At 42.0% G+C, this 288358-nt stretch overlaps 4 protein-coding genes across 9 annotated transcripts; 1 reads left to right on the top strand and 3 right to left on the bottom strand.

Moving 5' to 3' along the window:
- Window positions 1-13194: 13194 nt before the first annotated feature.
- On the bottom strand, window positions 13195-29727 carry DLEU7 (deleted in lymphocytic leukemia 7). The gene is made up of 2 exons (XM_059995913.1): window positions 28983-29727; window positions 13195-14107 (listed from the first exon to the last, which is right to left on the bottom strand). The coding sequence occupies exons 1-2, from the start codon at window positions 29439-29441 to the stop codon at window positions 13901-13903; spliced, it is 666 nt and encodes a 221-aa protein (XP_059851896.1). The 5' UTR covers window positions 29442-29727; the 3' UTR covers window positions 13195-13900.
- A 43795-nt stretch (window positions 29728-73522) lies between these two features.
- On the top strand, window positions 73523-158019 carry RNASEH2B (ribonuclease H2 subunit B). Of its 6 annotated transcripts, XR_011246249.1 has the most exons (14): window positions 73524-74090; window positions 99264-99335; window positions 101366-101473; window positions 103735-103811; window positions 107566-107680; window positions 118227-118291; window positions 119917-120022; window positions 122419-122500; window positions 131286-131328; window positions 143685-143765; window positions 148336-148362; window positions 151594-151708; window positions 155098-155199; window positions 157229-158019. XR_011246249.1 is itself a non-coding variant. In XM_059996132.1 (12 exons), the coding sequence occupies exons 1-12, from the start codon at window positions 74027-74029 to the stop codon at window positions 157259-157261; spliced, it is 873 nt and encodes a 290-aa protein (XP_059852115.1). In that variant the 5' UTR covers window positions 73523-74026; the 3' UTR covers window positions 157262-158019. The 6 variants fall into 6 exon arrangements, 4 of the variants coding, with proteins under 4 accessions (XP_059852115.1, XP_059852116.1, XP_059852114.1 ...); XR_009516840.1 differs by lacking the exon at window positions 155098-155199; XM_059996132.1 differs by lacking the exons at window positions 151594-151708; window positions 155098-155199 and having other exon boundaries at window positions 73523-74090.
- Window positions 158020-158077: 58 nt separating this feature from the next.
- Window positions 158078-221929, bottom strand: LOC132413929 (guanylate cyclase soluble subunit beta-2-like). Its single transcript, XM_059996204.1, is given in 22 exon segments — window positions 158078-158268; window positions 158416-158657; window positions 176947-177034; window positions 186362-186454; window positions 188598-188749; window positions 189779-189933; window positions 195844-195988; window positions 196529-196596; window positions 196598-196686; window positions 198301-198513; window positions 198516-198620; window positions 202570-202641; window positions 202644-202773; window positions 204583-204686; window positions 205885-205944; window positions 205947-205992; window positions 206997-207196; window positions 208004-208097; window positions 209182-209184; window positions 211601-211670; window positions 211893-212001; window positions 221839-221929. Coding segments are annotated over 22 exon segments (2496 nt in total). The 5' UTR covers window positions 221906-221929.
- Window positions 221930-250012: 28083 nt separating this feature from the next.
- Window positions 250013-269045, bottom strand: C18H13orf42 (chromosome 18 C13orf42 homolog). The gene is made up of 4 exons (XM_059995910.1): window positions 268641-269045; window positions 253520-253667; window positions 251146-251377; window positions 250013-250187 (listed from the first exon to the last, which is right to left on the bottom strand). The coding sequence occupies exons 1-4, from the start codon at window positions 269043-269045 to the stop codon at window positions 250013-250015; spliced, it is 960 nt and encodes a 319-aa protein (XP_059851893.1).
- Between the last annotated feature and the right edge of the window lie 19313 nt (window positions 269046-288358).

The raw sequence follows: 288358 nt of genomic DNA, 5'->3' as shown, positions 1-288358 counted from the left end.
GTGTGTGTGTGTGTGTGTGTGTGTGTGTGTGTGTGTGTGTGTGTGTGTGTGTGACAGCTGGAAGCACCTGCCAGGGAGAGCCCTGCTTTTGTTTGTCAGGGCCCCAGAAACTTGCCACTCTGACCCTAATAAACTCCACACTTTTGGTCCTTTATAGGGGGCTTCTAAACAGGAAAAAAAAAAAAAAAGGCAGATCAGAAGAGTGCAGGCAGAAACTGAATGTTAAGGACACAGAGAAAGCATTTAGAAAGGGAAGCAACCAGAGAGGTGCCAGGAGGAAGGCCACCAAGGGGACTTCTCACAGCGAGCCCTCAGGCCTCCGTGGATGTGTGGCAGTACTGAGCAGAGCCTCATAAGCTCTCCTTTTCGTAGACTTCTTCCTGTTTAACAGAAATGCATGTCATTTGTTGGAACCTTCTGTCCCAGAAAGGATTGTAACAACTGACATTTCTCAGAGGGAAGTCTGCTCACCTGTGAAAAGCTCCCGGCGGGGGGGCAGGGACTTCTGTGGTTAGGCCCATGGAGAAAACGAACCCATCTTGTGGGTTAAGCATTAACGGCCCTCCCACCCTTCACCAGCCCTACCACCCGAGCCACCTGGCCTGGGAACCCCAAGCCGAGTAGGGAAAGACTAGTTATCCCAACAGCCTGATGTGTTTTAGTTGTAAGGGCGAACAGAAGGAAGGCTGAATGAGGAATCAGGAGAACTGGACTGCTCTCTGTAATAGTAAAAAAGGTGCCCGAATTCTCTGGCCTCATGTTTAAAAATCTGTTAAGATGAAGAAAATTGTTTATCAGTGGTTTTTGGTTTTGTTTTTATTCATTTCTTTACAGTACTTATTGTTTTACTTTTGTTTCCCGCAGTGGAATCTTATTTTCAATAGAAATGCTATTTGAAAATTGATATAAATAAATGTGAAGCCGGCCTGATGCTGTGGAGGAGGGCCTGGGTGAGTGGGTGCTGGAACTCAGAGCCGAGGCACACTCCTTGGGCTGGTGGGTCCCACCTGCTCTGAGAAGCCCCTGGTGAGACCACGGGGTAGGTGGGATTCGACATCCTTCTCGCCCTCACAGCTGCTGATTCTATGCTAGAGCTATAGAAAGTCTATTTGGATGCATAAATGTGGTTAATGTTTTCAGAGATGAGTTTTTGTCTGTACCTAGAGATGTAGGGTAAAGAGCAAGAAAGGCCATGGCAAGATAAACAGCTTACTTCTGAGCAAAAGAAAAGCAGTTACGAAGGGCCTAAGGGCTAGCACAGGCCACTACCATCAGCCACGTCAGCAGGAAGGCATAAGCTTTAGTCTACAGAATTAAAAACCAATGCCTGTCAGTCACTCACAGTTGAGACTGAGGTGTATGTAGCTTGTTAATATATGTGAATAGTTATGTGTAGTTTTACTATGTATAAATCTAGTTCATAGATAAGTAGATAATTTAAAGTAACAGGAAAATCTTGAACATAGCAAAAGCTGTAGAATGAATGGGAAAGATATATATGCCTTAAAATTAAAACTTCTGTTCAAAGTTTGATTTAAGCTGTTGCATGTGAAAAACCAAATGCTCTGAAAAGAAAAAAAACTCAATAAATTCTTTTATTCTCAGAGTAATCTACAGATATCAGAACTCTTCAGATTGGTGGTACGATAGCTATGTCATGTAAAATGTACACTTACACTGATACATCTGAGTTTGACCAGAAATGCTGTAAGCCTTGGGAAGTAGGATAACAGAGTTTAAATATCCTCCCTTTAATAACTGAAAAGTCTCCATAATTTCTTCGCAATTTTTATATCCAATGTATAAACATTTTAAAGTAAACTACAGAGGTCTTTGATTTAAATATTAAAGTGATGATCCGGGAATTAGCGCTGTGTTTTGTGGCTCAGCCATCTTAGGAGATATGCATTACTTTGTGTAAGTTCTATTTATTTTCCATGATATACTTCTTTTATATAAATTATACCAAATTTCTCTCTAGTTTGATTGAAATGGTATTTCTAGGAGATATTTCTTTCTATAAATGTATTCATATCAATTTTAAAATGAAATAGCAAATGCCGTATTTTGATCTTTGAAATAAATAACCAATTTATGTTAAAGAACCTGAACTCTCATATTTAATGTCTAGAATAACAAAAAGGAGAACACAAAAATGGCATTTTAAGCAATATGTATTTTTTAACTTAGACTAAACTTCAACATGGAAAGTTTTCAAATTAGCAGAGTATTACCAGCCACACCTGATAGAAGATCAAATGAGAAATATTTTACAGTCTAGTTTAAACTACAGAAAAATGCATTAGAAACGGAAAAAACTGGCTCTGCATCTATTTGAGTGAGGTCATTGTCACCACTATCATATTTTAAGGGGTCTCTGGTGAAGTGAAAATGTGGGAAATCACTTAAAGAGACAGAGGGACACTTGGAAATATTTACCTCATGATTTTGTCATATGGATTTAAGAGAGGAATCCACAAGTGGAAATTTATTATTTCAGCCCAAGGTAAAGAATACTTTAACTTTGACGATTTTGATGAAGATTTTCATGGTAGTCATTTTTGCCACCAAGAGCTTACCAATATAGCAGAATTTCCAGATATGAACACTGAATGGGTTTTACAGAACTCTTTTATTTAGAAAGGGAATTTTGAAAACAAGAAAATGAAACAAATAGAAGTTGACCCCATGAGTCCTTAGCTCTCCTCTACAAAACAATCTAGTCTCAGTCTAGATGAACCCAGGACCAATATTGATGGAGCACTGACCAACCTAGACCATCCAACCATATATTCATCCACTCACATATTTTTGAGAAATAATATAGTTCCTGCAAGTAAATTGAACCTTAATTTATTCATATAAATTATGTTGTTTATTTTTTCATATAAATGAATATTTATTGATATGTTCCTTGGAGTAATAGAACAGTTCTGTCTTCATTTTATATATATATATATATATATATATTTGATTTACAATGTTGTGTTAGTTTTATGTGTACAGCAAAGTGATTTAGTTATACATATACATACGTCTATTCTTTTTCAGATTATTTTCCCATATAGGTTATTACAGAGTATTGAGTAGAGTTCCCTGTGTTATACAATAGGTCCTTGTTGATTATCTATTTTATATACAATAGTGTGTATATGTTAATCCCAATCTCCTAATTTATCCTTTCCCCTACTTCCCCTTTGGTAACCATAAATTTGCTTTCTAAGTCTGTGAGTCTGTTTTGTTAAATAAGTTCATTTGTATCATTTTTCTAGATTCCACATATAAGTGACTTCATATGATATTTGTCTTTCTCTTTCTGACTTACTTCACTTAGTATGATAATCTCTAAATCCATCCATGTTGCTGCAAATGGCATTATTTCATTCTTTTTATGGCTAAGTAATACTCTATTGTATATAGAACCACATCTTCTTGATCCATTCAGCTGTTGATGGACATTTAGGCTGCTTCCATGTCTTGGCTATAGTAAATAGTGCTGCATTGAACACTGGGGTGCATGTATCTTTTCAAAGTATGTTTTTTCTGGATATGTGCCCAGGAGTGGGACTGCTGGATCATATGGTAGCTCTATTTTTAGTTTTATAAGGAACCTCCATACAGTTTTCCATAGTGGCTGTACCAACTTACAGTCCCACCAACAGTGTAGGAGGGTTCCCTTTTCTCCATACCCTCTCCGGCATTTATTGTTTGTAGACTTTTTGATGTCGGCCATTCTGAGCAGTGTGAGGGGATACCTCACTGTAGTTTTGATTTGCATTTATCTAATAATTACCAGTGTTAAGCATCTTTTCATGTGTTTTTTTGGCCATCTGTATGCTTTCTTTGGAAAAATGTCTATTTAGACCTTGTGTCCATTTTTTGATTGGGTTGTTTTGCTATTGACCTGCATGAGCTATTTGTATATTTTGCAGATTAACCCCTTGTTGGTCACTTTGTTTTTAAATATTTTCTCCCAGTCTGTGGGTTGTCTTTTCATTTTGTTTATCGTTTCCTTTGCTGTGCAAAAGCTTTTAAGTTTAATTAGGTCCCATTTGTTTATTTATTTTTTTTATTTTCATTACTCTAGGAGGTGGATCCAAAAAGACATTACTGTGATTTATGTCAAAGAGTGTTCTGCCTATGTTTTCCTCTAGGAGTTTTATAGTATCTGGTCTTAATTTAGGTCTTTCATCCATTTTGAGATTATTTTTGTGTATGGTGTTAGAGAATGTTCTAATTTCCTTCTTTTACATGTAGCTGTCCAGTTTTCCCAGCACCACTTATTGAAGCACCGCAGTCATCTTTTCTCCATTGTATATTCATGCCTCCTTTGTCGTAGATTAATTGACCATAGGTGTGTGGTTTTATTTCTGGGCTTTCTATACTGTTCCATTGATCTTTAAGTCTGTCTTTGTGCCAGTACCATACTTTTTCGATTACCGTAGCTTTATAGTACAGTAAAGGATAGTACAGTGAAGTCAGAGAGCCTGAGTCCGGGAGCCTGATTCCTCCAGCTCCATTTTTCTTTATCAAGATTGCTTTGGCTATTCGGGATCTTTTGTGTTTCCATACAAATTTTAAGATTTTTGTTCTAGATCTGCAAAAAATGCCATTGGTAATTTGATAGGTATTGCATTGAATCTGTAGATTACCTTGGGTAGTATAGTCATTTGCACAATATTGATTCTTCCAATCCAAGAACATGGTATATCTTTCCATCTGTTTGTGTCATCTTCAATTTCTTTCATCAGCATCTTATAGTTTTCAGAGTACAGGTCTTGAAACAGTTCTGTCTTGATTGTAGTGCTGCTTACAGAAAACTCTACATGGACTCAAACTGCATAGAACTATTAACACACACACTAGTACATGTAAAAACTGATGAAAACTGAATAAGGTTTGTAATCCAGTTAGCACTATTGTACCAATGTCAGTTTCCTGGTTTTGCTATTGTACTATAGTCATATAAGATGTCATCATTGGGGAAAGCTGGTGAAGAGTTTACGAGACCCCATGCACGATATTTTGCAACTTCCTATGAATCTATAATTATTTCAAAATAAAAGGTTAAAAATAAGTAGTTGCCTAGATAACAAGTTACCTGGATAAATATAAAAGCACCTGAGTCTTTTATTTGGCAAACCCTATTCTTCACTAGTCATACTGCTTTGCTAAGGGCCACCTTCATTTTCCCAAGAACTCATTTTATTTGTAATGAACAGTTTTTAAACCTACTAAAAGACCTCTGAGAAATTATGATGTAATAATTAGTACTCAAAAAGCCCATTTAGGAACATGTTATATATGTAATCATTGCTTAGAACTGGGTGTCATTCTGGAGTTTTAATTTTTATGGGTACCCATTGTTAATAGAAAAACCTCTCCACTCAAAGATCTTTTCAACCTGTTGATTTTAAACTACTGAAATGAGTAAAGGAAAGTGAGAGGGAACAGCTGGAAATCACATGTTTATTGATACAGGAATTACACACACACACACAGATACACACACACACACACACACACACACACACTCCTACTGAACTGATTGGATTTGTTGTCAACTCTTTTTCATTATTTCCATACTAATTAGATCAACTATTGAGCAGGTTCAGTCATCAAAACACCTGGAAACAATGGACCGACTGTATCTTGCATCTAGAATAGATGGTGGTTTGCACTAGAGTTAGGCCCAAGTTGAGTAAGAATGTATGTTTATTGATGCTTTGGGTAAATTTGAATTAAATTGGCCCATGGACCCACTTAGGCTACACCTAACTTTGTGAATGTTTGTGACTTGACTTTGCAAGATTTCTCCCAGAAGAAGCAAGACCCGAGAAAAGGAGCAGAACAACGTTCAGTGCAGCCTCATGGCAATAATTCCAGCCCCATTAACTTTAGGCTCCTGATACTTAAAAAACAGCAAAGATACTCACCTTTTTAATGCAAAATTCAAAAATTTAATTTCAGAATCAGGAAATATTCTTGAAGTGGCTACAAAAAAGCACAGAATTTCATAATACAGAATAATATAGGTTTTGTATCAACCATTCAAATTTAATTAAGCAAAAGTGTGAGGGAAATTGCACCCACAAAGTTTATCTCATTCTTTTTTTGTCTTTCAATCAAAATTGCCAGGAGAGAAAAATGGATAGAGAAGCTTTATTCACGTTCCCTCTAGGTATGACTATTCATCCTATGTGCGTGTAAACAGTATTCCTACTATATGCACATCTAGTTCACTTTTGAGTTACACAGGAAATAGGTGTCTAACAAATTATCATGTAATCTGAGACTGTAAGAGATGCAAGGGAACATATGAAAAATTGAGAGAAAAGAACAAAAGACCAATATCTGTTAACTTTATTTATACATAAAAGAATGTTTAGATACAAAAAATAATGCAATTAATAGCCTTATGAATACCTTTGCCCTCAAATTCTATGCAAGATGGTCCAAGACTTGGAGAGGGGCTGAGAGAAGATTGGGAAGATTGAGGCTGAGAGATGAGAGGGTATGGAGACAGACTTTGAGGACAGTGAGGTTGTACATAAGATAGCTGTCACATCAGCACTAAGCAAATTATCCAATGGCGTGAAAAACTTCATGTGTGAGAAGCCCTATATTTTTTATTTGAGCAGATCAATAAACCAGTCATTCATTTGATGACCTCCTCAACGTGAGTCTGCAGATATCCCCAAGGACATTCATTTTCCAAATTATCCCACTGCTTTCCTCATGTTTGGGATTATAACACCTGACTCAGGTGTACTTCCTCCCCTGCCCTCCTTTCCTCCAGCCCAGACACACACACACAGGCACACACACATATTCCAAGCATGTGCTGTGCCCCTATACGCCTCAGTTACATTTAGAGCTAGAGTTACACATGCAGGGAAGGGGAAGGGGGTTTATGGAACCTCCTCTCTTCTCTCTGTACCAGCTTAAGCCAACACTGGCTTTGGCGACTCATTTCTTGGATCACGGTGAATTTATTTTTCCACCAGATACCCTCTACGCTCCAGACATTTCATAATGCTTTTTTAAGGAAAAAGAAAGTGAATCCATGATGATATCAAATTCTTCATCAAGGCAAGAGGAACAAATTAGTGTTACATCTGTGCTGGGAGAGATTTCTATCAGCCTTAAAATTGTCTCCTGACTTATGACTGTAAGCATGGAGCAAATACGAGCTTGTCTACAAGAAGAGAAATTTATAAACCATGGCTCAGCTTTAAATATCACTTCTATTGAGCATAGCAGTAAAGAAGTCACATCAGACAAAAGTAAGCTCTCCAGTAACATATGCCAGGACCATAATAACCTAGACCTTTCTGATATGAGCTAAGTGAAACCAGGACTGTGGTAAGTTTTTGGCTGTAGAATGGAACACTGGGATCCTTGATGAGGATACCCAGATTATACAGAACACTTCTTATTCAAAGTTCTGCCGAATTAAATGTGTCTTGAAACTCATGGATCCACAGAATTTATACTCCTCTCAGATAGATTTGCTCCATAAGTATCTGGCATCAGAGCATGAAGAAGAGTGGATAATGGAGCCAACTGTTGCAGGGAATTTTTAGACATGAAAAATTTGATCCTGGTAGTCTTGTGTTCTGCATAGAACAAGTATCTGAATGGTTTCCTACCCTCCAAAGGCCTTAAGTTAAACCAAGGAAACTAATCCACTTTGGGGAGAAACTGTAAGAAGAGTAAGAGCAGTTAAATGAGAGAACAGAACTGATTCTGATGAGACAAAAGAAAATGGAACACAGCCAAAGGAACCGAAAGATAGTTTCTCTATGAGAATAAGGCATGCAGTCAAAAGGATGTAAGATCAGGCCAATCTGGGACCTCGCAGAGCTTCCAGAAAAGTAGACACAGGAGTGAGAAGAGTATCTAAGGATAAGAGAAAGGGGTATAGGTATGATCTTGTCACTTGGCTGTCCAGCTCTACTTAGAAAGTCCTCGGTATGGCCCCTCGGTATTTTTATTCCATAAGCAAATGTGCTTCTAGAAATCTATTGTTAAGAGCATACAAACATAAGAGTCCAGGAGAATGCGAGGGTTAAATATGTAAGGAAATACAACAAAGAAGTTATCAGATGACTCATTTTTCTCAGCATTATCAAGAGACACCCACAAACTGTCCTCACCCACCCAAGTGTCACGCTTGTTCAAGGTGCTATATGGTCTGAAATAAAAAAAAACGGCTTGGCTCCAAGATGATCAAATCCCCCCCAGATGTTGCTTGAGCCACAAAAAAGTAGGAACTTCTGTTATGGTTGTTGTTGTTGATGATGATGATGATGATGATGACATGGCTGTGCAAGAAAATAGCCCACGATAATAAAGTTTAAAAATCTGCTTTTAAAGGTACATTTATGTAGTCTTTGGGGTAAGGAAGAAGAGAAAAAGGACCCCACTCTTCAGAGTGGCCTAGGCTGGCCCAGTCCCTGTTACAACGATGCCCATCATAATTATTACCCTTTTATTGAATGATAGCTACATGATTATTTTTAACCCAACACCTGACCGAAAAGTGCTGACTCATTTAACCCTTAAAACTGTCCTTTTAGTTTTTTCTTTGAGTTTAGATATTTACCAGAAGATATATAAGACTTGGGAAACTTCTGGAGGAATCAAATCCCTCAGTAAAAAACAAACAGAAGAAAGAACAAACAAAACAGCTGAAATAACTAACCACATGACTAGTATGTCTTCATTCATCAGATGTTTATTGGGCTGCTGCTCTGTGCCAGGCCTTGCTGCAGCACTGGGGATACAGCCATGCACGACGTCCCAGTGCTTACATTCCAGTGAGGAAAAGCAGGTGTATTCATTTCTTACGGCTGCCACAACAAGTTATCACAAACTGGGTGCCTTAAAACAACAAAAATTTATTCTCACAGTTCTGGAGACCAGGAGTCCAAAATCCAGATGTCAACAAGGCAGCTCTCCCTCCGAAGGCTCGAGGGGAGAATCTGATCTTTGCCTCTTCCAGGTTCTGATAGCTGTCAGGATTCTTTAACTTGTGGACACATCACTCCAGCCTGTGTCTCTGTCAGGCTGCCACCTCCTCTTTTGCCTATACTGTCTCCCTTTGCCTCTTTCTTTTAAGGACATGTGATGGCATTTAGGGTCCACCCGGATAATCCCAAATAATCTCATCTCAATAACCCTAATATAATCACATCTGTCACCATCCAAGTATATTCACTTTTTTGCCATATATGGTAATATTCACAAGTTCCATTGATTAGGACATGGACATAACCTTTGGGGGCCGCCAGCCAACCCAATTACAACAGTCAATAAACACATAAATAAATTCAGGCCATTATAAGAGTTAAGGAGAAAACAAAGCAGGGAGAAGGGGTAAGAGAGTGACAGGGGATAGTATTTTCAGTAAGGGGATTAGAGAGGCCTTTTTAATGAGGTGACATTGGAGTCAATACCTACTTAAAGTAGATGAGAGAAAAGTCTTTCAAGCAGAGCGAAAAGCAAGTGCAAAGGCCCTGAGACCAGTTGTGTTTGAAGAGGTGAGAGTGGCAAAGAGATCAGTGTTGTTAGAACAGAAGTGCGACAAGAGATGGATCAGAGGCAGAATTTGGATTCCATTCTGAGTAAAACAGGCAGCCATTGGTGGGTTTAGAGCAGAGCAATAATTGATCTGGTTTATATTACTCTGGTTGATGTGTGGAGAATAGATAATGAGAAGACACCAGTGAAGTAGTCTGACAATTCAGGAAGGTACTGCAATATTCCAGGCAGGAGATAATAGTGGCTATGGAAGTGGTCAGAAGTAATCTGATTGGAGATGTATTTTGAAGGTTTTGCTGATTGAGTGGCTAGAGGTGAGAGTAATAGAGGAGACAAGGATGGCTTCAGTGTTTTTCTTTTTTGCCTATGTGACTGCACGCATATGAGCCACCACCACATGAGATTTAGAGGATGGGGAGAAGCAGGGTTGGTAATCAAGAATTCCATTTTGGAATTTGAAATGCCTTGTAGACATTCAAGTAAAGACATCCTGTAGTCAGTTGCTACAGGAGTCTGGAGTTCAGGGCAAAAGACATATACCTGGGTGTCATTGGTGAATAGCTGGTAATTTAAAAATCACCGTGGAGTAAGTGTAGATAGAGAAGAGGACCTAGACTGAACCCTGAAGCACTCCAAAATTAAGAAGTTAGGGAGATGTGGAGGAACCAGGAAACAGTTCTGTGAAGTGAACTACAAAAAAGGTAAAACCATGAAAGTCTGCTGACCCGGAAATCAGAATAAGAAAGTGATTCATGTAGGGAGTAATCAATTGTGTCAAAAACTGTTGATAGATGAAATAAGATGAGCACTGAGAATTTACCCTTGAATTTATCAGTGGGGCAGTCATTAGGGACCTTAACAAGAGCAATTTTCATGGAGTTGTGGGTACAAAATCCATTTGGTATGAGTTCAAAAGGGAATCAGAAAAAACAAATTGTAGACAACTAATTTAGACTATTGCAATCAATTTTGCTCTTAAGGTAAGGAGAAAAATAGAGTTGTAGCTGGAGAAATTGTTGTTTAAAGATTGGAGGGTGGGAGGGAGGCTCAAGAGGGAGGGGATATGGGGATTTATGTACACCTGTAGCTGATTCACTTTGTTATACAGCAGAAACTAACAACATTGTAAAGCAATTATACTCCAATAAAGATGTAAAAAAAATCAGTAATATAAAAAAAATTAAAAAAAAATAAAGATTGGAGATCCTATAACATAATACCATGCTGATGGAAATGCTCCCATTAAGAAGCAAAAACTGGTAATGCAGACAAAGGAATGAATGCAAAAGGCAAGTCTTCAAGTAAGTGAAGAGAGGACAGGGTCCAGGGCCTGAGTGGTTGATCAGCTTCAGGTAGGAGCAGGGCAAGTCCTCCTTATAACAAAAGGGTGTCAGGGTATATGGTAGATCTGTTAGTGTGAAGATGAACATGCTCTTCAGGGGGCTTTTTTTTTTTTCAGTGCCATCGGAAGCAAGGTCATCAGCTGAGAATGAGAAAAATGAAGAAGAATCAAGTTTGAGAAGGTATGGAACAAACCCCTCAGAGAGTAATTGTCAAGGACAGCACTGAATTGCCCAGTGAATTTTCTAGGACAGCACTACCCTATAGAAATACAATGCAAGCCAGAAATTAAATTTCAAATTTTCTAGTAGCCACCTTAAAGAGGTAAAACAAAACTGATAAAATTAATTTTAAGAATGTATTTTATGGGCTTCCCTGGTGGCGCAGTGGTTGAGAGTCCGCCTGCCGATGCAGGGGACACGGGTTCGTGCCCTGGTCCGGGAAGATCCCACATGCCGCGGAGCGGCTGGGCCCGTGAGCCATGGCCGCTGAGCGGCTGGGTCCGTGAGCCACAGGCTCTGCGCGTCCGGAGCCTGTGCTCCGCAACGGGAGAGGCCACAACAGTGAGAGGCCTGCGAACCGCAAAAAAAAAAAAAAAGAATGTATTTTATGTAACCAAATATATTCAAAATATTATCATTTCAGCATGTATCTGTATAAAACAATTATTGAGATCTTTTACATTCTTTGTTTTTAATGATAAAAACAAGTTTAGTTTTAAAAGCCAACGTGCGTTTTACATTTTCAACACGTCTCAATTCAGACTAACCGTATTCAAGTGCTCAAAGTCACATGTGGCCAGTGGTTGCCATATTGGACAATGCAGTCCTAGGAAATGAAGTAGCACTAATGGAGGACATGAGGGTCCCTTGAGATTGCAAGCCATGAATTGAAGTGAGTTGGCATAGCCGTGTGTTGTTCTTAAGCCATATTGAGAACTCACGAGCAGACATGGGAGTAGGAGGAGAGTTGGTCTTGACCAAGAATGGAGTTTTGCCAGCAGCACTCAACCAAAGGGAAGAAAAGAAGAGAGCAGCATGTACAACCAAATGATTATACAGACTGAGCAAAGAACATAAGACACAGAAGTAAAAATGTGTGTGTGTGTGTGTGTGTGTGTGTGAAAAAGTGGTAGGGGCCATGGAAGTTCTAGTAGTCAAAGAACTTTTAGAATTATAGCTGCTATGCAGTATACAAAGATGTCTAGAATAATCCTTGCCCTCAGGCAAGCCAATCTTGATGGCAGGTATAGCAATAGCCATGCTATAAGATGGTGTGTGATAAATGCCTGTGCAGTAGCACAAAGTGTGTTTTTATGTGAGTTCAGAGGAGGAAGAGCCCACATCCTACTGGGATGATCCAGGAGGGCTCATGAAAGAAATGGTGAATAAATCAGGCCTTGAAGGATGAATGGGGTTTCAACTGGTCTGTGGGAAACACACTGCAAAGTGAGGAAAAAGCACAAGTACAGACAGGAAAGCAAAAATCTTCAATATTTCTTGGAATAGGAGTTATAAAAAAACCCATAATATTAATATTTATTGATAGGGATATTGATTACAACGGGAAGGCAGCCTATAATAATGCTATGTCTTTAGAGAAGAGTCTTGGAATAATTTCCGTGGGGAAAGACAGCACCATAAAGTACAGTGGTACCCCCAGAATACAGTGTTTCCTAGGAGTGCGAGAACAATGTGCTGAAGATTGTTCCCAAGAAATGAATGCCCTTCCCTACTGGCCCATCCTTTCCCCTATACACACATGCACATGCATAAATACACACCTCTCATCTTTCATGTAAAATTCAGTCTCATAAATTTATTTCTCTTCTACGGAAATGGTCAGTAACATCTAAAAAGAAGCAATATACTTATCTTAAGATTGTGGAAGAAAATATGTGAAACCAACTAGGATTAGAATATGTGAGATTAAAAAGGCTTTGATTATTCTTATCACTTAATTGTTTTAACAGTAGGTATACTCTTACCATACAGACCCAGTTTATAATTCCTTCAGAAAACAAGCTCCATTATACTCTTTTCTTTCTAAATCTGATGCCATTTCTATTAAAACTTTAAGGGAAAAGCAGCACTTCAATTTACTTTGGTTCTCAACGCGGTCACCATTAAACAACAGGAAATTTGGTTTTTCCTAAGCATGTGTAGAGTTTTGTTGCAAAAAAAGTCACTCTCTCTTTTCCTTACTCTAAATATTTAGGGAAATCTGCCAGTATATCCACTCCGTCCTTTCTTTTCCAAGAATTTCCTACTTCAGTGGGAATATTTAGAAAGAGTATGAGAAACTAGATGTTTCCACGTGAGACTTTAATAATACTGTACTTTGTACTTACATATCATATAGCCTTGGTACTTCAGAGCTCATTACCATTAATTTACAAATCAGTAGATGAAAGCACAAGGTTTAGAAGCAGCTCTTCGCTGCCCAACAGCAAGTTATTAATGCCAGTATTGGAACTGATAATTACTGACACATGTGGTGTGGTCCTACAACATCCAGAGATCATTCTCATAACACAAAATGAAGTGCTCAGTAAGTAGAACATATCAATTACCAAATATCCCATTTATTCAAAATAATTTGAAAAACCATGGAGCTCTAATCATCCAATAGCCATATTAAACCTCATAGGCCTACATTAATACGAATGTAGATTAAGGTGTCATTCAATTAAAATTAACACTTAATATATATTCATAAATGTATATACACATGTAATCCAGTCAGTTCCACAAAGTGGAATATATTTCAATCAAAAAGTCAGCAAATATGTCAAGACACTTAAAAATGTGAACTACTGCTTTAAAAATTTTTCACGAACATGCTATAATTCCCAAGGGTTACAGATGCCACTGGTCAGACTGCTATATATGCTACCAAGTCTCTCCTTCCTGGGAATAAAAACATCCATTGTCTGCTGATCCACTTAGGAATTCAAGGTAGCCAGTTCTCTTAGCAGTGCTCGCTGTAGTTTTAATTCCAGTGTCTTGAACACTCATATGTCTGGGAGATTCTGTAAGATCTGTCTCAAGGAAGCACAGGCTACCATGTGGGCATCCGAAGGAAGATTAGCAAGAGACTGGATCAGCTTCTTGACTATCATCTTCAAACACTGGTGAGCAGCACTCAAATCTCTGTCAAACTGCTGTCCTTCAATCTGTAGAGCCAAATGACTGCAGATGTTTCTAAACTCAACACTGTCCTGAAATGAAGACCAAACACAAACAAGCAATTAGATAGGTTATGGAAGACAGTTGTTGTGTTTTGTGTACCCAGTTTCCAGTCCAGTCTTCTGATGACAGAACCTCGATTTTTCTCTCAGAGAACTACTCTCCTCCATTCTCAGCCTATGTAGTTTGACCAAAGCTGACTCCACTCCACAGCTCCAGGGACCAGGTCAATCAGAGCACATCATCCCTCAGCCACTTGGACTGGCCAAGGATGGACAGACTACCTAAGGCAGGCCAATAAGCCACAGTCCCAGGATATTTGTTAGACTGGGAAAGAGAAGTTCTGTTCTACTGGAGCTGTTGGAAAACATCTTGCCACCATAAGGAGAGAATTCAAATGAAAGTGAGGCCAACACAGAAAAAAAAGTAGAAACAAGAGATTAAAGGAGACTGATTCCAATTACATTTTCTGAGCATGTCAATCTAGCTGTACTTGAACAATAAATCCCAGGATTTTTTAGCTATCTGAATCAATAAATATTTCTTTTTACTTAAGCCACTTGGAGTTGAGTTTCTCTTATTTGTTCCTAAAAGAGCTTTGACGAATATACAAATAGACTTCCTTCTTATTATTCCATAATCACTGTCTTCAAGATTCCAATACAGGATTTGGTATTTAATGAACATGGTCCCAAGAAATGTCCAGTGCAGATTTAGAAATAGTTCATTGGTAGTTTTAAAGAATGAGCTAATTAAATAGATTTTTTTAATCCTCAAATATTCACATTCTAAAATCCATTACATGTAAATGGTACTCTGAAATTATTCCATATCAGAGATAATGTTGACTATATGTTTTATTTTAAATACAGTTGATTCAGACAACACAAGTTTGAACTGCACAGGTCCACTTCTATGCAGATTTTTTCCAATAAATATGTACTACAGTACTGCACTATCCACAGTTGGTTGAATCCGTGGATTTGGAAGCATGGAGATGGAGGGCCAACTGTAAAATTATATGCAGATTTTTGACTGCTTGGGGGGGTTGGCACCCCTAATCCCCCATCCTTCAAGATTCAAATGTACAAATAACTGACTCCCCCCAGACTTCTGGTTCTGGCACATGGCACATGTAGTTTCCCCGTAATGCCTTGCTACTATATTCTAAATAATACAGAACAAACATCCTTTCTGAGCTTGCAAGAAAGTAATGGAAATCCCCAAGGACCAGGTATAAAAGAAAAGTAGATTGCTTTAGCTGCCTGCCAATACCTATCAAGAAAAGAAAGTTGGTCTCTCTTGAGCTGGGTTTGGTGTGGAAGGTGAAGTTGACCGTATGAATTTGTAACTGTGGACCTATACTACACAGTAGTTCAAGTTTGTAGTTGTCCTCTATACCATATACATGTTCTTGGAACACTCATGCCAAGACATTAATTTAAAAATTGGAACTGGTCTGAGATATCCATGGACACATGGCAAAAGCAAACAAAAGCCTATTCCACAGAAACATGTTCACAACCCATGCCCCTCAGTAGTAGTCCCATAAATCTCTGTCGAAGACAAACTCAGAATATGAAATTTTCAGTACAATCCACCATGATATAGTAGATGCAATGTAGGGCAGGATTGAACTCCAAGAATTTCATATATAGACTGTAAAATATATTTATAATGATTAAAGATATAAAAGAAGAAATAAAGTGTCCTAAGAAAAAACAGGCTTGAAAAAGAACCCAGTACCACTGCTAGAAATGACAACTATCATGACACATTAAAAACTCAATGTTAAACACCTGAATAAATACACACGAAGTGAAGATTAGTAAACTGGATGGTAAATTTGAGAAAATTACCCAGAATGCAAAATAAAGTCATGGGAAATATGAATGAGAAGTTACGTGACATGGATTGCCAGAATGACAAGGTACAACAGATACATTTCCAGGAGAGACAAGAAAAAGAATGGGGGAGAAGCAGTAGTCAAAGAGAATACTGGATAAAAATTATCCCAGATTGATTCAGATGATCCCAAATTGATCCTTAGATTCAGGAAACAAAACAAGCTTTGAGCAGAAAAAGTTAAACGAAATCCAAATCTAAACTCATTAAGGTAAAACTGCTCTTAAAAGCAACCAGAAAAGAAAAAGACGAGTTCAGTCTGGATGACCAGACAGCCAACTTCTAAGCAGTAACAATTGAAGATAGAATAGAATAATATCCTCAAATAACTGTCAACCAAGATTTTTTTTTTTTAGTCCCACTAAACTACCATTTAAACATCAGGGCCAAGTAAATATACTTTTATTTAAAAGCACAAAAGGACTTACCACAAATAGACTCTCACTATCAGATCTTCTTAAAGATATAATTCATAAAGAGGAGATTCAACTCAGAAAGAAAGGATGTAAGAAGCAACAGTGAACAAAGAAACTTAAAAACACAGTGTAAATCTGAAGATTTGATTAATCAAAACAAAAATTATAACAACTAACTTGGAGTTTAAAAAAGCAAGATGGTAGGGCTTCCCTGGTGGCGCAGTGGTTGAGAGTCCGCCTGCCGATGCAGGGGACACGGGTTCGTGCCCCGGTCCGGGAAGATCCCACATGCCGCGGAGTGGCTGGGCCCGTGAGCCATGGCCGCTGAGCCTGCGCGTCCGGAGCCTGTGCTCCGCAACGGGAGAGGCCACAACAGTGAGAGGCCCGTGTACCGCAAAAAAAAAAAAAAAAAAAAAAAAAAAAAGCAAGATGGTTCTAAAATGCCGAGTAGCAAAACTGATAAATTTCAGGCTTGTTAAGTATACATGTGAGAAATGTAAGGATCATCGTTAAAAGTAGAGGAATAGGAGGCCCGGGAGGCGGCACCGAGCAGGATGTAGCACAAGTGCTCGGCTGCACCTTCCCGGACCTAGCAAAGCTCTGCAGGCTTCGATGCCCCTTTCCTGCAACCCTCGGGAGACCGCGCTCGCTGCAGCGGACCGCGAGAATATCCGAAGGTGACAGCGTGGGAGATTCTATCCATGGGAAACCTTCCTTGATGTACAGATTTGGAGAAAAAAAAAGGTATAGAAATAATAAAATTTCAAAATCAGAGGGAAAAGGTATATCAAAACCTTTTTGATTCCACTGATAGAAGGTAAAAATGGAGAAATAAAAATACAAACATAAAGCAGGTGAATAGAAAGCACCAAATAAATCACCTTGTGAAATGCAGTGGTTGCCAGGTTGGATTTTCAAAATCTATCTATACGCTGCTTACGAGCAACACGTTTAAAACTAAAAACACCTAAAGATTGAAAGTAAATGTAAATTACTAAATATACATCAAGCAAAGAGAAGTCAAAATAAATCCAGAAAAATCATTATTAGGGATAAAATAAACTGCATTTAATAAAAGGAACTATTATTCCCCAAGAAGATATGACAGTTTTGTACTTGTGTGTGTCTAATATGATAATCTCAATTTACATTCAATCCCCAGACATAAAGACTGATTTTAACGCATCTTTCTCAGAAACTGATCAAACAACAGGACATTCAGCCTAGAGAGAAAGGATTGAAAATCTTTTCTAATCATAAGCTTGGTCTAATGGAGATAAGCAAATATACATTATTCTCAAACATCTATGTATTACTTATGAAGGATGACTTTATGATAATGCCACAAGTCTCAACTAATATCAAAGTGTATATCACTCAAATCACAAAGCAAATAAATGAGAAATCAGTAATGTATATAACCTTCCCAAAACATGTATGACTTAATCCACTTCTAAATAATTCATAAGTCAGTGGAAAAAATAATTGAAATTTTAAAATGCTCTATACTGAACAATTATGGAACTACTATATCACAATTTGTGGGCTGTAGCTCCCGTGAGAAAAGCACAGACTTAAATTCTTATATAAGTAAAGAAAAACCACTTAAACACTGAAAACCCCTGAGCTAAAAATTCAACTCAAAAACTTAAGAAAAATAGATAATCCAAAAAAAAAGAAGAACTAAAAGTTGAACCAAAGTTTGATGAGGAACTAGTTTTCTTCCTAATTCTGTGTAGAAAGAGAAGCTATTCTTTTCCCTAATAAAAACTCTCTCACTTGGGTAAGAAGAAGGACCTGGGTTTCTGGCAAAATGTTAATTAGAAAACATCCTCCAAGAAACAAAACAGACATCCATTCATTCAATTCAGCAAAACAACAGCAGCAGGACTCCGTGTGGGCTAACACAGCACAGTCCCCTTATTCGAGTATTCACAGGCTACCACCCTTCCTGCTTTTTTTCTCTTTAAAGCATTCTTGCTTCCCTGCCCTTGAGTATTACTCATGTCTGTTCAGAAGGTATCAAGGGGCTACTTAGATAATCTGTCCCACAGTTTATGGGGTCACCTATATTGCTGCAGCACATTGCTTGGGAATGAGAAAGTAGGGGGAAAAAATGACTCTGGACTACTTTCCCAAGATCCACATCAAGGGAAATTGTCCACTTGCTTTATAGAAGTAATCCAACTCTAAGTACAAAGTGGAAGGATCAAAGACAACATGCAAAAGGAAATTTAAAATAGAAGGAACCACTGAAATGTGTGCTGACGTGTGCCTATTAGCCAGTCTGCAAAGGCATTCATCACCCAAAGAAGATTAAAATGCCTTTAAAAATATATTTGTGGGCCTAAAATCTGAAGTCAATTTCACATTTACTGTAAAGAAGCAAAGAAGGCATCTTTGGGGGAAATTATACATACAATAAAATTCCACTGCTGGGCTGTACTGGTCCCTGAGGCCCTGGGTAAACTTCAGATCTCTGGCGAGCTTTGCAAAGTCTCTTTATTTTACTATTTTAGTACAGTATTTCCATTTAATCCTTTCTCAAATATATTAACAGTCAAAGAAAACAAATTAATAGGAATAGGCTTTCCATGGGACTCTTAAGCCAAGGAAGGGAAAAATAAAACAGGTGGTCACTTCTCTTCCTTTCTGGAAGGTCTGAAAGCCAACTATGGATCCAGTAATCATGGCTTCCAACCCAGCTTCTACTGCAGAAGGTAGGAGCCACCAGTGACAGCCTTAAGGCAACAGCATATTAAATGGCTCATGGACTTTCGGTGGAAACTCACATGGTCAATATTGGTGATGATTTCACTTATGGTGCTTTCCACTCAATGACAGAGTATATCCTCCCAGCAGCTTTTATTTAGCAAGTCCCAGATGCTTCCAAAAATGATGTAATATCTTACACTGTGCCTTGAGCGCTTTGCCAGAATTAGAACATGATGGTGGCTGAGCAATCTAAAAGCAGGTTTTGGAACTTCTAAAGTCTTGTGTAATCTCAGATTTTTGGACACGAATGTGTTGATTGCTACAGGGGTCCAAATCGATGGCCAGCATTTACATTTTAAAGTGAGTTGAGGGACTTCCCTGGCGCTCCAGTGGTTAAGACTTCGCCTTCCAATGCAGGGGGTACGTTACAGGTTCCATCCCTGGTTGGGGAGCTAAGATCCCACATGCCTCATGGCCAAAAAACCAAAATATAAAAAAAAAGAAGCAATATTATAACAAATTCAATACAGACTTTTAAAAATAAATAAATAAGTAAAGTGTGTTGAGATAATGTCTCATGACTCAACTAATCTACTGGGGTAATGGCCTCGGCCTATTTGCCTCAGTTAATAAATCAGTTAAATTGATTTCAAACATGTATCTACTCTCCACTACATGACTTATTACTACACTAGATAAAAGACAATAAGACATGGTACCTGATCTCTAAAGAACTTATAATTTAGTAGGAGAAATGAGACACATACAGCATATCTCCAAATGTCCAGTGAAATGTGATGAGGGCTATGGAAAAAACACAAAAGCCCAATCCTATGGAAGAACAGACATTTATAGACTCACAATCTAAGCATTGCACAGAGTTCAAACAGAGCTCGTTCTGTGGATGAATCCTTTCAATAGCATACCTGATGTGCACTTGTCCAGAATTTGCTTGGCTACACTGGAGAAACTCATGTGCTTAGGAAGCAACCCATTAGAAGAGATGGCTCTAGCTTTTAGAACATTTCTTCCTAATTTTTAGCTGAAATCTGCCCTGTGGTAGGCAGAATTGTGGTCTCTTCCCAGACCTGTGAGTATGTTACATTACATGGCAAAAGGGACTTTATAGATGTCAGTTAGGAAGTGCAGCACTCCAGGCAGCTTCAAAGGCCCCTGGGAATGAAAGCTCAATCCTCCATAAGCACCGGAATAGCTATTAGAGCCCTGGTTCTATCCTTTAGGTAAGCCATCCGTGGACAAGTCATTTTATCTATGGAATATTCAGTTTTCTCATCTGTAAAATGGGAAAAATAATAGCTACCATGAGAAGTCCAATTAGCTCATGAATATGAAAGCTCTTTGTATTTATAAAGCATGCCGTCAATCTAAAGTTATGAATAAAGTACTCCACTAAATGGGAGGTCAGTAAGAAGAGGAGAGGAAGGAAGTGTAGAAGACAAAAGAAAAATATTCTCTACAGAAACTTGGAATCTGATTGGTGAGATAAAACCTATTAAAACCCTTCAGTGGAGATGTGACACAGAATAAGATTAAGGCTCAGAAAGAGTAGCCAAGTTCACCTCAGATGCAACAGAATGTCTACCATCAAAAAAACTGAAAATAACAAGTGTGGGTGAGGATGTGGAGAAATTGGAACCCTTGTGCACTGCTGCTGGCAATGTAAAAATGCTGCAGACACTTTGGAAAACGGTATGGAGTTTCCTCAAAAAAATTAAAACTAGAATTGCCATAGGATCCAACACTTCCACTTCTGGGTACATATCCAAAAAAATTGAAAGCAGGATCTCAAAATGTTATTTGCACACCCATGTTCATAGCAGCATTATTCACAACAGCCAAGAGGTGGAAGCAGCTCAAGTATCCATGGACACATGAACAGATCAACAAAATGTGGTCTATGTATGCCATGGAATACTATTGAGCCTTAAAAAGAAAGAAAATTCTAACACATGCTACAACATGGATGAACCTTGAGGGCATCATGCTGAATGAAATAGGCCTGTCACAAAAGGACAAATACTGTATGATTCCTCTTATATGTGGTACCTAGAGTAGTCAAACTCATAGAAATTAAAAGTAGAATGGTGGTTTCCAGGGGCTGGAGGGAGGGGGCACATGGGGACTTCTTGTTTAATGGGTATAGGGTTTCCAGATTTGCAAGATGAAAATGTCATGGAGATTGTTTGCACAAAAATGTGAAGTACTTAACACTACCCTTAAAATGGTAAATTTTGTTTTGTATTTTTCAATACAATTTTTTTAAAAAAGTGGTTGAGACCATCAGATTATTGCCAGCCTTTGTAGAAGGGAATGGAAATTTGGATGAGGCATCAGCAAAGTGGCAGGTGAGAAGGACTGTATAGACACTATAATAAGAGAGGTGGTGTTGGAGAAAGCAGTATTTAACTCATAGGGAAAAGAGATGGCCCCACAGTGAGAATGAATGATACCAGCAAAGGCTTGGAGCCAAGCAGGGGCTAGGACTGGCAGGAGTCCAGTCTGAGAAAAACAGAGCTTTGTGTTGCCTGTCAGGATAAGCTAGTGCAGACAGCCTTGAATGTCAAGTCCCTGAGCTTCTGAGCGTGGGAGGAACATGGCAAACCAGTGTTTGAAGAACACTGGTCAGGCCTATGAGCCTGAGCACCTTACCTACTAGGCACCAGGCTCCAAGCAAGGCTCCTAATATACCTTATTTCACTTAGTCCTCACAACCGTCCATGAATGAGAGATGAAAAGAAATGCTGCTTGGAGAGATTAAATGACATCCCTAAATCGCACAGCAAGTAAGTGGCAGAGCTGGAATTAACCTCTCTCTCAAAACTCAAGTATTCATCAGAGACACCCCAAATCAGAAACTGGGCCAGATGCCAGGATGACAGAGAGAGCAGAGCTCGCCATCCAGTGCTGGGGACAGACTAATGAATGAGAAGTACAGAGCTGCAGATGCCACCATGGGGTGAACAGGGACACCATGGAAGCAAGCTGGGAGGCACCCAACTAGCTTTGAGTGAGAAACAAAAATGTCTGTATGTGAATTGTTTCATGTTTGTTTTCTGGCTATATTCATGCTATTTTTCTTAAGGTTAACTAAGTGTTACAAAGCTCAAATTTGCAACGGTCATATCCAAACTGAAGATTGTCCCATTGGTCCAGCCCTCTTCCCTGCAACATAGTTGAGAGGGTGTGGTTATCTGGAAGGGATTCAAGGCATGGAACCTTCCACGCCCCATGTAAAGCCAACTCCTAGCTAATTAGAGACCTCCTAGTTGGAGCTCTCCCTTCCTCCGGTCTGTTCTCTCCTACCCAGTGTAAGGGAGGTGTCTTAGAAAATCCACCCCACTTGTACTTTTCTGCATGACGCATTGTATTTATTAGGAATGTGCACTTCTGAAATCTTTGAGCAACTGAAAATGCACCTGCAAAGTCCAAAAAGGGAAGAAAAGTTAAGCCCATTTTTAGCTTCTTATTGAAAATAAACACTCCCATCAAAACCAAAGCCTTAAAAGCAAAAACAATCTAGCATTAGGAGTCAGTTTCAAAGCTTGTTTTCTGAAACCAACACCAATAGGTAATAAAGTCAAAAATATAATATGACTTTATAGGCTCTATAATGCAGGTAATTTTAAACAATACACAAAGAAGGTTTTTGGGTTTTTTCTATCACATCATCTTCAAAATCACTTCTAGATCTACAGGAACTATAAATCAATTCATATTCCCTTCACCCCTGGCTTTAAAATAAGTTGGTTCTTTACAAAACAGTCATTTCTTGAGCTATATTCTCTTATAATGGCCTCCACAAACGTGTTTTTTCTCACATTTTTCCCTCTCACTCTCCCTGAATGCCTAACGTACTCTACAGAGGGTATTAATGGAAGAAAGAGCTTTCCTCCAGCTTTCTGTGATGAGGTCTGACCTTAATGAACTTCGGCCTGGACAGCAAACCACTCCCCACTAAAGTTTCCCAGGGCTGGGAACTACGAGGGAGCACAAATCTCTTCCCTACACCCAACACAACCCTCCATGCTAGATGTGCACATAAAATGGGAGTGTCGCTCCTCTATTTTAGAGCGGCGTTATGAAAACCATACTATCAGGAACAGTACACTACAAATTGCCCCAACTGCATTTTGTTCATTGACATCTGGCTTCGAACAACAAAGTCGCAGGGCCCAGATCCATCACCAATTGCCTAAACTCTAGGTCAATCTCAAATAGATATGCAACTTCGTATTAATAACGCACCCAGTGAAGAACCGCAGTATCTGCCAGTCACCACAAAAAGTCTATCGCCCACAGGAAATTAAACATTTTTACTAGTGGTGTACCCAGTGTAAACGCTCACAAGTAACTAAGGTTCCTTATGCATTTGCTTTGGGTACAGTACCATTTTCATCAGAAAAGTCTAATGAAAAGCACTTTGTGATGGATACAAGCACTTGATTCAGGTATGCTCACAAGGCAAACCCCAAAATTGTATAATAAAGCAAGGCAGCATTTCCACAAGACATTAAACATAAGTAGGTTTGTTTTAGGGCCTTCCTGCAATATCTCTCCCTAAATGTTCATTTCAGAAAGCTTTTATGTCCTGATTTTCATATCATTCACTTTATAAGGAATAACAAAGCTATAACTAAGCTACTTCTAGAGCTGTCACTTGGCCTTTTCCTGACATAAAAGCACAGTTTTGTCCCAGACAAAGAGCAATCCCCTGGCTAAGGCTACTAATAATATAACCATGAGAATTTATTTCTTCAATCGAATATTAGCAATTTTTAAAGACACAATTCCCAAATTTGCAGAAACTGGCTTCACTAACCAATGTTAATGGGGAAGAAAAGCACTCATCATCAATGTCTGCCTCTGAGTAACTCAATATCCACACTTGCAGTTTGCAAAAAGCCTTAGCAATGACTGTGAAGCCAAAGCCAACAGTTTTACAACCACTGCTCTTGCTCTGTGGAATGAGAAAACCAGCATGGACCACTGAACGTGAGAGAATTATTGGTACCAGAATTAGTTAATTGCAACGGGTGAGCTCACAGGCAAGTTTTATCTGCAATGGCAGGAAAGTTCTTCTGCCTCTAAAAGCTGGCATCAGCCATTGTTTCCATGAAACTTGCTTCAGAACAGAACTCTTGGAAACCGTAAATGTTTTTAACTATCAAAGGAAGACAGACAAAACTCAACCAGAGTGACTTCATGATTGGCTTAGTTAATGATCTCTTTGGGTTGGTCATTTTTAGTAGTTTTTAAAATCCTAGACTCTCTTCCTTCTGGTGCTCCACACATTTCTGTGCTCCCTTTGGGTGGCAAGTATTATAGCATCTTTGCCAGTATTGCTAGTTTGATAAAGATTTCCTACGTTTACCTGGGGCTTTTTGTCACTATGTAAGGTGATCATCATTAGAGGAGACACAAATCACCCAGTGTTAGGGACTGAATTGTGTTCCACCAAAATTCAGGTGTTGAAAACCTGACTTGCAGTGTGACTGTATTTGGAGATAGGATCTTTAGGGAGGTAATTAAAGTTAAGTTACATCATAAGGATGGGGCCCTAATCCAATAGGATTGGTGTCCTACAAGAAGAGGAAGAGACATCCAAGATCTCTCTTTCTCTCTGGCACAGAGGAAAGGCCATGTGAGGACACAGTGAGAAGGTGACAGTCCACAAGCCAGGAAGAGAGCCCTTCCCAGAAACCAAATTTGCTCTTGAACTTCCCAGCCTTCACAACAGTGAGAAAATAAATGTCTGTGGTTTAAGCCACCCAAGTCTGTGGCATTTTGTTATGGCAGCCCAAGCTGACTATGATACTCAGTGTACAGAATGACTATTGCAGCTGAAGTGGTGTGCAGTGCATGGCATGTATGACCGTGCCCTGACAACTGTGCACTCTCATGTACTTTATTTTCAGTGTAATGTTCATAACACCCCTATGAGCTAGCACTGTGATTGGTAGAAAGAGTCAGACAAAACCATGTTTGAATCGTGGGCCACTACTTCTTAGCTGCAGACTCTTCAGCAGTTCTAAATTCCTCTGAGCCTCAGTTTCCTCCCGTAATAAATTTTTATCAAGCTGGTTAACTCCATCCTTTCCACCAAATTTCACAAGACTCAGTTTTGTTAAGCATTTTTAACCACCATGAAAAGACTCATTTCATGTTTGTTTGTTTGTTTTTGCATGAGTTCGATAATCTCTAAATGCTCAAAAGGAATATCAAGCGTTGGCTTCTTTAAGAAAATAGTAAACTACTATAAAGATATGCATTATTATTATGGTGAGGGTTTCTCTGCCTTCAGGCCTGAAAATTTCACTCCCTTAATTCTGGTGGTTTGATCAGCGAGTCACTCAATGGTCACATCTCTAAGTCAGTCATCAGCCATGGGCTAAAGCTAACCTCTGGAAAGTGGAGGCTTCCTGGAAGTCTCTTTGGGTCATCCTAACTCTGTTTTTGTCAACAGTCTCAAAAGTAAATACAGAGTTCAGGAGTCAGATCCATCAATATCAAGAATGAAATATAATAATAGTCAATAAGACTATTGAAGAAGATTGAGGCATCAATCAATAATAATAATAATTAATAATAATAATAAAGTTCAAAGGTATTGCAATTTACCGTGAGCAGCCAGTAGCTAAGACTTTCTATGCATTATCTCAATAACGTTAAATACCACTGTTCCCACTTTACAGGTGAGGAGACAGAAGCACAGGAAGGCTAAATAACTTGCCCAAGAGTCTGCAGCAGGAAGTGGCAGAGTAGGTTTGAAATGCTTCATGGGACCTGATCGCTGTCCTGTGCTGTGCTGTTCAAGTGAGTCTTCCTCCTCTCTGGCAAGGAATGCCATGGAAGGCATTCCTGACGTTAGGGAAATTTCCACACACTTCCAAGTGACATGCAAGCATTATTTCCTTTAGCAAAATCCTCCTGAAACCATTCTCATGTATAAAATCAATCTGCATGTTCTTAATTTAAAAATATAGAGAAAACTCGTCCAAATCATTTGAATTAACACCAGTAATGATGATGCCAAGTCTGTATAACCAGCCCCCCTGGAGAGACAGACTGCTGTGTCCTTGAGTCTAAGTGCTTTGTAAGCATTACCTTCCAAACCTAATGGAGATACTGCCTTTTCTCCAAACAGCAAACCAAGCAAAATTTCAAGATGCTGGCCAGGAGGCAAATCATCCAGAGAAACCTCTCCCTGCTTCTCTCCCTTCTGAAAGCACTGGCTGTTCTCAGGAGCCCTGAAACTCATTACTCCCCTGTAGGTGAATAGCAGACTCCAATAGCAAGAATGTTGAGATCCCTGTTCTTTTTTTGTTGTCGTTGTTGTTGTCTATATTCTTTTTTTTTTTTTTTTTTTTTTGGTGGGGGGGAGTATAATTGCTTTACAATGTTGTGTTAGTTTCTGCTGTACAATGAAGTGAAACAGCCCTCCCTCTTGGACCTCCCTCCCCCTCCATCCCACCCACCTAGGTCATCACAGAGCACCGAGCTGAGCTCCCTGTGGAGATCCCTGTTCTTAATGGGGACTCTGGGTGCCTCTAGAAACACTGGTAGCAATACATCCAGACATCTGCACGTTTGCTCATGATGGAGAAGAAGGGGACCAAGACTCAAGGGGCTGGGTAGGTGAAGGAAGATTTGAGCAGATCTATGGATTAAGAGGAATTGGCAGAGTGGAAGCCCTAGAAAATACAAAGAGAGAGGAAGGAACTGAGAGAAAAAGTCCAGGGGCAGATGAAAGATTTGCTCCAGCACTTAAGAGAAAGAAGTTATTTGGGAGGCAGAGGGGGTGGGAGCCAAACAGTATTTCTTTATTAGAGACAAGAAAGAAGATGATTGGAAATGAGATTTTTTTAGGTAGGATGGAAGATATTTGTGTCAGATGGCCTCAATTTTCTCAGTAAAGGAGTGAGAGGGTTGAGGTATGGATGAAGAAAGTTTGAGGAGAGTAGAAAATGTTTAGGACAAAAAGTCAAGTAGTAGAGAGGGTTAAAAGGATTACCAAGTAGAAGTGGCAGCTGCATTAACCTCAAGTGGCATGATTTATAGTCCAGAGCAGAGGGCGCCATTGCTCCTAAACTGGGTCAGGCCCTCTGACAATGGTCTTCCGACCTGACCTTGCCTCTGTGATTTATCAGGGTCCTTCCTTCAGTCATATCAATGGCTGCCTTTTGCCTGCAAGACAGTCCAGGTCCTCAGCATGACCCACACGCCTTTTCCCACCTGACCCCACCTAACTCTCCAGCATCCTTTTTTTTTGCCTTCTGCCATACTGAACTAATTTTAGTTCCCCCAAAGCCCTAGGCCCTTTCATTACTTCTTGGCCTTGGATCCCACAGCTCCTCTGAAATGCTTTTTCCCTTTAATGCCTGGAGAGTAAACATTCTTTTTTTTTTTTTTAAAGGTTACCTCCTCCAAGATGCCTTCCAGGATCACCCAAGGTAAAACTGATCACTCAGTCTCTCCTTTTGCCAACCTACCTGTGCCTTGTATACGTTCCTAGTATCACAGCACACTTCATGTGTATCACAGTTTAATTGGCAGGATTTTAAAAAATTTCTTGGCGATACAAAAAAAGGTACCTCTTACAGTCAAGAGCACTGGTGAAATGCAGCTTCATTTTTTAAACTTTTCAGAATTAAGCAGTGCTTCACATCTGGAGGCGACCTTATCTCCCCTCCCACCACACACATTCGCAGTATTTGGTTCTGTCAGTTGGGGGGGAGGATATGCTGCTGGCATCTACTGGGTAGAGGCCAGGGATGCTACTAAACATCCTACAGTACATAGGACAACCCCAGAGCAATCATCCAGACAAAAATGTCAGTAGTGTGGAGGTGGAGAAACCCTAGTTCAGAGTAACAATATTTATTCAGGTGAATGCTAGGCTTTATTTTTTTTTATTTTAAATCAATCTTTTACAGTATATAGTGCGACCTGATATATATCAATGTTTCCCAAACTTTGGCTTGTAGAGCAAGAATAGCAAGTCTTGAGAAATGCTCTTTCTTCATTACCCCTCCCCCATTTCCTTCCACTAGACTCCCCAGGGAATGAATGAAGCAATGTTCCAGATCAAAATTGAAAGGCCAGAAGGTCTCAGAGAGATTTGTGACCTTAAGCCAATTAGGTTAATGGCAAGGCCAAGACTGGATTCCAGAACCCCAGATTTCCACCAACCCACTCAGCCTGGGAGGCAGCTGCTCTGTTCCCTGGCTAAATCGGCCAACACCGTTTGGTACCTTAAGAGGAGACTGTGCCCTACAAAGATGGGCTGCGTGGCTTAGCAGGAGTTTAACATGAGTGTTCCTGCTTCAACACCCGGGACCCAGCCCGCTCTCACGCTACTTTAGGAGAATTTAGGTTGACTCTGTGAGGCCCCCGAGCTCTGTGCGGAATTGGATTTACGCAAAAACAACTGCGATTCGTAAGTGCGAAGGAACTTCAAATAAATGTAGGTGATTTCGTCATACAAAAGGCAGAGGGAACTTAATACGTATATTTAAGGCTCTGGAGAAACGGCTTTTAATTTGAAAGGGGTGGGAGGAGCTGTCCTCCGTCCCTAGAAGCTTCACATGTGGAAAGGGCCAGAGGAAGGTTTTGGCAAAGCCCTTCTGCATCTCCGTTCTGCAGTCAGGTGTGCCCCAGGTGGGCCCTGAGTTCCCTGTCCCAAGTACCTAATCCCCGGAATGTCACCTCCCTCATTCCCACTCCGAGGTGCTGAATCTCTGGGGGAAGCTCGACTTTGGATCCTGCGACTCAGCCTCGTCTGCATCCCGGTCCGCTGCCCTGCCCCAGGGGGAACCTAAGCAGGGGGATGGATGCTGGAGGCCAGACTCACCTTCAGGTGGATGGGGATGGACCGCTCCTGCTGGAGGGGGCCCAGCAGCGTCTGCTCCACGCTGACCAGCTCCGAGGTCGAGTCCACCACGCGGGCCAGCGCGCTGCGCATCGCCATCTGGGCCAGGGTGCAGGGCCCGCGACCCCGGGGTAAGGGCAGCAGTTCCGCGCCCCCCTCGGCGCCTCGCACCACTTCCACCTCGGGGGAGCTCGCCCGCGCCCCGGACCCCACGTTCCTGGCCCCCTTGCCCCCGCCTTCCTCCCCACGCCCCTGCCCGGCACGGGCCAGCCGTGGGTCTGAGCGACGCTCTGGGGCGGCGGACACGTGGTCCAGGTCGCGTGGGCTCCCGGGGGCGCCCGGACCATCCCCCCAGCCCCACTCCTGCTGCAGAAGCTGCAGGGTGTGCAGAGCCACCATTTGGTGGCTGATGGAGGCCACTAAGGGCGCGGGGCTAGCCATCGCCTCCGCCCGCGGCTCGGCGCGCTCGGCCGGCAGGTGAAGCAGCGAGCGAAGGAGGCGGGGCGTTTGGGGTCGCCAGGGTCACTCTTCCTAAGCCGCAGCTCCTCCGCCTCCTTGCCTCTCTGCGCGTGGGGCCGGTCCCGCCCCCCGCCAGCTGTCAGTGACCTACGCTGGCCACTGCGCTCGCTTCAAGTCCGAATAGGCTTGTTCGGAATCAAGGCTGCCTGAAGTGCTGCTTCCCTTACACCTGAAAATCAGCCAAATGCTGAGCGCTGGTTCCTCCTCCTCTCCAGGGCTTACGCTGGCATGGCCGCTCTGCGTGGATGCATCTATCCGCAGGGATACCCCGCCCCCATCTCCTCTGAAGGATGCCTACCGGTGACCGTTCACGCCTTGGGGACTGGGGATGGGAGTGCACGGGTCAAAGACCCACCGGGAATCGGAAAGTGTGAGTGCCAGAGAAAAGCTCACAAAACGAAAACTGTGCTTGATCGTCCTCCCTCCGTTTCCCAACCGTAGGGGAATTTTCAGGAGCTTCGTGGAGTAGCCTTCAAGGCTCCTGTCCCCCATACAAAAGAAGGGGACTTGGGTATCTTCACTGCTTTGCTCCAAGCCACATGTGCTGAGAAGGCCCGACTGTCGAAGCTGAAGTTGCATCAGGGCCCAGCTCTGCCTGTTCCTGAAGCAACTTGCGAAGCAAGGGCTTGGCACTGTCCGGATGAGGAGGCTAAATGAGTTTTTTTGTGAAACTCCCGAAGGACTTAGGCAGCAGAGTTTGAAGCTAAATCCTTTTACGAGCCATGAACCCAGGGACAGCTGTACAAATAGTTGCTGCTTTTAATTAAACCTCACTTCGCTACTTCCTTGACTTAGGAAAAAAGACTGGCAAATTTATGCTTTGATAGATTGGAAACTATTGGTGTGCGATTACACTTAAAAAAAAAAAAAAAGACATTTGAGGGGAATGGTATGGAGGACTGTCTCAGAGCAGCATGGTTTTTCCACTTTTTTCCTGCATGGGAAACCATGTAGATAACCCCACACGAAGTAAAGCAGAGGACAAGGGTGCAGGCCCACGGCAGACAAGTAGACCCTAGCAGACCCAGAGGATGGGATTTCATTCTTCTTTTAGAAGGGAGAGTCCACCTTTGGTGCTGTGGAATAAGATCTGGGGAGGCCCTTGCATGGGAAAGCTACTCCAGTGAGTCCATTAGTCGAGAAGTGCAGTCATCAGAGATACGGGGAGGGATTTGGGGTCCTTTAAGGTTTCTTTAACTCTGGGATAGTATGACCCAATATAATCCTCCCAACTCTCCAGTGAAGGTTCCTTCTAATTCTCAGTGTTTTCTTCGCCTATGAAAACAAATCTGGATGCCAAGGTAAAGAAAACCTTTCTTAAACAAAAACAAGTATGTTCACACTAATTATAACTAAGTAAAAATGCATGTCTGTGCATTGACAGAGAGGAAATTACTTTGGAGGGAAGTAAATAGTTTAATATTGATTAGATTCTCTTGATCAAGTTACTTAAGTTCATAATGAAAAAGAGAAATTCTTTTTTATGTGTATGTGTTTTTTTAATTCTCACACATTGAAATACATTAGGTTCAGCAGAGACTAACTGTGAATAACAAAAACGAACCCCTAATTTCACAAAGCACGTCAGATCTCCAGGGGTGCTCCTCTTTCCAGATACGCAGGAAATCCTAGTAGGCCAACTCTTCCACTATCAAATGACTGACTCAAAAGCTTCTTGACAGATGGAATTCCAGCCAACTGCAGAATTGAAATCACTAGACACAGGCTGACCTGAGGCCCCACTATTCTACATACCAGGCTGACTCTGAGAGCCATGAGACCAACTGAACTGCAGGAGGTAAGAGAGAGGGGGCCAGAAAACCATAGAGCCTACGGGATGGTACATGAGGCTTCAATAGCTGCCTGGGTTTTCTGGTATCCTTTAGAGAGCACTAGATTATCCAGCAACTCAAGGCTTTGTCTGTCTTGGCCATGAGCCACCTTTTCCTTTGCCATGACCTGAAATGGCTGATGTGCCAAAGCTGGATATATGAGGTCCTAACTGAGGAAAAGTATACATAGACTATTGAGATGAGTCAACAGCATAGCAGATCTGCCTTTGATCTAAAACAGCTCCAAAGTTATATACGCTGCGCTACCAGACCAGGTAACAAATTATACACTCCCTACTCACTATACTGACAAGTTGAGGCCACTGGATAATAAAAGGCACATTCAAAGGATGAAGTACTGGACACCAATATTTTTGCTTCACAGTATCTATTTCACTATTTTTTTTAAATTTAATTTAATTTTTTTTTTGTGGTACGCGGGTCTCTCACTGTTGTGGCCTCTCCCGTCACGGAGCACAGGCTCTGGACGCGCAGGCTCAGCAGCCATGGCTCACGGGCTCAGCCGCTCCGCGGCATGTGGGATCTTCCCGGACCGGGGCACGAACCCGTGTCCTCTGCATCTGCAGGCGGACTCTCAACCACTGCACCACCAGGGAAGCCCCTATTTCACTATTTTATGTAAACCATACCCTAATTTCCCAGTAGCTTTCCTCCTCCTCTACACTCAGTCTGTGTCATCAGGTAGGATGAACCCGTCCCATGGCAGAAGTGGACTGGAGCATCTAGGCTGAGGCCAGTCACACATCAGTACAAGTTCCCATTGTGAATGGTCAGGAATAGGCACATGACCCAACTACAGCCAATGACAATCACATTTAGGATGCTTTCAGCTGAATGTACTGTATAAGAGAAAATAATGGAACTAGAAGAAGGTGTAGGCCAAAAGATGAAACGGCAAAAAAGATGAATTCCCCTTTAACAAGAAAGCTTCACATAAAATAGTTTAATCAATAAGTTATTGTCTCAGATCACAAGTCTTAAGGTAGGATGGCTCCAGGGTTGATTAATCCTCAGGAGTGTCAGATATCCAGGGGTACTCCTCTTTCCAAAAACACTGGAAATCTAGCTTCATGAGGCTAACACTCCTAATATCAGATGGCTGACTGCAATGACCCCTTGTGGATGTGAAACTGAGAAGATGTAAGTTCTGGAGCTTCTGCAGCCATCTTGTGAGTTTGAGGGGAGAGCCTGCCTAGGAATGAGCCAACACTTAAGAGAGAAAAGCCAAGAGATCTAGAGAGAGACCAGTGGTCTTATAACACCATCTGAGCCCCACATTGTGCTGCATAAGAGGAGAGCCCCATCTCTGAGCTTTTCAGTTATACAAACCACTAAAATCTGTTTTGCTTGAATTTACTTTAGGTTGAGTTTACTGCTTCTTGCCACAGAAAGTCACAACTGAAGCAAACTGCTTGACATATGTTACAGGATAGATAAGCTAATGCAGTGACCCTATGATCCAGTGCCCCTCAGGCAAACACTGCTAAAAGGTCCCTCCAACCTTTCCAGCAAGGCTTATGTCATTTACCTCATCTTTCTACTACCTTAGCAGTTGTGGGAAAAGATATTTGAGCAACTCTCATCATTCCTAAAGACTGACGGGAGCATTAGAAAATGACCAACGGAGACATTCATGACTCTGGGCAGTGTGGGATGGAAAAGGGAAGAGGATGGAAAACTCAGTGAAGTGAGAAGCAATTTTCTACCCATTAATATACAAGGTAGAGCATTGTTAGATAAACAAGTATTCTGGTGCTTTATTAATCCAAAGGTTCTTTTCCCACATGAGCAAAAGATACGAACCCCTATGTGGAATCATGAAGAAGCCGGGCACAGTGAGAACAGAAGGGATCTGGAAGAAGGTACAGCTATGTGGAGCCTTTCTCAAAGGCCTTGGCAAAGCCCAGATACATTTGAGCCCTCCTTATATACTTTGGCAATTTCCTCCTAAAGGGATCCAAGAAAATTCCAGAAATGGAGCCGTTAACCTTCAACACACTCTGGTGAAGTTCATAGGTGGGGGCAAAACAAAACATGTGCAAAGAGACCAAAGAGTTATTATTCTTGAATGAAAATTATGATTGAGGAGAAACAGATGCTTAAGCGATGTACCGAGATATGAAAATGTACTGTAAAAGAGAAAACAATGGAACTAGGAAAAAATGGAAGCCCAAAGAAAAAAGAGCAAAAAAAGATCAAATTCCCTTTTTAAACACACAATTGTAATGTTTGAATATGCCAAGTCATAAAAACGCACATGCAAGTCTAATTTTGGCCTAAACATTTGATTTTCAGAAAAAAAAAAAAAAATGCAGTCCTGCCACAAAACCTCTGAATTGCCAAAAACAATTGTTTACATAGGGCAATGTGTTTTCAGGACATCTTGTATGTGCTGCCTGCCCAGACCTTGTTAAGCTGGTGAAGCTAAGGGAAGCTTGGTAAAACTAAGTGTAGAAGAATAGGGAAGTTTAGTAAAGGGAGGGAAAAGAGAAGTTAAAAATGTTGAACCCCATCTGCTTGTGCTGACATAATCTGATGTGCAGTTTAACTCCTCGACACAAAATGCAATTCTTTCTGGACATACACATCATTTTACTTGGTTCTGCCTTAATAATAAGTTTATTTCCAGGAAGAATTCTTGATGTTGGCAAAAAAAAAAAAATCAGAAGTGGTTTTTAAAAGAGTAAATATAACTTTTCCTATTTCTTCTACCTTTGGTAGATGATTTCGTGCTTAAGAGTAAGAGAAGGGCCATGGATTTTCATGCTGCCTATACATGATTCCAACAAGACAGCCCTGCCGGGTTTTACCCTTTATTTCTGATTACAAGATGTAACCCCTGAAGAATATCCTTTCCCTTAATGGGAAAAGTCTAAAGCCTGCTTGGGTTCCTGAACAGTGATCCCTTTCCTATGGTAATTATAGTGGAAAAAAAGGGGGTGAGAGAGGGGTTGGGGGCACATGGTTTTGTGTTTAGCTTTTGCTACAAGGTCACCATGCCTGTGTTTCCATGAAGTCAAAACTTCATACTGGGAGGTTCAGTTCAGTCTCCAACTCCTAAACCCTCAATTATATGTGTAGATATGGCTTGTAATATTGAAATTGGGGGAGAAATAGTAAGAAAAACGGAGAAGAGATAAATATGGGGAGTACTTAAATCCACCTAAATTCCAGGTTCTTTAATCTTAGTGGGGAAGAAATGTGACCACCCTCATCGCTCTTCATGATCACCCTTATTTTCAAGCTCTGGTAGGTACCCTTTTAACATGATGGGGAGAAAAATGCTTGACTTGGATTGATATATTTTTTAAAATTTGATCTTCCCTATCCCTTTCCTTACATTCATCCTCATACCCTTATGCATTGTTTTTGCCTCTGAGAAATTATCTATTCTTGTTCTCCAATGTCTCTTCTGTCAGGCTTTATGGCTGAACAGACATTGGGGTTTTATCCACCCTCTCATTTTCTCCTCTCTCCCTTCTATTTTTCCAGTGATTCCTTTCCTATGGTAATTATAGTGAAAAAAAAGGGGTGAGAGGGGTGAGAGGGGGGATGGTTTTGTGTTTAGCTTTTGCTACAAGATCACTACGCCTGTGTTTCCATGAAGTGAAAACTTCACACTGGGAGATTCAAGTCAGTCTCCAAGTCTTAAACCCTGGGTGCAGCAAGGGAGAACTAAACCAGTTTTTTTTTAACTTTATTTTATTTTTTTTTTATACAGCAGGCTCTTATTAGTTATCTATTTTATACATATTAGTGTATATATGTCAATCCAAATCTCCCAATTCATCCCACCACCACCACCCACCCCCGACTTTCCCCACTTGGTGTCCATACGTTTGTTCTCTACATCTGTGTCTCTATTTCTGCCTTGCAAACCAGTTCATCTGTACCATTTTTCTAGATTCCACATATATGTGTTACTATACTATATTTGTTTTTCTCTTTCTGACTTACTTTGCTCTGTATGACAGACTCTACGTCCATCCACCTCACTAAAAATAACTCAATTTCATTTCTTTTTATGGCTAATATTCCATTGTATATATGTGCCATATCTTTTATATCCATTCATCTGTCGATGGACACTTAGGTTGTTTCCATGTCCTGGCTATTGTAAATAGTGCTGTAATGAACACTTCGGTACATGTCTCTTTTTGAACTATGGTTTTCTCAGGGTATATGCCCAGTAGTGGGATTGCTGGGTCATATGGTAGTTCTATTTTCAATTTTTTAAGGCACCTCCATACTGTGCTCCATAGTGGCTGTATCAATTTACATTCCCACCAACAATGCAAGAGGGTTCCCTTTTCTGCACACCCTCTCCAGCATATTTTGTTTGTAGATTTTCTGATGATGCCCATTCTGACTGACATGAGGTGATACCTCATTGGAGTTTTAATTTGCACTTCTCTAATAATTAGTGATGTTAAGCAGCTTTTCATGTGCCTCTTGGCCATCTGTATATCTTCTTTGGAGAAATGTCTGTTTAGGTCTTCTGCCCATTTTTTGATTGGGTTGTTTGTTTTTTTAATATTGAGCTGCATGAGCTGTTTATATATTTTGGAGATTAATCCTTTGTCCATTGATTCATTTGCAAATATTTTCTCCCAATCTGAAGGTTGTCTTTTCGTTTTGTTTATAGTTTCCTTTGCTGTACAAAAGCTTTTAAATTTCATTAGATCCCATTTGTTTATTTTTGTTTTTATTTCCATTACTCTAGGAAGTGGGTCAAAAAAGACCTTGCTGTGATTTATGTCAAAGAGTGTTCTTCCTATGTTTTCCTCTAAGAGTTTTATAGTGTCTGGTCTTACATTTAGGTCTTTAATCCATTTTGAGTTTATTTTTGTGTATGGTGTTAGGGAGTGTTCCAATTTCATTCTTTTACATGTAGCTGTCTAGTTTTCCCAGCACCACTTATTGAAGAGACTGTCTTTTCTCCATTGTATTTCCTTGCCTCCTTTCTCATAGATTAGTTGACCATAGTTGCATGGGTTTATCTCTGGGCTTTCTATCCTGTTCCATTGATCTATATTCCTGTTTTTGTGCCAGTACCATACTGTCTTGATTACTGTAGCCTTGTAGTATAGTCTGAAGTCAGGGAGTCTGATTCCTCCAGCTCTGTTTTTTTCCCTCAAGATTGCTTTGACTGTTCGGGATCTTTTGTGTCTCCATACAAATTTTAAGATTTTTTTAATTCCAGTTCTGTAAAAAATGCCATTGGTAATTTGATAGCGATTGCATTGAATCTGTAGATTGCTTTGAGTAGTATAGCCATTTTCACAATGTTGATTCTTCCAACCCACGATCATGTTATATCTCTCCATCTGTTTGTGTCATCTTTGATTTCTTTCATCAGTGTCTTATAGTTTCTGAGTACAGGTCTTTTACCTCCTTAGGTAGGTTCATTCTTATATATTTTATTCTTTTTGTTTCAATGGTGAATGGGATTGTTTCCTTAATTTCTCTTTCTGATCTTTTGTTGTTAGTATATAGGAATGCAAGAGATTTCTGTGCATTAATTTTGTATTCTGCTAATTTACCAAGTTCATTGATTAACTCTAGTAGTTTTCTGGTGGCATCTTTAAGATTCTTTATGTATAGTATCATGCCATCTGCAAACAGTGACAGTTTTACTTCTTCTTTTCCAATTTGTATTCTTTTTATTTCTTTTTCTTCTCTGATTGCCATGGCTAGGACTTCCAAAACTATATTGAATAATAGTGGCAGGAGGGGTGGATTAGTGCCTTCCCACACTGGCTTTCTGTGCTAGGAAAACAAGAGAGGCCAGCAGACCTGCTTGCTTTATTTGTTTGGTCATTTTAATCATTTTGTTTCAAAATATTATTGAGAATGGTCAGAAAAATTGAAACAGGTAAAAATCATTTAAAAAATAAAAATCTGCTCAGCATGATTGAAGTGACCCATTTTTTTTTCCTTGGATGTAAAAGATATAAAATACTTTAAAATTTATGTTTACATAAAAATATTACATTACATATTTCAGTATAAAGACTGTCTATTTTTAAATTGTCATCATCTGGTTCTCTGCTCACTGTTAATTAGCAAGTGGGATCTTATAGATGCTAATCTGACCATAAAACTCAAATGTTCCATAGAAGTGATCAAATTTCCAAGTATTTGTTCAAAAAAATCATATGTAAATTTTATTTGGTCTGTACTTCCCATTTGAAAATTAAAACCACACTCAATAGGATCTTAAATGCCTCTGTTCAACTATCTAAGCTTCCTCAGAAGCTTAAATTGTAGTCTTTGGTGGATCATTCTTAGATAATGGTAGATAATTTGTTAAAGAAACATGAAAGGAATTCTTAATGCCCTATTCATTTTAGCTAAGAATAAAATCTAATACTTTAAGTGAATGTTATTTTAATACACAAGTCTTCTTAACAATGCCTTATTTTTTTTTAATTTTAATGACTATTATTCCAAAACCAGGGTAAAATCTAAAATATATATGGTGGGCAATATATATTTTTTGCCCATATATATATTCATGTTTCTAATTAAAACTTTTGTAGTCCCCTTAAATTTCCATGCTAATATTTTAAATTCCCAAATTTAACACTCATGGGGAAGCAACACAGTATGGAAGCTAACAGATTGGGCTCTTATGGATGATAGAAACATCTGCCTAGAGAATTCAAAAAAAGAAACTGAAAAACTATATGAACAAAGAAGAATTGACTTCAGATACATGTAGTCAACATACAAAAACTGATTAGCATTCCTATGTACCACAATAGCCGATTAGAAATGTCAGAGGGAAAATGGTCCAATTCATAAAAACAACAAAGCTACAAAATAGCTGGCAATATACTAAACATAAAAATTTTCAAAACTTATGGTAAAAACTACATGTAAAACAAAATTACTACAAACTATAAAAGAAGATCTAAATAAATGGAGAAAAATACTTCTTTTCTAATTGAATAGTCCACATTTGTAAAGCTATCAGTCTTCTCTAAGTCAATCTATAAACCCAAAGCAATTCCAAGAAAACCTCAATAAAATCTTTATGAAGCCAAGCAAGCTCATTCCCAGATTGAGCTTCTCAAGCTGATCTAGAAGAGAAAGCCTCAAAATGGCCAAGAAATTTTTGAAATAAGAACAGTTAGGAGGGACTTTCTCTAACACATATCAAAATGTACTCTAAGCTGTACTGATTTTAAAAGTGGGGTAATGGTACTGAAAGGGACAAATAGATAATAGAGTAAAAACAGGTATTTATATATATACTAGAAGCATAATCTCTCTATATAGTCTATATATAAGTATTTCATTTATGTCATATCAGTGAAGGAAAAATTAGTGGTATTACAATTGGCTATCCATTTGGATGAAAACAAAGATCTGTTCCAACTTCGTATGCAAGCATAAATAATAAAGTGCTAAATACTTTAGTTAGAAAATACTGTTGTATATATTTATAATTACTGAGTGGGAAAGGCATTTCTAAACATGATATGGTATGTATACATCATAAAGGGAAAACTGGATAGATTTTATTACATAAAATATTAAAACTTTATTTGATGAAAGACATCATGAATAACATTTAAAAACAAGTACAGAGAAACAAGTACTGAGAAAATATATTTGCAACATAAAAAACAGGCAAAGGATTAATATATGAATATACAAAGAATAACTATAAACTTTTTTTACAAGATGGATTTTAATGAAATATAGGCAAAGGATATAGAGAAAATCAATGGTCCAATACATATATGAAAAGATAGTCAGTCTCACTGATTATCAGGAAAATGCAGATGAAATCAACATTCAGTGGTACAACCACTATGGAGAACAGTATGGAGGTTCCTTTAAAAACTAAGAATAGAACTACCATATGATCCAGCAATCCCATTCCTGGGCACATATCTGGAGAAAACCATAATCCAAAAGGATACATGCACCCCAATGTTCATTGCAGCACTATTTACAACAGCCAAGAAATGGAAGCAATCTAAATGTCCATCAGTGGAGGAAAGGATAAAAAAGATGTGTTACTTATATACAATGGAATATTAGTCAGCCATAAAAAAGAATGAAATAATGCCATTTGCAGCAACATGGATGAACCTAGAGATGATCATACTAAGAGAAATAAGTCAGACAGAGAAAGACAAATATCAGAGGATATCACTCATATGCAGAATCTAACTTTTTAAAAACAGAGATACAAATGAACTTATTTACAAAACAGAAACAGACTTATATATATCAAAAATAAATTTACAGTTACCAAAGGGAAAATGTGGGGGGAGGGATAAATGAGGAGATTGGGATGAATACACAGCACTACTATATATAAGATAGATAACCAACAAGGACCTACTGTATAGCACAGGGAACTCTACTCAATATTCTGTGATAACCTATATTAGAAAAGAATCTAAAAAAGAATGAATATATGTATATGTATAACTGAATCACTTTGCTGTACACCTGAAACTAACACAACATTGTAAATCAACTATATTTCAATAAAATTAAAATATTTTTAAAAATTCAGATATGGCCTTACTCCTTACTTCTCAACCCCTCAGGTTGGCAGAAATAAAAGTTGATTAATATATACTTAGCCAACAATGTAGGGTAATGGCTAGTCTCATATGCAATTCGTAGGAGTGTGCTGAGTCAGTCTTTTTGGAGGATAATTTTATCCTACGGAAATAATCACATATGAATCCAATTGTAGTCACAACGTGTGTAATTTTTTTAAAAAAGAAAAAAGACGCAAATAACTAGAATACCTGTCTGTAGAGGAAAGGATACATAAAATCATGGAACATCATGGAACACCAGGATAGCATATATCCCTATTACAATGAATGCTGATACAAAAAAATAGGTAGAACTACAGGTGCTAACATGGAAAAAAGCAAGTTGCAAAGCAATGCAGTCACCTGGCAGATATTAATAGTGAGTATCTTAACTGGTCAGGCACTGTTCGAGATGCTGGGACACAGAAATAAGTAAAACAAGCACAAATTCCTCCCTTAAACTTACATTCTAGTGTAAGTTTGACTGTAAACAAATCAACAAATAAATGTCACCCATAAAGTCCAATAATGATAAGTGTTGTGAAGAAAAGGAAAGCATGGTGTGTCACTTTTTTACTGCATTCAGCTGTAGGAGAAAACCCAGTTAGTTGAGGCTTAAGTGAATAAGAATTTAGCATGTGTAACAGAAACTCAGGTGAGGGAGAGGGAAGCTGATGATAGGTTATGAAAGAATGCAGCTCCTTTTAGCTTCCTTTTGTACCATCCTCAGCATGTGGCTTTCATCCTCTTGGTTGCAAGATGGCAACTGCCCATCCATGCATTTGATCAGGATTCCAGGCATGAAGAAGGAGGAGGAAAAAACACAGGTATCAACAGAGTTCTTTTTATGTAATTGGCCAGAACACTGTCATATGGCCACCCTTAGTTGAAAAGAAGACTGCAAAATAAAATATTTGGTTTTTGTAACATCAAGAGAAGAGTCAAATAAAAGAGAGCTTGGATGTGGAGAGTGGGACAGCCAACCTACAGACACTGCGTCTGCTACGCACAGTGAAGGGATACATACTAATAGGCAAGTATTATCCTAACACCAAAACCTGGAAAAGACAATACAAGAAAACTACAGACCCAGGTCCTTCAAAAACAAGCCCCCAATATGCTAATAAAATTTTAGCAGATTGAATCCAACAATATATAAAAATTATAATACATCATAGCCAGTTGAGGTTTATTCAGGAATGCAATACTGATTTAATATTTGAAAATTATTCAGTGAAACACACCACACTAACGGTCTAAAAAAGAGAAACTATATCATAATATCAATAGATACAGAAAGGCATTTGACAAAATACAACATCTATCCCTGATAAAAACTTGCAGCAAACTAGGAATAGAAAGAAACTTCCCCGACCTGAAAAAGTACGTCCTTGAAAACATGCAGCTATACCGTACATATGGTAAACGACTGAATGCTTTTCCCCGAAGATCTGGGACAAGGAAAGAATGTTCACTATCACCATTTCTAGTCAACATTTTTCTAGGAGATTCTAGCTAGTGGGAAAAGGCAAGAAAAATAAACATCCAGATCAGAAAGAAAAATGTAAAACTATCTTTTTCTGCATTCAACATGATTATCTATGTAGAAAATCCAAGGGGAATCTATTTTAAAAATCACTAGAACTAACAAACGAACTTAGCTTGTTTTCAGGAGGTCAGTATTCAAAACTCAGTTGTATTTCTATATACTAGCGACAAACAATTAGAAATTGAAACTTTAAAAGATATGTCATTTATAACAAATCAAAAAGTAAGGAACAATTAGGGATACATATGACAAAATATGTGCAATACTTGCATGCTGAAAATAATAAGAAATTGCTGAGAGAAATAAAAGATCAAAATAAATGGAAAGATACACCATGTTCATTGATCAGAAGCATTCAATATTAAGATGTCAATTCTTCCTAAATGGATATACAGATTCAACATTATCTCATTCAAAATTTCAGCAGGCTATTTTGTATAAGCTGACAAATTGGCAATAAAATTCATATGGAAATGCAAAGCCCTAAACTAGCCAAAGCAAGTTTGAAGAAGAACAAAGCTGATTTCAAAACTTTTTATAAGCCACAGTAATCAAGACAGTGTGGTGTTGGAATAAGCAAAGCAAATAGATCAATGAAACAGAATAGGGTCCAGAAATAGACCCACACATATATGATCAATGGATTTCTGACAAAATTGCTAAGGCAATTAAGTAGGGAAAGAAAATCATTTCAACAAATGGTGCTAGAATACTTGCAAAAGATTTAGAATAGTGAGAAATATTCTGAAAGAGAAGAGTGGAATGAGAGAACTTATACTATATATATGTATGCATACTCAGGTGATTTTTGACAAAAATCAATCAATGGGGGAAAGTCTTTTTAATTGATGCTAGAAAGAACTGGATATCCATATTTTAATAATAAACTTCAACTCCCATGTCGCTTTGTAGAGGAAAATTAGGATGTGTCGTAGTCTTAAATGTAAACGATCTATAATCATACAGCTTTTAGAAAAAAACAAGTATTCTTAGACAAGACTCCAAAAACACTAACAAACAATAATAGGATAAATATTGACAGATTAGACTCCATCAAAATGAAATGTTCTGGTACTCAAGAGCCATTACTGAGAAAATGATTGCCAAGTCACAGACTGGAGAAAATATTTACAATAAACATCTGACAAAGGACTCTATCTTAATATATACAAGTTGATAATTGAAAAAATCCTGTTTTTAGAAAGGGCACAAAATTTGAACAGAATTTCACAAAAGAAGACGTGAATAGCCAACAAACAGAAGAAAAGTAACTGAACATCATTAGTTATCTGGAAAAAGCAAATTAAAACCACAATGTGCTACAATTTCATATTCAGTACAATGGATTAAAAAAAAAAGACTGACAACAACAAATGCAAATGTAGGAAGGATGTGGAGCAATTGAAACTCTCATACATCGTTGGTGGGAGTGTAAAGCATGGTACAAGCAACTTGGAGAACTATTTGGCATCTTCTCATAAAATTAAACATACATGTCCCCTATGACTCAGCAATTACATTTCTAGGTACTTAGCAAGAGACATTCAAACATACGTTAAGTAGGGTGTCCCTGGTGGCGCAGTGGTTGAGAGTCCGCCTGCTGATGCAGGGGACAGGGGTTCGTGCCCCGGTCCAGGAAGATCCCACATGTCGCGGAGCAGCTAGGCCCATGAGCCATGGCCGCTGAGCCTGCGCGTCCGGAGCCTATGCTCCGCAACGGGAGAGGCCACAGCAATGAGAGGCCCGCGTACCGAAAACAAAAAAACAAAAAAAACAAAACATATGTTAATTAAAGGACTTGTAAAATAATATTTGTAAGAATTTTACTCACAATAGCCCAAAACTGGAAAAACACACATGTCAGTCAACTGGGAGAGTAGATAAACTACGTATATTCACAGAATGGAACACTTGCCAAGAAAAAAAAAGTTTAAAATGATTGATAATAGCAAAATATACCTGAAACTTGCAGATACTAATCTAATTTCAGCAAGTGAGCAAAAAAAAAAAAAAAAAAAAAAGAATTATTACAGTAGGTGGCAAAATTTTGGCCCCAAAGTCATGTTGTTATACCTGTGAATATGTTACATGACATGGCAAAATGGACTTTGCAGATGTACTTAAGGTTACTTGTCAGCTGACCTTAAAATTGGGAGATTATTCAGGATTATCCTGGGAGGTCCAATTAATCATACGAATTCTTGAAAGCAGAGGCTGAAGGGGGAAGTGAGAGATATTTGAAGCTTGAGAAGAACTCAGACTAGCTTGAAGATGGAGGAGTCCATGTGGAAAGTGTGAGAAGGAAATGGATTCTGCCAACAACCAGTGCTTGGAAGATGACTGAGCTCCAGATGAGAACCTCCCCTCAGCCAACACCTTCGTTTTGGCCTTGTGAGATCATGAGCAGAGAATTAAACCATGCTGTGCCAGATTTCTGATCTATAGAAACTGTGAGATGATAAATGTTTGTTGTTTAAGCTGCTAAGTTTGTGGCAATTTTTTATGCAGAAACAGATAACTAATGTACCATATGATTCCATTTATTTTAATTACTAGAACAGCCAAAACTAATCTATGATAATAGAAGTCAGAAAATAGTTGTCTGTGTAAAAGGAGAGAACTAATTGAAAGAGGCACAAGGGAAATTTCTAGGGTAATAGAAATATTTTATATGTTGTTTTACGTGGTGATTACATGATTTATAAAATCATCAAAATTCATTAAACTTTATATCTCCATCAAACACAAACAAACAAACACAGTGAGAGACCCTACATACCCACTAGAATGACAAAAATAAAAAAGAGTGACAGTAAGTGTTGGCTAGGATGTGAAGCAACTAGAACTCTCATGCACTTCTGGTGAGAGTATAAAATGGCATAACCAATTTGGAGAAGTGTTTGGAAACTTCTTATAAAGTTAAAGATACATTTTTCCCCATAACCCAGCAATTCCACTTGTAGGAGTTTAAGAAAAATGAAAACTATGTTTACGAAAAGACTTGTGCAATAATGTTCATAGCAGCCTTATTCATCATAATGGCCCCAGATTAGGGCCATTAGGTTGAAAAAATAGCCTAATGTCCATCAAGAAAAGAATGGAAAAACAAGTTGCCGTATATCCATACAATAATACAGTGTATACTGAGTGGCTAAAAGGAATGAATGATACTCATAGCAACATGGATGAATCTTAAAAATACTATATTGAGCAAAATAATTCCTGTACAAAAGAATACATAGTGTTGATTCCATTTATATGAAGTTTGTGAACAGTAAAAAATAACTATGGTGATAAAAACCAGGAATTGGTCGCCTCTGGGTTTGGGAGATGGGTAATTAATTGGAAAGGGCCAGGAGAAAACTCTCCAGGGTGATGGAAGTATTCTATAATTTGTTTCAGGGGGTGATGACAGGAGTGAATAATTGTCAGAACTCATTCAACTGAATATTGGAGTCCTGCACATTATATTATATGTAGATTGTATCTCATTGAAAATGAAAAAGAAATCCTAAGAAAGTAGGAAGAGTATTTATTTAGTCAGCATTTACTCTCTTAGTGCAGTTAATTGAGTGTCTACTACATGCCCAGCCCCAAGCTAAGCCCTCATGCTGGAAGACAATTTTGTTTTGATGTTGTCTGTTGTTTTGACAGACGTGCTTCAAACCAGTCGTATTCCCTTCCTTAATGACAAATTTCATCATTTCAAACAGGTCTTTATTACATTAATAGTGGAAAGTTACCTGTAGTCCACAGATGCTCAATGTAAGATGGTGTGGTATTTGCATATAACCTACACACATCCTCTCATATACCTTAAATCATCTCTAGATGACTTATAATACCGACTACCATGTAAATGTTGTATACATAGTTGTAAATACAGTGTAAATGCTACGTAAATCGTTGCCAGAGTGTGGCAAATTCAAGTTTTGTTTTTTGAAACCTTCTGGAATTTTTTTTCTGAATATTTTTGACCTGCGGCTGGTTGAATCTGTGGATGCAGAACCCACGGGATAAGGAGGCTGACTGTATTATAATTACACTATTAGCCTAAAACATATGTGTTTCCAGCAACTACAGTATGAAACACAATGTAGCTTATTTTCATAGGAAATGGAAAATTGTGTCTAAGATTTAGAATTCTGAGTCAACCTGAACCATATGAGTTTGAAAGCTAGCTTTGAGATTAAAGTGAAGGAAGCTATTGAGATTTACATTCCTTTTTCACTTCTATTCTGGCAGCATTTTGTTTGCAATGGATTGTTTATTCACTGCTTTCCTTCTTGCTGATACCATCCAAGATACGTTTTTAACATTATACTGTGGTGATTCTGAAGATTTGAAGTTTTTATAGAGGGTAGAGGGATTATTATAGAGATATAAAGTTTATTTTAAAATTTCATTTCACCTTTGCTGAGCATTTTTCTTCAAAATTTAAAGCAGTTCACAAAAGGAGAAATACAAATGATTAATAAACATATGACAGAAGTTAAGCCATTCTAATAACAGAAGAAAAATACATTACAAATTAGATACTATGCTTTTGCCTCCAAATTATCAAAGATTTATAAAAGTGACATTATCCAGGTGTGGCTGGGATGTATTATAGGTTGCTAGTGGAAATGTAAACTGGTACAATTTTTGGAAAAGCAATGTGGCTTCGTGCATCAGTACCCTTACAAATACGGAAGCCCTCTCTTCGCATGGTGCCATGTTTAACTGAAACTCAGTCATATCAGAACTGTGCAACGTGACCTGTATTGCTTTAGATACAATAATTCCACATTGAGGAATCTATTTTGAGAAAATAAATAGGGATGCCTGAAAAGATTAACATATAAGTATATTTATGGGGCATTATTTATAATAAAAATGGGAAATAATCCACATATCCAACCATAAGGAATTGGTTAAATAAATTATGGTGCTTCCATATAGTGGAACACTATGCTTCCATAAAAATCATGTTTTCAAACAATAGCTAAAGACGTTTGGAAGTGCTTATGATATAATACTCAATAAAAAAGCAGGAGGTAAAAATTATATACAGAATGAGCTCAGTTTTATGTGAATCTGTGCAGCCATGCTCCCAAGAATATACGCACATGATTCTAGTTTAAATTGAACCAAAATGTTAAGAAGGCTCTTTCTGAGTGATGAGATTATGGATAATTTGTAATTTTTCTTAAAGTTTTCTATACTTCCCCAATCTCTGTTATGAAGCTATACATTTAAATTTTATATTTTAATATTTATAGTAAATACATTTTATAGTACATTTTTTAAATCTGGAATTGTATAGAGTAAAAAGGTAAAGTTCCCAGTCTATTTCCCTGTACAAAGGTCCAAACTGTTTTCTGTGCACTCGCATAATGGTAAAGGTATATATGCACATTTTAAAATGACTTCATTGAAAATTGTTACTACATACAATAAGCTGCATCCATTTAACGTGTACAATTTAATGAATTTGACAGATGTACCTCCCTATTAAACTGGCACCATAATCAGAACATAGGACATTCCCATTACCACCCAAATTTGTTTCATGTCACTTTGCAGTTCAACACTCCCTCCACTAATCAATTTTTTGTTACCTTATTCTAGAACTTACATAAATGGAATTATATAGTATATAGTCTTTTCTATTTAGCTTCTTTTTCTCATCATTGTGGTTTTGAGATTCATCCATGTGGTGTGTATATAAGGAGTTCCTTTTTTATTGCTGAGTAGTATTTAATTGTATAGATCTACTACATTCTGTTCATGTATTCACCTGCAAATATTTGGCTTATTTCTAGTTTTTTACTATTATAGATAAATATTTTTTAGCATCTTTATTGGAGTATAATTGCTTTACAATGTTGTGTTAGTTTCTGCTGTATAGCAAAGTGAATCAGCTATATGTACACATATATCCCCATATCCCCTCCCTCTTGCGTCTCCCTCCCACCCTATTATCATTTGTGTATAGTATTTGTGTAGACATAATGTTTTCATTTTTCTTGGGTAAACACCTGGGGGTGTGTGTTAGTCTGGGTTCTCCAGAGAAAAAGAACAAATAGGATTATATAATAAATATCTATATAGATACATTTGTAGATAGATAGATAGATGATAGATTGATTTATTGATAAAGAGAGAGAGAGAGAGAGACAGAAAGGATTTACTATAAGGAATTGTCTCACTTGATTGCGAAGTCCTAAAATCTGCCGTTGGCAAGCTGGCAACCCAAGAGAAATATTGGTACAGTTCCAGTGTGAGTCCAAAAGTCTGAGTACCTTGAGAGCCAATGGTGTTAAGTTCCAGTCTGAGTCCAAGTCCCAGGGCAGGAGAAGACTGATGTTCTAGCTCAAAGATGATCAGACAGAGAGAGTGAATTCATCCTTCTTCAGCCATTTTGTTCTACTCAGGCCTTCAACAGATTGGGTGAGGCCCACCCTCAGTGGGGAGGGCAATCTGCTTTACTCTAACTGACTCAAACATTCATCTCATCCAGAAACACCCTCACAGACACACACAGAATAATGGTTGACCAAATATCTGGGCACCCAGTGACCCAATTGAGTTGACACACAAAATTAACCATCGCAGAATGGAATGAATGAGTCATACAGTAAATGTATGTTTACCTTTTTAAGAAGCTGTCGAAAATTTTCCAACGTGATTGGACCATTTTACATTCCTACCGTAGTACATGAGCCGTTGCACTCACTCCACACCCTTCCCAGCACTGGTACAATCAGTCTTTTTAATTTTAGCCATTCTAATAGGTGTTATCTCATTGTGGTTTCGATTTACATTTCCAGATGATGTAAAGCATCATTTCATGTGCTTATTTGCCATATGTGTATGTTCCTTGATAAAGTGTTCAAATTTTTTGCCCAATTTTTAATTGGGTTGTTTCTTTCCTTATTACTGAGTTTTGAAAGTTCTTTATATATTCTGGATACAAGTCCTATATCAGATATATGCTTTAGAAATATTTTTTCCCAGTCTGTGGCTTCTTGTTTCATTCTCTTAACAGTGCCTTTCCAGGAGAATTCTTTTATTTTGGTATAGTGCAATTTGTCATTTTTTTCTTTTGTGGATTATGCTTTTGGTGTTGCAGCTAAGATCTCTGTTAATGCAGGGTAACAAAGATTTTCTCCTATGTTTTTTCCAGAAGATTTATAATTTTACATGTATGTATATGATTCATTTTGAGTTGATTTTTGTATATGATGTGAGATGTGAATCAAAGTTCTTTTTTTAAAATATGGATGCCCAATTGTTCCAGCACCACTGTTACAAAGACTATCCTTCCTCCATTGAATTGCCTTTGTACCTCTGTTAAAAATCAGTTGTTCATCTGTATGAGAGTCTGTTACTGGACTGTCTAATCTGTGTCATTATCTCTTTGTCTATATTTATGCCGAAACTATATTGTCTTGATTAATGCAGCTTTATACTCAGCTTTGAAGTCAGGTAGTGTTAATCTTCCCACTTTGTTCTTGTTTTTCAAATTTAATTTGGCTATTTTAGATTCCTTGCATTCTCATACAAACTTTAAAATTAATGTTTCGTTTCCTACAAAAGACCCTTTTGAGATTTCAGCTGGGATTGTGATGAATCTATAGATCAATTTGGAGACAGCCAACATCTTAATATTGAATCTTTCACCTATGAACATGGTCTCAGTATCTATCTATCTGTCTATCTACCTATCTATCTATGTAACTCTCCATCTATCCTAAACATTGTTAAAACTATCAAACATTATTAATATGTATATCAGCAGTGTGTATATATACACACACACACAATATTGTTAAAACTACTAAACACTGCTGAGATATATATCAAATTCTATGTTGAGTTTTTTCTTTTATTTCCTCACCATAAACTTGTTATATTTTCTTCTGGCTTCCATTTTTACTAAGGAAAAGCAGTCATCATTCTTGTTGATGTTCTGAAGGTAATGTGTTTTCTTGGGATGTTTTTAGGATTTTCTTTTTACCTTTGGTTTTCACCAGTTTGACTATAATGTGCCTCAATATGTTTTTGTTGTTGTTTGTTTTAAGCCTGCTTGGTATTCACTGAGCTTATTAAGTGTGTGACTTGGTGTTTTTCAACAATTTTGATAATTCTTGGCCTTTAGTTTTTCAAATATTTTTTCTGCTCCATTTTCTCTCACCTTTCTTTCTGGGCCACTAATGACATGTATATTAGATGGTTTGGTATTGTCCCACAGGTGTTTCAGGAAAAAAATTTTTTTAAAGAACAGTATTAGATTACAAAACAGTTGCAAAGATAATATAGTTGCCACGTACCCCATAACTAGTTCCTCTGTTGTTAAAATTTGGGCCATTTGCGGATCTACTTCGAATGACATTTTCTCTTGACTGTGAGTCACACTGTCCTACTCTTCTTAGTATCTCAAATTTGGTTGTTGTATACTGGCCATGAAGTTTAAAAGAACAGTAGAGATAGAGGAAAATAATATTTACTCCTATCAAATAGCATGGCCCTTGCTCTGTTAGTCCTCTGCAGTTGGAGGCCTGGTCAATCTGATCTGTAGTTGGGCTGGTTCAGAGCTTTGTCGCAGGTATTTAGATTTAGTTCATGGCTGGTTTCATGAGTTTTAGGAGTGGAATCAGGACTTTTCTTTGTATATCTTGGAATCCTAGAGCTTGCAGGACCCTGGGAATTTCTCCCAGCTTTTCAGCCCAACCCCCAGCTTTCTAAACTGTGGGCCACCTCTTTGTGCTTTATAACCCAGCCAGGAACTTTTTGTGTTTCTGTGGCATTGTCTAGCTTTCAGTAGGCAGCTACAGTGTACTCAGTAAAGGCCTGGTGTGCCTTGGGGTAGGGGGCTTTTCTCTCAGTTCTCCTTCTTTTCCCCCAGCTTCTGCACGCTGCTGCCTTGCACTAGGTGAAAGCCCATGCTCTTAGGAGAGGACTTCTGTCAGCTATGCTGCCCTGTACACAAACTTTACTGCGTCGCTGCCTTACAATCAATGAAATTCATATACCTTGGAGATTCTCTCTCATCACTCCTGCCTTGCTTCCACTTTAGCCGGCCACTTTCTTCTACTTGGGGAAGACTTGATGTACCTCTGGAGGAAATTTCTCAGCTTTCCTGCTCTGGCGCCAACTTTTAGTGTACTACTCCCACACACTCCAGTGCAGGCTGGGTGGGTACAGACTAGCTTTATTACTGGGCACCTTGTGATTCCAATCTACTTTGCCAGCCCAAATGCAATCATTGAAAATTTGTTTGAAGATAGACCTGTTTCTCCCTTCCTTTTGATGACCCTTCCAACATGCCCCTAGGTTGAAAGAAGCTGTAGGACCCCTCTACTAGGAAGGGCTTGATTCTTTCTAAACTGTAGTTAATGTAGGTGTTTTTGTTTTTTGTCTCATGGGTTCTCTGATGGGTATAAAGCAAATGAACAGAAACAACAACAAATCAAACTATGAATTTGTAGTGTTTCTGGCCTGTTCTCCTTGTGAGGGTAAGAGAGACAGACACTTGTAACTTTCTTCATCTTATTCGGAAAGTAAGTTTTTTCCCCTCATTAGGTGTTATGCATTGTCCTCAGCGTATAGGTTGTTTATCTGTCAAAAAGTTACCTTACATACACACACACACACACACATACATTCCTTTTAAATATAGCTAAACAATGCTGTAAAGCCTCAAAGTTCAACATTCATACTCAGTGTGAATGAGCTTAAACTCTCCTTGGTCTTCAAAAATGCCCTCTAGAACCTCCCATATTTGCAATGGAATTTTCATAATAAATTTATTCAACAAACATTTATTTTGTACCTACTATGTGCCAAGGACTATTTCTGGACCTGGAGATACAGGATAAAAGTCCCATGGCGTTTAGATTCTAGTGGACTTAGGAACAATAGAAGGATCATGATTTAGTTGTGAGCGCCCCCACGATATGCAAGTTCACATAGTCTAACATTTGAAACAGCTATTTCAGGAGCCAAAATATTAAGGATAATTTATTCCAGATCCCTGCTGGAATAAACAATGCTTCTGAGTTCTGTACAGATGTGTAGCCAGCAGCGAACTGCCTGACTACCTCAGTTTCTAGACGTCTTTCAGCAAAGTCAGAGCTCCGCAAAGAAAGCTGAGTATTCGGGGCCTCTGTGCATTTTCAGGCACACCCTAGGGCCTCAGTCTAATGAGGGAATTACACTCTTTTGTGTGTAATTTTTCACTGGTGGCAGATTTAATGTGGATAATAATGCTCACTTAATAAGCAATACAATATAATTTAACAGAGGTTAGTAATTCAAGTTAAAAGGAATTTTCATCTACAATTTTAAGTGTCGTGTATGATAGAGAAGAACAGTGGATGAAGAGTGAACCTAAAAATAGTAACATCTTGAATTATGTTAGTGCATTCATTTCTTTCACTTAAATAGCTGAGATTATGAAAAGTGGAAAATGCATTTCATGGTAGAGACAATTTGGGTATAATATTTAGAGCTTAAACCAAAAGATTGTACCATTCACCTAACGTATCGTAAGACATGAAATCATGTTTACTTATACAGTTTTAGCCTATCAACTAAAGCAGCATTGGCAAATGTTTTCTCTAAAGGTCCAGACTGTGAACGATTTAGACTAAGCAAACTATACAATTTCTGTTACAACTACCCAACAACCCTGCCTTTGTAGCATGAAAGCAGCCATAGACAATAGGTAAATAAATGAGCATGGCTGTGTTTTTATAAAACTTTATTTACAAAAACAGGTGGAAGGCTGAATTTGGCTTGTGTGCCAACTCCTGAACAAAAACTTGGGAGCAGTGGAGCTGAAATTAGACTCTCCACAAGAATTTACAGGTTATGCACAAAATGTGTTGATCTATGCCTGGCTGCAGACTGTGTGTTATGCATTAATTATGACTATTGTGCAAATATTTCTAGACCTACATGATGGGATTTCTGAGTGGGTATCATATATCCACCCATACATCATGACCCTCTTCTTCAGGGTGGTTAGGGAGATAGATCTCAATAGACTCTGATGTAGTAGCTTTCCACTGGGTGGGGAAGAATTAATTAGATTAAGAGCTTAAGTTATAGGTGCTTTCAACACCATTCATTCATTCAACCAGCACTATGTTGTTCATATCATGTTGGATCTGGGAATACAAAGATAAATAGAAAATAATATCTGCTCCCAAGGGTTCACAGTCTAGTGACAGGAAGTGATGAAAAAAAATAATTAGAGAGATTTAATAAATCCCATAGTAAAAGCAAGAACAAAGGACTCTGATTTGGGAAAAGGGAAGCTCTCAACTTTTCCTGAAGATATTAAGGAAGACTGTGAAAAAGATGTCATTTATTTGGTCTTTAAAGACTAAGTGTTTGCCTGGCAGACAAATCAGAGAGGAAATTCTAGGCAGACAGGCAATTTCATTTTACTTTCTTCACTTTTTTCTTACCCCTTGTCACTGGCTTCTGTCTCCATGACTTAAACTATTCTCTCTTGAAGGACACCATCCCATCACCTCTTTCTCAGGCTGCATTTTCTCCTTGACTCTTCTGCCTCATTTCACATTGTTAATCACTGTCTTCTCCTTATCCATTATTTTTTCTTCTTCTTTTTTTAAAACATATTCATGCTTTTGGAAGATCACTCAGCTTGAAGTATGGAAAATAGATGATATCAGAGAGACTGGTTACAATTTTATTGTGTTAATTAAAGTAAGAAATTATAGGGCCTAAGTCCTACAGAGAGGGGAAGAGATTCTAGAGTTGACTCCAGTGAGCAGGGACCAATTGGATATCGCATTGTGGGAGATGGATAAGGTATGACCCCACGAGACTGGGCTTGGTGTCTTAGAACCTTGACAGAGCAATTGACTTCTCTCTCAGAAATGCTTTCGCCCCTGGACACACTACAAAACAGAGCTAAAGATAATTTTACTCATTTCTTTAAATTATTTTTTAAATTGTCTTAAAATACACATAAAATTTACTCTCTTCACCATTTTAAGGTGTACATTTCAGTGGCATTAAGTATTGATACACTCACATTGTTGTGCAACCATCATTATCATCCATTTCCAGAACTATTTTCATCTTTTGTGAAACTGGAAGTCTGTATTTATTTTTTTAAAAAACCTCCCCATTCTCCTCCCCCTGCACTGCTGGCAACCACCGCTTACATACTGTCTCTATGGATTTGATTACTCTAGGCACCTCATACAAGTGGAATTACACAGTGTTTGTCTTTTGATGACTGGCTTATTTTACTTGGCATAGTGTCCTCGAAGTTTATCCACGTCGTAACATATGTCAGAATTTCCTTTTTAAAGCTGAATAATATTCTATTATGTGTATATTACCACATTTTGTTTATCCATTCATCCACTGATGGTTACTTGTGTTGCTCCCACCTTTTGGATATTTACTTTCTAAAGCTTAAAATAACTTTTGTGAGATGCTTATACTATTTCAAACTAAAAAATCTGCAAATTCTCAATATTTTAAAAAATGCATAAAGTTGTTATTTTTCACTAATTAGCTTAATGGAAAAAAAAGAGAGAGAGAGAGAGAGAAAAGCACAAAATTGATCTCAACCAGCAGAGATTTCTCAAAATCTTCCACCTTCTATTTACTCTTTTTGTGATTTTCTCTGCCTTTCCCTTTGTTACCTTTTACGATATAGTTAAGAAGAAATTGGCTGTTATATAACCCTTAGAATAGCCAACATGTATAATGATTACTGTGTGGTAGGCAGAACTTGTTTTGTTTTATTTGCATCTTTGCCAAATAAAGCAAAGATGCATTGCTTCTTACATCCCAATTCTCTCACCTGGTTTCAGCATTCTTCTTCCTGAAGAACGTTCCTTCAGCAGCTCTTTCAGCAAAGATCTAGTTAATTTCTCAGGCTTTGTTGCTCTGAAAGACTATTTTACCTCACTCTTGAATGAAAATAATAGGACTATAGTTAGACACATCACAGTGAAACTTCAGAACACCAAGGACAAAGAAGTCTACACACTTAAGAACTTAGACATAGACATTTGGCATATGACAGAAGCAGCATTACAATTAGTGGTCTTGAGGAAATTGGCTACTTAGGTAGATGAAAACCTAAATGTAAAATGCAATATTGTAAAAGTTTGGAAGAAAATAGAAAATAATATCTTTATGGTATTGCAATAGAGAAGTAGTTACTATTACTATATAAAATTCAAGAACATAAACCATAAAAAAGATAATAAGCTTAAATATCTTAAATTTTAAGAAAATCCACACAATACGATATACAAAGTAAAAAAGCAAGGCACACACTAGGATATTTGCATAGCACACAGCAGACAATTACTACTGTGTAAAGAATTCCAACAAATCAATGAGAAAAAGTGATAACCCAATAGAAAAAATGGGCAAAGAATGTGAATAGGCAATTTACAGAGGAATAAATTTGAATAACCAATAAACATGTGAAAACATGGTTAATCTCACCAGTACCCAGAGAAATTAAAAATAAAGAAACATTGAGATCGCCCTTTTTACTCATTGGTTTTGGCAAAGAATATATTTGACTATGACCACACAGAATGTTGTTAAGGACGTGAGAGAAAAAGAACTTTTAAAAAATCATTGGCTAGAGAGTAAATTGCTACAATCACTTTGAAAAATTTAATATTGCTTAATAAATTTGAAGGTCCACATAACCTACAACAAGGCAGTTCCACATCTAGGTATAGATCCTAAAGAACCTCTCCAACATGTGCAAAACGGTCAAAGACACAGGCATTCATTGCAACACTTTTGTAACTGCATCTAAGGACTAGCTCAACTCAACGTGTAAACAGAGTGGTTTACATAGAATAGAAAACCATGTAGCAGTTAGGATGAAGGCACTGGACACAAATCAACCTACATAAATCTTTAGAATATGATGTATATCAAAGTAAGTTGTATTTCTTCTTTGATTTCTTCAGGGATCTCTTGGTTATTTAGTAGTGCACTGCTTAGGCTCCATGTATTTGTGTTTTATACAGTTTTTTTCCTATAATTGATTTCCAATCTCATAACGTTGTGGTCAGAAAAGATGCTTGACCCAATTGCAATTTTCTTAAATTTTCTGAGGCTTGATATGTGACCCAAGATGTGATCTGTCCTGGAGAATGTTCCCTGTGCACTTGAGAAGAAAGTGTATTCTGCCACTTTAAATAAAAAAATACATAGAAACAAATGAAAACATGACGACCCAAAACCTATGGGATGAAGCAAAAGCAGTTCTAAGAAGGAAGTTTATAGCAATTCAATCTCACCTCAAGAAACAAGAAAAATCTCAAATAAACAATCTAAGCCTACACTTAAAACAACTAGAGAAAGAAGAACAAAGAAAACCCAAATTCAATAGAAGGAAAGAAATCATAAAGATCAGAGCAGAAATAAATGAAGTAGAAACAAAGAAAACAATAGCAAAGATCAATAAAACTAAAAGCTGGTTCTTTGAGAAGATAAACAAAACTGATAAAACCTTACCCAGACTCATCAAGAAAAAAAGGGAGAGAACACAAGTAAAATTAGAAATGAAAAAGGAGAAGTCACAACTGACACTGCAGAAATACAAAGGATTATAAGAGACTACTACAAACAACTCTATGCCAATAAAATGGACAACCATGAAGAAATGGACAAATTCTTGGAAAGGTACAATTTCCAAGACTGAACTAGGAAGAATTAGAAAATATAAACAGACCTATCACAAGTAATGAAATTGAAACCGCAATTTAAAATCTTCCAACAAACAAAAGTCCAGGACCAGAAGACTTCACAGGTGAATTCTATCAAACATTTAGAGAAGAGCTAACACTGATCCTTCTCAAACTCTTCCAAAAAAATCCAGAGTAAGGAACACTCCCAAATTCATTCAACGAGGCCACCATCACCCTGATACCAAAACCAGAAAAAGATATCACGGAAAAAGAAAATTATAGGCCAGTATCACTGATGAACATAGATGCAAAAATCCTGAACAAAATACTAGCAAACAGAATCCAACAACACATTAAAATGATCGTACACCATGATCAAGTGGGATTTATCCCAAGGATGCCAGGATTCTTCAATATATGCAAATCAATCAATGTGATACACCACATTAACAAATTAAGGAATAAAAACCATATGATCATCTCAATAGAGGCAGAAAAGCTTTTGACAAAATTCAACACCCATTTATGAAAAATACTCTCCAGAAAGTGGGCATAGAGGGAACCTACCTCAACATAATAAAGGCCATATATGACAAACCCACAGCAAACATCATTCTCAATGGTGAAAAACTGAAACCATTTCCTCTAAGATCAGGAACAAGACAAGGATGTCTACTCTCACCACTATTATTCAACATAGTTTTGGAAGTCCTAGCCACGGCAATCAGAGAAGAAAAATAAATAACACAAATTGGAAAAGAAGAAGTAAAACTGTCACTGTTTGCAGATGACATGATACTATACATAGAGAATCCTAAAGATGCCACCAGAAAACTACTAGAGCTAATCAATGACTTTGGTAAAGTAGAAAGATACAAAATGAATGCACAGAAATCTCTTGCATTCCTATACACTAACAATGAAAAATCTGAAAGAGAAATTAAGGAAACACTCCCATTTACCATTGCAACAAAAAGAATAAAATACCTAGGAATAAAACTACCTAATGAGACAAAAGACCTGTATGCAGAAAACTATGAGACACTGATGAAAGAAATTAAAGATGATACAAACAGATGGAGAGATATACCATGTTTTTGGATTGGAAAAATCAACATTGTGAAAATGACTATACTACCCAAAGCAATCTACAAATTCAATGCAATCCGTATCAAACTACCAATGGCATTTTTCACAGAATTAGAACAAAAAATTGCACGATTTGTATGGAAACACAAAAAACCCTGAATAACAAAAGCAATCTTGAGAAAGAAAAACGGAGCTGGAGGAATCAGGCTCCCAGACTTCAGACTATACTACAAAGGTACAGTTATCAAGACAGTATGGTACTGGCACAAAAACAGAAATATAGATCAATGGAACAGGATAGAAAGCCCAGAGATAAACCCACGCACATATGGTCACCTTATCTTTGATAAAAGAGGTAAGAATATACAATGGAGAAAAGACAGTCTCTTCAATAAGTGGTGCTGGGAAAACTGGACAGCAACATGTAAAAGAATGAAATTAGAACACTCCCTAACACCGTACACAAAAATAAACTCAAAATGGATTAAAGACCTAAATGTAAGGCCAGACACTATAAAACTCTTAGAGGAAAACATAGGCAGGACACTCTGTGACATAAATCACAGCAAGATCCTTTTTGACCCACCTCCTAGAGAAATGGAAATTAAGACAAAAATAAACAAATGGGACCTAATGAAACTTAAAAGCTTTTGCACAGCAAAGGTAAACATAAGGCGAAAAGACAACCCTCAGAATGGGAGAAGATATTTGCAAACGAAGCAACTGACAAAGGATTGGTCTCCAAAATATACAAGCAGCTCATGCAGCTCAATATCAAAAAAACAAACAACCCAATCCAAAAATAGGCAGAAGACCTAAATAGATATTTCTCCAAAGAAGACATACAGATTGCCAACAAACACATGGAAGGATACTCAACATCACTATTCATTAGAGAAATGCAAATCAAAACTACAATGAGGTATCACCCCACACTGGTCAGAATGGCCATCATCCAAAAATCTTCAAACAGTAAATGCTGGAGAGGGTGTGGAGAAAAGGGAACCCTTTTGCACTGTTGGTGGGAATGTAAATTAATACAGCCACTATGGTGAAGAGTGTGGAGGTTCCTTAAAAAACTACAAATAGAACTACCATATGACCCAGCAATCTCACTACTGGGCATATACCCTGAGAAAACCATAATTGAAAAAGAGACATGTACCACAATGTTCACTGCAGCACTATTTACAATAGCCAGGACATGGGAGCAACCTAAGTGTCCATCAACAGATGAATAGTTAAAGAAGATGTGGCACATATATACAACGGAATATTACACAGCCATAAAAAGAGATGAAATTGAGTTATTTGTAGTGAGGTGGATGGACCTAGAGTCTGTCATACTGGGTGAAGTAAGTCAGAAGAGAAAAACAAATACCATATGCTAACACATATATATGGAATCTAAAAACATATATATGGTTCTGATGAACATAGGGGCAGGACAGGAATAAAGATGCAGATGTATGGAATGAACTTGAGGACACAGGGAGGGGGAAGGGTAAGTTGGGACAAAGTGAGAGAGTGGCATGGACGTATGTACACTACCAAATGTAAAACAGATACCTAGTGGGAAGCAGCCGCATAGCACAGGGAGATCAGCTCCGTGCTCTGTGACCACCTAGAGGGGTGGGGTAGGGAGGGTGGGAGGGAGACACAAGGGGGAAGGGGATATGGGGATGTATGTATACATATAGCTGATTTACTTTGTTATAGAGCAGAAACTAATACAAAATTGTAAAGCAATTATACTCCAATAAGGATGTTAAAAAAAATAAAATTATGTAAGTAGTTATAGGGGGAATGTGACTGCATTTGTATTTGAGTGTCAGCATTCATGAGATTGAACATATTCTCAGCTTTACTATAAAAGACATTTCATTCTGAATGAAAAAGAAGTGAGAGTTGAAATAATCTCACAGATGGTGCAAATGACAGTGTAAGGAAGGAGACTCTGGTGAGCAGCCTGGGGCGATCAGGAAGAGAGTAGATGCAGCTGGGCTTGTGGGAGGGGTGGACGATCCACAACATTTTCTATTCGTTTTTTAAATCCCTTTTCTTAATGTCAATTACCCATTTAATAAAACACTATAAAGTAGAGATTCCTTTTCTAAAATAAGGAATGGGTTTAATCTAAATCTTATGTTCCACTTTATGAACAAATACACTTTAAAAAGTCATTTTAGGATAAGAGTACTGTATGGTGAACCTGCAGCCAAATGCCTATCAAGATCATGCTTTCCACGTAAGTGCTTAATTGTTAGAGCAGATACACCTGACTGATTATAAGGTATAAACTGCAGTATCATAACCTATCATCACTAAGGTTAAATCAAGAATAAATACAGGTTAGCATTTGGGTACAACCCCTTCCCACTCAATGAGTGACCTGATTATTTTCAAAATGTTTGCCTGCAGCTTCAGCGTCTGTGCTGCCCTGTATAGCCCCGGTCCTCACCAACCGCTGGAGAAGCAAGGAGTGTTCCTGGGCAGTGGAATGTGGCGCTGGGGATGCGCTCCCTGTCTCCTGCTCTTCCTGATGGTGAGTGGATGCTCAGCTGCCATTCACAGGACACTTACCATCCCCTCAAAGCGTCTCTCATTCTATAAAAGGAAAAAGAGTAAAGGAGGGAAAAGAAAGTCAAGGAGATGGAAGAGGAAAGCAGGAACAGAAAGATGAGTTAGAAGGGCTGTGGTTTTGAAACACAAAGGCTGAGTAACAGAAAATGGAAACAGAATAAAGGCATAAAAAAATTAAAGCTATGAAACAAAGGAATATGAGCAATGAAATCTTAAATCTGAAAAAAAAAATGATGATAACAAGTAACAGGAGACAGCTCAAGAACATCCTGAAATTTCCTAGATTATACTAAAGGAAGAACTGGACCAAAGTGTTACTCATGGTCATTTTATGTCTGTAAGAATGTTAAGTGTAAAAATTTAATTGACGAAAAACAACCTCGTAGGGGAAATCAAAGTGCTAGTTTGGTTTAATATGGGCCTGAACAAGCTAAATACACCCACTTTCTTCAAGTGCTTTGCAATAGTCAGTGGACTTTGTGGGTTCTTTGAGACCATCTGGGATCCCAGCCATACTTGGGATCTACTCACTTTATAGTATTGGTACAAAAGCCTTACAAACACGGTTTGTGTAGAGAAAGCAGTGATATTATAGAAAGCCAGCATTCATACAAAAAATTCCAAAGGGAGCAGTAACATAAAATGATGAAAATGCCAAAGATATGAAAAATAAAGACAATTGTTACAAGACACAATAGCTCTGAATGTTTGCTTTTATGTGACAGATGTTTTTAACCAAAGCTCAAAGTTGGCAGTTTAAGTACACTTATGATTTTAATTTGTGTTCTATCCCCTTTTCATATTGATGTCTACTTACAACATCTGTGAAGTCTCTGTAACCTGAATTTGACAGGGGAAAGTGAACAGACTGCCTTTGGAGTGTTTCCATTAAGTCCACGTAATAGACTGTTAACAAAAATCTTAAATAGCTATTCTAATCATCAACAGCAATCTTACACAAATTAAATTAGACCCAAAGGGCCCGATTAACTTTAAAATGCCTTACAGGCATGTAACATAAGTTTAACTCTTTTTTTCCTTTGGAATAGAATAGGATTGTTCAGTGTGAGCCTGAGGTACAGTTAAAAAAAAAAGTTAGCATGCATGTTGGACTCATAAGGACTTGGAGACAGGGTTTCATTTTCTTTATCAGGAAACCACACTTCTGTGCATAGAAATTCAGTTACGCCACAGCCAGGCTCTCTGTTTACATGCAAAGTAGATGCTTTGAAAGAAGTATGGAACACAGCTCCTCTCATAAGCTCAAGGAGGTCTTATTGGTAAAGAAAGGAGGCATATAACAATAGGCACTAACATTAAAATGATGCCATTAGCAGAGGTAAGAGCTGAGCTAGAATTTCTGCAGTTCAAACACACCTATCAAGAAATAAGCTGGATTCGTGATTCAAAGTATAATTATACCATGCATCAAGGAAAAGCCATTGCTATAAATATCTTCCATTCTTTGCTTTAACCAAATCCCCAGAGGCCTGTCCAAATGCATTTCTTGAATTTTCACTCATCCCAAATCCCAGCCATCATTTGTACATTTTGGTATAGTCTCCAATCCTCGCACATAGTTGATAACTTCTTGTAGGCAACTTCCTTCCAGCTGCATGGAACATGTCATTTCCGCCCAAGTCAGTAGCAGTGAGTGAGAAACCCATTTCATATTAAAGAATATGAAATTACCAAAATTACCAAAACTACATTGTGGACATTTGAGGAACAAATGGCCTTTCAAGTCTTATAAAGCTATCAGAGACACCCATACTTGTCAACACCCCAGTGTTCTGGTGCCCTAACTGTAAGTGTTTTCAACCACTAGGAGTTGTTCTCTGTTCCCCGCCTCCCCAGATACTGGATCAGAGTCATGGAAGATGTTCACTGCCTGCAGAATATTCATTAGTACCTTACAGAACCAAAATGCTTTTCAGAAACTTATCCCTCTTCTATACATCCCAAGGGATTTGATGACCACCTAGATCTCCAAGGATAGAACCGGATTCATTTAAGTCAATGGCAGTCACCCAGCCACTGTCATTAGGCCAGGGATGGGCATGTAATCTGAGATGGTATAGGCAGGAAAAAAAGAAGGACTTCTATTTCATGCTTCCATGTAAACCAGGAAGCATGTAGCTCCCATTGCCACTGGCAGCCAAATTGTGAGCACGAAGAGAGCCAGTCTTAGGATGAAGCTAAGGCTGCTCTACCTTTGGAATCTGGTTATACAGTTAAATGTTCTTATAGTTCGTGCCAGCCTGAGTCAGGGATTTTAATTCCCTGCAGTTGAAAATACTCAACTGATTTAAGCGGTCTTGTGAGTAATTTGTACTTCAATGTCTCTGAATTTTTCCTAGAATTCAACCACTAGTTCATGGGGCCTGGGCCAAGGGGCTCTAAATAGTAGAGCATGTACTCTGTACTGTCTCCATTCTCTAGTGCTAGAGACCTGGTTTTGAACCAAGCATGGGCTTAGCTCTCTAAGAATGAGTTCGTCTCCCTAGAGAATTCTATCCTCATGCAACTACCCACCTGCCAAGTGTGTTCGGTTATGCCCTAAAAATATGTCAGGCTAGGCTCAAACTAGAGCCCCTGTTAAATAAATAAATGTATTTTTATACATTTGAGCTAAAACCTACTTTTTTAGTTTTTCCATCTTCACCCCCCTCAATTTTAGATGAAATCTGGACTGAGGAAGGGGCCGGACTCAGGAAAACAACTGACGAGACCCTGAGCTGGGACTGAACCCATGTCCCTGCTCTCAGTTCAGGGCTCCGCCTGAGGCTCTGACACACTGTGCCTTCCAGCGTAACCCTAATGCCCTTTCCCAATGGCCCGGGAGCATTATACACGCATTACGTTGGGGATTTGGAATAACATTGTTGAAATTCTGTATTTAAGAAGTCTGAATTTTTCATATCTGCCAAATTAGTTGTTAGTACAATTACTGCTATTTTCTGAGAAATAGTGCTTAGAGGCAGTGAAAATCTAAAGAAGGACAAACCATTGGGAAAGGGCTCTAAACTCCAGGTTAAGGCTCAGCAGATGTTGTCTGACTGATGATAAGGTCAGTCCATTTATACCTGGGCTTCTTAGCATAAGTGTGTTCTAAAGTAACTGAGTGGTCATTTAACAACAACAACAAAATTTATGTATTTTAACAGAAAACAGAAGCAGAAAATGCATGCAGACTTTTGTTGTATACCTAACCCGTGTGAAATATTTAATTGTGAAGACTGCTGCTGAGCGAATCTTGGAAGCATGGTTTTCAATATACACCCCTGACTGCTCAAGGACACACACTGGCTTCTCCCCCAACTCCCTCCTCAAGTCTAGGATTCTCTGGCTGATTTTCAGAGCATCCTGTGACCACACACCACTAATCAACTATTTCACTTCACCACCTCCCGTGCTCTCCAAAACATCTGCACTATAGCCAGACCCTCTGTTTAACAACATTCTCTGATATTCAGGAATATTCCTCCCTCAGGCTTTAGCCCACCTTTAGCAGACATCTGAAATGCCCTCAACCCTTCTCTGACTGTTCAAGTTCCATCCATCCCCCAAGACTCCTCATAAACCCCTCTTCATTACCAGTGAGCCCAGTCCACAGTCTTTACTACTGAAGTGCTTGGCCTTGATTATCAATTGCTGTGTTATGTTTTTCTAATTATTTCACATGCATGGACCTTTTCAAATTTGATTGTACACTTTTTAAGAATAAGCAATGATGTTATCCTTTCCCATATTCATTCTGCAGAGCACCTTGCACAGTGTGGAATGTGAAAGATCCTCTACAAATGCTTGTTGATGATGGAGAGAAGTAGCCTGGAATAGAGGTGGAGCAGTGTCGTACCCTGCTTCACTGGCGCCCCCAGAGCCTTGGTCGCCTCCGTCCTGCTCCACTAGCTTCTCATGTTAGGAAAAGCTCTTATGAGGACTGATGGCCAAGATTTCTTGTTCTCTTCCTCTTTGTCCTTTCTTCCTTGCTGTAGATTCTGAGTAGATCAGTTAAGATCTTCAGATCTATAGAGTTGGCAGACAGAATCTCAAATTTCAAAGGACATCTATGACATCGATAATCCCTTCTAGTTCCAAGTAGGCTAGGATCTAAGCTGTTTCAGCAAAGCTCTTGTTCTCAAAATCCCCAGGCAATCTTGAACATCTTGCAGAGATATGAAGTTATTTCTCATGTCTAAGCTAAATCTCTTTGGCTGCAACTCAAGTCTGTTCCCTTTATCACAGCCCTAAGTAGATATAGGGACTAGGGCTTTCTTTGCTGAAAACCATGTCCACACCATATAACTGATTTTTTAAAACGTATTTACCAGCCTATCTTCTTTACAAATTAAGGACATGGTGTTGTGTTTTATATCTGGTCTCAGTTTTAAAGTAAATGGTTATCTGTAGCACTGACTATAATAAGGCAAGTCCTTTAAATTTTCAAACACTGGGGAAGTACAGAGAAATTTTGTCACATTTGCTTTAAATATTTTAAATATTAAGATATTATGGGTATAGTTGATGCTGCCTTTGTACCATTGTCTCTTCTCTCTCTAGAAGGGTAAGGACTATCTTGAAACAAAGTGCATATTCTTCCTGCCCAGTTTAAAAATCATATATGTGTATATATCATGTGCATATATCATATGCACATATCATACATATGTGTGTATATATAGGGATATATAGCAGTCATTTCCTCATTACTTATCTTCCAATTTATCACTTCTCTATTGACTGTGTCCAGTATAGAATTTATTCTACTTAATGCATTTATTTTAACGACTGTATTTTTCATTTTTAGGAATCTAAATGGATTTTTAAAAATATACCATTGTTCTTCCTTTATTTCTACCAATTTTTAAATTTTATAATATCTTGTCACCTCTTATGAGGGCATTCCTTTATCTCTTTGGGACTCTAAGACATTTATATTAACACGAGTTTCAGATTGCTCTGTTATTTTTGTACCCTGTTGAGAGAATCCAGGTTCCTATAGTAGATTCTGTGGGCCGTGTTTTACTCAGTAATTATCCTCTTCCACATGTGTTTTGGAATTCCAGCTTCCAGGTTCATCTTAAAAGGTAGGTTTTCCTTCTGTTTATCCTCCTCACCCTTACCTCCTGTTCCACTTCTGCCCCCTTATCTAGTAATCTTGTGATTTCCTCCACTCAGCTCCCAACTCAGAGCCAAGTCTTATATCTGTAGCTCAGGCCTCCTACCCTTGGTCATACTGGGGATACCCAAGGTCCAGTCACCTAGTCAAAGATGGCTTTGCCAGGTCCTGGCTTCGAGTCTATGTCTACATCTTCCCTCATCCCATTATCCTGCGTTTCATCCATCCTTACCTCATTTCCTGGTTTGAAATAATGAGGCCACCCTGACCCCTGTCTCACATGGGGTACGTTTATTCCTGGTACCCACCAGAATGGAACTCCCAGCTGCCTATGCCTGCCTCTGAGCCCAGACTGTAGGCCTGCAGGGCCAGTTCCAACCTACTGTTCTGTATTTCCCTCCTTCCCACAGGGATGCTTGTCTGGCTTTACAACATGATCTATGCCTTTTCAGTTTTTACATCATGTCTATAAATGCTATCTGTTTGGACTAGTGTAGGCGGATACTTGAAGTATGAACTCACTGTGCAGTGTGAGCTGATGTGCTCCTCGTTGGAACAGCCAAGAGAGAACCTGGAGCACGAACGGAAGGAATGGCCTCAGTGAGGCTTAGTTTAGTAAATAATTTAATAACCAGTAGGAACTTGGACATGGAAGATGAGAATCAACGAGTAGTTGCTTCACTAAGACATTCTGAGAATTCATAGAATGTCAACACATTCTTGAGAAGACTATTTGTACTTTACAGGTTGTACTTAGAAGGTTTAAAACCTTTAGATAAAATTATCTTTATAAGCCAAAATAAATCATAATTAATACTTACTAGTTATTTTTCCTTTCATAATTATTCTACAGCAATTGTTCTAATTTTTAGACTTCAAAAAATTTACTTATTCATCCACTAACAAGAATTTACTGAGCATTGATTATGTGCCAGTTTCTGTGCTATGAGAAGATAAGACAAGATAGACAGGGTCCCTGCCCTCATGGACTTTACAGATATTAACTAAATATGTAATCACAGGGACAAGTTTAATTAGTGCTGTGACAAGTGCTCTCCAGTGCCCTTTTTCATCTTCTTCACATATGTGGCTCCTTCCTTCCTGCAGGGTCTCAATGAAAATGTCATATCCTCTGAGAATCTTCTCCCCACCTGCGATTATTCTCTGGTACAGCTCAGAGCCCTGATTTAAGATGCTATCACAATTTACTCTTATTTTGGTTATTTTAGACAGTCTGTCATCCTGACTAGACTAAAAGCTCCACAAGGACAAAGAGCCTGTCTATTGTCCTACCATCTTTGCTGTCACTTGCCAGCCCCTAGCACAACGCCTGGCCCATAGATGGGACTCAACAAACATTTGCTGAATGAGTGAGTGAATACGTGAGCCACGAAGAGAAGGAGACCTAAGAAATGAGTAGTCTTTGGCCAGGAAAGGAGGATGTGAGAGGACTTTTGGGTGGGAGTGGGAAGAACTTCCCGGCAGAGGGAACACCTTGTGCCCAATTTTTGAGGGTAGAAGGAACACGGCATGTTGCAGAGGCAGAAAGAAGACCTGAGAGGCTGGGGTCACGGTGACCTAGTGGTGGGCAGGGGTCAGCTCATCTTGGTGTTGAATGCCAAGTTGAGGATTTTAAATTTTATTTGTTGGAAATTGTTGGAATTTCCAACATTGCTGGAAATAAAGGGGTTTAAGCAAGGCAGTGACTTGTTCAGGTTTTCACATCATCCACATTTCAAGTGCTTAAAAGCCACAAGTGGCTAGCAGCTACCTTAACAGAGAGCACAGATACAGAGCATTTCCATCATTGCAGAAAGATCCTTTGGATAACACTGTGGGAAAAATTGGACACTTGCTGTGTGGTAAGTGGGTTGGATTGGAGGGGATATTTCCAGGGTACAATAAAACTTGAACCTATGCAATGGCAAATCTAAGAACTTTTTGCAGTGGCAAAAAAATATATTTAAAAGTATAACCTAGTTGAAAACAAATTTTGCGTTTTGAAAGGACAATTTAACGGTTCTGAAAAGTACCAGTGCTTATATACTCATAAAACCAAGCTGTTCTCAAACATTTTGAGAAACTCTCAAAACATTTTGAGATCGAGTTCTAAAATTTGCACTGTTTTTTAAAACAAATATATCTAAAGATTGGTCTGGAGATAATGAACAGAAATCTATTAGCAAATTTACTAATTAGGGTCATGTCTACGCTTCTACGGAAACATTAAACATTTGTTTATTTGAAGTAAAGTCTCTTTAGTCAACTACCATAAATATTGGCTGCCTGTCAGAAATGATGTACCCGAATTTCACATGTTTTACATTTCCTAATAGTGACTTAGCCCACACAATATTTTTATATGACGACAGCTGTCATGAAAGCAGAGTATCTTGTATATACATTGGCTTTTGATTAATGAGCTAATGGTGGTTCCCTGTTTAAAGTCATTAGGCCTTATGTATGTTTAGCCAAAGCTCACTCAGAGCTGACAATGATGTTGATTATGTCATCCACATGTTAGGGTGTAGCCAAAATGATCATATTACTGATTAGCAGTGCTCTTTTAACGGTACATCACAACCCATTACTAGGTTGTGAAATCAACTTAGTAAATGTTATCAGCATTGAATAAAGAAAAGAAATCTAATAGCCTAGAATTAGAGTACATTGAACATAATGTGTGTAAGTATTGGTTTGTGAAGCTTCTGTTTTATTTGTATGTGTGTCTTTTGGGTGATGCTGTAAAGTATATTTCTTACTGTGGATTACAGTGGAAAGCTTTTGAGCGACACTGGGCTTCTTTCATGTTTTTAGTTGCAACTATGCTTGGTTGTTCTACCTTTTTCCCTTTTCTTATGCTTTATTACACTCTTTTAGCACTCCTTGGTCAGCCCTCTGGGGAATCCCATTTTACCCCCTCCCATGGCATGTAAGGTTCTCACTTCTCCAAACTCATCTCCTGCTACCTCTTCCCCTTGCTCACCCCATTCAAGCCACGCAGCCTCCTTTGCTGTCCTCGAATGTGCCATAAAAGCTGCAGTCTGGAGCCTTTGCACTGGCTGTTCCCTGTGCCTGAACACCCTTCCCTCAGATATATGCATGCCTAACTCCCTTTCTTCCTTCAAGTCTTTGCTCAAATGTTACCCTCTTAATGAGGCCCACCCTGATTGCTTTATTTAAAACTGCAACCCTCTTAGTTCTCACAAGCCCACTTGCCCTGTTGTATTTCTTCCCTACACTCTACTGACCCTCTTCTACTGCACTATAGAATGTGTTTATTATGTATATAGCTTCTCTGTCTCCCTCTACTAGATGTAAACCCCAGGAGGGTAGGCATTTTTATATGTTTTATTTACTGATATAGCCCAAGCAACCAAAACAGTGTCTGGCACAGAGTAGGTGTCAGTAATATTGTAGAATTAATTTAGATTGGCCCAAGTGGAGAGAGAGAGAGAATGAGAGGTACCAAGCACCAAATACAAAGTAACAACCAGGAGATTATTATTTCATTATTAGGTTATTTCCTGCCTTTTATCAAAAACTTCTAAAAATTGAAGTTTGTACGTACTTTTAAAGGACAATCGTTTTATTAAGTTCTTAAAAAAATAGGAATATTTAATAAACTAATGAAGGAAGACTGAGTTTTCAGGAATGTCACATGGTCACTGTAATTACAAAAGTCAACATGAAATTGACTATTATTCTGTAGAAGATGCAGCAGTTCCTCTTGAAATAGTCACTCATTACTTATTTTTGCTGTTGAACAAAACATGGGGTGGAATTCACATTACCAGAAAAATTGTTAATCTTTTGCAACAGATCAGCTATATTTAGCAGTTGCAGTTCCTATTTTCTGCTAGTTCAACAGAATTAGTTAATAAAATATCTTATTACTATTTGAAGAGTATTTTACTTGTAGGCAGAGAATAGCAGCAATGTACTGTTTTGACGTTATAAATGAATGTGTATCTTTTAAGTCGCTTAATTATGAAATTATTAGTAAAAGCAATCAGGACTTACCAAAAAGAGAACCAGAATATTATTGTTTTAGCACCTAGGAGGAAGCACAGAGTAAAAAACAAAAACAGAGTAAAAAACAAAAAAAAAACAGAGTAAAAAACAAAAACAACCTAGAAATTAATATTTGATATTAATTAATTTGATATTAATTAATATCAATATTATCAAATTAAAAATATTAACTGAACAATTTTGGAAAATATATCAAAGTAGAAAGAAATGATTAAAGGACAACTATGGTTAGATGTTAGTCACCAATCTTTTATTTTTATTATTCTTCTTAGTTGTAATCATATTCTCTATACAAGTTGGTACCCTGCTTTTGAAAATTAATATTTAAATGAAAAAAAATTTTTAATTAAAAAAATAAAAACTATGATGGATTTTGTAAACAGGAAAAAAAAAGAAGTCAGTATGTTTAAAAAAATAATAATAAAATAAATGAAAAATAGCCAGCATTTTGGCATTTCTCCATTCGTTAACTTGTTAGGTAACTCATAGCGTAAAAAACATGTCTCAAAAACTCTGCACTGCAGAAAATATTAAAAGCACATATAAAAGCAAAGTGAGAATAACTAGGACATCAAGCTATTGAAATTTTCTGAAGTGTATGGTGATTGCTTAGGCTGTCATGCAGCAAAACATGTAATTATCTGACTATCTGATTCACTTGACCATGGTGGCCTAGCCCTATAGGTAGTTCAGTTGCAAAAGTACATTTTGGAGCTTGAATTGCCTGAATTTTCTTACTACCTTAATTTTATGTGAATGTATGTAAGGTTTATAACTGTACACACACACACACATACACACAGGGAAATGAGTAAACACAGTGGCAACCCCAAGTTTAGCCCAAGACCACCAGGAACACCCCTGCAGTTGAACGGGAGAACACAGGCCATGGGAAGTCAGGGGCGTCTTACTAGACGGAGGATGTTGGGAGGAAGCTTTGGAGGGTTGGGCTCTGGTTGGGTGACTTGGGGAGGGTCTAAGGATGCAGGGATCCACTCTAGTTTGGGTGCTGTTAGAAAGTGGTGTCCCAATAAATCTCCTCTACAGGGAGGGGGGAGCTGGGGTGAGGATGAAGCTGGAATTAGTAAAGAAGTAGCAGTCACTCATTTCAGCTAACAGATGAAGTGTTCAGTATTTTGTAGGTGGCAGAGTGACCTGTTTTTGTCTGTGCTTTGCCCAAATCATGAAGTGGCCTTGCTCTGTCCTCATTTTATTGTGGTCTCAGGACAGCCTTGTCTGAGGCAGGTGTTCTGGGAGATTTGTTTAAGATACTGGGAGAGTCACCATGATCCAGCTGGGAGCCCCAGGCCAGCTTCTGAATGTCTGGGGCTGCTCTTCTTTCTTTCTCAATAGCTTCAGTCATTCTTGTTGTTCTATAACTGGCAGATCTCACAGTTTTATATGTGGGTATTTGCATACAAATTATGCAACCTTTTGCAACAAGTAGGATCCTGTTTTGGGTTGGGTTGGATAAGAGAGTGAATATAAAGGAAATATTCTCCCCAGAAAGAATGGTTCAGTACTACTGCTTGGTCTCTTTTCTAAATAGTTGGCCCTTTTGAGAGCTGATGCCTTTCTCCTCCCCATATGATTCTCCAGTACCGTGTTGCCTTCCCTGTTGTCCCTAGATGAGCATTTGGCAACAAGACAAAACACAAGGCAACAATTCTTTCTTAGGATGAAAGTGATGATAAACATGGATTTTCATTCTTATTTTGTTTTGAAAGAAGAATTCTCATAAGTGTTTAATAATCTATTAGAGAAAAAAAAATCACTACCCTTAGTTCAAGCTCTCTCTGTTCTGGTCACCACTAAGCACTGGTAGAGGTCACTGGATTCTGAACTGTTTTTAAAAATTTTCCCCAGTTCCTTTTATTTTTCCACTAGAAAATGAACATTTCTTATTTCTGGCATTTAGAAGAGTTTCTATGTTTCTCTACTCAGAGGTATTAATGTTGCTGTTCCCTTCTTATTCCTTGAAGAACGACCTGCTTGTCTCTTTGCGTGTTAGTATAACTAGTATAAAAATTAATTTATGGAATATTTTATGATATACTAGATGTAATCACTTTGTTCTTGTTTATAAAACTTAGGAATGGCACAGGCTACACTGACTATTACCATAACTGCCTATCTATCCACATACATGTTTATTCAAAAATATTTGTGGAGCATATGCTATGTGCCCATACAGCTTTGTCCTAGGCATTGGGACACTAGGGAAGAAGGGAGGGAAGGTTAAGAGCACAATTTCTGGGTTGGAATTCCTGCTCTGCCACTTGCTGGTTGTGTGTGTTGGGTAATTAGTTGATCTCTCTAAACTTTACATTCTTCCTCTGTAAAACGTGGGGATCATGCTGATACTTCCCCTTAAGACTTTTGGGAGGACTGAAAGAGTCAGAGTTACATGTTCAGCGCAGTACTTGTCACAGTTGGTATGCAGTGAAAGGCATCATTATTTTTTGAGGATAAACTGGTGAATTATTAGATGCTGTCCTTCCTCAAGGAACTGACTGAAAATCAGGCTCACTCCTTAGTGAGGTAACTGAGAAGACTGGAGGCATCTCATTCATGGGGAGGATGTTTGGAGACAGGAAGTGGAGTGCAATGAGAAGGTTTTGTCTCAGTGAGCCTGATATATGATGAAATGTTGTCTAGGCGAAGTAGATGGTGAGAGAAAAGGCAGAGGAATGAGGCTAGTTGAGAGGAGCGTGGTTCCGACATTAGGAACACAGTGTCAAGTGCTGGATGTGACAGAGGGGGCAGTTCCTCACGGCCAGACTGTGGTCAAGGTGGGGAGGGAGGGAGACGGTAGAAACTGTGGCTGGAGGGGCAAGTGAGAACCAGATCTCACAGGCCATGTGTTCCAAGCTTAGTACCTTGGACTTTACCCTGAAGACAATAGGAATCTTGAGCCAGTCTCCAACATCACCACTGGTCCTCCTTCCAAGAAGGTACTTAAATAATTTTTTTAAGTGAATAAATGAAATTGCTTAGAGATGTTTGTTGCAGCACATTTTTTTAAAAAAAGTTTTCATCCTTGGACCTAAATGTCAGAGAATGTATTATACTCTCATTCATAGGACATAGTGACAGTCATCCACGTGCACCCTGGCCCCTTTTGATTTTTCTTGCCTTCTCATTCCTTATCCATCCCCAATCCCATTCCCCTCCCTTTTAAAGGCACCCATTTCTTATGTGATACATGGCCTTAAATGTGCATATATCCTTCTAAAAGATATAATGTTGTTTTATGTGTGTTTTTAATTTACCTACATGGTTTTCTGCCATAAATCTCTTCCTACTTCTTTGTTTCCCTCTTGATATAAAGCATCCATGCTGCAACGTGTGCATCTAGTTCATTGCGGGTACCTCTAGTTCATTGCTTCAAACTGCTGCATAGTCCATAGATAGTATACATTGTAGCATTTTTTAGAATAACATTTTGAAATAATCTAAATATTGTACACTAAGGATTGGTCAAGTAACCTTGGTACATTAGCAATGTGAAATAGCATGTCTTCAATGACAGTTCTGGATGCCATGGGAAATGTGTTCATGGCAATGTTAAGGTACAAAAGCAGACAAAACTGTCTTTGCATTGTGAAAACAACCACATAAAAACACATGTTCAAACAGCCAACGGCTGGAAAGGATCAGAAAACGATGAAAACAGCTCTAGAGCAATACCAATCTGCTGCCTGCCCCAGAGTTAGCATCTGGGTCCCCCTCCTCAACCAGAAAGGCTTCCTCTCTGCCAGGTGTGTCCTGCAGTCAACTTGAGCTGCATTTGTCTCCCCTCATGGGAAACAGGACTGAAATAAAAAAATCTTTTCAGAAGGCTGAGATAGATCTAGTGCTGCACAATTTAACTCCCTTCAAGATTAAGCAAAAAAAGTTAAGTGCATTAAGAGTTATGTATATTCTCTTCCATTTGTGCAAAAAAAAAAAAAAGACACATAAACTTGTTTTTGAATGGAAAAATTCTGAAGAACAGACAAGAAACTGTTAACAGTGATTGCCCCTGGGGAGGGGGACTGGGGATCTGGGGTAGCAGGGAGTCATACTATTCTGAAGTATGAGACAAATATTTATTATCTTCTTTTCTAAAACCATGGACTATTAAAATTTTATTTTTAAAAGTTTAAATCCCGAAATTTCATGACTCTTAACTTTTTGAACATCGCTTTTAAAAGTCTTAATTTTTAACTCATTACAAATCAATGTCTTCCAAAACAACAAATGCACATTTTGAGCCTCAAACTGTGCCCCTCTTTTTAGTAATGAGGACTAACCCCAATTTGAGGACCGCTTTACATGCATTTTGTTATGAATCACAAAGCACACCAGATTCTGACATTAATTCCAACGCAGAATGCAAATGATATAAAGAAACGTTGACAAGGAACGGTGGCATTAGGATTCCGATGTGATAGCTGTTGTCCTTAACGTGGATTTGCTCCACGCTTTTCCTCCCGCTAGGTGTGCGCGAGTCCGCCAGCCCTCAGAGGTGGTAGGCGTCATCCCTCCGGGAGCCCCTCTCCGCAGAGACTCGGCCTCGGCCCGCTCTCCGCAGGGTGGGGAGTCCCTGGGCGGAGGGCCGCTGGGCGCGGTGACCGGGCGCCCCGAGACTGAGGCCACCCCGCCCGCCGCCGCCGCCAACCTGGGTCGCCGCCCCCCGCGCCGCGTCACTGGGCGCCGCGGGTGAGCACCTACCATTGGCCGAGCCGCGGAGGGGAGAGGCCGTGACCCTTCCGCGCCGGCGGGCGACGCGCCAGTGGGCCGGCGGCCTGGGCCTGGCGCTCAGTTTAAAAGCCTAACCGGGACCGCTGGCGGGCTCCGGAAACGAAACGAAATTCGCCCCGCTGGCCGCCCTCCGGGCCCTGCCAGTCCCTCCGCGCGCCGCGCTCCCCGGAATCGACCCTTCTCCCGCCATTTGCCACCGGGCTCTCGCTGAGCCCGCCCTCCCAGGGCTCAGAGGCCTGCGGCCGCCGGAACCGAACGGGCGGCATGGCGGCAGGCGTGGACTGCGGAGAAGGGGCTAGCGCCCGGCAGCACGTGTTCCTAGTCCCAGGTAAACACGCCTGTCCCGGGACGGCAGCGCGCCCGGCCAAGGCCGGGCCTCCGGCCCCGGGCGGCCCGGCGCTAGAGCGCGCCAAACAGCGGCTGGGGCGGCTCCCGGGCGGGTTCTCGGCGGCGGCGGGGCGCGCCCCCTCTGGCCCGCGGCCCCTGAGCGCGCACCCCAGAGTGTTCACGGGTCAGCGCAGAGCCGAGGCGCAGCCGGAACAGGCCCTGCGCGCCCCTCGGCCGCGCGGGCGGGACCCGAGTGCCCCGCGGAACACGTGGTTCCTCATCTTGGTTACGAGTGCCAGCAGCTCCGCTTTTCAAAACCTCAGCAGGAAGCGCAGAAACCGACCAAGCGGATTTTCCCCGTTCTGGTCCTTTGTGGATCCATCGGGTGGGCTGGAGGGAGCGGCCCAGGTGGGGGGAAAGCAGTGCGGGTTCAGGGCCCCGAGTCCTGGAGGTGTCTGCTCTTGGGGTGTAATTAGGAATCCCCCACTCGACAGCTGGCTTGGCGGCTGAGTCCTACTGGATCGGAACCTAGGATCCAGTAGGTCCACATTGGCCTGGAGGCTGCGCTGTCTTAACAGGATCCCAGCCATGGGACAGGCCTTGGTTTGTGAGGCAGGAGGGGAGCTGGATGGTCGCAGGGGTTAGGACAGGGGTGGTTCAGAGAGGTTCAGGCAAGTAGCTAATGACAGGAATGCTGGAGCCAGTATTTTCAGCCTCCCCCGGGATGATGACCACATCCAGGGTCTGCTGGGGCTTGGGATGATGGACATCAGTTGCCACCTATGATGGCATAAGATGGCAGAGTAAATGGAGTTTAGAACCAGGGAGTGCAAGACAGAAAGGTTTGGCCTTTTCATAGGATGAAACATTGATTTGACGGCATAACATTGGCTATAAGGAAAACCGATTGTTTTCTTTATGTAACTTTGATATTTAGCTTAGCAAATACAGTATTTTTGCAGTAAATGATACTCTGATAACTATATAGTCCCCCAGTAACCTAGATTTTTATGATGGATATTGAAAATAGTTACATGACCATCTGTCAAGACTATGTTGTGCATGTTTAACTTTTCGTCCCTTTATAAAGAAGTGTACCATACATAACGTGTACCAGTTTAAGTGTGCAACTCAATGAACTTTTCATATGTATACACCCCTGTAACCATTCCCCAGGTCAAGACCTAGAACTTTTCCAGTGAGCTCCTCTTGCCTGTTGGTAGATAGCCTCAGTAACCTCTATGCTGACCTCTGTCACCAGAAATTTGTTCTGCCTGTTTGGATAAGTGTGTGTTAACTTTGTACCTGGCATCGTTTACTCAGCTGAGGTCCACCCATATTCTGTGGAGCAGTAGTCTCGTTTGTTGGTTGGTTTGTGTTTTCTTTGCTGGGTGTATTTTATTGTATGCATATTCATAATATTTATCTCCACTACTGTGGGTGGATGTTCGGATTATTTCCCGTTTGTAACTATTACGAGTTACACTTCTAAGAACATTCTTTTATGAGGCTTTTGGTAGATGGAAGCGCTCATTTCTCTGCAGTATAGACCCAGGAGTGGAATTGCCGGTCCTGGATATTGTATGGTCAGCTTTGGTAGACTCTGCTCAACGGTTTTCCAAAGTGCTTGTACTGATATATACTCCCAGCTGTTTGTGAGAGTTCCCGTTGCTCCATATCCTCACTATAGATGTTTGTAGTTTGTATAGGAAAAGTTAGTGCAAAATTCAGGGTTTTCACAAAATCTAGTAAAGGGCTACCTGATACATGCTTTACAGTAGAAAACATCTCTTCTCACTGTTGTCACATCAATTCAATGAGATTTTAACGGTGGGAACTCATTCAGAATCAAGCGCATTATTTTTATTCAGATACAATGGCTGAGAATAATTTGAATTTCTTATCTTGTTCTATTTAATCAGTATTGAAATTTTCATTCTTAAAGTATGTCTGTATCCTCACCGTATTAAACACAAAAACCTTTAAGATCATTTAATATTGATCGCATCTCTGATAACTGTTGGTTTAATATGTCTACTGTCAGGCGGCGAGAAGAATTTCAGTCTAGTTCCTGTTCACAGCTGAGTTGAATTGTGACCTTCCAACTCATTGGAGGAGGCTGAGCCAGCTGTTAAGGAACTGTTAAAGAAGAACAGTGTGGTCAGGCAGGCTGGTTCTGTAGGACTTAGAACTTGAGCTTCTAGTGCCTGTAATTCTTCTAGCTGGACTTTACTGCCATCTGCAGGCCCTGGGTGTAGAAACGCTGGTGGTCTGATAGTTAACTGCTGTGCAACTATGCTTCTCAATCTTGAGGGCATCAGTCATCTGGGGAGCTGGGCCCCATCCCCAGAGTCTCTGATTCAGTAGGTTTGGGGTGGGGGCCCTGAGAATGTGCATTTCTAACAAGTCCCGCCCCACCCCGCCCAGTGCTGCTGGTGCTGCTGGTCAGAGGACACCACTAGGAACCACTGAAGTAGGACCAGCCCTAGGGAGCTGGATTGGGAGATGGGAACAGCCAGCCTCAGATTTAGCTGTCTTTCTGGCGGGTCAGAATTTCCATGGTCAGGGGAGTGCATGTAAGTACAGGGTATGAGGCCCATCTTCATAGATGTATTTGTTGTTTCTTCCAGCCTATGGGAAGTCATCCCCAGTAAGTTATGCATTTAAGAGTTGGAGACTATACCCTACCATAGGGCTGTATTATATAGTAACAGAGGTCTCTCTGCCACTCGTTTTCAGTTTGTCTGGAAAAGTCAAATATCTCAGGAAAACAAAAGCTGAAACTTGGAAGGGATACTTGGAGGTGGTCGGACGTAGCCTTGATTTTCATAGGCCAGTGGAGATAGAGCTGCCTTCCGTTTCAGCAGGGTAAGCATTCCTTGCACTTTGGGATGATCTCAAACGTTTCTCCCACACTCCCTGGAATACTAGCCTATTCGCAGCTTTGGTTACTGTAAGAGACCGTGAACATCTCAACTTTTTGGAATAAGGTAGAAGTTTCCATCTCTCTTTGCTGCCCTAAAAGTAAATGTTTAAGTTATATTTTTAATATTTTTCTCTAGTCCAAGTTTTGTACGCTTGTCAGTCCTAATAAGTTGGAGTGGATGCCAGCGTGAGAGGCCAGCGGGAACAGATTCACTGAATGTAGGAGAGAAGACTGTGTTATATGCTTCTGTGGCTGAACTCTGTTACTTAGCCATCTCCAAGGAAATGTTAAAGCATTGGGAAACCCTAATGTTACTTGAGGAAAAAGGGAAAGACAGAAATGATCTCAGGATCCACTTAGGCTGAAATCATCCCCCAGTCAGCCCCCTGATTAAAGAGCCTCCAGGTCAAACTGGAATTCAGATCACATCTTCAACTGTAGACAAGTTTTGCAATAAACTTATTCCCCTTCATTTTATGAAAATACACATTTAAAAGTATTTTAGGAAGAGTATTTCTCTTTGTTATTTTTTTCCCCCAAGATAGCATAAGTAATGCCAGTTTCTGGGGGGTAGAGGAAGGGGTACCCTTTGGGAGATAATCCCAGGCCTGCCTGCCTACCTTAGACATTCCAAATACAGTAATGACCCTTTTATGTGAGGTGCCATGATAATCACCATAAAATGTCATATTTGTCTCTCCAAAAGGAACACAAAAATAGATTTGTATAACTGCAAGCTTTAGAACTGTATTCTAATTAAAGGATTAAAAAAGAAATCAAATTTAAAAGGAAAAACTAATTTCCTATTTAATAATGGAGAAAATTTATGTTATTTCTGATTAGAGACTTGTAGCTTTTTAATAAGCCCACAAGAAACACCTCTTGTTTGAAAAGTAGAAGTTTAAAGTATGTGGCAAAGGAAGAATTACTATAGACCCAAATGACTTTTCAATGACCCTAAAAAAAAAATAAAACTTTTTTCCTCTTTTACCTGAGGGCATGTGGTTAGTCTCAGAAGAAGAAGCAAGTATTTTGTTCTTTGTCAACAGTGTTTGCTTGTATGTATGTTTGTGTTTAGAAATATACCTCCTGGGCTGAAAGCTTCCCTACTTTCAGAAGAGCTTTTTCACCAGGGAGGAACCTGCATTAACTTGGCCAGAGATAGGGAACCTGGAGGATTCAAGTGCTGACTTTAGACAACTTCTGAATCATTCAGCTCAGCTTCTTGGAAGATTTGTCATTTACTGAATAGTCTCCTGCAGGCTGTCAGCCGTTAGGGAGTCTTTGAGTTTTCCAGCACAGAGTGTATTTAACCTTTTCCACACAAATCCTGAATCTGGCTTTGTCTTTATGAAACGTTTTTGGAGGGAACCCGACTGACCTTTCTCAGATGGCCACTCACTGGATCTGCTCCCCTTGCTATCCGAGCACATTCTGAAGTGGATGGACTTAATCGGTTGCCAATTGGTATAACTGGGCTGTTTCCAGAGCCTGATCTTGTCATGCTAGTAATTGTTCCAAAAGGCCCCTGGACGTTTATAAGTCAGAACTCATGACTCCCACATATTTATCCTCCAGGGCAGAAAAAAATTCATAAAAGGAGAGTAAGAAATGTTCATGATTTTTTTTCCACTTCAATTGCGGAATAGGGACTGAATGGGTTTTCCCCGTATCCTCTGAGCTTTAACCATGCTGTTAAGAAACAAACAAACAACAGTGTTCTTGAAAGCCTGGCTGTAATAAAACACACCTAAAACTAGATTTATGCTATTTATGAGCTCTGTGTCCTTGGACAGATTGCATGCTCATTGTAAAGCCTCGATTTCCTCATCTCTGCAGTGGGGAGAACAGTACCGGTCTCACGGGGTTGTTGTCTGTTGGTTTGAATTACACATGCGCTTTCTCTTGCACCCCAAGCTTTTAGCCTCCCTGGCCTGGGACAGAGCAGGCATTCAGTAAACATTTGCTAAAAGAATAAATGGCTCACATTCTGTTTCTCCCTGCAGCCATTGTCTTTGCTCACGCTGTCCTTTTTCTTCCCTTTCCATTTCCATCAACTTTAGTTTCCATGAAGCTAAGACATTTGTATGTATCACAAAGTGAATTCCAGTGTTCTTTTTTCTATTTCTGCCTTTATTTTACTATCTATTCTTACTACGTATTTACTGAAACACCCACTAAAATACTTAGCGATATTGAGGTTGCATAACTTCTCTTTCTTTGAGTGCGCATGACTTTGTGTCTGCCTGGACCCCTACCCACTCTTTCCCTCGTTCTCTGCTTGGCAACTGCGTACTTATCTTTTAAACCCAGTGCAAGTGTCACCTCTTCCAGGAAGCCTTCCTTCTGGGCCTCTCCCCGTTAGTGTGCAAGTTAGTGGTACCTCTTAGACCACCTACACATTTCATCGTCGTTATTCAGTTCACTGTCATTTTTATATGAGTATGTATGTATTGGACGCCCAGTACCTGCCAGAAGCTGGGGAGGATCCAGGCACGTTCTCCCCGGGTGGCCCCCGTTAGCTCCTCATTGGTGGGCTCATTGGCCTTAAGCTTCAGAACCCAACCTTGCCTGGTGCCTCTGAAAGCAAGCATGCCACCTAGGCCTTCCAGCCTTCAGAGGTCCTTTATATTTGTTTTTAAAATATCTTTGAAAGTGCCTTTCTGTTCTAGGTATGACTGTTCGCTAAAGTGGAGTGAGCTCAATGGTGAAAGGGTCCGATATGCTCTGAGCCTGTTTCCTTACCTGCCTCTGGAACTGCTAGAATCCAGGCTGGCTGAGGGCTCCCCAGCCAGAGCTGATTTCCCTGCGAGGGCCTGAAGTCCTCACAACATTTGGCAAGACTCTCTTCCATCGTCAGTTGCTCTCTTAACTTCAGTTCTGACCATCTAACTCTTCACTTACACGTTTTTTTCCCAGTGTTTTTTTTTTTCATTAACTTTTTTTATTAGAGCAGTAGTACGTACCCAGTGTAGAAATTTTAGTAATGCAGAAAAATATACAGAAGAAAAGAATTTGTCCATCATCCTGCCACTGAAAAATAACAATTTTGGAAATATTTTTTCCAGGCTTTTTGTGTTGTATGTATCATAGAATGAATTCCAGTGTTCTTAAATTTTTTCTCATTTTTCTATTTCTGCCTTTATTTCACTATTTACTCTTACTTCTTATTTGAGGGAACACTGACTAAAACACTCAGGGACACTGAGGTTACACAAGAGTACTGTCTGGTTCTGTTTACTATAGTTCTACATAGAATTAGGAAAAGATGGTTAGACTGATTTAATGGGGAGCTAGGGGGCTGAAATTTTTTTCTTTTAATTTTGATAAAGACAGAAACTCAGACAGTGACATGAATAAAGCTGACAAAGAATCTGTAGGTCGTATTTTGAGCACTGAAGAGGCTTGTTATGAGTTTACTTATAACAAATATACCAAATAAGAAGTATTGCTTCACAGAGCAGGCAGTACATACTTGAAATGGATTATCTTTTTTTTTTAATATCTTTATTGGAGTATAATTGCTTTACAATGTTGTGTTAGTTTCTGCTGTATAACAAAGTGAATCAGCTATACATATACATATATCCCCATATCCCTTCCCTCTTGCGTCTCCCGCCCACCCTCACTATCCTCCCCCTCCAGGTGGTCACAAAGCACCGAGCTGATCTCTCTGTGCTATGCGGCTGCTTCCCACTAGCTATCTATTTTACATTTGGTCGTGTATGTAAGTCAGTGCCACTCTCTCACTTCGTCCCAGCTTACCCTTCCCCCTCCCCGTGTCCTCAAGTCCATTCCATACGTCTGCGTCTTTATTCCTGGCCTGCCCCTACGTTCATCAGAACCATATTTTTTTTAGATTCCATATATATGTGTTAGCATACGGTATTTGTTTTTCTCTTCCCCTTTTTTTTTTTTTTTTGCGGTACGCGGGCCTCTCATTGCTGCGGCCTCTTCCGTTGCGGAGCACAGGCTCCGGACGCACAGCCTCAGCGGCCATGACTCACGGGCCCAGCCGCTCCGTGGCACGTGGGATCCTCCCGGACCGGGGCACAAACCCGCATCCCCTGCATCGGCAGGCGGACTCCCAACCACTTCGCCACCAGGGAAGCCCCTGTTTTTCTCTTTCTGATTTACTTCACTCTGTATGACAGACTCTGGGTCCATCCACCTCACTACAAATAACTCAATTTCATTTCTTTTTATGGCTGAGTAATATTCCATTGTATATATGTGCCACATCTTCTTTAACCATTCATCTGTCGATGGACATTTAGGTTGCTTCCATGTCCTGGCTATTGTAAATAGTGCTGCAGTGAACATTGCGGTACATGTCTCTTTTTCAATTATGTTTTCTCAGGGTATATGCCCAGTAGTGGGATTGCTGGGTCATATGATAGTTCTACTTTTAGCTTTTTAAGGAACCTCCATACTGTTCTCCGTAGTGGCTGTACCAATTTACATTCCCATCAACAGTGCAAGAGCATTCCCTTTTCTCCACACCCCCTCCAGCATTTATTGTTTGTAGATTTTTTGATGATGGCCATTCTCACTGGTGTGAGGTGATACCTCATTGTAGTTTTGTTTTGCATTTCTGTAATGATTAGTGATGTTGAGCATTCTTTCATGTGTTTGTTGGCAATCTGTGTATCTTCTTTGGAGAAATGTCTATTTAGGCCTTCCGCCCATTTTTGCACTGCGTTGTTTGTTTTTTTGATATTGAGCTGCATGATCTGCTTGTATATTTTGGAGATTAATCCTTTGTCAGTTGCTTCATTTGCAAATATTTTCTCCCATTCTGAGGGTTGTCTTTTCGTCTTGATTATGGTTTCCTTTGCTGTGCAAAAGCTTTTAAGTTTCATTAGGTCCCACTTGTTTATTTTTGTCTTTATTTCCATCTCTCTAGGAGGTGGGTCAAAAAGGATCTTGCTGTGATCTGTGTCATAGAGTGTCCTGCCTGTGTTTTCCTCTGAGAGTTTTATAGTGTCTGGCCTTACATTTAGGTCTTTAATCCATTTTGAGTTTATTTTTGTGTATGGGGTTAGGGAGTGTTCTAATTTCATTCTTTTACATGTAGCTGTCCAGTTTTCCCAGCACCACTTACTAAAGAGGGTGTCTTTCCTCCATTTTATATTCTTGCCGTCTTTATCAAAGATAAGGTGACCATATGTGCGTGGATTTATCTCTGGGCTTTCTATTCTGTTCCACTGATCTATATTTCTGTTTTTCTTCCAGTACCATACTGTCTTGATAACTGTAGCTTTGTAGTGTAGTCTGAAGTCAGGGAGCCTGATTCCTCCAGCTCTGTTTTTCTTTTTTTTCTTTTTTTTGTGGTACGCGGGCCTCTCACTGTTGTGGCCTCTCCCATTGTGGAGCACAGGCTCCGGACGCGCAGGCTCAGTGGTCGTGGCTCACGGGCCTAGCCGCTCTGTGGCATGTGGGATCTTCCCGGACCGGGGCACGAACCCACATCCCCTGCATCGGCTGGTGGACTTTCAACCACTGCGCCACCAGGGAAACCCTCCGTTTTTCTTTCTCAGGATCACTTTGGCTATTTGGGGTCTTTTGTGTTTCCATACAAATTGTGAAATTTTTGTTCTAGTTCTGTGAAAAATGCCATTGGTAGTTTGATAGGGATTGCATTGAATCTGTAGATTGCTTTGGGTAGTATAGTCATTTTCTTCCAATCCAAGAACATGGTATCCATCTGTTTGTATCGTCTTTAATTTCTTTCATCAGTGTCTTATAGTGTTCTGCATACAGGTCTTTTGTCTCCTTAGGTAGGTTTATTCCTAGGTATTTTATTCTTTTTGTTGTAATGGTAAATGGGAGTGTTTCCTTAATTTCTCTTTCAGGTTTTTCGTTGTTAGTATATAGGAATGCAAGAGATTTCTGTGCATTAATTTTGTATTCTGCTATGCTACCAAATTCATAGATTAGTTCTAGTAGTTTTCTGGTGGCATCTTTAGGATTCTCTATGTATAGTATCATGTCATCTGCAAACAGTGACAGTTTTACTTCTTTTCTGATTTGGATTCCTTTTATTTCTTTTTCTTCTCTGATTGTTGTGACGAAAACTTCCAAAACTATGTTGAGTAATAGTGGTGAGAGTGGGCAACCTTGTAGTGTTCCTGATATTAGAGGAAATGGTGTCAGTTTTTCCCCATTAGGAACGATGTTGGCTGCAGGCTTGTCACAGATGGGCTTTATTATGTTGAGGTAGTTTCCCTCTTTGCCCACTTTCTAGAGAGTTTTTATCATAAATGGGTCTTGAATTTTGTTGAAAGTTTTTTCTGCATCTGTTGAGATTACCATATAGTTTTTATCCTTCAGTTTGTTAATATGGTGTATCCCACTGATTGATTTGCATATATCGAAGAATCCTTGCCTTCCTGGGGTAAAGCCCACTTGATCATAGTGTATGATCCTTTTAATATGCTGTTGGATTTGTTTCGTAGTATTTTATTGAGGATTTTTGCATCTATGTTCATCAGTGATATTGGCCTTGGATTATCTTGAGGAGTGGATAAAGACTGAAAATACAATCAGATGCAGGAGGGGTGAAGATAAATTCACAGAACCATAGTGAACATACAGCCTGGCCAGGATGTTTTGAAAGCCATTTGAGCTTGAATTTTTGAAGACAAGCATGGTTTTCTGCAAACGACCTTGGTGTGTTTGCCATAAATAGGATGCCAGTTTGAACGGACCATGAGTCTACCTTAGTATGGTAATTACTCTTTCTTTAGTGTGGGGACAATGCATCCTGATTGTGTATTAGAAAGTGTGACTGATGCTTCTTCAGGACTTCCTTAGCAGGGCCACGTGTTCCTAAGAAGGGCCGGCTGTGTTGGGGGCAGGGTGGCGGGCTGGTGGAGAGCTCAGAGACCTCTGGAATAGGGCATTGCAGTACCAGGAGGTCCAGGGTTTCTGCCTCTCTCAGTGTTAACTTCCTTGTCTCAAATCAACTTCTTCCGATTCCTATAAAACAGGCTGCATACACCCTACACCCAAGCCCCAAGCCTCCTGGTGTCTGCTGGGAGAAGCGACCCCTCTTTTCTTAGTTTTTTGTTTACGGTTTTCAAGACAGGCTTCTGACCAGCCCCTGAGATCACTTGTAACCCTAGCCTCTACCCACTATGAGCTGTAGCCAGGGAGGGGTGAGCTCCACTACCATTACAGGTGGGAGAGAGCGATGGCAGAGGGCGCTGAGGGTAGGGAGTGTTTTGTCCAGAGGAAGGAAAGGGTGCAGGATGGACAGCACAAGAGCCGACCACTGCCCTCCCTCTCCAGTGAGACCCGCTCCGGCCAGGAGCCTCAGCCACGTCACCCAGCCTGTCTCAGTCCAGCATTCTGAGTTTCCTGTTAATTGGTGGTCTTTGAATGGCATAGAGATATGGCAGAGGTTTATTGTATGGAGAATTGGGTTTGGCTATAACTTATATTCTCCTTCCTTTGCCAAGGTTTATATAATTTTTAGGAAACCTGTCTCCTAGGCCCGTATCTTCCATCTCTTATACCATTGTAATACACTCTGATGATATTGTGTGTTATTGTATTTGACCCTCACAGTGACCATGGGAAGTAGGCAACACAAGCTTTATTATCACCATTTTACAAGACTCAGAGAAGTCAAATAATCTGCCCAACACTCAACAGGAATTAAGTGGCAAAGACTGTCAGCTCTCCTGCGTCCTCCAGGGCCCCTGCTCTGTGCGCGAGGCCACTCTGCTGGCCGATGATGGTCCTTGCCCCTGTGGGAGAGGTGGGAGGACAGGAGGGCTGGGTGTCCTCTGTTGTCAGTTTGATGACCAGGAACAAGGCACACCTCCTCTCCATGAGCCAGTGCCATTGTCATTGGACGTCCCAGTCAGGTCCTTTCTATCTCACCAGAATTTTCCTGCTTCCCGGATGTCTCAAGGCCTCGGCTCCATCTCTATATGTTGCTGTTCTTTGTGGCTTTGAGTTGGCTACAAACTTGAAGTTCTGCATCAGTTTCTTCTTCAGTGCACAAGCCATTCCTAGAAATGTGGCCATTGATAGGTCAGCCCTAAAAGAATGGAGATTTTATCTTCTATGGTCTTGGCAAAGGCCATTTTCTTCAAAACTTCAAAATGAAAAGATATTCTTAGAGGAACCCGGTACTTGGAAATTCTTTTTCCATTGCATGCCACTCTCTAGCTTTTCTTGGTTTGCCTCCTGTAGTGTTTGAGGAAGCTGAGAGCTTCAGAGCCAGGAAAATGACCCAGGTCTCTGATGGCAGTACTAACATCTTGGGAAAGGAAGGCATATAGTTATTACTGAAATTAGCATTCCTGGAAGCGGCAAGTAACTTGGAAATTATGCTGATTTGTCTTGCATGCATCGTATTTGTGTCCTAGCAAAGCGTTCCCAAGGAGGTATCTCTGCCAGTCAGGCAGAAGGGAACCAGTGGGTCTGAATATATTCTAATGGCTGAAGTCTAAAGAAAATGAACTGGGACCTGTTTAGGGCATATTGCATGAGTGTGAGAGTGATAATCTCTCTCTCTCTTTTTTTTTTTCCTATTGGATCTTCATAAGAAACCTGAATAGCCTTGATATGGTATCTAAAAATAAAATGAGTGGTGCTTTGATGTCTGTTCTTTCTTCTCCGTTTAACAGGGGGTGTGTGTTTCTCAGAGCTTATCTGCTATGTGCCAAAAATCGGACAGGGTCACGAACAAATGCCCATTGCTTCCAAGTCATAAGAACACTTGGCAAAAAGGTGGCTCTCTCTCTCTCCTGTCTCGTGTCTTTGAACTTTAAATGATATGAAGAAACTTGTCTTAACCAAGAGAGGGATAAGAACGAGCTGCCAAGTTTAAAAACTAGTTGATAAATAACTTCATATCAAGTGTACAACACCCCATACTGTATACTCTGCAGATGAAAAATAATGTTCCATTTTGGCTTGTACAATACTTCACGAGTAACTTTTCAAACATACTGAATGTTTAAGTCTATGCATTGATAATGTGCTGTGCACTCTAATTTTTAAGCATTAAGATGTCATAGATAATTGGGGGCAGAGGATATATGCAGCTGTGCATAGGGTATTGTAATCGCTAATAACATCAGTTTCCTTTTTTTTCCATTGGTCAAACTTGACTTTATCTGTTTTTATCACCAGATGTTTCTTGTATCCCACAACAAATTTCTCTCATCCTTCTTTTATCTATTTTTTGATCCTTTCCTTTTCTCTTTCTCACTTTCCTTAGCTCCCCCTCCTTCTCTTCCTTCTGCTGCACCCCTGACACTTGGGGGGTACTGGCTGGATTGGAGTGGGGCAACTGATGAGAAAGAAGCCTCTGAGGAGGACAGGACAGGAGGGGGACAGATGAGTTTGAGATGTTGTGTCATAGGAGAACAGTTATACCAAGATAATTATTGTGCTTCACAGCCACAGTTTTGTTTCCTGAGTTAAGAAGGAAGGATGGGACTTCAGATTAAGAGATTCTCTAGGGCTTCCCTGGTGGCGCAGTGGTTGAGAGTCCGCCTGCTGATGCAGGGGACACGGGTTCGTGCCCTGGTCCGGGAAGATCCCACATGCCGTGGAGCGGCTGGGCCTGTGAGCCATGGCCGCTGAGCCTGCGCGTCCGGAGCCTGTGCTCCGCAACGGGAGAAAAAAAAGGGGTTCTCTAAAGTGTCATAGTTTAAAATGTTTGTTGCCTGATTTAAATCTTGGCTCTGTGTATAGCTGAATAGCTCTGTGACCTTGGACAGGTTTCCTAACTTTAGGCAAATTTATCATCTACAAAACTGGGAGTTAAAATGGTACCTACCTCATAGAGATATTACAAGGATTATATGAGGATTATATATACATATAATCTGATGAATATATACGTGTATATATATATATATATACACATACCTTATATATATATATATAATGTCTGGTATACAGTAAAAGCTGCATACATATTAGCTTTTATTTGTTATTTTACATTCACTGGACACAGTTGTCTCTTTGTCATGGGTATATTTTCTTTAAAGTTCAAATGTCAGGAAAGTAGCAATCAGAGTTTCCTTTCTGTTGAGGTATTTAGATCAGGATGGTAAACAGATGGAAGATTTGCCGCTAGAGTTTGTGGTGACCAGTGGGACATAAAATTGGATCTTTATAGAGAAGGCAGAGACCATAAGAAAACTGTGTGGAATTGGTTAGACATCAACTCAAGAGGCAGGGCTTGAGATAGTTGGAAGTTTAAGATATTATTGAATCTGAAATGCCGAAAGAGACTGAGGACCTGCTTCTGATTTGTCTGATTTTTTTCTGTTTTTGTAAAATACTCTTTTAGCCAGCATGGCTTATGTCATCTCTTATGTAAGAGAAAACAGTCAAAAAAAGAAAGTGTAAAGCTTACTCTTTAAAAAATGAAATGTGAAGTCTTACTTTATTCAGCATGGTTTTAAAAGACGGTGTTTCACATGAGTAAATTTTCCATATAAATGAAGTTTGGCTCCTTAAACATAAAAACTTGCTTTTATCATTTCTTACTGAGCTTGTTCTAAAAATCAAACAACACATTCATGTAACATTTATCGAGCATATTCCATGTGCCAGAAACTGCTGGGTACTTTCCTATATGTTATCCTAATTTTTGCACATAAAATGCATTGTGTTCTGGCTTCTTAAAAAGAATACACAGGCATAACTTTAGTGCGCTTTGCTTTATTGCACTTCACAGATACTGCATGTTTTTACAGATTGACAGATTGTGCAACTCTGCGTTGGGTAAGTCTACTGGCGACATTTCTCCAACAGCATTTGTTCACTTCATGTCTCTGTGTCACATTTGGTAATTCTTAGAATATTTCAAACTTTTTCATTATGACTGTATTTGTTATGTTGATCAGTGTGATCTTTGTTGTTGTTACTACTGCAAGATTACGACTCACTGAAAGATCCAATGATAGCATTTTTTAGCAAAATTTTTAAATTAAGATGTACTTTTTTTAAGCATAATGCTATTACACACTTAACAGACTACACTATAGTATAAACATAACTTTTATGTGCACACTGGGAAACCAAAAAATTCTTGTGACTCGCTTTATTGCGATATAAGCTTTATTGCGATATTCACTTTATTGCAGTGGTCTAGAACTGAACCCACAGTATCTCCGAGGTGTTCCCATACTGGTCCTAATTTAGTCTGCTCCTGGAAAGCTAATTGTTAGGCCCTTTGGTAGTTCTGTGCTTGGAATTCTTGACTTTTATATTTTGATCTTAATATTCCCAGCACATTCTTAATGTTTCCACATAGTTAAGAGCAAGGACACTGGTTCTTAATTGAGTGCTTATTGCATGTTCTAGCCACTTTCACATTTATTTAAGCCTAACAAAAACCTGTAAAATAATTACTATGCCCGTTTTGTAAATGAAATAAGTGAGGCATGAGAGGTTGAATATCTTGCCCAGGGTTACACTACTGAGTAAGAAGAGGAGCTGGGAATGGATTATGGATCTGTCTGACTTCAGATCTTGTGTTCTTTCTATGCTGACATGACAAAGAAATAGGTATCAGTTAAAAATAGGTTTATAGAAGAAAACCCTTCTTTACAGTCCCAATCCTACTTTTCTGATTCTTTCCCATTATTCTAAAAGCAGATATTTTTTGCTTCCCTAATTAATTTACCTATCCTTCAGCTGTGCTGATGTTGCAGGTAAAAGTTAGAAAAACGATGGAGCTTCCAAGCTTGGTGGGTGAGGAGCTAGCCCATGGGATAACCCAGGATTTTCCAAATTTAAATGAAAAATTTTAAACTATCTTTTTTTTTTTTTTTTTTGCGGTACGCAGGCCTCTCACTGTTGTGGCCTCTCCCATTGCGGAGCACAGGCTCCGGACGCACAGGCTCAGTGGCCATGGCTCACGGGCCCAGCCGCTCCGCAGCATGTGGGATCTTCCCAGACCGGGGCACGAACCCGTGTCCCTTGCATCGGCAGGCGGGCTCTCAACCACTGCGCCACCAGGGAAGCCCTAAACTGTCTATCTTTGACAGAGCCTTTGGCTTATAGTCAAAAGTAATTTTGTGTGCTTAAGGGACACACACAAAACTATCAACTAAGGGATATATTAGAAGTATTATAACAATATGAGTTATTTTTTCATACTAAGTCTTCAAAATCTGATGGCGGTAGATCCACTCCTCCGTAAAAGCAGTGAAAACATTGGCAAAGATGTCCAAAATCAACTTTTTCAGAACTCTTGAAATTAGCCAAAGGCTTCCAACAATCCGAGGAGTGTTTATTCAAGAAAAACTGCTGAATCTCACTGAGCAAGGTTTGTGGCATTGCAACTTGAACTGCTCCCATCTCCCTTTGCTCAGATCTACCGTAACCTTGAAAACCAGCAGGCTTGCAACCACTGGATGGGCAGGCCATGTTTGGGGCTCCTCAAAAAAAAGTCCCATTCCCAGAGCATTGTCCCTATTTGACCTGTCTTCCAGCTCCCTGGAAAAGCCCTGTTCACAGGGCATTGTTGTCATTTGACCTGACTGGAGCTCAGAACTCACTCGGCAGGAAAACCCTATCCCCAGGACCTTTGTCAAAAACACTCAGCGGCAATTGATACTCAGCTGCTGAGGGGGCAATGCCAGTTGCGGAAATGAGAACCTGGCCAAAAACTTAAAAGGAAGATACGGGAATAAAATCTCCGTAAAAGGCTTTGAAAAGCTCTGACATATTCCTAGGGAATTACAGCACTGTGCACACATGCAAGGCTGTGTGCATACCTAGGAAAGACCTGAGAAGCCCGATTCTCTCACCTCTGACTGACCTTGGGGCCCAAGGGAAGCAGTAAATAAAAGCTAAGGCAGAAGTTTAAATTGCCTGAGTGTTGAAGGCATGCCCCAACACACATGAAGATCCCCTCAGCAAATGTTGGGAGACTTTTTGGTTCAAAACTTTTAAGGATATCTCAGACCAGTCATTAGCTAACGCTAAGCTAACTGAGACATCAGTGTTTGCACACAACAGGGAATAGAGACTACAGGATTTGTCCAGAAAAGTCACTAAAAAAACAAATTGTAACAATTGCAACGATGACCAAAAGCAGCAACAACAATAAGTCTTAAAGAGTTAGGTAAAGGGACTCTGATTTCCAGAATTGTCACATTTATTGTTATATTATCTAAAATGTGCAGTTTTCAATAAAAAGATGTGAGACACATGAGGATATAAGAAAGTATGCCTCATACACAGGGGGAAAAAAGTAATCAATAGAAACTGCTCCTGAGGGGTCCAAGATGTTGGACTTATTCTACAAAGATTTTAATCAGCTATTATAAATATACTCAAAGAACTAAAGTAAACTATGAAGAATTAAAAGAAAGTATGACAATGAAATCTCACAAAATAGAGTATATCAATAAAGAGATAGAAATTACAAAAGAATATATAAATTCTGGAGTTGAAAATTACAATGACTGAAAAGAAAATTTCATTAGCAGGCTCAACAGCGGATTTAAGCTAGAAGAGGAAAGAAACAGCAAACTTGAAGATTGATCAATTGATATTATCCAGCCTGAGGAACAGAAAGAAAAAAGAATTGAGAAAACTGAACAGTCTCAGAGACCTGCAGTACACCATCAAGCATATCAGAATATTTATAATGGGTCCCAGAGGAGGAGAGAAAAAGAAAGGGGGACAAAGAATATTTAAACAATTAATAGTGAAACATTTCTCAAAATTTTTTTTTTTTTGTGGTACACAGGCCTCTCACTGTGTGGCCTCTCCCATTGTGGAGCACAGACTCCGGACGCGCAGGCTCAGTGGCCATGGCTCATGGGCCCAGCTGCTCCGTGGCATGTGGGATCTTCCCGGACCGGGGCACAAACCCGTGTCCCCTGCATCGGCAGATGGACTCTCAACCACTGCGCCACCAGGGAAGCCCACATTTCTCAAATTTGATGACAAATAATATACAGATTTAAGAAGCTCAGTAAACTCCAAGGGGATAAACTAAAGGGGATCCACACCTACTCACATCATAGTCAAACCATCAAAAGACAGACACGAAGAGAGAATCTTGAAAGCATCAAGAGAAAAACGACTTATCAAATACAGGGAGCCTCAATAAGATTAACAACTGACTTCTCAGTAGAAACTATAGAGGCTGGAAGTTAGTGGGATGACATATTAAAGATGCTGAAAGAAAAACTGTCAACCAAGGGTTCTCTGTCTGATAAAACTATCCTTCAGAACTGTGGGAGAAACTAAAGCATTCCTAGATAAAGAAAAACTAAGACCTGAAAATCACAATGGGGTCCTTCAGATTAAAAGGAAAAGGCACTGGATGGTAACTTGAATCTGCATGAAGACTATAGATCAGTGGTAGAGATAAATACATAGATAAAAATATAAAAGACAGTACAGATGTATTTTTGTTTGTAACTCTTTTCTCTCTCTGATTTAAAATACAACCTCGTGTGGCAATAATTATAAAACTGTTGATGGGCTTATATAAAGATGTAATTTGTACGATAATAGTACAAATGAGGGGGTAATACATTGCAGGGAAATTTCTTTATGATATTGAAAATTTCAAGTTAGCATTAATCTGAACTATGTTCTTGCAAGTTAAGATACTGATTGTTATACCAAGATAATTATTGTGCTTCACAGCCACAGTTTTGTTTCCTGAGTTAAGAAGGAAGGATGGGACTTCAGATTAAGAGATTCTCTAGGGCTTCCCTGGTGGCGCAGTGGTTGAGAGTCCGCCTGCCAATGCAGGGGACACGGGTTCGTGCCCCGGTCCGGGAGGATCCCTCATGCCGTGGAGCGGCTGGGCCCATGAGCCATGGCCACTGAGCCTGCGCGTCCAGAGCCTGTGCTCCGCAGCGGGAGGGGCCACAGCAGTGGGAGGCCCGTGTACCACAAAAAAAAAAAAAAATTGGGGGAATTCACAAATATGTGGAAATTTTAAGCAGCATACTCCTAAATAATCAATGGATCAAGGGAGAAATTACAAAGGAAACTAGAAAGTACTTTGAAAAGAAAGAAAATGGAGCACAGTAATGTAAGGAATGAAAGTAAAGCAGCGTTCAGAGTGAAATATATAGCTGTACATGCTTATATTAAAAAAGAAGAAAGATCTCACATCAATAACCTTATCTTTCATCTTAAGAAACTAGAAAAAGAAGAACAAACTGAACCCAAAGCAAACTAGGGGAAGAAATAAAGATTACAGAAAAACAACACAGAAAAATCAGTGAAGTCAAAGGAGGCCATTTTGAAAAGATCAACAAAATTGGCAAATCTTTAGCTAGACTGACCAAGAAAAGGAAAATTCAAATTACTAAAATCAGGAATGAGAGAGTACATCATTGCCGATCTTATAGAAATATTCAATAAAAAAGGAACATAAGGGAATACTATGAGCAACTGTATGCCAACAAAGTAGATAATTTAGATGAAATGGACAAATCCTTAGAAAGGCATAAACTACAAAAACGGACTCAAGAAGAAATAGACAATCTGAACTGACCTATAGCAGGTAGAGACATTAGATTAGTAAATTAAAACCATTCCATAGAAAAAAGCCCAGTCCCAGATAGCTTCACTGGCAAAATCTTCTAAATAATGAACAAATTAATACCAGTTCTTTACATGTTTCTCCCCCAAAACGGAAGAAGAGAGACTACCTCCCAACTCATTCTGTGAGGCCAGTATTACCCTCATACCAAAACCAGACAAAGATGTCATAAGAAAAGAAAACTACAGAATATATCCCTTATGAACATAGATGCAAAAATCCTCAAAAAGTAACAAACCAAATCCAGGAGTATGTAAAAAGGATTATACACCATGACCAAGTGGGATTTGTTCTAGGAATACAAAGTTGGTTCAACATACCAAAATCAATCAATGTAATATATTGTACTATTTCAATAAAATAAAGGCCCCAAACCACATAATCATCTCAACAGCCACAGAAAAAGCATTTGAGAAAATACTCTTTCGTGATAACAACACTCAAAAAATTAGGAATAGGAAACTTTCTCAGTCTGTTAAAGGGCGTCTATAAAAAACCCACAGCTAACATCATGCTAACATATTTCATATTTTTTAATGTATTGAAATAAAAATATTTTAGATATATACATTGGGTTAAATAAAATATATCATTGAAAATTTATTTTATGTATTTTTAATATGGCTTCTAGAAAAGTTTATTACAAATGTGGCTCATATTTATGGGATGCATTTTATTTCTGTTTGACAATGCAGTTCTGGACACGGGGGCTCTAGGTTCTGGCAGATCTGAGTCTTACTCCCTGCCCTGTAGCACTGGATAGTCGAGGTGCGAGGGCAGAGGATTGAGGGACTGGGGTGGAGAAGAAGCAGACAGGGGAAGATGAAGGGGTGTATTAAATGCAGTCTTTCTGTGAGCATAGGGGCTTTGTTTTATTCACAGCTATATCCTCAGTGCCTAGAATAGTAAAATTGGTAATAGAATCAGTTTCAATAAGAGGATAGTGTTTATTACTAAATGGTTACTTATTCACATCTGATATTTGCTGTAGGTACCTAGAATCTAGAAAATGAGAATGCAGTTTAGTGAGCACAGACGTGGCATTTGATAATCATCCAACCATGAGGTGAGTGTACAGATGCCTTGGAAGACTAAAGGGAACTAGACAGTGGTAGCTGCCGTTTAACAAAATGTTGTTGCCAGGTGTTTTGATAGTGCAAGGCAAATCTTTGCCCAACGATTTTTTTTTCATATTTAGGGAAAATATATCTCATGTAAAATTACCTGATTTCCAAATATTGGCACCTAATTCAAATTTTTAAAAATGTGCATAGCAAACAAAACCCTCCTGTGCACTGGATTTGGCCCAGAAGCCAACTGAATATTTAGCTGGTAAAGTGAATGCATGCTTCCTTTGACTCCTTAGGCATCAAAGCAAAGAACTCAACCAGTGTTACACACAGGAAGCCTTCCCAGACCTCCTTATCTGTGTTACATCATCTTTCATAAGGTCTAATAGTCCATGTATTTCTTCTCAGCAGTTGTTACATTTGCAGTCTACATTTGTGTGATTATTTGATTCAAGATATGTCTCTTCCATGGGACATCTGAAAACTCCCCATGGGTAGAGGCTGGGTCAGTTTTTACTAATCAATAATTAACAAATGAATGAATGAATAGGGCAGGAGAGATGAAGTTTGAAATGCATGCTGTGTTAAAGAGTATAGCATCTCCCTTGGAATTCTGTGTTGAAAGGTTGAGTCCAACAGCTAGTTGTTTTGTAGGCTGTATATGAGAAAAGATGACTTTTTTTCCCCTGTTACATAGACATTTCAGTGTTATCTACACTAATATATCTTAAAGCCTATTTCAGAGAACACTGGCATTTGCAGCAGAACACATTAATGTCAGTATTTATTTGTACTTAGTAATTCCAAAGTTCTCATAGTTTGACTTTTTAGGCTGTAGCTAATCCTCTGGACTTACTGCTCTTCCTGGGAAAAATGGAAACACTGCTTCCCTTGAATAGTTATTAAAAATATCTTTTTAAGATTTTGGATATTTGTAAAGTTTGATTATTTTAAGCTCTGGAGGAATGGGAAAGCTGGAGGAAGAGCTGGCAAGGTTCACTAGAACCAAAGTTTTCTATTAAAAAAAGAAAAACAGAAATCAATAATAATTTGCCAAGTTACAGTTGAAAGATTTACTGTCATACTGAAATAAAATAAAGGCTGTATTGCTGAAAAAAGAGAGGTCACCTTTTCTGTGCCTTGAGACATAATGAAGAAATGTGATGCTGGGAAGTGAGAAACAGCAGGCAGGGAAAGGAGAGAAGACCACAACCTGTTTTAGTTTGTGGACAAGTTTTTAACAGTGCTAAACTTTATCCTTTACATTTTTATAAGTTGCAGAAAGGAAAGTCTTAAAAGATTTCTTAAAATTGAATCTGTATGGTTCCATTTATATAACATTTTCAAAATGACAGCATTTTAGAGATAGAGAACAGATTAGTGATTGCCAGGGGTTAGAGATGGGGCAGAAGTGTCTATCAGTTTTTGCTTTGTGTATCTTGAAGCTCTGTGTGTGTGATTGTAAACATGGAGGATTATTTCCTCCTGACCCTTCTATCATTATGAAATGACCTTCTTCATCCCTGGCAATATCCTTTGTCTGTTATTAACAGAGCCATTGCATCTTCCCTTTAATTAGTGTTAGCATGATAAGCACACTGTATCTTCTTCCTTTTACTTTTAATCTACTTGTATCTTTATATATAAATGGTGTTTCTTATAGGAAGCATATAATTTTATCTTACTTTTTTATCTAGTCTGACAATTTCTTTTAATTGGGATGTTCAGTCCATTTACATTGAATGTGATTATTGATATGGTTAGATTTGAGTGTCATTCTGCTATTTATTTTCAATTATCTCATCTGTTCTTTGTACTTTTTTTTTTTTTTTTGGTGGTACGCAGGCCTCTCACTGTTGTGGCCTTTCCTGTTGCGGAGCACAGGCTCTGGACGTGCAGGCTTGGCGGCCATGGCTCACGGGCCCAGCCGCTCCGCGGCATGTGGGATCTTCCCGGACCGGGGCACGAACCCGTGTCCTCTGCATCGGCAGGCGGACTCTCAACCACTGCGCCACCAGGGAAGCCCCTTTGTACTTCTTTTACTCCCTTTCTGCCTTCTTTTGAATTGAGTGCTTTTTATGATTCTATTTCATCTCCTTTGTTGTTGTATTAGTAACAGCATTTTGTTTTGTTTTGTAATTTAACTGGCTGCTTTAGGGTTTACTGTACACATATTTAAATGATTACGTCTACCTTCAAGTGATATAACACCACTCCACATATAGTATAGGAAACTCTCAATGGTATATTTTCATTTCTCCCTTCCTGGCCTTTATGCTATTATTGTCATATATTTTATTTATGCATATGTTATAAACCCTGCACTAAATTGTTATTTTTGTTTAGTCAATGATCTTTAAAGGTATTTAAATAGTAAGAAAAATTCTTTACCCCTGCAGTCACCATTACCAGTGTTCCTCATTCCTTTGTGTAGATTCATATTTTCATGGGGTTTCATATTCCTTCTAGCAGAAGAACTTCCCTTAGCATTCCTTGTCATGTGGGTCCATTGGTGATTATTTCTTTCAGCCCTTGTATTTCTGAAAGAATCTATTGACCACCTTCACTTTTCAAGGGTATTTTCTCTGGGTTCATCATGTGTTCTTTTAGTATTTTAAAGATGTTTCCCCATTGTCTTCTGGCTTGCATTGTTTCTAATAAGAAATTTGCTATCATTTTTAGCTTTGTGCTTCAGTACATGATGTCATTTTTTTCTCTCTGCTTTTAAGATGTTTTCTTTATTACTGGTTTTGAACTATTGATTCTGATGAATAATTTTATTCCTGCTTCTTTGTGCTTTGGGTTTATTGAACTTCTTGGATGTGTGGTTTTATAGTTTTCATCAAATTCAAAACTGTTCTGCCATACTTCAAATACTTCTTCTGTTTCCCCCCTGTTCTCTTTCAGGAGCTCCAATTCACACATAAATTATTAGGGTGCTTGAAGTTGTCCCACAGTTTGCTGATACTTTATTTTTAATTCTTCTTTCTCTGTGTTTTCATTTTAGATAGTTTCTATTGCTATGTCTTCAAGTTCATTAATCTTTTCTTCCACCATCAATCGCATCTGGTGTATTTTTTATCTCAACTTGGGTCTTTTTAAAAAATCTTCTGTGTCTCTACTTAACTTTTTGTACATGAGGAATACTGTGTTTAATTCTTTTGTCTCTTCATTCTAACATCTGTGTCTAACATCAGTACCCCCTCTCAATAATTGATTTCTTTATTTTTCTCATTATGGGTCATATTTTTTTGCTTCTTTGAATGCCTAGTAATATTTGATTAGACATTGTGAATTTTACCTTTTTGGCAGATGAATATTTTTGTATTCCTATAAATAATCTTGAGCTTCACTCTGGGACACAGTGGAGGAACTTGGAAACAGTTTGATTCTTTTAGGTCTTGCTTTTAAAATTAGTTCGGTGGGACTGGAGCAACATTTAGTCTAGTCTGTCCCCTACCACTGAGGCAAGACCCTTTGGAGTACTGTACCCAGTGTCCTCTGAATTATGAGGTTTTCCAGTCTGCCTGGGAATAGGCCCAGTGCAGGGCCCCGAGGGCATGTGGGGTACTGTTTCCTCTAATCTGTTCAGCTGGTTTTTCTCCTGCCCTTAGGTAGTTTCATCACGTGCATGCACTGATCAGTACTCTGTTGAATACTCTACTCAAGCAGTACTCTTTGCTGATCTCTGGGGTTTTCTCTCTTTGTTGCTCAGTTCCTGCATGCTGACCTGTGAACTCTAGCCATGGTGTCTTGAGAACTCTCCGCTCCATCTCTACAACTCAGGGAGTCATCCAGGCTTCACCTGGGTTCTCCCATTCTGCACCGTGGCCTGGAAACTGTCTCAAGGCAGTAAGCTGGGGCGATCACAGGGCTCCCCTCATTTGTTTCCCATCTCTCAGATAACTGTCCTGCATGGCTCAACCTCAGTGTATTGAAAATAGTTGTTTTGCATATTTTGTCCTTTTTATTTTTGTTTTTTGGCTGTTAAATTGGGTTTCTGTTATTCCATTTGGTTGCAAGTGAAAATCTCAAAATTAGGGGGTTTTTTCTTTATATATTTAATGTTACTATTGAGAAAAAAGTTGTACCTACACCATTTATCAGTAAGCCAGTTTCTAAACATGCTTGCTATATTTAAGTTTATGAAGATCTAAAGTGGGGTAAAGGGAGTGGGGCTGTAGAAAATAAAGGTGACTGTAAGTTCCCTTCCTTCCTCAGAGCTTTCTCATTTACTCTTTGGTAGATTGTTGCTCTGCTCCCTTATTAATCAGAGTACCTTGGTTCCTTTTGGTGAGAGATTCTTTAAATGGGTTTAAATATCCCACTCAAAATATATGAGGATGTTATAAATAAAATTGTCATGGTCTTTATGTTTTAATCTATATGATTTAAACTTTGACATTAAAATATCATGGAGGAAACATAATGAGAGGACTTAACTCACCAGATATTAAAATGTATTTTAAAGCTACAATAATTAAAATATTGAAGTACTAATGCTAATATAGCCACAGATTCATGGGTCAAAATACAGTGTCCATAAGTAGACTCATAAATGTGTTTGAAACACTTAGCATAGGTTATTCAGTTAGATGGCATGGAGACAACTGAACAACTCATTGCAAAAAATTAAAGTTGGATATCTCCTCCCCATATCTTATACAGAGATGTATTCCAAATAGGTTAACTATAATCTAAAAGTGCTAGAAGAAAATATGGGCAATTCACATTATCTTGAGGGAGAGAAGGCCTTTCTAAGTATAACACAAAAGATACAACCATGAAGGAAGTTATTGATGAGATTACACAAAGATTTTACATCTCCTAAGTGGTGAAATAATCATTAAAAACAGGGAGTTCCCTGATGGCCTAGTGGTTAGGATTCGGGGCTTTCACTGCCATGGCCTGGGTTCAATCCCTGGTCTGGGAACTGAGATCCCGCAAGCCACATGGTGCGCCCCGTCGCCCCCACCCCCCAAAACAATAAAAGCAGATTTGATATCCTTACTGTGTAAAGACTCCTAATACAGTAGTAAAAAAAAAGATGAATGCCCTACTAGAAAAATGGGCAGAGGACATGAGTAGATAATCATAATTAGGGGCAAAAAACATGAATGTCCAGTACATATTGATTTTTTAAATGTTCTATTTAATAATAATAGTAACAAAAAATAATAATAAGAGCTATCACTTATTATTTATTATTTCTGTTTGTCTGAATATACGAACTTTAAACAAATTAGCTAGTTTAATCCTTTGAAAGGCAAGCGTACATATTATCATCATCATTTTATACATGTGACGGCTGAGACGGGACATGAGGACCCTTGCCTGAGGTGACAGAGCTGTCGGGTGCTTGAGCCAAGGTTTAACCCTTCTGAGCCCTGCTCCTCAGCACTTCTCAAAGAAGTAAATTAAAACTACCTTAAATTCCACTGCACTTCACAGAGAAGTTGATAATTTGCATAAGATCACACAATTTATAAGCAATAGAAGAGAGCTAAAATTTTTAGGAAGAAAAATCGTAAAAACAGAAGAAAGAAAAAGAGTAAAGTAAGTAAAGTGAGCAACAAAACAGATGTCTTTTAATTTTACAAACTCACCATTTCTTTTCAGAGTATTTAAAAGATGCTTCAAAGAAGATGAAAAGTGGGCTTATGTTTGTAAAACTGGTTAACCCGTGTTCAGGTAAGCGCTCCTGCCCCCCCCCCCCCCCGATAATGGTAACTTGAACATTTTTAAAACGTTGTGGCTGAAAAATGTGTATATTTATTTGTCTTTGTATGTTTGTTCTTCCTGAATAGCTTTTAAAGGTAGGATAGCATTACATGGTGACAAAAGCAAGCTAATGACATAACCAGTCTTCTAAGATAATTCACTTGACTTAAACGTTTTTTTATTTCTTCTTAAATTTAATCCATAGAGCTGTATTCATCAGAAATGATGGCAAAACAAAAAAAAAATGGAGCGTGTTTGATTTCTCTCTGAAAACAGATGAATTTTCCTTGGCCTTTTTAAGCTAACTTTTCCTAAAGTAGTTATCCAATATTAGCCTCCATTTATACTCATTTTATGTTATAAAGTAAAATAAATAACCAGAGTTTATAAAAAAAAAGGAAGGCTTTTACTGGACATGCCAAGATTTTGAATAGTTTCATTTTTAGCTGTACTTTCCTTATTTTGTTCAGACTGAAAAGTAGTATATATATTTTTTCCTGCCAAGGGTGATTTTTTTGCATTAAAAACATTGTATTTTGAGGAGATACATGTTTTATCAGGAACAATTTTACCTTTATAGTCAGTGTATTTTGCTTTGTCTTATAATTTTTAGGCAAAGATATTAAAATACACAATAAGTATATAGTAATATTGGTGATACTATTTATCTCTGTGTGAAATTTTTCTCCATTAGTTTATTTTATAAGATTTACAAGGTTATTAATTTTATAAGGCTTTGAGTAGATACCTGATATTTGGCAAATTAGAGCATCCTCTTGGTGACTGTCGTACTGAATAGTGAAAGCAAGAGAAATCCAGTGAGCAGTGCCGTGTTGTTATTGTTGTTGCAAAGACACAAATAGAAACAACAAGAGAGGCAAAAATTCCGGCTTCCTCCAGTTTTCTTTTCCTCAAAATGAAATTGAATGTAATTGGTCAGTTATATTATGTGGAACTCCTAGGTATATGTAAGACTAAGATGAGGTGAGAAATGTTTTTTCAAGAGAAGTTTTAGTTATCAGTAAAGCATTTAACAAAAGGAAGGTACAAAAAAGGTCAGGCTTCTTGTAAAATTCATTTCATCTAAATGTCCGTGGACAACATTTTGCTATACTGACTATGGAGAAATAAAGGCTAACTTTTGCCGAGCGCTTACTAACGTGCTGTGTTAGGAGCTTTACGTGTACGTATTCTATCTTTTCAATCCTTATAAAAAAAATACTGAGGTAGGTTCAGTATTGCTCGCATTTTACAGATATGGAGAGAGAAGTACAGAAAGGATTATATAGCTTCCCCAAGGGCTCACGCCCAGCATGTAGTTGAGATAGACTCAAACTCAGGGCCCTGGATTTTGCTATGCTTAGAAAAAAAATTCGTGCATTGGAGGGATTCATTCAGATTCGTGCAGATGCGCCCAGTCCCCGCCCCCTTCTAACTTCCTTTTTTTTTGGTGTTTTAAGAAAGGGAAATTTTCATCCAATTGGGTGTGGCTTTCCTCACTCCTCATGGCGTAAAGCACGTTGCTGTTGTAGGGCCCTGGCCTTTCTCCTGTGGAGCTCACCTCAGGTGTGGAGCTCGCCTCAGGTGTGCAGGCCCTGTCTCCCGCCCTCTGTATGGGAGGCTGTACACCGCCCTGGAGACAGGGCCCACAGGCCAACTCAGTTCATCTGGCTGAGCCATTAGGTTTGGGTAGTTTAAAAATGGGTTTTCCTTCCTGATCTGATAGCGGACTCAATGAGAGGCTCTGTAGCAGTTAAGATAAATGATTTGTACTTTTGTGTTTATTGGTCTAAGTTCAGTGAGGATTATACAGTTGGAAAACAAGCATCTGTATGTAATAGCTACAAGCGTTCCTTGGAGTCACTTTGTGTAGACTATATCTATGTATGTTTATGTTCATATTAGGAACATTCCTCAGAACTATTAGATAGTCTTTTGACTATCTAATAGTGTGTGTGTGTGTGAAAACTTACAAATAAAAAACAGATTTGTTTTAACAGGGGAAGGAGCCATTTACTTGTTCAATGTGTGTCTACCACAGCTGTTTGAAATAAAAGTTTTCAAGGAAAAAAACCATTCTTGGTTTATAAATGAATCAGTTCAATCAGGTAAGTGACTAGTGTATATATTTACATTAACACATACCCTGACTTTGCCATCCTTCACATCTATCTGCCCAGTTTGGAGTCTGGTCCATGGGTTTTTCTTTGTTGGCGTCAGAGCAGGGTTTAATCAAGGAGAAAGGAAAGATTTAAACAAGTTTAGATCAATAACTGTGTGTCTTAGATGGTAGGAAATTTTTAACTAACAATTCTGATTTTTCTCCTAAAACACTGACACACCCCGAGTCAGATGACTTTTGTACTATGGAGTGCACATTGTGTTCACTGGAAACTCTTTGCTCTTATCCATTTTTGAGGATCTTCAAGTTTTTAACATCTTATTTCCTTGCAAATGGATGTTGATATAGCTTCTAGAATAAAATAGAAGAGAAGAGAAGAGAATGCTTTCTCATATAAGTTACTATGGCCACCCCACCTGCCCCCAACACACACACCCAACACCCAATTTCTATTTCTTTTAAGAGCGTTCCTTTGATTTGGGGCTCAGTGTTGACTCTGAAGGAAAAAGGATGCCACACGTAGCCCTGACAGTTCTGGGTGAGAGTGGGAGGGTGCGTCATGGGGTATCTCAGTTCCCTCTGTCCCTCTGTCTCTCATTGTTTGCAGAGAGTGCTTTCCATTGCTTTCTAAGCCCTCTGCTTTCTGTTGACCGTCACCACTTAGTGCTAAGGTAGAAAGGCCACTTTGCGTTTCTTGTAAGGCATACAGAAGAAGAGTTTATTGCTGGTGTTGAATTTCATATACCTGTGTGCATGAGAAGATTTGAAGTGGTTTTCAGTTGCCGAAATGCAGTGGTAGACTGTGTATTTAGCCTGGTAGGTGCCAAGTATACATTCCTTTTTATTGTTCTCTTTTCTTATTTTTCATTTGGTAATATATGAGAGTTCCCACTTCTAATGTAGTATACTTGCCTTTGAGTTTGGCTGGAGAGACACAGTAATATCAGATGAAACTGGAAAATATTCAGAAGCAGTGATTGATTAGCTCTCCTGGACTGTCTGACTTGGTACCTGCTTTTTTTTTTTAACCTGCTTTTTTTTTTTCCCGGACCGGGGCACGAACCCACGTCCCCCCACATCGGCAGGCGGACTTTCAACCACTGCACCACCAGGGAAGCCCAGAAAGAGCTGTTTTTAAGAATGGCTACCAGGATATTGTTTTCAGAACAAGAAACCTGTTTCTAATTTCTGAATATAATGGATGCCTCATATAAACTGAGCTTAGAGCTTCTGATAGGTTGTTTCATAAACTTCTCTTCTACTTAAAAAAAAAATAATTAACTAATGTCATCATGTAAAATTACGTCCTTAATTTTTTTTCAACATACTGTGAAATGGATTCATGTATATAATTTACGGTTAGAATTTCTTGGCTGTATAGGTAGGTTGCTCTGTTAGAGAATAAAAGTCAGTACATGTTTCCTGAAACCAAATTAATAAGCATGGAGATGAATTGTTTATTGTTCTTTTTGATGAAATACCTCTTCTGGTTCATTTCCATGGAAGAAGGACTCTGGGACGCTTGGAGGGGAGTGCGGTAGAGAAAAGTGGGGCGCAGGCAGCCTAGTTGATTTGCCTTTTTTCCTTTCAGCGTGGAGAGCACCACTCATCTTACTGCAGAGATTCCAGTTTCTTATGCTCAGTCTTGTTAGACTTCTGCCCTCTTGCATTTTTCTTTGGGAGGAGGGATGGGGTAGTTTCTGGAGTGGGTAACGACCTCTGAGCTTTGAGTCATTGACAGTTCAGAGCTGTGAGCCCAGAGCCCATAGGAGAAGCCACGTACAGGGGGAATAATATTGCTTTCCCATGGCTTCGTCCTCAAAAGCACAGGAAATTACATTTTACTGCAGCTTTGTTGATAGACTTATACAGGTTTCCTAATGTTTGCCTGATTCACATTCTGTCTGTATTCCCCCGAACCCTGCTATTTTTTTTGGCAGGGGGTGGGAGGTGGGGAGAGGAGGGCCTCTATTAAAAATGATTTCTAAAAAAGAAATGGAAAGTTAAAGATCAAGTTCAGTGTCTTGGCTGTCCTCTCCACACCAGGGATTTGAAGCTGTTTGGAGTGAAATCTCGTGGACCATGTTCTGCCTTTTGAGAGAATCACGTAATCTTGGGCCTGTGTAGGAGGAGCTTCTGAATTTGGAATTTCACATATATTTTTCAATGAATGGTTCCCACATTGGGATTAAGGTGAAATAACTAAGTTGTCTTTCCATGTTGTTGAATTCTCTTTTTAATCTGTAGGAGGTCTTCTTCACTTTGCCACACCCATGGACCCTCTGTTTCTGCTTCTCCACTACCTTATAAAGGCTGATAGAGAGGTGAGTTTCCCAGTTTGGGATATTAACAGTGGGAAAACAGAATAGATTGTTTTTTTTAACATGATCTCCCCTGTCTCCTTATAATAGTCCAAATGTAGACTCCCCACAGTTCAGGTTTAACTTGGTTGGTATACAACACCTATATCACGTGTGCTGGTACAGATCAGAGCACTGATCGGCAGACCTGAGATCCAGCATCGTGATCTTGGACTAGCTCACCAACGAGTCCTGAGAACTGCCTAACCCTTTGTGTTATCTGCCTTACTTGTTTGACAAAGTCTAACAATGAAATTCTCATTACGTACTCATTAGTTTTGAAATACAGTACAAATGTTAAGACCTCAGGCCTTAAGAGAATAAAGAAGATTTATCGTCTTTCATTTTCTTCTGTGTGAGACACTGTGAAACAGGTACTCTGGGGGTGTGTCCAGCAAAAGCTCCTTAATGGGGAAGCTGTAGTTGAGGAATCCCAGATGGAGTAAAATTTACCTTTGTGATATAAGACAGAGTTTATTAATAGTAATAGTTCCAGCCAGAGGTCCCAGGATACCTTTACAGTTGACAATTATTAAGGATCCCAAAGAACTTTTTGTTCCTGTGTGTTTTATCTATCAATATTGACTACATTAGAAATTGAAACTGAGAAATTTAAAAATAATTTTATTATTTTTAGAATAAAAATAAGCCCATTATATATTAACATATGACATGTTTCTAATGAAACAAACAGTAAAAGTCAGTGAGGAGTATGGTACTGTTTTACATTTTTGCAAATCTCTTTGATGTCTGGCTTGAGAGAAGACAACTGGATTTTCACATCTTGTTCTGCATTCGGTCTGTTTCCATACACTGTTTGAGTGGACGTGTGTAAAGAATATGCAGCCTTTCACATGTGAGGTCAGAAAAGGAAGGAATTGTATATTAGCCTTTTAGATAGTTGTGGATACTCTGCTTTGATACTACTCCAAAAACCAACAAGTGGTGGTTTCTTAAAAGTTAGTTGCAATGTGGAATCTGAAACCCTGTCAATGAACTTTCCGTGTTCTTGTTAAAAAACAAAATTCAAATGAGTAAATTTTAAAGATCTTATTGGCTTTCTTGAATGATTCACGAATTGGGCAGCATCTATTCTAGCAGACAGAAAGAAGCTCCAGGGAACGGTACAAAATGAAAAACTTTTCCAGCCAGAAGGGAATAAGAACAAGAAAGTTCAACTAGACTAAAGGGGGATTGGTTGTGGCAACGTCACGTTTCTTTAGGGCATGCCTGGCGTCTATCAGGCAAATGACCTGGCTAGTGCTCGTTAGCAGATTACTGATTGGCTGGTTTAAGATTCCTCTTCTGGGTGAGCTGAAACTAATTAAATTAAGTCTCTGTTTGGGCTTAGCACAAACGACTCCATTTTGGGCCTGCTGTCTGGTTTTTAACACTCTCTTACGTTAAAATCTATTGGATCTTTCCCGCATATTACTTTGCAATATCATGCATTGGTCATTTGGAAAATATTGTCTCACTGAATTATGCGGGTCTTCCAAATGTCTACACACCTTATTACACACACACACACACACACACATACACACACACGCACACACACACACCTTTGTTAATTTAATATTACTAGTGATCTCTTTAGAAAACTGAGTGTTGGGAAGCTTGTCATAGTGGCAGACAAATTCTCTACAATTCTAATTTTTGCTTTAAAGTTCAAATTTTATCGTTGGCTACAAGCACTGTCAATCTTTCCCTTGAAGTGACAGGTTCACTTAATTTATGTGCTGTCAGTACTCAAGTCTGAATAACCATAGTTCATAGTGGTTCTTTTGGGTAAAAAATTGAGAAAAAGGCAGCTAGTTCTGCTCGCAACTCGGACAGTCACACAGCGCTTTTCCTTGAGATGATCTCTGAGCCTCGGCGATAGCCGAAGTACTTCAGCCACATTTGACTTTCATCACACAGAGCATTTAACCTACTTGCACTCCAAGGTCAAGATTTAAATAAAAGAAATTGCTTTCGCTCCTTGATCAAGGAAATCCTTAAGTGCAGCTGGGATTTTTTTACCTGCTTGTCCATGGCGGTGAAGAGTGCAGCGGCTGCTGGACGGTTTGCTGGTACCACCCTGACTGGTGCTGAGGAGCCAGGGCTTTTACCCACCTTTGCATTGAAATCATCAGTGCAAATGTTGACACAGTGAAAATGCAAGTAGCGTTGTAGCCTTAGCTTGAAAATAGTTTGGAGCTTGTGGACCCCCTGCAGGGGTACTGTATCTCCCAGGGATCCACCAACCACAGCTTGAAAACCTTCAAAATGACAACTTTAAGGAAGGGTGTTATTTAAACACTTAGAGGAATCTTATTTTTGCACTCTCATGTCTGCAAATAGTTTAAGTGCTTATGGGTTCTCACTGAGTACTTAGATCCATTCTCCAAAACTCGTGTTTTGTATTTATATTGGCTTAATTTGTGATAAATACTGAGAGTAATAAAACTGACTTAAAACTTTAGGTGGTGCTTTCTCCTGATGCACCTTGTCGTCTCTTATTCTCCTCCTCTCCTACATTCTGTGTTCTTTATTGTGGATTAGTGAAGTTTTATTCCTTAGTTTAATCATGTTTCCCCTTACCTGGAAGCTACTGCGGTAGCCGCTGTAATTAGGGCACGGCGAGCAGTGAGGCCGGTGAGCTGTGTATCTCTAAGGAGCAGAAACGGTTCTAGTCGCTACCAGGAAGGCCCTAGAAGTATTCAGGGAGGAAGATGGAAACTTCAGGTGGCTCCCGTTCCTGCTGTTTCTAGGATACATTAGCGGGAGGAAGCCACCAACCAGCCTTAGTATCAGTACCTGTGTTGATGCACCTTTAAAGGCCCTCCCCCATTGGGGGAACTGTTTGCCTATTTCCCATTAAGACCCTGACTCTGGTGAATTAATCCTCACCCTGGCCCTCTGGGGGGCTCTGGGGGTGCTGTGGCTGGTTCAGGGAGGCAGATGCAGAATGAAGCTCATGGTGGTAGTTGGCTTTCACTGTAAACCATCTTGCTCTCTCTTCTCAAATACTTAAAGTGCCCCTTAAAGTAGCCCGTGAGGCATTCAGATATTTCCTCGCCTACATTTTAGATGTGATCTTTTCCTATTTAATTAAAAAAAATATTAGTATGTATTTTCAAAATGTTGACCCATTCTTTGTTAAACATGATTTATTTTAACGTCAGTAAAAATAATTCTTCTGTCTAGCTCTCCCAACTGTTATTAACTTTATATTCAAACAAATTTCTTATTGCAAAACCTTTTTATATATATATGGTAAAGAAAACAAGAATGAAACATTAGTGTATTATGAAATGATGATGTCAAGACTGTGTGGTAGTCCATTACATATTAGTAAAATATTACTTTAAAGTAGTTAAATATTTAACACATTGGGTGATCATGGAAGAATATAGATTAAGGTAGGAATCTAAAGACAGTAACTTGGGAAACCTGTGAATTATTCTTACTATCTGAAGGAAAAAGAGAACATTTAAATTAAAACATTTCTTGCCACTTGATGGAACCCAGGCGCTTTCAAGAGCTTCCTGAAGGGAGCCGAGAGTCAGTTCTGGAGCCTGTCCCGTTAAGGGAATCCTTAGGTGGAACAAGTGACTTTGAATTTAGTTTAAAGGTCCAGCTATGAGGTTATATATCTTTGTCTCTTTTTTTTAATGTATGAGTTTGTTGACTGGAGTACTTGCATCCTGACTGACTAAAGTCTTTTTTTCAGGGAAAGTTTCAGCCCCTGGAACAAGTTGTGATGGATGACATGTTTCCGAATTGCATCTTGTTGCTGAAACTTCCTGAACTTGAGAAGTTACTTCGACATGTGACAGAGGAGAAAGGTATGGCATACGGCCTTTGAAATCAGGTTTATGGCTGCCAGAAAAGCTGGGCATCTGTCTGAGAATGCAGTGGCTTGGAGGCCTGTGGAATGTGATGCTTATTCTGTGTGGGTCATAGGGGAAGCTGTCGTTCAGATTTGCTTCCACTTGTCAATATTCATCCTCTATTGCACTGGCTTGTTCAGTCTGCGAAATTTGAACCAGTGAAATATGGTGGCCTGTCTCCTGCAGGGCCAGGATTCACGAGGCTCAGGCTTTAGTCTCAGCTCTTCTTTCAACTAGGCTGTGACTTTAGGTAAGTGACTCAACTACTTTCTGCCTCAGGTTTCTCATTTGTAAAATTGAATAAAATCTATGCCTTTATTGATTCAAGAAACATTTATTGAGCACCTACTAAGAAGCATATGTTGAGCAATAGAGCCAGGCTCTAGGGATAGTTATAAATAAAATATTATCCTTTGCCTCACTTTGCTTCTACTCTGATGGAGACAAATGACAAGTAGGGCAATGACAGTAGGGAATAAGGGACGTGAACTCGGGGTTTTGTGGGGACGCACAGGACAGGTTTATAACCTGGCCTAGGTAGGGTGGGAAGTGCGGGTAGGGGGGTATTGTGTTGCTTTCCTGTGGGAGATAACCTCTAAGTGGAGGCTAAGTCAGAGTAGCAGCATGGATGTATGGAAAAGTTTGTCATGCTTAGCAAGATCCAGGAAGTTCAGTGATGCGTTTAGGTTAGTAAGGAAAGAACAGGGGAGAGTGCTGCGCAAGGGTTCAGGTGGTGAAGGGCCTTATACGTGTCTGGACTTGACCTAATGGTAGTGGAGTGTCAGCAAAGTTTTAAGTAGGGCAGTGCTATTGTGTGGAGAAGCTAAGGTCTGGTCCCCAGAGGCTGCTGCTGTGGTCCAGGCGGGAGGTGATGGTCACCTGAGCTTAGGAGGTGGAACCAGAAGGAAGTAGCAGCCTCGTGTGTTGACTGGATGATGGTCAAGAGAAGGAGGAATCAAGGATGGCTTCTGGGTTTGTGCCTTGACCCACAGGATGGGTAGAGATGGCCCCCTGGAGACAGGGGACATGGGTGCGAGGAGCAGGCTGGGGGTGACAGAGATGAGTTGTAGGCATTCATTTGAATTTTGAGAGGAGGAAGTGAGGCAGTGTGTGAATGTGTTTTGACAGGTTTGTAATAGCATTCAGACTTAGCATCAGTGTCTCCAAAAATCATCCAAGTAGTTTTAGAGTTAATACGGAAACACAGTGTGAGAACCGAAACAGCAGGCTGATAAGTTATGGTTATTTGGGGTTCTAGATGGTTTGGCCAACTAGGGTAGTTCTTCTAGGACCAAGAAAGTGGTGACTCCAAGAAGTGTAAGCTTACGGTGGAAAAAGAGAAAACCTCATTCACTGCATTTCACATTCGAAGGTTCTACTAAATTCACACTTGGCCAGACAAAGAGTTCTGTTTTGAGCCTGAGGGGTATGTGGTGCCCAGGTTTTTATCAAAGCAGCGCTGTTAATGACACTCCCTGGTGCTGATCTTGGCAGGAGACAGTAATCTTTTTGTGGGTGACAAATGAAGTAGCTCATAGCCATTTCTGAAAGCTAAAGCAGTGAGGAATAATTACAAGTCATTTTCATTTTGCCAAGTTAATGGAAGCTGACAACACGATTAACTCATTAGCCAAAAATCTTCCAATAGCTGTATAAGAACAGTTGCCTGAAACCAAAACCCAGCAGCCCAAATTCAGAAATAGTATTAAAGCATTGTCATTTGTTAGTGTACAGCCTGTGTTCCAAAGCAGGAGCTTCCCTCACTTCCATTCCTTCCTCCTTGCTCACTGACCCCCTGACCGTCTGGTGAATCATTATCTGAACTGTCCTAATCTCTTTCACTTCTCAACATCGCCTAACTTTTGGAAGTTCTGCTGTAATAAAAAGTGAATGCCCTATACTTGTCTTGTTTGACCAGCTCTAAATAACCAGTTGTAAACTTCAAGCTACTGTGTGTTTCTCTTTGGATCTTTGTGGAAAATGATGTCTGTCTTAGTATGCTGTCCTTGTATACAGAAATGACATAAAGAAAAATATTTCACATATTTGTGTTCTGCGTCAAGGGGTGAAGCAAGCGATGTGGAATTGCTTCTGTTTTGATGAAGAGGCCTTTTTGAAGGTTGAGGCATTAGAGATCTTATTATTTCTTGTTTTTAAAAAATTGGGGGGGAATTCCCTGCCGGTCCAGTGGTTAGGATTCCGTGCTTTCACTGCCGAGGGTGCAGGTTCAGTCCCTGGTCGGGGAACTAAGATCCCGGAAGCTGCGCAGCACGGGCAGAAAAAAAATTTTTTGTTTTGTTTTGTTTTTGAACCTTCCATTATTTTAAGATTTACAGAATGTAGTTCATTAGGGGAAGAATTAAATTATGAAGGAACTGCCAAGACTTCTAGAGAATTGCATACATCTTTTACCTGCGAAATTTAACCTAAATTACTTTGTTTTGCCTTACTGTCATTAAAAAAGAAAGAAAGAAAAATTTGAGGCCTAGGGTTTTTAGAAACCTGGCATGTATAAAGGTTGATGATATAACTGCTTTGAAAATGAAAGTACATGGGCAAGGGAGGCAGTCTTTTTAATCAAAAAATTTAAAGGTACAGAAAAACTCGGGAACAAGCTACAAATATTTGTCTCCAACCACAAAATCAACCAGTGTTAATGTTTTGTTATTTTTGCTTCATATCTCTTTCAGGGAAAGAATTTCTTTAGGAACAATCTGGTAATCTGATCACAGGATTTGATAACCTACAAGAAAAATTAAGAATGTATTTGCTACATGGTTTTGAGCAAATCATTCAAACTTTTCAGCATCCTTGATCTGTGAGATGAAGGATTAAGAGTATCCCTCATATTCTGCCATATGTTATAATTAGTACTCTGCAAAGTTGTTCTAAATCATAAAGTAAAGCTTTCCTTCTCTTGTCTTTAGAGTGTTGAGATCTCTAAATTACAGCATATGAACATTATTTAAGAATTGCAGTTAATAGTATCTACTATCTACCACAAAGAGATGCTTTAGGAATTAAATGAAATCATACAAGTAAATCAGTGCCCAGAGAGTGCTGGGTGTAGAGTAAGTGCTCAATAAATGTTTGTACCATTAAGGCTTGTGAACTAGAAATTTTAAATTCTTTGCTGATGTTTAAGTACTAGGTATACAGTAAGTGACCAATGCACATTTGTTTGATGGTCCATTGATTAATACAGAGTCAAGTGGTTTAAGTAGGAGAATGGGGATAATCAGATAATAATAAAAATGTCTACCATATATTAACAAATTATTATATATCATCTCCATGCTTGTTGTTTTACGTATGTTATTGAATTCTTGCAGTAATTCCCTTTCATTGTTAGTAGAACCAGAATTTTTACAAATGAGGAAATTGAAGCTCAAAGAGTTTAAGCACATTGACTAACATCATAGAACTTGAAGTGGTAAAATCAAGGTTTGAACCCATGTCTGTCTGATGGCAACTCTTCCTCTTCCTTCTTACAACTGTGTAACGCTTCCAGGAGACTTAGAGTTTTTAGGTGTTGTCTCATGTAAAAATAGAAACTTAATTTTTTGTTAGTCTTTTATATCCCATTAATAATGTCTCTTTGTGAGACAAAGAGAGAGACAGGAAAGGAGACAGTGGGAACTTCTACAGCTTAAGGAAAAGACAATTCTCAGCCTGGCAGTGAGCGTTCTGTTTTCCAGGCATCCTCTTTTAGTGATTGCCTTGGGTCCTGGCTGCTTGTTTGAATTAGATTTTTGTCTATTTTTAAGTTAGTATTTGGTTCCATTCTCTTTATTTTATTGCTAGGGTTTTTAACTAAGAAACAAAGAAGACTGCTAAAGAGTGGTCAGGTACTACCCGTGACAGGGAGCAGAGATAAAGAGGAAAGTTGATGTTTTTTCAATTCCATCCTCCCCACAGGCACTGTGCAGAGAGAGTAAAAACCTGAAATGCTCAAATTCCCCAGCCAGCTATTTTGATATTGGACTCCAGATGCTGTCTCAAAAGTCTGTGGCATTAAAGATCTCGTTAAGCCTGCTAGGTTTATGAGAACCTTTCCTTCTCCCTGCCGAATAAACCCAGCCACAGTTGTTTGCATCCTGAATGATGATGGTGGTGACCTTAGTTAGTTAGCACTGCCTGCTTTATTAGTGAAGGAAACGATGTGTCTCAGTTTGCTAGCTCTGGGGCTCAGCATGCTTCTTGCCAAAAAAGCTCCCATTCAGTGGAGAGATGACAGGGGAAAGGACTAATAAAGGGTTATGAACTTCATCTTGAGTATAATACTCTGTTTCATATTGCAAGCAAAAGCTCTGCTGTGCTGTTCATTGTGATTAACAGGAAGAGCCAGGAAAACTTACCTGATTAAAATACCCCAAGCACAGTTGCCAAGTTTCTATCCCCAGGAGGCAGGAAAAAAAAAAAGAGACCATATGAGTTTCTCAGTTATGGAAAACATTCAGAAAGTAGATGTGAAAATCTGCTCCAGGCAGTTTGTTCAACAATACATCAGGGAAATTCAAGTTTGTGAACTGATTACCCAATTGCTGAACATGTTATTTAATTGTGGACTCCTTTTTATTCCATCTTTATTTTGTAAACCCAATCTTTCCAGATGTTTGAGACCAGTTTTATAGGCACCAGACACATTAGGGAAAGAAACCTTTCCAGCATGTGCACATGTCATCTAACTCACAAACTCGCAAATATTAAATTTAGGACACAATAGAACATGTTATGGTATTTTTCATAATTGTGGGTAATCTGTGGCCTTCGTGAATATTTTAAACCACCTTGCTTATCAAAATGTGTAAATTTTAAACAGTAGTTTATGCACTTCATCCTTATATAGTATTTTGGGATATTCAAGCTTGGTACTTCTTAGTGATCATCTTGTCCAGGGGAATGTTTAGTTAGAAATAAATTTGTAATTTAAAAACTTCCTAGGAAAAAAACTCCAGGCCCAGCTGCCTTCACTGGTGAATTCTACCATACTTTAAGAAAAAAATAATACTCAAAGAAATAATGATACTTAGTCAAATTCTTTTAGAAATTAAATGAAGAAGGCATATTTCCCAACTAATTTTATGAAACTGGAATGGCCCCAATACCAAAATCGAAGTTATTACAAAAAGAAAACTAATCTAGTATCCCTTATGATCATAGATGGAAAAATCCTTTAAAAATATTTGCAAATTAACTATGTAAAAAGGATAGTACATTATAACCAAGTGAGGTTTATCATAAGAATGCAGAGTTGGTTGAACATTAGAAAATCAATCAGTATGAGTCACCATATTTATACATTACAAAAGGAAAACTGTGATCATCCCAGTAGATGCAGAAAAAAACATTTGACAAAATTCAGTCATAATATAAATTCTCAGCAAATTAGAGATAGGAGGGAGCTTCTTCCTTCTGGTAAAGGACATCCATGACAAACATAAGCTAATATCATACTTCATTACTTTTGCAAGTAATATCACACTTGTAAAAGACTGAACACACTTTTCCCCTAAGATTGGTACAAGATAAGAATATCAACTCCTCATCCTGCTAGTGGAAATCCTAGCATTTGCAATAAGATAAGAAAAAAATTTGGACTTCCCTGGCAGTCCAGTGGTTAAGACTCCATGCTTCCACTGCAGGGGCATGGGTTCAATCCCTAGTCAGGGAACTAAGATCCCACATGCCAATAAATAAATAAATAAAAGCTATGCAGATCAGAAAGTAAATAGTGAAACTATCTTTTTTTCATAAACAGTATGGTCATGTATGTAAAAAGCTCCAAAGAATTTACCAAAAAAAAAAAAAAAATCACTAGAACTAATAAGTTCTCAGGATATAAGGTCAATATAGAAAAATTCTATTTCTGTATATTAGCAGTGAACAATTGGACAGTGTAATAAAAGCACACCATTTATAACATAAAAAATCATGAAGTTGTAAGGATAAATGAAACGTAAAATGTGCAAGACCAGTACACTGAACATTACAAGACATTGCAGAGAAATTAAAGAATTAAATAAGTAGAGAGATATACCATGTTCATGAATTAGAAGACTTAATATTGTTAAGATGTCCATTCTCTCCAAAGTAATCTATAGAGTTAATGGAATGTCTATCAGGCTTTTTTTTTTTTTTTTTTTTTTTTTGGTAGAAACTGAGAAGCTGATTCTAGAATTTATATGACTGTGCAAAGGATCTACAGTAGCCAAAACAATTTTGAAAAAGAAGAACAAAGTTGGAGAACTTACACAACCTGATTTCAAGACTTACTGTAAAGCTACAATGATAAAGAAATTATGGCATTGGTATAAGGTTAAGTAGATAGATAAATGGAACCAAATAGAACAGAAGTAGACCCACATTTATGTAGCCAATTGTTTTTTTCTCCCAACAGTGTCAAGATAATTTAATGGGAGAAAGGATAATCTTTTCAACAAATAACCAGGAAAAATTGGATATCCATATGAAAAACAATTAACATTAACTCTCACCTCAGAGTCATACAGAAAAATTAACTTGAAATGGATCAATAATTTAAATGCAAACATGAAAACTATTGAATTTCTGGAAGAAGCCACAGAAGAAAACCTTTGTGACCTTGAGGATTGGCAAAGATTTCATAGGACACAAAAACTACTAACCATACAAAAAAATTATAAATTACATGTCATTAAAATTAATATCTTCTGGTCTTTGAAAGATACTATTAAGAAAAGAAGACAAGCCACAGTTGGAAGAAAATATTTATATGACATATATCTGATAAAAGATATATATAAATGTAAAAGGAACTCTTCTAACACAATAATAAGATGATATCAGGCCCTGTAGAAAAATCAGCAAAAGGTTTGAACAGACTTCACAAAAGAAGATTTATGAATAAGGCACATGAAAAGATGTTCAATGTCATTAGTCACCAGAAAAATGTAAATTAAAATCACAGGGAAATATCACTGATATCCACCAGAGTTGCTAAAATAAAACAGACAGACACTACCAGTAAGTTATGGAACAACGGGAACTCACCTACCTGGCTAGTGGAAGCATAAAATGGTCAAACCACTTGACAATTTCTTACGACTCAGTAATGCTACTCCTAGGTATTTGCCCAAGAGTTATGAAGACATATGTCCATACAAAGATTTGTGCAAGAATGTTCAGAGCAACTTTTTCAAAATAGCCCAAAACTGGAAACAACCTAAATGCCCTTCAGTAAGTGAGTGGGTATACAAAACATGGGATATCCATACACAGGATACTACTCCATAATACAAAGGAAAGAGCTATTGCTAGCTGCAGCAAAATGGAAGAATCTCACAGAAATTGTGTTGAGCAAAAGAAGAGGGTCACAAAAAAGTACTTACTGTATGATTCCATTCCTATGATGTTCTAGAATAAAGCAAAAACAATTCTGTAATCATAGCAGATCAGTGGTTACCTGAGATCTGGATAGGGGTGAGAGAATTGACTGTAAGCTCCGGGGAACTTCTTGGGCTGGTGGTTACATGACTGTATGTAGACATTTGGCCATACTCCTCAAATTGTACACCAAAAATGGGTGTGTTAATCATATGAACATTATTCCTAAATACAGTTGTTTTTTTAAAAAAATGAAGTAGAACTGATCCAGCACAAGAAGCTAAGCCTCCTGATTTCAGACACAGTTTGTTTGGGGGTTTTTTTGTTTGTTTGTTTTGATTCTTCCTCCCTCGTTGTTCTCTACAAGATAATGTTGGCTCCTTCCTGTCTCCCACGGAATCCAGTGGGAAGCAAGGCAGGAGTGACTCAAGCTTGGGCGACCAGGAAGGTGATTTGGGAGGAAGATGACACACAGAGCCTCAGCTCGGGGCTCTGGGCTTCCTGGATGGGTTTAGTCTTGCTAAGACAGGATGAAGTCATGCCCAGAGAGAGATACAAGTTGGCGTCCAAGGAGGAGGCAGTGGAGCCGGAAAAGAGTCAAAGGAAAAGCCATTAGAGATGCAGAAAGACCAAGAGAAAGGTTGTATAGGTCCATGGTGGAGAGTCTTTTCCCATAAGGAATAGGGGCGGAAGTACTGAGTGGGGTGAGGACTAATTGATCTCAGTAAAATGAACACCAGATGCACGGCTTTGAAGTCAGGTTGGGAAGGAATCCATGCTCCTGTTTACCAGCTCAGTGACTTTGGACAATTTATTTAACTTCACTCAAACCTAATTTTTTAATATGGGAACAAATAGTAGTTTTTACCTGAGATTCATTCTGAGCATTCAATGAGAAACTGTGTATGAAGAACTTAGCACAGGCCTGACTATACATTAGACTCTGATGTTATTATCATTAACAAGTTATAATTTAATTTTTTCATAACTAATACTAAGTATTTGATGTGTGCCAGATGTTGTGCCATCACCTCATTCAATAGGTGACTTCCTGAGGTGACATCGTGCGCTGGGGGTGTAGGAGCCCCAGCAGTACGGCTCATAGCCTGGTCTCCACTTCTTCTGAACCAGCATTTCCAGAGGGAAAGAAGGGGCCTGCAAGGGGCTCAGAGAGTGAACGAGAGGGAGGAAAGCTATGGCAGGTTGTAGAATGTCCTTTCAGGAAATTTGGAGGTAGAGACAAGAGACAAGTGAGTGGCAGAGTCAAGGTGGGATTCCTGGGAGAGACCTGACCACTGAGCCTCTATCGAGATAGTCTCGGGCAATGATCAGAACGTCTGAGACTCATTCAGCAGCATACATGTTCTAAGTGACTGCTGTATGCTCTTAGAATTCTCCCTATTTTTGTACAAAGAAATATTATATCACCTCCAGGGAGGCTGAGTCTAGCCTCACCTGCCTTGGTTCCACAGCACGCTGTTTGCCAAGCAGTCCTGGCTCCAGGAGAGCAGGCATTGCGCCTTGGAATTCTCAAACTTCTGGCAATGCCAGAAGTGGGTCCCTCATTTTCATTATTCCAGTGACGTGTCCTGAGGAGATGGGTGCAAAGGTCCAGCACCCACTCCATCCACCTCCTATTGCCCACAGTGTTGACGACCACAGGCTGAAATGGGGAGGAAATGTGCAAGAGCTCAGGCCAGCCCTTCCCCATACCAACCGTTCAGTGAAACTTCAAGCAGTTTAACAGACTGCTGAAAAACACCCCTGAACAAGCAGTTTCCGTTTCCCACCATGATCATGAGGAAAGAGAAAGCGTCATTCTGTGTAATTCAAGCAGAGTCACATGTGGCGAGTTTGCATCTGGTCGTGGGAATTCCAGTGGTCACGAAGGTAACTCCTGCATGGAGGCGGGAGGCCGGAGTGGAAGAGCTGCGTCTGCTGACTGCACAGAAAGCAAGAAACCCTGTGAATGAAGTGTTACCAAGGAAATAACGGCTTAATATCATATACCATGTATGACATTAAGTCGTTAGATTACATAAAGCTAGCTGGATTGTGAGGAGAAGAAGTATAATTTATATGAGATGAAACTTTTATCTCCATAAAGGGCCAGATTGAGCCTATCATTACTCTAAATTCCCCTGAAATAGCTATGGCTATATTGGTAATACATTGAAAGATAGATATATCTTTTCTTCTTTCTCCACTAATCCCACCAGAACAGCACTAAATAGTTAACAAGATTCTTTTCCTGAATGAATGCAATGAACTTCATAGGCACCTGCATTTAGCTTCAATTTTCTTTCTTAGGATTTCCGTTTTTATTTTACAAAAGGAGTCTTTCATTGAAAACATTGAGGTGAGCTTAAAATTATTCAGAAAAATTAAGATTGCTCGGTATGTTAATTTGCTGAGTTTTAAAAATTACCTTTTGAGACGATGACTAGATTTATTGTGGTGACCATTTCAGAATGTGTATAAATATCAAATCACTACACCTGAAACTTAATATGATATTGTATGTCAGTTATACTTCAATTAAAAAATTACCTTTTCTCCAGATTTATCTGTAGAATTGTTTTCAGTTTTATTGAGAAATAATTGACATATATTACTGTGTAGGTTTAAGTTGTACAAAATGATGGTTTGATTTACATATATTTTGAAATGACTATCAGTAGATTTAGTTAACATCCACCATCTCGTATAGATACAATAAAAAGAAGGGAAAAAAATTTCTCCTTGTGATAAGGACAGTTTGTATAATTTGATAATTTTCTTAAATTTCCACTCATTTAATAGTTGGTTGAGAGCTGAGGTATCCCAGTTCTGTTTAGGGATTTTTTTTTAATGTCTCAAGTATGTTCCCAGGGTTATAAATTGAGTTTTTCAAAAGTGTAAAATATTAGGATTTTTTTTTTTTTTTTGACCGCGCCTCACGGCTTATGCGACCTTAGTTCACCAACTAGAGATTGAACCCAGGCCCTGTCAGTAAAAGCAGAGTCCTAACCACTGGACTGACAGGGAATTCCCTGAAATATTTTAAAACCGTTATCTTGTATACGATATAAACTTACGAGTTTATTTTTTGTTTAATCCACTGCACTGTCTTTTTTTTTCTTTTAATTTAATCCAGAAATAGACAAGAAGAAATATTACAAGTACAGCAAAGAGAAGACATTAAAATGGCTGGAAAAAAAGGTACGGTACCTCTCCAATGCCTTGTGGCAGAAAGAGTTTAATGCTCCTTTTTAAACATATTTAGAGAAGGTAGTAAGCCTGACCCCAAAGACCATCTTGAACATCAACTGCAAGAGAGAAGCTGTACAAAGACCTCCAAGTGGGAGAAGAATCTTTGGCTTTTCATTCTCCCTAATTGATGTATTGTTTTAGCTTGATGTGTTCCTTTGACCTGCATCCCCATTTCCCTGTGGTCCTCACCAGTGAGAATGAAGAAGTTCTTGCTATTTGTTGGTGTAGACTTGAGTCTTTCAAGCCAGGTGATACCAGGGCTACGTGCACTTGATGCTGTCAGTCCTATAGGCGTCTCAGAGGTCGACGTTGCTCACACATGACCCACAGGGGACCAGGCAGATGGGATTCAGGCTTAGTGTCTGGATGCTGAAGAGGGGTCATCTTCCAGGCAAACCCTGTATCTTAATGATCCTAAGAATTAGACCAATATAAGGTCTTGGGCAGTGTTTTTCAAATCGATTTAGTGGATCACAATCAGTATTTCTCTTAGAATGGAATGGAATAGGATAGGATAGGATGTATTAAAAGATAGCACAGAGTATGGGCAAGTATTAAGTATGACTGTATGAAACGTACTTATATATGTTTTGGGGTATTGGGTTGCTGTGTATTTCTTATTATGGGTATAGTAAAGGAAAAAACAAAAGAGCTACTGGTCTAAGGATATTGCACACTTTCACCGTGACAAAGAATCTCGCCAGACCAGATCTATGGATGACAAAGTTTTTGTAAGTTCAGTGGATACCAGTTCTAGTACTGATTCCTAAGATTCTCTTCTACCTTGTATGTGAAAAACATGTTTGTAATATCATGTTACTGAGCACATTGGGAACTTGGGAACATAGAAATGAACCTTGCAGAATTAATCAGGTTCTTATGTACAGAGTGGTGAAAAGATTTGAAAAGTACCCATGTTTCACTTTTCATTTGCTTTAATGGTAAGTAGTATTTGCATTAGTGGAATTCTGTGTAGGTGAAGAATGAGAAGTACTGAGCAGAAACTTGGCATTTTGTTTTTGCTCTTAGCAAATGATAATGACACAAAATAGCAAAGTGAGGTTTATGTTTATTGATTGTGTTTCCTTTCTTAAATTCCTAGGAAGTGAGAAATTTATATTATTTATTCTATTTAGAAAATCATTACATATAAGCTTTGTGCCATTTTCTGTACTAAGAGCTTAACGTACATTAACTCATTTAATCCTCACAACAGTACTATGAGATAGGTACTATCTTTATCCCCCTCTCATAGATAGAGGCACAGAGAGGTTAAGTAACTAGCCCATGGTCACAGAGCAAACCCAAGCAGCCTGCCTCCAGAATCAGGGCTCTCATATTGTGTAGGCCTTAGGAAGTCCATGTACTGAGCTCATCCCGTAGTGCTGTTACTACCCTTCACCCTTCTTCAGATGTGCAGCTGTCTCTCATCTTGTGATATCTGGTGAAGGTATTTCTAGATCCTCGGCTACTTCTTCCTGGATCTTAACTGGATTGAGGACTGTCTGGAAAGTCATGGGGTTTCTAAAGTTAGTTGAAAATACCCTGATATTCCCCTTTCGTTTATTTCATAGGTTAATCAGACTATGGCAGCGTTAAAAACCAATAATGTAAATGTCGGTGCCCGGGTACAGTCTACTGCATTTTTCTCTGGTGACCCGGTTTCCAGTGACAAGGAAGGTAAGTAAATCATTTCATCAGAAATTATTTTTGTCTGGAGTAAGTTGCTGACCAGAGTAAATGCCAGTCTTATGATTTTAAAATCTTAATGTCTCAGAAGCTTCACATTCTTGCCGATGTGTTCTCATAGATCTTGTGGCAGGTGTGCATTTTATTTCAGAACCAAGTAGTACTTCTGCCGTAGTTCACTTCTTTCACTAATTGATACTTAAATCATTCATTCAAGAAATATATATTTTGCGCTAACAGTAATAACAGCCCTCACAACCCTGGCTATCATTTATTGAGGGTGTGTTGTGTGCCAAGCCTTTTACTAAGCTGCCAGTGTGCACACATTAGCCCATCTGACCCTCCATCTAAGTCTCATTTTACAGTGAGAGTCCTGAGGCTGTGTCCAAAGTCACACAGCTAGTAAGTGGTAGAGCTGAGCTACTAATGGAGCTTGCCTGACTCTTAAGCCCACACTCATAACCTTCTTGTTGTACTGTTCGTGTGGCACAAGGATTTCCAATGAGCTGTATCTGTTTGCATCTTACTCTCAAGAAGCATAGGTCCTACTGTAGGTCTCAATATTTTGATTTTAGATGAAACTTTATTCAATTGGCAGTTTTTTCTTTTAGGTTATTAAGGTAAATTTTTTGCTTTTTTACAGTGTAGTGTCCTCTTATTTTTATATGTGTAGTTGAATAAAAACAGCTATCTAATACAATTAACTTTCTGAAATGGTAGGACAGACATTATTCTGACTTTAAGCTCCAATTCAGTGTTCCCCTGTTCCAGTATACAACTCCAAAACATCAGAGTTTCATCATTAAAAAAAAAAAAAAGAACTAGGAACGGTGGCCTGTTGGTAATTCAGGCAATCTTCGACTCGCAGAAATCCACCTTACAGTATGTTGTACATATGGATAATAGCTGGCTCCTGCCATTCTGGGAGTGGTAGACTTGCCCTTGACATCTGAGTTTACCAGCTGTCAGTGTCTTTGATTGGCTTTAACAAAAGAAGAGAAGGGACTGAGTCAAATGGCTGGACAGATAGACAGATGCATGGATGGATGGATGGATGGATGGATGGATAAAACCATAGATTTTTGTTAAAGTAGGAGAAGGGGTGTTAGAGGTTATTTAGACAGATCTTCTCATTTTAAAAATGAAAACCTGTGGTCTTAGAGAAGCAGATGACTTATTCAAGGTCACCCATCCTAGCTAGCAGGCCAGGTCTTCTGCTCCGAGGCCAGTGTTTGTACCAATCTCTAAATATGAGTCTGGGCTTGGCTACATGACCATTTAGGTTCCCAGCCATAACGTAAGCTTTATACTCTGCATTCTTTCTTTTTTTAGATCTTTAGCTTGTTATGCTACCAGAAGAAGCAAACAGATGATATATTGGCTTTCTTAGAATAACTTTGTCTATTCATGACTCATTAGATAATTACTAACTCAGAACCATGAGCGTATTTTAAGAAGGGTCCAGTGATAACTTTCAGTTCTGTGCTGGCAGTGAAAATCTCTTACTGAAGACTTTTTGAGAATGAGGTGGACCAGGCAGTAGTCACTTCCTAAGTAATACTGAGGCAAATTGTTATCCTAACATTGAAGGTAGAAGAGAAAGGAAAAAAAGAAGAAAATGATATCCCAGCAACAAACCTGGTATATTGCTTTTGGTAGTTTATATCCCCTTGTGATTATCCCATCTATTAAGTTTGATTATCCCCTAGTATTCTACAAAAAATACTGAATTAAGGAACAGAGCTTTAAAACAGATTTTCTCTTATGTTCTGTATTTAATTGATACCAGAGTTTCATTTTAGTACTGAGAATCCAAATACTTTAGAAGTAATGATTATACTCTCTGCTGAGTTTTGTTTTTTTCTGTTTTTTAAGGCATTTTATTAGTTTGGGGGTATATATAACATTCAGGACTCTTATAAAGCAAGTACTTAATAGAGACATATCATGTATTATTTCTCTTAAATGAGCATACTCATTTACTGTTAAATAATTAGATTTATTTTATATTGAAACAGACCTAGAAAAGATTAGCCTTTTAAAAAGACATGAATATTTCATATTGTTACATCTGATTTTTGAACTTTATCCGTATTCAAGGGCCTCAGCTAAGAAAAGAACCCTGAGTTTTTACCTGTTATTTAGTGGGCATCTACTGTATTGTCCTTGATTATCTCATCATATCTTTGATATCATCCTACATGTCCATCCATCAGATTACCCCACTACTGTGACAGATAGATATGAGCATCCCCGTTTCACAAAAAAAAGCTTCAGTGACTCTCTAAGGCCAGACAGTGCCAGAATTTGAACTCTGGTCAATTTGACTGTAAAACTACCATAATTATTACTAATTTTTTTTTCATTCTCCATTCTATTTCTTTCAGAGGATTATATTTGTTATGCCCATGGTCTGATATCGGATTACATCCCTAAAGAATTGAGTGATGACTTATCTAAATATTTAAAGTAAGTGTGGTTCAGCTTTAGTCATAACTAAGCATAATTGTGCTTCTTGGTTTCCAAGAAATAGGGTTTCTTTATGGCTTATATCACTTTTTCTGATAAGAGATTATTCTTGAGTTATGTCATAGACTGTATGATTTGGAGGTGATTTTTAATGGATAGTTTTTTGATTGGAACAAGCTGATTTAATGGATACTAGTTGTAGGAACCCCTGAGTGTTAGGATTGGGGTTATCGGTTGTTTTGATATTAGAGGGTAAACTGTGTTAAAATTTTATCCCCAGCCAGACTTAACTAATTTGGTTCGTGGGAAAGAAAGAGTAGAATGGCAGAATAGAATATTTTTGAAAGTTATATTTAAAGGTTTTGTACCATTTTTATTATCATTAGATGTTCACTAAGTATTTTTATTATGCCCAACACTTGGAACTCAATGAAGAATGAAGCACAATCTGTGTCTTTGAGGGGGAAGAAGGGTTTGAGAATGACCTGATTTGTGTTCCTTCCTTCATAATGATCTTTAATAAAATATAAAGACTTTATCTTAGGCTGAAAAAAATGTTTATTTTCTGTATTTTAGCAACTGTTGTTCAGATTTCATGTGTGTGATGATTTAATAGCCTTTCCTGATTCTTATAATAATTTTTTCCTCTGATACATGAATATAAGATGACTTTTTAATAGATACAGTTGCTGTTTTTAGCAAATTGCATCTTAGGTCCTACTTTAAAAAAACAATTAGTAGATACTGGTTTCTGTAGTATAGTAATATAGTATGTTGAAAGCCTGCTTTGAATTGATAAACATATCCTTCTGTTTAATATTTTCCTGCATTTCTTTGTACCTGCTTATCTTGTTAGAGACTTTATGTCTTTGTATTCCATTTTTTTTAATATTATTTTTCTAACATCTTTATTGGAGTATAATTGCTTTACAATGGTGTGTTAGTTTCTGCTTTACAACAAAATGAATCAGTTATATATATACATATGTTCGCATATCGCTTCCCTCTCGCGTCTCCCTCCCTCCCACCCTCCCTATCCCACCCCTCCAGACGGTCACAAAGCACCGAGCTGATCTCCCTGTGCTATGCGGCTGCTTCCCACTAGCTATCTACCTGACGTTTGGTAGTGTATATATGTCCATGCCTCTCTCTCGCTTTGTCACAGCTTACCCATCCCCCTCCCCATATCCTCAAGTCCATTCTCTAGTAGGTCTGTGTCTTTATTCCTTTCTTACCTCTAGGCTCTTCATGACTTTTTTTTTCTTAAATTGCATATATATGTGTTAGCATACGGTATTTGTCTCTCTCTTTCTGACTTACTTCACTCTGTATGACAGACTCTAGGTCTATCCACCTCATTACAAATAGTTCAATTTCGTTTCTTTTTATGGCTGAGTAATATTCCATAGTATATATGTGCCACATCTTCTTTATCCATTCATCTGATGATGGACACTTAGATTGTTTCCATCTCCGGGCTATTGTAAATAGAGCTGCAATGAACATTTTGGTACATGACTCTTTTTGAATTATGGTTTTTTCAGGGTATATGCCCAGTCGTGGGATTGCTGGGTCATATGGTAGTTCTATTTGTAGTTTTTTAAGGAACCTCCATACTGTTCTCCATAGTGGCTGTATCAATTTACATTCCCACCAACAGTGAAAGAGGGTTCCCTTTTCTCCACACCCTCTCCAGCATTTATTGTTTCTAGATTTTTTGATGATGGCCATTCTGACTGGTGTGAAATGATATCTCATTGTAGTTTTGATTTGCATTTCTCTAATGATTAGTGATGTTGAGCATTCTTTCATGTGTTTGTTGGCAGTCCGTATATCTTCTTTGGAGAAATATCTACTTAGGTCTTCTGCCCGTTTTTGGACTGGGTTGTTTGTTTTTTTGTTATTAAGCTGCATGAGCTGCTTATAAATTTTGGAGATTAATCCTTTGTCGGTTGCTTCATTTGCAAATATTTTCTCCCATTCTGAGGGTTGTCTTTTGGTCTTGTTTATGGTTTCCTTTGCTGTGCAAAAGCTTTGAAGTTTCATTAGGTCCCATTTGTTTATTTTTGTTTTTTATTTCCATTTTTCTAGGAGGTGGGTCAAAAAGGATCTTGCTGTGATTTATGTCATACAGTGTCCTATGTTTTCCTCTAAGAGTTTGATAGTTTCTGGCCTTACATTTAGGTCTTTAATCCATTTTGAGCTTATTTTTGTGTATGGTGTTAGGGAGTGATCTAATTTCATACTTTTACATGTACCTGTCCAGTTTTCCCAGCACCACTTATTGAAGAGGCTGTCCTTTCTCCACTGTACATTCCTGCCTCCTTTATCAAAGATAAGGTGACCATATGTGCGTGGGTTTATCTCTGGGCTTTCTATCCTGCTCCATTGATCTATCTGTTTTTGTGCCAGTACCATACTGTCTTGATTACTGTAGCTTTGTAGTATACTCTAAAGTCAGGGAGCCTGATTCCTCCAGCTGCGTTTTTCATTCTCAACATTGCTTTGGCTATTCGGGGTCTTTTGTGTTTCCATACAAATTGCGAAATTTTTTGTTCTAGTTCTGTGAAAAATGCCAGTGGTAGTTTGATAGGGATTGCATTGAATCTGTAGATTGCTTTGGGTAGTAGAGTCATTTTCACAATGTTGATTCTTCCAATCCAAGAACATGGTATATCTCTCCATCTATTTGTAGCGTCTTTAATTTCTTTCATCAGTGTCTTATAATTTTCTGCATATAGGTTTTTGTTTCCTTAGGTAGGTTTATTCCTAAATATTTTATTCTTTTTTTTGCAATGGTAAATGGGAGTGTTTTCTTGATTTCACTTTCAGATTTTTCATCATTAGTGTATAGGAATGCCAGAGATGTCTGTGCATTAATTTTGTATCCTGCTACTTTACCAAATTCATTGATTAGCTCTAGCAGTTTTCTGGTAGCATCTTTAGGATTCTGTATGTATAGTATCATGTCATCTGCAAACAGTGACAGCTTTACTTTTTCTTTTCCGATTTGGATTCCTTTTATTTCCTTTTCTTCTCTGATTGCTGTGGCTAAAACTTCCAAAACTATGTTGAATAACAGTGGTGAGAGTGGGCAACCTTGTCTTGTTCCTCATCTTAGTGGAAATGCTTTCAGTTTTTCACCATTGAGGACGATGTTGGCTGTGGGTTTGTCATATATGGTCCTTATTATGTTGAGGAAAGTTCCCTCTGTGCCTGCTTTCTGGAGGTTTTTTATCATAAATGGGTGTTGAATTTTGTCAAAAGCTTTTCTGCATCTATTGAGATGATCATATGGTTTTTCTTTTTCAGTTTGTTAATATGGTGTATCATGTTGATTGATTTGCGTATATTGAATCCTTGCATTCCTGGAATAAACCCCACTTGGTTATGGTGTATGATCTGTTTAATGTGCTGTTGGATTCTGTTTGCTAGTATTTTGTTGAGGATTTTTGCATCTATGTTCATCAGTGATATTGGCCTATAGTTTTCTTTCTTTGTGACATCCTTGTCTGGTTTTGGTATCAGGGTGATGGTGGCCTCGTAGAATGAGTTTGGGAGTGTTCCTCCCTCTGCTATATTTTGGAAGAGTTTGAGAAGGATAGATGTTAGCTCTTCTCTAAATGTTTGATAGAACTCGCTTGTGAAGCCATCTGGTCCTGGGCTTTTGTTTGTTGGAAGATTTTTAATTACAGTTTCAATTTCAGTGCTTGTGATTGGTCTGTTCATATTTTCAATTTCTTCCTGATTCAGTCTTGGCAGGTTGTGCATTTCTAAGAATTTGTCCATTTTTTCCAGGTTGTCCATTTTATTGGCATAGAGTTGCTTCTAGTAATCTCATGATCTTTTGTATTTCTGCAGTGTCAGTTGTTACTTCTCCTTTTTCATTTCTAATTTTATTGATTTGAGTCCTCTCCCTCTTTTTCTTGATGACTCTGGCTAATGGTTTATCAATTTTGTTTATCTTCTCAAAGAACCAGCTTTTAGCTTTATTGATCTTTGCTATCGTTTCCTTCGTTTTGTTTTCATTTATTTCTGATCTGATTTTTATGATTTCTTTCCTTCTGTTAACTTTGGGGTGTTTTTGTTCTTCTTCCTCTAATTGCTTTAGGTGCAAGGTTAGGTTGTTTATTTGAGATGTTTCCTGTTTCTTAAGGTAGGCTTGTATTGCTATAAACTTCCCCCTTAGAACTGCTTTTGCTGCATCCCATAGGTTTTGGGTCATCGTGTCTCCACTGTCATTTGTTTCTAGGTATTTTTTAATTTCCTCTTTGATTTCTTCAGTGATCACTTCGTTATTAAGTAGTGTATTGTTTAGCCTCCATGTGTTTGTATATTTTACAGATCTTTTCCTGTAATTGATATCTAGTCTCATAGTGTTGTGGTCAGAAAAGATACTTGATACAACTTCGATTTTCTTAAATTTACCAAGGCTTGATTTGTGACCCAAGATATGATCTGTCCTGGAGAATGTTCCATGAGCACTAGAGAAAAATGTGTATTCTGTTGTTTTTGGATGGAATGTCCTATAAATATCAATTAAGTCCATCTTGTTTAATGTATCATTTAAAGCTTGTGTTTCCTTATTTATTTTCATTTTGGATGATCTGTCCATTGGTGAAAGTGGGGTGTTAAAGTCCCCTACTATGAATGTGTTACTGTCGATTTCCCCTTTTATGGCTGTTAGTATTTGCCTTATGTATTGAGGTGCTCCTATGTTGGGTGCATAAATATTTACAATTGTTATATCTTCTTCTTGGATTGATCCCTTGATCATTATGTAGTGTCCTTCTTTGTCTCTTCTAATAGTCTTTAAAGTCTTATTTTGTCTGATATGAGAATTGCTACTCCAGCTTTCTTTTGGTTTCCATTTGCATGAAATATCTTTTTCCATCCCCTTACTTTCAGTCTGTAAGTGTCTCTAGGTCTGAAGTGGGTCTCTTGTAGACATCAAATATATGGGTCTTCTTCTTGTATCCATTCAGCCAATCTGTGCCTTTTGGTAAGTGTAGCATTTAGTCCATTTACATTTAAGGTAGTTATCGATATGTATGTTCCTATTCCCATTTTCTTAATTGTTTTGGGTTCGTTATTGTAGGTCTTTTCCTTCTCTTGTGTTTCTTGCCTAGAGAAGTTCCTTTAGCAGTTGTTGTAGAGCTGGTTTGGTGGTGCTGAACTCTCTCAGCTTTTGCTTGGCTGTAAAGGTTTTAATTTCTCCATCAAATCTGAATGAGATCCTTGCTGGGTAGGGTAATCTTGGTTGCAGGTTTTTCTCCTTCATCACTTTAAATATGTCCTGCCACTCCCTTCTGGCTTGCAGAGTTTCTGCTGAAACATCAGCTGTTAACCTTATGGGGATTCCCTTGTGTGTTATTTGTTGTTTTTCCCTTGCTGCTTTTAATATTTCTTTGTATTTAATTTTTGACAGTTTGATTAATATGTGTCTTGGTGTATTTCTCCTTGGATTTATCCTGTATGGGACTCTCTGTGCTTCCTGGACTTGATTAACTATTTCCTTTCCCATATTAGGGAAGTTTTCAACTATAATCTCTTCAAATATTTTCTCAGTCCCTTTCTTTTTCTCTTCTTCTTCTGGAACACCTATAATTCGAATGTTGTTGCATTTAATGTTGTCCCAGAGGTCTCTGAGACTGTCCTCAGTTCTTTTCATTCTTTTTTCTTTATTCTGCTCTGCAGTAGTTATTTCCACTATTTTATCTTCCAGGTCACTTATCCGTTCTTCTGCCTCAGTTATTCTGCTATTGATCCCATCTAGAGTATTTTTCATTTCATTTATTTTGTTGTTCATCATTGTTTGTTTCATCTTTAGTTCTTCTAGGTCCTTGTTAAATGTTTCTTGCCTTTTCTCTATTCTATTTCCAAGATTTTGGATCATCTTTACTATCATTATTCTGAATTCTTTTTCAGGTAGACTGCCTATTTCCTCTTGATTTGTTAGGTCTGGTGGGTTTTTATCTTGCTCCTTCATCTGCTGTGTGTTTTTCTGTCTTCTCATTTTGCTTATCTTACTGTGTTTGGGGTCTCCTTTTTGCAGGCTGCACGTTCGTAGTTCCCGTTGTTTTTGGTGTCTGTCCCCAGTGGCTAAGGTTGGTTCAGTGGGTTGTGTAGGCTTCCTGGTGGAGGGGACTGGTGTCTGTGTTCTCATGGATGAGGCTGGATCTTGTCTTTCTGGTGGGCAGGTCCACGTCTGGTGGTGTGTTTTGGGGTGTCTGTGGACTTATTATGATTTTAGGCAGCCTCTCTGCTAATGGGTGGGGTTGTGTTCCTGTCTTGCTAGTTGTTTGGCATAGGATGTTCAGCACTGTAGCTTGCTGGTCTTTGAGTGAAGCTGGGTGCTGGTGTTGAGATGGAGATTTCTGGGAGATTTTCACCGTTTGATATTATGTGGAGCTGGGAGGTCTCTTGTGGACCAGTGTCCTGAAGTTGGCTCTCCCACCTCAGAGGCACAGCACTGACTCCTGGTTGCAGCACCAAGAGCCTTTCATCCGCACGGCTCAGAATAAAAGGGAAAAAAAGTAGAAAGAAAGAATTAGTGAAAGTAGAAAGAAAGAAAGGAGGGAGGGAAGGAGGGAGGGAGGAAGGAAGGAAGGAGGGAAGGAAGGATAAAAAGAAAGTGATAAAATAAAATAAAGATAAAATATAATAAAGTTATTAAAATAAAAAAATAATTATTAAGAGGAAAAAAAAAAGAGGGATAGAGCCCTAGGACAAATGGTAGAAGCAAAACTATACAGACAAAATCTCACACAGAAGCATACACATACACACTCACAAAAAGAGGAAAAGGGGAAAAAATCATAAATCTTGCTCTCAAAGTCCACCTCCTCAATTTGTGATGATTTGTTGTTTAAAAGAGGGAAGGAAGGAAAGAAAGAATGAAGATAAAGTAAAATAAAATAAAGTTATTAAAATAAAAAGTAATTATTAAGAAAAAAATTAAAAAAAAAAACAGACGTTTAGAACCCTCGGACAAATGGTGGAAGCAAAGCTATACAGACAAAATCTCACACAGAAGCATACACATACACACTCACAAAAAAAGGAAAAGGGGGAAAAATCATAAATCTTGCTCTCAAAGCCCACCTTCTCAATTTGGGATGATTCGTTGGCTATTCATGTATTCCACAGATGGAGGTACGTCAAGGTGATTGTGGAGCTTTAATCCGCTGCTTCTGAGGCTGCTGGGAGAGATTTCCCTTTCTCTCCTTTGTTCTCACAGCTCCCAGGGGCTCAGCTTTGGATTTGGCCCCGCCTCTGCGTGTAGGTCACCGGACGGCGTCTGTTCTTTGCGCAGACAGGACGGGGTTAAAGGAGCAGCTGACTCGGGGGCTCTGGCTCACTCAGGCCGGGGGGAGGGAGGGGCACGGAGTGCGGGGTGAGCCTGCGGCGGCAGAGGCCAGCGTGACATTTCACCAGCCTGAGGCGCGCCGTACGTTCTCCTGGGGGAGTTGTCCCTGGATCCCGGGACCCCGGCAGTGGCTGGCTGCACAGGCTCCCCGGAAGGGGGGTGTGGATAGTGACCTGTGCTCGCACACAGGCTTCTTGGTGGCAGCAGCAGCAGCCTTAGCGTCTCCTGCCCGTCTCTGGGGTCCGCGCTTTTAGCCGCGGCTCGCGCCTGTCTCTGGAGCTCCTTTAAGCAGCACTCTTAATCCCCTCTCCTCGCGCACCAGGAAACAAAGAGGGAAGAAAAAGTCTCTTGCCTCTTCGGCAGGTCCAGACTTTTCCCCCAGACTTCCTCCCGGCTAGCCGTGGCGCACTAACCCCCTGCAGGCTGTGTTCACGCCGCCAACCCCAGTCCTCTCCCTGTGCTCCGACCGAAGCCGTGCCTCAGCTCCCAAGTGCACCCGCCCTGGCGGGTGAGCAGACAAGCCTCTCGGGCTGGTGAGTGCTGGTCGGCACCGATCCTCTGTGCAGGAATCTCCCCACTTTGCCCTCCACACGCCTGTTGCTGTGCTCTCCTCCGCGGCTCCGAAGCTTCCCCCTCCGCCTCCCGCAGTCTCCGCCCACAAAGGGGCTTCCTAGTGTGTGGAAACCTTTCCTCCTTCACAGCTCCCTCCCACTGGTGCAGGTCCCGTCCCTAGCCTTTTGTCTCTGTTTATTCTTTTTTCTTTTGCCCTACCCAGGTACGTGGGGGGTGTTTCTTGCCTTTTGGGAGGTCTGAGGTCTTCTGCCAGCGTTCCGTAGGTGTTCTGTAGGAGCTGCTCCACGTGTAGATGTATCCCTGGTGTATCTGTGGGGAGGAAGTTGATCTCCGTGTCTTACTCCTCCGCCATCTTCCCGGAAGCACTCCCTATTTTTTTTATATTCTTTACTGCTGAAATTTTTAAGTTTTGGTTAAAGACTTGAGGAGAAAGATATGTCAATTAAACTCTAATAGAAGAAAAGTAAAGTTTGTATGACTTTTTGTCAACAGTTAAAATAATTTTCACTTTTGTATATATTCTAGATTCATCATTTATGATGAAAAAATACAGTACCAAAATGCAAATTTTTAGAGGCTAAAGAAAAGCAATTCCATTTCAGCAAATGACTTCTCATTTTGTTCTTTCTCAGACAATTCCAATACTTAGAATTAAGGAGGCAAATGAACATTTATTCACTTAGAAAAATTTCACTCTTTCCACTGAGGTGATTGAACATTAAGATATATGGAGGTGAAACTACTAGATGAAAGTAGGACTTACTAAATCTGAAGTTGGCCCAGTTTTTCTGTTTGCTTGTCTATGAAAAACCATGACTATGATTTTTATTTTTTACTCCTCAGGCTTCCAGAACCTCCAGCTTCAGTGCCAAGCCCTCCATCAAAGGTAAGAAGCTGTGACTAAGCTATCTTTGGAGGACTTAGAAAAATATTATACTTTTGCCACATAAATTTAGTTTAGTATATTTTAAAACATACTTCATTCAACTTATGTGGCATAAAGATTATACTGGGTTCTTCATCAGTATTTTTATTTCTGTGGCTTTTACTTGAATGATAAAGTGCTGTGAGAATCAAAGAGTTGATTTTAGCTGGATACCTATGTCAAAATATTAAAGAAGTATAATGAAAATTAAGTCTTCTTGAGTGAGCTAGATCCTGTAATTAACTTTATTAATCACCAGGAATACTCTAGAGCTAAAACTCATTTTTCCAAATATAATTGTCATGGGCACAAAGGCACATAGAGCATGATTTTTGCAACACAGAGAAGCTATCAGTGGAAAACCGTTCCCCTTCCAGATGTTCTCAAACTGCCACCCACAGCTCCTCTGCACTGTGGGCTATGGCCTAGGTTTGTCTCCCAGATATAGGGAGTAGAGAAGCCAGCTATAAACCACACTTGAGAGCAAAGAGTAGCATCCCGAAGTCCAGGCGTGATCGCAGAACAGTGAGCGCTGCTCAGACACAGGGAAGTAAACACGTGCAACAGCTTGTCAGTGAGGGCATTCTCCTGCCAGAAGAGTAATGAGTGCTTTGCAAATGAATGTAAGGTGGGTGTTAAACAACTTTCCTTTTTCCCTGCTTTCGAGGTGACCAACATACTCAGGATATTTTTTTTTTTAACATCTTTATTGGGGTATAATTGCTTTACAATGGTGTGTTAGTTTCTGCTTTATAACAAAGTGAATCAGTTATACATATACATATGTTCCCATATCTCTTCCCTCTTGCGTCTCCCTCCCTCCCACCCTCCCTATCCCACCCCTCCAGGCTGTCACAAAGCACCGAGCCTATATCCCTGTGCCATGCGGCTGCTTCCCACTAGCTATCTACCTTACTACATTTGTTAGTGTGTATATGTCCATGACTCTCTCTCGCCCTGTCACAGCTCACCCTTCCCCCTCCCCATAACCTCAAGTCCGTTCTCTAGGAGGTCTCCGTCTTTATTCCTGCCTTACCCCTCGGTTCTTCATGACATTTTTTTTTCTTAAATTCCATATATATGTGTTAGCATACAGTATTTGTCTTCTCTTTCTGACTTACTTCACTCTGTATGACAGACTCTAGGTCTATCCACCTCATTACAAATAGCTCAATTTCGTTTCTTTTTATGGCTGAGTAATATTCCATTGTATATATGTGCCACATCTTCTTTATCCATTCATCCGATGATGGACACTTAGATTGTTTCCATCTCCGGGCTATTGTAAATAGAGCTGCAATGAACATTTTGGTACATGACTCTTTTTGAATTTCGGTTTTCTCAGGGTATATGCCCAGTCGTGGGATTGCTGGGTCATATGGTAGTTCTATTTGTAGTTTTTTAAGGAACCTCCATACTGTTCTCCATAGTGGCTGAACCAATTCACATTCCCACCAGCAGTGCAAGAGTGTTCCCTTTTCTCCACACCCTCTCCAGCATTTATTGTTTCTAGATTTTTTGATGATGGCCATTCTGACTGGTGTGAGATGATATCTCATTGTAGTTTTGATTTGCATTTCGCTAATGATTAATGATGTTGAGCATTCTTTCATGTGTTTGTTGGCAGTCTGTATATCTTCTTTGGAGAAATGTCTATTTAGGTCTTCTGCCCATTTTTGGATTGGGTTGTTTGTTTTTTTGTTATTGAGCTGCATGAGCTGCTTATAAATTTTGGAGATTAATCCTTTGTCGGTTGCTTCATTTGCAAATATTTTCTCCCATTCTGAGGGTTGTCTTTTCATCTTTTTTATGGTTTCCTTTGCTGTGCAAAAGCTTTGAAGTTTCATTAGGTCCCATTTGTTTATTTTTGTTTTTATTTCCATTACTCTACGAAGTGAATCAAAAAAGATCTTGCTGTGATTTATGTCAAAGAGTGTTCTTCCTATTTTTTCCTCTAAGAGTTTGATAGTTTCTGGCCTTACATTTAGGTCTTTAATCCATTTTGAGCTTATTCTTGTGTATGGTGTTAGGGAGTGATCTAATCTCATACTTTTACATGTATCTGTCCAGTTTTCCCAGCACCACTTATTGAAGAGGCTGTCCTTTCTCCACTGTACATTCCTGCCACCTTTGTCAAAGATAAGGTGACCATATGTGCGTGGGTTTATCTCTGGGCTTTCTATCCTGCTCCATTGATCTATCTTTCTGTTTTTGTGCCAGTACCATACTGTCTTGTTTACTGTAGCTTTGTAGTATAGTCTGAAGTCAGGGAGCCTGATTCCTCCTGCTTCTTTTTTCGTTCTCGAGATTGCTTTGGCTATTCAGGGTCTTTTGTGTTTCCATACAAATTGCGAAATTTTTTGTTCTAGTTCTGTGAAAAATGCCAGTGGTAGTTTGATAGGGATTGCATTGAATCTGTAGATTGCTTTGGGTAGTAGAGTCATTTTCACAATGTTGATTCTTCCAATCCAAGAACATGGTATATCTCTCCATCTATTTGTATCATCTTTAATTTCTTTCATCAGTGTCTTATAATTTTCTGCATATAGGTCTTTTGTCTCCTTAGGTAGGTTTATTCCTAGATATTTTATTCTTTTTGTTGCAGTGGTAAATGGGAGTGTTTTCTTGATTTCACTTTCAGATTTTTCGTCATTAGTATATAGGAATGCCAGAGATTTCTGTGCATTAATTTTGTATCCTGCTACTTTACCAAATTCATTGATTAGCTCTAGTAGTTTTCTGGTAGCATCTTTAGGATTTTCTATGTATAGTATCATGTCATCTGCAAACAGTGACAGCTTTACTTTTTCTTTTCCGATTTGGATTCCTTTTATTTCCTTTTCTTCTCTGATTGCTGTGGCTAAAACTTCCAAAACTATGTTGAATAACAGTGGTGAGAGTGGGCAACCTTGTCTTGTTCCTCATCTTAGTGGAAATGCTTTCAGTTTTTCACCATTGAGGACGATGTTGGCTGTGGGCTTGTCATATATGGTCCTTATTATGTTGAGGAAAGTTCCCTCTATGCCTACTTTCTGCAGGGTTTTTATCATAAATGGGTGTTGAATTTTGTCAAAAGCTTTTCTGCATCTATTGAGATGATCATATGGTTTTTCTCCTTCAGTTTGTTAATATGGTTTATCACATTGATAGATTTGCGTATATTGAAGAATCCTCACAATCCTGGAATAAACCCTACTTGATCATGGTGTATGATCCTTTTAATGTGCTGTTGGATTCTGTTTGCTAGTATTTTGTTGAGGATTTTTGCATCTATGTTCATCAATGATATTGGCCTGTAGTTTTCTTTCTTTGTGACATCCTTGTCTGGTTTTGGTATCAAGGTGATGGTGGCCTCGTAGAAGGAATTTGGGAGTGTTCCTCCCTCTGCTACATTTTGGAAGAGTTTGAGAAGGATAGGTGTTAGCTCTTCTCTAAATGTTTGATAGAATTCGCTTGTGAAGCCATCTGGTCCTGGGCTTTTGTTTGTTGGAAGATTTTTAATCACAGTTTCAATTTCAGTGCTTGTGATTGGTCTGCTCATATTTTCTATTTCTTCCTGATTCAGTCTTGGCAGGTTGTGCATTTCTAAGAATTTGTCCATTTTTTCCAGGTTGTCCATTTTATTGGCATAGAGTTGCTTGTAGTAGTCTCTTAGGATGCTTTGTATTTCTGCATTGTCTGTTGTAACTTCTCCTTTTTCATTTCTAATTTTATTGATTTGAGTCCTCTCCCTCTTTTTCTTGATGAGTCTGGCTAATGGTTTATCAATTTTGCTTATCTTCTCAAAGAACCAGCTTTTAGTTTTATTAATGTTTGCTATTGTTTTCTTTGTTTCTATTTCATTTATTTCTGCTCTGATCTTTATGATGTCTTTCCTTTTGCTAATTTTGGGTTTTGTTTTTTCTTCTTTCTCTAGTTGCTTTAGGTGTAAGTTTAGATTGTTTATTTGAGATTTTTCTTGTTTCTTGAGGTAGGCTTGTATAGCTATAAACTTCCCTCTTAGAACTGCTGTTGCTGCATCCCATAGGTTTTGGATCATCGTGTTTTCATTGTCATTTGTCTCTAGGTATTTTTTGATCTCCTCTTTGATTTCTTCAGTGATCTCTTGGTTATTTAGTAATGTATTATTTAGCCTCCATGTGTTTTTGTTTTTTACGTTTTTTTCCCTGTAATGCATTTCTAATCTCATAGCCTTGTGGTCAGAAAAGATGCTTGATATGATTTCAGTTTTCTTAAATTTACTGAGGCTTGATTTGTGACCCAAGATGTGATCGATCCTGGAGAATGTTCCATGGGCACTTGAGAAGAAAGTGTAATCTGCTGTTTTGGGATGGAATGTCCCATAAATATCATTTAAATATATCTGGTCTGTTGTGTCATTTAAAGCTTCTGTTTCCTTATTTACTTTCATTTTGGATGATCTGTCCATTGGTGATAAAGTTCACCACTATTATTGTGTTACTGTCGATTTCCTCTTTCATAGCTGTTAACAGTTGCCTTATGTAGTTAGGTGCTCCTATGTTGGGTGCATATATATTTGTAATTGTTATATCTTCTTCTTGGATTGATCCCTTGATCATTATGTAATGTTCTTCCTTGTCTCTTGTAACATTCTTTACTTTAAAGTCTGTTTTATCTGATATGAATATAGCTACTCCAGCTTTCTTTTGATTTCCATTCGCAGGAATATCTTTTTCCATCCCCTCAGTTTCAGTCTGTATGTGTCCCTAGGTCTGAAGTGGGTCTCTTGTAGACAGCATATATATGGGTCTTGTTTTTGTATCCATTCAGCAAGCCTCTGTCTTTTGGTTGGAGCATTTAATCCTTTCACGTTTAAGGTAATTATCGATATGTATGTGCCTATGACCATTTTCTTAATTGTTTTGGGTTTGTTTTTGTAGGTGCTTTTCTTCTCTTGTAATTCCCACTTAGAGAAGTTCCTTTAGCATTCGTTGTAGAGCTGGTTTGGTGGTGCTGAATTCTCTTAGCTTTTGCTTGTCTGTAAAGCTTTTGATTTCTCCATCGAATCTGAATGAGATCCTAGCCGGGTAGAGCAATCTTGGTTGTAGGTTCTTCCCTTTCATCACTTTAAGTATATCATGCCACTCCCTTCTGGCTTGTAGAGTTTCTGCTGAGAAATCAGCCATTAACCTTATGGGAGTTCCCTTGTGTGTTGTCATTTTTCCCTTGCTGCTTTTAATAAATTTTCTTTGTCTTTAATTTTTGCCAGTTTGATTACTGTGTGTCTTGTCTTGATTACTGCTGCGCTTCCTGGACTTGGGTAGCTATTTCCTTTCCCATGTTAGGGAAGTTTTCGACTATAATCTCTTCAAATATTTTCTCTGGTCCTTTCTCTCTCTCTTCTCCTTCTGGGACCCATATAATGCGAATGTTGTTGCATTTAATATTGTCCCAGAGGTCTCTTCGGCTGTCTTCATTTCTTTTCATTCTTTTTTCTTCTGTTCCACAGTAGTGAATTCCACCATTCTGTCTTCCAGGTCACTTATCCGTTCTCCTGCCTCAGTTATTCTGCTATTGATTCCTTCTAGTGTAGTTTTCATTTCAGTTATTGCATTGTTCATCTCTGTTTGTTTGTTCTTTAATTCTTCTAGGTCTTTGTTAAACATTTCTTGCATCTTCTCGATCTTTGCCTCCATTCTTTTTCCGAGATCCTGGATCCTCTTCACTATCAATATTCTGAATTCTTTTTCTGGAAGGTTGCCTATCTCCACTTCATTTAGTTGTTTTTCTGGGGTTTTATCTTTTTACTTCATCTGGTACATAGCCCTCTGCCTTTTCATCTTGTCTATCTTTCTGTGAATGTGGTTTTTGTTCTACAGGCTGCAGGCCTGTTGTTCTTGCTTCTGCTGTCTGCCCTCTGGTGGATGAGGCCATCTCTGGTCCGTATTGTTAAAGACACTGAAGGCCATATCCATAAGAAGGTTGAGAGGGGTTTGGGGACCCACGGCAAGCTTTTGCAGCTTCCTATGGATGTCAGGGGCCGAATGGTAAATGAAGTAAGTTGCAAGCACAATGCGTCCCTCAAAAGCATCTGGGTCCACATTTGTATAATTTCTGAGGGAATCTACCAGCCAGGCCCGAAATAGGGCTGGATTTTTGTCCTCACCTTGGGCGATCTCTTAAACCTCATCATAGTTGACAGGTTTAATTATGCGCTGGCGTCTCATCCCTTCAGTGAGGCAAAGGATCATGTGGTCTCTTCTAGGGATACTAGGTTGGCCTAGTTCATAGTCCCAATTGGGATCAATCAGTGGCACTGCTGTCATGCCCACAGGGCAATAATTGGGTTGGACAATGTATAATCCATCGGCATGTGCTTGACCATGCACCCAAATACAGGTCTTTTCCTCACGGGTGCTGCAGTGGGAAATGGCAACATTCAGGTCCTTCCAAATAAGGTTGTAGGAAAGCATTAGTCCCTGGAATTCTTCAGTGAACTGGCTACGATCCTCTGAGAATCGGCCTAAGTGAGTGCAGCACTGGTTGAGGTCAGACAAAGAAAGGGGGTGCAGACTCTGGTCATTCCCTGAGGTCTGCCTGTTACTTCTTAGAGGGGGCAAAGGAGCTCTGGCTGCACTTCTGGTATGGAAGGATAAAGAGGCTTATATGGTGCTGGAGGGGCTGAAGATGGCGAAAGAGGACTTGGGTCTTTTGTCCGAGACTTATTTTCCTGCAGAGATACTACCAGAGGGGGTTTTTGAATAGTTTGAACAGGTCCCAACCCGCAAGGTTCCCTAACACAGGACTTGCATAGCTCCAGGTTCTCTCTTAGGGCCATAAGGGCCTGAACATAAGGAATCTCTGTCCGTTTTCCTTGCCTTTCGCAAAAAAATTCTAACTGTACGATGGTATTATAGTGGAGGCTTCCATTTTCTGGCCAGATCTCATCATCCTCAAGTTTATACTGGGGCCAGGCTGTATTACAGAAGAAGATGAGCTTTTCCTGTTTAAAAAAATCTAGAGAAAACTTGTCCCAGTGACTTAGAATGCACCCTGAGGGGTGAATCCTTGGGGATGGAGGAGATGCTTCCCACTGATCCTTCAGGGAGAGAGGGCTCCCATAAAAGAGAGGAGCACTACAGTTAGGACGTCCCTTTAGGGGTTCCCTCTGTCAGGACTGGCTACAGGCATCCCTGTTCACCTAGTCCTGTCAACTTTGGCCAATGTCAGGGTAGTGGCCCTGCCACATGGCAACTCTGCCAGCCCCAGAGTGCTGGGGCCTGTGTCCTATCCTGACAGCTCTGGTACCCAGGATGAACGACCTTCCTGAGGGTTTCTCTATAGATTCTCTGACCATTGAGTAATCCATGTGTTCCAGGGTGTATTCCCCTGGAACAGACGTCTTCATAGTTCCAGGAGCTATTTAGGTCCCAGTCCCCTTTCTCTAAAAGGGTGGTCAGGATCTGAAAACAGGCACTGGCCACTAAGGGAGGTGGTATGTAGGACTGTGTACAAGCCTCCTTTCTATTATCTAGAAAAGTCTTAATTTCCTTTCATTTACAGTCCAAGTAAGGCTGCATTTTATATTTCCACAAAGTTGAACCTGATCACAGTTAATCAAATGGTCCGTGTCCCTGGCTGCCTGTGAAAATGGCTGGAAACTTTTCTTGACATGCCCTATGCATATGCAATAGTGAAATGTGTAGGACCTAGCAGCTAGGTTGGAAAACGCCTGACAAATTTCTTCCCCCCATTTCCAAGGAAGTAATAAGAGCAAGATAGAGACACAGAGACAAAGATAGTCAGACACAAGTGGACCTAAAATAATCCTGTGGGGATAGCCACAGGGAAAGGGAGGGTGTTATGTTTTAAGCTTGTGTGCCTAAAAACGTTGCATGGAAGTTGTTTTAAGGTGGGTGGACAGACCTGTCTTCTCTCTAGTCCCTTCCATGACCCACATATCCTTACACGGCAGGAGTCTTGTGGTGGCAAACACCCTGGTGTCTTATATATGCTTGACCCATGCCCACGTATGTTGCAGCAAGCAGGTCCAAAAGGTGACAGGCAAAGGGAGCAAAGGGGAGAGTAGTGACAAGAAGTCAGGCAGTGGCTCTCAAGCACAAGTGAGATGAGAGGCTAAGACTTGCCAGGGAAAGGAGGAGGGATATTTGACCTCCCAATAATTCTCCTGGCTGGCTTACCACAGATGTTGCCAGAGGGTAGGTTCTTGTTTCCTCACAGAAAGAATTCAGAGACAAGTCACAAGAGGCCAAGTAAGCAAAGCGAGGATTTATTGAGAGATAGTAAACTCTCAGGAGGGAACACGGGCAGGCTCCGACAAGCTGAGGCTCAGCCCCTTTGAAATGACTAATGGTAGGCCCTTTCTACCCTCAGATATTTTGGTGGACACCGAAACCAGTGAGGTCACTAAGTTCCTAATAAATCAGGATAAGTCCTAAAGGTGATTTCAGAGTCTGGAAATCAGGTTTTGCTGGCCCTAGCCAAGAAACTCACCCCATCCCTCTTGAAGTTCATATCCCATCCCTAACGCAGCTTCCATGCTTGGATCTCACCCCTCACATCAATATTTCTAACCAATACCAAGTACTCATTCCCAAGTGCAATGAGTCTAGCCTGTCTTGCTGCCCCTGCCCCTAGTGACCAGTGGAAGAGGGAGGGAAAACGCCAGTTGTCCGGCATTTACAATATGGCCCTCCTAAGGCCTACAGAAAAGTCCCCACACCTCACGACCCCTCTTGTAACGGTGGCCTCTCTCCTCAAGCCGCGTGGGTACACCCTCTTGGGCAAACCACTTACAGGAATGGCTCAGCTCCTCAGAAGTGCGCCAGGCGTGCACTGCCCCAGACGCCTGTCCCTCTGCGGCCTGAACATAAACCAGCTGCCTTCTCAGAATAACCCCAGCTCTCCTTCCCCTCCCCAGGATTGGCTGTGGCCTTGCCTTGGATAGATAAGGCCCTGCTTGCGGGACAGTGCACGCTAGGCCAGCTAAGTAATCAGATGAACCTAGGTGTATCCCTCCATAATATCCGCCACTCCTGAAATAAGAGGCTGATGGGCCTCATCCTGGCAGCAACTAGAGCAGCTGTTGTTTGGTGGCCCCATGGGCGGCTTTGCCTACCTTGAGGCAATGCGTTGTAACCTGCCAGATACTCTGTCTCCTCTGGCCAGGACCATGGGGGAACCCCCTTTATTTCCTAGCAAGTGTGGTGATGGATAACAGACTGGCCCTGGACTATCTGCTAGCTGAACGGGGAGGGGTGTGTGCAGTAACCAAAAAAATGTGCTGCACCTACATCAACACCACTGGCCAGGTGGAAGAAGATATGCAAAAGATACACGAACAGGCCCAGGGGCTCCACACTTGTGGGAAGGGTGACCCCAGTGCCAGCTCCACATGGACTGCAGTCAGCGGGGTACTACCAAACATGACCTGGTTCCTACCCCTGCTTGGACCTCTGACTGCAATAATGTTTTTGCTGATTTGGGGCCCCTGCCTTTTTAGTCTCCTGTTTGTTAAGTCTGTTTCTTCAGGTTACGACAGTGTCACCTACAGGTGATGGTATGCCAGGGATTTCAACCCATCCTGCAAGAAGATGGGGACCATCAACACCCACTGGACAGGGCTGCAGCCTCCTTCTACTCCCCACTCCCCATCTCTGCCGCTGTCCATGACCCTGAGACCTCCTGTCTCTGACAGAGCAAGGTGATCTGGACCCCACTGGTAGGGACAATGCCCCTGCTCAGCTTGAAGCAGCTACGGAAGACGGACCATCGACCCTTTGACCCTTAAAAGATTTTAAGGGCCCAGACTCCTCAAGGGGGGAGACGTTAGAGCAGGCAGTTAGCCAGACATGAGCAGAGGAGGGAGGCACAGGTCATGTGACAGGAGACCATAATACATCTTGCAATGACAGGGGTTCTAGGGGCAAACACAGAAAAGCGGGAACCTGCGGGCTGACAGGAGACCATATGTCTTGTGAAGACAAGGGTCCTAGAGGCAAACAAAGAAAGGCAGGAACCTCCTGGTCGGAATGTAACCTTTTGCTCATTATGCCCTCATTACAGTAGAATTAGCATTGCAACCAGAGCAGTACCCATCATGCACCGGCACCACGACAGATCCGAGCAAAGCCAAGTAAGGACAGAAACTCCCCCTCCTCTCGGGAAGGTGGACATGGGATGAAAACCAGGAAATTACTCCCCAGATCCCTCCCTCCTTCATGAATATTCCACCCAATCATTTTCACACCCCGTATAACCAGCTTGCCGAAAGGAACTCACTGCTGCTCACCTGAGCCTGCCTGCGCTCCCTCCTGAGAGTGTACTGTCACTCAGTAAATCCTTTGCTTACTTGGCCTCTCAGTCTCAGCTCTGAATTCTTTCTACAAAAATACGAGAACCTACCCTCTGGCCGCACGAAGACAGCCACAGACAATTCATAAGCCAATCAGTATGGCTGTGTTCCAGTAAAACTTCATTTATAAAAACAGACAGCCAGCTGGACTCGGCCCCTGAGCGGGACTTGGCTAAGCCCAGATTTAGATCTTGGCATCTCATTTCTCCTACATCTCAACTTCACCTCCTAGATTATTTTAGTTGCTTTCTGAGGTTTCCTGCTCTATTGTGTCTTCCTGGGGCTCCGGTTTGTACATTGCAAACTTCACTGGATGATGTACCATAGTTGAAACAAGTGTAGGATAATGTCTGCTGCTAGGTTTCCCATCTGTGTCTAGGATTTGATTGATTTTTACAGAAATATAGTTGATTGTTTGCAGGAAATAACGTTCCAGTGACTGTTAGGTATCTTTGCATCTGTGTTGTAATCCGTAGCATGGAGCCTCTCATCCTTAATATGTTTTGCATTATTTTATTACTATTATGTTTGACTATGTTGAGGCCCGGCTTCCAATTCTCACCCCCTTGCATCTTTTGAATTTATCACTGTCAGCTGGCAGAGCTGAATGCAATCAGTGGATTTGGAGATGTTCCTAAGTGCCTTCTTTGCAAGTCATTTGTAAGAATAAGACCAATCTTAGCATTAGTTCCTCTGTACTTTTCTGTCTGCCTTTTTTTCCAGAACTGTACCCATTTAGTCAGACCCTTTGTTACTGTCGTTCTGAGCCACTTTTCTATTTCTTCTGAAACATTCCCCCAAATCTGTAGTGATTCAGTCTTTTAAATAACAGAAATTTAAGTAGATGTTACAGTTAATGTTTTTTCCCCAACGTATTCAACAGTGTGCTGGTGAAAAATTTCAAGACGTGTCATTTTACCCACTTGTATTGTACATGGGCTGTGGCATCTTTTAGTAGCGACTCTACAGTTCTTTGTGTAGTGAAAGCTGGGTGTGAAGAGTGAAGCTGGGAACAAATCTGCATTTCCTAGGGTGGGTCCATATTGGGTCTTGTCAGCCCAGCGTCTCCACAGAGAGCTTGAAAATCTGTAAAAGTCCAAGTTGTGATCCCTGTGCAGTCAGTTCTCCATGTTAAACATCAAGACTTACCTGCCCTGCTATGTGCCTTTTACATAATAAGTGTGTCAGATTCCTACTGTAATATGAACATATGGCCACAGTCTAGCTCTTGACAAGATTCTCACATTCATTGATTGGTGAAAAATGCTCATGTGAAAGGTGAAATCATGAAGTAAAGGTTGACCTAATTGCATTGGGTCCAATGGAAAGAGCACTTGTACCATAGTTGAGATCTCACCTCAAGTCCTCTGCTAGGTGACCTTAAGCTGTTCACTTAACCTCTGTGCTTCCTTCTGCTTGCTTTGCAAGGTTGTTCTTATGTGGATAAAATGAGATAATTGAATTGAAAGGAGGTAAGAACATAAAGCTATACAAAGATGGTGACAGTCAGAATGCTGTTCCTGTATTCCTAAATGGACATTACAGCAGCCCTGCAGGTGAATGAAGTCGGGGTTCTGGCTGGACCCCGGCCATCTTAAAGGAAATTCTCTTCTTTGCCTTCTGTGCCTGCATTCACCCCCCCTTAGACTGTCCTGGAAGTCAGCAGTCACCTTGATGCCCCCTGTCCCTGGTACATACATTATGTGATCATACCGCTAGACAGCCTAAGGGCTGGGTCATGGGCTTGCCTGCTCACATCTCCCCATCACCAAGGCTGCTTCTTGGGAGGGACGTCTGGCTTAGTTCCTAGATAATTGGCAAAAAGCGAAGGGACTTGTAAAAAGTAAGCCCTCTGCAGGGTCTGCTGCTCCATTTGACCTCGCTATTGGTCCAAATTGCACATACATGTTGGGTTTCTTTTTTAATGGACTGATGTAAGTGTCAAGGTGACGTTTGACACTTCACTGCTCTAACATTGCAGAAAGTAAAGTTATCAGATGAGCCCGTAGAAGCAAAAGAAGATTACACTAAGTTTAACACTAAAGATTTGAAGACTGTAAAGGTATGTGTCTGGGTGCAGCAGCAAATACTCCTGAATCCTGTGGCTGTTGCTGCATGGGGACTTCGAGGAACGATTGCATGCTTGATTGTGATTTTATCATTTTAACCGTGAAGAATTATTAACTTGCATTTCTGTGACTTAAGAATTAATTCAAAATTATGAATGGTGATGAAAGCGTCAAGCAAAGAAGACTTTTTACAGATAAAGAAAGGCAGTATACTTATTAGCAAGAGTGTGCCTAAACTTTGCAATATATTCAGAGTGATAGGATGGGGCAGAGGAAGGGGCTCCAAAGGTAATTTTTTGTCGACTCTACTGCCCAGTAGCTTGCCAGAAATTATGACAATGACAACAATTATTAACAACTCCATAATTCAGCAACCACCCCAGCAAGTATTTTCATAACATTTCTTACTGATTTATCCTATACATCATCATATATATATATATATATACACATACACATATAGTTTGGGGTTCTGCCTTTTTCATTTAGCTCTATATTGTGAAAATGTTCATGTCATTAAGCTTTCTTTGAAAAATTATTAATGGTTTTGTGATATTCAGTCACGTGTTATTTTATTTCACCACAGGGAATATAGGCTATTTAATCATTCTCCTATTTTGGGACACATAGGTTACTTCTGCTTTTTTGTTTTTGTTTTAATGAGGTGATAAACATTCTCATTTATAGTCTGCATCTCTATTTCATTAGACACAATTTAAAACTAAGAGTAAAGGCTTAGAAAACATGAACTCTTTCCATGATTACTGGTATACATATATATAGCTAAAATGCTTTCCAAAAGTGTAGCAGAAATTTGTACTCCCAGCCGTTATTGCTGATGAGTGTTCATCTCACATTCTTGACAACATCAAGTATTATTTTTATTCTTGAAAAATTTGCCTAAGTAGGCTACTTGAGGTAGAAAGGTTGTTTTTCCAAATGCTTATTGCCTATCTGCATTTTTGCAAATTGTCAGTTCATGTTTCTTGCCTGTTTTTATATTGGGATAGTAATGTTCTTCTTGTTGATTTGTAAGAGCTCATTCTAAATTCAGGCTATTAACACTTTTCATGACATATAGGGTACAGATAATTTTCCAGTTTGTTTAGGCTTTCCATTTGACTTTTGAACTATTTTAAGTTTATCTGAGGATTAAATATGGAAGTTTTTTATGATTTTCTCGTTATTTTTATGCTTAGAAAGACCTTGCCTTGCCCCAAGATAGGTTAACTTCCACCTAGATTTTAAGAACACTTACTCTCCATAGATTTAATGTTTTCTGAAAATTGTGTTCTTTAATCTACATGTAATTTATCAGGGCATGGGCTATCAGGGGATAATCCAACTTGAGATTTGGCTAAAATAGCTGGTTATCTCAGTGCCTTCTGTAAGCAGGGACATTTTCGAGTTTCTCTGTGAGGAGTATTTCTGCCCCACCCTTCTAAGTGCTGCTTCCCATTGTATCCACTTGGGCACCGCACCAGTGAGATAAGAGGTTGGACCAGGATGTCAGTTAATTGCAGGGGATGGAGGATAACTTGTCTCAGAGACTGTCACTTTTCCCCATCCAGCCAAAATATAAGCCTACTAAATTATAAGTGACAGAATGTAAAAAGCAAATTTTTAGGGATCATATATTGACTGTGCCCTTAACAGATACCTTGGCAATGGCTCTGTCTCACAGTTCCCAGAGAGACAGATGATTTTTTCTTTGCTGATTCCCATCATTTATGCTTTTGCTGAACACTGAAGTAAAATCAGCTATTTCCCTTCTGCCAGTGCTTGTTATAGGACATGGCAAAACAAAACAAAACAAAAACAGTGACCAGGAAGAGAGAGAATTTTAAAAGGCAGAGTTATTTGGAGTCAGCTTTTTAGAAAGTATTTTTTTGTTGGAGGAAAAATGGGACAGCTATCCTGCTGGTCCTGGATGCTTTGCAATACAGGTTATCTTTTGAATATAATAGCTTTGTCCTTGGTTTCCCATAGAGCCTATGAATAAAATCAGATGGTAGATTGTTGTGAATTATTCATCATTTGGTAATACAAGGCTGTAATTCCTCCCTCTGACAATTGCTGCCTGTGTCAGTTCCATTGTTTGTGTTATTTCACTTAATACACCCTCCAGAATTATTTCCCCTAAAGTAAACCGTTGGTTGTAACATTCCACTCCTTAGAAGGCGGCAGTTTTGTCTCCTGCCTCTTTTAACATATTTTGTCTCTTAGATCTGAATTCTGAATAGAAATCAGAACTTTTAAAAAGAATCACTCCTTTATGAAGCATGTCAGCAGCAAATGCTTACCTCCCTTAACGAACCTTGAGACATGCATGGTCTTGTTTGATTTGCATGTATGACTTATAAATGTTACATTCATAACAATTTTTCTCTCTTATTTTCAATAACAGAAAAATAGCAAAATGACTGCAGCTCAGAAGGCTTTGGCTAAAGTTGACAAGAGTGGAATGAAAAGTATTGATTCCTTTTTTGGTGCAAAACATGTTAAAAAAATTGGAAAGATTTGAAACTTTGAAAATTAAATCAAGCAAAAATATTTGCCTTCTACATGTCCCATTTTCAGCCTTCCTCCATTCCACTGTACTTCCTAACCCTTAATTACCACCTTTTGAAAAAAAGTAGGAAGGGGGCAATTTTCAGATTCACTTGAACATTTCTTTGTGTTTGATTTTTGTGTTTTCCTGAACAAAATATAGGAAAGTAATTGTATAACTTCATGGCTTGTGGCCTTTGGAGTTTTGTTTGACATCATGAAAAGTAATCAAGTGAATAGAATTAACCTCTAGCATCACAATCTCCTCAATAAACTGATGTGTGACAATATTTGAGTGTATGCCTGTTATTTTATGCAACATTGCACATGGTAGCTATAGCAATATGGTTTTCAATATACTGAGAGAAATATAACACAACTATCAGATAAACTACTACTTTTTAAAAGCCTTTAGTTTTGGGTAAATCTTTTGTTTAATGTATTTTCTGTTTTATGAATACATGTTCTTTGCAGAAAATAGAGAAAAGTATAAAACAAAAATTATAATCTCCCGACTTTTCATTACCTGGAGGTAATATGGTGTATTTTCTTCTATAATAATTTTTAAAGGAATTATAATAGTAATTTTATAACCTTTTTTCTTGACATCATTTTGTGAGCATTTTCCCAGGCTACTCTTTTTCATAAATATACTTCTTTAATGACAGTAATTTTTAATTATTTGAGTATTTGATTATTTAATGATCATAGTCCTATTTTGGACATTTGTATTATTTTTAAACATTTGCTATTGGAAGAATCAGATTCTATGTAAATATTTGTCCGTATCTTTTATTGTTTTCTTAGAGTGGATTTTTAGAAGTGGGCTTACTGATTAATAACTAAGTTTTTCAAATATATACTTTTGGGAATATATTTCACAGAAAGGTTATAGTATCTTGCACTCTAACAAATGATGGTATGAGTCCTTATCTTATTAGCTTTGAATAGTGTCTTTGCAAATAAGTGGAAAAAAGGCATGTTGGTGTGGTTTTAATTCACATTTTCCTGATTAATAATGTCGACTGAAAAAAACCCCACACAACCTGAAAGTTGAGAGTTATGTTTTATTCAGGGAACTTACAGAGGACTATAGCCTGGGAGGCAGACTCTCAGATAGCTCTGAGGAACTGTTACAAAGAGGTAAGAGAGAAGCCAGGATATGTAGGAATTTTTGTTGGAAAAAAAAAAACATGCAGTCAAACATCAAAAGATTACTGCTAATCATACACACACAAAAAAAACCCCAGACATCTCAAGTTAATGAGTTTAGTGCTTTTCTGGGTATGGGAAGATGCAAGAGTCTGGGCTCATTGAAATTACTCCTTTGATATGCATCTGAACCAGTATTCTGGTTCAGGGCCAGTATTCTGTTTTTCTCCATCCTGAATTCCCCTCAGGGCACACCGAGGTGGGGGGGCGGGTGAGGGGAAGCTCTGCAGAGGCTGGTGGCTTGATGGTGGGCAGCATTTGTTGTTTTCTGAAATGGCAGGCAACATTTTTTTGTCCACAGTAATAATATTGTTCATTTTTTCACATTTACCTATCATTTGCCACCTTATAGAGAATTATTTGTTTATGCCCTTTGTTAAATTATTGGAGTATCAGTATTTTTCTTATTGATTCTAAAAAGTATTTTATAACTTAAAGACATTCATTTTTGTCTACTGTGTTCATTGTAATTTTTTCCCCTTGGTTTGTAATTATTTTCTCACCTATTTATTTTTTCCATTAGATTTGTAGGATCATTTTTACAGGTTCTAAGAGTAAATTCTAATGGGTTTTACTGAGATTTTGAAAGACCCATAAATTATTTTGAGAAAAACACATCTTTACAAAAGTCAGTGTCCTTATTCAGGAATATGGTATTTGTCTATATTTACTAAAATCCTAATCATATCTTTCACTAACATTTGGTTCTTCATCTTCATGTAGGTTCTAGATACTTCTTTTTAGGAGTATCTCTAGGTATTCTTGTTGCTATTAATGAAATCTTTTTTTTTTTTTTTTCAGTTATATCTCCTAACTGGCTATTTTGTGGTAAAGTATTACATTTTTATATATTTATCCTTTAAATAACTAATTTACTAAACTATTAATCTAAATTTTAAAATTTTATTCATATTGGGTTTTCAATGCATAATAAGGTAATCTTAACTTCGAAAAATCTGTGTGCAGTTCTTTCTGATAGTTATAGTAGCTCTTTTATATCATATTACATGGGTAAGACTATCTAGAACAGTATTGAAGAATAATATGTAATAGTAGTTATCTTTGCCTAATTTGTGATTTTATTAATGTGCGTTACCATCAGTTCTGACACTAGCTATTGTTAATGGGATAAAGAATATCTGTCTTTGGTATTTCCTTTTATACTTAGTTTCCTTAAAGTTTTAGTCATTGGTATTGGTTGTTATCAAATATCTTTTTGGCATCTCTTGTGCTGGTTGTAGAGTTTTTATCACAATTAAACTGTGCTTGAGTTCCTACACTAAACTCTACCTGGCAGTAGATAAAGGAGAGCATCATGGATGCTCCCTATCTGGTTTAACCATTGTCAAATCTAGTTCTCAACTAGGTTTTCTAGGCTTTTATTTAGAATGTTTGCATCTATATTCGAAAGCAATATTGCTATTAGGTCTTACTGTTAGAATTCAGCTGGCTTTCAATCTTTCCCAGTATTCTGGAAGGAAGAATTTTGCATAAGAACATTCTATTTCTGGAAACTTTTAAAGAACATCCGTGGTAAAACTGTCTGGCACTGAGCCTTCTTTTGTCTTCTTTAATCTGGAAAAATTTCTCACCTATTCCTTGTCTTACTTGACCTTGACATTTTTGAAGAGCACAGGCTGGTTATTTAGTCGAATGTTCCTCACTTTGAGTTTGCCTAATGTATCCTCTTGATTAGATCCAAGTTTTACCTTTTGGGCACCCACAGAAGTAATGCTGTGTCTTTCTTAGTGCACCATGTCAAGAGTCACATGACCCAGTACTAGGGATGTTAACTTTGATTGCTTGATTAAGGTGGTGTCCACCAGGTTTATCCACTGTAGAGTTATTATTTTTCTCTTTGTAATTAATAAGTGATTTGTGGGCAAATACTCTGGCACTTTTAAGTATCCTATTCCTCATTCAGCATTCACTCACAAGTTTTAAAATAAAACTGATGTTTTTTCCAACTCCATCATTTCTTTTATATTTATTTATTTTACATTTATATTTATTTACTTTGGCATTTTTCTAGAAGGAAGGGCTTTCCCTTCTCTACTTATTTATTCATTTATGAGCTTATATCATCATGCACTTGAAGGTTATTTTATCCAGTGATTTAAATTACATTATTCTGTTCCTCATATTGTCCCAGAAGGGCCAGTAGGAGTCCCTTCAAGCTGCCTACTGTATCTTTTTGTTATGTTTCATTCATTTTTAAATACTTCATTACTTCTTCTGCAAGAGGGTATTCCAGATTCTTCATGTATTTTCCGTGTCCAAGCCCTGGAATCAGCCTCTTTCCCAAGGAGCCAGGGTTCCCTTAGAGGAGAATGGTATTTAGAAACCAAGACCCAGGCAAGAGGTGTGCTTGCTGCCACTATCGATCTATGTGTGTGGTGTTTGTAGATTTCCTTTATCAGACTGAGGAAGTTCTTCTCAGTGAGAGTTTTAATCATGAATGGATATTGAATTTTGTCAAATAAGTTTTCTTCATCTATTGAGATGATCATGCAGTTTTCCTTTAGTAAAGGAATATATTTTAATATGTGAAGTATAATGATCGATTTTTGAATGTTGAACTTTATATTCCTGGGATAAACTCACTTGGTCTTTTCATATATAGTATTGTGTTTTATTTCCTAATATTTTATTAATGATTTTTTTAATCTCTGTTCATGAGGGATATTGGTCTGTAGTTTTCCTTATTTGTAATGATTTTGTCTAGTTTTGGTATCAGAGTAAAGCTGACTTTATTAAATGAGTTGGGAGTCTGTCATCACCCACTTTCTGAAAGCGTTTTTGTGAGATTAGTATTGTTTTTCCTTTTTATGTTGGACAGAATTCACTAGTGAAGCCATTTGGGCCTGGAATTTTTTTTTTTTCTGGGAAATTTTTTAGTTACTAGTTCAATTTCTATAATAGATGTAAAGCTATTCTAATTTTCTTCTTTTTCTTGTGCCAGTTTTAGTAATTTATGTCTTTCAAGAAATGTATCTTTCATCTAGTTGTCAAATTTATTGGTATAACTTGTTTCTTATATTTTTATTATCCTTTTTATGTCCGTGACTCTGTAGTGATATTCCTTCTTTCATACCTGATTTGGTTGTGTCTCTTCTTTGTTTTCTTGATTATTTTCATTAAATTTGGAAAATTTCTGGCCAGTATTTCTTTAAATTTTCTGTTCTTCACCCACCCACCCCCTTTTCTCTTCACCCTCTTGGCTTCTGGGACTCCAGTTACATGTATGCTAGACTACTTGATGTCCCACAGGTCCTTTAACTTCTGTTCTTCTTCTTTATTTTCAATTTTACTTTGTCTTGTAGTGTTTTATTTTCTATAACCTCAGTGAATTTTTATTTCATATATTGGAATTTTCAGCTCTAGATGTTCCATTTGGCTCTTTTTTATATCTTCGCATTTCTCTCCTCATTGTGTTCTCCTTCAAGTAGTTCGTTAACAATAGCTGCTTAAATGTTCTTGTCTGCTAGTTCCAACATCTCTGACATTTCTGTGCCAATTTCTTTCTTTTCTTTTGTCTTTACTTTTTTACTTTGAAATAACTTTAGACTTATAGAAAAGTTGCAAAAACAGTAGAGAGTATACATATGCCCTTCACTCAGCTTCCTCTAACCTTAACACCTTATATAACCAGTACAATTATGAAAAACAGGGACTTTACAATAACACAGTATTATTAACTAATCTACCCCCTTGTTTGAGTTTGATCTATTTTTACACTAATGTTTTTCCATTCCAGGGTCCAGTCCATCCTTCCACATTGCATTTAGTTAAGCATATCTCCTCTTTTCTGTAATGTGTCTCTCAGTCTTTCTTTATCTTTCCGTGACCTTGACACCTTGAGAGTACTGGTCAGTTATTTTGTGAAATGCCCCTCCATTTTTGAGATACCTTGAAATTGTGCTAATATCCTGTTTCTCGTGTGATCATTTCATAATACTAATAACTAATGATACTAATAACAACAAATACTGTCTAGCATTTATGTGCTTGGCACTGTTCTGAGCACTTTACGTATAATAATTCATTTAATCCCCACAGCAGCTGTAGTTGTAAGGCAGGGTGCCATAGGAGCCAGGAGAGTGACACCCAACCCAAAGGGCAAAAGGATGAGAGAAAGGCTACTTAAACTCTTGAATTATCACCCCTGTTGAAGGTAAGCTACTTAACAGCAGGAACTCTGTGCTATTCACCTTGTGTCTCGCACAGAGTATGCAGTTGGTAGATGTTGGTACACACTGGATAGGTTGGGCACAAATGTTGACTCTGTACTATTCACCTTGTGTCTCGCACAGTGTATGCAGTTGGTAGATGTTGGTACACACTGGATAGGTTGGGCACAAATGTTGACTCTGTACTATTCACCTTGTGTCTCGCACAGAGTATGCAGTTGGTAGATGTTGGTACACACTGGATAGGTTGGGCACAAATGTTGACTCTGTACTATTCACCTTGTGTCTCGCACAGTGTATGCAGTTGGTAGATGTTGGTACACACTGGATAGGTTGGGCACAAATGTTGGATAGGTTGAATATTCTAACCAGTGTCCTCACTAATTAAGACTTGATCTTTTTATCCCAAGGGTCAAAGTCATGATCTTGATCTATCTTGGTCTTTCAAATTGTCTAAGCTATTACGACCTTCTTGTTGGTTCTTGAATATGCCGCACTGTTCCCATATCAGTGCCTTTGTGTGACTTGTTTATCTTTTATATCCTTCCTCCAGATCTTCACATGATTTGTTCCATCATGTCATTTCAAGCATCTCAAGCATCATTTTCTCAGAGATGCAATTCCTAATTCCTCACTTGCCTCCAATCCTCTCCCATCTTCCTGCCTCACCCTCTTCACAGAACCTTGCCTGACTAGGTCACAGTTATGTCCACAGCACCTAACATGGGGCAGCGCAGAGCAGGCCTTCTATAAAGGTATGAGGTAATCAATCGATCAATCAGTTAGTCTGTACCGGACACCTCAGGAAAGTGTTCTGCAGTACAAAATGGGGTTCCTTGACATTTTATGGCTGAACTTTGGAATTCAAGTTTCATTCTGAGTGGTTTTCTGTGGTGCTCTTAGAGTTGAAGTTTAAGAACATATTCATAAACTCCTTGTAGAGGCTTAATAGAAATAGATATAATCTTTAATCTCTGGATAAATGAATTTTCTTCTATCAGTTGGTTAAACTTCACTTACTGTAGTCATTTTATCTGCGTCAGAACGTCTCAAGTTAGAATACATTGTTTACATATGTGCTGTTAATAAATTTGCTTTTACATGGCATTTAAAGATTATTCATATAAAGCCCATAACCTAAATTATTGAAGTTTGAGAGTATATGTGGTCCATATACTCCTTGTCTTCACAGAAGCTTTTATTTTTTTCCAGCTTTATAGAGGTATAATTGACAAATTAAATTGTATATATTTAAAGTGTACAATGTGATGTTTTGATACACAAAGATTGTGAAATGATTACCATAACCAAGCTCATTAACATATTTGTCACCTCACTTGTTTACCGTGTGTGTGTGTGTGTGTGTGTGTGAGATGAGAACACTGAAGATCTATTCTCTCAGCAAATTTCAAGTATACAATACAGTATTATTAACTACAGTCACTACACTGTACATTAGATTTCAGGAGCTTTAAATAGGAGCTCACATCATGACTTAGCTATAGATTAAATGGGAATCTGTGAAATCATCAATTTTGTTTTCTTCCATATTTGAGTTTACTTTTGATGTCAAGATGAAGATACTAATCCTACTTGCAATGTGCAGTGTTAACTAGGAGTTGAATAGTAGTTGAAGAGTGAAAAACTAAAGGTGTTACACCTACCTGCCAAGTGCTATTCTGGGGAATAATATTAGGAACAAATCAGTGTGGACTTTATATATATACATGCACAATATACACAAATTGACACACATGTATATACACACACACTTAAATACAAATACATGCACATATACACATATGCACCCACAAACATACATACGTATATACACACATACACGTATATATCCTATCCTTCCTTCAAATTTAAAGAATTTCAAACTAGAGACTTTTTAGACTTTATTACCACAGGTACAGTACCAAACATTGGGGTAGCGCAGAAAACTCAGATCCTTTGGCACTTTGCTTATCTTACTTACATCATTTATCTTTTTGATTAATGTGCTGAGTTTGGGGAAAGTTTCAAAAGATTTCTGCAAACTCTAAAACCACTTGTGTACACACACAAGAGCCTCCATCATTTTCATCAAACCATTCGTATTTCTGAAACTGATCTCAGATTACCAACATCCTTTCCTTTTTTGTGCCTGGTTTATCTTCGATTTAAATCTTCCTTGTACTCTAGCTCTCAGGCTCTTTCATCTTCCAGGTTTGTGCTTCTCGGGTTCTGACTCCCAAAGAGATTCCCCTCCATCAGGTTTAATGTGGATGTCAAGGGGGACTGGGTTTCATCCATTCAGGTCTATTTTTAGTGCGCCGCCCTCCACTCCCACGCTCCCGTTTCTCTTACTCTTACTCGGGGCTTTAGCCAGACACAAAGGCAATTTGGAAGTGAGAAGCTGAAATGTACCCATTTACACTTACTAAATGTACAGTGTTTATACTGCATGCAAACTTACGATGACAATAACAGTAAACAGATGAAAATGAAGTGAAAATGAGCAACCATGTTTCAAACGAAACTAAAAAGTTTACTTTTAAAAAGTAAAATAGTTGGTCTAAAAAGGCCAATTAATTTAAAGGAGCTGGATTTATACTTGGTTGTAGTCCTAATCCTGCCTTAACTCTGACCCATGGACAAACCACTAGCATGGCTGACCCACAGTGGTGTCTTCCGTGTGAGATGAGACTAGATCATTGGGTTGTTTGATGTCCTGCCCTGCGGTCACTGCTGCTTGGGGCGCCTCATCTCCTCCACCCCTGTGAGGCTATGCCCTTGATTAGCATCTGTCCTGTGCTCACCCCGCATCAGGCCCTCGTCTGAGCTCCTTGGGTGGATTCTCTCATCTGTTTGACTGGAAGCAAATACACCAACATGTTCACTCTGGCTATTGTGTTCATGTTATATATTTGTCTCTTTTCTTCATTTTCCATAGATTACATTACTTTGCAGTGGAAAGAACTGCAAAGAGCATAATTCTTAGAAAGTAATAACAAAGACTGGCAAAGTGCCTTGCAATTTTTAAGCACTTTTCCCATGAATTTATGTGTTTAAAATCCTTCCGGAAACCATGTGGCACAATTGGTATTATTTCCTCCATTTTACAGTTGAGAAGGGTAAGGTCATTTCATTTGCCCAAGGTCACACAGCTAGTAAACTCAGGACTTCCGACTGCCGGGCTCTCCGCACCAAATTAACTCCCTTCCCCAGAGGCCCTAACTTTGACTTGCGTTGCATCCTGGGAAGTCACCCCTTCACCAGATTTGAAAGACAGCCTCTTCACATAGGTTAAGATTGACTTTCTCTGTTCTTAAAGTTGATCTAACTTAACTAGCTGCCTTGTATCACGTATTTTTTTTTTCCCAAACAGCCCTTTCTCCAGGACTAATCCAAGATTTGGAGATCTCCAGAGTTAGCTGCATTATACAGTTGAACCTCTTGGTGGAAGGCAAGGAGCGCTGAGTCTAGGAAGGCAAGTGAAAGGCCATTTGTTAGTGTCCTTGGACGATGTCCACAGGCTTTGACCTCATCTGAATAAGGAAGCAATGGTTAGATTCGTGCACCTTTTGATACAGATTTATACACTCCTCCAGTTTATATACTTCGCAGGGTCGTTAGACTGATGGAAAGTACCTTATGTTTAATAGTACTTTACAGTTTTTACAGCAATCCTGTATCAGTAGTTAAATTAATCTTTACAGCAACCTTCTAAGGTAGACTGGAAGGGGGGTGTATCCCTGTTTCATAGATGGTCCAAGTGAGGACACCCAGACTGTGAGTGGCCAAGCCCGAGGCTGCCCTTCCACCCTCAAGCCCAGCCCTCTCTCTTTTTTGCCTCCCCAAGGTTCTTATCGTTGTGTATATAGCTTTATGGCCATTTCTCCTTCAGTAGTCTGTTTTAGTTGTGAATTTTATCCTAAGAAAGGAAAAATCAGATTTATTCTGTTTCATCTTTTTGCTCTATTCATAATGAATTCTGCAGGTCAATTTATCCTCAGCAGTGCTGAGCCAGAATGAAAGCTTCTACTTAGCTATTGCATTTGCATGCCAAGTCTTTAATTCAGCTGTCAGCTTTTTAGCATTTACTGTACTTTTGTTAATAAATGTTATTTTGATGGTCTTACACTAATCAAGCCTATTTGAGACAGGGAGGGGCGGAGGGAAGCACCGAATGTGATTTACAGAAGAATCAGAGCTTCTTTATGGATGTTAAGAGAATTGTTACCTTACACATGTGCTTTAATCAGAATGTGTAAAATTAAAGTTAGTCAAGTTATAAGTTCTTTCAAAAGAAAAAAGGAGCCAAGGAATAAGCTTAGATTCATTTATTCTTTTAAGAGCATATACTGAGCACCCGCTTTGTGCCAAATGTTGTTCTAGGCACTAGGAATGCAGCTGTCCACATGGCAAAAAATACCTGCCTTCGAGAAGTTTCTGCTCTGGGGGGCGGCTAGATGGAGTGTCAGATATTGCCGGGGGCTGTGGAAGAAGCTGAGCAGGGAAGTGGACAGAGTTCTGGTGAGGCGGCTGGTCAGGGAAGGTCTAACCTCTGTCACATCTTATCCACTTATGGCATAGAAGTCTGATTTCCATCAACTTCTTTTTTTTTGATACCTTATAGCTCCAGAGTAAATTGTTTGACTTTGTGATCAGTAAGAAACCAGCTTTCAATAATTACACTTGTTCCATGGCATTTTTCAGGAGGATATTAAGGACTACTACTTCCACCAGCAAGTCTATATTTATTTTTTATACATTGGATCTGCATAGGAAAAGAGAAGAAAACATGGTTTAAGGATTATTCACCTTAGAACTTTTTTTCATCTGTTTCTTGTATTATCATTTTTTTCCTAAAATGAGGGTATCTATTCCCTGAGTTTGGGCAAGCTTAACATTATTTTGTATTTCACTCCCTTTGAACACTGGAAGGAAAATGTGCGTCTCACCCACCTCCAGGAGCCTAACATTAGCCCTAGAATGAGGTCGCCCCAAAGGAAACCGCTTCCTTTGCCTGAGGGCTTCTCTTTTTTATTTATTTATTTTTGGCTGCATTGGGTCTTCGTTGCTGTGCACGGGCTTTCTGTAGTTGCAGCGAGCAGGGGCCACTCTTCGATGTGGTGTGCAGGCTTCTCACTGCAGTGGCTTCTCTTGTTGTGGCCAGGCTTCAGTAGTTGTGGCACGTGGGCTCAGTAGTTGTGGTTTGCGGGCTCTAGAGCACAGGCTCAGTAGTTGTGGCGCGTTAGTTGCTCAACAGCATGTGGGATCTTCCCTGACCAGGGCTCGAACCCTTGTCCCCTGCATTGGCAGGTGGATTCTTAACCACTGTGCCACCAGGTAAGTCCCAAAGGCTTCTCTTTGAAGCACAAATGCACAGCTGCTGATCTCAGGACTAACCCAACCAGCCTTGCTTTTCTGTTCTGGAAGGTGCAGATGGTCCTCGGGATTGCAGGTGACTGCTTCTCCTCACCAGGATACAACATGTATTCTCCTTCTCTCCCTAGGTGGCAGCACAAAGACAGAAAAGGGACAAGTGACAACAGATCCACGCAAGACTTGGCTGCTTCTCACGTGATTTAAGACACTCCCAAAGGGCTAAACCTTTTTCTTCTGCACTTCCTAGAAAATCACCGACTGCCAAGAGATGTAAAGGACTAACCAGGAATGTTTTATTTCTGTGATCAATACCGCTAGTCCCTTCAGGCAGCAGCAACTCCCCCTGGAGGCGACTGGCATGGAACTAGAAAGCACCCCTAGTGTGATTCTGCCCTGAGGAATTCAAGCCATATCACCCCTCTGCCCCAGCCTACCCACCATAAAGGTATGGGTTTTTAACAGTCTGGTTCTTCAGATTTCAAAACATTGGGAGGAGACGGCTCATTGTGAAAATCGGGTCATTTCTTAAGCTGGACCCTGTTGGCCTGCTGTTTTCCTGGGGTCAGGACAGCACTTTTAGGTTTGCATGTGGTGACTATAAGTACTAGATTCCACACCAGAAGACTTGACAGACCGAGTTTCTACCCTTATTAAAAAAAAGAAAAAGGGGGAATTGCCAGGAGGACCAGGGGGAGTAGTCAGCACGTTCACTGCCATGGCAGGGGTTCAGTCCTTGGTCAGGGAGACAGGATCCGCAAGCTGCATGATGCAGACCACCGCCCCCCCAAAAAGAAAAAAGAAAGCCTGCCCTTTCTTTACTCCTTATCAGTTTGGCAGCTTCTAGTTCATAACAATACCTGAACATGTGCATTTTATGGTGTGCCGGAGTTGTAAACATTGCTTCATTTTTAAAAGATTTGTCCAATGTGTGCATTATTGTAGTTATTTAGAGTGCGGGCATAAGATATGGGGGAAAGTTAGAAGTAGATGCCAAAAAGTAATTTAGCAGGGAATTCTGATGCATAGTGAAGACGTTTAGGGGGCGTAGGCAGGTTTTGTGCAGACAAGTCCAGGAGTTTGTGCTGACTCATCAGCTTGACCTGCAGGAGGATTCGGGTGGAAGCCACTCGGGTGATCTTCGTGCCTCCAACAGGACCCCAAACCTTCTCTTTGGGAAATAATTTTGTTTCTGAGTCTCTAACTCCATCAGGTAAGTAGGTTCTGGAAAGTACTCTGTAATTTTTTACACACCTCCTTTCACACAGGGAAACTGTCTTTAATCTGTAGGACCTTTAACACTCCCGCGCTTCCGTACCTGATCGTGTGGTGTAGTTGTAGTGAATCCTCGTCTCCAAAAACTCAATTCTAGGAGTCAGCTGTAGAATTCGGGATGTAGCACAGGCTTCCAAGAGCGAGCGCTCCAAAGAAATTTCCTGTTTGATTGACAGCCAGGCCACGTGGGTAAGAATCGAGAGCCTGGCACGTAGGTCGGCGTAACACTGTGGTGTTAAAATCGGGCTTTTGCTGCCTTCTCCTTGCACGATCCCAAATACTGTCCTTGGAGGTCAGTGGACATATATTTTGGCCCAGAGCAACTTCGGGGTGTGTTGTGTGTCTTTGAGCAAATCGGTTCTCCTTTCAGGACCACATCTCAGGGTGGGAGAGAAAACTGGCTTGATGCTGACTCTCCCCTCCTCCTGGAAGACTCACCCCTGGGAAACCTGTGTGGGCACTGTGCTCTCACTTGTGTGAGGCTCCCCCAATTTGAGAAAGACTTGGTGGAACAGTTCTGTGTCTTCTACTGGCTCCACTTCTCGGCTGTGTCTTGGCCCTCTGCCTCCCCTCCACCACCCTCTCGGCACACACACACGCTCACACGCGTACTCACTGCCTCAGATTTCGTCCAGCCCTTGGTGGCCAAAGCCACTGGATCCTGAGGACACCCAGGTCGTCACTGGAAGCCCTACTCTCTTACCTGTGCCCCAACCTCATATTCCACTGGCCTCTGAACTTTGAATAACTACTAACATTTCAAATGCAGCACACCTAACATTACAGAAATTCATTATTGTTTTTTCTTTACACAAGTAAAGATGCTTCCTCCAAAAGTTAAAAAGAGAAAGCAAGAGCTGTTACCAGCCTCACCCCCACCCAGGCTCCTCTAGGAACTGTCTCCTTGGCCCTGAATAAGGTCCTTTTAGTTACCCAATTTCCAATATCCAGTTTCCTATATCCTTTTTCTAGCTGGCAGCCCTATAGTCACTTTTCATGCAACCAACTTCATTGTTTTATCTAAGAATCAAATCCTGTTGATTCCTCCTTCAGAAATACCCCCCAGGACAGAAATGCTTCCCAGCACTCTCACATAAACCCCCTCCCTTCTGCAGCCAGCTGCCACCAAGCATCAGGTTTCCCACCTGATTGTCAGCTGTCTTGAGGGCAGAGATCACATGGCCCAGGTCTCGTCACAGAGCTGAGTGTGTTTCGTGTGTTCCACGAAAGCACGTGAGTCATTGATGCACAAATAAAACAAGATGCTTGGGCTTCCCTGGTGGCGCAGTGGTTGGGAGTCCGCCGATGCAGGGATGCAAGTTCGTGCCCCGGTCCGGGAGGATCCCACGTATCACGGAGCGGCTGGGCCCGTGAGCCATGGCCGCTGAGCCTGCGCGTCCGGAGCCTGTGCTCTGCAGCGGGAGAGGCCGCAACAGTGAGAGGCCCGTGTACTGCAAAAAAGAAAAAACAAAAAAAAACAAAAACAATAAAACGAGATGCTCCTTCTCTGTCAAATTGTCAGTAGTGCTCAGAGCTGGAGTAGCTGTGGGAAATGGGCACTGCTAAGGAGAATATAAAAAGGTACAACTTCTGGGGAGGCCGGGTTGGAAACAAATGTCAAAAGCTTTAAATGTTTGCACTGCCTTTGCTTCAGCAATACCCACTGTTAGAAGTACAGGCTTAGGAAATAATCATGAATGTGTGCAAAGCATTAGCTATAAGAGTATTCGTTGTGAGACTATAAATAGTGAATAATTGGAAAAAAAACTAAATTGGAGAGCTGAGGGAAATTAGCTTTTAAAATTGGTGTTCAAAGTATAAGTAATTTCTCTCTCTTTTGTCCTTTTTTCTTCTTGTTTGTCTCATGTTAGAAATTTTTATGACAAACATATATTACTATTACATTAATACAAAAATAATAACCTTAAAAATACTGGGTATATTTATACCATGAGTTCCTTAAATTTTTTCTTTCAAGCTTTTTTTTTTTAGTTTTTAAAATTAAGTTTCTTGGAGAAAGAATTGATGTTTCACTATTGTGTGTTTAGTATTCAAGTGTATTCTTAGCAAATCTATAAGTAATCACTTAATTACTCTTCTTTCCTCAAAGCTCTGACAGTTTCAGATCCCTGCCATTGCTTCCTTGGCTTCACTTACCCAGTCAAAACTATGTTTCGCTTTAAACTGTATGCATTTGACATGTACCCGGATGGTGAAATTAATTAATTTTGCTCTGAAGATTTACTAAGAGCCCCAGAAATCACTGCCGATACTCTGGGGTATTTCACAACCAGACTGAGAATTACTGTATCTGTCTACAAAACTGAGGTGAAGCAAAAAAAACATGACTGATTAAAGAAAACACAGAAAATAACCTGACATTTGTTGCTACTCGCCCTTTTCTGGTTTTCTTCCCTAGCACACAGTAACCAAATTACTCAACTTCGAAGTAAGAACTGAAGTCCCTATCCCACCACCCCCTGCTTCACTTCTGACTTCTCGGTGCTTTCTCACTGCTCTTAGGGTGAAGCCCCACATCCTCCCCGTGACCTGCAAGGCCTTGCCTGCCAGAACTCCAACCCTTCCATCTCGGTTACAGACACACTACTTTTTAGATGCTTCCTCTGGCTCCACGGCTGTTAGACCTGCTGTTTCTCACCTAGAAGGTTCTGCCAGCCCTTGCGAATTAACTAAGTTCTGATCTTTCTGAGTTGGCCATGGGAAGCCTTAGGGAGGCTCGGCTGACCTTCCAGGCCAGGTCAGACTCCCTGCAGCAGCTCTCCTGGCAGCCGGTACATCTCCTTCCTGGAACTTTCACAGAGACATGGTGATATTTGTACACATAACGATTAGACAAATGTTTGTCTCTCCAACTACACAGAGCTTCAGGAAGGCAGAGACCATTTCAGCTTAGCATTTCTGCAGCAAACAGGTCACACAGCAGGGCTGAGACCACCTTCCTTGCCTGCTTGCAGGGTTGGCCCTTGGTTGATGTCTAGAACCTTGGCTTCTCACACTGAGATCCTCCGAGCGGCCCACTGTGCCCCAGATGGCACAAACAATGTGGTGTATGCTGAACACCTGCTTTTCTACTGGGGCGCTGGAATTTGGGAACGTGCTGGCCAGGGGGTGCTCACGTGATCAGCCCCCAGTAAAGACCTCAAGCCGAAGTCTCCAGTGGTGTCCCAGACAGTCACTGCCTGCCTGTGGCCGCACTTGGCTGGGGGTGCACTCTGCGTGACCCCTCTCGCGGGGGCGGGGGGAACGAGCCTGAGGAAGCCTGCACCTGATCCTTCCCACTCCCCTTTCCTTGGGATTCGCCTGTGTCCTTATCACACAGCTGTGATAAACCTTGGCCGTGAATACAACTGCATACAATTGCTGTGAGTCCTCACAGCAGAGAGCGGTATGGTCAACACACCATTGTATCCCCAGAACCCTGCACAGTATTTGAGATTTCGTAAATGATTTACTACCTATTTTCTGAAAGGAAAATGAAAATGATCTCAGAGGGCTAGGGCTAAGGCTACCCTGTGGAAATTCTCAAAGGAACTAAGAAACAGAACTTATCAACTACATTCTAATAACCCAAAGAATGTACATACTTCTAAAAACGGCAGAATGAAATTGATTCAGGAAAGTTAGCAATGTCAGAGCCTGTCAGAATTTCTTTCTCACAAAGACGAATGTTCTGGATCTGTGACAGGGCTGGGGAGCCATGGGCCAGGACCTGCACACGGCTCCCCCCATGAGGTTTCCAGCTTTCCTGTCCCCTCCCTCCTTCACCACGTCTGTACACTGTCAGCCCATTGGACCAAGCAGAGTGACACTCAGTATTGGGAGCAACGCAACTTTGGAATCATCTGGAAGCCTTAAAAAAGACATGCTGGGACCCCACCCCTAGAGATTCTGATATAATTGGTGTGCTGTGTGGTCTGGGCACCAGGACTTCCATGTGCAGCCCCTCCTGATACCCTCACTCCCCTTCTTTTCCTCTACTGCCCCATCTCTACCTTGACAATTGTATTTCCCAAGGTCCAGGCTCCCACTCAAGGCCAATCTCTTCTTATTTTTTGGAAGACTTCTTAAAATTTCTGTTCTCAAAATTACTGTTTTCTACCAATAGGCAGGCACACTGATCAGAGGAAGAAATAACACCTTTTATCTCAACAGTACCGGAGGGGAGCCACTAGGACAAGCAGGCGGAACTCAAAACCGTAAAAATCAGAGCCATTTCAGAGCGGGTCATGACTAAGAACATCCCGACAGTGCGAAGTCATTCCTGAGAATGTTGTTTTTAACAATGATCAGCCATCTACACCACCACTCGGCTGCCCCCTCTCCCCCATGCATGCTTCACTGACCTATCAAATGAAGTTAATTAATTTTATTTTGAATATTTGATAAGAGCTCATTATCCTTGATTAGGGTGCACATGTCACTTACTGCCTTTGGGAAGCACTCTCCTCCAGGAAACGTAAACTCATCCGTTGCCAGTTTTCCACTCTTCTCTGGGGAAGACAGCCGACTCTGAGATACATCAGCGTTAATTGGCAGAGCTGATGGTGATTTCTCTCTTCTTTGTAGCACCGAGCAGGGCTGCTCAGGGAATCCAGTGGGTGATAAACTGGGTGAGGAGGGTTATCTAGGTCTTGAAAGTCAGCAGAGGAGTTTGAAGTGGATGGAAGTGTAGGTTCTCAAACAGAAGAGAGGAGCCGTGAAAAGAGGGAGGGCTCTGTGGAGAAGGTGGGCCTGAGCTGGAATGACTGGATTTAGGCAGGTGTGGCCCGAAGCCAGGGAACGCATGCACCTACTGTGCGCCCACCTGCCCTTTGCTCAGAAGGAAAAGTGGAGAATTCCTGAGGCAGTCTCAGCTCTGGAGAATCCCTTTAGGGTATAATTACGCTCTTCCTCTCACCTGTGGCCTAAAGGTGGCAGTGGAAATGCCAAGTCAGGTTGTGGTTAGAACCTCTGCCCCTGGGAGAGTCCACAAAGGCTGGCTAACAGGCCTGGGTGGACGTGGCCTGTCCAGGGGCCCTGGGGCTGGGCAGGCCCAGGCAGGAGTGAAGTCAGGAGACCTCATTTACTCAGGTGCTAAGAATGGCGTCAACTTTCAAAGCCCTCACCAGGCAGAGGTGACAAATCACTTAATGGGCACTAATCATTTTGTGGCTCATTTATCTTCCCAGTGAATACTTTTCAACACAAGCATTTACATTTCCAAAGAATAAGGCCTTGTAAAAAGGCTGGTGGAATTTATGGCTGCAGGAAACTGGCTCCCAGTTTGCTCTGCTGACAGGTTTATAAGGCCAGGGAAGTTCATAAGGTAAAATGAATTTCCAAGCAAATGAATTTTTCGGAAATGAGTTTTTGACCTTTTAAAAAAAAAAAAAAACATATACCAAGGTTATCTGCATTGATTTCATTAGTGAACAATGAGAAGTTTTCAAAATGCAGTATATCTTATTTTTTTCAATGTGAGCAAAAGCACCAATGGCTTTTTGCTTGTCTTATTTTTAAGAAACGATCTGGGTAAAAGATTCCTTGGGTCTTCAAAGATATTTATTTGGTCTATTTTTTAAATGGATGATTTGTCTAAATAATTTTGTTAAAGTTAGTAAATATCCTGTCGTTTAGAGTGTAGTTTCCAGAGCACTGGCCTGGCCAGGCAGAACGTGGTTACCGTAACACGTAACAGCCCGAATTCGGTCATCAGGGAACCGAGAGCAGAGGGGGATCCAGTTATTTCGGTTGCATTCAGGATTAGAGACTAAATCAGTACGTATTAAAAGGCCTGGATTTTAAAAAATTGCCATGGAGATGGGAAGGAAGGCAGGAGGCAAGGGCCCTGGAGACTGGAGATGCTACCGCAGCCCACGCATGTCAGGCAGGACAGGCCTTCACACCTGCGAGAATTGCTCCGAGAAGAACATTTGGCCCCAAAACCAGGAAGGCCAGGATTTCAGTCCTGGCTCTGCCATCCTGAATAAGTTATCTAACCCCTTGAAACCCCTATTCCCATGCCTCTAAAATGGAGCAGGTAATAATACGTGCTCCCAGGAGTATTAACATATGTAAAGTTCCTAGCCCAGAGCCAGGCCCTAGTCATTTTTCTCTACAAGTTAATTCTTCACTTGACACTTCAGAGGCCCAAGCTGCTCCCCCATCCAAGCAGCCTTGAGCCTAGATTCCACTACCCGTGATTCGTTTCTTGGACTTAAACCTTGGGTTGTCCACCCTGTCTTAAGGCTTTAGAGAGCCTTTCCCCTCACTGGAGAAATGAGGTCCAGAAAGATAAGACGTCTTGCCCAAATGATAAACTAAGAAAATACCCTGAATACTTTAAATCTATAACCGGGGGTAATCACCAGTTAAATCCATTTCACCTGTAACCTGTCTTTACACATCAAAGTTGTTTTACTTGTTGCTGCAAAAGACCTGCACGTCATCCAAGGATCAGGGAGCCTAAACAAGATGTTTGCCCGAGGTGTTTTCCAGAAACTTGGCATCACCTGTGTCTTTATGGAGCTGAGAAAGTTAAGTCTGGAAAGGACCACTGACCCTCCAACCCGCCATGCGCGAGTGTCCTCTAGGTGACCTTTTGATGTCAGAGGGCCGAGAACTCCACCCTCAGATCAGGCCGGGTGCCTCCGTTTTTGAACGTGCAGAGGCCTGTAGCTTAGTTACACTTGCACAGAATGACAATTACCCACCTTTTCCCAGTAACCTTTCTGCGAGCTCTCCACGCCCCAGACCGCCCTGCTGCTTTATGCTTTATCCCATAAATACCTGCGCCCCTTGCCTTCGGGGAGGTGAATCTGAGACCTCTTTGCTCAGATGCCTCTCTTTGCTGCAAACCTCGGTGTCTCAGCGTTTTGGCTTGCTGAGCATCAGGGAAATGAGTCTGATTTGGCAACAAATCTACCTGAGTCTTCAAGATATCTATATGCTCTGGAAAATGAAATCCCCTATCCTATTATTTTTCTTTAAAGGATTTTCAAAATTAGCTGCTTCAATCATTTAGGCTTTTCATGTCGAAATCTGAAATACTAACATCTGCGTAGCTTTCTGGTTTAAGGTGAAGGTGGGAGGTCTGTCTTTTCTTCTTTGAAGTTGTAGAAAGCAAAAGGGAAATAAGAAATGAAGACTTAATTTCCATTTTCACGAAAAATAGGGAGTTAAAGCTGAAAACTACAAAACAGGTGGATGGGCTGGAAAAAGCAGGGGAGCATATAGGAGGGAGAGGAGAGGACAGTACTTGACTGCAGAAATCAGGATGAGTCAGCAAAATGCATTTGTAAAAGAGATCAGCTGAGGAACAGAATCTAAGCTTCATGTTTACAACAGAGAGACGATGTACAAACAGGGCAGCAAAAACCCTCCAGGACCCAGTTTGGTTGTGGAAAGTAGAGGTGATGGGGTTTTAAAAAATCGCATACTTGCAGGGAACGCCCTACCTACAAGCAGCAGGGAAAAAGATGCTTTTTGAAAAACCCCACAGCTGCTTGTCATTATTGGCTGGGGGGAATATATCTATAACCAGCACAAGACCCTGGTTCATAATGAAAATTCCTGCTAGGCTGGGATGTGGCCCTGCAAGTATCTGGTCCAAGAAAAACTCACCTGCCTCAAAGGTGAGGCATCAAAAAGAACAAACCCAAGTTATTTCAAAGATACAGACCCAAAAAAGATCAGGAAAAATAAACAGCAGATAAAATGCTGCCAGAGAGCAGACAAAAACAGTAAGAAAAAAAGTATTTTTACTACCAATGTAAAATATTTAATGAAGCAGTTACCTCTACAAAGCCTGGGCACAAAGCAGAGACGCAGGAATCTATTTGGCAGTGATAACAGGACAAGAGACAACATGTGAGCTGACAGGGTCCAGGGTACAAATAGGAGGAAAAGAAAGAAACCAAAGAAACAGGGATGAATTGGAAGGAAAAAGAGATAACAATAAAAGCTTAAGTAAGGAGCTTAGAGGATCAAAATGAGAAAAACCAAGCAAAATTAAATGGATATGGGTATAAAAAAGCTTTAAACAGGACACAAAGTGAGCATAATATTGACGCAAAAACCTGGTAATAATTGTACAACTGAAAAAACTTTACTGATGCAAAAAAAACAAAATCTTACCAAATAGACTCAAGGACCTCATACAATGTGACAAAGCGGGGTTTATTCAATGCAAAGGTGGTTCTGTTACTGAAAGTGGGTGTCCAGCTGCTCGCTGCTCAGAAGCCAATAAAGAGGCAAGCTTGGTGGAAAGGAAAGTTTGCTTTATTTCAGAGGCTGGCGGCTGGTGGGGGGAAATTCCCGGCCAAAGGCCGACTCCCCCCACCTCCACTGACAACCAGTGGGGCAAGAGCTTTTATAGACAGAACGGAGGGAGGGGGCTACCTATAGTGATAGAAACAGCATGGTCAGCTCTGACAATCATCTTGAAATTGGTCCTGCAGTGATCTGATCAGCATCATCTTGATTGTTTTAAGTAGAGTTAGGCTTCAGTTCCAGGGTCAGTTTGTTCCCATTTCCTTGAGGCCAGTTCTCGGAATCGCGGCAGCTTATGTCATGGCTACAGTCTGGTCATCGTGTAGTTAACTTCTTCCGTCTGGTGGGGTTATAGGATCTACAAGCCAGCTCACAGGATAGGGCTCAGAATATTACCTATAGCCCTTGAGAAGGAAATAAAGGTCCTTAACTTTGCTCCATGACTAAACTATTATTGTTTTGTCCTGTTTGACCGATTTTCTTTGTTTCTGCATTTTCTCACTTCTCTGATTAAACTTATTCTTTGGCTAAAGTTTTTCTACAGACAAAAGGCAGTCTGGGGACATAGGGAAGGACCATAGGGTACTGCTCCATTTCAGTTCAACATTAGGAAGTCTAGTTATGTGAATTCAACATATTAATGATCAAAGAAAAATATGTATCTCTTTAGATGCTTAAAAGTAAAATTCAGTGTCCATTACTGACGTAAAAAATTCAGTGAATTAGGAACAGATGTGTACTTCCCTAACAAACCAAACTGAAAGTCAACATTATGTTTAAAGGAGAAATACCAATAGCATTCCTATTAAAGGCAGGAATAAGATTTAAATGTTATAAACAGTTAGAAAAGAGAAATTAGACATACAAAAATTGAAGAGTAAAGTTATCATAATATGTATACTTGGATAACCCAAAAGGATCATCTGAAGATTATGAAAATATTTCAGTAAGGTGGCTTAATATAAAATGAACATTTTCAAAAGCTTTCATGCATTTAAACAACTTGTTAGAAGATGCAATGCAAAAAAAGACCTTTTTACACTTACAGTAACAACAAAAAAAAAGCCAAGGTAACCAAGAATAAACCTAAGAAATGTTCCAGATCTATATGAAAAAAACTTTAAATTGATCCTAAAAGACACAAGAGCAGTCTTAAACAAATGCAAATATTCTTGAATAAAAGGAGTGAATTTTATAAAGATGTCAAATCTCCCTGAATTAAATATCCCTGTGTTTAAATACTACCAAGATAATTTTGTAACTAGTAACTATATATGTATGCATCAGAACAAATTCCAAGTGGATCAAAGATTAAATGCTAAAAGTAATAGAAGAAATTTGGGAGACTTAAAATTCTTTATAGCAAAAATCAACATAAGCAAAGTTCAAAGACAAGTGGGGAAAAAAATATTTGCACCTCATCACAAAGAACTAATTTTCTAGAAACTGAGAAGTAAAAGGGCAAGCCAATAGAAAAATGGGTGAGCAAATGGACACTTTAAATGAATGGAAATAAACCAGATTGCAAATGCATTTTTCCTTTGACTCACTAATTTTAGTTCTGGGAACTTATACTTGAAACAGTATAAAAAAGATATACAGGCAAAATTATTCATTACATCTTTGGTTGAAATAACACAAGATTGGTAACAACCTGAATGCTCATCTATGAGGGGCTAATTAAATAAATCATGTGTACCTGCATAATGTGTTCAGGTTATCAGTTGGTATAGGACCTCAAAATAACAGAAGTCAGAACAACAATGTATTATTCTCTCTCACTTCTGTGGGTTGATGGGGCTCAGCTGGGTGCTTCTCACTTAGGAATTCTCGTGGAGTTGAGGTCAGATGGTAGTTGGGCTGGAATCACCTGAAGTCTCCACTGTTTTCCTTGCCCTATCTGGGGTGTGGGCCAGCATGGCAGAAATAGCTGGGGACCAACCGAGCATCTCTCTATGCAAGGCCTCTCCATGTGGGCTAGCTTGGGCTACCTCACAGCATGGAGGTCTGAGGGGCATCAATGACTTCTCCCCAAGCACCTGGCCCCCCAGGGGGAGTGTCCCCAGTGGCAGGAGGTGGGAACAGACAGCTTCATTCATGACCGACAAACACAGCCTCACTTGCACTATATTCTGTTGGCCAAACAAGTCACTAAGGCCACCACATATTCAAGAATCCATCTCTCAATGAGAAGAGAAGCAAAGAATTTGGGGCCACCTTTAACTTGCCACATAATGAAAGCATATGCAGTTATAAAAAAGAATGAGGATGGTCTCTACACTGACACGGAAAAACTCCCGGTTTTGTTGAGTGACAAAAGCTAGGTGGAGAGCGCTGTAAAAAGTTTCTTTTGAGTAACACAGGAAGGAGTGGGGAATACAAACACCCATGTGTGTTTACTTGTATTTTAATACAGAAAATATAAACAAAACAAAAAACAATTTTGTCAACGAGAACAACGGGTGCACAGGTGTAGAAATAGGAGAAAGATATCTTAACATACGCCTTTCTATATTATTTTGACTTTTGAAGTAAATTGACAAAGAAAATACTTGGATCTTAAAAAAAAAATCCAAAGGTGCTCAACTTTGCTCCTTTCCTCAGAGCGTTGGAGCTACTTGGGGAAGGAATAAGGGGTCTTATTTTTACAATCCTATAGGTTTCCAAGGAAATCCTCTGTTTTACCTCCACATAGTTAAAATCAACCCAGAAAAATGATCCATCAGTTATATGGTTAGTTACAGCTGGTAATATTGCCTACAAATTGTCATATTTGTGCTGGCCTGAGGGTATGGACAGGGGGTTTATTGTCCTTCATCGTCAAACCCAAACTACCATTTAAAATGCAGTTTAAAATGTTGAAATTGTCAAAGTCAAAGATAGTCAGGGGTGTGCTGGTTCATGAAAGCCAATTGTTAAAATATTCAGGAGTTTTGCAAGCCATTTGTTAAACTATTGGTAGCTTAAAATCAACAGGACGGCTGATTCCAGTATATAAACAAATCAATTTCAGGTTGCAATGAGTGTTACCAATGAAAAACACAGGGAAGTGCGGCACAGAAGGAACTGGAGAGAGTGCTCACTTATACCAGGCCATCAGGCAATGTGGCACATGAAAATAATAATAGATTTCATCAGTGAGACAGGATTTCCACTCTCTTTCTATTTTTGTAAGAATCCATACAGACATGGGTTGTATAAGGATTTTTTTAAAAAAAATAGTTAACATTTATTGCACAGTACATGTGCAAGGCACTATGTGCTTTGCAAGCATTATCTTGCTAATCATCATAACAACTTTTTGATGTAGACACTGTGATGATTGCCATTCTACAGAGAGAAAATTGAGAGTCCAAAGGTGGAAAGTGATTTGCACAAGCCAATAAGCAGCAGAGCCAGACTGCAAATCTGGTGGCTTGGCTCCAGTGCCCACTCATTTAAACATCTTGCTGGAAAGCCCATTACATTATTATTTGAAAAACTCAAACACATGAAGGAGAAAAATAAAGTCACCCATAATTCTAGTTCCTGAAGATGACCACTATTAACATTTTGATCTAAATCAGAGGCTTTCAACTGTTTCTCCACCCCGATCCATCTGAGGACTGTGGCTCACTTCTGTGAGTAACTGTGGCTCAGTCTGAACAGATATTGTCAAGGGTATGAAGACTGAAATCTGAAAAATCCCACATGTGGTTTTTATACAGTCTGCTCACTGTCTCATTTTATTTCTTTCAATAAAGGGCATGGTTTTTCAAAGTTCACATTGCCCACGATCAAGTGTAAAGAAGTTTGATATGTTTTTATTGGAATGGCTAATGGAAAGCTTTCCTGCATTGTTCCATCCCTACTGATTTATCGGTACTCTCACTGGCCAGCAACTTGCTTTACTTCTCTGAAGATGCTAAGGTATTATGGAGCTATACGCATACATGCAGTCACGATACGATACGTATGTTACCTGAAAGCATGGTTAATATTCAGATACACACACACAAACACACATACACTATTTTTTGCAAGAGCTGGGTCAAAATCAATTCTGATTTTGCCAATCACAATCACTTTGAGTCACAATCACAAGATTATAATAATATTTTCAAATGTGTTAAAGAGAAAGGCAAAACCAATTCCTTTTTTTTTTTTTTTTTGCGGTACGTGGGCCTCTCACTGTTGTGGCCTCTCCCGTTGTGGAGCACAGGCTCCGGACGCGCAGGCTCAGTGGCCATGGCTCACGGGCCCAGCCGCTCCGCGGCATGTGGGATCTTCCCGGACCCGGGGCACGAACCCGCGTCCCCTGCATCGGCAGGCGGACTCTCAACCACTGCGCCACCAGGGAAGCCCCCAATTCCTTTTTAATCAGAGGGTTTTTAATATTTTTCTATCATAAGTTGATGGCCACAAAGATTTTGAATGGTTTTCTAAATGTATTTCAATATTTGGGAAGCTAAAATGACTAATGATTATATGCGTGAGTGTGTATTTCTGATGCTCATTAATCACAGGCAAAGTAGTAGACAGCTCAGGTTCAATTAATAAATTATCCCTGCAAGTCTGGGCATCTTGAACTTTCACAATGGCACTTGTTGAATCTGGGAAAGTGTGAGAGGCTTCTCTGTAAACTGATTTTTCTTTTGGTCAAATGCTTAATTTGAAAAACTTTTTGATGTGTGAAGAACTTATAATGAAGACAAATTTTTGTGTAAAGATATTATATGCCAATAACTTTAACTGATCATGGACATTAACCAGTTGAATCACATTAGCTATGACATATTTCGAGGCTGTTAACCTCCATTTTAGTTCTCCTTGATTTAAAATTTTTTTAATTCCTGATTTTTAATTGGTTTTCCCATTTTCTTCACTCTGATTTTTTCCTCTCAGTTCATTAGTGCTCGGTCTCTATGGAACAAGGCCTTGCTGTGATGGGGTGTGATTCAGTCTGGCTGGTCCCGCCCACGGGGTGATGTTCTTGTTGCTTTGTTGAGTGCCTGAGTGATCCATTCTTGAGCGATTTGTGACTTCGGTCTCCTCTGTGTTTGTCACTAGTGTTTTCAATCCTTTTCAATTCAGGTCTTTATTGAAGAAGATACTTTAATGATGTTTTTCATTCTTGCAGTGCAAGTTTATAACAGTATTTCCAAACAAATGTGTTCAATAGAGATGAAAAAAGTCAAACTGATTTTTCCGTAAGCAGAAACTTAATTTTTTCCTAACGTAAGACGAAGCTGATGGTCTAAATGATTTTGAATCTCCTTAAAAGTTTTTCCACCTTTGAATAAGATAAAACAAGTCATGTTCAGAGTGGTGTTTATTAGTCGCTGGCAAATTAGTAGACGGTTCCTGACACCCCCTGCTTTGTTTGATTAATGTATTCTCTCTACAGTGGGGCCTCATTGGCATTTGTTGATCTGAGAAAGCATTAGAGATTCCTATATAAATCTATTTTATTTATTTTATCATATGCTTAGTTTAAAAAGTGTCTTATATAAAAGATGTCTTTCCTTTTTCTCAGTTCCCATTGGCATCAGCCTAGCCTAATCCAAGGCCATGACATCGGAGGAAAATTCAGGGGCTGCAAAGTCCACAGCCACGGACCAAAGCCCACTCTGAGTTTTCTCCTCCAGGACAGAAAAGAGCAATGGCCAGGATCTGAGGGCACTTTACTTTTTGGTAATATGGGTTCATTCCAATCCAGTCTGGGACACACTGAGTGAACCTTACTACATGTTGCAGGCTCCAAACTAACCATTTGTTTAAACAGCTGGATAGTTTAGGTGAAAAATTCAGTTTTAACGTTTTTTTACATCTCTCCTGTTGAGTTCACTCCAACTATATGCATCTGATGTAGGTGCTTTATAAGGGTGCACGAGCTAGTATGTATCGGTTGAACATTAGGAGGGTGCAACCTGGTGGCCAAGAGCTAAGACCAGAGTTGGGCAGGGCCCAGTTCTTACCTCTGCACCTGTTTCCCCGTCTATAAAATGTGGATAATCATGGCACTTACCTCACACGTGCAGGACTACAGCACGTGGCTGATGCCTGGCCTATAACAAGTACTGGACCGATAGCACCCACGACAGTATCACCACCATAGTTTCCCACATGAGCACCTATGTACCTAACACTGCCTGTTGGCTGGAAACTGCTCTATCAGGTAGACACCAGGCTATGACCAGCCCCTCTTCTCCTTCAGCCAACTGGAGCCCTCCATGCGGGGGAAGTGAAACAAGAGAAAATACTCTGAGGCTTCGCATTTGGAAACCGGAAAACAGATGCGCAGAGCAGCGCCCACCTCTGTTTGAATTGTACACTGTAACAGGTTTTCTGATGCCACCTTTACAAGGATGAGTTAAGCAGTTCGTTGACATATCATTATCACGTTTTGAAGTTAAACAGCCACAGGATCTATGAACTCTCATCACGCAGTTAATTATTCCTGGATTTCTCTGTGCTCTTGAAACATATTCTATTTATTTAACCCTCCCCTGGGAGCGCTGGCTGCCTTTGTCCCCGTGACACAGCCAGTGGTGTAAAACCTCTGCATCTGTCAGATTTCTCCATGTGGAACATAATTGCCTAATTTCCATTTGAAAGTACAGCCCTGACATTACAACTACATAGACCCACCAGTGATCACAATGATGTCCTGACACCTACAAGGGGATGGGGGCGGAGGGGTGCCTGATGCCATAATAAATGTGCACCAGATGAATGCTTGCCTTCAGATGGACCAGGTCTGAGTTTACAGCTGCAGATGAAGTGTTCCATGGGAACAAAAAAAAAAAAAAAAAAAAAGAAAAGAAAGAAAGAAAAAGAAAAGACTAAAGAAAAAGAAACCAACAGATTAGCATCAGCGTGAGTCTGGTGGAGCCAGATGGCTCTCTGTGGAAACGGAGCTTTCCTGCTTTCTTCCAGTAACCCCGACCAGCAGACAGCGAGCATGCTAAGAGGGGAGAAAAATGATCTCATGCCTCAGCCAGGCACATGATTCTCCTTCTTTCTCTCACACACAACTTGAGCTGAAGGAAAGTTGGAAAAGAAAAAGGGGTGAAAAAAAAGGGCGGGGAAAGTCAGGTTGTCATTAAGAACAAGCTGGCCAGAGCCCAAAGGAGGGTGAGACACAAGCCCCTGGCCAGGCAAGGCATCGGACAGCCAGGCTCAGATGCCCACGAAGGGGAGAGCCATGCCGAGGGAGGTCCGGGAGGTGGGAGGGACTCAGCCCATGTCCACCAACTTGTCCACAGAGGCTTCATGTATAAGAGGCTGGGAGATGGGTTAAGAAGCCATGGGATTAAGCTCTGCGCTCCCTTGGGGAAGGACGGTGGATGGTGTTTTCAAATTCTTACTAATGAAAATATCCGCCTCTCTCCGTGGGCTGGAGGCCAGGGTGTTTGTAATAGTCCTTGGCCTGCTGGACCAGGTCGGAAGCCGCACCAGCCATCTGCTTGGATCCCAGTCTTCTGTGCCCCTGGCCTGTGCCCTGAGGAAGGCACTGGAGCCAGACAGAGTTCCTGGGTAAAACGAACCTAACAGGTTGTAAGTGTGGGAGGGGACCTCCGAGGACCTAAGGCTGAGAGGAGGCTCATCCCAGCGTCACTCCGCCTTCCCTGCTGAGCAGAGCATTCACTGCTCATAAACAAAAGTCTGTGATCTGGAGTGACAGCCAGACCTTGGACTGATGCACCTGGGGCGGACCACCAGATGTTGGTGTCAGCACACAGCACTGGTGGAGGCCGGCAGTGTGCAGGAGTACCATGAGCTAATCTGCCCTCTGAGTGAGTGTGTACACACCCCAGCTTGGCACTGAGGCTCCCGAGGGCTCCCACCCAGAGAGGTGCGTCCCAGAACGAATGCTCCCTCGGGAGTGCCGGCGGCTCACGGAGCACATTGTCGGCCTGGCTAGGTCTCCCTGGGCACCTGAAGTTTGTCTCCACCAGTGTTTACTCCAAAGAATAAATAGTAGGCTCCAGGGGGATGCCAAATGCACGATGTAGTCATTCAATTACAGCTGGAAAAGATTATTTTGATCCTAATAAACATGGAACAAAATCCTCTCCATTTTCAACCAGGGCTGGGGCACCTGCCTCGCCATTTCTGGCATCTTCGGTAGAGCTGAGCATTAAACTGGCATATTCTATCAGGGCCAAGGAAGCTGCCAGCTGGGAGCTGGGGCCACAGGCTCCTGCTTTTCTCCTTCCAAAAACAAAACAAAAAGCCACTACTCCACCAGGCAACCGTTTTGCTCTTCATCCCTCAGGCAGTGCTACCACCTAACTGCTCCTAGTTCTGTCTGGGCTGGCTTTCCTCCCTCACCGCTGAGCTAAAGGATTTTGAAAAGAAAGCACACAGGGAAAGGAACAGGAATCGCGAGCTGGATCATCTTTCCTTAGCCCCACTTTAGCAGTAAGACCACTTAACTGGAGCATTAAAAAAAATCACATTCACAGAGGGATTACTGAGCGTCCGTAACTCTTCTAAGGGCTTTGTGTATATGTCACGCAATCCTCATGACACCCCTACAAGGCAGGTCCTCTGATTATCCCCATTTTACAGAAGGAACATTCAGACACAGAGATGATAAGCAACTTTCCCCAACACACACAGCTGCCAAATGGTAGAGCCAGGATTCAAACCGGGCTCTACCTGGCTCCAGGGTCCACACGTCCAGGCTGCCCTGACTTTTTTGATGTTGTCGTAATGTTGAACAGCACATCTTCTGCTTAGGCTATTTGCCAGCGCCAGGGGTGTGATCTTGGGCTACTAAATCTCCCTGAGTTTGTTTCCTCATCTGTCAGTTAGGGACTGGAAACATTGTCTTATCATGGGGTTGTTGCCAAGAGCAGAAGTGACGTGTCACATGCATGCAAGGCCAGTGCCTAGAATTTGGTTTTCTATAAATGTTAGTAGTTACTATTGTTGTAAATATCAAGAACATCTTTGTGCTCTCGTATTTCACTGTGAGGCAGTGAAATGGGTGGCGCAGCTGTCACTAACCCCATTTTACAGGTGGTAAAATTGAGATACCAAGACATCAAGCAGCACAGGCTGGCCAAGAACCCCCATCTCTGGAGATTGCATTCAGTCTAATCCTGGCTTGTTCTGGCCCTTCTGAACTATGGGCCACACCACCTATTTCTAGACACAAGACACAGTTGTTGTCTGGAAGGACAGCAGAGCAAAGAATTCAGCTCTTTCCGCCTTCCCGTCCCCTCCTCCTCCTGAGATTGGCAGCCGACAGTCAAATCTGCCCTCCTAGGAACTGCTGAAGACAGTTAACGCCTCTTGGGACAAGTAAGGTCCCAGCAAGAATGAATCACAAAATTACGTGTGCCCTTCAGATTTTCCTTCTTACATAGGTTAAAAAAATACTTATTTTTTCACCATCACCAAGTGCAGATGCTAGACCACCAGACCGCTTCTCTGCCGCCCCTCGCCCCTGACCCCAGGCCTCTGAGAGCATTTCCAGCACTCGCCACTCGCCACTGCCCAGATGTCCCCATGCCGCAGGAAGAAGCAGTAGAGGGGCCTTCTGAGTCTGAAGGCAGCCGGCCAAGGGACCTGGTGGCTGGCGGCACTCTGCCTAATTTCCCAATCTTTCCTAACTCTGCCCTTCCGGCGATTTTCACATTTTCTCCTCCATTTTACTTTCAGAAAATCTCTGGGGAATGCGGCTTTTGTTCTATCGCTTCACATAATTCCCAGGGCTGGGAATGAAAATGATTTCCTTTCACAATCCCTGGCTGAGTGCCTTTCACATCCCGGCTGTGCTCTGGGGCGATTTATAAACTGCGGGGTCTGGGGCTCTTTCTTCCTCCTCTCTCCCATCATCATTTAGAATAAGACATTGCCCATGGCCAGCTCTGAGGTCAGGGTGTCCTCCGAAGTCAGCCACTGGGGCTTCTGCTCCAAGGCAAAGACTCAGTCGAACCACAGTGATGAAAGCAGGAGAGCCGTTCACTCCCGTCAGAAGAAAACAGAAGGAGGCCCTACAGCCCAACTTCTCATCCACGAGAACAAACAAGACCCAACGTCTCCAAGTATCGGGGTTGGCTTTGAACTGAGACTGTGAAAGCACATTTTCCAAACTTGTCAGGATTGTGTTTCATTTCTAGACCTTTATTCTCAAAGGGACAATGAAGAAGAGATGCAGCTTAAGAAGTCTTGAGCTGAGAAATGAAGTTACTTTTCTTTGCTGCCATTACACTGAGCAGGGGAAAAATTAACCCGAGGGGTTCGTGTTTCCCTGTCACAACAAAGCACAGAAACCAGACAGCAGCATGTCATTAGGAAAGCGATGTACCTTTGAGCTGAAGACCACTGTCCGTCAGCTGCCTCCACGGATTCCTGTCCCTCCACTGGACTCCCTCCGGGTGCCAACTGGTCAGAAGCTGAAACAAGACAGAGGAGTGAGCCGAACAGTCAGGCCTCAGACTGGTCCCGGGTCAGGGGTTCTGTCTGAGCCCAGCCCCAGGGAACAGAGTGGACACCATGGGCTTACTTTGCTACCTCCTGAGCAAGAGAACATCTTCACAGCTGAGGCCACAAAGGTCCATTCAGACCTATCTGCCTTGTTACATCTTTTGTCTGAGGCTGTGTCATCTTGTTGGTCACTTACCAAATCTTTACTCGTGCCTAACTCACATAACAGCATTCAGCCTCCATACCTGCTGCCCTGTGACTGTCTACGAGGTCTGAGCATCCATACACACAGGGTTCAGACCCAGTGCTGCCATGGTTCATCACTAACCTCTCTGGGCCTCGTTTGTCCTCATCTGAAAAGTGGGGAAATAACGATTATACCCTCCTCCCAGGGTTGCTGTGGTAATTAAATTAGATGCCTTCTACAAAGTGAGTACACAATGCCCCACACACAGCACAAACTCAAAGATGCCAATTCTTATTTCTAAGTATGGGAAGAAGCCCATGGGGAAGGCACCGAAAAAGAACCTGGGTCTGTGAGCCACAACGAGGAGGGAGGTAGCGGGACTCGGAAGGAATGGAAACAAGGAGGCTGGGTAGAGACACATCTCCTGCTCACCCTGCACTTTCATTTGGAGAGGTCAGCATCGAAGATTTTAAAGTAATCTATATTCCCATTTCTCTCTTTTTTTTTTTTTTTACACTAATCATTGTTCCAGAGACGCTCAAGTTCAGAGAGGCTCCCATATTTGATTTGAAGCTCCAGAGTTCTAAAAATCAGGAAATGCAGGCGGGGCTTCGTCTCCAGCCTTCTGTCCCCAAACGAATGAATGACTTCCTTTGCCATTAGGGGCTGTTAGCACCTCCCTTCCTCCTGAACCTGGATCAGTGATTACCTCTGTTTTAAGATCCTAAGAGCAATGGGTAATTTTTAGCACAAAACAATCAGATGGAGGCAAGTTCAATTTGCTAACGGACTGGTCATTAATGAACATAATTGATGACACATGTGGAAAAACGTGGGCTACTGGACCTTTCCCCAGTCTCTCCCAGGCTCAGGCCCAGGATGAGGTGAGAATTTGGCGGATCTAGAACCATGTCACTGGGGCAACTCTGGGTGATGATTCATATGGAGTATTTTGCTCGTGCAGAAGTTGGGGCTAAACTGACAAGGTTCATAAACCCCTCAGATGCGGCATTTGTATAAGGTATGGGTTTAGACGGGAGCTGGCTAAGTGGAGTTGTCATTAACTACAGGTTCATTTGCGCATCGTGGCACATCCCACCCCACTCCAAACACATGCAAAAGACTGACTCCTGCTCAGCAGTATTTTATGCTCTTTGGAAATAGATTATTCCCATATGGGGTGGGATTTTGGTTTTGTTTTTTTGCTAATTCACTACTAGTCTTTTTCCAAATACCCTTTATCCCTTTCACTTTGAATTACAGAGTTCATTGCAGTATTGTTTTTCTTTGAGATGTAAGCCCTATTATAATTTAAAAAGGAATTGAATTTTTCAAAAATGGAAACATTCAGGATAAATGATAAGGACAGTATGTTTGAAAAGTCTGAGTTCAGTTTTGTTTTGGCACCATCGCAAACAAAGGAAAAAGGAACTGATTACAGATGGGAATGTAGGGTTTTTTTCTATTGAGAAAAAGTAGTACTGCCTCCAGTTTGCCCATCAGCGTCAGAAAAGGGTTCAGCCTCCCCATCTAGTGTCTCCCTGTGCCTCAGCTCGTCCAGATGTAACAGGATACTAGACCATACATCCGTCTCCTACTCAACTCACAGAAATGTTATAAGAACCTATGAGAGAAAATCTCCACAAAGTAGTACTGTGATCACAGAACTTATTTGGTTTGTCTTTGTACCCCAAGTAGGGGTTACCCTAACAAAAATAAAAAACTGAACAAGAAGGAGTTGGAGTTGCTTTATAAAAAAATAAAAAGAGGGAATATAGCAAAGAAAACTGTCTCTACCTATCGACAGTCAGGCTCTGTTTCTGATGTGCTCCTGCTTCCAGACAGCACCAAGATTTCTTTGTAACCAGGATGAATAATCTATTTTCTGGTTTAACCTCTCTCAAAAAATTTTGGACATAAACTCAACACTAGGAAATAATATTTCACAAATCTCTCAGTCTCCCCTTTATGCAACACCTCTTCATGTTTTCCTTCCAATTTCTCTTCTCAAAAAATTTTCAACTTAGCTTTTCACCGCTGATTCCGTTCTCTTGCATCCACAGCACAATTTTCTCTCTTCTAACCTGGCCGTGTCTCATTTTCTCACTTGTGTCTTAACTGTGGTCCTCCTCCATATCTACTCCCATTTCACTCCTATGAAACTCTCCCCTTTCTCTCCTTGAGAAAAAATCCCGATTAACAGTGAGAGAAAGACGACCAGCTAGGATTGTGTTGGGGAAAGAACTGAGATGGCCTACTGAAAGCTGGACAGGCCAAATTTTGAGTTCATGCTGCCTGACAATTCAAACGAGACTTGGTCAACATGGAATTGCAAGACTCTCTTGGAATTTCTACACATATATATTTGACATTTTACCCCAGTGCAATTCCACAATCTAGATGGTGGAAGAATTTCCTTGTTTACTTGAGATAAATTCTCATTCATCATCTTTTGCTCCCATGAGACCACTGCTCACAGCCCCTGAGGACTGCCTATTAGGAGCATCATTTTGCTACAGTTTAATGCTCATTATCGGGCAGAGTTAGGAAATGCAGCATTCTGGCTAATTACGTTTTCTGACTAATTGAGAATTACAATGTACATCTTCCATGGATTACTAATATCTAGACACCAGGAATAATCTAAATACCAAAGCTAAATTGAACTCGGTTAAGTCCTTCTTGGAAAATTCAGAGGCAACTTCAGAATATCAGGGTCATCAGAAATGGATGCAAATGTGCAGAAGTACAAGATAACTGGGGTTTCATTTGATACAAAGTAAATGTGGCTTTTGGTGTGTAGCACCATGGGAAATAAGTGTACCATTTCAAGCGCATTATTTTTTTTTTATAAAACTCGAAATGTGTTTTGAAATGTTTTAAATGTTTAAAGGAAAGAAATGCATCACCTGCTAATTTACCAAACAGTATATGTGATAATCCCAATTCTGTAACAAAAAGTACACATGTACACACATACCCTCACACACAAGTCTGGGAGGATGGGCACCAAAATTTTAACAACAGTCTCTCTGGGTGATGGAATTAACAGGTGCTTTTGTTTTCTTCTTTCGGTTTATCTGCACTTTCTGGTTATAAAAAAATAATAATTCCTTCTATAACGTAAATGAATAAACAATCCTTAGTTGAGCAAACTAACACAGCCCAATAAATAATTAAAAGCAGCACAGAAACCCATTTCAATGTAGATTAAGAATGGATTAAATGAAAAGAGTGGTAGCAGAAGAAATCTTCCCCTGTTTGGAAAACAGCCATCACACATGCTATGTTGTCAAATGTGAACTTGGCCGGGGGGGAGGCAGGGGAGCGGTGCAGAAGTGATAGCAAGGTGGAGTCTGGGAGAACGCTGTTGTCTTGGGGAATATACATGGGATTTGGGTCATCGCCTGGACGTTACAGGCAGGGCTCTGTGGTCATAAAGGATATGATAGGATTTGGGGTTACAAGAAGGGATTCTTACTTTTGCAATTAAAATAATTCCTTGTCTGCATTTCTGCATCTGTTTCTAACCTCCTAGATAGAATCAGATATGGGAAATCACAACTTGGTTTCAGTACTGATTCTCCCCCACTGGGGAGGGGGCTTGGCTGGAGCCTGAAGTCAGACTCTGTCGGGTCTCCCCAGTACCCTGTCCCGGTCCTTCCCAGCACAGGGACGGTTGCTGGCCTTTCCGTCCCACCCCACCCGTAACTCCCACCCTGCCCTGCTCCGGCCTTTACTCTGCGGGGTCTCCACATGTGAGGAGCACCTTATCTCCTCCTGCTTGGTTCCATCAGGGTTAATTTTCCAATAAATCGACCTGCTCTGGGGGGAGGGCAGGCTGACCGCACCATAGTGTTCATGGGTGTGAACAGAGAAAGGAGCCATGGATGCTAGAAATATTTGCGGAGGGAGACACCATCAGTGAGAGAATTTTATCCTAGTGATGAAAAGGGTTCAATGGAGTCTCCACACTTGGAGGAGGGATTGCCATTCTAGGATCACCCACCCCCTTGCTTCCTATTTCTGTCCATGGGCAAAAGAGGCCATGCCCTGGAGGAACTACATCTCCAGCTTCCAGAAGCCCCTGCATTCTCCAGGGACCAGAGCAGAGGCCACATCCTTGCCATGCCCATTCCTGCCGTCACCTGCACGTCCTCTAAGAGTCTTTCAAGTCCTCGGTGTGTCTCCAGCCTCACCTGTGCTCGCTGTCAGCCCTGTAACACCCTGCGCTCACCTTGCCTGTGGCTCTCCTTCTGCCTGCTGATCTAAAGCTCCTGTGTGCAGCAAACCAGTATTATATTTTTAACCCCTGTAGCACCACTTAGAGTTTTGTGCCAAGACTCACATATTTGTTAAGTGAATGAATTCTCAACAATAGGGTCCCTAAGTGATTAAGCAGTCGGCACACCTGACCTGTCTTCAGCACTTTACAGCTTTCGGATGATACACAGTATCTCATATGTTCCTCAAAGCCACCTCCCTCGTAAAGCAGGCACTCTATCACCTGTGTCTTCAGGATGAGAAAAATGAAGCGAAGAGGCTGAGGCTCGCCCCAAGTGACACAGCTGGTGACTGGATATCAGGACCTGGATGCAGGCCCAGGAATTCTGATGAAGGGCCAATGCTCCTTCCACTATGACAACGGTTCCTGAGCCCAGCAGCTCATCCGACTGCCCCGTGGAGGTGGCTGACCAACCAGAGCGGAACAAACCCTTTTCTGGACCTGCTGAGTCACTCTCTGCACAGGCCCCGCCACCTGTACTGTCAACCACGGGTGATTCTGATGCCCTCCCACCCACGGCTGCCTCCCACCCACAGCTCTGATGCCACATCCCGGCCAATGATACCAAAGCTGACAACCAGTGACTTGACCCAGAAGTCGCATGTTCCTCCAGTATTTACCTGCTGATTTGTAAAGAGTTCATTTACACCTCCCAGGATCTTCCTTCTATGGAACGTTGCTGCGTTAACAGGTCAACTTCTAGAAAGCCTGAGGTTAAAATTGGCTATGCCATTCATCAGCCCCAAGTAGAAGAGACTGGGAAAGTTTGACAGCCATGCTTATGAAGGCCTCAGAAAAGCTGTTGAAAAGCTTTGGAGCCGAGAACGAGGGCCCAGGTTCCGCAGCCGGGCTCCAAACCAGCTGGATCTCAGCTCGTTGGACACGTCTGGGAAAGGCACTTGTATTGTCAAGACTCTGTAAAGCCAGGGGCAAGGACCCTGGCAATTAAGTGACCACAAACCCATCCAAGAATTACCCATGGGGGTGGGAAAGTTCTTCCTGTTGGGAAGAGTGAGTAAAATATGAAGGGAATCGGCAAGTTCCCCAGCAGGCACGCTGCTTAAACTCAGTCAGGAGAGAGACCCTCAGCACTAAAGTTCTCCAGAACGATTAGGAATTGTTGTAAGAAGTCCTCCGAGCTGACTTAACCTGCCGTGAACCCAGCAAGTGGACACCCACGGCCTGTGATTTATGGGGAGGAGTCGCCTCCAGGGAGGAGCCCGGGCTGCCTGCCTAAGCGCGGTATGCGGGTCAGCCTGGAACCCATTATGATAATCGTTGGGGGAATCAGCTTGGAGACAAGTTGAAGCAAGTTGAAATTTGAAAAACACATTAACAGGGGTCTGAAGAGATGCCAGAAGAGCCTGCCAGCAGGGACAGCTGGAAGGCCAATTTTTTAGTCAATACTGAAAGGTGGTTGCTTAAATATCCGAGTCAAACACATGATTTCTCTCCGGCTCAATACTCCCGTTTAATTGCGCTGGGGAGTCTCTCCACTGACACATCTAACACCCAGATACAGAGCGGAGTGAAAGAAAAGCGTGTTATTGAAGTGCAAATGAGGTCCTGGGTGGAGCCTGCAGGCCTAGGTCCGGCTGGAGAGGTTCCTGCCGCCCCGCGGGCGGGCGCTGGCTGGGCTTCCCGGCGACCCCCGGCAGAGAGGGCTGAGGAGGGCGGTCAGTCTCAGCTGCCCTCATAGAGGGCTCTGTGGGTCGCGCCTCGCCCCTGCATCTCCACGGACTGCCCAGGCCCCGGGGGAGTCTTCAGGACCCAGGGTTCTCCCAGGGAGAGGGAGGCACGGCCTGGGAGGCATGGCGCTGGAGCCCAGTCAGAGGGAAATGCATGCCCCTGCGGAGCAGTCGCAGGCCTGGCCAGCAGGTGACAGCCTGGTGAGGTTGATCGGTGAGGAAAGCCTCGACTGGCGTCCTGACGTTGGGAAACAGGCTGGTCTCTGAGGTATCGAGACCCAACAGCCTGACCTTTGGAGGGAGTCCTGCCAGACTGGTGGTGCCTGATGGGAACCCTTTCCCAGGATGACGCCCACAGAGGGGCCCAGGACTGGAGGTGAGAGTTGGGGCAGCCCTCACCTACCTCAGAGCTAAGCAAGACGGTATCAGATGTAGCTAGAAACCCAGGAGAACTGGGACCTCAACCAGGATGAAAAGGAAAAGGCAGGCCCTGGGGGCAGGTGATACGAATCCCTCAAGGCAGAATCAGTGATAAGAAGAAGCCTGGCGAACTGGAACTCAGAGCACCTGCAGAAGCCATTAAAAGCACTTCCTGATTCAGTGGGTCTGGGGCGCTCGCCTGAGGCCCACGGCCCAGCTGGCTTTGTCCTCATTTCCCCAGGCCTCCAGCTCACGAGACACGGTTTCCCATTCACCCCCAGCGTGTGAGCTATTCCTTGTTCACAACTCCGCTAATCACACCCAACAATCAGAAACCTGTTCAGGTGGGGCTCAGAGGATCTGACGCAAACATGGCTGGGCCATCCTGAAGCCAAGAAGTCCAAGTGCAGCTGCCTATGCCTGGGGAAACTCTGAAATCGACCTGGTCTCTTCCTGAAGGAGGGCTCCCATGGATGTGGGCTGCCGCAGACAGACAGCCTGAGGAGCGTCTTGCTTCCTCCACTTGCTGGTTGTGCGACCATGTACAAATTATACCACCTTTCTGAACTTCAAGTTTCCTGCCTCTCTTATGGGACTAGGCATGGGACTCATGTAGCACAGGACTTGCGTCAAATACGATCATGTGGGTAAAATGCCCAGGACAACCAATATCAGTTCCCCCCACCCGCCAAACTGAGGTGGCCTCAGGTTCCCCTTCTCTTGCTGTTGGGTTTAGTTTTTGTCCAGGGAAGCAGCAGTTAAACGAGGTACTGCATCAGGGTCCCAGGTGAGAAATTTGTCTCTCACCTCTACGCAAGAGGCCAGCCCTGCCCAGCCCTGTTGGTTTCTCCCATGGAGGCACCCCCTTACGCAGAAGTTTGAAAAACGAATCTCTTCGCCTTCCTGGAGCAGGCGTTCTTAGGGCTCCCCCTCTGAGCTGTTTATGGAGCAGCCATTGAGGAATACCAATGGCAGAGGTCTTCTCCCCTTGGGTGTCCCCATGGAGACCCAGCAGCTCCTAGCTTGTCCCGTACTTCATGCTCACACTTCTTGTGTGTAGATAGGGAAGCGCAAGGCCAGGCTTTCCACGGCTCTGCCCACCTCCCTGACTTCGTCCCCTCCAGCTCCCTTCCCCTCCCATCCCTCTCTAGACACACTGGCCCTCTTACTATCCTGTGAACTTGCCAAGCTTGTGTCTGCCTTAGAGCAGGGTGCTGCCCGGAAGCCCGCAGCTGGAGAGCCGAGTGGCTCTTGTCCTCCAAGAAACCTTCTTGGCCCTCTTCTCCATTACTCAGTTTTATTTTCTTCTTAATGCTTATCACTACCTGAAGTGATCTCATTTATTTTGTTACATGTTGGCTGTCTCCCTCTACTAAAACCCAAGCTGTGTGAAGGCAGGGGCCTCGTGTTTAGTCCAAGGAACATCACAGATCCCACATAATGCCTGGCCTCCACTCTCTGCATTCCTGGAGCATCAAGAAACATTACTGAATGAATGAATCTATGAATGTTACATTCCAAACTGTAATAGCATTGGACAACTGTTCAGGGCGTGAACACTGTCAGAAACATGTTAACTGTAAGCAGGTAGGGAGCGGGGAGGGGAGGAAAACGCCTCTGGGTGATGGCAAGAAGTCTGCTTTGAGCTTCTCATGCTCCAGAGTCCAAGATTCTACCTGCCCCCAGATCAGAGCAAGGGAAGTTTTGCTCTGTCTCCTTTCACTGGAATTGAACAGAAGGGTGCTGGTCATCCCCTCAACCTCATGTTCTGGGATCAAACTAGAGAGAAGTGTACAGGCACTGGGGCGGTGGCCAACGTCAAGGGCTCAAGCGACACTCAACCTAAGAGACGTCTATTAAAAAAAGATAGCTAACTCGTTGCAAGGATTATTAAGCTGTTCTAACTCTTTACGTGGATTGTCTCATTTGTCTTATGAAATTGTCTCAGTGACCAGGGATGGTTCTTGAAAGATCCCTGGGACGCGATCCTCTGTAACAGACACACCCTGCTGCTTTGCCTCAAAAGCTTAACTCCACCGGGATCACCGAACCCTAAATGGGGTTTCCAGAAAGGGAGAAGGAGGCAGTGGCAGCACGAAGCCAGAAAGGAGAGGGGAGCGGGCCTGCTGCTACAGTGGTTCGTTCTGCAAGCCCGTCCCTGGTCCTCCAGCACCCCGCTGGGACCCCACTGGGTCAGTCCTGAGAAGGACTCCTGAGGGCAGTCGAGGGTAAGCATGAATTGAGAGAAACCCTCATTTCCACCGCCTTCAGGGACAACGAGGAAAAGAGGGTCCCTGCGCCGGGCTTTGTGGTGGGGTCCATGCTCTGAGGTGTCTAGGGGAGCACCACGCGGTACCGGGAGGTCTCCAGCACCCCTCCCTCACAGCGAGCCACCGAGGGCACCGCGTGCAGAGAAACTTCATTTTGTGGGTTCACGGCGGCTAATAAGTTTTTCTGAGGATCACAGGTTCTTTTGGAGGGGGCAGAGAGGGCCCTTTTCATAATGAAGGACTCCCACTTGGGACACTTGCGGTGGGGAGCTGGGCGGGTTGAGGGACCATTTTTAAAAAAGCTTCCTCAAAACACAGAAGCATCCTGCCCCGGGGCCCCAAACTCCACCTGAGCTGCCCCACTCCGGCCCCTTCCCCTCCCCGGGAGCCGGTCCTCTGAGGCCGCGGCAGCGCTGGGAGTCTCTCTAACCATCTGGGCTACTCACCGCGGGCTGGTTCACTCTTGGGGAGCAGCTGCCGGCTGTCTGCGCACCTCATGACAGCCAGAGTTCCGCTGTCTCGACGTCCCTGAGCACTCGCTTCCGCAAGAAAAGCACGAGGAGAAGGCCTCCGAGCAGGCGCCCAGGCGGGGCCTTCCTAACTGCCGCGGAAGGCAGCCGCCCCGAGGCGCTCCTCACGCAGGTCACGCACGGAAGACCCGGAAGAGCACTGCCCAGGCCCCGCCCCCAGGGCACGCCCGGCTCCCCTCCAGTTCAACCGTTCGGCCTTTCAGGCCTCCGCGAGGCACCCAGAGCCCGTGGGCGTCCCCCAGGGACGACCTGAGGGAGGACGCAGCTTGGGAAGAGCACCCGGCGCGAGGCAGTCTTTCTGTTTCCCCTCCTCCATCCTGGGCTCTGAGAGGCTGATCCAGCCGCCTGGGGGAATGTCCCGTGGCCCCTGGAGGCTCACGGGTCACATTCTCGGACGCCTTGGACACTGAGGTAGCAATGTCAGCACGGGGTCTCCCCTGAGGGATCCCGGCCTTCCTGTTCCTGCTGGAGCTGCGCCCCGGTGCGGATGTGGGGAGGGGAGGGGAGGGGCAGAGACCCCCTTCCCCAGAGCTTGACAGCCAAGACTCAACGTGGGAAATCCTAGGCTGATAGGGAAAAGGTGAGGGAAGTATAGACAAGCATGAAAAATAAATAAATAGAGATGGGGGCTGACATCCGCCCAGAGAAAGGGGTGACTTTCCTCTATTATAAGCCATAACCGGGGGCTACCTACCCCCTACCTACCTGGGTGCCTTTTCCCATTTTGCACCAGACACTGTTTGGGGTCCGGGAGGGGCTGTCCCGTCCGCCCCTTTCACATCCTCTCCTGTCCTCTTTCTCAGGGTCCATCTTGAGATTTTCAACCAAGACATCCTTACTCATTTCTGTTTTGTTTCCAGCTCAGAACTGAAAGTGGGTTAGATCCTACTGACACAGACCATGTTCTAGAATCCTGTTTCTCATATTTCCAGCTTGAGAGCCACCCGCAGGGGGGTGTCTGGGAGGAAGTGGTCTCGGGTTTGAGCTAGGAACACCTAGTTTGTTAACCCTGTACAGCCCTCTGTCCTGTGGGGAGGACCAGCTGGTGAGAAGCACCAGCGATGTCGGTGGGTGAAGTGCCCAGAGCCTAGAAATTCAGAAACTCTAATGAGGGTGGCTCCTGGTTCTTATTAGCCAAAGCTATTTCTACTTTTTAACTTAGGTCTTTCTATCTCAAGTGTCTCCAGCAATAAGATGTGGCCCAAACCAGTCACAGCTCACAGGCATGCTAAGGTGAGCTGCTATCGGAATGACAGCACCACCAAAACCATTAAAAAGCTTTCAAATTTCTATCTCTTCGTTGGTATAGCCCCACTTTTAAAAACAGTAACTATAATTCATTTGTCCCAAAGAGACATCCTTCCTAAATTAGCTACGTAAACGAGGAACCTCTGGATTTAGAGATTTTCCTCTGCAGGCCCCAGGAGCAGCTAAAGATTAGCTCCTGTCAGAATGAGTCCATTTCCTTCACCAGTTTGCTTCAGAGGTTCAGGAAGGTTTGCCTTCGGCTACTGAGTCTCCCCTTGAGGTCAGCATTTCCCAGCATTAACTAGGGTGGTTGTTAAGAAACCCTGACCGTGTGGGGGGATGCGCTCCTCCATACAGCTGAAGGAGGCCTCTTTGGTGGACTCCAGCCAAATGGTGTTTTAACCTAAGCTCACTCTCTTGCCGTCACTGGAGCCAGGTGAGTCACAGATTTTGTCTTACTTCCCTGTTTTCAAAGCCAACAGACAATGAGGAAGGTGGAAGCTGCCAGTGTGTGAAGAAAGCCTGTCTGGAGCCTCCCTGGAGGCTGAAGAGCAGAGGGAAATCCTCCCCCTGCTGCAGGAGAGGCTGAGAGAAAAGCCCCTTCCTTGGACAGGGAAGAACCTTGAAAACAAACGCATGAGGGACCCTTTAGGCTGGTTCCATTAGGCCAACTCAAGAGACATCCTAACATCCAGGATGCAACAGAAGAGTGTTCAGGGCAAACTGGTCGCACAGATCCTTGGGGCTGTTACCAAATGGAAGGTTGCAGCGTGGGCGTGGGCAGGGATGGTACCCACGCTGGCCCTCAAACCCAAGGAGCTCACTAAATGCAGCTGAAGTTGTTAGTGAGGAAAAAAAAAACAAACATTCAGCACAAATGACGAGGCTTATCTTTTTTGCTTACCCTCAGGATCAAGCCGAGTTTGAGGTCTCCCCATGATCTCATCCTCTGAAGCATTCAAGTTCTGGATCACAAAGTATGTGGTCATTTTCCCTTTCCCTTTCACTTCAATTTCACCCCTCTCAATTATTTCAAAACCTTGATTTTCCAGGGCTCTGCCCAGAGAAAAGAAAAATGCCCCTGATATCCAAAGATCGCAGGTCTGCAACTTGAGAGTCAGCTGCAATGGGAAGGGTGATGCGAGAAGAGGAGTACAGGGAGGGGACCATGAAAAGGGACAGGGCTGCGGGATGACTACGAAACGTGGAGTTGCTTATGTATTTACTGGCCGCTGGGAGATGTTGGAGACAAACCACAGAATGGTGCAGACCAGCAACGTTTCAGATTCATGGCCAGCTGCCTCAGCCAGGGCTCAGCACTCATCAACCTTCCCTCGTCCTTGGCCAGTTTTGTGGAGATTGCAGACCTTCACCATGCTCATCACGTTCCCACATTTAGAACCTGCCCTCCCCACCCTCACACTGCTGACCATGCCTCCTACTTCGTGACGTGATTCATCCACAAAATTACAACCCTTAGAGTGGAGACCCTGCACCTTCTCATCCCATTGACCAAACCCATCCTTTCCCCCAACCTGAGAGGATGTCTTGTTCAAGGGCATCCCACCCACGCTCCCTTCCTACCTCCTCAACACTTGGCGCCCTGGACCACCTCTTCCCTTATCTTCAGCTCCCTCTTCACTTGCCACCTCCCCTCAGCCTGCCAGCACACCAAGGTCTCTTCCATCCTAAATAGAAGTAAAAACCGTCTCACTTGATTATCTTCTGCTTTAATCCCATACAGACACAACTGCTGTTGTAGCATGAAAGCAGCCGTGGATAATATGTAAATAAAGATCCTGGCTGTGTTTCAATAAAACTTTATTTACAAAAACAAGCAACAGCCGAGATACGGCCTGTGACTATAATTTGCCAATCCCTGAACTGCACCATATGCTCCTTGAGAGCAAAAACTATCTTATAGTAGAGGCTCAACAATATTGTCTGCCACAATGTCCTCAGTAAGTGTGGCATGGAAGGAAAAACACAGGCTTCCTCCACTACCCCCATCTGGTGGCTACTAGGCACTCTGTACGTTCTGGAAGAAAAAGGGACAAAGAGAGGCATGAATAAGTGAATGGTTACCTGCAGGCCCTGGGGCTAAGATGCACTTTGTTGGGAAGCCCGTGACTTTCCATCCTACAGACTGTATTCACAGTGTCACCAAACAAGCAGTTCCGAGGCATCTTGTCCCCCATGACACCTGCCAAGACTGGTGCCGTAGGGATGCCCACTCCAATCTGCAGAGAGAATCTCACTGAAAAGGGACCATCAGATACTCTTGTTTTTATTTTTAAATTAAGGTATAATTTACATAAAAGGCATACATAAAATGCAGACCTTAAAGTATTTAGCTCCACGAGTTTGGCAAATATCCCTGTAGCCACCATCCAAAATAAAATACAGACTAGGTCCATCACCTTTGCAAAATTATCTTGTGCCCCTTTCCAGTTAAGGTCCATCCCTCCCTGCAGAGGTCACCACTTTCTTATTTCTTCTCCCAGAGATGAATTTGCCTGTTCTGCAACTTCACATAAATGGAGTCATATAGTATATTCTGTTTTGTATCAGACTTCATTTATCCAAATCAATGTTTTTAAGATTCACCCAAACTGTTATATGTATCAGTAGTTCATTCTTTTATTTCTAAATATTAGTCTACTGTAAGAATATATCACAATTTATTATGTCCAGTCTTCTCTTCACAAACATTTAGGTTATTTCCCATTTGGAGCTGTTGTGAACATTCTTTTACAGATCTTTTCATGGACGTACATTTTTCATTTTTCTCAGGAAAATACCTAGAAATAGAATTCCTGGATCACAAGGCAGATGTATACTTGTATTACAAATATTTTTCCCATTCTGTGATTTTTATATATGCATTTTCCTTAATAAGCAGAAATTTTTAATTTCAATGAATGTATTAGTTTGCTAGAGTTAACAAAATACCACAAACTGAGTGGTTTAAACAACAGAAATTTACTTTCTCACAGTTCTGGAGTCTGGAAGTCCAAGATCAAGGTGTCAGCAGGTTTGGTTTCTCCTGAGGTCTCCCTGCTTCGCTTGCAGATGGCAGCCTTCTTGCTGTGTCCTCACATGGTTTTTCTCTGTGCACACACATTCTTGGTATCTCTTCATGTATCCAAATTTCTCTTCTTACAAGGACACCAGTCAGATTGGATTAGAACCCACCCTAACAGCCTGATTTTGACTTGTTACCTCTTTAAAGGTCCTATCTCACAATACAGTCACATTCTGAGGTACTGGCGGTTAAAGCATCAGCATATGAATTTCAAAGGGAACACAATTTGGCTTAGAACAATGAAGTTAACCACTGTTCTGCTTTCATAGTTTGTGCTTTTTGAAGCACTAAGAAATCATTGCTTACTTCAAAGTCATGAAGCTATTCTTCATATTTCCTTCAAGAAACTTTATGGTTCTATCATTTAGGTCTGTAATATATATCAAATTAATTTTTATAAATGGAGTGAAGTAGGATTGAGGTTCATTTTTCTTCCCATATGTATATTCAATTGTAACAGAACCCACTTTTTTTTTTTTTTTTTTTGCGGTACGCTGGCCTCTCACTGTTGTGGCCTCTCCCGTTGCGGAGCACAGGCTCCAGACACGCAGGCTCAGTGGCCATGGCTCATGGGCCCAGCCACTCCGCGGCATGTGGGATCTTCCTGGACCGGGCCATGAACCTGCGTCCCCTGCATCGGCAGGCGGACTCTCAACCACTGCGCCACCAGGGAAGCCCAGAACCCACTTCTTAAGAAAGAGATTCCTTCTCCACTCAACTGATTTGGTACCTCGGTCAAAAATCAATTGTCCTTAAATAAGTAGTCAATTGCTGGGCACTATATATTGCACCAGTGATCTATTTGTCTATACTTCTGCCAATTCCACTGTCTTTATTACTGCAGCTTTAAAATAAATCCTGAAATTAGGTAGTGTAAGTCCTCCAATTTTGTTATTTTTCAACATTTGAAACAGTCTTTTTATTTTCCAATTTGTTTATCCTTAGTATATAGAAATTCAACTAATTTTTGTATACTGCTCTTATATCCTGTGATCTTGGTAAACTTACAAGATCTGGTAGTTTACTGCAGTTCCTATAGGATCTTCTAGGTGCACCATTGTTTGGTTTATGAATAACAATAAATTTACTTTTTCCTTTCCAATACTTATGTCTTATTTTTCTTTTTCTTGCCTTATTGCACTGGGGTGGGGATTTTGGTATATTTGACTAGAAGTGCCCTTCTTTGAATTTATCCAATTTGGGTTTCTTTAGTTCTTGAATATGTGGGTTGATATCCTCCATCAGTGTTGGGAAATTCTCAACCATTGTCTCTTCAAATATTTCTTCTGACCCATTCTCATTCTATTCTCCTTCTAGTACTCCAGTGCACATATGGTAGCCCAATTGATATCCTGCAGATCTAGGATGCTCTATTCCACTTTTTTCACCCTGTTTTCTTCTTTATGTGTCAGTTTGAATAATTTCTATTGCTCTGACTTCAAAATTCCTGATCCTTTCCTCTACTGTGTCTAGCCGCTTTTAAGCCCATACATTGAATTCTTCTGATTTCTGACATCTTGGTTTTCACTTCCATGGGATGGATAGATAAGTAGTGTATATGTATATCTCATCAGTTCAAATGTGTTGTTCCCCTTTTCCAGCAGATTCTTTAAAATATTTATCAAAGTTATTTTAAAGACTGTCTGATAATTCCAACATCTGGCCATCTCTGGATCTGCTTCTATTGACTATTTTTCTCTTGGCTACACACCACACCACCATTTTCTCATTTCTTCTTACAGCTCATATTTTTAACAATTTAATTGTATAAAAGTACAGTGGAGACTGAAATAGGTAATATCTACCCCTCAGAAAAGTTTATACCCCTTCTTCTGGCAGACTGCTAAACTGGAAACTGAGTGAATTGAATCTGTATTTTAGTTAAGTCAGGGCTTTTTCCAGAGATACTGTTAGATTCCATTCAGCACTTTTTTCTTTTTAACATCTTTATTGGAGTATAATTGCTTTACAATGTTGTGTTAGTTTTTGCTGTATAACAAAGTGCATCAGCTCTATGTATACATATATCCCCATATCTCCTCCCTCTTGCACCTCCCTCCCACCCTCCCTATCCCACCTCTCTAGATGGTCACAAAGCACCGAGCTGATCTCCCTGTGCTATGCAGCTGCTTCCCACTAGCTATCTATTTTACATTTGGTAGTGTATATATGTCAATGCTACTGTCTCACTTCATCCCAGCTTACCCGTCCCCCTCCCTGTATCCTCAAGTCCATTCTCTACATCTGTGTCTTTATTTCTGTCCTGCCCCTAGGTTCATCAGAACCATCTTTTCTTAGATTCCATATATATGTGTTAGCATATGGTATTTGTTTTTCTCTTTCTGACTTACTTCACTGTGTATGGCAGACTCTAGGTCCATCCACCTCATTACAAATAACTCAATTTCTTTTTATGGCTGAGTAATATTCCATTGTATATATGTGCCACATCTTCTTTATCCATTCATCTGTCGATGGACACGTAAGTTGCTTCCATGTCCTCGCTATGCAGCACTGGTTTTAAATATTATGAAGGCTGGATCAGGACTTTCTCTCCAGCAGGACATAGGATCTGAGCACCACCAAGGTTCTGAGGACCTCCTTATGCTAACCCCAGCCAAGCTTCCAGCTTTGTGAATTGTGGGAGATCTTTTTCTGCTTTACAGCCCAACAGTGAGATTTTGGGCTGTCTCCTTGTTCTTCACTCCCACCTGGACTCTCTGCACCTTGGGAGATTTTTCTCTACCATTCTTCTCTGCCCCCAGACTTCAAAGGGTCATTGTAGTGCACTAGGTGAAGGTCAAGAGCACCTCAGAGCAACTTGTCTTAGTTCTCCGGCTCTAATATTACCCTTCCATGGACCACTGCCTTGCATTTGGGAAAGGCCCACACTCCTCTGGAACTGGTGATCTCTCTCAGGTCTCCTCCCCTATCCCTAGCCTTTGACCAAATGAACCTATGCATTTGGTGAAGACCTGTGGGGAAAAAGTTGGTAAATGGGTACAGACTCTGTGGCTAGAACTTAACAAAGACGGGCCCTTTGGGATTCTAACCTGTTATTCCAGCTCCAAGGTGACCATTAAAGTTCACTAAACTTTTGCTTCGGAGCGGCTGGGCCCATGAGCCATGGCCGCTGAGCCTGTGCCACAACAGTGAGAGGCCTGCGTACCGCGCAAAAAAAAAAAAAAAAAAATTCACTAAACTTTAGACTGGTTTCTTCTTACCCTCACCTCTGGTAGATTACTTCTCCTGGGGCTCTATAAGGGATGAATGTAATCAGTCATGGGTGTCCTCCTCAAAAGGGTTTGCCACTTTCTGGAATTTGGTTCATTTATATTTCTTTGCTACGTGATTTTTAAATTTTTTTAACTACTGGCATGGAAACAGAATTCTCTTGCAGCTTTCAATATCCCAGTCAGACTTACTTGTCTTTTCATCTTTTCATGCTAGATTTTCTTTTCCCTAAAATAAGATTATAAATTTCTCTAGGAAAAAGAATCTACCGTACATTTCTCTGAATCCTTCAAAGCACCTAGCACTCATGCATAGTGTGACCTCAGCAAATGTGTATTAAAGGCCTTATGAATGAAAGAATAAAAGATCTCAATGAATATTAATTTTAAAACTGTAGAAGTAGCAGCACAATTCTCTTAAGACAGAGAAGGTTTCCAGCCCTCTCCTCCACTTCCTTAAATAAACCCACATGATATACATTTTCTGGTGGATATTTAATGATGCTCTTAACTATGTCCCTATTCTTATCTTAGAATTGATAACATCGTTTCCTGTGTTTTTCTTGGTAAATCCACTATGCAAGTTTCCAGGAATTCATTGTTAAATTTCATTCTTTTTGGTGTAGCACTATTATTATCTCTGTTGCCACGCCTCCTTCACAAACAGACACACATGCTGTCTATTTACACAACAGTATATTTTCAATTATTCTTCAACAGCTTACATTAGAATTCTTTAACCAAAACACTTATCTCGTATCTGACCACCTTATCTCTTCTCCCTCCTTACCCCCCATCTTGATCTTTTAATTTATTACATTGGGGGTTTTATACAGCAGCCTTATCTGTGTGTTTGCAATGGGCCGGTATCATGGACATGATACATGGCCAGCTTTTACTCTGAAGACTGCCATGGACACCATAATCATGACCTGCAGCATTTCTCAGCTTCTAAATTATTAAGGTGATGGCGAACGTGGTGCATTTTCAGAATCTCCTACCTAGGGATTATCATTGGGGAAAATCCTATTCCATCTTATAATTGGCTTTATTTATTTTTAGTTGGCTGTTTATTTTGCAGATCTGACTGACAGGAGTGGGAAAGGGATCTAGATTTTAAAAGACTGAGACACTGCTCTACGCCACCGCGAGGCAGTTAGGATCAGCCGAGCAGACAGAAGACATTTACTTTTCATCACCAAACATGTCCAGCTTTTACACTGTGAACAGACTTCCGTACGTGGAAGAGTAGCTTCCTGTATTCCTGTGAGAAAGGCGAGCAGATGTGTCGCTCGTGGCCACGTGCTGAAGGGAAAGCTATTCTGAATATCTTATGGCACCCCGGTGTCTGGACAGCTGGCTGGAGACAGTTGCACACCTCAGCCTGAGTTCCAAGCCTGTCAGACGGCATGCTGGATATACAACTTCCCTAAGCGAAGAAAAGTGGGCTGTTTAGTAAACCTGAACCACTTGTTGAAAGACTCGAACAAAAAGGCAGGAATTAGAAGTGAGCTGGCTCCCTATGGATCGAGTGCTACAAAGTCAGTGAGGAGACGCGCTCAGCGCTGTCCTAGGTCATGGACAAAGGAAGCCAGTGTGAATCGCATCACAATCCCGAGCTCCACAGCCTCTTCTCAAATTTGAGAGAATAACATCCTGACTAATATCTCTATTACTTAGTAACATATGCAAGAGAAGAGACGAGTTGGGAGAAATGACCCATTTTAATTACTGTCACATACCAAGTAACCATCCGAGCAGACTAATAAACAGAATTCCACTTTTTTGTGCGAGGTGGCTGGTATTAAGCAAAGAACTCAGCTGCTCTCTGCCTGGATGGGTTCTCCAGTAACAGGACTCATCACTTCTTTTGCAGAAATTCTCATCCCCAAGGCAAAGTTAGCTATTCTTTGAGCGTGGCTTCCAATAGACACTGGTACACCCCCTACCACCATATAAGCATCAGGTTGTTTCCACCTGTAAGGAGCAGCGGTAAGGGGGGATTCAGAGGGTTTTCTTAATGCACTGAACACTAAATATTTTTGTCATTTTCCATGTATTGATAGAAGGACCATATTAAAGCTGGTGGTTATTTTCTAGGGGCATGAGGGGAAAGGTGAGAAGAAAAATGACTCAGGAAACAGCCATGAGGGAGCCAAGAGGGCTTTCTGCTTTTGGTGGAGACAAGTCCCAGAGAAGACAAAGCTCCTGGGGTCATTGTATGATGCTGTGTATTACACCCACATTATTTAGGTTAGACTTGCTGCTGAAATGAAGGAGTACTATTCTCTGGGAAAACAGTATGCCCCTCAAAGGCAAGCTTAGCATTGGGTAGTATAAGAGGATTTTTTAAAAATTAAAATCCTAAAATACCTCTACTTCCTTTTTAGTTCTTCCTCCCAACCCCACTCTCATCCACACCAAACCCCAGACCAGTGAGGCGAGAGGAAAATGAGGACCCACCGCCAGGTACGTGACCTGCCTAGGCACACAGGGACACGCACCCCAGAGCACCACACGCTTACTCTGTAGACATCGTGGATACTGGTTAACCTGTCGAACTTGGAGTACATTAAATTCAGCATTATTCACCACCTGGATAGGTTCACAGGCAGCACAGATGTTCGTAAATGTCACTATGTCGCTGAAGAGAATTGTGCAGGTTTTAAATTCTCCTGCAACATAAACCGGGTGTCAGTGATAGCCAAGGATGGAGAATACCAGTTCTACCAATTCTGTATTCAAGTGCCCTTTGGGAACCAAATCTGACTGTGCCTTGGAGTAAAGGAGCCAGAATGCCCATCATCATTCACCATCCACCCACCAGACATTTATTGTCTCTTATGATCTGGTCATCATGCTGGAGAATCTTATACTGTGAAGCAGACGGGGTCCCTGCCCATAAGGAGCTCCTAGTCTAGTGAGGAGTCAGAATGCAAACAAACACTCAATAAGACATGCGGAGTGGGCTTCCCTGGTGGCTCAGTGGTTGAGAGTCCACCTGCCGATGCAGGGGACACGGGTTCGTGCCCCGGTCCGGGAAGATCCCACATGCCGCGGAGCGGCTGGGCCCGTGAGCCATGGCCGCTGAGCCTGCGCGTCTGGAGCCTGTGCTCCGCAACGGGAGAGGCCACGGCAGTGAGAGGCCCGCGTACCGCAAAAAAAAAAAAAAAAAAAAAAAGACATGCAGAGTGCTGGGGGATGACAGGATGGATTGGGTGGGTACGGGCTTACAGAGAAGACCTTGGCAGGTGGGCCAAGGCAGAGCCTGAACTATGGGAGACCCAAAGGGAAGGGAAAGTTACTCGAAGGGGAGATTACTACCAGAGGCATACCTGCCCAGCCTCAGAAGCACCACTTCGCCATGTACCCTCTTGTTCTAGGGATAACGCCCTGCAGTACTGACCTTCACGGTGCCTTACCTTGGCGCTTGCTGTGCCCTTCTCCTCAAATGCCTTTCCCTCATTTTCTTGCTGAAATTCAGCCTCAAGGCCCAACTCAAGTGCCACACGTTTTATATCGGCCTTCGCACGCACACCCACCCCTGTCTTTCTCTTCTGACGTTTATATATTATTAATTTCCATATTATCTATGTTTCCACAGTAACTTACGTGGTGGAAAACATACGAATTTTGGAGTTAAATGGACTTCTGACTGGTTTCCAGCTCTTTTACTCATAAACTGGAGTGAATTTTCTTAGCTGTTATGGCTAATAACACCTCCTTCACAGAAATGTTCAGAAAATTAAGTGAGAAAGCATACGTATAATGTCTAACAGAGATGCTGGCACAATAATTTCTCCTTAATGCACATAAATTTCCTTTTTGTCGGCCACCCCACCCCCATAAACGTATTCTGTATGTATCTGTCAAACCCACAAGACTAAGAGCTTCTTTGGGTCCCCAGGACCCGGGACAGCACCCTGGCAAGTTCCCATGCTTGTCTGGTGAATGAACACTCGCCGGTGACAAATGGAAAGTGAGTTTGGAGTAAACATGGCATTCGTCCTCCAGAAACGCCTTGTTCTCCCAGAATGGTCCTTAGAGGCACCCCATGATTTATTTAGTGTGTGAGTGTATCATTTTCAGTTGTAGTGAAGAATGCCCATCAATGGTCACTGCGTTGTTTTTATTATTCTCAATGTAGAGAAAAGAAAACTAGGCTATGCAGCTTAAGTAATTAGACCAAGACCATGTTGCTTGCCAGAATCCAAATCCAGATCTGTCTGGCTTCAGAGCCGGCGCCCCTAACCACCAACACGCACTGTTAAGGGCAGGGCACTCCTCACCTGAGGCGACCTTTCTGCCTTCCTTCAGCTGGTTGGCCACGTGCTCAGGCAGCACGGCGTACAGCAAGGTCTCCGTTTTCTTCTCTTCGATGGCCGAGTGCTTGGAGAGGACCTGCAGCTCCTCCTTCTTCCTCTCCAGCTGGCTGGACAGCTCAATCTCCTCCAGGCGCCACTGGTTCAGGAGGACGAGGCCCCTGGTGGTATCATGGGGGCGATGTCGGAAAGGTGCATCTGGCGCTCCTCCAGTTCATGCGGGCTGTGGAGCTTAGGGAAGCACACGTATATCATGCACCACATGGACTCCATCCAGATCATCTGGCCTTCCCCCCACGGAGAGAAACGGGACAATGCAGCATGTCACCTGCAGGCAATGACGCAGCGCACCAGACCACCACTCAGAACACGTCCTTCTCTCCACGGCACAGTTCAACTCCTTCCCTTTTAGCTGAATATCATGAGAGTTATCTGTACTTCCTGTCTCCACGCACTCCTCTCCCCATCTCTCCACAATGGCTCTCTCCACTCTGTTTTTTTGACCTTAAGCTGACTCCCGTCCACGGCCTCCAAGCGACCTCCCCCAGCACAAGTCTGTAGTCCTTTCCTCACTCAGCCCTTCTGCTCTTTGAGGGTGTTAAGCAAACCCTCCTTCCTGGAATCTCACTTCCTAGGACTTTCCTGACGCTGCTTTCACTCAGATCTCCCCCACCTCTTTTGATTTCTCCTTCAAGACTTTCACTCATTCTTTAGATGCTGGTGTTCTCTTTTCGCATTCCCCAACTACATCGTCCACCGGGCTGACACAGAATCTGAATTTACAGAGAAACCTTGCTTCCTGGACTCAGGATGCCTATTATTTTTAACAATAGATGTTTATTATCTTATTATGAAAGCAGTAGACATTCACCACAGAAAATGAAAAAAGTGGGGGACTTCCCTGGTGACGCAGTGCTTAAGAACCCACCTGCCAATGCAGGGGACAGGGGTTCGATCCCTGGTCCAGGAAGATCCCACATGCCGCGGAGCAACTAAGCCCGTGTGCCACAACTACTGAGCCTGAGCTCTAGAGCCTGTGAGCCACAACTACTGAGACCACACGCTGCAGCTACTGAAGCCCGCGCACCTAGAGCCCGAGCTCCACAACAAGAGAAGCCACCACAATGAGAAGCCCACATGCCACAACAAAGAGCAGCCCCTGCCCGCCACAACTAGAGAAAGCCCGCATGCAGCAACGAAGACCCAACACAGCCAAAAAATTTTTAAAAAATTTTTTTAATTAAAAAAAGAAAGAAAATGAAAAAAGTGGGAGAAAATAATAAAAATCACCCATAATCACATCAGAGATAATTACAGTTAATATTTGAGGGTATATCTTTTTACTACCCAAAATTGGGATTATCAGCCATCTTCTTGTAACCTCAGTTTTTCACTTAAATTATGTAATAGGTGTTCTTCCATAGCATTAAATATGGATAGGTATTATTTTTTCCTGGGTACATTGATTATACTGTATTTTACTTAAGCAGTAAGCTAACATTGATTATATTATGTCTATTTTATCATTCCACAAACAACATTGCAATGAACAAGCTTGAGGTACATCATTGTGCATAAGTGTAGCTATTTTGTTAAAGGATATATTCTTAGACAAAAATATGCTCATGTTTAAGATTTTTGATACATATTGCCAAATTGCCCTCTAAATTGTGACAACTTACACTCCCAGCAATGACTTTTTTAAATTATTGTATTATCTATTAGGTATTTATACATGGATGTCTACAACTGAACTTGCCTTCAATCCCCACTGTAACTCTCCTCTTTTTTAATTCTTTGTTTTTGTTTTATTTTTTTAATTTAATTTTATTATTATTATTTTTATACAGCAGGTTCTTATTATCTATTTTATACATATTAGTGTATATACGTCAATCCCAATCTCCCAATTCATCCCACCACCACCACTCCACCGCTTTCCCCACCTTGGTGTCCATACGTTTGTTCTCTACATCAGTGTCTCTATTTCTGCCTCACAACTTAATTCTTTTATTACAGACATTTTTAGTTTCTACCATGAGCCAGGCACACTGTTTTAGGTGTGGAAGGGGGTACAGCAGCAACTCAAACTGACAAAGCTGCCCTCAAGGTGTTTACATCATGTCTTCTCTTAGTTAATCACACCTTTATGACCCAGTTACCTAAGCAAGAAAATTAATAATTACCCCAATAGTCTTTCTTTTTCAACCTCTACATCCAGTCACCAATTTCTGCCTTAAATCTGTTCCCGCATCATCACCCCAGAGCCACTGCCTGACTGCATTCAGCACTCAAAACTTCTCACCTGCTCTCCAGGAACAGTCTCCCCTGGCCTCCCAGACTCCATCTTCTCAATGCTCTGGTCCATCCTTCACAGGGCTCCAGCGTGATCATTCTAAATCTCAAATCTGATCCCAGCAGACACTTAAAAGTATTTCCAGTGACATGATAGAGCTCAAGTCCTCATCTCACCAGCCTTCTCTCCCATCACTCCCTGTACAACTCACTCAGGGTTCCCAGAACATTTCATCTTCCTCTCCAATGTCTCCATGGCTCTGCCTGTGTCTGTGCCTAGAATACCTGACTATTGTCAGTCCAATAGAAAGCTCAAAATATGTGCCCCCATATCATATAAAATATGTGCCCCCTATATCATATAAAAAATTAACTCAAAATGGATTAAAGACCAAATGTAAGAGCCAAAACTGTAAAGCTCTTAGAAGAAAACGTAGGAGAAAAGCTTCATGACGTTGGAGTTGGCAGTGATTTCTGGGATGTGACACCAAAACCACAGGCAACAAAAAGGAAAAATAGGTAAATTGGACAACATCAAAATTAAATGCTTCTGTGCATCAAACGACACAATCAACAGAGTGAAAAGGCAACCCACGGGGTGGGAGAAAATATTTGCAAATCATAAGGTGTTAATATCCAGAATATCTGAAGAACTCCTATAACGCAACAATAAAAAACCAAACAACCTGATTTAAAAATGGGCAAATAATTTGAATAGACATTTCTCCAAAGAAGATATACAAATGGCCAATAAGCACATGAAAAATGCTCAGCATCACATCATTAGGGAAATGCAAATTAAAACCACAGTGAGATACCACTTCATACCCATTAGAATACCTATTATCAAAATAACCAAAAAAAAAACCCCACCAAAAAACAATAACAGAGGATAACAAGTGTCCATGAGGATGTGGAGAATTGGAGCTTTTGTGAACTACTAATGGGAATATAACATGGTGCAGCAGCTATGGAAAACAGTATGGAAGTTCCTCACTAAATTAAAAATAGAATTACCAAATGAACCAGCAATTCCACTTTTGGATATACACTAAAAGGAATTGAAAGTAGGGGCTCAAAACATTTATACGCCCATGTTCATAGCAGCATTATTCATTATTCAGAAAGTGGAAGCAATCCAACTATCCACTGACAGATGAATTATAAGTGAAATGTAGTCTATACATGCGGGAATAATATAATAATAATTCAGCCTTAAAAAGGAAGAAAATTCTGACGTATGCTACAACAAGGATGAACCTTGAAGGCATCACGCTAAGTGAAAAAAAGACAGTCACAAAAGGACAAATACTATATGATTCCACTTATATGAGGTACATAAATCAGTCAAATTCATAGAGACAGAAAGTAGAGTGGTAGTTGCCAGGGGCAGGGGGAGGGGAAAACAAGGAGCTGGTATTTAATGGAGTTTCAATTTCACAAGATGATAAAGTTCTGGAGACGGATGGTGGTGATGATTATACAACACTGGGAAGGTACTTACCACTGCTGAACTGTACACTCAAAAATGGTTAAAATGGTAAACTTTATGTTATATAAAATTCACCACAATTGAAACAAAACCAAAAACAAAACATGTGCCCTATTAACAGTAGGTCAGATGATCACGTTGCTGTATAAAGGACAGGCCATTTCAAGAGTACAAATAATTGCGCGTGCATTCTAAAACTTTTGGTAACAGACCAGAATTTTATAATTATATATAAATATAATTAGAGTTCATGTCTAAACTAGACATGGTTGAAGAAATAAAATATATTGTTAACTATAGATTAAGCCAAATGGGAAAAAAATATATACTGCTCTCAATGTAGTCCCCCAATTTTTATCCAACTTTCTTCAGGCAATTAGAAAACTGCTTCTTCCCTTTTTTGTCCAGTCTCCCAGAGCAGAAAGCAACGAGGAGGAAGGAGTTACTACCTCGGAGTTTGAGTGCAGGCTGACTTCTCCATGCTGCAGGCTTCATCTCCCTTTGCGCCTTCAGGACAAATTGTTGATAAATTTGCAGATGTTGAAGGTAACCTGGGGATGGACGATGGAGAAGTACTCATCTAATCGAATCTTCTGGGTTTGGAGTCCCGGGACGTACTTCTGAATGTTCACTGCAGCTTGTTTGACCCACAGCTATCCACAGAGGACACACATGAGACCACGGAAGAGACAGCAACCTGCACGTAAACTTTCCCCTAGAAATAGCATCCGCCCATGATTTGTGACTTGCTAGGGGGAAAAGGGCCAGTAATGGAATAAATACCATGGAAGCAATAAATATTATTTTAAAAAGCAAATCTGCAGCTAATCTCTGAAAGAGCAAAGAATAATTGCATGAGAGTGCCTGAAAGCACAGCATTTCTCTGACTAACAAGAAACAGAGGTTAAAGCTCTCGATGGGGATAATATTTCTTCCCTTGCTTCAGTCCTCTCTGTCTTTCTGTCTTTGTGTCTGTCTCTGTCTCTTTCTTTCTTTGGAATTAACTAATAAAGAAACCAGAAAAAACTGTAGTTGGATCTGATGCCCAGGTCTGGGTGAAGGAACCCATCGTGGAGGTGGGGAGACAACTTTCACTGCCATCTCCAGGGAACACACAGAAGGAAAAAACAAAACGAGCATCCTTTACATAAAAAGTCCAATGCCAGCCCAGGTTATCCAGAAATATTTAAATTAACTTCACTCTGTCAGGCTGCAGAAATCAACCTAGTCTTATGGAATAGTGTCATTAAATTTTTGGTTTCTATGCCCAAAACTTAAAAAGAAAGGGAGTGTTTAAGTAGATCAGAATTTTAAATGTTAATAGTAGTAATAATAATAATATCCTCATGGCATTGGGGAAAAGCCACAGTACATAGCTTCATAATTCCCTGGTTGTTTCATATAGGGGTGTTTGATTTCCTTAGTTAGATCATAAATTCTCTGCAATCAGAGATGACCCTCAAGTGAGTAAACATTAGAGAATCTGTATCCAGCATCCACTGGTGGGTGAAGATTTGACATGTCTGTGCATTCACATAAATATCAGAGGAAATCAAAATGGCTGAAGGCGTTTTAACTGATAATTTTTGGACCAATTTATTTTGCCTAATTGCCCTTTGAATGAGTCCATAATCAATTCAACTTAATCAATTTTATCCATCAATTTTATCCAAGGAAATTGATAATGACCACACTTCAATGGTCACCATCTGTCACACCTCCCACAGGACAATGGCGTGAGTGGGCACAGGCCTCTCCTCCACCTTCAAGATGCAGAAAGAGAAGCTTGGTGGAATTGAGCCATCCATGGTAGCCACAAGGATGGGGGGAGTGGTCACATTGAGAATCCCACCCTGCCATTGCTACTGTGTTCTTTTGTCTCTAGTGATTTCAGTGTCATTTCCTTTTTCTTTAACGGCAAACTTGCTCTTGCACTCACTAGTTCAAACCCCTTGGCACTGCTCCCTTCTGTGCCTATCAAGAAGATGCTGCGTTCTGGTTTCTGGAGGATGCTACAATGAAAAGGAAGGCAGTGGTCCTGCCAAGCTAAATCCTAGCCTCCCAAACCCTAGGTACTCCTCAGGGACTTGAAAGGCCCCCCAGCCGTAAAAGACTATATGACTGGGGGCGCAGTGGTTAAGAATCCGCCTGCCAATGCAGGAGACACAGATTCGTGCCCTGGTCCGGGAAGATCCCACATGCCGCGGAGCAACTAAACGCGTGCGTCACAACTACTGAGCCTGCGCTCTAGAGCCTTGGAGTCACAGTTACTGAAGCCCGTGCGCCTAGAGCCCGTGCTCCACAACAAGAGAAGCCACCGCAATGAGAAGCCCACACACAGCAACGAAGACCCAACGCAGCCATAAATAAATAAATTAATTAATTAATTAAAAAAAAAAAGACTATGTGACTTACTCCTCTCCCCAGCCTATCCACAGTTCAAGAGGGAAAGGGCCTCTTACTGATTCATCAAATACCACATGGAAGGGAAAAGCATCGCAGAATGTCTTTTCTTCAGTCCAGAGCCACTCGGGATAAATTGGTTCAAAGGTGTCCCTGAGATGCCCTGGATGGAGAAACAGAATCCCGTTCACAGGCAACTCAGGCCACCAACCCAAGAGAGTAACTCAAATGTTTCCCGGGCAAAGCGCAGTCCCCGCTGCTCAGCACAAGCTCCCTCAGTGTTTCCAGATGGCCACGGCAATTCTGCTTCCAAATTAAAACAAACAGAAAACTTGCTACCAGGTTGAGAAGCCCTCCTGCCCCCTGCCAAGTTTCTGCCCGCCGCTGAAGAGTTCCTGGGCCAATTGAGTGTGTCTCGCCATGAAAACAGGGCCGGCATTGAAAAGCTGACAGCCAGACAATGAGCTCGCGCAGCACAGCGCGCACGCCCGGCCGGTGTCAGGGACATTTGCCATGGAGCTTTGGAGACTGACAGTTTTGGGTGGCACATGAAAATTTAACCAACAGCCCTATTTGGCAGGGGGTAGAGATTCGAAATGGAGCCTTTTTGATATGAAAATCTCCTAGACAAAGCACGTCAATTGCATGTTTGACTCGCTTGCCATGGCTTGAGGGACTCAAAATTCAGTCCTTTGAGCCCTGCAGACCTTCTCCCAGACGCATGTCATCACGACCCACGGGGCGTGACCAGGAGTCTCCAACTCCCTTCTCCCAGTGGGCCGGAGCCCCTGTTCCGACTCGGATCTTAGGTGCTGATCGTGAGACCAGCTCAGCGCCAACAGGGGCACTTCTGAGAACCCAATGCCTTCATTTTGCGGGTGGAAGATGGAGGACTTAGGCTCCCCAGGGACAGAGCCAGAAATCTACTATCCTGGTTCTCAATCCAGGGTCCTTTGCACTCTTGGACACCATGATTCTTATCTACAGACTTCCGGGCCAGAAATACATCCCAGTCCCAAAGGCCTGAGGAGCTGTGGAAAATTCAGTGTTCTTGATAATATGTCAGCACTCATCCTCCTTCACTTCAACACAGTCACCAAAAGGGGTTGATTCCAATCCCCTCTCCAGCGGCTTCCCCTGATTACAAGAAGAAACTGCGCCTCCAAGTGACCCCCAACACAAATAAAAGGGGCAAAGGAAGACAAGTTAGAGTTTGATGTTTTAAAGTTAAAAACCGTGCCTGCCAAGTCCAAGCCCTGAAGAAATCAGTGACATCCTGATTATAGAGGACTCTGCCCATCTGTGTGCACAAAGCAATCATTCTGCTCTGAGAGCCAAGGTTGGGAGAAGAGCCCACTTACCTTTTCCAAACATGACTATGCTTCTCACAACTTCCCAGCTGGACTTTTTCACGGGACAGAGACACTCAAATATCTCTCTTTCATCCTAAGGAAAGCTGCCTCCAGGGCCTGCAAATGGCAGGGAGAGAAGCATACAGGTCTGGTCATGTGACAGGAGATGCACGAGGATACGCTGTTCCTCTGTGATGGGGCCAGAGGAACAGTGAGGCCACACAAGATGAACTTGAGCAAAACTTCATAAGCCCCCACATTGTTATCCAATTAATCCTCATGCTGTTTCTCCACCAAAGGCAGCAAGAACTTTTTACAAAATCTCAAGGTGAGGCTGGCAGGAAAATCACACAGAAACTTCTCTTCCTGTGGTTGAAGATCCTGCAGTGAAAAGACTCTGAGGCGAGCTTTGACTACTCTAAGATATAAACATTGTGTGCTCCAGGAATCACAGACTTCTCTGGATATTCGTATGAGCTCTATGGACACAGAGAGTTGTGCACCTAACAGGTGTGGTACCTAAACAGATAACAGTCACACCGCGAGCTGCAATTGAGGCAGCCAACCACAGGCTCATGAGTTGACTCCAGATCCCCAACTGGCCCCAGCTGCACAAGCGGGCACTCAGGACTTGAAAAGTCAATTTACACCACGAGAACTGCAAAATAAGCCACCAGATCCAAATTCCAAGGACTTTACATCGCCATTTTTTTTTACAGGTAAAAATGTTTCAGGCTAAGGTCCATCCCAGAGAGCCTCCCAATTTTTTATCCAAATGAACTTATTCCGGTGGTTCTCAACCAATAGTGACTTTGTCTCCTACCCCTACCCTGGGGATACCTGGCAATGTCTGGAGACATTTTTGATTGCCACAGCCTGGGATGGAGGGGGAGAGCTGGGTGCTGCCAGCATCTAGTGAGTGGGCTAGGGGTGCTGCTAAACACGGACAGGACAGTGCCTCACAACAAAGATTATCTGGTCCAAAATGTCAACAGTGCTGAGACTGAGAAACCCTGCCATAAATCCACAATTAGAAGGTCCGGTTCTTTGCATAGATTGTTCCAAGACTAGTCACTCCACCAGGAGGAACTGTGCTTTCTGAAGACACAGCACACTGGTACCTCTTGGTCTCTCTGGCTGTCCTGAGTGTCTTGTGATCCCTTTGGCTTTGCCCTTCTCATCTGTCTGTGCGACTTCTGCACGATCAGAAACACAACGTGCTCCTTCTTCCCTGTCCTCTCCTCCTCTTGATTCACGTCAAGGATATCCATGGTCACGTCAATGTCAAAGAGGTCTTTGGCCACAGCCTCAGTGATACCTGCCGCAGAAGGATACCTATTGGTGAGGGATGGCGGAAGGCAGTTGTGTCAGCAAAAATCATAAAATAATCAGGTTATACAACTTTTGATAAATATTCCAGAGTTCACCAAGCCCAGGCCCTGCATCAAGGCAGGCAGCATATGACAGATTAACAAATTAAAAATCAATAACTTCAAAGCAGAGATTTACACACTGGATACTAAATATATCCCTCCTACTCTGATTTCTTTTTTTTTTTAACATCTTTATTGGAGTATAATTGCTTTACAATGCTGTGTTAGTTTCTGCTGTATAACGAAGTGAACCAGCTATACATATACATATATCCCCATATCCCCTCCCTCTTGTGTCTCCTTCCCACCCTGCCTACCTCAACCCTCTAAGTGGTCACCGAGCTGGTCTCCCTGTGCTATGTGGCTGCTTCCCACTAGCTATCTGTTTTACACTTGGTAGTGTATATATGTCAATGTCACTCTCTCACTTTGTCCCAGCTTACCCTCCTCCCTCCCTGTGTCCTCAAGTCCATTCTCTATATCTATGTCTTTATTCCTGTCCTGCCCCTAGGTTCTTTAGAACCTTTTTTTTTTTAGATTCCACATATATGTATTAGCATAAGGTATTTGTTTCTCTCTTTCTGACTTACTTCACTCTGTATGACAGTCTCTAGGTCCATCCACCTCACTACTGATAACTCAATTTCATTTCCTTTTATGGCTGAGTAATATTCCATTGTATATGTGCCACATCTTCTTTATCCATTCATCTGCCAATGGACACTCTGGGTCTGGTTAAGCCACCTGCGTAGCTGGTACGATGTGGCACAGACCACTTCTATCAGAGTAGTAATGGAGAAGCATCTTCCTGTCTGCTCCTCTCTCCACACAAAACGATGGTGCATTCATCTCCCAATTAAAAGACACAGCATATTTTTCCCAGTGGATACAATTTCTCTAAATTATGCTTTTGAGGTTTTGTGAAACTTACTCATTACATCATGCAGAACTGTATCCCCAAACCCCCTCCAATCACATAAAAATAAAATCTACCATGGTTTCAGCCCCTAAAAGTCAGGAATTTTATATTATACCTAATCACATAACCAACTCTATATGGCAAGCATTAGCTCCATTGTAAAGAGGAGGAAACTGAACCTCAGGGAAGTTAAGGCCAAATTCATGGTAGAACATCTTGACACCCAAATGAACCTTTCTGCCATGCCATGCTGCTTCTACCTACACTCCAAGGAGTGGATGGCTGCCATTCTTGGCCTGTGACTAAGGGACCATGAGCATCTTTACTCTGAAAGATCAGGGTCTCAGAGGAATTGGCAAGTGGAGAAAAGTTCACCTCTTGTTCTGGAAGGATAATGCCATCTGTGGTGCAAAGTTGCATGTCTGGAAAATCAAGGATACATCAGAAGAGATCATCTTTCTCCAGGAATAAATGTTGACATCAAGTGTGTACCATCTCATGGTAGATTATGTCACGACATAAGGATAAAGACTTTGCCTGGGGGAATTCCTGAGAGAAACAGTTTTCTCTCCCATTTGATTAGTAAGCAGCTCAGCACCCTGGCTCACAGCTTTTGGTCTGAGTGAGAGAAGAGATTAAGGAAGTGTGTTCCTTCTGAGATTTTTGTTCTCTTCCAAAGTGGTGGTGGTAGTGGGGGCTGGAGGGGGAGTAGGGAGGAGGCGGGGAGGGGATGCTAGTTAAAATGAAGGTTTTTTCCAAGTATTTATCTTTCCAAAAGCATATACAAAGAGAAAGTATGTATTTGTGTGTTTACATTTTGACTGAATCTAAAGATTTGAGGCAGCACATATAAAAAGCATATGATGAAACAGAAAATTAAGTTATTTCAAAAAATTATATCCAAACCCTACATAGCAGAAAAATAATAATAACAGAGTACAAAAGGGCTGAAATTAAAATCCGCAAGCTTTTGCTACCATTTCCACCCTCACTCCTCACCCTAGCCTAGGCCACTTCCTAGACATACTTCTCGAAGTTTGTGCTTTTAATCCTTCTGGTCAATGTCTCCAGCTCTCTAAATAATAAGATTATACTTTTATTTTTAAAAATTGAAATAGGGTTTTATAAAAGTGGAGAACTAGGGCAATGAGAACATAATGAGAAGTCGACCAGAGCATGGTCTTTGGAGACGGACGCACTTGGGGGTGGGTCCTGGCTCGGCCACCACAACCTGGGCAATTTGGGACAGTTACTTGACCTTTCTGGACCTCAGTTTTTTCATCTGTATAATGGGAAGAATAAGAGTACCTAATCTTAGGGGTAAGAGGATAATTCAATGTTTATACATGAGTTAGCCCAATATCTGTCTCATAATTGGCCCTCAAATGAAGGTTAGCTAAAAAATAACAAGATTAAAGGCACAGTTAAAACCAGAAATGTAAGCCTTAAGGTACTGCGAAATTACTAGAGACAGACATAAAGAAAAAGTCAGGTTTATCTTACTGTATTTTTGCCTAAAGAGATAATCTATAACCTTTTGTCCAGTAGAAAGTACTATACAACAATCAGATATCATTGCACGTATTTTATTTCAGCTTGTGTGTCTGTGTATAGTATATTTAAATGTTTTATTTATCTCATTATGTGCAAAATGTCCTTACTGACCCCAGAGAAGTTCTAGCCTATTGCTTCTCTAACACTGGTTTTACCATATGAAGGAATGACTATCAGAGGAGGGGTAGCAGGAGTAGGCATAAAAACAATGGACTTGGGACTTCAGAACCTTGGTTCCTTTCATCTTATTCCTAAGAATGACAATAATATTGTGAGAACAATATCTGGAACATAAAAGAGATTCCACAATATTTTTATTTAATGAATAAAAAAATATTAATATCTTCTCCAGAACTGTGACTTAAAATATTAGCCCAATTTTCAAATGAAAGATGTGATATTTATAATACTATGGAAGATTACTTAAGGGCCTTAATTGTATTTCTTTCCATAGTAATTGTAGTGCTTTAGCAGAGAAATTTAAGAGGAAGTTGCCATATGAATGATTGTAATTTTAAAACTGGCCACACAGAAAAGAGAGGAAGAAAACATAAAGGAAGGAAGTTATTAAATATGGAATGCCCTATCTGGACTGATTACAATGCTAGAGATTTCTACATGTTATCTCCTGTAATCCACACATCACTATGGAGTAAATTTTTTTTTCCTATTCATTCCTTTTTGTCTCTCTGTGTGTCCAATGCCTAAAAAGTACTTGGCACCTAGTAGGTACTCAATACATATTTATTAAACAAATAAGTGAAAAAAATTGAAAACCAGAGAGGGCAAGCAACTTGCCCAAGATCACACAGCTAGGAAGCTGCAGAGCTGGTCAGACAGCATCATAGGTTCATGTGACCCCACAGCCAGGGCTCTCTTCACTCCCTCTTCCTGAGTAGTTCACATGATAACAACAGGACGGATCCGACTACTCATCCTATTTGAAGTCAATTAAGTCACCAAGCCTCTTATTCCTTACTTGAAAATTGGAGGAAATAACTGTTTTCCCATTTAACACCTATGAGGATACATTGTGGTTCATGAGGCACTTTCACATTCAGAATCCCACTTTCTCCTCATGACTACCCGTCAAGGGTAGTTATAAGCATTCAATATAGAAACGGTGAAGAAACAGCTTAGCAAACTCTGAAGGGCCCTAGAAACAAATATTAACTATTTTATATAAAATAATAAACTATTATTATGATATGTGCAAGTGCCGCTTTGCCTTTTCAATGAAGCATTTTCTTTTTTAAAAAAGAAAAGGGAGCCTGGCCATTTAAATTTCCAATGATCTCTACAAACAAGAAAACCAAGGACTGAACTCCAGAAGGACATATCCCAGTAGGGAAATTAGTTTAGCACCTCAGGCAGTCACTTCGTGGGTTAATCAGAGTTGGATGGTTTCCGATTCCGGCTCTTGGCCCTGTCAAGTCTTTCCTTCTAATACATGAATAAATGAATCTGGCTGCACAAGTTATTTATCAGCTCCTTCCAGGCCAGGAAACCTGAGGAGGGATTTTGCAAATCCACTGAAACCTGACTGGCTCCCAGCCTTTGTTCCCATTGTGATCAATCTTCTGGATTTAATGTCAACCCCCCCACCAGCCGCCATCAGAATAGGCCCTCCCCCATCACAAAGGCGACCTCTCCAGCTTGCCCTGCTTTGATTCTTGCCGGCCAGTTTATAAAAATGGGCAACAGGTTTTCATTTTCCATTCCTTCCCCCAGAGAACTCAGCCCACCGATGCCGCGTACCGAGCATTCCACAGGCCCCTGGCAACTGCACCCTCTTGGGGGAAGCGGTGAGATGGCCCAGAGCTGCTAGAGTCACCTGCCTCTTCTCAGGGCCAGCAAGATCAGACCTAGATAGGCTTACCTGATAAGGGAGCGCCAGGTAACTCTGGAGGGCATCTAGGTTTTCAATAAACTCCGTGAGAGGGGCTTCCCTGGTGGCGCAGTGGTTGGGGGTCCGCCTGCCGATGCAGGGGGCGCGGGTTCCTGCCCCAGTCTGGGAGGATCCCACGTGCCGCGGAGCGGCTGGTCCCGTGAGCCATGGCCGCTGGGCCTGCGCGTCCGGAGCCTGTGCTTCGCGGCAGGAGAGACCACAGCAGTGAGAGGCCCGCGAACCGCAAAAACAAACAAACAAACAAATAAAAAATAAAATAAACTCCGTGAGATTTCCTCCCAGTGTCCGTAACATCCGGTCATCGCCAGCCATCTTGCAGGATTTAAAGACGTATTCCCCAAAGAGTTTCAGAATGGCTTCCATGCAGACACCTGTGGAATCCAAAATAAAAGCACCGGCCGGCCAGGTATTCATTCGCTTCCAAAGGGTTCCAATCCCAGCTCTGTGATACGTTTCTGAATTCTCTCTAAGGCTTCACTTTCCTCATCAGTAAATGCCAATAATACCATCGAGGTCACGGGGCCACCACGAGAAGCCCCATGCAGACTGGCATCTAGTAGGTGCTCGTTAAATTGGTGAGTCCCCCCCAAGTCCTACCCTGGTCTTTTCCATGGCTCCCATGGCAGAAATTTCTCTAGAATCCAGAAGGGGGTTCAAAGCTGTCAGTTTCCTGTGACAATCTCTCCTGCCATCTTTAGACATCTTTGAACACAATGGCCATTAAATGAACTAAAAATCTATCTCTGAGAAATAATTAATATTGCAACTGAAAAACAATACCAACAAATTCATACTATATCAATTGAGCCAGAAGAGGATACCAAATATTTGCAATGGTTTCCCCTTTCTCTCTCATCTCCTCAGCATCCTAGTCTTGTTTTTTTATGATAAGACCAATTATGCAAATATTTATTTTTAGGATCTTTATATGCTATTTACTCTTTTTTTATACAGCAGGTTCTTATTACTTATCTATTTTAAACATACCAGTGTATACATGTCAATCCCAATCTCCCGATTCATCCCACCACCACCACCACCCCACTTTCCCCCCTTGGTGTCCATACACTTGTTCTCTACCTCAGTGTCTCTATTTCTGCCTTACAAACCGATTCATCTGTACCATTTTTCTACATTCCACATATATGCATTAATATATGATATTTGTTTTTTTTCTTTCTGACTTACTTCACTCTGTATGACAATCTCTAGGTCCAACCATGTCGCTAGTCTTCTTTTCAGGGCAGTTTTTACATTACATCCTCCACAGAAATTTCTCTGACTATCCTACATCACACTGACTTCTCTCTTCCTAAGTGCTGCATTTTTCTTTTCTTCCTAACTGTATGGTAATTCTGCAGGGCAGTGACCTCACACTACATGTTTTCTGAGCTGGACACAAAGTGGGTGTTGAGAAATCCCTGGGGGTAGGTTTTCGGTGTGAGCGGGGCTATTGCCGCATCGGCTCTGCTGGACTAGGTTGTGCGCCATCATTTGCTTTGTGGAGGGCCATGGAGTGTTTTTAAAGAATGCTTTTTATAGTTCCTGAAACCGTCATTAATCGATGTTATTTTACTCAGTGCTTGCCAAAATCTTGTAAGAGAGATCACCTTATTAACATGTCCCCTTTTTCACAGGTGAGACCGTGGAGGCTGACAGTCACCTATGTGAATTGACCTAAATTACCCAGGGTGGCAGAGGCTCTAACTCTAAATGAGGTGCTTTTTGTGCCATATCCCACAGCCTCTGGAGCAGCAGTTAGAGAGAAAAGGGGTCTCCCCCCAAGGTAGGGGCTGCTTATAGGTTTTCATTATTGATACAGGAGACAACACATCCATTCTCCGTGAGAGAACACTCTCTTATTTAGGCTGGTGTGGTGAATCGCGATAGGTCCTGAGGGCCGGGAGAAAGTCTGGAATACCCAGGCTGATGGGAGACCTGTCAGATTCACAGTCACCAGAATCCGTGGCTGGACCCTTGCAGGTTCTATGAGGCTCTGGCTGGGCCTAGAATTCACAAGTGGCTTTCAGCTCTCCAATTCCTACGCTCTCCAGGACCAATTCCTACGGGAGCGGCAAAGGATCCGAGGAGGTCTGGGCACTTTCCAGCCTCTCCTTGCTTCCTAGGATGGCCTGAGCAGCAGCTTTCCTACAGCTCGTTGTTCATAGCCAGCCTGTTGGACAGATCATCGTTCTGCAAGCTGAGCAGAGCGTCCCCACTGAGTTGGTCAGGTCTCATCGGAGATGAATTATGTATACGTCCCCAAAATGTATTAGGTCTTCAGGATGCAAACGAAGCTTGGACGGTAGGGTGGGTGTGGTATGTGGCTTGTGTTAATTGCCTCTGCCGGGTTCTCTGCTCGTGGGTCCATCCCTAGCTGGATGCAGGCAGGTTTTCTATAACAGCAATCAAGAGCCACCTGCTAACCCCCAAGGGAACTGGAATAATAAATTCCACTCCTGTCTTTTCCAGTGCTGATGAGACCCTGGGAGGAGAACTCCTGAAAAGTACATGGACACGTGTGGAATTGTTCCTTCCTCTTTCCTCCTTCCACCCCTCCTTTCCTGCTAAATCTAGCTTGTTCAAGCTGAGGAAAAAGAAAAAAACAAAAAAAAAAAAAACAGCTGTGCTGCGCATCCCCTAGGCTGGAGCTCTGAGCAGGTGCATCCTGTAACCTGCTGGGAAAGTACAATCCCAGAGGCCTCCCCATCCCAGGGACCTCTCTCAGGTGGACTGGGCTGTCTGCAAGACCAGCAAAGTTGTATTAAAGTGGCAGTGGCAGCCTTGTGTAGAGAGACTGTCTGCTTGACTTTTAGGTCTATAAACATACAAAAGTCCATGAAGTTTCTTGTTCCAGACACTGGTTATTTTGTCTCTGGGCACCCAGCTCTGTTCATAGGAAGGACATCTGGCGGAGTGGCCGACTCTTCCTTGAACAAGCATCTTGGGTTTGGGTGTGGTCTTTCCCATCCGTGCTGGGTTTGGGGCTTCCTGTAGGATTTGTAGTTGAGAATGCTTGTCCAGCAGAGGACAAAGGTCACTTTTCAAAACCAACACCTGAATAGTGTAGTTATACAGTTTCCCCTCAGTGAACCTAGGATTCCACGAGTTTTCTAAGTCACAGGGGGTCAGAGATATATAGGAAATGCCAAGAAAATGCAAGACAGAATGAAACACAGATCGTAGATGCCTTAGCATATGTTTTGGTAGTGCAAAGGAGAGTCTATAGCATGCTTAGTATTCTAGCTTTTGTGTAGCAAATAAGGGGAAATAAAGAAATATCCATCTATCTACTTATTTGTACAAAAATAAACATAAGAGACTATTGAGACTTTATCTACAGGGCACTGGGAATGGGTAGAAATGTTAGAATGGTTATGGAGAGTGTGTGTACGCAGGTGGTGGGGAACTTCTCTGAGTGTAAGTTTTTGCAGAGTTCTGGTTTGCAGAATCATGTTAATGATTCATACGCTTACATTAAAGAAAATAAGATCAATAAGGATAGGGAAAACTCTAAGATGGAATACAAACAGAAACATAATTAACAAAACAGTATTTCAACAGAACAGTTCTGAATAACCTAATTGCCCAAGAAAAAAATAACCCAGTAAAATTTGAACATGGTATTTAGAATTTCTCCTTAGGATAAAGAAAAAACAAAATTTAAACAAATATTTGACTGTAGCGAGTAGGCTTCCTTCTCACAGCAGTATGGGTCAGCAATTCTGAAACGATTTTCTAAACACTCAAGGATGAAACCTGTAAGTAAATACATGGTAAATGATGGGAAGCAGCTTTCTCATTATGCGAGAAAGAAGACTAGAATGAAGTTTGTGGGGTAGGTTAGGAAATCTACCCTAAGAAGACCACAAAACCCATCACAGTTTCAGATAGATGGATAGAAAGGAAGAAAGAGAGGGAGGAAGACGACAGATAGATGGATGGGGTGTGTGTGTGTGTGTGTGTGTGTGTGTGTGTGTGTGTGTGTGTTCAGGGTTCCTTGGAGAAATGGCAGATTTCAGGGCTGGGGCAGGAAAATGATGAGTTTATAACATCTTGTCACACCAGAAAGTAAAGAAGTGATCAAAGAATGATGGGGGAGGGAGGGTGGGAGGGGGACACAAGAGGGAAGGGATATGGGGATATATGTATACATATAGCTAATTCACTTTGCTATACAGCAGAAACTAACACAACATTGTAAAGCAATTATACTCCAATAAAGGTGCTAAAAAAAAAAATAAGAATGATGGGGACATGTCAAGGACACAAGGACCAGCTTGGAGGGGCTCTAACTGGCTAAATCTTGGCGAATTTGAGCATCAAAATAATTAAAGGATTACAACCTACTAAAAAATGAGTCAAGCATTCACACTGGGATGGATGGATAGATGGATAGATAGATAGATAGGGAAAATTCTTCCTTATAGTAGAAATTCAACTAATAAATGTAAAAGAAATGATATACTTAGAAAATCACCATTTGGCCACTCTTATAATTATTAATTCAGATAAGAATCACCAATGAATACTAAAATTAGGGAAAGAGAAGTTTGAGAAACAGCAAGATAATATACATAGTCTGAAAGTATCTTCTCACAAGATACTAATTTCAAAGGGGAAAAATAATAACTTTACAGTGGAGAAACCTGGCAGATTCCATATTAACTAAGCAATCAAAGTTAACAGCAATAATGGGACAAATCGACATAAGATGCCTCCTGATACAATGAACTGGGAAGGAAAAAACATTACTCTGGGGTCTTTCCACCAAGAAAGCATAGCCTGAATTGAATCATGAGAAGATATCAGATAATCCTGAGTTGAGGGTCATGCTACCAAATAGCTGACCAGAACTTTCCAAAGATGTCAATGTTATAAGACCCAAAGAAAGACTTGGGGACTGTTCCAGACTGCAGAAAGCCAAAGAAATGTGACAACTGACATGATCCAGGGTTTTCTTTTGTCCTACAGGTCATTACTGGGAAAGCTGGAAAAATCTCAATGAAATCTGTAGATGAGATAATAGCACCGTATCAATGTTCACTTCCTGAGTTTGATAGTTGTACTGTAGTTACTTAAGAGAACTTTTAGGGATAAAGAGACATCATTTTCTTAACATACCAACGATTCAGGAAAAAAAAATATAGATATAGATATAGAGAGAAGGATAGAGCCAACATGGTAAAATGTTAACATTTGGGGAATATAGATGAAGAGTCTATGGCAATCCTTTGTACTATTCTTACAAACCTTCTGTGAGTTTGAAATTATGTCAAAGTAAAAAGGGTTTTCCGATTGTCCTGAAAAGACCTTAGGAAATCTAATATTAGAAGACCACAGTTATCCACGGCCAGCTGAGATACGGCTGGGTCCTGGGCCTCTGTAATATTCTGAATTTTGAATTTTGCTAGGTATAATCAGGGTATTATGATCATGCTTTAAAATGTCTTTATGTTGTTAGAGACTCATACTGAAATATTTACAGGTACAATTATGGGAAACCTGAGATTCGTTTTAAGACTTTCCAGCAAGAACAAAACCAGAAAAAAAGGGTAGAGGAACCAGAGAGATGAAACGAGATTGGTGAAATAGGAATAATGATTGAAGCTGGGTGAAGGGTATGTGGGCTTCAGTGTATAATTCTCTCGACTTTAGTGTGTGTGTGAAAATTCTATTAAAAAGTGGGTTTTTTTTTTTTTTAAATAGAAGACTTCTTCGATGGCAGGGAAATAAGTGTCACAAAGTGTCTGTGCTTGGCTTCCCAGGAGAGCTGTAGAGGCTTCTGGGGAGTTTTTCAATTGGAATGATGTATAAACTCAAACTTTCTGACTTAACAAGCTTGACTCTTTGGCGTCACCAGGAAATGTTTACTAATTGCTGGGCGACAGCTCAAGGGAATGGAAAGAGCAGAGGTAGACTGTGCAAGGCAGCGGGAGGGGACACCTGCTAAGGCTCAGTGGGGGCCCCAGAGCCACTGCTGCCCACGCTGGGTCTTCTGGGCAAAGGGCTGCTCAGGGCTGGACTTCCCACGACCCTTGCCTGCTTCCCATCACCCAGAAACAGGCAACAGGAGCTACTCTTCATGGTGACCCACCTGAGGCACCCAGAAAAGCATGTACTCTTCCACAAGACAGGGAAGTGATTGCCATGCATTTTTTGAGAGTTTTCTGTTGAAAATGGGTATTTTTTTCCCCAAAGCTTTGGTTTCCAAAAGAATAAGTTTTAGGTATCAGGAAAGAACTATTCACCTAGAGTACTCTCCTTCTCAAATAATATATGGCTTTAGCCAGGCACAAGATAACCAGTGGGGAAATCTTCTGTGAGGAGATAGAGGCCTTTAAGAAATGGAGAAGGGAACTTCCATGGTGGTCCAGTGGTTAAGACTCCACGCTTCCATTGTGGGAGGCAGGGGTTCGATCCCTGGTTGGGGAACTAAGATCCTGCATGCCACACGGCGTGCCAAAAAAATTTTTTTTAAAAAAAAGAAGAAGAAGAAAAGGAGAGGAACAGCTGCCCATGTTGGTACCATAGGCTGCAAGAAGGAAACAGACTCTAAATTGGGAGGGCTGGGTTCCAGGTGCAGCAATAAGTTGATCAGGCAATAGAGAAAAGGGAGCTGGGAAATGGATGCAGGCAGCTCAGGTGGGAGACCCTTTGCAGCCAGGGCGCAGTATCACTCATGCCTGGTATAAGCTGCCAGCTTCCAGGTGAGCTTTGAAACAGAGACGTTGGCCCAACTAGGGGTCCACCGGGTGGTCTCAGTGGACCTGCTTTGCTGGTCCACTGAGAGAGAGGGGCCTGCTTTGCTGAGTACCCACTCTGTGGTAGGCACTTTGCTTACATTACTGGACATCATCTTTAGGATAACCATCCAAGGTAGGTGCTGTAGGTACCAGTGATGTTTACCGATGGGGAATTTGCCCCCAGGTTACCCTATTAGGAGACGATACAGCCAGGGGACTCACCCAGGGCTCGCTGATTCCAAAGCCCTCACCAGAGATCTCATGCCCACCCAGCCAACTGCCCCTCCCGCCCGCAGGCTGCAGCGATGGCCTTGGAGCCGGGACACCTGAGTTCCAGCCTCATTTTGGGTTGGTTGCAGGGTTTGGGTTGCTTATCTTACCTCAGAGGGTCACAGTAAAGATCAAATATGATGAGGCCTGATTTGAGGACTTTGTAAAATTTTATGTTGTTACTCTTCTTTTTACAGAGGGAGATGCAGAGAAGGCTTGCCGATGGCTAACTGTTGAAATGCGTTTCACTACTGGTTTCTTAGCGAGCGAAGTCTAGATGGGCACGACTGTGTCCAATGGCTGTTGTGTGTTGTTTTGAATTTTGTCACTTCAGATCACTAATAACCCACTTACAGACTAAGTAGGCACTTATTCATATACAGAACAATTCTTATGCAAGGCTCAACCTGCCATCTGGTCCCATCCTGAATTATGCTAATTAGAAAGCACAGAGCTATGCAGTGGCAGAGTGGTCTGGAAAAGTCCCAACAATTGCTTAAAGGTAGAGAAACGGCATTCTGGAGCCCACTTGGAAGGCAAAGCACTAACGAGTGGTAATGGAGCGTGCTTTTTTCTTTGTCTAAGGGAAGAGTTTGTCTCAATTGACGAGTGTCTTTTATTAAACAGTGAAATGCCCTTCCTGCAGACTTCTTTCCTTCGGCAGGGATTTGCTCTCTCTGATTCATGGGAGATAGATGTTAGACATGATAGATAGAAAGATAGATGATAGATAGATAGAAAGATAGATAGATAGATAGATGATAGATAGATAGGCAGGTAGATGTACAACCAGGGCACTCACCCAGGTCTCTCTGATTCCAAAGCCTTTGCTAGAGACGTAGTCAGTCTATATATCTATATCTGTATCTATGTCTGTATCTATTTCTATCAATAGATAGATAGATGTGGAGAGAAACTACACAGCCTATACTTCCCAGGGCCATCCTGTCTCCAAGTCTCAAGCATGTGTTTACTCAGATTTGAATCTCAGCTTTTGATTTGAAAAATGCATTCACTGTTCTTATATACCATTTCAGGGATAGGTCAACAGATGTCGTTGAGATAAACAAGAAGAAAACACCCTTCTGATTTTCAAAGCCGGACAGATAGAAATCACAGCGGTAGACTTTGGCCTTTGGTAGAAAGGTGGTGTGAGTCAGACCACACATTGGTCTATAAACTTGTTGCTGCCTCTGAACGTATTAGTTGGTTTGGAACTGTGAATGCACTGCGGCAGGTGTGTGACAGGGTCTCTCTGCTAAAGGTACTGCTACACCACATGGTGTCCACAATCATACATAGTTACAAAAACAGCCTGGGCATGATATTAGACGTATGTAGCATTTCCTTCTGGACATATAAAAACTTATTAGATTCCGGTACTGGTCTGTCAGGGCTGCCTTAACTACATACTGTAGACTGGAGGGCTTTGGACTTCTGGCCTCCACAACTATGGGAGAATAAATTTCTGTTATTTGAAGCCACCCAATTTGTGGTACTTTGTTAAGGCAGCCCTCGGAAATCAATACAGAGGGAAGGAAGGGAGGAGATGTTTTTGAGAACTTATTATACACCAGGTACCACATTTGGTATATTCCACATATATTATCTCATTTAATCCTCAAAACAACTCTGAAGGGTAGATCTTATAATTATTCTCATTTGAACAGTGAAAACTATGACGGAATAAGTTAGTTGTCCTCGGTCCTTAAACTAGAAAGGCAAAGAGCTAACGTCTCTCTTTGTCCTGTAGCTGTGCCCCTTAGTGCCTGGGGAGTGAGCAAGTTAATATAATAAACCATCCCTTGCTGATATATCCATTCTGGGAGTACATGTGCATTGTAAATGGGACCATCCATATATTGTCCCCCCAGTTATGACCCTGTCAATGGCATTTTAGTGTCTGGGCAGATGGCAAGATGTCTCATGGCAGAGCAGATGAGGGAGAATGGCCCTCAGCACCCCACAAAGCACACCATATCCATTTCCAGAGAAACACAATGGGATTCTCAGTGCTGTTCTTTCTGACAGCCAGAAGTCATTGTGACGATCTATTTCAAAGATATAACAACATCTGTCAGAGACAACATCGAGGCCAAATATGACAGTGGTGTTGCAGATGATGAAACTCTGTGTTGCTCACAATTTTTGCCCATAAGACGCATAAGGTTACTCAAATGGAAAGGATGAGTTACCAGGTTGGGGTGGGTCTGAAATCCAATACGACTGCAGTCCTTATAGGAAGAGGGAAATTTGGACCTAGAGACATAGACACACAGGGGAAAGGTGGCCCTATGAAGACGGAAGCAGAGATTGGAAGTATGCCATCACAAGGAACACTTGGGGTCACCAGGACCTGGAAGAGGAAGGATTCTTCCCTAGAACCTTTAGAGGGAGCTTGGCCCTGCTGGCAACTTGATTTCACACTTCTGGGCCCTGAGCTATGATAGAATAAATTTCTGTTGTTGAAGCCACCCAGTTAGTAGTACCGTTGATGCTCATTATTTGTAGATCCGTATTTGCAAATTTACCTACTCCCTAAAGTGTACTTGTAACCCCCAAATCAATACTCATCAGAGCTTTCGTGGTCATTCGTGGATGTGTACAGAGCAGGGAAAAAAGTGAGCCACCGAACATGCATGTTTCTGGCTAAGGTCACAGGAGGCAATGCTCTGCGTTCTGGACTCGGTTCTCAGACTATAAACAGGTGTCCTCTCGGCAACCTATGTAGTACTACGTTTTTGCATTTTTGTTCTTTTTGTTGGTCAGCTGTTTAAAATGCTCCAAAGCCTGGTGCTGAAGTGCTGTCCAGTGTCCTAAGCACAGGAAGGCTGTGATGTGCCTTACAGAGAAAATACATGCCTTAGATAAGCTTCATTCCGGCACGAGTTACAGTGCTGTTGGCCGTGAGTTCAATGTTAATGAATCAACAATACATATGGAAAAATGTGTCTTTAAACAGACACACACACAAAATAAGATTATGTATTTATGAGTTATGCAAATGAAAATGGTTGTGGCCAGAGGCTCTCAGGAACCTAACCTTATCTTTCCTATAGGAACAATGGCTCAGTATTTGCTAATTCAGTGTTTGTAAACTTTACAGACCAGAACTACCGCAAATAATGAGAACTGAACATACTTTGCTACAGCAGCCCCAGGAAGCCAAAAAAAAGCCCTATTCAGACTTACCAAGAACCTTGCAAGCCTCTTGGATGAGCTTAATGGTGATGACGTCATCATACACTGTGTAAGTCATGAAGGCATCCTGCACTTCTGCAGAAGCTCTGAAAGATAAATCAAGGTGCAATGGAAATCCAGCAACTGGAGCTTTGCCCCAGGAATATATCCACCGACCCAGCAAGATATAGAAAGAACACTCCTGATCATAAGGGATGGGAAGCATTAGAGTGTTTGGGTGTCAGCTCTTCAAAGAAGCCTTCCCTGGAGCCCAGTTTGGATCAAGAGCTCCCTTCTTGAGTACCCACAGCAGGCTATGAGTTTCCCCAACTTCTATCCAGATTATTGGTCTTACCCTCTAGACTGGGTTCCTTGATTGTGATTTTTATTGTGACACCTTTGAAGACCCTGCAGACAGCAGTGTGCTTGGCATGTGTTAAGAACCTAATACATGGTAGTGAACTTGGAGCTCTGTGGTCATGGAACCTCCTTCTCTGAAGCAGGTAGAGTAGCTCACGGTTTTACACTGTGCTTGGCTGGGTTGTAGGAGTTACTGCTGGACTTTGGTCTTGCAACAGCTAACCAGACCTGGTGAAGAGAGGCTTAACCTGGGAGTCAGAAGGTTTGCACTCTTGGCTTGGCTCTTGTGTGAATCACTGAAGTGTAGTTAGCAATTCAGTCAACTTAGGGGGAAGGAGGCAGGTCAGGGAATGCTTCTCTGAGACAGGGAGGTTTCATTGGAACTGAGGAATGGTTAGGCCAAGAGGAGCATTCTGGACACAGAGAATGTGCTTCGTGGCAGCAGAGAGCACATTTGAAGAGCAGCGAAGAGTACAGAACATTTGAGTTGATCCCAGAACACACCATAGAATCTCGGAATTGGGGGAGGTGAGAAATTTCCTAATTGTCCAATTTCCCACCTTATAACTCAGTTTCTTCCTAACAAGAATCTCACTTCCCTGCAAGGCAGTACATTCTATTCACAGACTACTCTCTCTGAAAGAAGGTTCTTTCTTAAGTTGAGCTGAAACCTACTTCTGAGCCCTATTAATACCTTCTATTTGTTGAGCATCTGCTTTTGGCCACAGATGACAGATTATTTCTAATGACCCCTTGTACTGTTGAGGAAACTGATGCTCAGAGAGGTTAGGGTCTTGCCAGCATCAGCCAGTGGACAAATGAAGGATCTCTGAAGACCACATACATCCTGCATTTTGCTGCTGCTACTGGCCTTAGTTCTGCCCTTAGGGGAAAGGCAAACTGGGCTGTTCCCACCTCCAGATACCTAGACCTCTGTATTTGAAGATCCTTACTCACTCCTAAATCTTTAAATTTTTCTCCTTTATCTTTCTGGAATTCATCTTCTTCACTGCAAAATACGGTAACGATAACTGTCCCACCTTTCTGACAGGAGTATGGATAAGGATAGAAGAGGATGACCAAAGGGAGAGAGCTTGGGGAAAATGAGAAACGCCACCTCATGTGCCAGGAGGAGCTGCAATAGTACTGAGGACACAGAGGTGGCCTGGGAAACTGGGGAGTGACTCGGGGTGGGAGGCAGGACACTGTCCCAGGCCCATCCTGACACAAATGAGCTCTGAGGGAAAAATCACTCCCTCTCTTTAGGCCTCAGTTCCTTATCTGTAAAATAAAGGAAGTGGTTGGTGAATTCAGTGTTCCTCAACCATGTTTTCAATCCATGTTCCTCCTCTTCATATACATACTCACTGGGGATTCTCAGACAGCCCCAGGGGCCCTGACCTGCGGTCATACATGACTGAACTAGAAGCTCCCTGAGTTTCCCTCTGTTTGTAAGGCTTCCTGCTCGGGTGCATGTCTGTACAGTGGTCCCTAAGCATCAGCAGATGCAGCTCTTCAGAGAAACTGGTGGGGCCCGGGGCAGATGGGGGATCTAAACCACCACCTCTCCCTTAAGTGGGGTGCTCTCTGCCATGTGGCCATCACCCTCCACCTCCTCCCCAGGGCCTGTGGGCCTTTGTGAAAACACGTGCCCTGCTTCTGTGTCTATGAGCAAAATAGAAACGTAATGGGCAAGACCCATATTTAAACTTGGTGTGGTACCATGGTTTGTTCTGAAGGCCCCAGAAAGATTATGTCATTTCCAGGACCCTTGGAAATGGAACAAACTCTGTGGCATCCCCAGGCCTTTGGTGGGACCCCCGATTCATACCTGTCTGGGTCTGGCAGCCTCTTCTTTCCCGTAGGCTGACCTCATAGCACTTTAGTGTCCAAGTGTGTATATGTTGCACATTTCTGGAATGCCAGACATGCCCAGACTGTTATGATTACACAGAGATTGTCAGCCTTGTTTACTGATCCCAGGACCTTGCATCTAACACTTCGCACAGAGTCAGTGCGTGCTTACATATAGAGTCATTTGAATCGCTTTAGTGAAACAGTATGTTTACCAAGAATTAAAAAAATAAATAAGCCAACTGATATCTTTCTAATGAGATGGCAAAGCCTCTGGTTAGAAGAGAAGGAGAGAAAAATGGCCATCAGAAAACATGTTAAAAGGGATTGGGGATTGGAAAATCAATGAGTGCGGGAAACGAAGTGAGAGGTCAGTGTTTCCAGCTCAAAAAAGAGCAGAGTATTTCACGTAACACGAAAAGTGCCAACGACGTAGGTGGTCACATAGACACATACTCAGGAGATCCTGCGAGTCAATATTTAACTAAAACAGTCAGCCATTAACTGTATGTTCCTCTTTAGCTGGTTCCAGCTAATGATACCCAAAATATCTGGGCAGGAAACCACGGCCAGGCTGCCTCTTCCGGGATAACTTGGGGAGCAAAATAAACGTACAGATTCCTGGCCCCTGGAGGTGGTGTCTGGAAATTCATATTTTTTTAACCGCTTGTCTCTGATGACTCTCCAGGCTTGGACACCACTGCTCAGAAACACTTTCTAGGATTCAATCTGGCAAGGCAAAGGATTACAAATTATAGATCTTACATTGTTCGACATGACTAAACTGATGTAATGGTTTCGAAGAGTCCAGAGTGAGCCGTAAAGCCCACAGGAAAAATAAATAGCACTCTGTAGCCAGTTTCAGGCCAAGAAAATGGGATTGATTCTAAAGCATGGGAATTTGTTCCTCCATGAGTTCCCTTATGGCAGGTGGGGAATTCATATTAACAAATCTGAGTGTCACCGCGTGACCCAAGGTATAGCTGGGGAAGGGGAGGTGCTGAGAACTGGTGGGGGAGGAGGGGTGTTGTCCTAGTGTCGTGGCCATCTGCTATTTGGAAGACGCAGCAGCCTGTCACCCAGCCAGTCGTCTGGCTGGTGTCCACAGCTCCCCAGGCTTTCATGACAAGTCCAGACTTCTTGGGTTGATGCAGAGAGTCCTCCATGACCTAACACCTGGACCACCCCCACTTCTCTCCTCCAGACTCCCCTCTAGCCGTTCCTCCAGCTACTCAGAATTCCAGCCATGCCCATTCTTCCTCCCTCCCTTCCCACAGACTCTCCCTCCGTGGGAAGGGCCCTCACTCCCTCTTATCTGGCTAACTTTTGTTCCTCCTTCCCAGCTCAGCCTAAGAATCACTGACCCTGGTGGTTCTGAGCAACAGTCAGATGCAGGCATCCCTCCTCAGAGCCCAGAGCCTCCCCGTGTTTACCTGCCTTAACACTGGCTGCAAGTGGAGGCTTGGATTTACCTGTCCAAATGCTCCCTAGACTACAGAGTCCCAAAGGGCAGGGGAATGTCATTTGACTTCATATCTTCAACACCTACCATGGTACCTGGCACACAATAGGGCCTGATGGATATTTATAAGAGAATTTAGCAGATGAGAGACACCTACCTTGACAGAGGCTCACACATTCCCTGCATGTGAGTCGGGAGACCTGGGAGCTAATCCTGGTTCTGCCATGATGCAGCTGGATAACTTGGAACAGATCTCACTGTGCCTCCATTTCTTCATCTTTATAATGATAGCATTGGGTTAGGTCAACGTTTCCATGGAGATTTTGAGGTCCATCCCTCCCCTCTCGTGCCCTCCACTCTCCCCAGCCAGCACATGACATGATTCACTGAGAAAGACTCTGATGCGTCAACCAGCAGTTCTCAAACTGTGTTCCATGGAACCCCTGTGGGTCCCTAAGATGCTTTTAGGGGTCCATGAGTTCAAAACCACTTTCATAATAAAATCAAGACATTATTTGCCCTCTTCACTGGTTGATATTTGTGCTAATGGTACAAAAGCATTGGTGGGTAAACAACTGGTGCCTTAGCATGAATAGCAGTGGCATTAATCTGTACTAAGTAGCCACTGAATTCTTCACTGCCACACATTCATGGTTTAAAAAAGACAAAAGAGGAAAGGTCAGCTTCACTTCAGATCATCCTTTATGACGCAGTAAAAATTATGTCTTATTAAATCTTGGCCTTGAGTACACATCTTCTGACCATTCTGCATGACAAAGTAGGAAGCATGTGTACACAGAAAGCACTTTGCTGTATACAGAAGTGTAGAGGGTCACCTCAAGGAAAAGCACTTCTGCAATTGTTTTTGTGAGCTGAATTAGCCACTTTTTTTCATGGAACATCATTTCTACTTGAAAGAACCGCTGATAGACAAATAACGGTTACTCAGACAGACATTTTCTTAAGAAAAGAACAAAGTTAGCTTGTCATTTCAAGGAAAGTAACTGACAGAATTTGTTGCCAATGATCAAACTCAAGCTTTCAAGTGAAAATTGGAATTTTGGAAAACTCGCATCTGCTACTGTGAGCTCATTAGCTCCCCAATTCTAAGAGGCTTTGGTGAGATTGTGGTGATATTGACAAATGTGATTTTGATATTGTATAATGTACTGTATCATGTCAACATTCATAAGATCTGCATAACTCAAGGAGCTAGTATTTTCCAAATGGCAAATGCATGACAGCTCAAAACGATGATAAAAGATTTATTTCAAAGGGTAACACAGGCCATGGGACTTGCACATAACAGAGTACAAAAAGGGCCGTTGGTGTGGTTTCACACTCAATATTGTAACAGATCTTTGAGAAACAACCACTTGTGGAGCTTTGGTGGGGTTCAAACGATTCACCACAATTATCTAAAAAGAGCATTAAAATACTTCGTCCTATATTTTCATCATATAGTTCAACCAAAACCACAGATCACAGCAAACAGGGTATGGAAGAGAATATCCAACTATCTTCTAGCAATTCAAATGTTAAAGTGATTTGCGAAAATCTGAAAAGAGTGACATTTTAATTTTCTCCCTAATTTTTTTATTTGGATAATGCAGTTATTTTTCATAAATATAATATTTATGCTGACATGTAATAGGTTTATTATTGTATTTTTAGATCAATTAATAAATGACCATTTTTTAAAGTTTCTCAGTTTAAATTTCTAATATAGTAAATGCCAATAAATGAACACAAGTCCTTGGGGTTTTTAATAATTTTTAGGAGTAAAAAGGCTACCTGAGACAAAAATGTTTGAGAATTTCTCGTTTACACCCAGAGTGAATCAGATTTACTTTTGAAGCCAACAAGGCTGAAGCTGCTAGGGAGGAATCAACCCTGCCCAGCCCCCTCTACCTTGGAGCCATCCCCAGCATGGACGGGGCATCCCTGTGTGCCCTGATGGTGGTCCTGGGTGCCTGTGGGAGGGACTTCTGGTCACCCAGCCCCCAAGGGCCACCTTCCCCTGGAAGACTCAACAAGCATCCAGACCTTAATGTGACCCCCAAAAAAGACATCCAAAGGAAAGGCCGCAGTCCCTTAACTGGGGACCATCTCATCCCAGAGAACTTGATAGAAGGTGGGGGAAGAAGCGGGGAGACAGGTAGAGATGAAGGGCTGGCCTTCTCCTGGGACTTGCTACCAGGAAAGAAGCATGCCTTGGTAGGAAACTGCTGAGAAAGTTATAGATGTACAGAGAGAAATTTGTCTAAGCTATCAATACAAATAAAACATAAAAATAATTTTCAGCCAGCCATGTCAGAGGAATATTCATTCTACTCTTTTTATGGAAAATGATCTTATTAAATCATTGTCATATGAATGGGCAAACCAAAAGCCGCCAAAGATGTGAGTAAAAATGTTATAAAAGTGGATCAATAGTTAATTAATGATAGTAATAATAAATAAACTTTACCTCTGGGGCCTTTGATGTTTTGTTATCTGTCAGCTTTTAATTTTTTTCTCATTCTAAATAAGTGCTCACTTTTGTAGCTACGTGTTTATCTGTAATTTTATATTCTTTTTTAAAGGAGGCTCTCCAAATTATAGAAGCTTCAAGACCTATAATATCTGTTTTCACCCGTGTTAAATTTATCTTCTATATCTTCCCACTGAACAAAAATATTTTTCAAGTTTTACTTTCAATGGTCTTTACTAGAAAAACAATTTCTATTATATATATAAGAATATAATATTAAATAGGTATTTTAAAATTTTCTAAGCCCTTGAATATTCTGATATGATCTTTGGGGAATAAGTCCCCCCAGTTGCGATATCCTAACCAAACTGATTTCTCAGGGCCCTTCTAGTTCTGATGACCTATGATTTCAGGGAGCTAGACAAACCAGCAAACACATCCATGGCCAGAAATGGAGGACGAGTTACACGACAGGCAGCGTTCCTGGATAGAAGTTTAAAAATAGAAACTCTTGGCTTTCAGCTACTTTTAAACTAGACATTATTTACGGAAAAAGTAGGGAACTTGGAGGGAGGGGGCGCTCTCGGTCTCTAAGGAAGGCTTGAGAGGCTCAGTGAGTCAATGGGAACAGAGGAAGTAAAGAAGAAGGGACATGAATGGGAACGATCCTGATTATTTCTTACTCAAATAGTTTTTCAGTAGATTTGAAGGGATGCTTTTCAAGTTGTCAAAAGGTTAGGAGCATTTCTCATTCAGTAAGAACAAAAAGCCTAGAATGTATAGGCAGGGACCCTTGACTTTAGGTCATAGAGCTCTTGGAGATTCTGATGGATACTATAGACCTTCTCCCCAGAAAATACATGTAGACACATGTACACATTTTCATAGATGATTTCAGAGGTTCTCAGACCCTCCCAAGCCCATTCAAAAACCTCCAGTTAAGAAGTCCTGACCCTGAGAGAAGCCATGTAATTCCACCCACCTCTCCCTAAATGGATTGGTTTGGGCTTGGTAGTCATCACCCACCTACCATTCACGAATTTACCTCCCCTTCACACATACATCAGTCATCCCTTCTCCACGCATTGTTTACGCAGCGGAGAAGATATGCCAATCACGGTGGCGCTACACATAACTCTTCTTAGGGACCCTCCCTTCCAAAGTACACCTGATTGGGCTTGGTGTGGGCACCTGACCAAAGCTGGCCCATCAAATCCTGCCTTGGAGCATCTGGAGTTGAGACACTGAGAAACTGAGTCAATCAGGTGATGGTAATCTCTTGAGTCAAAAGGACATATAGAAAAGTTTGAAAGAAACAGAAATTAAGAGACTTGCAGAGAGAGCCAGGAGAAGGGAGTAAATATGAAGAGAGACACAGAAATGGAGCAAGTCCTTCTGAACTTCCATTTCCTCTGAGGTCTCTCTGTACTTCCTGCAATGGAACTGTGTGAGTCCCCTGAATCCTTCACCTAACTCCTTTAAACTTCAGTTCACATGGTGAATCACTCATCCTTGAAAGCAAAATCCTGGACTAAGTTCTGCAACCAAAGTGCCAGACACTTCACCTATGTTAGCCATCTCAATCCTCATAAGTGCATAAGTGAGTCCCCTTCTCATCCCCATTCACATGCAAGGACACGGAGGCTCAGGGACCTCAGTAACCCACTGCAATTAGAATAAAATTTCAACTGCTTTCTGTCTCCTGCTCACCTATATTCTGATCCTTAGCGACTTCTCCACTTCCATCTTCTACCAGACTCTCACTTCAGTCACACTGAATTTCCTTCTGGGTCTCAAATTCACCAGACTCAGTCCGACCTCAGGACCTTTGCACTTGCTGTTCTCTTCACCTGGAACACATGTACCTCCCTGTCTCAAAGCTGGCTCCTCCCTGCGTTTCAGCTCAGATATTACCTTTGCAGAGAGGTCTTTTCTGATCACTTCAGGGAAACTGGCATGTTCTTTCTCTGGTCACTATCAAGGACCCTATACTTTTTATAGCACTTAGCCCAATCTGAAAGATTTTCTTTTATTTATTCTTTATTTACTTGTTTATAGTCTGCCATCCCACCATGGAATACACATTCTCAGAGAACAGAGCCCTCATCTGTTTCCTCCATCACTATTCCCAGGACCAGGAATTCTGGTTGGCATACACTAGGGGTTAAATAAATACTTGAGTAAATAAACTTCCCCGAGTCAAACAGCTAGTAAATGACCCAGGCAAAAAGTAAATGTTTATCTGATTCCAGGGGTCTTACTATACTTAATCTATTAGTTGTTTCTCACCGTTAAGTCTTGATAAAGGTTTTAGCCAGGAGGTTATGAAAGAGTGGTTCATAATTAGAAATCTATAAATCTAGGGCATATGAGAGGGAAATAAACAATGCAGACAAAGGAGGAGAAACGTCTGTTTCTGATTATTTCATATAAAATAAAAGTTATGTTGTAAAATCTGGAGACATACTTTACTTTACCTAATCGTTTCTTCTTAAAATTTCTGTAGGAATTGATGGGGTTTTCTTTTTTAGCTAAAATTCTATTTTAAAAGCACCAGGGAACTTGTTATTTCAATGTAGCCTGAAGGAGATCTTTGCACACAAATAACCTTGCCTTAATTTGTGTTTTATAAGTTGAGTTTTCTGCACTACAGGTTTTGTGTTTTTTTTAATGTGTTCTAATACGATGCAATTTTTGTCACTGGTTGAGCTTGTTAGATAGGCTTTTTGCTTTTGGTTTAAAGATGCATTTCCAATGCGATCACATAAGTGTCTAGTGCTCTACATACAAACACATCCTTTGAGATTCAGTTAAGCAGAAAATTGGTACTTCAAGATTAAAGAGGTGAAATCTAGTGACACAAACTCAGGACATGGCCCCGCCAGCTTCTTTGTCCCTGGACAAGTTCCTCTGATTCCCTGGCACCTTTCTGCACCTCTTGCTCAAATGTCCTGATCACCTTTGGTGCCTGTGGATGCCAAGGCTGGCCGTTTGTTTGGGGAGGCTGTGAGAAGTACCCCACTGGGGCAGGAAGAGAAAATGTACCATTTTCAGTGAGGTCACACCAAAGATCCAAAATGGAAAAAGCTTCTTCCATCTACTTACATATGGGAAGCTGGGTTTTTTTTCCCCTAGGTTTGCAAAGATCCATTGAATATCTCAACCAATCAAGATCCTGAGAGCTGGTCATGCTACGTCTGCTCCACATGTAAGGGTGGGCAGGAGGCCTTCTCTAAATAACACAACTCAGCTGCCTGTCATAGGCAGACAACGCCCTGTTTTACCTCCAATGATGTCTAAGTGCTCCAGCTACTTCTGGTTATTTTCACTTACTTCCAGAGCCCTGACCTCTCTCCTAGTCAGGACAGACTCTTCTGGGCCTCCAGCTGAGCTAAGGCTCAGCTGGTATAAGGTTCATCAATCAAAAATCAATCAACAAACGCCTATCCCTCCCTCCCTCTCCCAGGCCGGTCACTGGGGGTCCTCCAGGCAGGTGTGGACAATGGGTGTTGGGGACATCAGTCCGAAAAGAGGAGCAGAGGCAATGCCATCCACCAAATGATGCTAATTTTAGGAGCCAGGTTTCCTCTGGGCAAAGCAGAGGCCCTAGAGGAACGTCTGCCTCTTCAAGATGGAAGGCAGGGTTATCTGACCAGCAGCAAAATGGTGCCTGTTAATGTCAAATATAGTCTAATCCCAATGCTGCACCTGGATATTGGAGGAGGAATGACACTTACTGGGTACCTACTATGTACTTGGGGTACCCTAGGAGACCCTAGGAGACAGGGTCTTCTCCTTTCATCAGTGAGGAAACAGAGCTTCAGAGAGGTGAAATGACCTGTCTTAAGCAGCAGAGCGTTTCTCTCTGAAATACTTGGAAATGAGTAGTCTTTGCCTATATAGGCCAGAGCTCCTTTTTCCCACCCAAACTTGTAGCACGCTAAGCAAATTACCCCAGGGATGCTGTGGAAATGGCCCGGGCTGCCTTTTCCTAGACGAGTGGGTCAGGTCATACGTGTGTAGGCAGTGGCTGCGGTGACATGGTCAGAGGGGCCGAGGCTGTAGGGCCCCCCTGGCTCCTCCCCAATTCAGTCCCCTGTTTAAGTCTCCACAATTCTCAGCTCCAATTACTTCACCTGTAAAATGGGCGCGGGCGTGAGGAAAGTTTGCACTAAGCATTTTGATTTGTTTCTACATTACAAAAGCAATGAAAAAATACAGGTATTAGAAAAAAAAAAGTCAGTCATCTAGCATTTTATCTTGCTGACTCCATTACTATGAATAATTAATTATTTTGTTCCTTTTTCATTTGTGTAGTTTACTCAGTGGCTGTGTAAGTTGGTGTCTTGTTTTGAGGAGGCTTTTTGTTTGTTTATTTGTTGTTGCTGCTGTTTTTACTTAAATTGTAAAATTTTACAGGTTGCTTCACGATCTTTGCAATCATCCGAATAATGGTGCATGTTCCTTTTGCCATTCCATTTGTTTGTTGGTTCGTTTTTGAACATTTAAAGAATTTTTTCTCTTACTATTTATAAATGTAAGGCTATGTTACATATACACGCACACCCACCCATATATATGTTGTATATAAGTATGTGTGTTTCTAAGGGTATCAATTCTCAACAGTCAATTCTCAAGAATGAAATTACTACTTCAAAAGATTTCCACATTTTCATAGTTTTGGTACATGTTGTCAAATTTCCAAAAGGGCTGCGCTAACTTAAAATGCCATCAGCAATTACTCATTTTGCTGCATCTTAACCAGAATTGGTTATTATCATTTAAATTTTTTTGAGATTTAATAGGCAAAGCACTGCCTAACTGTTTCCATTTGCATGTCTTTCATTAACTGAGGAGGCTAATCATTTTTCCATATTTTTCATTTCCTCCCTCTTCATAGGACCAGGAGATTTCTGAGACCCCTTCCACCCCATCCCCTAACATTTCAAGGCTGGGAGACTCCAAGAAAGCTGAGGGACAGCGTAAGATTACTGGAATCAGACAAGAGACTATATGAAGATGTAAATAACAGTGTTAAGTGTTTAATAGACAGAGGCAGAGAGGAAAACTGTAACAGTTATCTAAAGAAAACCTAAGGAGGGATTCTGGCGAAACTTAAAAGGGGCATCCCGTCTCCTGTAGGATTTTGGCAGCTCCATTTATGTGCCATGGAAATAATGCAGTTACTTTCTCTTCTGCAATTAAAAAGAGTAAATAAGAACTCATTCATGAAATAAAAGGTAAAATAATGTTGGTATTATTCACATGAGAGCCCTGTTTTAAGGCTGGTTCTGGGAATTGAGATAGAAACCTTCCTTAAAGGCAGATATGAGATACCAGGTTTTTCTGTATTTACTTGGTGTGTTCAAGGAATGTGAATTGATCTCCCTAGTAACAACTAACTGGTTTAATCAAAAGGTTAGTAAAAAGCCTTTTAACCTTCAAAACACTGGGGGCTTACCAATTGTACCAGAGGGTTTTCATTTTTCCTTTAATATACTTACTTCAGCTTTTCCCAATGTCTCTTCACTGAATTTCTCTATCACAAGAGACTGCAGACAGGTGTTGATGAATCCATACTAGAACACGAAACGAAGGAGAAATATGGACACTGAAGCATGGAAGCCCCAGTCATAGACCTCTGAAGGGTTGCTTTTAGGAAACGTGCATTGGCATCCTAAAATGAATGGGAAGTGAATTATACCTTTTTCCTGTTTCTTGTGAGTTTACTGTGCTCGTTCCCAACTTAGGGAAAAATCATTTCTATAGAGAAAACGTGAGCTAAATTTGAAATCAGATTAGAACTGGAAGAGGTTCATTGTAATCATCTTTGAAATAGGAAATCGTTTGGATAGAACAAAGAGGTCAGAAACACAACGGTGGCAAAGGGGTTGCTTAGAGGGACGAGGACTGGCTGTCATCTCCTGTCACGTCAGGAAGGCAACGAAAGTACAGTTTTCTTTCCTTTATAAAAATGAATCTAAGGGGCTTCCCCAGTGGCGCAGTGGTTGGGAGTCCGCCTGCCGTTGCAGGGGACGCGGGTTCGTGCTCCGGTCCGGGAAGATCCCACGTGCCGCGGAGTGGCTGGGCCCGTGAGCCATGGCCGCTGAGCCTGCGCGTCCGGAGCCTGTGCTCCGCAACGGGAGAGGCCACAGCAGTGAGAGGCCCGCGTACCGCAAAAAAAAAAAAAAAAAGAATCTAGGGATGGGTGTGATTGTGGAGGAAGACATATAAAGTGCAGGAAAATAAAGGGAGACAGATACCAACAAAAAAGAGCAAGCATTGGAATTAACAAAAAGAATTTTCTACTGGGTTTACTCTTTCATCTGTGATCTGCCTTCTTCCTTCCTTCAGATTAAAAAAAATTTTTTTTAATAAAAAGAGAGGGTCCATGAATGCCTCTGCTGAGTGAAGGGCAGTGCAACCGACGCAGGTCAGCCTACTGTCCACAACATGGGCTCCTAACCAGGGGGCTTGTGGATGAGTGGATTCTGTTTAAAAGCACCAAGAGGGCTCAGTTTTAAAAAGATATCTTTGTAGAGTGAAGAATCGTCCTGTCTCACAAATATCAGCCTGAAGGTTTATCTTATAAGTTTGAATTTTCATCTATGGGGATTTCTCAAAGGGAACGAGGCTGATGCCACCAGGAAGGAGAGGGCTCTAAAGCCTAGCAGCTCTTTTCTGGGAACAAAACGTGTGTCCTGCTTGGTTGTGTCTTCAGCTCCCCTTAGATGCGGTCTTTTCCCCTTGCTTCATCTTTTCCTGGCTCTCCCTGCCCCACCGTGTGGTGGGGCAACCCAGATGCCTTCTGCTCTTCCCCAAACAGAGAGCACTTCTCTGACCGTCTTCTCCCCCTTTTGTTCAGTCACCTGTGGCAGGTCTCAGCTCCATTGCCATCTTGTCTCTAAGACCGTTACTGCTCCCTGCACTGGACACTGGCTGACCTTCCCTGTGTCCCAGGCTTACCACTAGACCCCTCTATGTCCTCATCACCATGGGATTGACTTGTTAAAATATCACGTGCATGCACACACACACACACACGCATATTTCCTATCTATCCACCTTTCTATAACACACGCACCCATATACACACACAACACATAAAATGTATTGCTATATGTATACATACATATATACTATTTTTTCCCCTCTCCTTTGCTAAATTACAAGCTTCCTGGATGAAAAAGTAGATATAATTTATCTATATTTCAACTAAAGTGCCAAGACAATCCTTGGCACAAAAGAAGTATTTAATAGATACTTATTGAATAAATAAATACTGAATTGAAGCCTCAAGTCCAAACTCATGAAAATTGTTAAATACATTTTAAAGGCATTTAAAATCACTCCAACATTAACAAAGATAGTAACTTTTCATCCTAACAATCTTAGCAAAAAGAGTGCCGAGTCCAATGAAAACATCATGCCTAAGCCTCCTAGTGTGTGACAAAGGAAACCAGGCACAGGGGAATCCAGCTGTCAGTTGCTGGGTTATAACCACATGGGGTAGCGTAGCTCAGTTTGATGACTTAGGGTCAGTCTAGCACCCTAAGTCATTTGGGGGCATTCAATGGCCCCCAAAGCTGGTGGCATAACTAATCATTGGGGGCCCTGAGCATATAGTTCAACCCCCTCACCCTCTGCTGATTATAAACATGCCTTTTTCCTGGGCGCTGAAATCATGGGGCTTCCTCTGTCCCCAGAGAGAGCAAAAAAGTCTGGTCCCACATAATTTGTTCAATGTACGTCTTCGGTCTTTTGTATTGACTTCTCATATACCAGGTCACAGGGATTTTTCCCTAACGTACTCCTTATACATTTGAGGGCCTAAGTGAAACGGGTAAGCATGACAAACAGCACCCAAGTTCTCTAACACTTGGGAACTAGCTGATAAACAGGTTAGTTCATCAAGCAGGTAGGCGCTCTCATTGGCTGATGGCATCCAAATCTTTCCAGGGCTACTTGAGTAGTAACCATGGCACCTCTGAGAAACATCAGTGTTCAGAAGAAGCAATTTGTTTCTTTTTATTTAAAGTCCAAAAATGTTAAGGTTTCACTAAATCTCCAGTAAAGATGACTTTGCAGAGTCCAAATCCAATCCTGCTTACCGTGCCTTCCATCTGTTGGCTGGGGGACGGGGGTCCATAATGCTACACAGCCCGGGACAGGGGGTGTGGCTGAGAGGAAATAGCTTGGGCTCTGAAGCCAGAGGGGTTTCTGTCTCTGGGCCCTACAGCTGTGTGGCTTTGGGTAATTACCTAACCTCTCTGAATCCAGTCTATTCACAAGGTAAACTGGAAATCAGAGTGCTTACTCTTGGAGGACTGTTATTGGGGTTGTAGAGCAATAGTTCTGGAGCCAGACTGCAGGGGTTGATCGCCCACCCCTATGTCTCACCAGCTGTTTGACCCCAGCCCTTCACCAAATCTCACTGGTCTTTAGTTGTTTCATCTGGAAAATAGGGATGAGAATGCTCCCCACCTCACAGGGTTGTAGTAAGGATTAAACAGGATAATAGGTAAGAGGCACTTGGCACTTAGCAAGTGCTCAGGAAAGGACAGACAGTTTTCTTAGATAATAAGCATTATGATTAATAGCTGTTGGACAAATGGGAGCTGAGGGGAAGTCAGGGCAGAGGATGCTGAGAGCTGCTTACCATGTCCTCACCACCTCATCTTCAGGTCTGAGCGATCACGACCATCCTGTCTGCCCCCAGTGGTTTGGGAGAATCCTGGGTATCTGCGGAAACCTGTCCTGTAGAGGTCGGGCACCCCTACACCCCCCTGGGGAAATCAGAGCTGACCCCTGGCCCCCAGGTCAGGAGCTACCCATGGGGCCCTTATTTACCAAGGGAGTAAAAAGTAAGGCTGCCTCCCCACCCCAGGAGAGTGCATGGGACCTGCTGCCAGGCGCTCCGGGGGCACAACCCCAAGGCTGACCCTGAACTTCTCCCCGAGGGGCCGACACCACAGCAGCGCCTTTCTGCCAGCTTGAGTCGAGCACTGGGGAGGTGGCCCTCGCCGATTGCTACCCACGGTGGGAGAAGGCTTGGAGGACGAGCACACACTGATCATGCTGGACCCTGGGCCTTATGGTCGCTTCCCACTTAATCTCGCTGCAAATTCAGAAACTCACTTTGCTCGCTTCCCTGTCAGTTCCTCCTCAGCGAGGTTGGCGCTGACTCTCTATGAATGTTTCGTTCCTGGATTGGCTTATGGGGGAGGTCAAGATTCTCGAACCTCCCAAGGCTTTTGCAGTCATTCATCCTTTTATTGGTCAGACTGTTGGTCACCTACCTGCGTGAGGCCACGGTGATGATGAGCATCTGGGGAGCGTGGAGGCGGGTTGGGGCTGTGCTCTCAGGTGGCCACTCATGGCCGCAGAGCACGCCCAGAACCTGAACTTGACTTTGAGGATGCGCCTGGGATCCTGCTGGAAGACTGCCTCCGAAATGACATTGCCTAGTGAGAGGTCTTTTTAATTCTCCTTTAATTAAACCTCCTTGAATGTGGTCCAGGAAAGGCCTGCCTTGTCCTGAGCTTGACTCTATAATGTTATAATGTGAAATTCCCTGGTGCCTGAAAGCTTTATCCTCCACCTCACCTCCCCCACTGCTGCTCCCTTTCAGGCTCTGGTAGCCTATTTGCTAGAGGTCTATTTATTTTTATTTTTATTTATTTATTATTTTTGCGGTACGCGGGCCTCTCACTGCTGTGGCCTCTCCCGTTGTGGAGCACAGGCTCTGGACCCGCAGGCTCAGCGGCCATGGCTCGCGGGCCCAGCCACTCCGCGGCATGTGGGATCTTCCCGCACCAGGGCACGCACACGTGTCCCCTGCATCGGCAGGCGGACCCTCAACCACTGTACCACCAGGGAAGCCCTAGAGGTCTATTTCTTGAGTGTTGTGATCAGAGGTGAGAAACCCAGGCACTAATCATGTCAGTGAATGCTGCCTGCAGCACTTCCAACAGACACGCCAGCTTTGATGTGAAAACAAGAGTAAAAATAAATAATTATAGTAAAATCAAGGGGTTAGGTAAGCCCTCCAGGCTGCAGTGCTCTGCAGAGGTACAGGACAGCCACATGGATGTGACTCACGGTCAAGGGAGCATGTCGCAAACCCAGCAATGCCAGAGACGGAGCCATTCCCCGAAATGAATTTCCAGGCAGCTGACACGCCCTCCTTAAAGTACAAAGCACCTTTATCTTTGTATCCTCAGCATCCAACACTTACAGAAAAATTCCAGACAATGTTGAAAGATCTCTCCCTTCTCACTGGGCACTACATCACCGCCCCCTGCGCATCAGATCGCTCTCCCATCTTGCCTCCCGGCTCCTGCGTCTCCCCTTAGAAAGCCCTCCCTGCCTCACCGTCCATTAAGCCTTTTCGGCTCCCTTGTCTGTTTCCCTCCTGTCTGACTTGCACTATCCTCTCCCCAGAGAGACCTAATACTCAGAGAGGCTGGTGTTCGTTTAAACAGCGCCCTCTACTTCCTTTCTGAAACAGCGACTGCTTATCTCGAAAGCTGGCCTATGGGCTGTTCCTATGTGGAAGGAAACATGTGGTCAGGAAGAGAAAAAAAAGGCTCTGGAATAGGTGATTTCCATAATTATGCTTCCCAAGCCTTTGCCACCATTCAGCTGACAGTCTCCTTTCTTCCCTGCCAAGTGGGCTTGCTCTGGCCGGGTCTTATGCACCCCCCTAAACCCGGCCCCCAACCCTGCTTTTTCAAACACACCAGTACTCTCACATTTCACAATAAGTAAATGGTTAAAAAAAAAAATCTCCATTTCTTTTTCATGCAGCAGATGGCAGGTCTCAGGAACTCAGTGGAAATGAGGCTTTCTGATTTTCTAATAAATTTCAGCATCTCACACAAAAAGCACAAGCTCATTTTGATTCTGATGTTAGTACCATATGGCATATCATTCTCGAGCTGTGGCAGCTTCATCCTCAGGGTAACAAGGAAGGGGGATATTTCCTAGAACAATGAGATGGAGTTGGTAGGGACCAATTGGATGCCTCGGTGAAAACCATTTGATAATAATATTGTATATGGCAGCGGAGCAATTATCTCTCTTTTATGGTATGTGTTAATTTTTGCTGCCAGTTTTCCTAATTTCAACTGCCACCCAAAGGACTACTTCCTGTAAATACTCTGTAAACATTTGAAAAGACATAGGACATGTGAGCACCGAGACAAACGTCCTTGGATTTTGAAACTGTCTGGAAAATTGGCTGACGTTTTATATGTTTTTCCATCATGTAGACAGCCTGGTGAGAAGTTGCAGTACATGGAAACTCCCTCTCTCTTCCATGACATAAGGGGCCTCCTGCCCCTACTGTGACTGTGGTTCTGAGAACCATTTCTCACTGCTTCTTCTGTTGACCCTCCATGTGCAGTTCCACGAACCCTGACAAATGTCTACATCCGTGTAACTCACACCCTAATAAAAAGATAGAACATCTCCATCGTGGCAGAAAGTTTCCTCGTGCCCCTTCTCAGCCTGCCCTACCGCGCCCAGCCACTGCTGTTCTGATGACGCGCTCTATAGATTAGTTCTGCTTACTCTTGAACTCCATACGAATTGAATCATACAGTATGTTTGTCTTCGGTGTCCGGATTCTAACTTTTAACCCATGTTTGGTGCATTGAAGAGTTCAAACCCCATTCCCCACATTAAACATAAGTCTGTAAACACGCAGCCTCATTTGATACATAACCAACGATACGTAATGAGATCCTACGAGACACCTGCTCATCTCCTGTGGTCTGTGTGTCTGACATGCAGTGAGAAATACAAACCTTTCCTTTTTCATATGACAAGGGGGGAAGGGTGAGCTATCAGAGGGAGGTTCCAGGGGTATATCTCTATAGATTGAGGAAAGAAATGAGAAGGAGAGTGCGAAGAAAGAGTATCTGGAAAGAAAACTTTCTCTGATAAAATATAACCACTATCTGTTTTTATTCGCTTGTTGAATTCCTAGGACTGCAGCGGCCATACTCTTGTTGGGGACCCCCAGCCTACCTCTGGTTCCCTGTCAGGGCCTAATACAGCAGGACCACCAAGCAGGACGTGGCCAAACTCCTGGACTCCCAGACGCCCTTCTGATCAAAAATATCACCCGCTCCCCCCACCTCCATGGGCCTGCCAGGTACCTGAAATTCTCATTGCTTTTGGCTACAGCTTTGACAATTCTGCCAAAATGAAAATAGTATCTATTCCTTGGGCTAATGAGATCAGCTAGTATTTGCTGGGCTTGCTAAGAGGGAAGGAGACACAGAAGAGAGAAACTCTGATGTGTGTGCATCAGAAAGCTAAGTCTCGATACCAGTCCCAGGCATAGAGTGCCCTCTTGGAGAGGCAAAGGGGGGCCCTGGACCCAGAGAAGATGAGAGTTCAGCTTTGCTCAGAGAAGAGTTGGTACCGTGCTTCAACCTTGCTGGGACCAAACTTGCTGAAGGAAGCCTTTAGGTGGAAATGGCTTGGCTAACGGCATAGCTGTGATACATAGATTCCTTTCAGGCATATTTTCATATTTGGAACTTTAGTCCATGGAAACAACAGGGTCCCCTACTAGTAAGAATCTTCAGGAAAAAATTTCCAGAAGACAAAGCAGCTTATTTTCTAAATGTTCATAGTAAGGGCTTGTTGTACTCTTGTCATGCTAGCCGTGATAACAGCTCACTTCCACCAAGTCTCACTGTGGACCTGGTGCAAGGCACTGTAGGATGAACCACATGAAATCGCTGGTCTTGTGGGTCAAAGGCTGCTGGATATCGACAATTTCATTTGATTGCACTTAATATTAATTCATCGTTACCACGATCCTATAAAGCAGGACAGAGGCTTTTCCTCAGTTATTGAACCCAGCTCACCTCCACTCCCTTACAGCCCCTTGCTCCCTGGGAACGGTATCTATGCTGTTCTGAGAAAGGACACACCTCCTCCGCTTTCCGTTTGAATTTCAAACCTCCGTGATACGGCAAAAGCAGCAGCGGAATTGTTAGGCGTGAAGCGTCACCGTGTGGCCCAATGACCACATAGCACCGGGCTGCGGTGTAATTAATTCCTCCATCCGAGGGGAGGCCGCCGTATGTGGCTTTTTTTTTTTTTAATCTTTATTGGAGTATAATTGCTTTACAATGGTGTGTTAGTTTCTGCTTTATAACAAAGTGAATCAGTTATACATATACATATGTTCCCATATCCCCTCCCTCTTGCGTCTCCCTCCCTCCCACCCTCCCTATCCCACCCCTCTCGGTGGTCACAAAGCACCGAGCTGATCTCCCTGTGCTATGCGGCTGCTTCCCACTAGCTATCTATTTTACGTTTGGTAGTGTATATATGTCCATGCCACTCTCTCGCTTTGTCACAGCTTACCCTTCCCCCTCCCCATATCCTCAAGTCCATTCTCTAGTAGGTCTGTGTCTTTATTCCCATCTTTCCCCTAGGTTCTTCATGACCTTTTTTTTTTTTTTCCTTTCTTTTAGATTCCATATATATGTGTTAGCATTTGGTATTTGTCTTTCTGTTTCTGACTTACTTCACTCTGTATGACAGACTCTAGGTCCATCCACCTCATTACAAATAGCTCAATTTCGTTTCTTTTTATGGCTGAGTAATATTCCATTGTATATATGTGCCACATCTTCTTTATCCGTTCATCCGATGATGGACACTTAGGTTGTTTCCATGTCCGGGCTATTGTAAATAGAGCTGCGATGAACATTTTGGTACCTGACGCTTTTTGAATTATGGTTTTCTCAGGGGATATGCACACAAATCCTAACCAGGCGGAGGAACACAGCTCAGAGGACTGGAGTCAGGTTGGCGTCCACGCTATGGGACCCAAGATCTGGATTAATCGTGAAAAAATCATTCAGCCTTCCCCAGTTGGCCGATCTTCGGGGTGGTAGTCCCGGAACTGCAAAGGGAATACACGTTTGCCTTTGCACCTTACCTACAGAAACCAGGCAAGACTGGAGGTGAGGATCAAACAATGGCTTGGCGCTCCTCTTAAGGCTAATTTAAGACCACATTCAGCAACCTTCAAATCTAACCTAATCTATACTTTCATGTAAGTCCAGGAAAAACTGCAAATAAATCAGGTGATCTGGGGGCCATATGTAGAGACTGCATGACAGTAAGGGACTCTCACATTGTAATCAATCGAACATACGTATATATTTTTCAAGAGCCCACGATAGTACCGATTGCAATATTTATTGGGTGCTTGCTATGTGCCAGACACTGTGCGAGTGCTCTACATGCATTACCATGTTAGGTGTTCTTAACACTCCATGAGGTGGATACTTGTGCTGTACCATTTACAACGGGGAAACTGAGGCTGAGAGTGAGTGGTTGAGTATCATGTCCAAGGCTGTCGAGTGGGTGGAGGGGCTGAGATTCGAGCCAGACCCCCCCCTGACTGCAGAGCCTACTCTTACGCTGGTGTTGGTTCAGTGCTGTCTTCTTCAAAACAGTTATTTCAAGAGGCTATACCTTCTCCAATTATGTCCAAAACATTTTAGAATTTCTCTTTTACATCTATTTTCAGAGTATGTGGCAAAGTCTCTGACGATTCTAAGTGATGGTGAATCCCCATCCTTTAAGATGAGAATAGTTAACAACGACTATATAACAGGCACTTTAGCAGGTAGAAATCGTTTCACCCTCACCATGACCCTGCAAGTTAAGAACTAGAATTATCATGCAGATTCACGTTTGAGAAACACAGGCCCAGAGAGCCTAAGTCACCTGCTCACGTCTACACATCCTGGGCTCCCAGGTCTGCAGAGGACCACCAGGTCAGAGAGGGTAGTTTGCTCATTGGATGAGCCAGCATGAGGGGCCTGCTCCAACCCCACCGGGTAGGGACCAGAGGCCATGCAGAGGAAGGGGCGCTTGAGTCACAGAAAGGCACCACTGCTGTCTGCAGTGGTCCCAGAGGGCCTGGTCCATCGGAGAGCCTGAGTGTCCAACGTAACCTGGAGCCGGGCCTCGTGAGTAGCCAGTGAGCTCTCTGGACCTAGACGATACCATTTGGAGTCAAAATCAAGGCTGCTTTTCTCACCTGGCCTTGGAGCATGCGCTGCTGGCCCTGCACCCTACCCCCTAAATTTGGTGTGTTTTCTCATACCATACATGGTCCTTCTCGCCTCTCAGTGTTGGGATACCCCCGGCCTTACCTCACTGCCCTCCTAGACCTCCACTCAGTACCTTCGTGGCAGCATCCCCCAGTGGCTTCCGACCCCATCTCTATGGTGGCAGCTCCCAGTTTTAGATCCCTGGTTCCACCCTCTCCCCTGGGCTCTGCACACAGATGGCTAATTTCCCACTGGGGGCTCTATGGAAAGCTGAAGTGAATATATCCAAAATAGAACTTTTAAAAAAAAATTATTTATTTATTTTCAGCTGCGTTGGGTCTTCATTGCTGCGCTCGGGCTTTCTCTAGTTGCGGCGAGCAGGGGCTACTCTTTGTTGCGGTGCGCGGGCTTCTCATCGCAGTGGCTTCTCTTGTTGCAGAGCACAGGCTCTAGGCACGCAGGCTTCTGTAGTTGTGGCATGTGGGCTCAGTAGTTGTGGCTGGCGGGCTCTAGAGTGCAGGCTCAGTAGTTGTGGTGCACGGGCTTAGTTGCTCCGCGGCATGTGGGATCTTCCTGGACCAGGGCTCGAACCCGTGTCCCCTGCATTGGGAGGCGGATTCTTAACCACTGTGCCACCAGGGAAGCCCCCCAAATAGAACTTTTGATTTCACTCCCCACCCCAAACCCCCTGCTAACCGGCCCCTCTCTTACTCAGCTTCATAAATGGTACCTTCATTTGCTAGTTCTCAAATATCCACGTCTAATTCGCGGCATACCTCTAGGTCCTCCTTCAGAGTTTATTGGAAGCCCACTCATCTTGAAGTACCCCATCCCCCCACCCAGGCCCCAGGCTCCACCATCTCCTGGCTGGGCCACTGCCCAGTGACCCTACTGGTTTCCCAAGTGTTCCTTTTGACCCCTACATTCCAACCGCCACCCAACAGCCAGAATCATCTTTTAGGGACTAAATCAAATTACGTTACTTTCCTGCTCAGAACCCTCCAAGGACCACCCGGCACATTCCCTTCTGCATCCTCAGGGTCCCCTGATGCCGTCCTGCCTCCGGACTTCCCATTGGCTCCTTCCTTTCCTTTTCCTGTTCATCCCTCGTCTCACTCAATGCTCACTCACAGGTCTCTGTTCAAGCATCATGTCCTCTGAGATGCCCTCCTGACTAAGCGCCCCTCCTGCCCCTCCACTCTCTAGCCCTTTCTCTATTTTAGTTCATAGCATTTATCATTGCCTGGCATTTTATTATACTTAAATATATATACACATAATATATAATTGTTTACTGCCTATACACCTCTCCTCCCAAATGCATAGGGATCTCGTCCTGTTGTCCTGCTCTCAGCGCCTGGAAGAGTTCCAGCAAATATGGGTGCTCAGTAATACCTTGGGTATAAATTAACAACATCTTTGATTTCCCTCAAACATGCCGCACTCCCTCCAGCCTGAATTTGCCCGTGACATTTCCTCAGCCTGACTCTCTCTCTGCAGTCCCATCCGTTTACATTTCAATGCCTCATTTTCCCCTACAGATCTCAGCTCATTGTCACTTCATTCATTAATGCCAACTGTCAATCAGTTGTTCAGTCAACAAACACTTTTGGTGCAGGCACTGTTCTCGACGCTGGGGATAGAGCATAAACAGAACAGACCATGCTACTGCCCTCGTGGGCTCACGGTCTGATGGGGTATAGTCGTGTGTGTAAGTGTGTGTACATGCTCATGTGTTAGATCACAGTACACGTGGTGTAGCCAGCATAAAGCAAGGTGGAGATTAAGAGCAGTGATGGTTGAGACATGGTGGTCTGGAAAGGCCTCTCTGAGGAGGTGACACTCGAGTGTTGGAGTGTGACAAATGAAACCACTCGGGATCTAGAAAGTCCTCCCCAGCCACCCTGCCCGACTGGCTCAGAGCCCCCACTTACAAGTTCCCCGGGACCCTGAGGGCCTCCCTCACAGCGCTTGCCACAGTTCACATGAAGTGATGTAATCCTCTGACTCCTGTCTTTCCCAGCAGTGTGAAAGCTCCGTGAGAGGCTCTGTTTAAATGATTTCCCCAGACGAAAGGCTGGGACATAGTACACACTCACAGTCTCTATCAGATGGCAAGTAAGCGGATAAACAAACATGGGCAATTCCCCCAAGAGAATGTCCAGCGGCCTTTGGCATCCTCCGTGGCCTGTGAGGTCACCCAAAATGGCCACGTGGATTGATTTACAAAGTAGATCCGCCCAAACCCTCCCCTCGCTGCCACCACAGCCCCCTGCTCCTTCCAGGGAACGCTGCCTGGGGCACTCCGTGTTTGATGTGCATGTGATCCACACGGGGACCCTGGGCAGGATCTACCGCAAAAGTCAGACCTGGGGCTTGAGAGCCTCTTCCTGAGGACTTGGGAAGCTTCGACTGGTTTAATCCAACAGCTTTTCAGGGGCTAGCCTCCAGGCTCCACCCCCTCCACAACTAGACTGCATCTTCTGAGGGCTCTGCTCTCCTCTCTTCAGCTCAATTCTTTCTTTTTTTTTTTTACATGTTTTTAATTGGAGTATAGTTGAGTTACCGTGTTAGTTTCAGGTGTACAGCGTAGTGATTCAGTTATATATATTTTTCAGATTACTTTCCATTGTAGGTTACTGTAAGATATTGAATATAGTTCCCTGTGCCATACAGTAAATGCTTGTTGCTTCTCTATTTTATGTACAGTAGTTTGTGTCTGTTATCTCATCCTCCTAATTTATCCCTCCCCCACCCCCTTTCCCCTTTGGTAACTGTAAGTTTGTTTCCTATGTCTGTGAGTCTGTTTCTGTTTTGTATATAGATTCATTTGTATTATTTTTTTAATTCCACATGATATATATTTGTCTTTCACTGTCTGACTTCACTAAGTATAATATTCTCTAGGTCCATCCATGTTGCTGCAAATGGCAATATTTCATTCTTTTTTAAGACTGAGTAATATTTCCTTACATATGTAAACCACATCTTCTAAAGCCAGGTGTCTGTTGATGGGCACTTGGGTTGTTTCCATGTCTTGGCTATTATAAATACTGCTGCTATGAACATTGGGGCGTATGTACCTTTTCAAATTAGAGTTTCTGAGTGCTCGATTCTTTTTTTTTTTGCGGCACGCAGGCCTCTCACTGTTGTGGTCTCTCCCGTTGCGGAGCACGGGCTCCGGACACGCAGGCCCAGCGGCCATGGCTCACGGGCCCAGCCGCTCTGCGGCATGTGAGATCTTCCCGGACCGGGGCACGAACCCGTGTCCCCTGCATCGGCAGGCGGACTCTCAACCACTGCGCCACCAGGGAAGCCCTGAGTGCTCGATTCTTGATCCCCATCTGACCAACTCTACACTCCTCTTTTGACTTCCCCCAATCTATCCATTCTGGCTTTCCATGGCCACTCAGTAGAAACCTTGCCCTTTGGTCAAGGTCATCCCCTTACTGTCCACTTTCTGCAACTGTCCTGATGACTCTCCTTTTGCACACTGCTCCCCCCAGCCCCCGGAATGCCAGCCTTCCCCAGCACTCAGTGAAGCGATAGGTGCTCAGCACTGTTTTATCTGAGTTCGTCCTATCTTCCCCCTTTTGGATGCCAGTTGTCGAAAGGCATAAAGTGGAGCTTATACTATTTTGCTTGGTGCATAGCAGTTCCTTAATCAACTTGATAGATTGATTGAAGGAAAACATCACTCTTGACCAGCAGCGATGTTTATGTAGAACTGCTGCCTGTTACAAATCCTTCCAGGGTTGAAGTGCTAACGTTTTTCCAATTGGGAATTTTGTACAATTGAAAAGCCTTCCTGAAATAGGAACCTGTCAGACAAGATAGAATTCACTTTAACAAAATGACAGGGTAGCTGCTAGAACCAAAGGAATTTGGAAATGTAAGCTAAGTCAGAGTTTGCCATAGATATTGGGCTGTTATAAACAAGCTTAAAAGAAAGTTGGGCCAGATTAATAAGACGAGCTAGAACATCTTGTGATACGATGTGTGGTAGGCTGAATAATAGCCTCCCAGAGATGTCTCCATCCTAATCCTCTGGACCCGTGAACATTACCTTATTAGGCAAAAGAGAATTTGCAGATCTGATTAAGTTAAGGGTCTGGAGCTGGGGAGAGGAGTGTGGATTATCCAGGTGGGAGTGATATAATTACAAAGGTCCTTTTATGAGGGAAGCAGGAAATCAGAGTAGTTGGGGATGTGGCCACAGAAGGAAAAGGGCTGGGGTGAGGCAAGGAAGGGGTCACAAGCCAAGTAATGCAGGCGGCCTCGGGAAGCAGAAAAAGGCAAGGATATGGATTCTTCCCTCAAAACCTCCAGAAGGAACCAACTCTGCCCACACCTTGATTGAGCCCAGTGAGACCGATTTTGGTTCTTCAGACCTCCAGACTGTAAGAGAATAAACTTATGTTGTTTTAAGCCCCTAAATTTGTGGTAATTTGTTACAACAGCAACAGGAGACTAAGCCACCATGAAAAGGCCATCAGTGATGAGGGGACTGCAGCTTCCTGTTGGAACCACTCTGGGCTCTAAGAGTGGGCACCGGAAAGCTCTGTCCTGGCAGCCCTGTTCTCAGTTGCCCAGCAACCAACCAAAGAGCTGGATGTATAGGATTCATACTAAAGGCTCCCAAGTCTCTTCCATGTGAAGGAGAAGATATTTTGGGGTGGGAGTAGAAACCAAGGCTAGAGAACAAGCCAGGTGCCTGGGACTCACATCCTCTACTTGGACATTCTGTCTAGGGATAGGTGGATTTTCATGTATCAAAACAGAGACAGTCCTGGGAAAGCTAGGGCTGCTGAGATTACACGCCAACAATGAGCTGATTGAATAACTAGTCAATTCAAGGGAGAAAAGAATCAATCCCATCAGCTGATTTTACTGAATTGACTTCTATTGTCTCAAATGTTATTCATTTCAAGACCCCAGCAGACACCACCTCAAGATTCCCCAGGCAGAGCCCAGATCCTGGGGTTTATCACCAATTTCAAAGACCTAAAATCATCCCCAGGACAAGCCAGCCTTATGTTTCTAAATCATGGAATTTTTCAGGCAGTCTGTGTATAGTCTCATTAAAGACAAAAAATATATACAAAACATGAAGCAAAAGAGAAAAGCACAGCTTCATGTTCCATAAGCAATAAATGCTAAAAAAAAAAAATCAAGACTCCAAACATCCTATCTGTCCTGTTTATTTTTCTCTTATCTATACAAGCAAAATATATACAGTGTCTTCACCACATAATGTCAAGGTTGATCTACGATAAACTGTAGTTTGATAAGAGGCAGAGTAAAGAGGTCTTTATTCTGAGTCTATCCTGAGCAGTGAACTCTCATTTGTGGGGCTTCAAAACAAGGCCACGTTTGGGGAAAAGAAAGATATATGGTGATGTAACTTGGTGGGTGTTAATGCAGTTTATAAAACAAATCTCCCAAACATTTATTCTTCAGTCAAGCTTCTGGCTATAGTGGGCTTAATATAAGCAACAAAAAGAAAGGAAATTCCCAAACATTGACATTGGCACTCAAAAAATAATAAAGGCAACTATTAAGACATTTCCAATATATTTTCATTCTGAAAATGTTTTGATATAAAATTTCTTGCCCCACTCCATGTTTTCCTCTTTCAACACTCAAACCTCCAAGTCATCAATTCTCAAAGTATGGACCCCAGACCAGCAGAATCAGCATCACCTGGGAACTTTTTAAAAAATTTATTTAAACAACAAAAAAAAGAAAATTTAAGCATGTCACATAATTATTAGGTTTTTTTTTTCTCATAGCAGTTACAAATACTTAGATTCAGAGAGTCAGGTTCACATAAATAAAAGCTTCTTTCTACAAAAAACCTGAACAATAAGAACATCATTCATCGCATGGGCCTCGCAGAAGGGAAGCTTTATTCAGTTCTCAGAGGGACCTTAGCCTAAAGCATCCTGGCTTAATTTCGATTACTGGTGTTTCCTAGTCTGTCTCCTTCCCTTATCGCCATTTACACTCCTGCACCACCCCCCGCAAGGTGACTTCTTTTTTTTACAAGAAAATGCCAGAAGAAATAGGTGAGGATGGACAAAGGGCAGTGTAGTCTCCAAACCAGTGGTTCTCAAACTTGAGGGGTCAAACTATATGCAAACACGCAAAAAGTACGTGAGAAAAGCAAAGAATATGTTAAATCTGTAATTCAGACGGTTATGGAAATCAGAAATCCTTTCTATTCCAAAAGGTTCTGATTGCCCTCCGAACTGGGGGAAGGGAGGGGCGTAGCATTCATACACTGGCTCTATGGGTATCTATTAGGATTCTGGAGGCTGGGGGTGCCCAGGCAGGACACACACCTTCCCCCATCCTACTGCCAGGACACTGGCCTTGTCTTCAGCCTAACCCGGCAGAAGTTTCCAGAACATTGTGAAAAGGGTTAGGGTGAAAAAAATCTGCTTCCCAAACTGCATTCTGCACAAAAGAAGGCAACTTCAGTGCATGACCGTAACGTTTCTGAGCCCTGTGGGGAGAGGAGCTGCCTCTTTGAAAACTTTGGCCCAGAGATCCATGATGGGCAAATTGGTACAGGGTTTCCTGTACCAAGTGGGACGCTCACAGCCACCTGGACAGATGCATGGAGAGCCAGGGACAGGCCAGAGGAGGCCGGGAGTGAGCCTGGACCTTCCATTCCTTCTGCTCTTGAAGACCAGCAGGGCTGTAGTGACCAGCCGACCCGCCCGTGCTGGGAAAGCCAGGCTCCAGAAGGCCCCTAAGGCGGGCCCTCCAGGAGGCCACGGGTATGTTTGGCACTGGATGGGCACCGGCAGGCAGTGTGCTCCTGGGCCTGACTTTGTGACAATTTCCAGTTTTAACTCTACCAGACACCTCCTTCTGCAGTGAAAGCAGACGCCTTCGGGGGAACCCAGCCTGAGCCAGGCTGCAGGGCTGAGGCAGTCAGGGCACTGTTCGTTCCCAGAGTCTCTCCCGAAGCAGCCACTGCCCTCTGGGGTTCTCTGTCTCATAGCGGTCCTCCCCCGGGGATGCCAGGGGCTCCAGTGCAAAGAGCTCTGCGTCCCGGTCTGTGTCGTCCCCCGAGAAGTTGAAGACGATCTGTCTGGAGCTCACCAGGCTGGAAGGGAGGAATGAGGTAAAGGGTTTAAGTCTGGCTTGGCTGGCCACATGGAGAAGGGACACTCTGATTTGCCATCCTGACGGAGCCCATCAGATGCTCCCCTAGTTCTGGGCCTCGTGGAGGACAAAGCAGTATCATCATGGGGGCTGTGGGTGGACCTCAGCTGGACCGTAATGTGGCCTTGGAGGGGGAGGATGGGTGATGAGGGTTGAGTCCTGGTTTTAATATGTCCAGTACATAGTCCATTCTTATGGGAGGAAAATGCCATTTAGAAAAGCCCTGAACCCATCAGAGTTGGATGGCTCTTGTAGAAACAGAGGAAGACAGGTTGACAAGCCAAGACAGGCCCTTCTGCTGTGAGAGGTGAGCTCCCTGCAGCATGGCTAGGGTGGCCGGATCAGGAGCGCACATACTTCTCTGAAGGAGTAAGTCATGGGGATTTGGGGGTTAGAGGTGGCAACTCGTCTTGGGAGAGAGGCCAAGAGATGGTGGCAGGAGGGCCAGGTGGGGCCCAGTCAGCGAGATGTTCTCCATCCGAGCCTGGCAATGCCCTTCTACAGCAGGGCCATCTAATTGGTTCAGTGTTGCTTCCCTCATGGTGCTATGCCCTCCTCAACCCCAAAGTCTCATTAAAAATCTGCAGCACACAGTGTGTCAGTGGCACTTGGGGGAAAAGAGTGAAAGAGGATGGACAGAGCATGAGGGCTAAGTGGGCCGGAAAGGGAGAGGCAGGTCCAGAGCTCAAGGTACAGTTAGGGGTGGGGACAGTGGTGAACCAAGCTAGAATGTGAATACAAGACTATCAAAAAATGTTTTAAACTAAGACCTCCCTCCCCCCATACACAAAAGAATGATTTTTCCATGTAAGATGGGGGTTCAGGGCACCTGAGAAGCAAGCCAAGAGTCTGGTGCACATGAGAGCATCTTGGTTATGCTACGTGATCTGAGCACTCACTCTTTTTTGCAGGCTTTGGGCTTAAATTTCAACGTGCTGAAGGCCCCTTCCACAGCCTTGGGCAAATAAATGGGGTGCCTCTCGAGTCTCCTCTGAGTGCCGAAGGTCCTGCGCTCCGTGCTCCTCCGGAACTGGCCGGCTGTCGTGTGCCCAGCGATGTCCTCGGAGCACCGGCGGGGCACCCGCAGGATCCAGTTGGAGTGCAGGCTGTGCTCCCTGGAGCTGGTGGCCACTGGAAGAGAGAAGCAGGGCCCCCGGGAAAGGAGGACTCACCATGCGGAGGGGAGCAGAAGGCCACGGAGAGGACAAATCCAGCTAAGAACCCACAATACATACATACGTAAAACGAAATTCTTAGGAAGGCCCGGAGAGCCAAGCAAAGGGGATGATTCAACTCTGCAGTTATCGTTTGGGGAGACAATGCACTAGCATGCGTCCATTAAAGACAAGCACATAGACCTACGTTTACTGACTTGGAAAGATGCCCATGATGTCTTGTAAATGGTTAAGTGAAAAGAGTGGATGAAAAATAGCACAGAGATCTTGTCTTTGTTTAAAAAGAGTAATAAAGTGAGTCTGTTTAAAGCCTTTTTGAAAGGACGTACACCAAACTGTTCACAGTGATTATTAACTCTAGGTGGTAGAATTACAGGTCAAATTCTTTACTTTCTTCTTTATACTTCGGTGTATTGTTTGATTCATTTGATTTACAGTGAACATACGTTACTGTGGCTATCAGAGAGAAAACATGAAGTCATTTCCATTAAAAAATTATAACTGTGAAGATGACACTTGCGTCCTCGGTAGATTTCATTGTCCTTCCAGCAATGTCTGGATTTCCCAGGCCCGACTCTGAAAGAGAGGGCTGTTCCTTGTCAGGCGTTGCCGTGGGAGAGGGGGGCAGACCAGTTACCCTGCAGGGTACAGTGAGCTTGGGGAGTGGGAATCCCCTTCCGTGAAACTCCACAGAACCCAGTGAGAACCGAAATCTCACAGGTACATGTCCATCAGGGCTAGAAAAACAACAAACACACCACAAGAATGTAATCTTTGAGCATTAAATAAAATATTTAATATTTAGTATTAAAAATTATTTAGTATTGGTACCAGAAGCTGTTGCCTTAATAACCAGGGGCCAGTAACCGCTAAATTAAATCATCATTAATACACCATGAGGGGCAAGTCGACGATGAAAGAAACTGACAGCTGAGTAATGGAATTTAAAAGTGGGCTCAACTCATGAACGTGGTTGTTGTTTGCTCTCCATCAGGAGACAGCCAGTGATACACCTTGGCAAGGAGAAAAGCACCACCTCGGCCTTCACCTCACTCCCTCTCCAACAATCCAGACTGGGCTTGAGCAAGCACCCCGGCCCTCTCCTGTCTACACATCCTCGTAGTGGTGGCCCATGAGGGCCACAGGGGGAGTGCTGGGGGGAGGGGTGGAGAGCGGTGACCAAGTAGGTGAAGGGTCAGAGTCGGGTCCAGCAGACAGGGCTGCCCAGAGCCAAGTTAGCTCAGGTAGGGTCACAAGCCCAATTTTTAAATATAATTTGTCTATTCCCTTTTCTTCTTCTTTTCTCAATTCTGGTAAAAGACACATAACATAGAATTTACCATGTTGCCATCTTGTAGTGTACAGTTCAGTAGTGTGGAGTATATTCACATCATTACGTGACAGATCTCCAGAACTTTTTCATCTTGCAGAACTGAAACTCTAAACAGACTTGTGGTTGCCAAGCGGGATGGAGTGGGGGAGGGATGGATTAGGAGTTTGGGGTTAGCAGATGAAAACTACTACATATAGAATGGACAAACAAGGTCCTACTGTATAGCACACGGAACTATATTCAATAACGTGAGATAAAACAAATAGAAAAGAATATAAAAAGAATGTATACATATGTATAACTGAATCACTTTGATGTACAGCAGAAATTAATACAACATTGTAAATCAACTATATTTCAGTAAAAAATTAAATTAGTTAAATTACATTAAATTTTAAAATCACAACAGCTGTTTAAAAAAAAAAAATTGTAACTCTATACCCATTTAACAACCCTCCAACTCATCCCTTTCTATAATTGTTGCCCTATTGCTTTCCCTCCTGGAGCCTTACAAAATTCCACCCCATCTCTGCTGTGGAAAATGGACCACAGGGAAGGAGTTTTTGTCCAAATACAGCCTGAGGATTTAAGGGGTAGCCTGGAGTGGCAGCAGCGGCAGCAGCGACGACGAAAGCCAGGGCCCCAAGCAGTAGAGCAGGCTCAGGGCCAGGCTTTGGCTTGCAGATGTGAGTTTCCATTTAATCAAAGAAAGTCCACTCCAGAGACCCCACTCCACCCACCTCCTGCCACCGGGATGGCACTCACCATCGAAGTCCACGTCTTCGTTCTGCGGGTCAAACTCAGCAGCCCGCGGCCGCTTCTCCGTATCCAGCTCTGCCATGATGGAGTCAAAGAAGGCGATGGCCTCCGCCACATCCGCGCTGAACTGCGAGTGCTTCTTGGGCGTGGCTTTCTGCTAGAGATGAAGGGCAGAGAGGAGAAAGCAGAGCTGCCTGAGCCAGCCTTGGGGCGCCCACACACAAGTGACATGGAAAAGGACCACATGTTACTGAAACTAAACCAACGTGAAGTTACGAATTTGCAGGTAAATTTGAATACGTGCCCTTGAAAGGAAGGAAGATACTCCAGATCCACACTTGCTGTAGGTCAATGGATTTCGGATTATCTCCAGGAGGGGGAGTGAAAGGGTGGGTAGATCTGCCTCTATCTTGGTCAGGGACTGTTATTGACCATTAGGCAAAATAATTTGTCTTTCTTCGGCCTGTTGCCTGCTGATAAACCCAATTAGGAGATTGTACAGTTCCTTAGGTAGACGATGAGATGCTCACAGCAGGAAGGAGGGGACGAGATATGTTGAAAATAAAATACTCCAGAAGAGTTTTCAGTCCCTAAAGTGGCCAAATTTCGATTCAATCATGGAATAAGTTGAAGACAAATTGGTGCGATTGTTTGAACAGTGTAAGGAATAATATTGGGTTGGCCAAAAAGTTTGTTCAGGTTTTTCCGTAACATCTTTAAAGTAGTTTTTAAAAAAATCTACAGAAAGCCTAACTAGGTTCCAGGTTCTGTCCTGACTCATTCTTCATGATGTTAGCGTCACCACCACCATCATCACCATCATCATCATCATTCTCTTCACAACAGCCCACAGTCAGTCACCAGCGACCGGCATCACGGAAGTTCAAGCACCATGGTGGACTTCAATGGAGAACTCATGATGTAGGCACAGAATCAGCATGTGAACTAAAAAAAGCTCCCTGAAGAATTTAGGACATAAGAGAACTCAGGGAGAAAAAGGAAAGACAATATGTGTTAACCTGGGCTATTTGGACCAAATGTAGAGTCCCTTTATTTTTTGTGTGCACTTTGAAAGTGGGATGGTATTAAAAATGAAAGTGATTTAATTACAGATTTGCATGTTAGGAAACTAAAGGATGACATCTTTATATATGCATAAGATTTTGGTAAAATGTATGCATTTTGTACCACTAGGAAACATTTGTACCACTAGGAAGCCATGCGGCTTGCAGGATCTCAGTTCCCCGGACCAGGGAGCAAACCCGTGCCCCCAGCAGTGGAAGCACAGAGTCCTAACCACTGGACCACCAGGGAATTCCCAAGAAACTTTTTTTTTTTTTTTTTTTTTGCGGTACGTGGGCCTCTCACTGTTGTGGCCTCTCCCGTTGCGGAGCACAGGCTCCGGATGCGCAGGCTCAGCGGCCATGGCTCACGGGCCCAGCCGCTCCGCAGCATGTGGGATCTTCCCGGACCGGGGCACGAACCCATGTCCCCTGCATCGGCAGGCGGACTCTCAACCACTGCGCCAGCAGGGAAGCCCCAGGAAACATTTTTAAATAGAGGATTTTTTCCTTTTATATTTGTAAGGAGCATTCTTGGAGAAAAAATTTGGAGAACCACAACATACACTGAACCTTTTCTGTTAAAAGTGGAAAACTATTCACATGTAGTTATCTCACCCCCTTCAAAGAGCCCATTAAAATGAAAGTGGGTGGGGGGAACGTTGAAACCCAGTGTCAAAGAGAACAAGAGAGAGGTCATCAGTGAGAGAGAGATTTCCAAGAGCTCCTGCCAAATGGAAAGCAGTTGAAGCAGGGGAATTGATGTAACAGAGCAGAGGGACCGCCCTCCCAGAGAACTATGGGTGGATGAAGCAGCTCAGAAGGGAGACAGTTTGACCCTTGGAACCAGAAATGCTCCAGACTTGGCAACACCAGGCACACCAAGGGTTGGAATGAAAAACTGAGGGGCTGGTTGAAAGTCTGTATGAGCACAGAAGGCTGAGCCACCAGCATCCTTCCTGCAGGCAGATAACAGGAAGACTCATATCTGGAGTCAGGTCCATACACTTTTATCCTTCCTGTGTTTTCTCTTGCTGTCCCTCTGCCTTGAATGCCTTATCTGGCCAAGTCCTATCCAACCATCAAGATGTGGCTGAGACAGCTCTTTCTCCAGGAAGACCACCCTCTCCTGGGCTGTTTTCCTCCTCCAGGCTCCAAGGTCCTCAGTACCTAATCTAATTCTACGATAACACATATTATTTTAGAGAATTTTTTGTGAGGTGGCAGAGAGAGAAACAAAGAATCAAGAAAACCACATGATCTGGACTGAACCCCAAAGGAAGGTTGAATATTGTTGAATAGAAATGCAAGGTCTGTAGGTTTTCCCATCTCAAAATCCATCTCCACATGGAAGGGACATCACTACGTCCCTAGTAGCAACTGCCATCAGTGTCTGGCTGAACGCAAGAGTCCCCGCCTTGCTCAGGGGCACCATATTCTTTTCCATCTGGACGCAAGAGTCTCCGCCTTGCTCAGGGGCACCATATTCTTTTCCATCTGGGTCACCCTACAATGTCATCTAAGCTGTTCATTCCTCAGTGTCCCCAGGAAGTAGACGTTGGTCAGAAGCTCAGAGCAGCCTGGATCAATTGCTTTCATTTATTAAAAGGCTTAAAAGAGAGTCAACTTTGGTGTCTTAACTATTAAAGGCTAAGAAAACAGCAATGAGCACACTGCCAGTAGTTAGGTTAACACAAGCCCTTGACTGTGGCCTCTTGTGAATATCTCCAATCTCCTCAAGAATTATCCTCCAAGGATAATATTTACAAAATAAAAAAATAAATTACCAGCATATACATCACCACCTCAGCCACTGTACTCTCTGTCCATCAAAACTAATGCACAGGGGCTTCCCTGGTGGCGTAGTGGTTGGGAGTCTGCCTGCCAATGCAGGGGACACGGGTTCGAGCCCTGGTCTGGGAAGATCCCACATGCCGCGGAGCAACTAGGCCCGTGAGCCACAACTACTGAGCCTGCGCGTCCGGAGCCTGTGCTTCACAGCAAGAGAGGCCACAATAGTGAGAGGCCCGCGGACTGTGATGAAGAGTGGCCCCCACTTGCCACAACTAGAGAAAGCCCTCGCACAGAAACAAAGACCCAACACAGCCATAAATAGATAAATAAATAAATAAAAGTGATTTTTTAAAAAAAAACTAACGGACAAAGACCCTTTCAGCTGCACATTTCATTGGTTATTCCAAATATTCAAACATGTTTCTTGTTTGTAAAATTTCAAGCTTGGGGACTCAACACTCCCACACAGCTCACCCTCTCTGCTGTGCTTAGCAGTGATTGCCTTCCTGAGCACAGCCAGACACTGACAGATAAGCTCCTTGGCCAGCACTTAAGAGTCTGCTCTTTGGGGCCTCACATCCGGGGCTCTGCTGGACCATTCAGTACATTATCACCGTTATAAAGCTTGTTTCTGTTAAAAGAGCTTTTGGATCCTGGTGTGGCTGGAGAGTGAGACATTGGTGACGTTATTTGTGGCTGACCCCTATGTACCTGTGTGACCAAGTCTCATCCCCAAAGAGAGCTCTCCCCAACTTGCCTCAATTACCATCATCAGTTTCGCCCAAGCCCTTCATGGAATGAGGGAGGAACATAAATAAATGAAAATGAATAAACAATTGCTTTCCTTCCTTCCTCAGCTCTGCCTTCCTTCCCTGCAAATGAAAGCACCACCCTTGAAGGAGTCTGAGGACCCAGTTGGGGGCGATGATGGTTATGAATGGTTATGACTCCCCCCTCATCTCTGTCCGGGCAGTTCTCACAGTGGAGCCCAATCCCAGCTGGAGGTTGGACCCTCAGTGGATGCTCTTAAAGAATCTCTACACTGGCCCTTTCCCAGATCAATTAATTTAGATAACCAGGTGATTCCAGTACAGAGCAATTGAGACCCTCTGCTCTCTGAGGATCCAGGCACAGGGAAGGCAGCAAGAGGGGCCGTGCTCCCGCCTCGGGGTCTGGTTTACGATGAAAACCTTAAATACCAGTCTCATGCCCTGAATTTGCAAGAGCAGACAGGAGTGTCTCCATGAAGACAAGGACACAAGGGACAGGACCCAAGGGCATAGGACACAGCTCAATGAAGAAAGAGGACAAAGCGCCTGGATTACAGGGCCCGGACCCTTATGTCCCTGTGTTTTTCCCATTGCTCAGCACATAGAGACCAGGTAAAGGGACCCCACCCTCCCTGCCCCATCCCCTTACTAGCTACAGGTATGAGGGCATCCCACTCTTAGGCATGCACCTACCTTTCCCACCCAGTCCCCAAACGTGACCTAAATCACCTCCTGGCTTGGGGGGGAGGGCAGTTTCCTCTGCTTGTATTCATGCAGTTTTGTTTGCAATCTGGGTGTAATGTTTGGTATTCATCTCTGCTAGTCTTCATTTTGACTAGACATCAAGTTGTTTGTTTCTCTCTCCATCATTTCTTTTTGAAAACACAAGCAAATGCGTATTAACCCACTCTTTAAAAAAACAAAAGGTAGCGTACGATATCCCCCTGTGAATTGCTTTCTTCACTTGGTGTATGCTAAGAATAACTTCACAGCAGTAGAGATTCTCCTCTTCCCTTTGAATAGCTGCACAGTTCTCCACTACACAGACACACTGTAGGAATGAACTACGGTCCCCTATTGTTAGAGCTTCGGGTTGTTTGAAATCTTTTGCTGTTACAATTAGTGCTTACACATACATCGTTTTGCACTTGGCCAATAATACCCTAGTATAGGCTTCTAACTGTGAGTATTCAGCTCGTTTTACAGACGGAATGGTAATCATCAAGTGATCTGGCAGGTCAGTTAAGTAAGATTTGGTTAACAAATTTATTGTACTTTATAAAGTATACTTTTTTTTTTTTGCGGTACGCGGGCCTCTCACTGTTGTGGCCTCTTCCATTGCGGAGCACAGGCTCCGGACGCGCAAGCTCAGCGGCCATGGCTCACGGGCCCAGCCGCTCCGCGGCATGTGGGATCTTCCCCGACCGGAGCACGAACCCCTGTCCCCTGCATCGGCAGGCGGACTCTCAACCACTGCGCCACCAGGGAAGCCCTAAAGTATACTTTTAAATGTCTCCAAACGAATTTTGTGATGATTTATCTGAGTACCAATGAAACTGTGGGTAATCATCAGTTAAATCCATTTCACCTGTAACCTGTCTTCCCGCATCAAGGTTGTTTTAATTGTTGCTACAAGACTTGCCTGTCCTCCAAGAAGCATGGAGCCTAAACAAGGTGTTTGCCTGAGTTGTTTTCCAGAAACTTGGCATCACCTGTGTCTAGTTGGAGCTGAGCCAGTTAAGGCTGGAAAGGACTACCAACCCTCCAACCGGGCATGCGCGAGTCTGCTCGGTGACATTTTGACATCAGAGGGCTGAGAACTCCACCCTCAGAGTGTGCTAGGTGCCTCCGTTTTTGGACGTGCAGAGGCCCGTAGGCTAGTTACACCTGCACAGAACAACAATTACCCCAACTTTTCCTTAGTTCCCCACACCCCAGACCGCCCGGCTTCTTTAGCCCCTTGCCTTCCAGCAGGTGGATTTGAATTTGTTCTCCTGCCTCCTCGTTTGGCTGCCTTGTGAATAAACCCTCTCTTTGCTGCAAATCTCGGCATCTCGGCGTCCGGGCTTGCTGTGAATCAGGCAAACAAGCCTGGTTTGGTGCCACCAAGGCTAATCTACAAGTCCAGGCTCCCTGGGCCTTTTCAAGTCCTAGTTTAAACTCAGGCTGATTCCGGCTTTTCCTGCCTTTCCCGCAGCTTCCATGGGCCTTTCTGGCCTCTACTACGACCTTCTCTTGGTCTCCAGCCAAGACAACTAGCACAAGAGCTGCACGACTGAGGCTCAGGGTTCCGGGCTCAGGCTAACATCACAGAAAATCTACTTTACAAAGCAGGGGTTGCACAAAGTGGGACGTCAGTCATCAACACCCCTGGGTGAGACCCAAATAGTTCTCCCTCTCTGAACTCAGAACTCTAAATAAAAGTGGACTGCCTCGCCCTGCCACCGCCCCCCCCCCCACCCCGATCTTGACTTTTTCCTAGCCCAGAACTGAACTACTTTGGAAAGACTGGCTTCCTGTGGCACCTGCTCAGACCTGGGTTTCTCAGGGCTCATGTTCCTTCGCCAGCAGCCCTTCCGCGGCCCCAGGGGAAGGCGCTTTCTCTGAAAGCCATCTGTACTGCATTGCCGACTCCCCTTTAACCTTCAGTGGCCTTAAGGTTATCATTTTCCAAGCCTCCCCGTCCCACCCCCTCACAACAGGCCTGGGTCTTGGATTACTTTCCCCGGATAGAACACTTGCATCTTTCCAAACCAAACTCCACCGTATTTCTCATTTTAATTTTTGAGTCCCCCAAGGCGGTTTATTTTTCTGCCTTTCGTATCACCTCCCATCCTGCCTGGTTTCACCTGCCCTTGGGGTACTTGGGCTTCTCCAATCTGTTTACTTTCTTCTGGGATCTGTCAGTATTTGTGCAAGAGATCTGGATGCTACAAAATGAACTTCCAGTTGTAAACAGAAGTATTTTGTCAGAGGTTAGGGTAGGGGGACATTCTAAACCCAGCCAACGTCAAGAGGACCATCTAGCCTCCTTCCCTCCTCCTCCTGGCCTCACTCTCCGCCACCTCTTCGGAGGGCCAACTCACATGGTACCTCCTTTCCGAAGCTTTCACTCATTGCAGCGGACAGACCCACACACATCTTTTCTAGGCTCATATTCTGCCTTGTGTGGACAGCAACGTTGTACTATACCCTCAGAGCCCCACACTAGACCCGTGATCCTTAACCTCGTCCATGAAATAGCTTTGGCAAATAGCACTCACAGATAAGACTGTCTTTGGATAGACGCTCACTGCCAGCCACTACCTACATGAGACAAGTTGTCGGATATACCCAACTTCCAACATTCTTGTTGTAATTCTACCTGTTTCTCTTCCAACACACCAGTGTGGTTCAGGCAGTGATGCTGAGAGTTGCAGCTTCAGATTATGGGCTGCATCAGGGCAGGCGGACTGTCTTTCCATCTATGAATGTGGAACACCTATTTCAATGCCTGACATGGAGTGATTTGTTGAATGATTGAATGTATGCCATATACATGCCATTATCATATGTTTATATTCTCCAACCAGTTTGCATGTTGCTAATGTATACTTTTGGATTTAACTTAGCAAATTTTGAGAACTCTGTACTCCTTATTTTTATGGAGTCTTATAATACTGTTTTGAGCTAATCGTACCTGGAAATCAAAATGTCGGTTCATTGTGATGAAATTTCCAGGATCAAATGTGGGACTGGTCTGGATTGGAGAGATCATTTTCCCTTGGATCATTCAGCTGGGTGAAATGAAATGCAAAACAGCTCAAATTATCCACAAGCAATTTAATGTCCTCAAAAGAAGCTTTTCAGGATAAACCTTAAAAGCTCTAATACATCCTCTTTCCTTCTGCCATCCTTGAAATGGCTATTCAAGATCAAGTCCAAAGCAATACTTATCTTATCCTTTTTTTTTGGCTGTGCCAGGTCTTAGTTGCGGCACGTGGGATCTTCTTTGTGGCATGTGGACTTCTTAGTTGCGGCATGCATGCGGGATCTAGTTCCCTGATCAGGGATTGAACCTGGGCCCCCTGCATTGGGAGTGCAGAGTCTTAGCCGCTGGACCACCAGGTAAGTCCCATCTTATCCCTTTTATGTTACCTCACCTAAGGAAATGTGTACCCATCACTGAATAGGGGTTTGTGATAAAAGAATAGGAGCTTAAGAAATGAGAACTGTAAATCTGAGATGCAAATAACTTGGGAAAAGGTATACTCGCTGAAATTTAAATACATATGTACACATACCCACATCCAGATTTTCAATAGATATGCTAATGGTAGACTTGTCAGAGCTGAAGGAAAAAAATAGTGATATAGACAACAGAGCTGAGAAAATCAGCCCAAAGAGATAAAAAGAAAGGACGAGGTTTGTCACACGCTGTAGTATAACTAAACTTGGGAATTACCTCTCATAGCTAAACATTACAATCATTTTGGAATCGTAGCTGCGCGTCTTTTGTCTTTGGTATTAGAGGTTTCAGACTCACAGTCTGAGGCTTAGTCTTTTTTCTCCCGCTTTATAATCTGAAGGCCATTGTTTCCTTTGCTGGGACCTGGTAACTCCTCCCCTTAAATATCACCTAAATGACCATTTCACTTTAGTTCAACACTAAGTGAAGGTTTTTTCCTCACACTTATCAAACTGTTCGAAGCCTAACTAACAGAACTGAATTAATATGCTTGAAACATAGTATAAAAATCTTCACGCCCGATACGTGAAACATCACGATCCAACGAGAGAAGGGGTGGATTTGTCCATAAATGGTGTTGAAACTTTGCTATTTGGGAAAATTTCAAGTTGGATTCTCACATCCCACTACATGTAAAAATAAATTGCTGAATAGATGAGAGGGTTGGTTTTTTTTTTAATGGAACTATAAAAAAAGGAGAAAAATGGCAAATATGAAACTGACCTTGAGCCATAGAAGGACTTTCTAAGCACGAAGCAAAGAAGTATCAAAGACAACAATCGACATATTTGACTACATAAAAATCAATAGTATTTGTAATGATAAAATTGTACTCTTAAGTAAAATTAAAAGATACATAACTTTGAGAAAATATTTTTAAGACATGTGGCAGACAATGTACTCACATCCTTAATATGAGTCCAGATAAATAAAAATATTTAGTAGAGCCAAAAAATGTATAAAGACATGAATGGGCAATCCATTAAACAAGAAGTACACATTGGTTTGATAAAATAAAAGGGTCATTCTTTGCTTAAGCAATAATCCAAAAAAAAGTACATAAAACAATGCAGTTAATCTATTATTATCAGTAAACTTTAAAAATTAATGACACTACTTGGTGCTGATAAAATGCAATAAGAAGGGCTTTCTAACTCACTGTTGATAAAAGTGTAAACTATAAAATATTTCTGGAAAACAATATGTAGAAGAATCTTTAAAAATGAATGGCCTTTCACCTTTGGCCCACTAATCACACTTTTAGGAATCACTGCTAAAAAATGCCTTATAGACAGAGTAAGATGAATTTATTTATAATGTTTAACAATTGTTTAAAGAATGCGAGTTGTTAAATTTTTTGCCATTAATACTTTCAGTTTTCAAAAACTAGTTAATGAGACAGAAAAGAACCCACAATATAAATTATAAAAAAGCATATGGTATGAGCCAAATTTAGTAAATGTATACGTATACACACTTTAGGGTTGCCACATTTAGCAAATAAAAATATAGAATGGCAGTTAACTTTCAGTTTTATATAAACAGTGAATAAATTTTTAGTATAAATAGATACCAAATATTATATGGACATAATTATACTACAAAAATCCATCATTTATCTGAAATCCAAATTTAAATAGGCATCCTTTATTTTACCTGGCAGCCCTAATATACATATCTGCAACTATACAAGAAATAAATGATTGAAAGAAAATATACTTAAATATTTTATAGTGATTGTTTCTGGATGATAGGAGATAGGATTCTAGATCATTTTTATTTTCTTCCTTACACTTTTCTGTGTTTTATAAATTTCATTTAATGAGCAAATATAACTTAATAATCGGAAACAAATGTTTACCTAAAAGAGTGTCTTTTTGATGGTAAGCTCTGATCCATTACATGTGGGATGTTTTAATTATTAGGATCATTCCATATGAATATCCCCAAACTATATTCTACTCCATAAAAAACAAGATAATTTTCCACTCACTGAAAACCACAGACCTATTACTTTTCCAGGTCTTCCATCAGCTTTTGTAAAGTTCCATTCTTAAATTACAGTTGGAGCTTCTTGGGTTATTAGTTTATTGAGCATCTACTATATGCCTGGAGCTGCACTAGAGGTTGGAGATAAAAAGAGAAATAAGACATGGTGGCCCCACTCAATGAGCTCACGGCCAGTAGCAGACACAGCAAATGAACAGACAATTACGGTGCTGTGTGCTGACTGCTGGGTGCTGGGTGCTGAGTGCTGAGATAAGGGTCAGACCCAGAGAGGGGGGAACATTCACTGCATTAGACTGTGGACATGAGAAATGGCTTCCTGGGGCAGTGCTTTCTCTGCTCTCTTAAAAGACAAGAAGTTAGCCAGGTGGGCGGGATGTGGTAGAGAGGAAAAACGGAAGCCGAAGTACTGTACTGTTTCTAGGCTGAGCAAATGGCACATGTCTGGGAGGTAGATTGGGGAATATAATTACCTGTCGTGTGGTCTGACTGAGAGGGGCTGCAGGAATTGGATGCTCTGTTATCAATGATTATTTTACTGTCTGCCATCTTCTGGAGAGCGCTGCCAGGCATAATAGAGTAGTCTTTGCAGCTCATATTGAATGTTCACTGCCCTTCAACTCTGCCAACCAGATACAGGCCAAGTGATAGAGACCTCCAGTAACTGATGCTCACAGGAAACCTGCACTTTAATATCACTGTGTTTGCAGAGAGTCCCCCCCAACAGATCTGAAAAATAAATCCCAGTGGTACGGAACAGACTCAGAACCTTCTTCCCATTGCATATGCAATTTATATATGGATGGTTTGGAATGTTTTTAGATGAATTGGTTTCAGATCTTTCTACCACAGAGGAGAAAAAAAATCTATTTGCTGTTGACTTGGTCTTATTTCATGAACCAGGATTGAATGGCCAATGATAGAAAATTGATTCTGAAAGTTAACTATTATCAGAACAAAACGACTTGAAACAAAAATCAATCACTTTTGGCAGGCATCCTCCGTAATTCCACTGGTTCTGTTTAAATCATTCTTGTAGCAGGTGAATTTCTTTAGTTGGAGCGGGGTGGGAGGGGGGTTGGTGCTGGGAGGGGTGTGCATTTTGCAGCTGGTTCATCCAGGCAGACATATCGGGGATCGAAGCTGCTCAGAACTATATGATTCACAGGTGAATTAATGAAATTTCTTCTGGCTGTGGTGGGTGACCAGGAACCCTGGCTTTGGAAAATGTCAGCCCAAATCTTCTGGGGAGAGTTCCTTGGGGCACTGCAGCCAACCCAAAACTGCCTCTCTGGCAGCACAGACACTGTGGTCCACCCAGGTCCACTCAGGTGGCCCAGTTCTCACAGAGGGATGCTGCCTGTTTACCTGTTCATCTGGCTTTAAAACCATGGGGAGCTATCCTCAGTGAGGACCCCAAATGCTGATGAGCACTCCGGGCAAAGTCAGAGCATAATCTCAAGCTTTTCCTCCTCATGTCCCATCAAAACCCAAGCTCATGGACCGTAAAAAGGAAGGAAGTTCTGACACAGGCTACAACATGGATGAACCTTGAAAACATTATGCTAAGAGAAAGAAGCTAGTCACAGTATGACAGACACTGTATGATTCCAATTATATGAGGTTCCTAGAATAGGCAAATTCATAGAGACAGAAAGTAGAATACAGGTTTCCAGAAGTTGGGAGAAGGGGAAATGGGGAGCCACTGCTTTCTGTCTAGGATGATGAAAAAGTTCTGGGAATGGATGTAGTGGGCTACACAACACTGTCCTTAATGTCAGTGAATTGTACACTGACATTACCGTTGAAAAAATGGTTCAAACGGTAAATTTTAAATTTTTTATGAATATTTTACTTAAAGAGGATATTATATTTTAAGAAATAAAAGATCATTGTCAAACCTTTTATAAAAACACTCTCCTGATTCCTAAATGAAGTGTTTTTAGAGCCTCCATGACCTCTTAAGGAATTCATTTTCTAGTGTTCTACTAATATACTTTCAAAAAGTGTTCTAAAAATATATTAATTAGGGCTTAATAGACTTTTGGATGAATTGTTATGGGTTTATATAAATGATCATTTGGAAAAGCTCAGAGAAAGCTCTGATGTAAAGAACTCTGATTATCGTCTGGCACTTAACCATTTGAAAGGTGTCCAGCGTTACACATTTTTCTTTAAAAGAAATTTATATAGGGCTTCCCTGGTGGCGCAGTGGTTGGGAACCACCTGCCAATGCAAGGGACACAGGTTGGAGCCCTGGTCCGGGAAGATCCCACATGCCACAGAGCAACCAAGCCCGTGTGCCACAACTACTGATCCTGTGCTCTAGAGTCCGTGAGCCACAACTAGTGAGCCCGTGTGCCACAACTACTGAAGCCCACGCACCTAGAGCCCGTGCTCCACAACAAGAGAAACCACCACAATGAGAAGCTCGCGCACCGCAACGAAGAGTAGCCCCCGCTCGCTGCAACTTTAAAAAAACAAATAAAGTCACTTTCTGAGTACTGAGTGTTAGGACTTAAATATAGGATTTGGGGGAGACAAGATTCAGCACATAACAGGGGGTCAAGGGAAAAGAACAGAGTTTGCCCTAAATCTGAACATCAGCAAGTATTTTCTACCAATGCAGGAAGGTGATGACATTCCTGAAGGAAGGGCCTTTCCGGATCCCCTGCCCCTGCCATGCGCAGAGAGCCAGGAAGGCCACCTTGCTAGCCACGGAGACCGCACCCACCATTTCTCAGGCATGCCCAGCAGACAGCTCTTTCTTTGGGAGCAATAGGGAAAGAGAGCAGCTTGTCTCCAGGCTCCTATACACCTCCTGCACCATACATTTCAGAGCAGTGAACACTGGACTCCCTAGTATGTGCCAGGTCCTGTCACAGGCCAGATCTTGCTTCCTCCTCACAAGGTATATTCTTATTTCCGTTTGTATACTCCAGAAATAGAGGCCCAGAGAGAGAAACTTAACCTGACAAAGGCACACAGCTGCTAAATACAGACCTAAAATTCAGGCCTTGATCTGACTAACTCCAAAGCCATTTTAAAACTCTTTCCTGACTTATTTCACTAAGCATAATATTTTCTAGGTCCATCCACATTGTTGCAAATGGCAGTATTTCATTCTTTTTTATGGCTGAGTAATATTCCATTATATATATATATATCTCACATCTTCTTTATCCACTCATCTGTTGACGGACACTTAGGTTGCTTCCATGTCTTGGCTATTGTAAATAATGCTGCTATGAACAATGGTGCGCGTGTATCTTTTCAAATTAGTGTTTTCGGGTTTTTCAGATATATGCCCAGGAGTCGGCTTGTTGGATCACACGGTAGCTCTATTTTTAGTTTTTTTAGGAACCTCCATACTGTTTTCCACAGTGGCTGCACCAACTTACATTCCTACCAGTGGTGCAGGAGGGGTCCCTTTTCTCCTAGAGAATACCACACTTAGTGAAATAAATCAGACAAAGAAAGACAAATACTATATGCTGTCACTTATATGTGGAATCTAAAAAATAATACAAATGAATGTATATGCTAAACAGAAACATACTCACAGATACAGAAAACAAATTTATGGTTACCAAAGGGGAGAGGGAGGAGGGGAGGGACAGACTACTAGACACAAAATGGATAAGCACCAAGGATTTACTGTGTAGCACAGGGAATTATACCTATTATCTCGTGATAACCTCTAATGGGATATAATCTGCAAAAATACCGAATCACTATAGTGTATACCTGAAACAAACACAATATTGTAAATCAACTATACTTCAAATAAGAGCAAACAAACATAAAGCCTCTCTCCTGGTTACACCATGGTAAGAGACATCTCCTGAGGAAATCCCTACACTGCATCATGCCTGGGGCCTCTTCACAGCCATCCCTACAGGGCCAGGACTGGTGTTCTACCTCTAACGCCTCCCTCCGTCTTCAGATGCTGAACTAGGAATGGAGCTGGGAGGAAGAGTGCTAGGTTCTACCAAGAAAGGACTCCATTCTGCAGGAAAATGTAGTGCCTGGTGGGAATCTAACCAGAACTAAGAACCCCAGGATGCTCAAGCTGGAGGTCCAGAAATCACGGCAACCCCCTCTGTCATCAGAGGTGGCCCCAAAGCGGGGGGGCTGGCCCACAAATCCACAGCTGGTTGGCCACAGGGACAGTACTGGAACCTAAGAGTAAGACACTTTGTATGGGCCCCAACCCTGCCCTACTTCTGGAGTTCAAATGGTTATTTAAACTGCTCCCGCCTGGGATAAAATGCAGACAGTTGAAACCAGTTGGGTGAGGCCAAGCCCTAGAGATCTGATAACAGGCCAGTAGGTCACTCAGTGTAAATGGGACTTGCAGGCGTGCAGGACACTGGGGGCGGGGCATTGCTGGGCCACACAGGCCTGCTCTGAACACCTTGGAGCCCAGCCATCAGGAGAACAATTGCTGGCAATTTCAAAATAGCTTCAAACTTCATTTTTTTTTTAATTGAGGAAACAAAGGAATAAGTAACAGTGAGTTGGGGATCTTAGCAAAATCAGAAGAGCCTCAGCTTGGTCTTCTGCGATACAGAGGGACTTTCTCCCCCCTTCCCTTCTGGCATTTTTCATTATTGGAATTATCTCAAGAAAAGGTAATGTGTACAAACACTGTAACAAGTATGGGATAAAGGCAAGTTCTTTCTTTCACTCATTTCCTGCTTGGTCTGCCTGGGCTGGAAGCCTCCAGTGCCCAGCAAAGTTGTCATTCAATCTCCTTCGACTCACAGACTCTCTCTGAGGCTGTGCCCGAGTCCCCTTATACTCGGGCTCGCGGAACAGACAGAGCAAATCCTCCAAATGTTCACTTTTCACTGGGATTTTTAGATGTGACTGTAATAATAAAAATAACGAAAACTTGTTGGGAAGTCATGTGCTGTCACTCAAATGTCATACAAGCATTCTCTCACCCGGGAAGTGGGCAGGAAGTGACAGATGTGCCCTGCAAACCGTCTGTCTGACACCAAGCCCGAGTCCTCCCCACAGGCTGCTATGTGGATGTCGGAAGCTGCTCCTTCCCGTGGTCTCCGCGTGAACACTCAGCATGGGACCAGCCATCCTTCCCAGGCTGGCGAGATGGCAATGGAGAGTGTCTGAGGTGGACGGAGCTGCCAGCCAGAAGGCGCAGATGAATTAAGCTGCGCGTGTATGATCCAGGGCTGCAACCCGCGTCAGGGGCTCTCGGAAAAGCGCTCGCGTCAACTGTACTTCTCGGCGGCGGCACTTACCTTTATTGCTTTGGAGGCGGACTTCTTTCCTCCCCTGGAGGATTTCGAGGAGGTGGAGGAGACGACCGGGGCGCGGCTGGGCTTCAGGTCACTGAGGCTGCTCAGGTACTTTTTGCGCAATGCCAGCAGCTCCTGTAAGTACTGAAGGCAGTCCTGGGTGCGCGAGTACATCCACGCCCGGTCCCCCTCCTGCTGCAGGTAGTACAGGCTGGTGTCCATACTGCTGGCGCTTTTGTATTTCTTTAAGGACTCGCTGAACTTCTCCCCGTGGTCCCCGACCACGTACATGGAGCTGCTGCGGATCAGCCTCACCGCGGGGCTGGCGCAGTCGTAGTAAGGACTCTCCGCCACCTCCGCCTTCCTCTGCGGGCCGGAGTGAAAGATGGAGTGGAGCTTTCTGAGCATGGTGCTCGATTTCTCTCTGTGGGTGCCTTCCAGCTGCCTGCGCAGCGCCACTTGATCTAGCTGGGGGCCCAAGAGCCAACGTGCAGGCCTCCTGCCATCTGTCTTCCCGGAGGCCTCTGATTCTTGGAATCCCAGCGAGTGTGGGCTTGATCAGGCGGGCGACCCGGGCATCTCTCATCGGGAGGACCTTACATCCAATAACCAAAATGCCATAAACCACCTGAGGACGCGAGGGAGCGCGCTGTGAGCTTAAAAGCAAGCTCCCTGGCTGGCTTTACGCACCATTTGGTGCGCATACCTTCCACGCTCTTCCATCGAAGGCCCCAGCTGGATGCAGAACACGTGACATTGCGTTTCCTGCTGAGCTATTTTCTCTCTTTTTCCTTTTTCATTTCTGGATGTGGTCTCCCTCGATTTGACTTGACCGTGGTGTGGATTTTTACGTTTCCACCTCGGCTGATCTGGCCCTGGTCCTGATTCCCTGTCTCCAAAATGAAATCCTGCTTTTCAAAGGCAGCACTAAACCGAAGACAGCGTGTTGCTTGAGGTAAAATCCAGTCCCTGGAGATGGACCCGGATGGACACAGCCAGGGCCTTTGGCAGGAGGCTCTCAGATCCCCGATAAAGTGAGCTCAGAGCAGCATCTGAGCGTCCTGAAGGCGCCTCGGCCCGCAGTAACGAGACCTCGCCGCCGTTACCAGATAGCAGCTCATTGTGGGGACCGGAGGCTTCAGGTATCCGACCACAACTTTCCGCACAAAAGCCTCAGTGAGCTGAAGGTGGCCACATATATGGGGCAAATCCCATTCTTTAGCTTGAGCACATTTTCATTTAAATAGACTCTCTACAATCAGACACGAACTAAGTTTTCAAGAGCCTCGTCTGAGTACGTTAGAATCTCAGGGACCTTCCCTCTAGAATTCTTCCCAGGCAAATGCTACACATCATTGCTGCATTCATTTTTCTACACAGTCTGTTTCTCTCCCAAATTTCAGAGAGCTGAAGCCTGAAAATCTCCAGCACAGGCGTTTTCTTAAGCTGAGATGAGTGTCAGAGGAAACTGTGAGCCCGCAGAAATCGTAATAAAATGTTATGGGATGTGTGTATTGGAATGGTTTATGTTTGCTGGGGTTTTGTTTTTTTTTTGAGGAAGAAAGTGTTCATGGTTTTTTTTTTTTTTTTTTTTTTTTTGCGTTATGCGGGCCTCTCACTGTTGTGGCCTCTCCCGTTGCGGAGCACAGGCTCCGGACGCGCAGGCTCAGCGGCCATGGCTCACGGGCCCAGCCGCTCCGTGGCATGTGGGATCTCCCCGGACCGGGGCACGAACCTGCGTCCCCTGCATCGGCAGGCAGACTCTCAACCACTGCGCCACCAGGGAAGCCCGTGTTCATGGTTTTATCAGATGTTCAAAGAGATCTGCGATACAAAAATAGATTTTTTTTAGTGTTTATATCCTGCTCTAGAAAAATAACCATGCCTTTTAAAATGTAACTTAAAAGGACATTATAAATGTATTCTTCTTGAGTGCATCCTCTGCAGGTGACATTCTCCCAGGCACAGTGGTAAGATGGTCCCGCATATGTAGACCCATTTATGCTTTACATCTGCAGAGCGCTCTAGGGCTGATGAAGCCGCTCCACAGATGTTAATTTATTGAACCCTTGTGGCTTCCTTGAAAGAGAAGCATCATTTCCATCACCATCATTATTGCTCCTCGATTCGCAAGTGAGAAGGGGAGCCTGGAGGGGTTAGGAGGCTCAGCTAGGGTCTAATCAGGCGAGTGAGAAAGGCATCCTCAGACCCAGCGCTGCAGCTTCAAGCCCGGTATTCTGGTCCCACTGCCCCTTGCTGCCAGGGGCTGTAAAGTCACGCGCTCCGAGGTCTCCTGCGGGGGGAGGGGGGGTTCTCTATCCATCCCATTTCTCTGGCTTCACACAAACATAATATCCAAGAACCCAGGATGGACAAGAGCTGATAGAATTTCTTCTCTGAGAAATCCAGGGTCTGTGACCACACAACCTTTCTCGGTAGCTTGTGCCAGTGGGCTTATGATGATACTTATTCCACATAGATTGAGAAAACGTTTAAATAGATTAAAAATGAAGTCTAATCTCTATCATATCCAGAGTGTCACAAGAACCTAGCTTCTATCTTCATGGGTATTCTCCTCTTCTCTACCCCTACCTTCCAGCTGGATTCTTCCTAAGGGCCAGACTTAGGAGGAAAATTGAGAGAAAATTCTAGCAACATCATTTGCTGAGCACTTCATGAATAATAAGGGGCAGGGTGGAAGCAGCAGCCACGACCCAGCCAGCTGACTCTCCCACCTCCTGTCCCAGACCAGCCCCTGAAGCCACCCTCTCGCTGGAGCTCCCACTGAGGGGGTCGAGGGGAGGGAATACTCTCCCTGCAAAAGCATTTGTCATCTCTGCTCAAGAAAATTCATCCCAAGTGGCAACTGCTTTTATACCATATTAGATTTTCTCATGGCCCCACTAGAAGGAATGGGTGGGAAATCACCACGTGGTATTATAAAGTGTGTTTCGAGGACACTACGATTGCCCATCAAATCCCAAATTAGGCACCGCGGGCTTGACTCTTCCCTTGCATCGTGGAGAACACTGGGCAAGCAACTAGGTGGGGAAGGGGGAAGGGCCTGCGTCCTTGCCCCCAGCCCAGCCCCTCCATACCAGCCCCACTGTGGACTGGGAAACAGCCCACTGCTCTTGGAGACCAAACCTGCTCTCTGTGGAGCTAGCAAGAGCCTGGAGGCTTGACCAGGACCCCAGAGACTCGGCATAAGGTGACTCCTTGTAACAAACCTTGCTTTATTCCAGAATTTCCCAAAGCCAAAGGGCAGAATCCCAGGACAGGGCAGAGCAGTCCAGAAGATGTGCTCTGTAGCTGTGGGCAGGAAGCGTGGAGGAGGGTGATCGAGCTTCTGTCTGCTCCCAGGGGAGCCTCATCTGTGCTGCTGGAGCCGTGGTGATGCTCACCGCCTGGTGTGCAGGGCAGGGGGTCAGGAAAGAATGTGAGTGTGGGCCTCGCTCAGATGGGGTTTGAGTCTCAGATCCGCCAGCTTGGGGAAGTTACTTAAGCTCTGAGCTTCAGTGTTCTCATCTTCACAAGTAGACATTACCTATTTCATGGAGTTGTTATCATGATTAAATGAGGTAATACAGAGGAGCACTTAACAGGTCATATTTGCTCAAGCAAAAGTAGCAGTTATTACTTTTATAATATGAAAATATTACTATCACTTCTAATTTACAGCTGCAGCGTACAGTTGCCAAACTATTGTGTCAGGCAAATGTTTTTCATCCAGGTCTCTCATCCTTCAGTATTTGTAGAGATCAAAGGCTCAGGTGGCCCAGCCTTAAGGGCGATGAGCTTAGGAATCACTAGTTTAGGCTGCTGTCCTGAATAAAGCTGAGCTTCCCCGAGAGGCTAGTTGTCCTGAGCAGCCCACCTGCTGAGAGGGCATTCCATCCCCTTCCAGCACAAAGTCCGGTGAGCATCTAATCCCTTCCCTCCCCCACGGTGGGTTCCTTGACTCTTGGTGAGGTATAACCGGGGATGTTCCCAGTGGGACGTGCATCTCAAAGTAGTTGCTCCTTCAGCCCCGCCAGGCTGCAACTGCGCTTTCTATAAAGAATCTGGAGTCAAAGAAAACAATCTGTACGCTTGCCCCATGTCTAGAAATCTCCTTGGCCGTATCCCTGACAGGAAAGCAACTCTGAGTGAGCACTTCTCAGAAGTCAACTAACGTGGAGAGGAGGTACGATGCGGGAGGGGATGCAGGGGAAGAAGGGAGAAGCTGAGAAAAGGAAGAGATCGAATCATCTGTGCTGAATATTTAATGGAGTGTAAGATTACAAAGTTTGACAACGTGTATCCCGTGTCACGCTGGTCCATTTGCACAGCCTACTGGAACATTCCGCTTTGTAGTTGTGCTGTGAATTGTGAGGAGAAGAATTTCCCCAGGAGACCGGCTTCTCTGACTCAGACGCAGAGCCCTGTGTCTCAGGACTTCTGTACAAGGAGCACAGCCCTCCCGGGGGGGCAGAGCCGCTCCTGTGCCCTTGGGCTTGGCTCTCCATGTTTGGAGACAGCAACAGAACAACAGCAGATGGCTTTGCAGTCCCTTCTTACCTTAACATGCTTGGAAGTCCTTAAAAAGTGTGCCTGTAAAGAAACATCAGCTCCTCTCTGAGGTTTACAAGACTGAAAGCATCCTGGTGCCTGAGGACACGGACGGTTGGTGGCCGCACTTGTGTCCTCCCCTGGAGGGCACGTCCCCAGTTTGGGAACTGCTACTGATGGAAGGCAGAATGGGAGTGTCTGAGAGTGGGGGGTAGAGGGGCTAGGCTGGGCTAAGACCACAAGCGACTAATGAAAGACTGGGTTGGAGAAAGTCGGAGCGGGGACTGAAGGTGGCATCAGGCAGTTAAAGGGAGCTTGGAGGCCAGGTCAACAACTTTGGGTTTGATTCAACTGAATATTTTGTCAGAGGCATCGTCACGTGATTTCGAAAGACTGCCCTCTCTAGGCCAGGCAAGCAGTCCTCACTGGCTCCCTTGACGGGGTCCCCTGGTACGGTGCACAACCCATCTAATTGTACATGACAACACGGACTGGTTAAGAACTTAGAGCAGAAGATGGTGTGGCAAATGGGATTGTGAGAAAATTCCCTTTAGAAACCTTAACTAGGAGCTGTGTGGGATTTAGGAAAAGTTAGTGCTTCATTTATGTTACTGTGTATAAGCCATCCCAAGACTCAGGGGCTTAACTCAGAAATCATTTCATTTGCTCACAATTCCAGTTTAGGCGCACTTGCAATGAGTGTATCGGTGGTGTTCCTGCGGCTGTATTCAACAGTGGCCAGGCTGGGGCGGGGCTCGGCAGGGAAGCTGGGACACACAGCCTCTCCTTTCTCCACATGGTCCCTCCAAGCAGGGTAGCCAGGATTCTGCCATCGCTGCTCAGGACTTCCAATAATGCAAAGGCAGAAATCGCCTAGCCTTAAGGCTTAAGATGGGAAAGAGCACTGTGTTCTTAATTCTATTGATTAAGTCAAATCATAGGATGAGCTCAGATGAAGGGGAGGGGACTCCACAAGGATATGAGTATCAGAAGGCATGGTTCATCAGAGCAGGATGACCTCAGTCTGTTGGGGAGCTGTGTTGACCTGCCAGGTAGAAGGATGAGGACCTCATTGGAGGGCAGCCAGTGAATAGTTTCTCTTCTTAAGAATAATCCCCAAATCATTTATATTTGACTCAGGGTGTATTATATATCTCAATCAGTTTATCTTCCTAAGTACGTTCAGCAAAGATTAATGACAAAATAGGTTACATTCGCCAAAATCAAGCATCATAAATCACTGTAGGAATAGGTCTCACTTTTTCCCAAAATATAAAAGGAATGTGGATAATTAGGAGTGAATTATATAATGCTTGGAAAGATAAATTTAGGGACACAATTTATGCTTAATTATTTTCATGGTGACCTACTGCAGCATGTATCAGGACTCAGGAAAAAGATAGTCTTCTCATGAAGGCTTGTGTTTCTTTATTCAACATACATGACTATCAACAGAAAAATCGGCTGTGATTTTCCAAAGCCCAAGTGGAAGGCTAAGCCTGACAGTGCTTTGGGGGTTGGAATGGGATGAAATACATGCCTGTCCAGTTTTATCTCATTTAGCATAAATGCTGCACCTCACCTCCTTCTACCAGCCTCCTTCCCCACACTCGCCTTTTTCCTCTGATATTTTCTTCTTCCCTTTTCTCTCCAATTGAAGGGTATTATTCTAGAGTATCAGTTTGGCTTCCACATCAGAGGTAAAATGTACCCATTTCTTTCTTGTGTATCATGTGGAGGAAGGTGATCCAGGGCAGATGCCTCTGCTCCATGTGACCATTCAGGGGCCCAGGTTCCTCCCATCTTGTTGCTCCTCATTCCATAGGATTATTGCTCTTGCCTGCACTGGCGAAGATGACTCAGAGTAAGATGTCTTTGTTTTAGCCAACAGGAAAGTGGGAAAGAAAAGGATGTACACATCCTTTCACTTTTATTCACCTCCCATTGACCAAAATTTGCTCGCACGGCTGCCTGTAGCTGCACAGGAACCTGAACACTGTGGTTCTTCACTCAACGGACTTGTGCCCAGCTCCAGCTTCCATTGTCATAGCAGCTGAAGGAGGACAAGGAGCAATCTCTGTGTGAATGGCTTGGTTTCATTCGTGGTGTAAGGAAAGGAGAAGAGAAAAGCAGATGAAGAAGAAAATTTCTCCTTCTGGGACTCAAGTAGAGATGTAGGGGGAAAATCATTTTCCAGGTTTTGGCAAGAAGATGAAGGTATTTCCGACTTTTCCTTCCCAGATAAGGAACTGGCCTCTAGCTGCCTCTGCTGCTGCAACAATCCTGCAGAGGAAGCCAGGAGAGCGTGCAGGAGCTCCCTTACACCCCGCCCATGCTTCCTCACTGCTCCCCAACTCCTCCCATCCCAGGAGTGATCGCTTCATGGGGCTCCCGGGGTTAGGCCAGCAGGCACCCACTGTTGGATGAGCCTCAGCGATTCTCTCCTAGAATCAGCAAGGAGCCAAGACAAGGACAAAACACTGCAGCTGCCCTAATGGAGCATTGAAGGTGGTGGTTCAAGGCAGCCTCAGCGACGTGCTTGCATTGATTAGAAGTGGGGACCCTCTTCTTAAGATGGCGGCAGTAACTCAGAAAATAGTTAGGTGATCACATATCCAGTTTGGCTGTCACTTGTCTCTGGCATAGTATAAATAGCATCCAGAGGAGAGAGTCTTGTAGCCTCTGCAAAACCACTGCAGAGCCTAGGGTACCAGAGCCTCTGCTGGCAGCCCTTTGATTCTCAGGCCCAAACGTAGGGCATGTCCCACGGCTCCCATGCATGGACAACAGAGCCTCCAGTCATCAAGCGGAGGGTGAAACAGTTCTCAGAACCATTTCCATCAATAGCCCCGGTGTGCACTGGGAGAGGATTGTCTGATGGGAATTAAGTGCCCTTCACTCAACCTGGTGAATTACTCCATTCACAGGTGAGGTCAACAGGTGCAAAATGCTCAAAAAGAATCTAAATGTGTCTGGTTGCTTGCCCTAGCACAGCCAGAAATGAACTCTCTGCTGCTGCCATGGTGTATAGAGTCAGAAGGAAAACAGCCAAAAGGTGCAAACAACCCAAATGTCCATCAGCAGATGAATGGAAAAACAAAATTGGTACATAAATGCAATGGAATATTACTAAGTTTTAAAAGGAATGATGTCCTGACGCATGTTAGGACAACATGCATGAACCTTGAGGACATTATGCTAAATGAGATAAGTCTGTCACAAAAAGACAAATATTGTATAATTCCACTTATGTGAAGCACTTAGAGGAGTCAAATTCAGAGAGACAGAAAGTAGGGTGGTGTTTGCCAGGGGTTGGGGGAAAGGGAATGGGAGTTTGTGTTTAATGGTTACAGAGTTCTGATTTGGGGAGATGAAAAGGTTCTAGAGATGGATGATGGTGACAGCTGAACAGCAATGTGAATGTACTTAACGTCACTGAACTGTACACTTAAAAATGGTTAAAACAGTACATTTTGTGTATATTTTATTTTTCACGTTAAAAAAATAGATTCCCAAGGCCCTCTTGGGGAAATACTCGGAGAGATTGGGGAATATGGAAATTTTATTTTTTTAAGAGACCTCTCAGAAGAGTATGATCATCGGGCAAGTTTAGGAAACACTGCTGCTTCCTCATGAGATAATAGACGTAAAGCGTCCGCGTCCACACTTGATTGATGGCCACTCAATAGATGCTTGCTCGGTTCATAGTAGCTATTGTTATTAACAATGTAAATGGTTTCATCTGTAGAGGTTCCATGTGAAAATTACAATAATTATCATAGCCAGCACTGATTAGGTATGCTGGGCTTTTACATGTATTGTCTCATTTAATCCTCACAACCTTACCTATTAGGGAAGATTATTATCCCCGTTGTAAAGATGAGGACATTTTGGAACAAACAGCATAATAAGGCACCCAACATCCTGAATCCATTGTGTGATAGAGTTGAGATTTGGATCCCAGAGGCCAGACTACCGTAAACTGGGATATTTGCGAGATAATAATAAGCTCCAGGAAGGCAGGAACTTTTGTCTCTCTTGCTCATGGTTTTATCTACACTGGCACATAGTAGGTGTTCAATAAATATGTGTTGAATGAATGATTCAGCCTTTTTGTGGTCACCCAAAATCGTTATCTGAGTACTTGTCAAAGAAGAACCATCTTGGGGCCAGTGTAGTGTTATTTTTTTGAGTTGGGGACAAGATGCCAAGCCCCTGGTCTGATGTCATGTTTCCAGCACCCCAAAGGCCCCTTTCATTTCCCTCTGATTTGAGAGGCCCTGAAAAAGCACCAGATGTGAAAGGAGACTGAAAATCAGAGTTCTACTTTCAGATCTGTCAATGATTGCCATGTGACCTTGGGCAAGCCTTTGGTTTCTTCAATAAAATGCCAAACATAACACACTCTGCTCTCTCCCACGCCTTCAAGGGAGGGTTTAAGGATTCCTGTGCCTTGCAGTCTGTGGCAGTTGGTAGCTGAGCTCAGGGTTGAGGGCAAGGTGAGGAGTCACCCACGTGTACTCAAAAGGGTCTGGAACTGTCCTGAGTGACTCAGTGAAGGATTCAGGCAGATCCAGAGCCCAGACACCTTGAACCGTGCAATGGGAAGAATGGGATTATTCCAATTTGCATACCTCCCTGGGGATTAAGCACATTTAAATTAAAATAAGATAACATTTATCACTTGTTGGAAAAGACTTTGAGAAAAATACTACTCAGCATTGCAAAGGTAGGAAAAATTGAAGGGGGAAAAAAAAAGATACTCTAATACCCTGTTAGTAAGGGTACACATTGGAATAACATTTTATCAGGGTAGTTTAGAAACTCACATCAAAATCCTTAAAATTGTGCATTCACTTTGATCCAGCCATTCCACTTCTAGTAATTTATTCTGAAAAAAAATAAATCATGGATGTGCTCAAATATTTGGCCAAAATTTCCCATAACTGAGAATTAGCTAAATAAACTATGCTTATATGATGGAACACAGCACAGTTATTTAAAATGATGCCCTAGAACAACAGTTAATAATATGAAAAGAAACGTACAATGTAACAAGTGAAAAAAGTCCAATGTAAAACAGTGTGTGCAACATACTCCCTTGTGTGTGTGTATGTGTAATGACTATCCTGGGTATTGTTTTTGTAATAACTATAAATGTGTTATTTTTAGGTCATGTAGAGAAAGAATATTTACGTACATAAGAACTACTTATAGTCTATTAAGAGAAAAAGGAAGTTAGAAAACAGTTTGTGAAATAGTTAATACAGTATAATACAACGGTTGAATATATATTTATTTACATATTTATATAAAGAAGATATATCAGAAATATATATATATATGATCAGAAAATGAAAGCATTAATAAACTTAAAATTTTTGTTAAACCATCATCTTGTTATAAAGCACTAGTTCTGCAGTTTTGTGCTTTAATTAATTAACGCCCACCACAGGTAGATGGAACCAAGCTAGAGGCTCATCAACTCCCCCAGATAGTCTGTGATGCATCTTGCTTCCCAACCAGTTTTAAGATTGGACACATCTCCTTGGGACCTTGTGGGTCTCTATCCTGATCACTTCTTTCAGTTCTGCCCTTGTTTCTGATTAATTTGAAAACAATTTTTTCAAGACTGCTTTCTTTTTTTTTTTTTTTTTTTTCTTTTGCGGTACGCAGGCCTCTCACTGTCGTGGCCTCTCCCGTTGCGGAACACAGGCTCCGGACGCGCAGGCTCAGCGGCCATGGCTCACAGGGCCCAGCCGCTCTGCGGCATGTGGGATCTTCCCGGACCGGGGCACGAACCCGTGTCCCCTGCGTCGGCAGGCAGACTCTCAACCACTGCGCCACCAGGGAAGCCCCAAGACTGCTTTCTTATATGGCCCTCACCCACCTTGTATCCATCAGTTCAGTGTCATCTAAAGTCAAACCAGGGGGAGGAGCTCTGCCACGGAGCACAGTGGGGAGAGAGGAGAGTTTGTTCTGAGGTCTGTGGTGTCTGCTGCTGTGTCTCCCTCGCTAATCAGTTCTCTTTGCTCGTCTCCAGAGTGAGCGAAATCAGAGCCACCTGAGGTGACTGATCAGTCAGTGTACCAGACAATCCAGAGATGAGAATCCCTCCCCCTCTCCCAGCTGCCCTCGCCCTCCTTACGGGGCTCTCTCGTGTGTGACGTGTCAGCACGGGTTGGTTTCGCTGCGGTAATAAATAACCCCCAAACTCTCGTTGGCTTGTTACACAGATTTTGCTCTCAATCACATTGCAAGTCCATCGAGGGATGGCCGGGGGCTCTGCCTTTCTGAGTCTCCTGGGGACTCAGGCTGTTTACCACGGCAGGGGGAAGAGAACGTGGTGAAAGGCGCGTCATTCCTAACCCTTCCAGGGCAAGTTACACGCTTCCCTTCTGTCCTCACTTCATGGACCAAAGCGAATTGCACGACCTCTCCCAGCTTCCAAGCAGCTGAGGAAGTATAACCCTAGCATGTGTCTGAAGGAGAGCTGCACCACCTGTGAGCAGCCGGAATAACTTCTGTGCATCCTAACAGTTTGTTCGTGCCTCCAGCCTCCCCTTTTAGTACAATGGGAGAAAAAATCGCCTCTCCTATGCAGTTAAATCCGCCTCCATCCCCTAACCCAGCACCTGGCCCATAGAAAGTACTGGCTGTTGATCAAGTGAATGAATTAATAACTTGTCTCACATAATGAGGAAGTAAATCTAGGCCTGTGTTGTGCTGTCAGTTGTCAACTTTGTGATACTACTTTCACTTCTCAGTGGGCCTTCCTTTCCCAGAATCCCCTTCCTTGTATGGTCCAGGCTTAGTTTTCCAATGGGAGGAAGCTGCCTGAGATTTGGAAGGTGGAAATGAGGAGAAGCAATCACCCCTGGAGGCCCCCGGGGGCCAGAGCAGACACAAGGGTCACAATGGTTTCTAGGCTTCTTGGCAAGCACCAGAGCTGGTGGGAGATTTCCCAGAGATTCTTGGGAAATGTAGCAGTTTCCCACCAAACTTTAGAGACGCACCCACTTAGGGGTTTCAGGCTGCCTTTCTGGTCCTTTCCATGATCTCCCAGCTGCCTTCACTCCCCCAATTTCTTCTCACTTCGTGTAAACCCTAATCCCTCTATTAAACCTCTATTCCTCTGAACAAGGCCTTCCTTTCTTTCTCCTAGGAGTTAAGTGGGAATTTTTCCTTTTAATCCTATCCCAAAGAAACCTGTTACTTTTGCTCATAGGAAAACCCTCTATGTAGGATTTGCTGGTTTTTTCCTCCTCAAGTCTTGGCTGGACAGGGGATGAAGAACCGCTTCAGACTCTGAAGACGGCCCACTACTGACAGCCTCTCTCCTGGGCAGACATGCCAGTCTCTCTCCATGACAAGTAAATTAGAAACAGGTGTAGCTAGAGGCAGTCAATCTTTCAAGGTTTGCAAGAAGATGGGCAAACAGGCCAGGGACCTGTCCATCCTGACCTGTAATGGCGTTACCTTCTGACTAAATTCTCAGCTCCTTGGCTGACCCCTTCCAGCAAAGCATGTTATTTCCCTCTGCTTGGAATCGGAGTGAAACTGCTACTGTGCATCAAATATTGATGACTGGTTGAACTGAGGTTCCCAGGGCAGAGGTTGCACTGCTCAAGAATGCATATTTCATCTCTAAGCCCTTTAACTCCCTTTGAGTGGGAAACGGCTGGCTATTCAACGCTGTAACTCAAAGAGGTGAGGGAGAGGCGTCTCACACCTCTGCCACAGGGCTGGGGGGATCAAGCGATTACTGCAAATGAATATTGAAATATGTCCAGATTCAGCAGGATTCTGGGTGCTTGTGTGAAATTAGGTCACCTCGGTTGCTGGCACTGAGCCCCATCCCGGACTACCTACATACAGCCTTCAGGCTTATCTTTTTAATCGATCAACAAATATTTACTGGAGGCTCCTCTGTACTCATCACTGTCCTAGGCTCCATGGGGGTTTTCCTCTGGCTACTCCTTCTCAGTCTCCTTCATAATTTCCTCTTCTCTGTCAGTCATTAAATAAATACAGCCACAGCACGATTCGCTAATATTTACGGAGCTGTTAAAAGGTGGTGGTGACTGTGATTTCTTTCATTGGGCTGAGCATGCAAGTTTTATAACTTCCACCAGAGGGCAGCACCTGCACACACTCACTCCCAGCTCTGGGCAGTGTGGACAGCAAAGCAAGAATGATCCACGCTGATGTAATCAAGGTGAACATAAGTTGGACGGAAAGGAAACCTGTTCAAATTAATGAGTGTCCAGATTTCGTGTCTGTGCCTGGGTGTGTACGTATATGAACTGATGGAGCTACACGCAGATATTTGTATCTTGTGAATTGCAGCAAATGCATAGTCGCCCTTCAGCACCTGCCATATGCCAGAACTTGTACTTCTTGCTTTGATTTTTTTCTTTTAATAAGGAATCATTTGTAAGTAGTATCTTACATGAAGACCAGTGCCAAAGAAATGCACTTGTCGAACGCGTAAATAAGCATTCCCCTCTAATCTTGTTGACCCCACTGAATTGGCTTATAAAGCATCGTTTCCGTTAATAATAACCTTAAAAAAAATAGTGTAATTGCGCTCAGGAGAAAACACTACCTTAACAACCTGGTGATGAGAGGAGGATGCAGGAGAGAATATTCAAATTATTTATTGGAGTTAAGACATTTCTGAAGTAAGCTACAAATTTAAAAAGCATTAGCTTCTGATCCGTGTGTTAAATTGTCCACATGCACCCAAGGTTCTGTGATGCTCTATTTGCAAGCAGCAGTGTATGTTCAAACGGGGGGCGGGTGCTGTGCAAAAGGGAAGCCCTTCGCAAGGTCTAAAATAGAGACTTGTGAGAGTGTTGACTTCATTGTCCTGGCCTCCAGGGGACAAAGGGTCAGGCAGGACAGGAGGAGATTGCCACGGGGGTTCTGGCCCAAGACTGGGGTTGGTGGTTGCTGGGTTTTTTGTTGTTTTTTTTTAAACTTTCTTTTTTTTCTTTTTTTTTTTAATTTTATTTATTTATTTATGGCTGTGTTGGGTCTTCGTTTCTGTGCAAGGGCTTTCTCTAGTTGCGGCAAGTGGGGACCACTCTTCATCGCGGTGCGTGGGCCTCTCACTATCGCGGCCTCTCTTGTTGCGGAGCACAGGCTCCAAGACGTGCGCAGGCTCAGTAGTTGTGGCTCACGGGCCTAGTTGCTCCGCGGCATGTGGGATCCTCCCAGACCAGGGCTCGAACCCGTGTCCCCTGCATTGGCAGGCAGATTCTCAACCACTGCGCCACCAGGGAAGCCCATTGCTGGGTTTTTTGATAGACAAAGACCGAGGCCAGATCATTGTGCCAAATGAGGAGCCTGGTCCGGGGGAAGGGCTAGGGGCCTGGGGGATGTTACACGATGAGAGGGGGAGGGAGAAGGAGAGGGCGGGGAAACTGGAAATACCTCTTGAAGGAATGACAACCAGCAACTACAGAGTTCTACCCACCTGCCAGGCATCGGTCTAGGCAATGCATCGACCCATTCGATCCTGATGCCAGCAATGAGGTGGATCTGAGCTCCTTAAAATGCCACTCGAGGCCTCCACCTGCCTTTCCAGCCTGGTATCTCAGGCAGGAAACCACCTACCTTCCGTCTTGGCCCTCGGCCCCCAGGGCAGCGAGAGCAGAGGAAGCAATGCGGAGTGGGGAGGGAGGGAGGCGGGTGTCAGCGTTGGGTCCACACTGGCCTGTGCTCCACGACAAAACGCAGACAGAGCGGGCCCCTCCGCGCCTGCGAGGGGGGAGGAGGAAAAGCGCTGCTGGCTTCGCCCACCTCCCGCCTCCACCTGTCAAAGTCAGACTGTCCCCGGCTGGAATGGCCACGCTGTAGCTGCCCAAGGCTGAGGTTCCTGGGTTTCTGGAGTCTTCCAGGCTCCTCTGCAGGCTGACTGCTCCTGACTCTTTACTCAGGAAAGGGAAAAGGGAGCATGAGAAGAAGCCTTCCACAGAGGAAGCCTCTTTTCCTTCCCTTGACAAAGCATTTTCTGACTGCACACTCCTGCCCCCGCACTTACAGAGAAAGGCTGATATCTTTGAGCTTTAGAATTCAGGCCTTCTTGGGCTCCACGGGAAGAGCTGGGCAGGAATTTCAACCATCCTACACATTTCATTCAATAACTGCAGTGGCAGCTTCCTATTTTCCCACTAGATGGGGTCCTTGATCTCTACCACTCAGAGTTCCAATCATTTAAATCGGCTCTGAAGCCTGCTCAGAAAATGTTTTCAAAGCAGAGAGAGATCTTCTTTTATAGGAAGTGGCCATGGGCTAAAATCGGAGAAGCCCTTCATCTGTATCTTCCGTAATTAGCAACTGTGATAAGGGTGAAGATGTTTGCAAAAGAAACCTAGCAAATCTGAAATAGGGATACAAATGGAGTCAGCTAGAAAACGAGTTCTATAAATACAGAGCCATTTTGGAAAATGCTCCTGCTGGCTCTGCCTCTTGAGACAGGCCAGAGGCATTAACTCTAGACAACCAGGCTGAAAAAAATCCTTGGGGCCGGTCATTGCCATTTTGCTTGGTCAATGGCAGCCTAGTTCTGGTTGATCAGCCCCAAGCCCCAGACACACAACTCAAGAAGAACGAGGTGGTGAAGCCTTCTCGGACGTTTTTGGGCAGCGTTGATAGAGTGTTAGGCCTAACAAGAACAAAAAGTCTATATTTTAGCACAAGATACAGAATTCTCCAGAACACTGTACAAGATTGATATTTTTACATCATTTTATAACTTTGCATGTATGAGCAGAACCCTTGACAAGCAAACTCAAAATCTCGAAGTGTAAAGTTTTCATAGATAGAAAACCATTTTAAAGAAACCTCTTTTTGAAATGCTTTCACAAGATGCCACAAGAGGCGTCATCAGCATGTTTTGAGGATGATGGTGAGACAAAAGCACAGGATAAACTTTGACTGTTTACATTTTTATTTACTGGAAACCTGTCTGCAGGGGCCTCCACATTTCCCCAGGATGAGGGCTCTTTTTGACAAGTGGCCTCTGGGTGCTTAGCCCTTGTGCAGACAAACTCTTGGGGTACTTTGTCATCGTACTCCACCATCTCCACTCAAGTTCACAGCCACAGGCATCGCCTGGGAAAATTGAGGGGAATGGATACTGGGCTTCATTTTCATTACGTGTTGGGAACCAGCTCAAGTAGTCTCTTAGGAAGTAAAATCAGAACTTCAACCATCTGGGAAGGTGGCCTGTGAGTAATGTGCTTCCCTGAGAGATCTGGAGACGGATGGTGGTGATGGTTGCGCAACGATGTGAACGTGCTCAACGCCACTGAACTGTACATTGAAAACTGGTGAAGATGGTAAATGTTGTTACGTGTATTTGACCGCAACTAAAATTTTTAAATTAAATTTTTAAAAATGTGTTTCCTTTAGCACATTTCTCCGTCCTGGCCACAAAGCATATATCAGCTCAAATTTGGCATAAATTCTGTGCAAATTGCATACACTTTTAGCAGTGCTACAAATATCTTCCAAAAGGACTGTCTATGTAATGGAAGCTCTGGTCCTCCAGAAAGCTGCCTTGGCCATCCTAGCCGATGAAATGGACTGACCCAGATGAGCCCGTTGATGGCCTAGCGATCACTCCTTGTGCCACCAGAAAGATGCTCACAGTAAGCCCCGTGACAGTAATCATCCTTCCATCCCAGTATCTGGCCCAGAATGTAAACCAAAACTCAATTATTGCTTGCTGAAGAGAACTGAATTCTTTGGTTTTGTGTAGACCTTACCTATATGTATACTCCTGGAATCAGGAAATTACCAACATCTTCTGAGATGTTAGCCATCAGACATAATTCTGGCCAAATACCAAAAATGCCACAAAAGGGGCCACAGGAAGTCCAGAGCTGTAGAATCCTCAGCTTTTCAGAAACTCTCCACTCTGAACAGTGCCCAAAGTGTCAAGCATGGCCGTAGAGAGAGTAATGCCATAGACCCACCCCCCAAAAGGTGTTCACATCCTAATCGCCAGAACTTGTGACTATGTTACCCTACCTGGCAAAGAGGAATTAAGGCTGCAGATGGCATTAAAATTGCTATGGGCCACCGCCCCTGCCTTCCATGGGCTTTTAGGCTAGGGCAGGAGTTTCCAAACTGGTGCATGATATGATTTTAGGTGGTACATAGATACCTTTTATTTTAAATAGATGCATATTCACTTTAATGTATGTTTAAAAGTATATATCTAGGGCTTCCCTGGTGGCGCAGTGGTTGAGAGTCCGCCTGCCGATGCAGGGGACATGGGTTCGTGCCCCGGTCCGGGAGGATCCCACGTGCCATGGAGCGGCTGGGCCCGTGAGCCATGGCCGCTGAGCCTGCTCATCCGGAGCCTGTGCTCCACTCCTCAACAGGAGAGGCCACAACAGTGAGAGGCCCGTGTACTGCAAAAAAAAAAAAATTTATATATATATATATATATATATATATATATATCACATCAAATCTTCAATTCTCTTAGGCTGAGGCTCAGTTTGAAAAAAAGAAAATCACATAATCATAAATAAATATAAACTAAATATAAATTAAATATTTAAAATGTAAACAAATAATGCAGGAACTACACAGATGAGACGAAAAATCTGGAGATTACAAATGACTGCGTTTTGGAAACTGCTTAAGTATTTTACAGACAAATATGTGTTTAATATGATTTAAACTTTAAGAAGACCATGGCTTGGGCTAAGACAAGCTAAATCCGCAGTACAAGGGCAATCGCAGGTGTGGGGGGGGCTCCTAACTCAGTTCAGGGGATTCAGCAGAGGCTGTTTAGAAAAATTCACGAAATGAATTGTATTCCTCTTAATTTTTCAGCCCAGGTATATTTGCTTGGACTCTTCAGGTACGAGTGGTGGACACCCACCATGGAGAGAGAGGGGTCACTTGTAGATGAGATGCTTGATGGACCACGGTGGTCTCAGGTCTCAGAGTGACAAGCCTTTCTTCCTTTCTGCCCCTGTATCTTTCTTTCCCTGTCCCTCTCGCTGCACACTTCCTGTCTCAGTGATTTTCCAAGACAACGTGGAAAGTAGCTGCCCACACGCTTCAGCTCCTCTCTCTTCCATTCAAAAGACCAGCTAGACTGTGGTGCTGTTTACACAAGGTCCGTAGTCACCCTGTGGCTCCAGGAGGGGGCAATTCCCAGAGTCAGGCTGGCAATAGAGATGGAGATCCAGACAGACAACCTGGTGTCACAAACTGGGAAAATCTTCCTTCCATCAGCTTCCAGACTCCTTTGTGTCTGACCTGAACGTAGGAACCACCTTCAGGCCTAGAACAACATTTTCTCTTAGGTCACCTTGAGGATGATGGTGGCGTGATCAGAGAGCTGATGTGACAGAGGACCTCAACCCCACCACCTGACGGTGAGCCAGGAGTTCTCCAGCATGAGCCTGCCAGATGTTTAGGGTGAATTGCTGTTCATCCTATAGGTTGGGAGATAGAGATCGAACGTGGTTTAGCTAGACCTGAACATTTTGCTTTACATCTCAGAGAATCACAGGATTTGGCCCTCCCGCCTTTGAGAGATTTGTGTCATTCAGTGGCCAAATCGTCAGCACATTTATAGCTCTTACTATGTTCTAAGTGCTCTACGTAGACTAACTCAGAACAGCCCTGTATATAGAGCTGCCGTTATTATCCCCATTTCTGCAGATGAGGAAGTTAGGCACAGAGAGGTCAAGGAACTCGCCCAAGGTTACACAGCTAGGAAACGCAGAGCTGGGACTTGAAAGCCAATCACTCTGTCTGCAGAGCTTAAGCTCCTTAACCAAAAAGCCAGACAGACCGGGGTTAAAATCTTACTTCACTACTTACTGTTATAAGGTTCCTCTAAATTACGAATTCAGCTGTAAAATGGAACAAAAAATATTTACCTTACAAGGTGGTTGGAAAAACTAGAGAAAAAAAATATGTATCTGTACTTAGCCCAAATTAGGTACTTAATCAAAGGTAGTTATCACCGGTGTTTGAGAACAAGAGTGAACCTGAAAGGCATTCAGCTCCCCTGTACGTCTGGTGATAGGGGGTGTTCCCATTTTCCACGATGACGTCACCTCCCTGGGCCAGCTCCCATTTGGGCCGGTTCACTCTGCTGTGAAGGAATAATCAATTTGTTACCTGGTACCATAGGTGGGCGAGTGCCGTTTACTGCTTCCTGCTTACTGAAAGCACGCGTGGCGCCTTCTATACGATTAAGATTTCCATTCTCCCTAACTAAGGTGGAGCACATGTACAGTACAGGGTGCCATTGTAGGCATACCGCTTGAATGTTACACGTGCAAATACCCAGATCCGGGCAGAGGACATTTCCAGCACTCCAAAGACTCCCACTGCTCCTTCTCCATCAATTTGCACCGTCCCGCCCCCGTCCCGAGGTAGCCACCGGTCTGACTTCTACTGTCTTAGGTTAGTTTTTTGCCTGTTCTTGAACTTCGTAGAAATGGGGTTTCTGGGTTTTCAGTGCCAACATTTTCATTGCGTTCTCCAGGCAGGTGAATGAGCAATCCATGGGCATTTTTTAAATGTTGAATGAATAAAGCAGGCTTAGCAGAAGCCCGAGTGTATCATATACTAATAAACGTTCACTAAAATTCAGAGGTAGGCAGTTAAATATTGACACCTGTATTATGCCTCTCACAGAGACCTTGCCAAGGATTTGTAAGTGGCAAGGACAAGGAAAGAGGAAGGCCTGTCACCAAAATAGGAATTTAAGAAATTTCATGTCATTACTTTTACTGATATTACTAAGAATAATAGTTAAGGGAAAAACCTAGCCTTTTCCACATTGATAATACCCCAGTCCTTATACAATGAACTTGGTATATACATTGCTTCAATGAATAGGTATTATCCGCATTTTGCAGATGGGAGAACAGAAATTCAGAAAGTTATGTAAATTTCTCAAGGTCCCACAGTAAGGGCAAGGGTCAGGATTTGAACCCATCTCTGTCAGATTCCAGAACCTGTGTTCTCAGCCACTAGGCTATGCATAGATGAGAGGCAGATGGCATCCTGAAAAGAATGTCAGCTTTGGCAATGGACAGAGGTGGGTTCAAATCCTGCCTCTGCCTCTCACAGTTGGCTAACCAAGTAAATGACTCTAAAACCCTCAAGCAAAAAAAGAG

The sequence above is a fragment of the Delphinus delphis genome, chromosome 18 (genome assembly GCF_949987515.2).
Source record: "Delphinus delphis chromosome 18, mDelDel1.2, whole genome shotgun sequence".
In the NCBI taxonomy this organism is placed as follows: domain Eukaryota; kingdom Metazoa; phylum Chordata; class Mammalia; order Artiodactyla; family Delphinidae; genus Delphinus; species Delphinus delphis.
Note: the sequence above shows the minus strand (reverse complement) of the source record. Positions and strands in the feature narration are given on the sequence as shown.

What these genes read in the sequence shown, in the direction of transcription:
- C18H13orf42 (XM_059995910.1), bottom strand. Translation starts at nt 269,045, where the DNA reads ATGCTCAGAAAGCTCCACTCCATCTTTCACTCCGGCCCGCAGAGGAAG. An exon ending in CCGCCTCCAAAGCAATAAAG is followed by an intron (nt 253,668 to 268,640) that starts GTAAGTGCCGCC and finishes CATCTCTAGCAG; the next exon opens with AAAGCCACGCCCAAGAAGCA. An exon ending in CCCAAAGCCTGCAAAAAAGA is followed by an intron (nt 250,188 to 251,145) that starts GTGAGTGCTCAG and finishes CCTCCCTTCCAG; the next exon opens with CCTGGTGAGCTCCAGACAGA.
- RNASEH2B (XM_059996131.1), top strand. Translation starts at nt 74,027, where the DNA reads ATGGCGGCAGGCGTGGACTGCGGAGAAGGGGCTAGCGCCCGGCAGCAC. An exon ending in ACATGTGACAGAGGAGAAAG is followed by an intron (nt 107,681 to 118,226) that starts GTATGGCATACG and finishes AATTTAATCCAG; the next exon opens with AAATAGACAAGAAGAAATAT. An exon ending in GGTTTCCAGTGACAAGGAAG is followed by an intron (nt 120,023 to 122,418) that starts GTAAGTAAATCA and finishes TATTTCTTTCAG; the next exon opens with AGGATTATATTTGTTATGCC.
- DLEU7 (XM_059995913.1), bottom strand. Translation starts at nt 29,441, where the DNA reads ATGGCTAGCCCCGCGCCCTTAGTGGCCTCCATCAGCCACCAAATGGTG. An exon ending in CCATCCCCATCCACCTGAAG is followed by an intron (nt 14,108 to 28,982) that starts GTGAGTCTGGCC and finishes TCTTCATTTCAG; the next exon opens with GACAGTGTTGAGTTTAGAAA.